The sequence below is a fragment of the Dromaius novaehollandiae genome, chromosome 1 (assembly GCF_036370855.1).
Source record: "Dromaius novaehollandiae isolate bDroNov1 chromosome 1, bDroNov1.hap1, whole genome shotgun sequence".
NCBI classification, from domain to species: domain Eukaryota; kingdom Metazoa; phylum Chordata; class Aves; order Casuariiformes; family Dromaiidae; genus Dromaius; species Dromaius novaehollandiae.
In genome coordinates, this window is record NC_088098.1 from 99,199,274 (window position 1) to 99,406,459 (window position 207,186).

The 207,186-nt window shown below is 40.0% G+C and overlaps 4 protein-coding genes and 2 long non-coding RNA genes across 20 annotated transcripts; 5 read left to right on the forward strand and 1 right to left on the reverse strand.

Moving 5' to 3' along the window:
* Positions 1-6,184: 6,184 nt before the first annotated feature.
* On the forward strand, positions 6,185-31,296 carry PLCXD2 (phosphatidylinositol specific phospholipase C X domain containing 2). Its single transcript, XM_026112393.2, has 4 exons — positions 6,185-6,322; positions 20,738-21,198; positions 22,427-22,668; positions 25,256-31,296. The coding sequence occupies exons 1-4, from the start codon at positions 6,241-6,243 to the stop codon at positions 25,416-25,418; spliced, it is 948 nt and encodes a 315-aa protein (XP_025968178.2). The 5' UTR covers positions 6,185-6,240; the 3' UTR covers positions 25,419-31,296.
* Positions 31,297-31,710: 414 nt separating this feature from the next.
* On the forward strand, positions 31,711-34,331 carry LOC135330199 (uncharacterized). 2 transcript variants are annotated; one of them, XR_010392040.1, is made up of 4 exons: positions 31,711-32,168; positions 32,429-32,558; positions 32,839-32,939; positions 34,132-34,331. It is a non-coding gene; the product is annotated as an uncharacterized LOC135330199 (long non-coding RNA). The 2 variants fall into 2 exon arrangements; XR_010392039.1 differs by having other exon boundaries at positions 32,839-34,331.
* Positions 34,332-73,409: 39,078 nt separating this feature from the next.
* PHLDB2 (pleckstrin homology like domain family B member 2) lies at positions 73,410-161,990 on the forward strand. 9 transcript variants are annotated; one of them, XM_064522049.1, is made up of 21 exons: positions 73,412-73,629; positions 75,953-76,144; positions 76,966-77,172; positions 99,027-99,136; positions 102,596-103,944; positions 113,087-113,470; positions 115,858-116,001; positions 116,853-116,990; positions 127,151-127,279; positions 131,615-131,770; positions 132,494-132,604; positions 134,152-134,241; positions 137,884-138,027; positions 139,728-139,868; positions 140,444-140,543; positions 147,820-148,027; positions 152,102-152,192; positions 152,642-152,788; positions 155,407-155,626; positions 159,165-159,250; positions 160,019-161,990. In XM_064522049.1, the coding sequence occupies exons 4-21, from the start codon at positions 99,088-99,090 to the stop codon at positions 160,157-160,159; spliced, it is 3,828 nt and encodes a 1,275-aa protein (XP_064378119.1). In that variant the 5' UTR covers positions 73,412-73,629; positions 75,953-76,144; positions 76,966-77,172; positions 99,027-99,087; the 3' UTR covers positions 160,160-161,990. The 9 variants fall into 9 exon arrangements, with proteins under 9 accessions (XP_064378151.1, XP_064378109.1, XP_064378119.1 ...); XM_064522039.1 differs by lacking the exons at positions 75,953-76,144; positions 76,966-77,172 and having other exon boundaries at positions 73,411-73,629; positions 99,079-99,136; XM_064522045.1 differs by lacking the exons at positions 75,953-76,144; positions 76,966-77,172.
* LOC112996797 (uncharacterized) lies at positions 155,620-163,144 on the reverse strand. 2 transcript variants are annotated; one of them, XR_003262558.2, is made up of 3 exons: positions 163,065-163,144; positions 162,582-162,745; positions 155,620-155,802 (listed from the first exon to the last, which is right to left on the reverse strand). It is a non-coding gene; the product is annotated as an uncharacterized LOC112996797 (long non-coding RNA). The 2 variants fall into 2 exon arrangements; XR_010392056.1 differs by having other exon boundaries at positions 162,582-162,989.
* ABHD10 (abhydrolase domain containing 10, depalmitoylase) lies at positions 163,081-173,703 on the forward strand. Of its 3 annotated transcripts, none has more exons than XM_064522110.1 (5): positions 163,081-163,151; positions 167,174-167,357; positions 168,254-168,365; positions 169,381-169,518; positions 171,138-173,703. In XM_064522110.1, the coding sequence occupies exons 2-5, from the start codon at positions 167,293-167,295 to the stop codon at positions 171,477-171,479; spliced, it is 657 nt and encodes a 218-aa protein (XP_064378180.1). In that variant the 5' UTR covers positions 163,081-163,151; positions 167,174-167,292; the 3' UTR covers positions 171,480-173,703. The 3 variants fall into 3 exon arrangements, with proteins under 3 accessions (XP_064378180.1, XP_025978269.2, XP_064378185.1); XM_026122484.2 differs by lacking the exon at positions 163,081-163,151 and adding an exon at positions 163,270-163,495; XM_064522115.1 differs by lacking the exon at positions 163,081-163,151 and adding an exon at positions 163,586-165,554.
* A 7,685-nt stretch (positions 173,704-181,388) lies between these two features.
* TAGLN3 (transgelin 3) lies at positions 181,389-193,477 on the forward strand. Of its 3 annotated transcripts, none has more exons than XM_064522128.1 (5): positions 181,389-181,422; positions 182,644-182,825; positions 183,713-183,887; positions 188,551-188,653; positions 192,925-193,477. In XM_064522128.1, exons 1-5 carry the CDS (start codon positions 181,404-181,406, stop codon positions 193,064-193,066), a joined length of 621 nt encoding a protein of 206 aa, XP_064378198.1. In that variant the 5' UTR covers positions 181,389-181,403; the 3' UTR covers positions 193,067-193,477. The 3 variants fall into 3 exon arrangements, with proteins under 3 accessions (XP_064378198.1, XP_064378205.1, XP_025978284.1); XM_064522135.1 differs by lacking the exon at positions 181,389-181,422 and adding an exon at positions 181,674-181,698; XM_026122499.2 differs by lacking the exon at positions 181,389-181,422 and adding an exon at positions 181,977-182,226.
* The last annotated feature ends 13,709 nt before the right edge of the window (positions 193,478-207,186 follow it).

The following is a 207,186-nucleotide window of genomic DNA, read 5'->3' on the forward strand; positions in this document are numbered from 1 at the left end:
CAGGCTGCCTGAGGATCCCAGAGATGGATTAATTAGTTAACAGTTGCTTATAACATGCTTTAGCACCTGGGATTTCCTGGGGAAACAGCCCATCTTGGCACAGACCCAAAGAGTTTTCTGTATTAGGTAGGTCTCTTCCTTGTTCCAGCTGTGTGGAAAGCCTTGCAAAACTTTGCAGTTTTGTTTTAATTTATCTGTTTGTTTTAAGAAACAGTATACAAAAATATTACTTGCTACCTAGAAGAGGGTATTAGTTGCCTTACATGATTTTGGTTGGATTTTAAGCCATTGCTTATTATAAAAAGCAAATATTAGAAATATCTGTGTATACTAAAACTGCAGGAGTAATAGTATTTTAAGGGGAAAAAATGTTTTATTTTTATTTATTTCAGTAGGTAATTCTTCCTGACTGTGCAATTAACTTTGAGGAATAAGCCCAGGAAAGCCTCTGGAAAGCTATGCAGAGGAATAATGATTGCTTAATCCTGTCCAAGGAGATTTTGGTGGAAATAATATTAAATCATATTATATTTTAAATGATTCCTTACAGACAAGACAAAACTCAGGGAAGTCCCCAGGAAATACTATTTGATTTCAGACAACATCAGATTATGTCTTTAAAACTCCTCTTCCACCTCTCTTCTACTGTATGATGTTTCATCTCTTTCCCTTTAAAGTCTCCTGTACCAGGCTGCCCCAGTAAGATTTTAATCAGTGGAAGAAAAGTATCTGCTTGCTTGCTGGTTCATTTCCAAACAGGAGGAGTTCCAAATTAACTCTGGCAACCTACACAGTTTGAAACCCCCTCATGTGGTGTAGATGAAGTATTGAATAGCTCACTATTGTCGAACAGATGCAACGGCCTGGCTTAAAGAAATAAGCAGAGAAAGGGAGAGGGAAAGAGAGAAACTGAAAAAGAGAGAGAAAGGAAGACGCAAGCAATATATTGATATGAACAGATACCAAGAGTATGAATGGTGGACAAAAAAGGTGAGGGAAGTCAAAACTAAAAAAAATCTATAGTAGACATTAAGTATTTGCAGGGTTCTTAAGAAATATAAAAAATGCTATGATAGTCACAGTATTTTTCTGACTTGATATAAAATGGGAAATGAACACCATTATTTGGTCTACTGCACTTGAAGAAATGATATTTTTAATGCAATAACAGTTGCAGAGCTTTGTGATTGAGTGTGTCTCATGGTTTTAAATGTTAAATAATTCCATTACAGTCAGGGTAAAAATGGTAATGAACAGCTTGGAAGAGTCTGAGTGTACTTACAAGAAATGTTGAGCAATTAGCTTCTCTCTGTGAGAATGATTCCTGCAGTTCTCTTCTCATCAGTAACAAAGTGACCTTTAAAATAGGCGGGTAACATAGAACCTGTTTCAATAACTATTTTGATCTATAGTCTGCTGATAAATTGCATGTAAAGATTTCGAATTTACATAGCACAGTAGATTTAGGACTAGAATGGAGGATTTTGAAAACATTAACTGAAAGCTTTTTAATGGTAGCAGTGCATCCTGTTGAACAATGGGGCATGTGTTAGAGTATTTGCATGATAGAAGGGAATGAGGCTAAGATTACTGTAGCACTTGCTATTATCAACTTGTTTTCAGTTGCTTTAAAGCACTTTTCAAAGTTCGTTGTTCTGGCTTTATTTCTATATTGGGCAGTCTGAGGGCCATATGTTATTGAAAGTTGAAATAAAACACATTTGTGTGTTTAGAATTAGCTAACAGTGAAAAACATATGCCTCTTAACGCTTTAACAGCTTCAGCCTGATCCGCACAGCTAATCTTTTTACTAGCTATTTGAAAATAGGAGGGTTAGGGGTACAGGAATGGGATTTGAGCTACTGGATTGCCTGGGCTGTCCATGACACTGAACTGTACTCTGCACAGAGACACGGGGGAATAGATAAGCTCTTTTAGTAAAATATAAATATGGTTATATAATCTGTGGCAGAATGGACAGTAAAGCTGCAGCCAGGCCATCCTTACTGCTAAATATGATTCATATGCGAATGCTCCAGAAATATGGAAAAACACAACTTTATACTGACCTTAATATAGAGTTGAAAAATTTAGGTTGTATGATGCTTCCTTTACTGTCTGCTTAGCCATTCATTTTTGCACCCCTTGAGCACATGCTTTAAGTGGAGCATTTGAACAGTCTCAAGTGACGAGACCCTAAATACTTTGTGGGTTCAGGCTGTGGAAAATAAAATTATATCATTAAATACACATTTGTTCCCTCTGGCCCTCACAATTAATGTACATCACTGCAGAATTTGGCACTGATTACATGATAAAATTAGAGTTCTGTGGAAATGGAAAGAGGTTGAGGTTTTGGGGAAAGGAACAAGCAATTTAGTGATTTTCATTTCTAGGAAAGCATGAGAAGTGTTTTTGGATGGTAAGAAAATTCTTCTAGTGGTTACTGCTGGCAAATAACTGCAGCTGACGCTTGCAGCTGAAGTCTTGCCCTGCAGTGGTGAATGGACACATCCTCTTCTTTCAGCATTTGGACTTCAAGCAGTTGGTGCATCTGTACAGCCTAAATGTCCTTTACAGCGTGGAGCTCTAGAAATGATCTCTGTGGCAGCCAGGGCACACTGATGCTATGTGCCATGGTGTGGAGATGCTAAAACTAGCTGAGAACAAAGGATGAAGTCACTGTGCTTCTGGCAGCACTGAAGTGCCCTGATGCTGCCACATGTCTCGGTACTACAACAGCTCGATAGCAAAGGGTCAGAGACTTTTGGAAGCCTATGAAGGCAATACGTTTGAGACTGTCTTTCCTCTGGCTTTAGCTCCCTCTTCTCTAGCTGATCTGATGGCAGAGAACAGCTAAGACCAACTTTTTCAGTAGAGGCTGCACCAACCACAAGGTAGTGGTGATTGGACTCCTTTTCCCACCGCAAACTGCACCCTTTCACCAACCTGTGCCTCCTCAGACTCCACTGTCCATCATACACACACCATCCTCTCCATGTCATCTGAGGGATGGCAAATGCAAGATGGGGCCAGACAAAATTATTGTCAAGGGTTCCATGTTAGCAATCGCCCCTAATAATTTTCATTGTAGACCACAGCTTCAGTTGCTAAATTTTTATTAACCACAGTTGAGTAGCACACCAAGCACCCAGTGGTGGAGAGAGGTCCCGTAGAATGTACCAGCCTTGGTGAAATGGCTACCCTGGCACTAAAAAGCTTTCCCATCCTGAAAACAAAACTACAAAGCCCTCGTGGTTACCCGTGCTAGTTCAGGTCACAGACACTGGTCTGCTGGGAGGTTCCCAGCTAGGATGGTGGGAATAAGACAGTGACAGCATTTGAAGATAAACTCGCAGGGGTTTGGACCATGAGTGCAACTAACGGAAATGCTGCTGCTCACACATGACAATCTTTCTTTCAGTTCACGCTATGAACTTAATTACCATAGGAAATGTTTATGATCCCATATGCATGTGTTTGAATAGACGTGTCTGGCCTGGTGTCTCCTACGTTAGCGGCAAGTATACTAGACAGACTTAACTGGAAGGGAGAGCAGGGCTGCAGAGCAGAGCTGAATGCATGCCAAAACCTGTTCTTTGTTGTTCCTCCTTGAGTGTCAGGAACACTGTGTGAAAACCTATTACTGAAACTGGACTTAAAAATAGTCCGGTATAGTCCAATAGTCCAAAATTGTTGAATACCCAAGCCCTAAAAGTGAAATCCTTTTGTCAGCTTGCTTGAAAAGCAAAATGAAAATTTATGAAATTAGATACAGATTGTGGTTGTAGTAGTTGAAAATACATACTTAACAAGCATGTATTTACACATACATTAAGTTTATACATACTTAACCTATAGCATATAGTAGTTCAGTTAGCAGTTTCACCATGTATTGATGACAGCATTCTATGATTAATGTGTGTACTTCAATAAGCCAAATGAAAAATGCCTAATCAATTAGAAAGGTACTTCTCTACAGACAAAATGAAGGACTTCTGAAATATATGTCCTTAGTATACAGTACTCGTTTTTAAAGTTATTATTTGACAGTGAAAAATTATCTTTAGAACAATAATATTTTTTTCATTAGCATGTGATGGCGTAGACTTAAGTGTTGTATACCTGGTCATATCTATCTCCTATATGAAGAGTATGGAAATAACACATTTGTACATATTTGTAAGAAGCAGTTGTTTATTAAGAAGAGAACTTGCTCACAAAGTGTAATCCTTCAAAGAAACATAGCAACGCCATGGGGGAAAATATATCTTATAAGACCTACTTCATGTATCACAGCAAATTCAGAAATTGTTTTGGACAAAGTGTTTTACCTGACAGTCAGGTGAAGTGTAAAGCACAGTGTCTGTGCCTGTGTGTGTGAGAATGTCAGGGAAACAGAACTGCTGAAAGAACAGACAGATGGGAATGAGTGTACCGTATCTTACTCCTTATGCGTGTACCGTATCTTACTCCTTAAATCTTTCTACTGCAGTGTTGACTCTGATGTTAGGTGCAGTTCGTAAGTTGCTTATAACCTGTTGAAATTCAGCTCAGAACAACCTATTTGCTCTGACTTTTGCCCTTTTTCTTAACCCATACAAAAAGAGTGGTAAGAAAAGTGATGCTTGCAATCCTAATTTTCTTATTTCCTGAACTGATTTCTTCTCTGTAAAGCCATAGCGTCAGCCCTCTGTATTAGGGGTAGCTTCTCTGGTGCTGAAGCAGAGTGAATTTCAGAATTCAAACTCACAGCTTTTTCATGGGATATGTAGCCACAGGGTGGGTGGGAGGGTGCCTGTGTATGCATACACAGGCACCCTGAACAGATGAGCGTGCACACAGCCAGCATATCACTGCATACTGTGGTAATAGAAAGTCTCAGGTAGATGCAAAAATTCACAGCTGGTGCAACCAACAGCAAAAGGAGAGCCAGCTGGCTCAAGGGATTTTAGACTTCATGTGATTACAAATGTGAAACTCCTACGCGGTGCCGCATGCGGTGAGAGGACATCGGACCCTTGGCTGACGTTAGCTCTAGTCCCCAACAGGATTGTTGTTCTGTCCCTTCCTCTAATGCAGACAGATGCTGTGCAGGTCTCACTGATTACGTGGTGCAGAAAGAAAAGCAAAGTAGTGGGGATGGTTTTTCCAACTGCTGCAGACCTACCATGGCTCATATTTCCTGGGACTGAGTCATACAGAGGCTTTTTTTTTTCCCCTTTAACTTTTGCCTCACATAGAGACAGAACAATGAGAGCAGGACAGGCAGAAAAACGTCTGCAGATGTCAAAGTATAATACATGCCTTATTTTAATATGAGTAGTAAAGGGGAAGAGCTGGAATGAAGAGTTTGCTGTGTTTTACTTCTTCGTTTGTAAGATAGGTCAAAACATTGTAATATACAGCTAAAGAAGATTATGGATGGAAAAGTAAAGGCCCATTTTACACTCCTAACTTTCTTCTACGTGGCTTTCTGCTTGTGCAAGGTCTGTACCAGCCAGTTGTTTCTCAGTGAGAAGACATGGCCACCCCCCAGCCAGCCGTTTCGCATGCACCTTCCTGATATTTGCACTGCGTCCTTCCAAAACAGGACTCTTTCCTACTCTTTCCCTAACCTTGCAGCTGGGGGAACTAAACCTGAGTCAGGGTCACTCCCGCAAGCGCCGAGCCTCTTGCTCGGCTCCCAGAGGCGGCAGAGAGGATGAGCCGCAGGGCGAGCGCAGCCACGCGGCCCAACCTGCGGGCCGGGGCCCGACACGCCGCTAGCGCAGCCTGTGCGGCGCTCAGCGACGCTGCTGCGACCTGCGAGGCTCAGACACGCGAGGCGGCAACGGTACGGTCTCCCCGCCAGGTACCATCCGCCGCGCGGCTCGCTCCGCGAAGGCAGGCGGACGTTAACGCCCGCGCCGGGCCGCCCCGCCCCTGGAGGCGCCGCCGCCAATGGGCGCGCGGTCGGCCCGGGCCGGGCCAATGGGCGGCGGGGTGGGGGCGGTGGGGCGGTGCCGCCGGGCGCCGCGCCGCACCTGTTACATAAGGGGGGGCGCTGGCGGCGGCGGCGGGCCGTGCCGTGCGCGGCTGCCTTGGCAGCTGTCGCCCGGGGCCCGGCGCAGGTAGCGGTCTGGGCTGGCGCCGCTCTGGTGCCGGGCGGGCACGAGCCCGAGCCCGCCGGGCTCGGGGCCGGCGGCGGCCGCCAGGGGCCGGCGGCGGCGGCGGCGCCGACCCCGACCTGCCCGGGCCATGGCGGAGAGCAACGCGGACTGGATGGGGTCGCTGCCGGCGGCGCTGCGCTCCTACCCGCTCTCCAACCTCGCCATCCCAGGTAGATGCCTCCCTGAGCGAGCCGCGGGCCTCCGCCGCGCGGGCCGTTGGGGGCGGGACGGGAGGGGGCTGCCTCGCTCCCTGCGCGGGAGTCGCTGCCGTATTCGTCCTTCTCTCTGGCAAAGAGAAACAGGGAGCTGGCATCAGCTGTCTTTCTTTTTTCCCTGGGTTGATTTCCGTGCCGGGCACGGCCGTTCACGAGCAAGTGTCGGTGGGGTGTGTCGGGAGGTCGCTGGCCTGCGGCTGGGGGGGGTAGGGTCGGGCCAGGCTGGGCAGGAAGTCTCGGTGCGCCGCGGTGGTGCCGGCGCTCCGGGCACTCGGGGTTTCTTCTTCGCCTTAGGATGCTGCTTTCAGCCGGCCGGAGTTGACTGGAAGGGGGAACTTAAATAGGCTGAGATCAGCTTTCCAATACAGAGTGCCAGCTGGTGATGTTGGGTGTGTTGCATTTGTCACGGTTTCATTTGTGCTGCTCTATCAGGCTTCAGTCCGTTTGGGATTTCTTATGGTTGGGTCTCTCCCCCCCCCCCCCCCCCCTTTTAAATTGCTGTTCTGAGAAAACTTTGCTGTTTTGCTGCTCTCTTTTCCAAGTAATTGAATTAAACATCAGCTATCTTTGTGTGGAACTTGAAGAAAGCTTACTTCTGGCATGGTAAAAAATGACTATTCAGTCCCACATAAGCAGTCTTGTGTTAACACCACTCTGGTTTGTGACAGTAGTTTCCTGCTCACAGTGTGATCTGCGTGTGTGTTAAAACTCTCTGTAATCCTTTAACAAAACTTGTTTTTTCTTTTCCCTTTTTTCACAGTTGGTTTTTAACAGAGAAGTGGAACACTGTGCTACACAGAAATGTACCGTTTTCTTTAATACATGGGCTGATGTTGAGGAGGTGGAGTAGAAGATGTGCCAAAGTAATGGACGTGGCTCACAGAATGCTTTAGTAAAGTTTATGCAGATACTTGGATCAAATCATTCTGATCTTGTGTTATGTGCTCTCGCTGTTCTTATTGCAGGAGGTGTTTGCTTATGCTTGGGGTTCAGAGCTTGGATGTTTGCTTGAAGTGTAATTTATTAGTATGGAAAAATCTGCCTTGGGGAGTGAAAGCCTTGTTTCTCTATAATCCAGTTTCAAAGTAGAACAGTGTGGTCTTACTCTGGAATAAATATGTAAATGCTGGGGGCATCCCAAAGTAGCCCTTTGTATAGCTAGTCCCTAAACTATGATTAGGAGTAGTCTATTATTCAGGAATAACTTAGTGTCTGGGAAGTTGCGGGGTTTTTTAACTGAATAACCATTCAGGCAAAAACTATGGAAGATAAAATTGGCAAACACATGTCAAGTTTGGTGTCTGGGCAAGTATTTGTAAATAAGGAGTAATATGAATCTCTCTGTTGCAGGAGAGGAGAAAGGACTTAGTCTTCTGTAAAAACAGCTGTGGATCTCTAACCCTTTCAGCTGGTCTAACTGAGAGATGTTCTAATGATTAAAAAAAACCCTACCTGTACAAGTACAATCCTAGAGAGCAGCTACAACAGTAAACATGTAAAATATTAAGTGAAATCCAAGTGCTTGAACAAATCCAAATGTGAATTACAGTGGTAAATCTGTTCTAGCCAGTGTATGTTTTTAAGGGAAGCATTGTGCTTTGTACAAACTGAAATTCTTCTAGAAGTTCTTTATTAAGTTCTAGAAGATGTTTCCAAGGTTGTCAAATAAGGCTAAATGACAGGGAGAAAACTTAACGTATGTTTATGCTGAACCTAACTGCTAGTGATTCAGATGACTAGTGGAAGAGATGATTCAGGCTATATATATATCGTTTATCAAATGAAAATGTCTTTTATAGCAGAACCTACATATGGCTTGTCAGAGATAAAAAGAAATGCAGCACAGAAATATCCCAATGTATGATGTTACACCAAAGATACTAAAATATTGTAATTACTTATAAAATCTTGCTGCTTTGCCAGCTGAACTTAAAGTAACTCCTCGCTCCTGCACAGAACTTGGAATTTCAGCTAAGAAAATGACAAAAGTAAATGTCATCACCTTTACTTTACAGATGCACTGAGATAACAGGAAGATGAGTGATGACCCTAAAGTTATTTAGGAATAGTGCTGAATTTCAGTCTGTAAATGACAAAAAGAATCTAGTATTGCTTGCAGATGTCAATAGCGAAGGTTTTCGTGGTGGTTACTATAAGCCATTCATTCTGATGCCTGATATTTGACTCTGGTCATTAGTGGTAGAGGTTAGATTTCCACAGTAATGTCTTAAAGCTTGTCAGAACCTTTCAAGTGCGTGTTGTATAAAGGATGTGCTGAGGTGCTTTCCTATAAACAATGACTTTCTGCTTTTCTCCAACAGAGATGAACGAATGGCATTTGAAGCAGCTGAAATAGGAGCATACGCAGCTCCTGTGAGATATCGCAACATCCAGTTCTGTATCTCCTGAAATAGAAAAGTTCAGAATGCCTTGCTTTAATCAAATGAAATGCTATTTTTATTTTCCCTCCAAGATGCTAGCAAATGTGAATTCTGTAACCATATTCATTTGGGCAGGGAGGAGATTGAAAGGAAGTGCAAAGTTAATGTAAAATTCAGGTTGACTGCAAATTTTGAAACTTTTTTTGTAGCAATTGTCATTTTCATTCTCTGTTTTAGTGAACAGGAGCAAATCAGCTTTTCGTTTTGTAGCAGCTTAAGGGCTATAAAACTTCCGGCTGCAGAAGGTTGTGATGGTGATTGTGTTAAATGTGTTGTCACTGTTCATTTAAAATACTGGCAGCATGGTATTTGTAGCAGAGGAACCAAGAAAACTAGTTATCGTTGGTTTAGTAATGCCATACTGCTTATAGAATAAGTAGTGGTTTTCTGAAAACACAAGCAGTGTGGATCTGTTTGTAGTGAAAATTGATGTGTTTTTTTTGCCATTCCTTTCCTGCATGTATCTCATGTAATCTGTGAATAAGGCAAGTAGGATAGAAGAAGAGGTGCAATGGATAGATAATTGTGGGATTTCTTATTCTATTTATTTAGTCTTTTGCATGACTGGATTTTTGGGGTGATGTTTGACAAAGCAACCTTTACAGGAGCCCAAGGAGGCATTACCAGCAGTGCATAAGGAAAGGAAGGGATAGTCCACACAGGTTGCAGCTGAGGCACCTGTTTAGAGATGCCAAATAGCAATGAAGGCCTCCCATATCCTCCAAAGGGATGTGAAAGGCAGGCTTCTGCTCAAATGAGAAGTATTTTGTTCTCTGCACAATGCATGTGTGTGTATGACAGGTGTGATCTGTTTTTGTCTGTCTCTGGATGCATTCCTTCTCATCACTGCAGAAATGGACTCAGCTGGCTGTTGTTTTTTCCCCTTCATCCTCCTCCTGATCTCTTTATTGTAAGTAGGAAGAGAGATCTGAGACTGAAGGTGCTGGAGCACTGGAAATTCTAAAACTTGTTTAAATTCTGTTTAAAGTTAGCACTCAAAACCCTAAAGCTATATATTTTGTTTTCTTATTTTGCACTTCTGACAAATGCCACTTTTGAAAATAGTCTGCCCTTTAAGGAAAAAAAAATCAAAACGGAACAAAATGTTGGCATGGGAAGGGACTAATTAAAATGCAATAATTGGTAGACTCAGAAAAGAAACATCTTGTGTTTAAGTCATCATAACTTTTGTGTATGAAATTAAGAATATATGTACAGAATTGTTTCTTTATCTATTGCAAACAGTTCTGCTTTTGGAGCTGCTTTTTCATGGCCTTAGAAAAAAAAGTAGCCTTGACCTCTACAGGTCCTTTCTAACCTATACTATCCTGTTATTCCATGAGCTTCTGAATGGTTTGTGAAACGTGCTACTTGAGGACAGAGAAAGTCATTGGTCATTTGTTCAATTCTTAAACACCATTTGTTACCAGCTAAGTTCTAAGAAAAGTATTGCATTAGGTAGACCAGTATGGTGTTTATATGCTGCTTTAAGTCTGTGCTCAAAACAGAGGCAATCTTCTGAGAAATTATTTGGCGACCTCCTCCAAGGCTTGGTTGTCATTGGTTTGAGTTTGGCCTTCTCTGTTGTTTCTATTGGAAAACCTCTAGGCTAAACTCTAAGCCAGCATAATACCATCCAGGGAAAAAGTGAGGTTTCTTGTGCAACATGATTAGAGAAGAAATCTTGCATCACAAAAATTGGCAAATATCAAATAGCTAAAATGTCATCAATTTCTGTGTAGACAATATATTCAACAAAATTAACCTTCTTCAACAAGTTGTGACGTTATATGAAACTGAGGGGTTTTTAAATTATACTCCAGGCTAATCCAATTTGAATGTGGGTTTAAAAAATGAACTCTTGAAAATATTTCTGGTATGAATATGGCCCTTGACAGGGTATTGTGTAGTACTTCTTTCATTTTGTGCTATTTGTTTTAGACACTCATATGAAATAATGTACAACTCTGACACTTTCTGCGATTATCTTTTAATTTGCCTCTGTTGGTTTTCCTACTTTTTCCCCTTGGGAAATGGAACAGCATAAAAAGCTGTAATGCTGTCACTAGTCTGCTTTCTAACTAAGTGAATCAGCTCTTTAAAAAATATCCCTGAGAAGTTAACCTGTTTCTTGCTTGTGCTTGCACAGCAATAATTCACAGCACAGTGGTGTTGGATGAATGTAATGAGTAGAAGAGTAGGCAATTTTATTTTCCTGTGGGTCATGGTAATAATGTGCAACATTTACTTAATCTTGTCTGGGATATTCTATCTTTGAATAATCAAGAATGCTGATATAACAGGCAGGCATACACGTGATTTTTTTGATCAAACCATATCTCTGGATAAGTTCTCTACTGTGGTCAGTTCAGGAGGGTCAGTTGGGAGGGTGTTTTTTTTTTGGGGGGGGGGGAACTTTTCCCAAGGCTGATTCCTTCTTCCTTATTTTCTAGAGGAAATTATGATCTGTGAGGTAAGGATTTGAATTACTAATTTCAATTTGTATTGTCATTCTGGAAAAGAATGAGCTGAAACTGGGGAGAAAATTTGGAAAAGTAAAGCATTTCACTTTAGCATGTTGAAATGTGTTATTAAAAGAGTAGTCACTTCACACCAATATTTGTCCTAAGTTGTGAGATTCATTTTAATCTTGAAATATGAATACTTCTGTGTTGTACATAAAATTTGATATATTGGAGGTTGATTGGAAACACTGAAAGGTTTCTCCCACCAGAAGTCAGTCATTCACAGATATTGTCAACATTGTAGGGCCGTATGAAACACGAGGCAGGGTGTTCTGCTTGTATGGAGTGCTTAGGCAGCCTTTCTCTAGGGAGAAGTAGGACAACTATTTAGTAATTGCTTCTGACAGTGTACAGAGCCTTTTTATCATCTTCTTGCAATCCTAGCTGGTATATTAGCTCTTCCTCTGAATGCATGCGAAAGGATAACCAGGATCTCATTTCTAAGCAATGCAGAGCAATTATGATGTGGTTCAGTTCCTGTCTGTATCAGACTGGGTGATTTGCAAAGAATTGCCAATAGGATGCTGGGATAGAGGTAGCTAGAGTTGATTAAACAGTGGAGTTTCACATTTCCAAAAGCATTTTTTTAATAAAAAGAAAATAGTACTGTCTCATATATGACTAAAAGATTATCAAAACTTGGGGAGAATTAAAATAGTTGTTAGTGTCTTTAATCTTACTGTTTTTCGCTGATGTCTGTGGCCTTCTAAAATAGTAAATGGCAGTCCTGTGCTCCAGACTTCAACATAGCTCAAGCTGTGCACCTTCCCCCTCTCCCCCCTCCTCCGCCAAAATAACCCCCACATATGCATGCATGCATCTTTTTAAAACATAAGCCAAACCAGCCAAGCCTGTAGTTAAGTCAAAATGAGTAAGGCAAAGCGTGGAGAGGGTGTGTCTGATGAGGTCCAGGACAGTTCATTTCCTGTGATGAAGAGCTCCTCTGGGCAAATACACTGAGCAGAAGTGTGACCTCCCAGCCTCAGGAGGTGCCAGGTGCTGGTTGTGTTGGCATTACAGACATGCAAGGAATGCCCAGGGCTGGTGCAGCCCTGCACAGCTGCTGAGTGTCTCCCCAGCCACAGGCTGAGGCCAGCTTTGTTTTCCTGCCAATACAATTATTTAGCAGGAGTCCCATGGGCAGCTTGCTTTCTTGTTGGCCAAGCTAAATTAAAACAATTCTTAAAAGAGGAAGAAGCCCTATCCAATTAAGAACTGCCTACTAGGATCTCAGGAGATGCGAGTTCTCTCTGTGCCTGAATGACTCTGAGGCAAGCTGCTGAACTTGCTATTGCCACAGGTTTATTGTCTTTGTAGACTGAAGTGCCCTATGAAGGTGCCTCCTGAGGGGAGAGGCAGTGGTGAGCTTGGGAAACAAGCTGCTTGCAAACAGTGCTCCTTTAGAGTCCTAATTAAAGGGATCATTAAATCAGCTAAGCAGGCCATCTGTTGGGTTAAACCTCAGAGAGGGAATGTAAGGTTAATGTTCTGATTCACCAAGCTTTATTTTCCTTCCCAATTAAGTTGGCATCTATCAACCGATGAGGTAATAACCATTAGAAGAAAACATCTGCATAAGTATGATGAAAATCCAGTGTTACGTATGACTTGTAAATGCAGAGTTTTCAGGTTGAACCGTTCTTGGTCTTCTACTTTGTCATAGCAGCCAATACCAATTTTTGTTAGAGAAGGGCTATTAGACTGTCTGGGCTACTACACTGATGAGAATATCCGATAGAAGTTATTTCACTATTCCTAAATAACAGCCCTTTGTACCTTCCTGCCATAAGAACTAAGGTGGCAGGTACTGAAATACCTGTACTGCGTCTACGTGGAAGTTTCCCCAAAAAGCAAGTCTCAGATCTTAGGATTTCTCTGTTTGAAGGACCACCAACATTTGTTTAGCTGAAAAAATAGTTCTTGAAACACCACAAAATTTTCTTCAGACAGAAGATGATCTTTATTTTCATCAAGAAGACTTTTTTCCTTAAGATCTGTGCCCTAAAGAGCGACTTCACTGCCTGGTGGATCAGTGCAGAACACGTTAAAGCTTTGCTTCAAATAGAGAAAGCCACTCATAACGTCAATGTAAATGTTTGCTGTCTTTCAGTATTGTGTGAGAGTTTCAGGTTGTGTACTGTTCTAGAAAAGGTTCTAGAAATGTGCTGTGTAATGAAAACAAGAAAAACTTCCAGAGAGTCTTCTCCAGGGAGAATGAGAGCCCCTTGATTTACACATTTCTGAGTGCTCACAAAAGAGGGAAGACAGATGTCTTAGTCCTCAGCAGTAAGGGAAATAGTCTAATTCCTTGTATGTATTGATCATGGGGAAGTGATTTAATCTTTTTCGTAAACTTCATTTACTCATTACATGAGTGTGGTGGATTGCAAACAGATTTTTTGGAATCCAATTATTACTGAATGAAGAAGTTTAATTCTATCATAATCGTTTTTTTCCTGTGTTTTCCTTTTGGCTTTAGTGCTCACTGTTAGAAAGTTTCACCTGAAATTTTCAACTGAGCATAGAAAACTTGGTATTATGTAGTCTTCTGGAATTACTTTCACCTGTCTGGCATGATTTCCAGTCAGAATAACAGATATTTGACCTCTCACTTAGGTGACAGAAAAGCCAGTAGTAGTCTAGGTGTGCCAAACTGTAATGTTCCTCAGTAATTTTAAAAACGTAAGATTATAGGAAGTGGGTATTTTTGGTGAACATAGTGGATAAAAGTTTACGTTGATCTTAGTATCATCTAGCACCAGTGGAAAAATGTCTCCATTCTTGGTAGAGAACAGGACGCAGTCGTTGTGTGATAAAGAGGAGCTGATGTTTTTTATCAGATGTTCAGATACAAGGATTTGAAAATCTGTGTGTTTTTTTTTTTTCTTTTTCCTGGAACTTCCCAACAGCTGATATCTGACTTAAGTACCTTTTGCCAGGTAAGAAGGTTTTTTTTTTTTTTTTCCTTCTCCTGCTCCAATTAATGGAGCTGATTAAGAGAAGTTTTTCTTTTAGATTGGGTAGATGTGGACAGGCTCTGAAAGGGTAAAGAAATACTGTCATTTGCTGCTTTTCCAAAACAGACAGTTGAATGTACTGGTGGTAAATGGAAAACTATTGCTAAACTGCAACAAACTGAACAGAGAGAACGCAAACCGCTGCTGAACAGATTTGTCCTGGCTTGAAAGAAAAGCAAATTAACGTATGGTATTGTGTCTGAAGCAGTTCTAAGCAGTCCCTTTCTCCCTTTCTCTTCCCACCTCTTCCATTTACCTCCCCCCATTTCATCTCCCACCCTGAAGGAAATCAATCTAGTACTCTGACACAGGAAGGATGCTTTCTTAAGAGGATTTAGTCTGTACTAGGCTTTGCCCTCTCTGAGACTGCATTAAAAATAACTTAGGATTTTTTTTAGGATTGTACTCAAATATAAATATACTCATATGGGTAGCTATAGATGGTTATCAGTAAGACGTTTGCTACTCCTACTTCCCCTCCTTTTGCTGGGCAAGTCAAAATGAATCACTGAATTTTGTTTTGATTAGTTAAGGGCTTTTAGGATGCTAATCTTCTGATTAGAAAATCTGGATTGTTAATGACCTGAATCCCGAGGACTTCTTGGCTTTGTGAGATGCTTCTGCCTATCCCATTTTCTCTCTATTCTGGCACAGATTGGGCATTTGGTTTTGAGTAATGTTTTGAATATTTGCCCTAACTTACTAGCATTTGGATCCCATGTTCTTGGAATTTGATTAGTGTGCTTCTAGATGTCTTGGCTCTCTAATATTTATTCTTCTAAATCTGTTGTGATGTGTGTTGATTTTTAATACGTGAGGAGTACACTTTATATAGTGAGCAAAGCTTGCTCTAAGTAGTTTGGCGTCATTACAGCTAGGGTGATTCTTTGTCCAGAAATGACCCTGTGATGCTTTTAATGGGTTGGTGCAGTATGTTGACCTTGCCTTTTATGAAAGGTCATATGTTTAACATGACACATGAGTTTATTTGCATCTTTTGTTTTTTCATTAATGTAAAGATGAAAACAAATTACTTTGTTCTAGTTTAACTTTCTGAAAATGCAGTCTCCTGTCATTCTGCTTTCATTGTCTCTTGATTAGCCACGTTTTTGTGGAAAGTGTCTTTACCTGCTGCTTCTGACTAGTCCATGGCATTGCAACCTGGGCAGCTCATGTTGTGACTGTAAACATGCTTGTGCCCAAAGACTTTGGGGGGGGGGGGGGGGAGGCAGGGAGAGGATCACTTTATTTTCAGATAATTAGTAGTGCACAAGTACTGTGTTCCATGCTGGAAGATCTCTGCATTTTGCATGCCATTAATATCCCTTGAAGGTAAATTTACAAGCTTGTAAAAGGACAGCTGGGTTGATGAGATGATGCTTATTTGTGTCACTATGTTGTGGCTGTGAATGGAAGAAGTGGTGATGCAGAAACAGAAGAGAAGATAATGCAAAGCAATGTAGCTAGCAGTTGTTGAAGTTTAAGGCTTAATAATGTTCTGTTGGCTAATGTCATTTTTTTGAGCTACACCGTGGGTTAATTTGACTATCTCTGACTAAATAGCGTGACAAATTAGCCATACTTGAAAGTTGGACTTTGCTGCAGATGTGGTGATAAAAGGCTGCTTTCTTAGCAAAGACTTCAACAAAAAAAAGTCATTCTGAACACTGAAATACAATGTTTAACATATAAATTGCATTAAAAGGCAATCTGTTTAACATACAATTAACTTGAGAAATCAGTGTAGGGAGGAAAAGAGGTTGAAGATGTGAATAAAAATGAATCCACAGTTGCACTTGCTGGGATAATATTAAGAGGGCCATTCATTGTTTTAACAAACTGATGTCTGAAAGATACCTACTTAATACCATTCTGAGCATGTCATAGCATTTGATAGCTAACTATCTGGGCATTCACTGGGGTCTTGCTGCTTTCCTGGAAACTCCCAGTCTTTGTCAGATGAAAGAAATGAAACCAAAGTAGAGCAGCCATTGCCTATTATTCTGTTAGGAGGTTGCAAATCAATCGGAAGCTCTTATAATTTTTTCCTTTGAAAGTGCAGACTCTTTCCTGGTTAAATCTCATGTATTGGGTAATATTAAGCTTGCTTCCCTGAGCTGTGCACCTCTGGCCTGTTGGAAGCAGCTGGCAATCATTGTTCCTGTGTTTTGTCCTGTGCATAGCTTGGTATTGGGAAGGTCTGAGTAGCAGATTGATGTTGTGTCACCAATGCAGTTGCATAAGGATTGTAGTCTGTTAATCCTTTGGCATTAAGACTCAAGAAGAGTCACTGTCTAATGTACTGCAGATGCAAAAACATGCCCTTGAGGTATTTTAGGATGGAGCTCTAGCCTCTGTTTGTCTAAAGGACAACAGTAGGCAAGTTTCTTGACTTTTGTGTGCTTCCCTCCCCCCCCTCTGTAAATCTGTAAGATGGAGCTTATAAATACCCAGGTTTAATTGTGTGGTTCACAATCAACAGGGTTTAAGGAATTGATTTGTTAAGTTGCTACAGAATATAATTTACAATTAAGATGTTGGCTATCATATCAAAGGCTTTGTTGATGTGACTTCTTGAGCTTCTTCAACTTTCTTGAAAAAAGATCAGTATAATTTGGAGACATGCACACAATTTGGGGGCAGCAGAGGGATCATGAAGAGTTTCTTACATACTCAAAAGACTTTCCTGTGTATGTGTATCTTGCAATTCTTGCTCTGCTCAGCAACTGCCAGCCCCTTCACTGTTGCTGTGCAACATTACAGCATCTGTCTTCACAGATCCTTGCATTACCCCTTAATCGAGGGTATGGTTAGCGGCTCTAACGTTGAGCTGCTAACAAAATGGGGCTGGCCTGCTCCATACTTCTGATGTAGGCTCTTGTTTTTACCTTTGAAATTGTCCAGGCTTTGGTTGGTTTAGATTACACTCTTTCAAAATGAAATGGTACTGGGTCAGCAGCCAGCCTGACTTATGCTGTGGCTAAAGAATGGCTAGGTCTGCCATGGAATTGGGGAGGGTGTGGGGGGGAGGTAGACAGAAGGAGGGGCAGGGATTATTTTGGCATAATGATGATATGAGCTTAGCATCTAGTTTAACATTACAGCTAAGCAATTTTAAAAGTCAGTGGCTGAGTTTGCAACATAACACAGTGATCTTAAATTAAAGAGGGCCTGATGGATAAAACATAGACATGGATCCTTGCCTAGCTCTTACCTCCCTTCTCAGCAAGTCTCCAGTGCTGTTGTTTCAGATTTTAAGTTTGCTTTTCTCTTACTAGAGTAAAAATATTCCAGATCCAATTTGGGCCTAGATATTCCTTATGGTTGGTTGTTGGCCTTTTATCAATGACCACTAGAGAATCTATTCGAACTTCTGTCATGCCTTTCCAGCCTCAATATTGATGATGCTTCTTAGGAGATGGCTCCCTACCAATTGTGAAGAGGATAGCTCACCTTTAAATGCTCCAGCTCATGTTCTACTTGGTTATAGCTAGGTATACTTGTTGACTTCATTGTAAATGAGAAGTTCCTTTGCCTAGACATTTTTTTCATGCAGAGCAACCATGCAGGAGTTCAAGGATCATTTTTGACTAGAAGAATGACCCATATAGTTCTGTTTCTCAAATAGCGACCCTGCTAAGAAGTCAAGTTCTTAAAGCATCTGTTGAACAAGTCAGTGTACATGCAGCTTGTTGTCTTGTTACCTTATTGTTTTCTTCAGCTATAAATAGAATTTTGTTGGTCTGTGATAGCATAAGGAGAAATTTGCTTTTTGTATCCTTAAACGAGGTTTGTATGTGCAAATCTGCAATGGGAAGAGGCTTTTGTAGCTGTAAAGTATGTGATCAGACTTATCAAGCCAAGCTGCTGCTTGGCTTGGATTTGTTTGGAAAGCTTTGTAAGGGTTGATACCAATGTATTCGATGCCAGATAAAGTTGTTATTCCTTTCCTTCGTAAGTCAGACTTATCAGACAGTGATGCTGTCTGAGGGGGGGATAATGACATTAGTGATGGCTATAGACAGAATTCTCCTGAGGATGCTGCACAATCTTAATTAAAACAAAAAATATTTTGCATGGCTTTATTCTAACATAACTTCTACAGGGAGTTAAGTAGAGGAAGAAATTAAAATGGATAGAATTGAAGACATGTTTTCTTTTCCATTTAATTTTTGTAAAATTTTCTTCCTTGTGCGAAGTGATTTATTCAGAGGCATAAGAAAAGCTCCTTGCAAATGAAGTCTACTTTCCAAATATTGTAGATACTCGAAAGGCTCATTCTGCTCTAAGGGAGGCTTATGAAAAGCCACACATCTGTGTGAGTTGCAGTTTGCAGTATAAGCAGGGCATTATATGGTTTCTTTTGAAATAACTCAATTAGATGTTTGATCTGTTGTTAGCAGTATGGTTTCTCTTCTGGATTATGCATTTGGAGGCTGTTGTTTGTCACTCTTTTTCTTGTGACTTAATGAAAAGCAATGTAAGAGGCATACTTTTGTGAAGATTGTAAAGACTCAATAAATGAACACTTGCTTAGAACTAGTTTTAGTATCCTTTTGTAAAGCTTGGACAACTAAATGTTCACAGTTCCTTTTCACTACTAGTGAGTTAGTCAAAATTCACAGGGAAGAGTGCATTTGAGGTTGTAAACTGATGTTTGGTTTGTGCACCGTCTGTTCTTCTATCTGGATTAGAAAATCCTGACAAAATCTAGTTGAGATCATAATCTTATTTACAGTTCTGACCTTGCATGGCAGGAAACGCATCAGTCTTCAAGTGAGCACTCATACACAGATAAAAGGTTCAGCTATAAGATGCTATAGATGCATCAACTTTTTCTTTAAAATCTAGAAAACTCCCATTAGGGGAGACAAACCAAGGTAGAGAGAGAGAGAAATTTTGGAAGAGTAAGTATAGTCAAAGTAACAGGGACAAGAATCCTTGGGATGAAGGAAGGGAAGATGTAGGTACAGGCAGCAGGTTATAGCATCACAGTACCTTAGAGGCAGTTGGGAAGGGAGCTGCTCATAGTATGCAGGGAGTGAAGATCTCTTCCCTATATTTCAGCAAAGTGGACATGCAGGAAGCAGGTGCGTTTGGGCTCTGTGGGGTAGCTGTCATCTGCTATCCTGAAAATAAAGGGAAGGAGTGTTAGAGCTCCCGTAGTATTTTTCCTGGTCAGGGCTTCCCAGAGAAGTTGCACTTGGAGACAGTGGCAACGTTTTAGCTAGAATACTGGTGTCTAGTGTAAATGGTTTGAAATCCCAGGCAAACTTTAGTCTGTGGTAGATTAGCTTCTGCCCACCCATTTTTATTTTAGGCTGCACATACAGGGATATACGGTTCTGTTCCTCTTCACTGTTGTTGACCTGATTCAGCTACAGATATTTATTTGCTGCTGTTGTTTTAGAAGGTGTTTTTGTTATTTCTCAGCTTTGTTCCACTACTCAGTTTTGAGTTGGAGGAGGGGTTTTCTAGTAAGCATGAATTCTATATTGGAGATGCAGTTTCTCTGCAAAGGTACATGTTGTGTTATAGCAGTTTTCTGAATGGCACACTTGAGTTTTCTGGCTATGACTGATAATTTCAATTATTGGTCTTCCTTTCTGGTGAATTTCATATTTGCCATATCTGTGGTCACCACAAGACATTGCCAGGTGAAAGACATGTTTGGGAGCTTGTTTGAAGTGAGCTTTATACCAGTCTATCTGCACAGTACCTATTCTTAGCTTGTACTTGATTGTGTTGCCTTTCAGTTCAACCAGTCCTTGACCACTGTTGAAACTACTAACCATTTATTTACCACCTCGGAGCTAAAGTAAGGCACACTGGTGATGCACACACAGACAGACAGACACGCACCCCCATCCCTCTGTCAAAGTTGTCTATCGCATGAGTAAAGATATCTGTTCCAAGATCTCTATTGTATTAGGTCATGATTGGATTTACCAGGTAGAATGGGGGCGGGGGGGAGCCCCAGGTTCTTTTGTCCAACAAAGTTGGAGTCACATCTCAAACCAGTGATCCACCAGGGTCTGGGAAAGCTTTGGAGGTAGCCTGACAAATTGTAAATGGAGAAGGGAGTTTGGGAGGAAGACTCCCTTTGCTTCTGGTATTTGTCTTGCAGTTTTGATTTTTTGGAGTGTATTCATGTTGGGAGTTCACACAAGAAAACAATTCAAATTTTGAAGACCTCAAACGTGTTCTTGTTGTACAGTTAAGGAAAATTTAAGTATAAAAGGATAGCCTGAAAGACCCAAGAGTTGAGCGCAGCTCTTGTGAGTCCCTGCCAAGCATATTGGACCTTTCTTTGCCTTATAGGGTACGTGTGGGGGGGGTGGGGACCCACTAGTTTTCTAAAACTAAATATTGGGTTTTGTTTTTTAGGATCACATGATTCTTTCAGCTACTGGGTTGATGAGAAATCTCCTGTGGGACCAGACCAAGCCACAGCCATCAAACGTTTGGCCAAAATTTCTTTGGTTAAAAAGATTATGAAGAAATGGTCGGTGACTCAAAACCTGACTTTCAAAGAGCAGTTGGAAGGTGGGATCCGCTACTTTGATCTTCGTGTGTCTTCCAAGCCTGGGGAAATAGGACAGGAGATTTACTTCATACATGGCTTGTTTGGCATCAAAGTATGGGATGGGCTGATGGAGATTAACACTTTCCTTGGACAACACCCCAAGGAAGTCATCTTCTTGGACTTCAATCACTTCTACGCCATGGATGACAGCCATCACTTCTACTTGATCAACAGGATCCGCTCAGCATTTGGATCCAAACTTTGTTCCATTGCGTGCGTAGAGCATGTGACGTTACAGTACATGTGGGAGAAGAAACATCAGGTGGGGAAAGGATGTGTAGTGTTCTTCAAACCCTGAAGGTTAAGATCTAAATAGAAAGGCTGAGTGTGATTCCTACTTAAAGGCATTAGCCTAGGGACGCAGCTGATTTCCACATCCAGCAATTTCAAGCCCACTAGGGACTGCTTTACCTAGTGTGCATGTTTCTTCCTGTGGATTTGCAGCTGTGTAGCCCCTTCACCCATGGTGTGGCTGGATTGTGTTCTTCTCCCAAGCATGTTCCCTAAATAATTAAGTTATACTATACCCAGGACCTGTGCCTATTACAAAAAGTATTTTCTCTCTGGAAGAGCACATTGTGCTGATTTGTGTTGGTGAGGATGTGATAAATTCTGTCAGTTTAGCCTATCTGAAGTGTAAAAGCTGTATTATGACGAAGACTTGATACAGAATTTCTTAGCTCTTTTGTTACCATCCAAGCCTTACAGAGGCAGGATTAAATGCATTTTTGTGTCTGTGGTAACTGCTTGCATGCATGCATGCAAACTGAGAGAACAGCATCTCAGTGACTGCATATAATTCTTAATCTACAAAATAAATAAGGTTATGAGAAATTACTCTGAACTTTTACTGTCAGTGCTTTGCCTCAGTTTTATTGGTGTCCAGAAAATAATGAGTTGTAAGTTTGGGGATTTAAAGTGTTGCATCTTTATGTGCTGCTTTCTTAAAAGGAACTACATTACAAGGCATAAAACACTGACATCTGATCTAGAGAAGACGTTCTGACAGCCGGACTGGCTTTGACATTTCATTCAGTAAAGGCAAGTGGGATGCCACTGTATGCCAGTCAGCCTAGCATGCTTTAGTCACTGAAGAGTTATGTAGAAAATGGCAAGATTGCTAAAATACTTACCTTCAAGTACAAATGGTTATGTTTTCTGACAATGCTTTGAAATGCTTTTAAGCCGAATGCTTTGAGTGATACTTCAGTGTACTTCTGGCAACTTTATCATTTTAAACTGATGACCCTTGAAGCCTGCAGCAATCCTGTCCTCATAGCTGACCAAAATGATTTCCTTCTCTGTGGTAACAGTGCAACAAATTTACTGATAGTCATGACTCGGGAGCACCTTCTTTTTGCAGTTCACTGCTATGCTAACTCCAGCAATAACATACAAGTGTAAACTAGTACAAGATCCTGTTTTAAGAAAACAGCAATGAAGTAATTCATTCTTTATTTATCCCTTCTCCTTTCTCTGTGTTATGTTAGGTTCTCATTTTCTACCACTACCCTCTGTACCGGGAGTACCCCTTCCTGTGGCCAGGGAGTAAAATGCCAGCACCATGGGCTAACACAACCAATGTGCACAAACTCTTACAGTTCCTGGAGACCACTCTCGAGGAACGAAGTCGTTACGGGACTTTTCATGTTTCTCAAGCAATTCTCACGCCTCGAGTGAAAACTATTGCACGGCATCTAATCCGTGGTCTGAAGAATACACTTGTTCATAGGTAAGGACTTGATCTCTCAGATTTTTAACTTAACACCTTTCATGTTGAAGAGGCAATGAGTGAGCAAGACAAATGAAAAAATATGACTTGATGAACTTTTAGGAAACATGCAATTTTATTTTATTACTGTTGCTGATGCCAGATATTTGCAGTCATTTTAAAAATCATGAATTACTTTATTTCCAGTTGCCTTCAGTAACAGGGAATATATGTAAGCATAAGTGCATTTCCTGGTATCTGGAGTTCTTTGAATATGATTTCATGAAATATAGACTAGACCTGTAGCTTCAAATTAATAATTATTTCCAAATTGGCTGGATTTGAATTTAGGGAAGAAAAGCTTGTACCACAGAGGAAAACAAGGCTGCATTTACTGTGGGCTAAGTTCTGCATTTCTTTTTGTACATGTCTGACTTGGTGATTTTGGTAATGGCCAAAGATATGTGACCTGGGGCAGTATTTTTTTGCATTTTGGGTATTCTGTTTCACCAGAAACAAAATGAGTAATCTTTTTCCCCCTGCCACTGACTGTTGTACCATTTGTCTATTAATACCATTAGAAGAGGAGTCTGCTGTGAGTAGCACAGAATGCCAGTAACTCTTAATAGCATTAACAACATAATTATGACCAAGATCAGATCCATGTAACTTCATTTATTTTATTTTGTGATATTATCACCTTTTAGCCTATTTGCCAAAACTGTAACAGTCCTGTTGGGATCTGGTCTCCTGGCTTGCTATTTCATATTGACTGTTTTGTCAAGACAAGCTGTTAGTGATACAATGATGTAACAGATTCCAGATAACACTTGTATAGATGCTCACAACTGCCTTAATTTGCTCTGACTGTCATTGTGATCATCTGAGCAACTGAGCATAATACTAAGCAGCAAGATAAACACATCTGTGTCTTGACAGCCAGTTCATAGTTCCTTTGGGAGAATCATTGATCACTTCAGTAGTAATTACAGTATTATTTTGAAGTCAGTCAATATAATGTATTTTCTTAAAAATCCTCTCTGAAAAAGAATGAGCATTGTGGTTCCACAACCAGAAAAGTTGTTGATAGAACTACTGAAATTCTAGGTGAAATATAAACCATGGAGGAGTTGGTCTCCTTCCTGTATACAGGAATTAGTCTGGCAAAGGATAATTAAATCCAAATGATATTTGTCACAATTTATTCAGGTATTCTCTTAAGCTTGATCTTTACCAAAACCTGTGTTTTGTATTAAACACTAGATGGTGCTCAAGACTGGCAATTGCTGTTAATAAGCTGCACAAGTCTAAATAAGTATTGTATTGTTGGTAGATATATTTAACAGGAAACATGGGTGTAACTAGTATCTCTGTACTGTATGTTTAATATGCTGTTGTCTCATGATTAAAGTAAGAAAGATCATACTGAATTTCAGGGTGGTTTTTTAAACCAGTAAAGAGTAAGATAACTTCATAGGATATCCAAGCTCTTTTGTTTCAACAGTGATTCCTGGCACAGCTCTGAACTTTGTTAGCCCCCTGATATGTAGGAAGCTTTGTGTAGCTCTGTTCCTGTCCCCTTCATTTCCACTTACTTGTTTGAAAGTAAGCTATGAAAGATTAAAATAGAGGCCAGTGTTTGCTAAAGCATGAATGTTTACACATCCTGGCTGATGCATAAATCTGAGAGCTGTGGGGTGTTTTCTTGGGGGGGGGGGGGAGGGGCGGGAGGCTGTTCTGTTCACTAATTTGCTTGTCTGCTGTCATCTCAATGTTGTTTGCATATTATGGTACTAATGTACATAATTGTAATATATTTGGTCATTCTTTTGTCTCTAACTGCTGAAATCCCTGGGGCTTGCATATTAGCGTACAGAAGCTTGTACAGACTCCTGACTTGCACTCTGTCCAAGAAATGACTGAAATTTCTCCCCACTGTAGTATTAAAACAACTCCCAACACGCCTCACTTTTCCTCCAGTTACAATAATGTGTGATGAGATGCTCAGCCTTGACAGAGCTGAGGGCTAGAGTGCAGGTTTGATTTCTGTGATCCCACTGCTCTGAGTTGGGTCCAGAGACTGAAAACTGGTGTTTGGTGCAAGTGCAGAGCACACTGACCCAATAGCCCTTTCCTAAGGCAAAGGCTTCTGGCTGGGTGGGAAACATTTTGGGCCAGATCTAGCTTTCCTTTGGGCCATGCTGGAATCCTCATGCAAGTCCTGCTGGTGTGTAATTAAGCTTTTCATCAATATGTACTTGAGCAAAAACAAACCAGGATGGAGGAAATCGTAGTGCCCCATTAAATCCTGAAGCACAGTCTGTTCAGTGAAGAGAGAGTCCATGATTTGTGCTTTGTATGAATGGTAATTTTGATCAAAAACTGAAGAATATTTTTGTGCCGAATGATTAGCATCTAATAACCACATGCCATGTTAAGCACTCTTCTTATCAGGCTGGTTGCATTTCATAGGGGCCAGTCAGCACATGATCACAAATGTGAGATTATTAACATAATCCACAAACTTCATGTAATATTTAAAATAAGCAGAGCGCTTACAGATGAATGTCTTTAAAACTGTATAATTTTTTTCTTTCATTCTCTTTAGGAACCTGCCTATGATTCTGAACTGGGTAAAAACACAGAAACCAGGTGTTATGGGTGTTAACATAATTACATCAGACTTTGTGGAGCTGGTTGACTTTGCTGCTACAGTTATTGCATTAAATGATCTTCTTTTAGAAGACGATGAAACTGCAAGTAAATCCTGATTGTGTCTTATTGTACCCACAGTGGAGATCTTCACTTGCTTCTAAACTTTTTATTAAGTGAAATTATTGTAACCTGTTTATCTAGGAAAAAAAAATATCTAGAAGTATGGTTAAAAATCATATCCAGGAGGGTCTCTTTTCTCACTGATGTGTAGGTCTGACTGGAACACAAAGTACTGTCTGAGTGCTGCTGCCTGGCTTTTTGTGGCTACATGTTTGACTAAGTTATGCACACATCTGCTGCAGTACAGTGTTGTCTGCCTGCCAACAAGAGGCTGGCCTCTGAAGCAGATGTACCCAATTACTGTATGCGTCTCCCTGGTGACTGGACGCACTGTGTCTTCGTGTGTGCATCCTGCTTGTTTCTCAACTCAAGGACTCAAACCCAGGATCACTGCTGGTGCTGCTAGCAGCAGTTTTACCAGGCCACCTAAGGTCATATTGTTTCTCTGGCCACCTCAGGCTTAGCTGGTTTCAGCTGGAAGCTGCTGTAATATTCGTTACACTGTTCTGGGCACTACCTCTGACTTAATTGAAGAAACAATATTGCTTTTGTTCAGAGAGAGCTGTTAATGCTTATATTGAATACTCTAACTGTAGTTTGGGCCTGAGATGTAAAGGCTTGTAACACTCTGCCTCTTTGGACTCCAAGCTCTTCTTCTGGACTTCTTTATTTTAATGCACATACTGCAGTTGTGTTTGAGAGTGTATTTCCTATTTGGAATTATTTTGGTAATTTGGAGAAAGTTTCAGTTACAGATCATGAGACTCGTAACTCACAAGTCAATTTCTGTTGTGAGGCGTTCAAGAAACTGCCCAGCAGCCTCTCTCTCTTGCTTGTGGTTCACTTGTGTTTTTTCCATATATTGAATTTTCTTTGGGGAAAACTTTTCACGCAGATACTTTTGTGAAAAGAGGAGGGCCAAGTGGAAGTTTGTTCAAAAAAAACTGGGCCTGATAAGGACTTCTCAAAACCCAAATATCGAATCTGATGTTTGCAGTGCAGTGGTGAATTCCAAGATCTGATCCAAATGTTATGCTTGATGTCAGAGAGCTGATGTGCTAAGAACAGCTACAGTGGAAGTATTTTCTCAGCCTGTACCCACTTGTGACTAAGGAATAGCCACATGTAGGCAGGCAGTGGTGCTAATTCTTTATGTAGTCATAATCATTTTTGTGTTGATCCACAGCAAAACATTACCACGTGTTTGACAGTCACATGTTGGTACATATCAGTACTTAACTGACTAACTGATAGCAGTCCTACAGTCTGATTTATCTTAGGGTTTAAACAAGTGACTGGTTAGCAGATACTTCTCTGCTCAGTTGTCTTCCTAAAGCAACTGTTGGGTGCACTAATTATTCAGTGATTATGAACTTATTTTAATCTCCTTATGTTACTTAAGAGAACAGATTGTCATTATAGATGTTCTATTCCAAAAAAAAAGTGAATCTGTATTGTGTATTCCTATCTTGTGTCTGCCATTATGGTGTCACAGTACTGAAAAATCTAAAAGCATTTTGCTTGTTTGTTGCAAGCTCTGAACTCGGACAAGATTATCTAAAGTTTGCAAACCTTCCATGTGAACCTTGGCCGAGGTCTGAGCAGACTGTAATCTGATTTATCTGTTTGCATGTTTTTCATTAGAGTTTTTTTTTTTTTTTTAACTGAATCTTTTTTCTAAGGAAATGGAGGATCTGTTTTTTAAATCTGTCTTTTGTGTTTCAGCAAGGGGGGACAAGTAATGGAAAGCAGTTCTGGGAAACTGAAAATCAACTTTTAGGTTTTTTTAAACTTTGTTTGAAAATTCCAGCAGAAGATTTTTACTGTTTGTTGATGAAACTGTTGCAACCTGTTTTGAACAGCTTTATTGTCTGCAAAGTTATTTAAAACATGTAGATTTCATTTAGCTGAAATTTGTGTTAACTTACTTTTCTCATGGCTCAAACTCTAGTAATAAATGTTACAGGTTTGTTTTCAGTGGTCTTTTAGTTACAAATAGTCTTAGAGCTCAGAACTCAAAAAACCCGGTATGAATGCAGATAAAATGGAAATGAATAATACATTTGTAAGACTTCCTGTAGAAGTGGAGGACAAGGCTAGAAGGTAAAGTATAATGTTTGCATTTGACCCTTAATATATTTTGTACTGTATATATCTACCTCAGAAGAGATTTATCAGGCCTAGCCAATATTTATACTGTGTGTGCACAGAGTAATGATTGAGTTGTTAGTCCTTCAGCTGTATTTATTTGAATAGAGATGAGATGATTGTAACTCAGGGCTTTGGTTTAGATATATTCAAATAGAAACTGGAAAGTTTCTTGAACATATTTGTTGCTGACTCTTGCCTCTTGAAATGGGACAAAGGAGTGCTAAGATTTAGGAATGCTAGCAGAGGAGAAGTGGGAAATAGCTTTTTGAATTATTGATGAAGTAGGGAGGAAGAAAAGAGTGCTGTAGGTTTGGCCTTCAGAACAGTGCTTGGTGGTATGCTTCCATGTGAAGAATGTGATGTGCTTGGTGGTCAGTAGGGTAATCAGCAAATAGGCATGATCCTCTTCTACAAGATTGTTTCTAGGGCAGTCCTAAACCAGCCTAAGCAATGTGAACTGCCTTTCTCCTGTTACACATCATAGCCCATAACAGCATATGGTATGGTTCTCTGGCAGAGCACCACAACGTAGCCCTATTCCCTCATGCTTTGTGAAACTGAGCTCATCTAGGACTTGAACTGTGGCCTATGGTCTCTACTTTTCTAGCATTAAAGCAGTAAAACTTAAAAGATGAGCTGGATAGGCGATGAGGACCATGGAATTACATCAGTAATTTGCTTCTGGTTCCCATGTTCAAGGTGTAGTGGATCTTAGCCAGGTTTCAGGCAGCAGAATGGAACAGGGCTGGGAGGTGAGTGCCAGAGGGTATACTTGCTGCTGAGAAAGGTGCCTGAGATCCCAGCCTCCAAGTGGGCTGCAGCTGGGCCCAATGTGGAATCTACCACCTGTAAGATCATGTAGGTACAAGCTTGAAGAAAATCTTAAGACTGGTGTTAGGGCAAGTCTTGTGGTACTCACTGCTTCTGTTGACCATGCTGTTGATGTAGATCTGCATTTTTTTTGATACAGTGGGTTTAGTCTTGCTTATCTTCCCAAAGGATTAGAATTCATTTTTTAAAACTATTCAGATGGATAACTATCCCAGAATAATTGTTTTTAGGACATGGCCATTCTGTAGATGTTGGGAGAGGAAAAGTCAGTATACTGATATCTATTTGAAGCAAAATATTTACCTGAATTGTATATTCCTGAAGAATTTATTTGTATGGTTTGTTATTACAGGTTCAGTTTATTTATACATTGTTTTATGACTTATCTCTTTCTAATGTGCAACTGCTGAACATTGAGCACATTGGTATGCTGTTCTCCTATCACTGGTGATCATGTATAATTGAAGGGCACATATGAGGTACCAATAGCCTGTGCATATATCCCTGAGGGGGAGCAGTGGGGAGAAGAAGGTTAGGAAGCATGTATGAATTTTAGTGTTTTACTGTGTGCTTGTAGGTGAAAGCAAAGGGGAGTTATAAGTGATCTTTGCAGACTATCAATCTTTCAGCTTCTTGTTTGGGCACTGCTGTCTTAATATATTCAACAACCATAAAGCTAGGAGTTGTATGTTTATTTTTGAATGAAAGACAGATTGCTCTTGTCAAAACTTGGACAGCAGGGATATGAAGGAAGACTAAGCTGCAGGGCCTTTGCTGTGATGGTGAGGATCCCACTGGAGATGATACTGGCAAGGCAGGCTTTGTTGGTGTTGTGGTCAATGACAGATAAGACTGTGGGAGTGTTTGGAGGAGAAAAGCAAATTGCAAAAAGATACCTAGTAAATTCTGGAGACACTCCTTGGAGCAGAGTGGAACAACTGGGAAAATGGTATAATTGCTCCTGACACATGCTGTTTTGAGCTGTGTTGCTGCTGTCTTATTAAGTTGTAGTTTAGAAGTTGCCTGGTTTGTAAAGCTGAAGAAGTATTTTAGAGCAGGGATTTTGGCTCAAACAGAATTGGGGCATCTGCCAAGATACTTATCTATTCTGATCTAGCTCAGCTTTTGAAAATATTTCCTTTGTGTACCTGTCTCAGATGTCAGAGTTCATTGTTGTATACTAGACCAGTTTTTAGAATCTTTATGGCTAAAGATAGGAAATAGCCATTTTTATTTAAAATTAAGTTACAAATGAAAGTCAGTTGAAGAGTGAATCAAGATTTATTTCAATATACAATATTCAATATAGAGTCCATATGCATTTTTAAGAAGACTTTCATCCAGATGTGATCATAGTGTTACCTATCCCTAATTAATCAAGTTTTCTGTCAGATGACCACTTCCTGGGACAAAAACTTCAGGCAAATTCTCAGTGGTTGTGTGAACACAGAGAAATTGTCTAATGTGGAGAAGAACCGAGGTAACCCAAAACTTCAATCAAAATTCAAACCAGGTCAAAATGTATTTGTTTAAGCAGTGGGAAAGAAGATTTGTTTTTCTGTGTGTCTGACTGAAATGAAGCTCTTATGCCACTGTCTGGTAGCCAGAGCATATACTAAAGAAATAGTGGAAACCTGCATGGTGCTGATGCTTGCAGAAGTCCCAGTTCAGTGTGCTAACTGTAGAAGTTCACAATATTTGGATTGGCCTCCCTTTGCTAATTACTTTACTAATACTAATAGTTCTTTCAGCTTTTAAAAAGACGGCTGTGATTAGAAGTAGAGAAATGTACCCTTAACGCATTTTGCTAGAGCATGCAAATCTTGTTGAATTGAAATATTTGCAAATTCAGAAGGGCTTTACTTGAGTTAAGATTTGAAAAAAAAAATGTTCTACAGTAGTGAAACACTTTGTTTTGACTCTGGAAAAGAGCTTTGATTATATTTTGATTTTTTTTTTTAAATGTCTTTTTTGTAGTGTGATATGATAAGCATTAAGTACAAATTGAAGCAAAGTATTTCAGACACCTTAAACCCAGCTTTTTTTCTTCAAGATCCCGTTGTGCATATCTTTAAGTACAGATTTGATGCAAGAAAACTTAGATTTTAGAATTCTTTGAAATTCCTTGTGAAGTCTTTTTTTCTAAGTCTGAACTTCTGTTTCTCTGGTAGTGATGCTGGTGCTGGAGACCTGACATCATTAGGGGACATGAGTGTAGTGAAGGGAAGAAGTGAATGTCATTCAGAGAACCTGTATATAACCCCTGCACAGCAAAGTTCACAGATCAGTTTTACTTTCTGACTCAACAGACAGAGCCTGAGCACATGCTGAAGAGCAAATAAATTTTATGCTAACTACATACATGTGTGTTGAGCTAATTGTGGGTAAGACTATTGTGATCTACTTAGTCATACCTTCCAAAGATGATCGTATTAGTGGTCTGGTTTAGACCTATTGAATCAGTCTGTTTTACACAGGAGATCAGTCCCACCGATTCAGTATGTCAGTCTGACTGAACGAGAGTGTGGGCATGTCTGTGTAAACACATTTATTTCTCTAAATCTTTAATTCAGTAAATCAGCTTTAACTTTAATGATATCGATCAAATAGAAATTGTAGGGACTGAAAAAGGAATGTCAGCTTCAGAACTGTTTGGTGAATCTGTTCATTATGTATTGTATTTCTGAGTATTTATCTATTATCATATTTGTTGATACAGTGTTTCTCTTATCCTTTGTCATAGACCTGTGATAAACTTCTGCTGTTTGTATCTCAACTTGAACTGCAATATATTCTTAATTCTAAAAAGAAGTATGTATTGTTAAGTATGTTCTATAATAATATTGTTGGATTTTTGATTTTGCTCAATGTTAAATATATTTTGCAATTGGATTTCTTTGTCCTATTTATGCCTTGAGAGAGGGAGCCAGGTATAAAGGAGTTTACCTATTCTTGATTTGTATTTTGTGCAATTTCTCTTCTTTCTTTTGGCACTTTGTGCTTTGTCTGTCTGTCCAATTCAGTTTTGCGAAACCAGAATGTCTCATTTTTACTGCAGACAAATTTGGGGTAGACATCTGTTTCTTTCTGCTTCACTCCCCTGTATCTATATCCTTGGCGTTTTTAATCCTGAAAATAAATGTACAACTTCAGTTAATCATCTTATTGTGGGTTTTGTGCTGTTGATTATTTTGATACACAGAGATTACACTGAGTCAATTGCAATGAACTCCGTTACTTTTTTGTGATGCAGAATGGTGTCATTAAGAGAATTTATTAACTTTTTCAGGAGGTGCCATGCCTTGCTGTATTCATGTTCCCTAGGTAGTCAGAATCTGAGCAACATGCTTTTTTTTTTTTTTTTTTTTTTTTTTTTTGTAGAATGTGCTGGCAACTTCTCTGTGGGAGTAACAGTGTAGAGTGGTTAGGGAGCTGTATGCTCGCACTGGCATGCATGTGCAGCTGTATCTCTGCCTGAACAAACCGGGGTAAAAACATGCTAATGCATGGACCAATTATATCTATCAATAAGATAGCTAACTGATTTAATGACCTGTCTGAAATGCACTGTAGGAGAGGAGTATGCCACTAGTTTTTGCAGAATGCATACCTATGCAACATATGACTGCTAGCATAAGGTGCCAGTGTGTAAAAAATGTCAAATGGCTAAATAGCTTGCAGTAGCCATACTACTTTTTTCACTCCAGATACTGTTTTCCCCAGATCAAGAATCTCATACCTTGGAGGAGATTTTGGGTGCAAGGGTGAGTATGATATTATTGTATTGCTTCCCTGGAAGGTTTGATAGATTTTCGGTGTCCATACTTCAGTCTGCCTCTCAGCAATGCTGTAAACACATGCACACTTTACAAAGCATAATAATGAGACGGCAAAAGCTAGATGCATGTTCTGTGATGAATTTATGCATGGCCTTTATACAGTTTCACTTCTGTCATAAACCTGTGGTTAGCTGTTTAAACAGAAGTCACATGTAATTCAGGAATGATTCTTATTTGCCTCCTAGGAGATACTGCAGCATTCACATGCAGATTTTTTAGCTGTGAAGGATAAGCTTGCTCTTGCTGTCTGAAGGAAAGCCAGCTTGAAACTTGGTGTATGTTGCCAGCTGCTCTAATTCCACACGTAGCCGGAAGGTGAGCAAAATGCTTGGCAGCTCTGGAGTTGAGTAATGCTTATTGTTGTTGACTCTTCTGATTGCATTTAGGTGGCAAGCCAGTCATTTGATTAGACTAGAAAAGCCTTTGACCAAAAAGCCCATCTCCAATTTAAATGCAGTAGCTGGGGTTGGTTCGCCAAGGTCTTAGGAGAGCAAATACAGGAAAAACAAACCAAGTGACTTTGAACTACTGCTGGTTAGTAAGTTCAGCCACAATTCTCGGGGATCCAGAATTTGTTTGTTTCTGTTCTATGCAGTTCCTAGCAGTGTGACCACCTGAAGTTGAGAGGAAGGTGAATCTGTCTTCTTGGGAAGACAGTGAGTGACCAGGGTAATTAACAGGTAACTCCCAGTACAGGTAAGCTGTTAAGATAATGGTGCTTAAAATCAACTCACTCTGAATTTAGAGAGTGTTTTTAATTTAAAGAAAACATGTTATATGTTGCTTAGAGTAGGGAATGGTCGTCTCTTTCTTTGTCCTGTCTTAGATATCTGCATCTACAGTAGAAAGGTATTTTGCGGGAAGAACTGCAAGATGATACAGGATATGGTTGAGAGAACAGATACTGTTAATGAATGGCTATGTAGTTACTAGTAGGTACTCTTCCTTTCAGCAGCCAGTGAGAATAAAGAGCATCTAGTATGGGAGAGCTGTTAACATGGTGGTAGTCTCCTGAATTAAGAGCAAAAAATAAATAAAAAGCTTTCAGCATAATTATGTACTGTCTGAAGTTCCATGTGGTTGTGAATTAAGTAGTATTAATGGAGAAGTAAATTCTTTTTTGTCTGCCTTGTGAGTTTGCTTTCTGTAGTTATAAACAAAACACTTGTAAAATATTGCTTATACCTGGCTTCTAACCTAAAAGCAAAACTAGTATTGGGGCTTTTGTGCTGCCATACCTGTAGTGAGCAGCCTCTTTATGGAAGTGAATAGCAGTACTTCAGGCACTAGTGTATCCAGGTAGCTAGTTGGACTGTAGTTGTGTAAAGTAGAAACTATATGATGCAATATCATCATAGACTGTCACTTTATAATTGAGGCAAACATCTTAGCTGCAGGATGAACCTTCTTTGAAAGAGGTCTGGTGACTCAGGAGATGCTTATGGAGTGAGTTAGCCTTCATGCAAAGACTTGCAAGTTTCGCTGAAAATTTGAAAGATGCTTACAAAGCACAGATGGTATCTCTTACTTGGGTTGGAAAGAGTAATTTTTGCATTTGATCAGACTCCAACAGGCTCAGTTGTAGATGTCTTTAGTATTTCATCTGTTATGATTGCAAGGAGACTTTGTTAACATTTGTGGAAGTGTGCTTTGGGTTGTTCAGCAAAATGGCAGAAGAACAGCAGTCCAAGCCTTGTCCTCCTGACCCACCCCACCTGGGACTGCAAACTGCACTTTGACACTTCAAATCTTTTTATAACTCTAAAGTCAATTCCTCTTGGGTCAAAATCTGGGAATCCAAAGTATAGAAGAAATGAGAACTGAGTGTTATGGTGGCATTTTGTTTTGTGTTTTTTCCCATGTTGCTTCTAGCTAATATGTTTTACAGTTGTCCTTAAGAAAGAAGAAATAAGACTGCCTGAGGGGATGTTGCTCCCTGCATCAAAGTCACCTTCTCGCAGACTGGAGTAGAGAAGAACATACATTGTTTGAGGATTGTGTAAATGAGGATTAAAGATGTAAAAATATTTTTCTTGAACTTCTTGATACTGGGTGCTCATTTCTTTTTGCTTATAGTAACTGAGCAAATGTTTGGGATTCAGCATTCCTAGGTTTTCTTCTGGCTTGAAATTGCAAAAAGAAACCTAAAATCATGAGTGGAATGAAAAACAAAAGGTACCCTCAGTAAGAGATTGGAGCAGTGGAAAGGAAGGGAGGAAGTGAATGCTGAGAAGTATGTGGAGTGGTGTAGCGTGCATATAGAGTGGAGATGGTGCTGGAACTTTGAAGGGAAAAATAAAACTTTTTGCTTTTTTTTCGAGAGAGAGAGAGAGAGAGAACAAATTATCATGTGAAATTCACCCTTTGAATCACATACAGTACGAAGTTCATCTGATAAGTTAAATGCAGTTCCACATTTAGAGTGCTGAATTTGATTTGATCTTATCCTTTCCTTTTGAAAGACTACACCAGCAGCAAATAAAATATGTGCTGGGCATTTCTCCAGAGAAAAATAACAATCACTAGTATTTCGGCCTAAATATTTCAAATGCATTTTCAAATGCCAGAAGTTTTTCTCTGATTTTGCTTTCCTTAGAGGAATCTTGATTTGAACTCTCAAGCATTGGAAACAGCTGGCTCATTCTGTAAGGTAGTGGTTATTGCTGGGGAAAAGATATGCTTTGATTTTCACCAGAACAACCCCCCCAAAAAGTGTGCATCACAAAGATAATTATCTTCTGGCATTCTGTAAGTTTTGAAAACTACATATCTTGAAAACTACACTTAGTAACAGGATTGTCTGAGGATGAATGACACAAGATGTCTCACCATGTTGCCTTCTTTGTTCCACACCACAAACATATTTATAGAATGATGAACTGGTATTTCTCAAGACTGTTTTTTCCTCCCTTGTCTGCTGGATGTGTTCAGTGTGCAGCCATGCATGGTGCTGACGACAACATTTGAAACAAGGCAAATCTTTCTAGGCTTTAAGTTTCAAGATGAATCTGAAACTTGGTGTAGGCTTGCTGAAATTGTATTCCATAGAGGAAGAACAAGGCTGCTGCAGCAATAGTTTACACTGGCAAGAGTTAATATAATTTGGAGGATCTAAATAACTCCTACAAGGCAATCATTTGTTTTCACAGTATTACATCTGGAAAGAGATTTGGTGGTGTCATCTTCATGCCACCGGGATCTTGTGCACAAGCAGGGATTGTGTTCTCAGATGGTTATTTGACTGCCATCTCCTGGAAAGAGTTACCGGAAACTAAACTCTTTAAAAGTGCTTGTTTGTGGCAATAAGCTGGATAATTACAATCTTTCCTTCTTGAATTTATTGCCAAGAATGATGACTTTTGAGTAGTTTAATTTCCCTTCTGTGCTTAGTTGCTTCCCCCCCCCCCCCCCCCCCCATCTTGGGGCTAAGTTGTTCCATTTCCAAGGCTGAAGGATAATGCAGGCAGTGTTAATAACTGTGTTAATAACTGCACCAGGGAACCAGCTTCTCAAGATTGTGATTATATTGAAATTCTGTTTACCCATAAGTGAAGTGAAAGAGATTGGCCATTGAATGTGTTCTCTGCTCTGTTACCATACTGGAAATCTCAGAGCAGAAAAGGCTGTACAAGCTGTTATAGCAGTGCTTTTAGCAGAGAATGAGAGCAATGAGCTGAAAAACAAGCCTCCAGACAAGACTGGAGCTTCCACTGAATGTGTATGCTTTGTAGGTGGCTAATGAGCAGTCATCTTGAAATCTTATTTCTTCCACACCAGATCTGAGTGGTTGTTTAGGGTGCTTTAGAAGAGATGAGAAAGAAAATCCTTTTTACTCTTATGCTTACTGAAGTGTGATGTCTGGACAGCGGACAAATCTGCAGTGCTGTCCCTTCCACCACCCCAAGGGGCATTGGCCAGTAGGCCCAGAGACTCACCAGTGTGGTACCCCAGGGTGCCTTGTTCTTGCTAAAGAGGTACAGTTGCCCTGTCCTCTTCCTAGGATCTTGCTTTTATTGGACCTGTGTTATTTTAATGTCATTCATGGACTCTTTCCACCTGTGGAACAGACAGGTGGGACTTTCTCTTTGTGGGTCTCAAGTCTTGCTGACTAAAAAATTTTGAAAGCGGCAAACTGAAGGAAATTCAGTGTTGTCATGTTTGGCAGAAAAATGCAGCTACCTTCTAATATGCTGAAAATTACCGTGGTGGTAATCATATCTGTAATCATAACAGATGTTGCACTAAATTCATTAAAGCTTGAGAGGTGCTCGTGCTGTGGTATTGAGGACTGCAGATATGTAGCCTTAAGTGGACTGAAACTCAGCTCCCACATATGAACTTGAAAATGACTTAGGCTAAGTGTAGATGCATGTGCTACCTAGCTTTTCCTTCAGGTGTAAGCATGATACACCCCTCTGGGGAATGCTGACACCGCGGTCAAAGTTAGGTTCAAACATATGCTCAGATACTATCTCCAGCATTTCAGGGCACCACACCTAATTATTCTCTTCTAGAAGAATCCTAGATGTGAGAGGGTGGGAGATAGAAGCACATGGGTGAGTTCTTGTGTTAATAATCTTAACAGTCCATATGCAAACTTCTCTTGTTTCTGCCTTGCTGGATTCCCATCAGTCAGGACATGGCTGCTTTGCCCAGTAAGCCTCATTACTGTTGCTGTTGTTTTTCTAGCTCAGAGGTAGCTGGCATATGTGGTTGTGTTCCTCAAGAGAATTTAATTAGATTAGGTATGGTTTTCTGGCTCCAGGTTGAGACAGTGTTCAGACTGACTATTTTTTTTCAAAGCTGATTGGTCTAGGGCTAGTGTTGAAAGCTGCCTTTTAGTTTCCAAAGCACTCAGGCATCCTACTAAACTATTAACATTGGCAAGATGCCACAGAATGGAACATAGTCCACTTCCAGAGTGGTATTAGTGTTCTCTTGCTTTGGTTTTTTTCTGTTCTTAAATAACAGCCACAAAAGTCCTCCTAACACTCAGTTTTCCCTCCTGATCAGATGGGAGCAGGAGATATTAGTACAGAGTTTGGAGAAAAGTGTTTTCTTGTTTCCTGTGTGCTTTTTCCTTTTGCTGGCACTGAATTCAGTATAGAAAGGTGTATGTGAAATAAAGGAAAAAGGGAGAATTCGGGAAATGCAAAGAATTCTCACTTCGTGGGTTTTTTTTCCCCGTTTGCTTTTAAGTACCTAAGAGTGACAAGCCAGTATAGTATCTTAGCAGACTTCCCAAACTTCTATTCAGACTCTAATTACTCCAAGATGTGCTTTGTGCTGCTTTGGCTAGTGGTATCCTCCCCCAGGGGTAGGGGTGGATTTTGGACTCCTGTTGTTATCCTGCTAGGGGGTGAGATGAGTAAATTTGCTAGTTGTGAAATTCCATTTGTCATGCTAGTCTGTTAGCTATTGTGTTTCAACACACCTTTAGTTGACCTGTGTTCTAGAGCCCTATTAAACATTACAGGGATACTAAACAAAACAAAAAAATCCTCTTTATAAATCAGTGCAGCATTGAACAATAACATACTAGCATGGCAAAAGGAGTAGTAAATGCACTGTGGATGCTACTTTTGAGACTGTCTAAACTGGTTTGGAGAGAACTGGGAAGACCATAAAATGTGGAACCACAGGCTTTATACCACGCTGGAATGGACAAGTTAGGAGCTATCTGTTGGCAGAACTTCTGTGTAGATATTGGGGCTTTGGAAGTGTTATGGTCTACAGAAGGAGCATTTTGAAAGGGTTTGAAATGAAACTGCTGTGTTGGACTTGCCTCACTGAAGGAGAAGGTCATTCGAGACAGTTAATAAAGCTTTAGCTGCTGAGCTTGTTAAACATTCTTCCAGTTCAGTGGCCTATGCAGAATGATGTGTTTAGTCAATGTTTAATTCCTAAGCAACAAATGGTGATTGTCATAATAGAAAGCACTTGTGGTGTTGACCGAAGCAATGGAGGCCAAGGATTGAAAAGGTCATGCAAGAGAGATCTCTTCTGCAGCCTCAAAGCTCTTTCCTCCAGGTCTGATCTGTTCACAGTAGGAGAAAATGGGGAGAAGTTCATGCTGTCTTAAGGCCAAAAAAGGCTTTCCAGTAAGAAAACAAACTAACCCCTGTAGTACTGAAAGTTAGCTGTAGGAGAAAGGAAATGTTAACTGTGGGAGGCCTGAGGGGGAGGCAGGGGAAAGCGGGGAATGGGGAGGGGATATCTGCTACTCTCTTGGTGACAGGAGCGCAGGAGTGTCTGTAGCTGCTGCTTAACCAGGAGAGGCTGGCTGCTCGCCTACCACAGGAGGGGAAAGGGGGCTGCAGCCAAAGCTGCAGCAGGGGCCTGAGGATGGCCTGTACAGTGTCCATCAGCTGGGACAATCTGGAGGGATATGCAGGAGCAGAGATGAATTGGGTCACTGAAAGGATGCCACGTAGAAAGCTCTGGAAGCTTTCTTGTTGCATGAGTTAGAAATCGGAAGGGTGCTTTTCCTCTCACCCAAGAGCCAATCCAGTGTTTTCCTCTGACCCTGCCTCAACACTCTCCAGACTCTGCCTGCTCCCAAACTGATACCCTACCTGTCCTCTTACCAAATGCCTTCTCTTAAAAACGCGTCACCCTTGTGTCTGCGCAAAGAAGCTCAGATCTCTGCACAAGCATGTGAAATGCTTCATACAGAAGATGATTCAAAGTTGCTATCATGCCTGCCAGAGCGCTTGTCTTGTGTTTGACAATGCTGTAGCGAAGGAGGATTGGAATGGCCAGGCCTGTGGGCCCTGACCGGTTGCCAAGGCTGTTTCTGTCAAAGGCTGGCCTATATTTGTCTGAACCTGCTTCCCTGCCCCCAGGACTCTGTTAGCTCAAGCTTATGGCAAGGGGGTTTGCTGCCACCTCCTGTGAAACTGATTTGCATGGTTTGAAGTTTGCAAACCTGTTCATAAAGTTTGGTCCAGGCCTGTGGAACTGCCTTGGCTGTTCTTGCATGTATGGCAAGAGCATCTAAAGGTGGGTGCTTTCTGCATGGGTGCTACATGATCAGTGTGCTTTGTGCTTTTCACACTTTTATACAGTGGCATGTATAATAGTGATTATCATCATGTGCTTTACTAATACTGCCTGATAAAATACATTAGGATTTTGTGATTGTCAACAGTCAAAGAGCAAATGCAATTCAAACCACTATATTTTCCAGATTGTGACTCAGTATCTGGATGGCTATATTTTAGTCCTAGTAACAGTTTTCTTGGTAGGCTGTTTTTTAGTCTAGGCATGTGTAATAAAGGACAGAGTTCTGTTTTTGTTGGCAGAGAAGACAAAATTGAGTAGATTTATCTTTGATCTACCAAGGCCTTCACTGTTTAACTCCTAAAAGAGGAAGAATGGCAGGACTGACTTGTGGCCAGGACACTCCTCCTTGCACCCTAGACATTGATTGAGGCATTGATTTAATGAGGACCATTAATAAACTTTCACCTGTTCAGTTTTTAATCTGCAAAATATGTTCAGTACTAAATATACTAGTCTGCGAGGATTTATCAGTCATGGTGGTGATTTATTTTACTGATAAATGTGCTCTTACAAATTTTCAGGGCAGCTCTGCAAAAGTCATCATTTATGATGTCTTTGCTTTATTGTTATTTTCAAATTTCCTGCTGTTTACCTTGAGAAGGAAGAACTAATGTTATATAAAATCAGTATGTCCTAGGAGTCACTGTTGCTTTGTTCAATATTTCAGCAAGCCTAAGCTATTTCAGCAGCCAGGGTGCATATTCCAAAGCAATTAGAATAGCTTCACAAGTAAATATTGCTCAGCAGTTGATAAAATGACTTTCAGATGTCTTTGTAGATGCAGGTGACACTAGCAGAGAATTACTGCCTTCAGTCTTTGCAGTTGAATATGAAAATATACTTTTTCTTACTTTGATCTTTAACAACCTCTTTACATCTTAAAATTGCTGTGATTTGAAAGTAATGTCACTTGCTGTGTTGAAATTGCCTGTAATTGAGTTGGAGTGAACTAAAAAGGTGTTGATCAGTGGTTCCCCTCCCCACTGCCCCCCAGCCTGCTTCCCTAGTGATTCCTGCTCTCTCAGTGTAACTGCACATGCAACTGATTTGACACTTGGCTCAGCTGAGAGGATGGAAACCTCTAAGGAGGAGGGGCAAGTGGGAGATGGAAACCATAAAAGGAGGATTTCCTCCTCCTGTAAGTTGTTGTGTACATAACTGCAGTTTGTCTGGAAAGCTCAGCAAACTGAAGCATGTTGGCCTGCTGTTCAGAAACAACATGACTGCAAGCTGTAGCCCTGCTTCCCAAACTCCTAGGACCAGTAAACCCTCTCAGTCCTCATCATTTTTCCATGTGGTCCCCTGTCATGGAGCTTTAAATTCCAGACCGCACAAAGGTGATATGGTCTTCAGGCCACCTCATAGGTCCACCAGCTGTTTGTATCCCCCCCAACTTTGGGAAGCCTTGACCTAGAGTACAGTGTGGATACGTACTTTAGGGAGTTGGCAATTATGTCCTCCAAGCCCAAAGTGAAACATTTTTTTTTCCAGAAACACACTTCTAAAAGTTAAAATGAAACTGTCTCTTAGTGCTGTTTGTTCCTTTTGTCTTCCCTGGTTCTTTCTTTCCTGTCCTTGATACCTTTAGGCTACTGTTATTTTCTTTGGATTGATTCTTTTTTCCGTGTTGCCTTTTTGTGAAGGTATCCCCGGATAGTATTCTTTCAAGCACTTTCTTTTCTGAGGAGTTTTATTGTGATTAGCTTGTACAAGAAGGAAGGCAGTGGGAAAGTTGCTCAAGGTGCCCACTGAAAGCTTCAAGTGTGAAGACTAAAAGGGGCCAAGCATGTGAAGAGACAGATAAACCTGAGTCTTGTGACTGAAGCTGGGAGCTGAACTTCAGTGGAGCAATACAAAACAGACAGGCCTAGAGCAAAGCCAGCTGAAGTTCAGCCTGGACTTTGCATTAAGCCAAAACCCAACTTTTGTTGCTCTGACTGGGTAACTTAAGCATCATGCTTGCACATTATGGTTCAGGCCCTTGCCAAACAGAACACTAGCCTATCTCTGCTTGGGGGGGGGGGGGGAGTCAGATCTGTCAATCTCCTATCCAAGCTCATCATATAATTAAATATTCCAAGCAAACCCTTAACTTTAAGCATGTGTGTAGCCCTAGTCCCAAAGTCCCAAATAGCATTTTCTTAAAATATATCTGCACTCTTGTCCATCATCCTTATGAAGAGAGCAGGATTTATGACAAAGATTTTTAGACATAAAGTTTCCTTTGGTGCTATATTGCACCATGCTGTCTAAGCGCGCAGATATAAAATATACACAAAGATCTATTTCATTTCATTCACTCCAGCTAGCAGCGGTAGGACTAGAGTTGATGTATGTTTTTTTTTTTATTCTGGTTTGATGTGGTTTTCTTGGAATTTTTGTGTGTGATGTAGTGGCATGAGAAATGTAAGTCAAAGAACTGGGCTTGGCAGTTTTCTGCAAATGTCCAGAGGGACTGCTGTTGGCACATACCTGGCCAAATTCCAGATGTGACCAGCTATAGGAATGTATCTCTGCCCTTTGCCTGAACAATTCTTCCCCCTTCTAAGCTTATTTCCAGAAAAGCAGTTCCTGATTGCACTGGGAAAAGCAGAGTTCTGTGGGAAACCTGGGCCAATTCTGTCTTGGACCCTGGAGTCTGAGGTGATATCCAGATACATATAACTCACTTTTCTTCTCCCAGGGTCTCAAACTGCAAGTCTATACTGTACATAGAATCTGTATTTCCACACAGCTCTGTTTTGTGTTAAATCCTGATTTGGATTAAATAGGGAAACAACTGCTGGCTGTTGTGAGGCCTTATTTATGGTAGGCCTTCTTTCTCAGCTTGACTCAGTTTAAAAAAAACCCCAGACATTTCTAGAGTTGGAGATGGCCATGGCTAAAGCTTTCTGACACCTTTTGGAGCATAAGTTCACAGAAGGGCCTTGATTTTAGTTTGCTCTAAGTCAAAGCCTGAATGAACAGAATCATGAGGTAACTGTATTCCATCCCTGAGCTTCATTACATGAAAAGCAAGTGTAAAAAAACTTACTCAGCTGATTTGAAAGGTCTTGGGAATCTTCTTGTAGGACCCTGCTCAGTTTAAAAAAATTGTAACAAAGCAAGAGGAAGTTTCTGCAGTTTTAAGTTCAATTTCAAACTGCTGTCAGCTTCTGTAGTACTTCCTTCCTTTAGATCAGATGGGGGCTGCCTTGGACATAAGCCAGGTAGCTGAGGTGCAGCTCCCAGGCCTCCCTGGGGAGCCCTGCTCTCTGCAGGTCAGCAGCTGTGCTGTGAAGGCTGGCTGTGTCCCAAGCCATGGTTGCCTAGGGATGGATGGGCATGAGAGCCTTAGCTTCCCTGCTTTTCTAAGAGCCCAGATTTCCTATAGCCCTGGCAAATTTGGCTACTGACCCTTCTAGGCTGCTGGTAAGGATGCAGCAGGCCAAGACTTTGAGCAACCAGAAGTAGGGGTAGAGTCTCTAGGCAGCCTGGCTTTATGGCCATTGGGACCTTGTGCTTTATACCAGAATGAACTCTGAAAGGCAGAGGTGTTTTATCATGCAGGACTGGTACTGGGAGTGCTGTGACCTCATGTCAGCTCTGAGAGCTTATTTTTATTTTATATATATATATATATATATATATATATATATTTAAAAAGATGGATTGGTTGGATGAGCAGATTTCTGTGTCTCTGGTATCAGAAAAGATGGATTGATTGGATGAGCAGATTTCTGTGTCTCTGGTATCAGAAAAGATGGATTGGTTGGATGAGCAGATTTCTGTGTCTCTGGTATCAGAAGTTTCTAATTCTGAACTGAGTGGGACAGGGTTGAAATTAGCAGCATTAGCTCTGAGCACTCCAACTTTCAGAACAATATTCAGGCTCTTAGCTTTGTTAAAACCATTTCAGTAATTTTCAGATCCAGAACTGTCTTGGCTGAGGAAGCCCCCAAAACTGGGGTATGTTCAAATCAGGCCTTTCTGTTTTCTCCACTCTGAATATAAAAAGCCTGTCATACTTTTTAAAATCCATTAGTTCTTAGAGCAAAGCTTTTCTGTGAACATGACTAATAGAGGTCATGCAAGCAGGCCCACATGATTTAGAATGTAATTTGCCCATAGAGGGAAGCTGCTTCCTAATACCTCTTAAGTTGGCTTATGCAAAATTCAAGAGTTTGGACTAGCTTTCTCTTGAGTCTTTTAATCACTTGAAATCTGGATGGTCCTGCTGTGTCAGCGTAGCTGTTTGGTTCCTCTGTGTAGGCCACATTCCTGGCCTCAGGGCTACAGAACTGTATGATGAGGTCTGTAGTACCAGGGATCTGAACTTAGTGATCCAGGATAAATCCAGTCTGTGTCCCTGTTGTCTAATGCACCATGTGGCAAAAGGTATGTCGTGCTCACTGTTCAAGCTTTTTGCCTTTCCTATTTGCTAAATCTTCTTTTTTTCTATTTTCTGGAAGAGATGGAGAGAAACTTCAATGCTATTCTTTCACCGTTGATTTGAGCAAAGGGGACTGTGAGTGTTGGTAATGTAATGATGCTGGAATGGATTTGTTAGCACATTAACAGTTCCAGTTGCTAATCTCCTGTACAACTCAGTGTTTTGTAGGCGAGTAACTGCTTTTCCCCAATGACCTCTTGCTATTTGTCCTGGATGGGTATGTAGTATTCCCTTTATCTGTGTGAGAGAAGCAGGCAGTGTGCAAAGATACCTCTAATGGGATGGTGCTTCCACAAAAACTAGCAGTCAGCTGAGAAACAACTGCATCAATGTGACCCTGTGGAAGACTGTACCAGTGATGATCAAAAACAAGAAAATGATTCCAGATGTCACCATGTCTTCACTTCTCTGTGAAGCCTAAAGAAGCTTGTCAAAGGCACATGATGCCTAATCACTTATAACTCCTCTCTAAGTTGGAACAAACAGCAAAAATCAGTTTCCATGAGTTTCTGCTTTTGCGCCCAGCTTGTTGAGAAATGTATGCTTCCCCCACACCCTGAATGAGGGCTTGATCCATGTGTTCCTTGCTCCCATGGTGGTTTTCTTGCATTTGTGGTACGTAAAGCTAAACAACTCCAACATATGTGTACTTCAGCTACTACAGTAGGAGCTGCTTGCTTTTCCCATAGCTGGATGCATGTGGTTTCAATGCACATTCATGATGGGGCCTCTGATCTCTGGGCTGCCATGAGAGCAGCATGCTTCTAGGATATTGCATGTCATGAAGTACAGTGCTGGAGGACAAGAGAGAATGCGTTTGTGGTTGAAGAGACTTGAGACAAAATCAAGTCAGAGCTCCTCTTTAGAAAATTTTCTCAAAGGAGATGTTTCACACTTAATCTCTGAATATTGGTCCTACCTTCTCTGCTATAAATGCCTAATGATTTAGCCTATTGGAGAGAAAAGGACATCTTTTGCTACTCACTTACAAGGGAGGTAGTGGAGCTCAGCAGTGACAGGCAAGAATTAAATACTTCAGGGAAATTCAGTATAGAGCCTACTGCAATCCGTCTTATGTGCATTTCAGAGCAGTGTTGGGCTTGCCTTCCATCTGGAGAATCGCCAGGCAGTGTCTACTGGCAAATCAAACCTCCTTAACTCCTCCAGAGAGAAGGGGGCTGCCCAGAACTGAACGTCTTAATTTCAGGTGAAGCTGTAACACTGATTTCATTGGTATTAGTTTTCATCGCTGTTCTCAGTCCTGGTTTCCCACCACTTAATTTCCTGAAAACTCACTTGTATTCTGAAGTATTTTTTTGGAAGCTGGGTATTCAGGGAAAAGTAATAAAACGAAGGCCTTGAAGCATTCTCTGCTTAACAAGAGGTTAACAAATCCTAAAAATAGCTCCTCAAAGCTGTGGGCAATTTCAGGCCAGGTTTTCATTTTTCAAATTCTTGCTTTACCTTATTTGGCCATGCAAAATGGAATCCAGAGGTCCCTGGGGATTCAACTGTACCGAGATGGGGCTTTGTTAAGATGAAAGTATGTGCTTTACTTCTGAGGCACATTGCTAAATATGGGTTGTGTTAATAGCAAATGAATCTGTTTTTCTGGCACAGTTGCAGCTTCCTAACATTTCTCAAGTTAAAAAGGCAAACTCAGAGCAACCCTTCAGTGTTAAGATAGGTAACTTTAGCAGTGATTGTATTGAAAGCTGAGGGGGAGCGGATGGATATGCTGACATTGACAGTGATGAAGCTTGTTTGGATTTCAGTGAGAAGAGGTTTGGGTACAAGACAGCTAGTTATATAAAACAAAGACTTAAAATTAGACTAAGCAGGCCAGAGAACTAGAGTTGAGCATTTTTTGTGAGCTGGGCCATATGTTGTCTGTCTTCCTTTTTTTGTTGTATTTTTCTTTCTTTGTCATTTTTCCTGTGGACAGCTATCTTCAATTTGAACAATAAAAATAGACGAAACATAAGATTGCCAAGTTAATACACATAGTTTTAGAGAATAAATATTGACTTAGGATCTGATATGGGTTGAGTGATAAAATTGAGGTGTGCCTTCTAAAATGTAGCTCTTATAAAAGTATCAGAGACTACAAAATGTCTGCTAACAGCAATTGTGCATATCTCTTTTTTTAAAATGTTCACAAGAGTTGCGATTAAAATATCGCCCCTCAGAGTGCTTTGTTAGGTATGAGTACTGTCAACACTGTTATCAGAGCTGAGGTGGAGAGCATAAAGTGAACAGTAATGAAGTAGCATAGATGTGCAGGCATTATATAACACTTACTGTATAACCGTTGTTTTAATCTAACAACATTAGGGAATTGTTTAATCTGATCCATTTATTTTGATGGATAAATGCAGTATTCTGTGCTCAAATCAAGCTTGAAATGCTGTGCATCACTGATGGCAAAGGCATCACGTGGCGATGATCCGCGACGTGCTAGAGTCAGTGCAGAGCCCTGCTGTGAGCAGCATGTGAAGGAGGCCTGAGCCTGCTCCTGGCTCACTGCCCTTGATACGACTGCCGGCAGCCAGCAAGTGGGCAGCAGTGGCAAGGCGAGACTCGAAAGAGAGGAGCTGAGGGAGAGCGTGGTCTGAGGCTGTCAGGGAACAGTCAGGCACAGAAGAGATTGGCTGCTATTAATAAAAGGGTGTGGGTAGTGAAACAACTTATTTTCCTCTCAGCACTGCCCAACTGGTAAAAGTTAAATCCTCTTGCTATTTAACAGGGATACTAAGTTCCTCAAAAGTTATTACAGGCCAAAATCCTTATAGAAGAGTACCTCAGCTATTCTGTTCACAAAAGGAATTCGGGGAAAAAAACAACAAAACACTAGCTGAAACCCTTTTATCAAGCGTGACTTCAGGTCATGACATCAAGGAAAAGCTGAGACTGTGGGTCCAAGCGAGACTTTCGTTAGGAGCATGTTACATCTCAAACTTAGTTGGTTCACAAACTTACTGTGCAGTTGATGAAAACATGAATTGTCTAAAATGCTTTTCAGATATGTTGAAAACAGCCGCACGGGCTTGCAGGCATGCTGATGACATAGTGCGTGTAGTTGCAGCTGCATCATGAATAGAAACAGATGGGGATCAACTGCACAATGGCCACAACCCTGTCTTGATATCTGTTCCTGAGAAAGTCATTTTAAATTTGCCACAATCTCTTCGTGTGTTTATATATTGCCAGCCAGATGGTACAAATGTTTCAAGCAGAGTGGGTTGAAACTTTCCTGTGAGAGAAGTCTCACAGGAAAGAAGGATTCATTGAAAAATAAAAATTTTGCATAAAAAAAGGAAAAGTATCCTGGCCAGTTATCTTGGGGCTTTCTTGTTCTCTGTTTAAAACCATTCTCCCCTTTTGGTGGAAAATACTTTGAAGTTAAGTTTTGCCTTCAGACTTCATGTGAATATTTGTACTTGGTGGTGGGATGGAGAAGGATGTTGGTTCCCAGAGGCATTGTGTGGATTAGAGTCTTAACAGTGCTTTGAACATGTGAAGTGTTACAAAACCTCTGTTATTTTTGACTGTGAATGACATTCTTGGTCTTTTTCTAAATGGTTTTGAAAACCAGAGAGCAAAGAGCTCAGAGAAAACCAGGTGTTGTCATTCTTACTGCAATGCATTTGCATGTCCAAGGGTAACACATTTTATACTAGCCACTGTTTGGGGCTTTTTTGATGTTTTTTTTTGGGGGGGGTGCTTAGCTTTGTATCTGAATATTTGTATGAATGCATGACTTCAGTTGGAGTTGCACATGGTTCAGGACTAGCTGAAGTTACGCGCAAGGCATCTCAGCCTTCACGTTAGGAAAAGACTTTGCAGGTTTTGCTGAAACTTTCTCACAACTGATGCTGCTTTTACACCATTGTTGCATGATAATGAGTTGATATTAGGAGAAGATGAGTGCTGAGGACAGATTTCACTTGGCTGTATGACAGTTACGACTTGAAATATGTGTCAGAAGCCTGTTCTAGATCAAAGTGCTGAGGTGGCTTGAGTGAAGGACTGGGAACTGAATATAATCAAAGACTCAGAATGGTGGCTTTCTTTACCCTCTGTCCAATACCCAAAGATATATGGCTGTGACTGTTTCTTGTTCTGTGTCAGATCTAAAGACAAGCTATAGGATTTTGATTAGCTGTATCTTCTCATGAATTCAGAGACTGTCAAGAAACTATATATCCATGCAAAGGTGGGGATGTAGCTGGCATATGGCACTGTACTGGGGAAAGACCTGGGTAGGATCCAAGCTATTCCTCTAGCTTGGGCAAAGTGTGTTGCAAAAATGAAAACACTTATGCAGCCCCAGTGGGTTTTTTAGTGAGATCAGTAATAGTTATCAGATTTCTGTAACGCTAATGTTATCACTGTGCATGCTGCCTCTGTCTGGTCTCCGAGCACCACCCACATTCCCAGTGCGTGGAGATCCTGCATGAGGCTTTCTCAGGGTGAGCTGGCTGGGCCCACGTGCTGAGATGCAGTGGCACAATGCTGGGATTCACGTCTGGAATGCCTGATGCATACCAGCAAACCCACTCCCTCTTCCAGTCTGTTTGGAGAAGGCACTCACAGACCAAAGGGCCCTCATGGCCCCTGATAAGTTAATTATTGGTGACTTAAATGTTTATTGGATGGAATGTGCCGCCCCCCCCCCCCCCCCCCCCCCATTGAGCATCTGACCTGTGCTGACAGCTGCCTTTGAGGCAGTGTTTTGTGAGTGAATAGTATTAAGTGTCTGTGCAGAGTCCAAAGTTTTTGAATGATGTTATCAACGCTCCCTTATAACACTGAAGCTTCTCTACTGTCCATTTTAAAAATATTAATTAGCACACAATTAGGATTGAAGTTTGGCACATAAGCTCATCAGGCACAAGAGTTCCTATGAAGCAGTGGTGTAGCCCCCCCCCCCCCCCCCCCCCCCAAACCAAGTCCTGGTATCTGGTGTGGGTGGATGCTCTGCTGCTAATTACAGGAGTTATAGTTTATAACTTCTGTTACCCTTCCAGCTTTGTCCTGGAATGATGGCCAAGCTTCACTCCCTGAGGTCATGAGAGAGAGCGTGTCTTGGCTCGTGATGACTGGCCTGATCAGCCAAAACATGACACTTCAGAGGCAATATCTGAGTTTAGACCAAACGCTTGCTTTTTTTCAGCTAATCCTAGCCAAGAGTAGGACAAGGAGGAACAGAAGGTCATGTGGAAATGCTGTCATTGTAGGGGAGTCTTGCAGGGTGAGAGGTAGACTGAGGGAATGGAGTTTTGTCCACCATAAAAATTGTTCTGTGTTAAGGTAAGATATGAATTCCAAGCAGAATAGTTATTGTGGAACAACTGCATGGATAAATGAGCATTAGACAGATTCTTGAATTAGGGAAATATTTTTTTCAGGAAACAAGAAGAAAGAGGGGAAGCCTGCTTTTCCTTTGGAAACAATGATGTGGGCTTTAGGTTATCAGCTTGTGGCTATTTCAACGTAGACGCAATAGCCATCTGCCAAGAGCATGTAGACAGCATAAGGCCGAAATCACAGAGCTCACGGTGCTCAGAAAACACTGGTATCCACTGTGGGAGGCATAACTGACAGCTGTAGATAAGACACAATAGCAGTCCCTTTTCCTAACAAAAGGTGCCCTAGCATTACAGACAGAGATGCTTGGGAAAGCACTGATGTAACAGTTTTCTGTAGGACAAAGAATGTAGCTTTATCAAAATTAAAGCACTTCCTGTGAAATTGTGGATTAGGGTGGGGAGAATTCTCTGCAAAAAATGAGGCGATTAGTTTCTTCTCCTTGGCTCTAGCTGAATAAAATGAGAAAATCTCATTTTGAAGTGAAACATCTATACATAATCAACAAAAGCATGTTTTAGGAAGGTATTATGTTTCATTTGGCTTGTTAAAGAATATACTATACTAAAGCATATTTCATATTTTAATATGCATTTGAAAGTGAACAAAAAGCTTGAAAATGTTTCCTTGTATTGAAATCAGAAATTTGCATCTAAAATAGGTGTTTTAGCAATCTAACTTAAACAGAATTGGGAGTTTTCAGCCTTTCATTCTTGTTGACAATGAACTATCTTTAAACATTAGAATATTTTCCAAGAAGAAACTGATTCTTGACTGGCTTATCTACAGTGAAGTATTTAATCCAAGTATCTACCTAACTGCTAAAGAGCCTTTGGGATTATATTCTTCCATAATTATTAAATTTTTTTTTTTTTAGACTGCTACATTCTAAATGTTAGCCTTCTCCACCCCAGTCTGTGTCGAGCTAGGAGTTTATCATACCATGTGGAAATAAGGAAATGGACACAGAGGTGGACTTCAAAGCTTTGTTTGGTTTAAACTGTCGGGAAGGAACAAAAAAAAAGTAAGGCACAGGTAAGCTGTGCAGGCACAATACTGTCGGTCCACTTTAAGTGCAATTTGTATTGATGCTTGGGTGTCCTAGGCCTCCTGTTTCTCTTTCTGCTCTTGGCAGCTGATGTCACCGTGTGCTCTGCTATGTCTCTTAGGCCTGACTGCTATGGTAGGCACAAAGAGGGGAAGATGGGAGGAGGTGGCTGCCTGCCAGCGCTATCTGAAATATCACCCATAGGAGACCCTGTGGGTCTGTGTCCTGCCTTCTCCATTCTTATGTGCAGAATGACATTCCCAGTGGGTTGGTAGTTAAATTATTATTATAGGGCACTTGCTTACAGACCTGATGGTGCAGCTCACACTGGGCAGAGCTGTTATTTCAAGCTTTGTGCATGTCACTTTTGAAAGCAGAGGGAGCAATAACGTTAACAGCGAGCCTTTTCATGAGAGCCGAACCTCAGGGGAGCGATGCAAGCATCTGCTAGAGGTGTTGCTGGGGAGGAGGAGTGTGAATGGGGCTGCTCTTAGTAATTTCATGTAACATAAGGGAACATACTTAATTATCACCTTAACCAATGCTACTTTGCCTATTTGATAGGTTCATTCTCTTCTGAAACATGGGTAGGAGAACAAGGAAGTTGATGTTCTTTTATGCCATAGTGCTCGGGAGGATACTAGGGTCCTGTGGAAACGTCATGAGATGAAGAGTCAACAGTATGTTTCTGATAGGAAATGAACAGTGAGAAACAAAGTGGGGAGTGGAAATGAGAAATCACTGAACTGCATACCTGGCTGCAGAGTCAGCAGAGGCCCCCTCCCTGGCAGCTGGGCCACCAGCCTCCAGCAGATTGGAAAGAGGCTCTGGACTGAGTGTGGAGAAAAGCACAGGGCCTGGGAAAGGGCATATTTTTCAGTGGAGTTTAAGAGCTATTTTTCTCTGTCTATTCTTGTCTTGCATAAAAATTCTTAAATGGGAACCAGTCTGTAGCTAGCTGCAGCCAATGTTGCATACTTTACGTGTACCAGCTTTTTGTAAATGTGACTTATAACTGCTTAGAACTGAAGTTTAGGTTTAATTTTAAAATGGGAGGGATGGATTTTAAGCTTTAATATAAAAGGAAATGTTTTCATACCCAGTTTTTTTATTTATTTTTTTCTTTTTTGCATTGCAAAGCCATGCAAATCAAGCACTGACTCTTACACTGTACCTAGAAATGGGAAAGGCTGGATAGGATAGTCCAACACCAATGAAATATAAAAGGTTAAACTAGTAGCATAAAATGATGGTTAACACATTAACACAGAATTAAAAGAAGAGGGATGGGGGAGAGAAAAAACTAACATCTAAGAAAACAGGGCTTGTTTGATCAGGCCTGCTGTTGCATCTACCTGTCTTTTCTGCCCAAAAACTCTTGCATCTGTTGTCCAGTTTTGGTTACACAGGAAAGGAGGAGAAAGGTACTGAACATAATTAAGTTTTGACATGTTTCATGGAAGCAGACAGCTGAATAGAGGGCGGAGACCCCATTACTGTCTGCCAGAGAGATTACAGGTGGTCTCATTTTTTGTTGTTGACACCAGAGTATCCACATGGGGGGAGAACCCCTGCAAATCCCTGGGCTGCAGCACAGCTTCCTCTGGAGGTTGCTGTCTCTCCCTCCAGCTTCATTGGCCCCACTGCCTCAGGATCCACTTACATTATAACTGAGATGCCCAAGCAGTATTTGGAGAGCAGTTAAAGATGCCATAAGGCTGTGTAAAAGGAATTAAGAAGCAAGCATGTGTGTGTATGTGTATATGTGTATATATATATATGTGTGTGTGTATATATAATATAATGTCATCAGAGTCAGTCACTATCACTGTGCCTGCCTCCCTCATGTCCATGGCTGGTGGCTCCCTGCACTTACGTGCCAGGGCTGCCAGCACCATCTGCTCCACCACCATCTTGTCACCTCATCGGTGGAGGGAGAAAGGAAGCCAGTGGGCTATTTCCCCTTTTGTACTGTGGGCATGCCATGTTGGCATATTTCTGTAAATACCTGGGGGGAATTTGTAGTTGGGTGGGATGGTCACATGGATGATTTGTGGAGTGGAGCCATGTTTTGCCCAAGAAGGGGGTGGGAGGATTTTGCAGCATGTGGCAGTGGTGATGGGCACTGTCCCCCTCCTTGTGATCCCAGAAATATTCCATATCCAAAATCCTATGAACACAGAGCCAAGACCACCTGGTTGTCTCATGCTCCCATTGACAGCATGATCGGGGGTGGGGGTGGGGGGTGGAAACTGCACCTCTAACAACAAATGTGAAGTCAAGATATGCAAATCCCCACCCTGGAATTTGTTCCATCAGGGTGTTAAATGCTGCTTCAAATGCAGCAAACGTGCTGGACTCTCCACTACTCGATGTTATTAACTACAGCCACGCCCTTCTACACATCTTTCTGAAAGATTCTTTCTAGATAAACATATTATTGAGATAATATTATTAAGAATTATTCTGTGCCCCATGTTATATGGGAAGAGGATAGGTTTAAAGCTCCCTTTGGCTTTAAAAATTCTGTAAATGCGAAGGAAGAAAAAAAGACAAAGTGCCTTTGGCAAAGCTGCATTTCGCAGATGCAAATTCTAACATATCTCTGCACGTTCTCCCAGTACTGCTTTTCCAGTATTACATGGAGGAGTTCACTGGACGAGGAGAGATGAAACATAGAGGACTTACCTAACCTGAAACACTCCACCTCCTTGCAGTGCTAAGTTTCAGAGCACATGGGGGTTTTTTGTTATGGTTCTGATTTATCTATTTATTTATTTTTCTGTGGCTGACATGGTTGCTTTTGGGTGGCATGTGTGACAGCAGTTTTTGAGTGCAAGAGAGGGCAACTTTTCAGAAGGGGGAGAAGGTGGTAATTCTTGCAACTTTGTGGTGGTCTGTGTGGAGCAGGCTCAGTGTTGGATTATGAGCCAGATGTCGGTAGCTGCTGTTCCTTACGCTGGGTCTCAGCCTGATCTCTGCGCTTACAGGGGAGAAACCTCCTCCAAAGTGTCCTGAAGCCTGTGTGAGGGTGGGATGCTGCTCAGCAAGAGGGAAATTAAAGCATCCCACACCTGGTGGCTGAATTATGAAATGGCATATGACATGTTCTTTAGTAAACAGAGCTTGCACGTTCACAATGATGGCCAAAGTATTTGTTTTGCTCTGGCATGAAATCCAACTTACTACTTGCTATGGTATTTCACCACGTTTTAGGCAATACTAGAGTGTGCTTTTTGTTATGTTTTCTCTCCTTACAGAATACACTAGAAGCAAATCAAATTCAAAATCAAAAATGGCCAAACAGTCTCATGTTGTGGAAGGATGGCAAAGTTTGAAATTGTAAAGGAAGCACATAACACCTACACAGGGAAACAAAATTTCCCTAAAATAGGTAGGGCACTTACAAAATAAAGCAGCAGTATCATGCAAACTAGTTCTGCTGCTGACAGATTTCCCTGTGGAAAAGTTTTACTTCCTTAAAGATTCTCAAAAAAAAAAAAAAAACCACAAAGTTACTGTTTAAGAGTTTGTTTCCTATCCCTCTGGAGGGATTTGCTATCCATATTATTTTATGGAGTGATATGTGACAGTGTCATGACATTTTTGCTTTAGCAAAATGGTAAAACTTATGAAACACTTCGAGGTTTACACTTAAAGTCAAAAAGCTCAGGGAATTGCACTAGACAGGTTTTTAATTCATTTGAAACAAATCGTAGTGTTTTTAAAGTCTTCATTAAGACAAAATGACTTTCCTCGCTTCCAGCTTTAAATGCCTTTTAAAGACAAAGGTAACAGTTGTTTTTCAGGAATATCAAATGACTATGCTTATCTCAGTTTTTGAAGTAAAAATCCACTGACCAATGTTGGTGAGAAATAGTAGAATCAACAAGGATGAGTTTGTGACATCCTTTTTGAATGTAGAAGAAAATAGCTGTACAGCTGTGACCAGTAAATCAGAATTTTGCTTCCAAAGGGTTTAATTTAGCAGTTTTAGAAATCCAGATTTTAAGTTCCCATCAGATTTTGGAGACAGTTGTTTTTCTTTTTGTGGAATATTCATTTTAGAATGAGGCCTCTCAGATTTCTGGTTTCAACATGCTATTATATTCCCCTTAAAAATTAATGGAAAGTAAAGCCCAATATTTGAAGGCCATGTTGATCACTGACACTCTCAGCTGACGTTTTTCAATTTAAATGACAGTGTATATTTGCTACCCTTCCTTTTCTATTACTTTAATGTTCACTTTGGATCCTGGCTTCATTGAAATTAATTGGACTCAAAGTTTTTATATTTATGGGTGCAATCCTTCTTTCAGCCTGCCTTCTGCAAGGTGCAGCAAGCAAAAATGTTTGTCCTGTCTGGCACAAACAGCTGTAGTCCAGCTGTGTGCTTGTGAAGCAGAGCAACACCTGGAGCTTCAAGGAGAGGTAGCAGCCTGTTAGGGTAGTTGGCTCCCTGCAAACATTGTAGGCATGTCTGGTGGATATAGTTAGCATGGGCTTTGCTATCAGATGAAAGCCCTTGGACTGGGGTGTTAAAAAAAAAAAAAACAACAACAACAACAACAACAACAAAAAAACCCTCTTTTTTTTTGTTTGTTTGTTTCACATAGTGGCAAATCAAACCTCTCTCATCCTCTTGAACATTTTGCGACCTGTTCTTCCCCAGGGGAAAATAAAGCAGAGCAAGGGCTAGCCTGATTTGATTTAGAGAGGGCTCAGGGATCAGCTATTAGGGAAGGGAGAGCAAAAGGTGGCTGCATCCTCAGAGGGATGACGTGGGACACTTGTCACTCTCCCCCCTCCACTTGGTAAATCCGCGCTTGCTGACGATGTTATAGTATGTCTGCTTTCTGTCAGTACTCCACTGAGGGAAGCATTTTGAATGTTCTTTTCAACACCAGAATAGTTCGCATCAGTCTTTAAAAGATGACAAAGCCAATGTGAATATGTCCTTTATTTATTTAAACAGACCTTTCAACTACACTTCGGTATTATCTTTCTTGATAGTCTAGGGCAGATTAGAAAAGTATTCTTAGAGTAGTTGCCAATGGATCATTGTCCAAATGAAAGAATATATATAGGCCTAAAATTAGGCAGTATTTTCCCTGATGACTTGGATGATGGAATAGTGAGTTCATGATTAAATATACTTGATAATGGAAAACTCTGGCTGGCGACTGCAACTCTGATTCAAAATTACTTTAGAAATTGGGAAAATGGTTTGAAAATAGAATGTAATACAGTGAAGACAAATGTGAAGTTCTGCACAGTAACAAGCAATAATCAGCCAGACAGTTACAAAATGGGAAACAAATGGATAGGTTGCAGTTCTGCAGAAAAACATCTGAGAATGACAGTAGCTGAAACAATATACTGTAGTGAAAGAGTTGGTTATCCCCAAAGGTTAGGTAGAGATGAGAAAAGACATACGAAGTGATCCTACTCCAGGTGGAGATAACAGTGATGATTCCTCTGCAGGACCAACGGGAGAGGGGCTAGAAGGGAATAAGAAGACTAGGGTTTAGACCATGACCTATCAGGAAAGACAGAAGAACTGGGCTTGTATAGTTTAGTAAAGGTAAGGCTGAAGAAAATTAAATTTTCAAATAGACTGTTTGCAAAGATGAAGGCATCCTGTTCTCTGGCCCACACTAGACCAGGCAGGCATTAAGATGATCTTTTTGACAGAAACGGTGGTTGGAACAGGCAACTGGTGGAATTTCTGTTCAGATCAGGTAGATAAATGTGCCCCCAAGCAGGATCTATTGCACCTCTATCATTTCTGACAGATGTTATGTAGTGTGAATTCATGGGTCCCATCCAGTGCTGTGATTCTATGATCAAGTGGTGGTGGGGGGGGGGGGGGAGCCCCAACTATAGTGATAAAACATGTTGGCTAGTGCTCTCTTTAGCCCTTTCCCTGTGCTTCTGTTTTCTGAACTTGGATGACTCCTCCATTTCATCTACTTTATTACATCAATTATACTGCAAGTTCTTTCAGGCTGTGTTTACCTGCCTGTTTATCTGGCATCAGTGGGGTTCTGGTTTTGACTGGAGCTTCAAGCATAAACAATAACCATTGTCAGAATACATTATTCAGAGCAGAGTGATCTGAAGTCGTTTAGTTATGAAAGGCTCCCCAGAGCATGAGTGCTTGCTGTGACCCAGCAATGTTGGCATGAAAATCAATTACATGGTAGGATTTATGTGGCAAAATTACAGTTCTTCCTTATGCAGACAGCACAGCGTCATGGAGATTGCATCTATTGTGTGCAATATATGTGTAGTCTTCATAAAGAGAGCAAAACCCCAGCAACATAAAAAAGGAATGAGGCAGGACTGAAGGAGCTGGTTTTTAAGGAAAGGATGCTATGAAGCTGGGGAGAGATTCTTTGGAGATCCTAATGTGAGATGAGGTGAACAGTAATTGGGGTGAAGGGAGAAAATGGGAGATAGAGCGGCCAAAGGTATAGGATATGAAGAATGACTCCCTCATGGCACATTTTCCAAAGGGATGGCAACTCTGCTGCCTACACAGTGCTCAGGCGAAGCACTGAAGAATACACAATTGTGTGGAATGGGCCAAAAGCCCTTTTCCTCTTCCTCATCTCTGCTGCATTGCTATGTGCCTCTGAACATTCCTGCCAAATCCTGCTTGTTGGGTTGGCATGGAGAAACCGTGCATAATTATTCATATCTGCCATGTTTCAGAATGCGTTGCTGTTACTGCTGCAGGCTGGCAACAGCTGAAGAAAGTACAGTATCACTTGCATAGCAGATTCAGGCTCTGGAAGCCCTTTATGTTCCCCACTGAAGCTGTGGCAATTGCTGAGGGGGTCCCCAGCTCTTTACCTCTGGGTCTCAGAGCTGCTAAGGACAGCCACCTATGCTGGGCTGTAGGGGACAGGAGGCAACTTTTTTTTTTTTTTTAATATAAGTTTGAGTTTCCCTAAGAATGCTTTCAAAATGCAGAATTTGTGCTTCCTCCCCACCCACCGCCAAAAAAACCCACCCCACAAAGCTAGCAGAAGGGCTAAAGGTCTTAAGAGGGACTGTGTTCAGACTTAATCTGAAATGGTAAGGCTGCCTCAAAGACTAAATGCAGGTGACTTGCTCTAAAGATGATCAAAGCACCTTTTCCAGTGTGTTTTAGCTAGCACTGCAAGGGGATTTCCTAGCAAGATGCTATTAGTATGTGAAAGTGCAATGTGTTAAAAATCTGCAGAGTATTCTCAACCCAGAGCAACGAAACTGTCTTTTTGATTTGTGCTCTGGAATAGTTTCAAAAATGAGTGAGTGAAATAAAGCAGCAAGAAGATACGTGTGTCCAGCATCCCCTCTCCAACAGTGGCAACTACACAATTCTTGGGAGAATAGCAAAGAATCCCCTGCAACAGAGCTATGAAATTGTGCCGTAGTCCCATATGGAGGGAGAGACAGAGTTTCTCTCCTAATCCATATAGTGATCGGTTTAAACCATGAAGCATGAAATGTGATTACCCTTGTCCACTTTTTGAATGAGGGGGCTGTAAGGAAAGGCTCAGTGCTCTGGCTTGTATGAGGGAGGGGAAGACAGGCACAAAGACCAAGAGCTGTTTCTGTGTGTCTCTGTGGAGCAAAACAGGAACAGTCCTCTTTCATTCGTTTTCTGAGGCTTAAATATGATGAAATAGAAGTATTAACATTTTGTCAGGAGAAGGTTAATACAGATCTTAGGTATGGACAGCTGCTATGGAGGACAAATGAGTGACCTGTTAGTCTTTTTCCATAAACTGAAATCAAACAATTCTGGGGAAAAGCATGACACTTGCAAATGAATGTTTAGTTGGTGACAGCCTTTGTACAGATCACTGATCGTATCTGTAGCTTAAATGGTTATCTTAGTTTTGCCTCAACATCTGCTAGTTGGCACTAAAGTCAGTGCAGATGCCTATGAATAAACCCCCATTTACGGATTTTTTTTTCCCCCCGTAACTGGAGACAGCCATCAATTATTAGCGCCTGGCTGTTTATACTATGAGAAAAGTTGATGGGAATCCCTTTGTTTCATTTTTTTCAATAGCTGGCAAGATTTTCATGCTGTAGTGTCAGTACTGTCTCTGCTTTGGCACAGACACTATACCTCTGTGCCTGAGTAGGAGCAGCAATGTGGAAAGAATACCATTTTATCTTATATTTATTAGAGAACAGAATTGAGTGTGCCTTATGGCATTGCTTTGAACCAGCAAATAGATATGGATTTTCTCCAAAAAAAAGGAAAAATAATTTAGTAGGTCATATGGCCTCTGTACTTTATACCATGTCTAAATGAAACTGATACAGATGTGTTTACAGAAGTAACGAGAATAATATTGACGATGGGTTTCAGATTGCAACGGACTGACTTGGAACACCTCCCCCCTCTCCCCTGCCCCCAAAAGGTTTCTAATGGCAATTAATAGAAAATCTGGTGTGCTTTGCTGTTGGCCCAACGCTGGTAACTTTCACATCATGAGGCTATGAAGCTGGTGCCATAACCTTTCTTTTGAGTCCGCGCTACCATTTGAGGTTTTTGCTTCATAGGGAAGCCACAAAGCTCACCGTGTTGTGAATGTTTCAGGTTAGAAGACATAAATGAGACCAGCTGAAAAACAGTGACTTTTGTTGTTGAAATATAAAGTGAAATTTACTGCTGCATCTTCACTGGTATTTGCTTTTCTAGACTAATTTCATGATTATCTAACCAGGTATGATGTCTCTTGAGTCAGAAGAACCACTGCTACGTTCTGGCAGCAGCTGTGTGAAATGTTCTGGTTTTAACAGTGTGGTTTCATTTTAGCGTACTGACATCCTATGACTGCCTTTAGAGAGACAAATCTCACAAACAAACATTCATAGCTCTGTTTGCTGTACTTGACTTAACTCTGCTTGTAGTCACTTGGGCTTGGATGTGTAATAACGTTCAGGAGATACTGATGGTCCCTATCAAAGGAGATAAACTAATTTTGTTAGCCAAGCCTGGAAGCTAGACTCAAGAAAATCCACACAGTTTTTTTTTAAAAAAAAACCACTCAGGCTTCATCTGAAACGCTGTTATGCAGCTGGTCTATTTGAAGACAGAATGTTTTTCTCCACCTGCTTATAAATTGCTATACGATTACCTTAATGTAGATACTTATGTTTATTATTTTTCTTTTGCTGAGTTTTTCCACTGACCTTTAAAAACAAATGTTTCTTTTCAATATTCACCTCGCACAAGCTGTTATGGAGGTTATTGGCAAGCTATCTCCATTCTAGTTGCATATTGTCCTTTTCTATCATGTTATTAGTTTATTAATTTTCAAGTTTTGTATAATGAGTCTGTGTGCCGAGATGTTTTAGGGCTTGTTTCCCAGCCTGCCATGCTCTTGAGGAAACTCTGGAGTGAGTGCTGGAGAGCTGTTGGCGTGTGGGTGAGTCCCTCTGGAGCTCAGGGGTTTCCACTCGTGAAGCAAAGCAGTCCTGGAGCTCCAGCCTGCCCTCTGGACCCCCATCGGAGGCTTTGTTGCCCACAAAGAGGAGCGGAGGAAACGGGGGCAGCTTCGGGCTGGAAACCTGGAGATATCCCCCCATAGCGGGGCACAGCCCCTGTGGTTGCTCGCTAGGAACTGGTATTTGGGGTGCATTTACTGAAGCACTGGATTCAGCAGTAACAACTTCTTTCATTCATGCCCTAGCCTAGATTTGAACTGACAGCATGTAACTGAAAGGCTGTGGATCCCACACTGGTTAGGCAGTATTTAAAGGGTTCATTATTTATTTTAAAATAAGTAAGTACAGATAGGAATGACATAGTTCGGGCTTTGAATCATGTCTGACTCACATTAAAGGTTAAAACTCCAATTCTACATTCATCTATATCAAATGCTGCTCTGCTATTGACGCTAATACATGCAAAAAGCAGATGTTAGTACAAGAAAGCTTTTAATATGAAGTATTCATCTTATCTTGTTTCAGACTAGGTATTTCAAGAGTGTCATCACTTGTGTTTAACAGTTGTCAAAACAGTGGAATATGGCAGAGAGGTTGTTTCTCAGCAAACTTTGCAGCCTGTCTGACTTCAGATAATAAATCCTTTCATGGCATAAAATGTTTTCCTACAGAGAAACTAGTTATTAACTTTTGCCTTCGTATGCTGCATACGGGAGATATCTGTGGTTTGGACGAGAAAGAAAAGAAGAAATGCAGCAATTTACATTTACATATTAGGCAATGTGTCTGGATGATGGGGGATGCGATACAGAATTAATTATGCAGAGCTGCAGTGACAGCTAAAAAAAGTGAAGCATACAAATATGGATGTATTTCTTTTGACTGCTGCTAGTGCTGGCCATCACAAATAGTGCTGACTATGTAGTTGTCCCTGCTTGGTTAGTACTTTATTTCAAAGTAACTCTAATTTCCTGTAAATATATGTGGTATTAGTCACTTTTATATGGTGCATGTATAGTTTGCTCCATATTTTTCGGATTATTTGCTTTTTTTCTGGGCTTGGTTTAGTAATCCTGATGATGCTATTTCTATTCCCCCTGCTCCATGACTGACAAACATGCTGCAGAGAGCATTAGGGGAAGAAAGGAAATGCACTTAACGGTTGGCATTGTAAATTTAATAATCTTGTTAATATTAATCAATGTTTTGGGAGCCACAAATGCTCTTAGGAATACTTGGCAGTGTCCAAATATTTGCAAATAATTAATACTGTGATTTGGCAAATGAATGCAAACTAAGCTATGGGTTTAAACTCTATTTAATGGGGGGGGGGGTTGGGGTTTTTTGTTTGTTTTGGTGTTTTTTTTTTTTTTTTTTGCTTTCTTGTCAGCTCATGTGCTATGCTATTTGAAATTGCAGCTAGCCAAAGGGGGCTTGCTTTTGTCACAGGGTATCACTTTACATAGCAAGTTAAAAACTTTTGGGTTCATGAGGCAAGGAGCTCTTCTACTGCATTACTTGCTGTACATTTAGTGCTACGGGGTTCTATTTATTGGGGATGGGCAATTGTCGCATTATCAGCAATATAGAGAATGGCATCATATATTCTTCAGGCCCAACGATTTATTTGGCCAGGGTGTCATATTAAAGATGTGTGCAGTCCTGCCAGGGTTTCCTCAGCATTAGCAGGACACTATAAGCCACGGTGACAGGCTGATATCTCCTTCAGTACCTTAAAAGATAATATGGGTAGAAAAGCAGCTTTGGGTGTATAAAAGCAAGGAATTGCTTTATCTGATCGTATGTAATGCCTCTTGAGTTTGCCCTGTGTTTCTGAGCCATCCTTCTGCTCTTGCATCCCTTAGTGTCAAGTTTTGGCAGGTTATTAGAGAAGCATCAAGGGGAGTTGGATTGCTGGGCCGTTTTAGGGACACGGCTGATGTGTGCCAAATTACTTTGTGTTGCCACTTGTGTACTGAGATCCCTCCATTTTCAGCTAAGAATTAGTGTTTGTCACCTCAGCAGATTGTTTCCATAAGTAGCATAAACTGAGTCAAGTAGCTTGTTGTAGTCCTGTGCAAAGAATATACGTGAGGTCCTCTTACCTGAATACAGTAGGAAACAGTTTCCATGGCTTGTAAGTCCCAAGCCTGTCTCTTCAACTAGTTCTGCAGTTGGTGTAGCTGTCCCTGCCACAATCAAGGCCATGCTCACTACTGCTTCCCTGGCTGCCTTTCTTTTTTTATTGCTATTATGTGATCTCAACTTAGTGCAAGAAATACATTTTTTGGCATTGGTAGTTGCCGTTATGGGTCTCATGCCTGCTGGCCTGTGCACAGAGCACAGGAGCCCCTGACATGTTGCTTCAGCTAGCTTTTACACCTAATGCCAGCAATTGCCATCTTCTCACATAAATCATCTATCTTGTTGCTGGAACTCTACCTCTCCTTCCCCATTTCGTAGCTCATCATCCCTGGTCCTAGATCTTCACTTAGAAACATGGCTTCCAAAATTAGTTTACTCCAGTATTGCCACTGGTAACAGCTCTGCACCTTATACATGTGCAGAAGATGATGGTCATCTATTCAGGCAGTGTTTCAATTACACTTGAAGTAGCCGGAGTGCAATTCATTTGCAATTCACCCTAATTAAGACTACTTGGGTCCTGTAGCATCATTCTTCATCTCCAGCTGGTAGTACAAAGTTGTAAGTGCTGTCGTAAACCTACTGCTAGAGCTTCAACTGTGTGCTCTCGCTCTTGATGCCAGAACTCAAAACACGGTCAGATTTTCCTTAAGCCTTGCAAAAAGCTAAGAAACAAATGACCTCTTTGTCTTGCACATCACTTCTTGGCACCCAAGCAATGTATCTAATGATCAGCAAAGAAGACTTTAAGGGAGTAATAGACGACAGAGGCACGGGCTCAAAACTTTGTTGAATTTTTTTTTAACTGTGTAACTTCTTGGGATTTTTTTTTTTTTGTAGCTGCTTGTTTTTTTTGTTTTTGTTTTTTAAACTTAGGTTTAATTATTTGAAATACTAGCTAAACAGGATATTTAATCGTAAGTCCACTAATAACCTTTGGAAATCCAAAGCTGGTAGTGCTGTTAGATCCTGCTGTATTCTGACCTGAGGAAGAAAATACAGTTTTACAATATAAGCCAATAAAATGAAACCTTACCCTAGCTGAGACCTCCTTGGATATTTGTACAACTTTGCACAACGTTTTGGAAATGTCTGATGTACAAGAGCATAATAAATCTCCTGCTGTGTCTCAGCTGTAGGCAAATGGCTCTGTCTCTGGATGGTCCGGGCGAATGGTTTGCTGTACTTCAGGGGCAAAGTTTGTAACTAGGCAATCAATGTGTTTGTTTTGTTTTTTAATCAACTCTTCCCCACTGGAGTGCAACAATATTCAGCTGGATCTATTGCTCACTTGTTCCTTGAAGTTCTTTTTTGCTTCTTAAACAGTCCGCACTGATTGAATAATCTTTTCATATAAGAAAACAGCTCTGATTACACAGCCATTGCTTTCTGTAGTTCCATACTGAATACATTTCAGAGAGTGTTCTCCTTTTGGGCCTATGTGTAGATGAGTCATCAGTACAAGATACCTCCCAGTTACCCCTGCTTGTTTCAGAGAAGGCAACTGTGCATGTGATTCTTCTTGTAAAGCGATGCTTTGTCTTAATGGATCACTTTGTAAAGAAGTTATGACCCATAGAAGACACACATTAAAGTGTCACTGTTTCATCCTGGAATATTGCTGTAGCCGCATGTGGTAAATAAGGCAAAGGAATATATAGGCAGTAGCAGTCTTTCTGTCAGGGTATATGATGTGGTTGAGGGAGAAAATATTGGTGCAGGGGAAGAAACTAATCTTTCATTCCTTGCAAAGTAATAAGTATCCACAAGTAATTACATCACTGTCTCAACCTTTCCAATGTCATCAGTGTTGATAATTATGTACATGCCTTTATGTGCCTTGTAATAAGCGGTAAAATTTACTTAAACAGCACATCTTGTTGGTAAGCCATTACTTCTGCTAGGAAGGGTTTGCGTATATTTGCTGACTCATTTGACATATGTATGTCATTATTTTACTTTGTTATATAGAATTTGGGGGTCATTTTCTGAGATGATTTGGTCTGAGAATTTAAAAGTCCCATGCCCAAAATGCTGGGAGCAAACAGACTGGAGGAAAATGTTTAAGTTGTCCTCTTTCTTCAGCAATAATGCAAAATTCAAAGAAAAGAAGATGTAGTCTAGCATGGCTGAACTTGGTCTGGTGCTATGTGGTATTGTCTGCTCGCACTGTGTAGCTTAGGTTTCTCTTGTATCAATCAAGAATTGAGACCCACAGTGTTTGTGAGCAGAACCTTTGCCCAGTATCTCCCAAACTCTAGGAATGTCTGCTTGTGCATTGATTTAAAAAAAAAAGTTAGTTATGAGATTAGAGTCATTCAGTTAGAAAAGCAGTCTTCTCAATGTTGTGAGAATTTAGGATACACCTGCATAAAGCCTGCAACTGATTTAGGATTTGAATCACTAGAAACATTCCTTAGGCTATTTCTGCTGGCAGACTTTTTTGTATAGGAACAGTTCTTAGCTTATAAAGGATCTGTTTTAAGTTTTAAATCTCCTTCTTTATCTTAGCTTTAAATGATGACATTTCTAATGTTTATCTTCTTCATTTATACCTCTTCACTCTACCTCTTTCCCCTCTCTGCATCTCCAAAAGGTATTCTTGTTTTTCTTGCTATGTCTGACCATGTTATTTGGACTGTTGGTTGATGTTGGTGGACATGGGCAATCCTGGTACATAAGGGGAATAAAAAGGGAGATGGCTGAACACCCTCTCCCACCCTGGCTTACATGACAGAGACAGCCTAGAAGCCTGGAGCTAGGACAAGACATCACATGAGTGCATGTACACATAGCTGCTCCTGGCTTTTGTGCTGCGGTGCTGCTTCTCTCTGATTTTGAAGGACATGGGGGTGAAGAGTTGTCTGATGTTAGATAACGACGGAAGAGGCTGAAACACCCAGGAAATCTGTGTGCACACTGGATGCTATGAAGGTCAGTGACTCCACTTTTCAATACTAAATGTCAGCTGGCTGGAAAATCCAGGCCTTAGCCTAGATGTTAACAGGGAGTTTATACTGTCCAGCTAGGTGCCTAAGGCAGCCTTGCTTCTGTTCCTCAGCCCACCTGAACTGGTGGAAGGGGAGAGTAAAAGCTTTTCCTCAAGCAGGCAGTTGGGAGCAGGAGCATAACTCAAGTGAGGGAGTCAGCCATTCCCTTTATTTTAGAAGTGATGGGTAAGACCACAGCAACGTTGCCAATAACTCTTGTAACTGGTTAGGTTAAGTATTCTCACATATCCAGCAACACCAGGCGGCTCATGCTTAAGGTTCAGGCCATTGCTGGCTGAAGCAACTTGTGCTGTGAATGGGCCATGGAGAAGGCCCAGAGCAACTTTGTGCTGTCACTTCCACCAGGGAATTAAAAGTCCCTCTGGACCAGAGCTACCCCCAGCCCTGCAGCCTGACCCGGTTGGCAGGGGAGCTGGCAGTTCAGGAAAAGCAAAAGGGATTCTCATGATATCGCTTCCAGAAACTCTGTTATCCCTTCTCCAAGGTGTCACAGTTTGTATATCCGTGATGTGAAAGATTAATAGGGAAGGTAAGGAGATGGGTCCTCTAACACTACCACTTATGTTAGGTCCTTAAATTAGATGGTGCAACTACCCCAACTCTTCATCCTTCCCTTGGCAATGAAAACAGCTTTTTAAAATTTAGTTGGAGTCTTGCAACCTAACCTGGCTTGTGGATGTTAAGTGACTGACAGTGAAGTTCCTACTGAAGACACTTCTCAATCATATGAAGTGAATCTTCTAAAGTGACTGCTAAGGTTGCCTTCCCAGTTTGAAGACTGCATCCAGTATCTGGGTTTTCAGAGGGTAAGTACTCAATGCTATCTTAAAAAAAACAAAGCCTTCTGAGCTGTTTTGCATGACAAATATGCTGAATCAGAGAGACCCAAACTCACAGTTATCTTAGAAAACGTCAGCTAGAAGATTGAAAACTCAGTGTTTTATCCTTTAACTTCTGGGAATAATTCTGTTGACACCACTGCTACAGAGGGAATTGTCAATCTTTCAGTTTCGTTACTGTCACTCTGTGTAGCATAGCAATGGGAACGTTAAAATGCTTCCAACATAAAGTAAATTTAAACCTTTTTCAGAAGACATGTTTGCTCTGCCTGAATTCAGAGAAAATTGTAGGCTTTGCTTTTGTTTGTTTTGGGCATAAAGAACAGAAGCTCTGTTAAATAGTGACTTTATGCAATTTTTTCTGCAAATTTAGATTTTGCCTAAAAATTAGGTGTAGTATAGCAACACTTTAAAATATTAGCTTTTCTACATGTAACACTTGAACTCCAGATGTTCAAAGATGAAGCTTTGGCTTTCCATGAGGATGTCAAAGATATTCAGGGTGAATTAAAATAAATTTTGTTACTGCCAATTTAAACAGAATAAGAGAACATTTTCTGAAGCAACAGAACATTTTTCTGACTTCTTTCCACTGCACTAAGGATAAGGTCTAAATTCCATACTCAAACTGATACGAATCCATAGTAATTCTTCTGAAATCAATATATAATCCATATTTACACTGTTGTTCAGGAAACTGAGCTGAATATGGTGTAGGTACTTTCCGCAACTTTGATAAATGATTGCAGTTGTCCCAGACAAATCATCTGAGATTAAGCTTTTAAAAGGTTTAGATTGGTCTTAAAATGCATGTTTACTGGTTCATCATTTCAAATTGAAAGAAAGTACAGAGCAATCTGTTTGTGGAAAGTAAAGCCTTTTAAAATTGATACTGGTTGCATTCTACTAAAATATTTCCTGAAATTTAACAATAAATGGAAACCTATTCTTAAAAAGCTATGATAACTGCTTGCCAGAGAGATACAGATACATCATATATCATTAGTTAAACTTATTAACGGCCTTATTGCAGGCATGAAACATTAGAAGTAGTAATAAAAAAAAAGGAATAGTTTAAAAGGGTGATGGCAAAGTCTCATTGTAGATAAATCTCTAAAAGGACAACCTGCTAGCAAACATAAAACCTGCTATGCTTTTTCAAAAAGGCAGGTAAAGTACTGGATATTTCTCCCATATAATCCTTACTAGAAAATTCTTCTAGAAAATGGAAGTTATTAGCTTTAAGTAAGTCTCTGATTACAAATATTATTGGTTGACCAAATTTTGCAGACCTGGCAGGATGCACTTTGAGCTCATGTTCGGAGATAAAGGATAACACTTGAAACTCACCTAAGCCATATGGGATGACAGCCTTTGAAAACTGAATGTAACTTGTCAGTTTAAAAATTTCTCTGGGGCCAAAACTTTCTTGCAGATTCCCTGCTTGGATGACTTCTTGGTAGCCAATTTTGGAAGCCTTTTTCTGCATAACCAATGGAGCTGTTTGTGTGGCTGACACTGATGCTGTTTGTTCTTTTTTAAAGCTAGAGATGATCAGAAAGCTTTGCTGCTTGAGCAATCCTAATATGGAACTACACTATTCTGAAATGTGACTCTAATAGACTCTGAATGACTTAGGCAGTGCTAAAATGTTATTATTCTGTCTTCTAGAAAGTGAATCTAAAAAAATTTCTAGAGGTTTGCTCTTCTTTTAGTACCCTAATAGCTTTGATTCAAAGAGTCCATCAAGAGAAGTGGACAAAACTAACTCACCCATTCTTTAGGTAAATTAAAGTATGGAGAAATATTGTGTTAGGGATGAATAAAGTATTTCAATTTTGTTTTACATTGTTTTAAATTCTCTATTTCCTAAATTTAGTCTTTTAGGAAAAAATATAAATGGTTTGAGTTTTGTGCTCTTCTATTTGGCCTAAAATGGCTTGTCAAATTTCATCTGATTTTGCACTTTTAGTCCCCACAAACCTGTGTATTTTTGCTAATAAATCTGTTGTCATTTTAAAGTGATACTTGCTTTTAGTGGTAGCACTAAGAAAATAACTTTCTTTGTGCAGCAGTTTTCATGAAGCAAGAGTGCAGAGCATGTTCCGGAGTTTTATCATTAGACAGTGTCTAATACAAATGACAGAAACAGCAAGGTAAAGCAATTTATATATGGTATTTATTGTATGACAAATAGATTAAAGACTCCAGTCATGATTAATACAAGAGAGAGTAAAATCAAGAACCAGAGAAAACAGGAGACAATATAAGGGTTTAAATATTAGCTTCAGTAAATGTTAAAAGACATAAATTCCTTAAATGAAAATCTTGTCTGCTATATCTATTCCCCCCCCCCCCATCAAAGGGATAAATTCAATATTAAAACCTTATCTTGCAAGGCAGTGGGTTCAGAGCTCTTGTTCCCCATTCTGCCAGTGTTGTTATCCGAGCGACAAAACTATCTGCCTACCTTTGCATGGGTGATTCAAAGGAGGAAAATGCGTAGGCTAATCTAGCTTCTGAAATACTCATCCAGTTGTGCAGAAGAAATTATAGTGCTGAGAAAAGAAAAAAAATAGGGAGATTATTTTTATTGGCCAGTGAAGCTCATGCACCTTCATTTCAAAATCATAACACCTCTGTGCTTTTGTGGTTTGACTACTTGTGCCATTGAGTCCGGGAACAGGCCAAGCAGAGAACTGTAAGCCTCATTTCCGGTAAGCGTTCCTGTTCAGCACAGAGGCTGCTTCTCCTTGCTGTTTTTCTGCAACAGAAAGAATGGGATGTTCTTTAAGACTGGGATCTGAAAGCAGAAGATTTCTTATAGCAGTCCTGCCTGTAGTCACTGATTGTCATAGTGTCTCATGAAGCCAAAATATGTTACTTAAAACTGTAAATATACACCCTGGAAATGAAATAGTACAATTATGATGCAAAACTGTGTTGCATGGGGAAGAAATATATTTTACTCTTCCTCATTGAGGCCCAAGTAACTATTTTCAGCAAGACCAACAGGGTCCCTGGTATCTTGTATGGTGAAATATAAGACATGCTGGTAGTTTTAAAACTTTGGTATAACTTCAGCTGGGGGACAACATACTCTGATATGTTTATAATGCGGTTCATAGTAGCTTTCAGAAGAGGAAATGCACATTTATTGGCATGATAGATGGTAGGCTTTTTTTGAATGACTGAGGTGATGGCACCTTTTTAAAACATGATGAGCAAAGGATGCTCTATTTTTTTTTTCCTTTTTCCTACCTTACTTTTATGTTATTGCTTTAATCCAATGTTATTGCTGAATCCAATTAAAAAGAAAGTAGGCTGTGGGGGGGGGGGGGGGGGGAGGAAACCAAAGAACTGACGAATCAATGGCTGGCATAATCTAAGATTTACAGGCCTGTGGCTCCTATAGCTTCAAATTTTATCTTTGGAAGGAACAAATAGGGTCTTCCACAGAAAATGAAATATCCATTGTACACCTCAGAAGGCTGTGCTAGTCTGCTACTCTCCTTGGATACTCCAGGCTTGAACTTCTGGAAGAGTTTCCTGTCTTGATGCTGTGGGAGTATGGTTCTGGTTAGGCTTTCAGACCACTTTGTCAACATTTCTGTTTTGGAGAAATCTGAGAATAAAAAAAATGAATACCTCATCTCTCTCTCTCTCTCTCTCTTTTTTCTTTTTTTTTTTCTTTTTTTTTTTTTTTGAAATATCTTTATAGAAACCAAAAAAGATTGCTTTTCATTTTTAGCTATGGAAGAAGCTAGACCTTTCTGAGGGCCGAAGCAGGGTAGCATGAAGTAACAGCATGTTTTAATAACTGTTTGTTTTACCCTGGATAAAGATGACTTATCACTGGTTTTCATTTAGAAGACTCCTTGATTTAGAGCTGCCCTTGTTTCAGTGTGTACTTTACCCATATACAGCAGCTTACCACATAAAATTTGCTCATTTAATATAGGCAGTTTATATTCAGGCTGCACAGAAATTATGGCCTCACATAGATTTCTCTTTCTTAACAGGTTTTTAATCTGAATATTCTGGTTTTGGCATTGAATTTTCTATGAGTCTTCTACCTGGACAGTCTATTTTTCTTCTCCTCCTCTTTATATTCAAAGGTGTTGATTTTCTTTCTCAGTCTGCCTTTCATTCTGTTTACCTCACCACCTCACACACGCACTAAAGCACATACTACTTCTAGTTACCTTGGGCTGCAGTTTCTGTATCTTTGTTTATTTTCCCACCCCCAGCCAGGAAGTGAAAAACAGGCTGTGCTTTTAAGGACAGGAAAGTAGCTCTAAATATCCTGATGGCTGAACTGAGAGATCTTTTGTAAAAATGCATGATTTTCTTGGACTCTCCAAACTTGTGGCTTTGTGTAATGTTAATTTTGGAGTCCTTATCCTATTCCAGAAGTGAAGCTGCTTCTAGCAACATCAGTGGGACTTCCTTTCTCTTCCTCCCCTCCCCCCCAATTTACAAATAACATTTTTCCTGTAGAATAAATAACTTCACCAAAATAGATACAAACCCACTGTAAAACTTGGTCTGTTTATAGTTGAAATCCGGCTGTTATTTTGCAGCTGGTCTCTGTATTTAGTGATGAACGTCACAGAAGGTTGTTAGCTTATCTGAGATCTCAGGTTTTGCACATTAGTTCCTTTCCAATGAAAAATCAGCTTTATTCCTAAGCTTTCTTAATGCTTGCTCCTGACAGCAACAGGTACAAGAAGGCTCATTAGAAGTAGATGGGCTTACTGAGAGTTTGCAAATTTTCACCATTTATACTTAGCTAGGTGGAAACTGCTCCAGAGGTACAAGCTGGTGTCAGGGCTGGATGCAGCTGTGGTGGCAATAGAGGGGAGCAGAAGGGGGTTGATGGTGCTGCCCCTTCTGCTGTGTGACAGGCTGCCCCAGTGGCAGTGGTCCCTGGGGGAAGGTGGCTGACCTGTTAGTATGCCTCTGCTGCTTCCTGGCCCTCGGAGAGGAAAAGCAATTAAAATTGGGGTGAGCCAAAGGTTGGAAATCATGTCAGATGGGAAAGACTTATGTGGTGTTCACGGTGTAACAACAATATGACACACGTATCCCTAGGCTGTGTCCTGTGCTGAAGGTCATTAGTCACATGCTCTGTAATGGAGCCCATAAAGAGTATCAGCAGTTCAGTAACAGACTTCCTTTGCAGCTTATTACCTAATGCATTTGAAACAGGTAGCTTAAGCCCATAAAGTGGTGGTGCTGGTTTCGCTTGGTCTCACTTTGTTACAGAGCACTCAGAGGGCTCAGGCAGGCAGAGCCCATCAGCTAAGCGCTCCCCACTCCCAGACTGGGAATACAGCTGGCCCTTGCAGTGCTGAGGTGATACAAACCAAACCAAAGCTTGGCATAATTGACACTGTTGCTGCTCTCCTAAGTTACATTGGTTTGGCTTTTTCCTGTTTTTGAAGGTGGGAAGGAAGAATAAAAGGGGGAGATGAGGTTTAATGAAGTAAACTGTGCCAGACCTTCTGTGGATGAGTTCAGGACAGAACTAGTATCTTTAACTCATAATCTCTATAGCTGCAATTTCCAAACTATAGGTCATGATTATAAGAGGTTTATGATCCTGGAGGTGATTTTACACACCTAGAAACAAAAATAAGAATGTATTTACGAAGTGAAAATTTTGGGAAGCAGAACTCTTTTTGTCAGAGCTGCCTGTAGGCTCTGACCACAGGAAGGCAGGTTGTGGGGGCAATTGGAAAATTATGTCACTATTCCAGTTCGGGTCTTGTTAGGTCTTGCACATTGCAACAAGAACAAGCACAGTTTTGCCCTTTAAAAAGATGCAAGTTGGAGTCACTAGTAGATTTGCATGATAGTTCTCGTTCAGCTCTGAGTCATGGCATTATTTCCTGCTGCTGTATTCATTTTTTGATGAGCCACTTTGCTCCTTTTTTGTGAGGAAGGGTTAAGCAAATACTAACTCCTCAATGAAATACTTTTCCCTTGTTGAAACTTGAATGGGATATTTTCCAGAAAGCAAGATCAGAATCCGCCCTTCACACAAAGGCTGTGCCAGAAATGTCTCACCAGGAAAGCAGATTGTCTAGCGCGAGGGTAAGGTTAATGAAATGGGCAAGGGGGACTTGTCAAGGAGTATCTATATTTCTGGTTCTTGTTTTGTGGGCATTAATGTGAATTTTTCTCACTGAATCAAGCTGAATTTTACATATTTCTTTGAACCAAGTTGCTAAAATTTCTAGCTCTTGCTCAAGCAGTAGACAATGCTATCATTCCTGCTTTTTATTAAGGTTGTTTGACTATTTCATGTCATAAGAAAAGCAGTTTCTCAGATTATCACTTTTCTATTTAGGAGCAGCAGATGGGATCTTACCTACCCGACTGCTAAAGAAAGTCCAGGACAAGGTAGTGACTTTGTAGATTTTTACAGGAATCTGTGTGTTCACATGCCCAAAGGGCAAAATGGGGGGAAAAAAGTGCAGAAATGGAGTACCTAACTGATCTATATTGAGGATGAGGGCTCATTGGAGCATTTGCAAAGAATGAGTCACCTCTGCGTTTCTAGCTTGCAGCTGCTACAGCATGATAGGAAAGGACTAAATTGGAGCTTAATAAAAAAGAGAGGAAAGGACAAATTTGGTGCACAAAGAAAGCACAGGTAGCTGAAGGATGCAAGGACATTTGTAGTTCAAAAATCTCCCTGGGACTTGTAAGATTTTTCTGTACCTCCAACCTTTTAACTAAGAGAAGTGTTCATCCCAGGATGGAAAACAAAAGACACAGCTACATTCAGACTTGACGCAGGTTGCTACTGTAAATGGAGAATGCATTTTTTTTTTTTTTTTTAAGTCAGCTTATTGAAACCAGAGTTAAAATGCCTGAATGAAAAAAAGACCATTTTAGCCTGGCACTGTTCTTCCTTTTCCATTTTACCTATGCTTAAATCTGTTTTTTAATTTCTCCCTTAGAAATTTGATCTTCCCCAAAGTAGACTATGTAGCTATAGGAAGCAAGACTGCACTGCTCTTGGAAAAATCTGCATGCCTTTGTGCTTAGATTTCCTTGCTTTTGCGTCTAAGGGGAGGCCCTGACAATTGAAAATATTTAAAGAAGGCAAGCTAAACCCTAATGAATGTGAAAGGCATTTGTACAAAAACACAAGCCTTTTCTCCTCTGTTAATTGAAATACCTTAAAAGGCTTGCCCAGGCTGTACAAATAAATACAAGTACTCATTTTCTCTGCACTCTTGTGCACCAGTTCTCAAAGTCTTTGTTTCTATTTTTGTTTTCTTATTCTTCATCCTAAAAAAGCTTTGTAAGTAAAATTCCTGCTTGTGTCCAAGCTCAGCAGCTATGTGGTCACATCTCTTCCATATCATTTTTCCTGTGGACTTGCAATTCCTTCTCCTTTACTTGGAATAAAATCAAGCACTCTGTTAATGGCCAGCACTCTTGACCAGGAAGGCTATACCACATCTCATCTGGGCCTGTATGTACAATAAGTGAAATGCTATAGTTCTCGTAGAGCTGGGATAAGTATCTTAAAAGTCACTTTCCTACAATAGAAGCTAAATTTAAGAGCAGTAAAAGTGCTGGTCTGCTCCACTACTTTTCAAGACCTGTTTTAGCCACGTAAAGGCAATTGGCTGTAAGCTGTGGACCCAGCTTGGCTTGAGGAGTGCTTGGCTCTTCATTCACAAACTAATGCTCTAGAGAGCTGCCAAATTGGGGAGATTAGTCTGTCTCATTTTCTGGCAAGCCAGGGCTGTGTGTATCACTTCATTTATATGCTAATTGAGGCCAAGCCTTCAAATAGACTCCTGCAATATCAGTGTGCCTTGGCTCCGTCCCTACAGTTATTCTGCCTTCCAGCAGCCTCGCGTGTGCTCTGATCCGGAGAAGGGTTTAATACGTCTTCATAAAGGGAGGCCTGAATGCTGACCCCAGCTTCTGGAAAGCGATGATTAAACTCGAAGTGTGGGTGCCTCACGCGGAGGATTACCATATCACTTTGAAGGTGAGCTTATGCTGTTTGTTGGCTCTGTATGTTTTGGCTGCAGGATGCTGATATTTCTGAGGTCAGCTGGCATAATGAGAGGTTACAGAGGGCACAGAAAATTAGGGGGAGACCTGGGGAGACCATGTTGACAAGTCACCTAAGCCAAACAGCTGCTTCTATGATTGCCTCTCTTCTGCCCACTCACAGTGTGATTGGCAAAAACTCACTCTAGTCTAGATAACCTATGTTAAAAGTATAGCAAGGATCCATGCTTTGTCAGTCATTCCTTGGGGAGCACTGTATTGTATAGGCAGAGCAGGTACAAATATATGCATTCAGGGCTGCTTTAACTTTCCAGTCAATGGTTTAGGACTTGACTAACTCAAAAGTCAAGAATGAACTACTCTGTAATGGGACATTTGCCTCAGGCTGAATTTTATGGAACACTTCACCAAGGGCTACTGAATTTAGGGTGGGAGATGCATATGCTTGTGAGTCAAATTCTTTAAGCCTTTTCAGAGTGAAGTGTTAGCACCTGCTGAAAGCAGAGATGTGACACTAGCTCCCAAGTCTGTTTTACCTTTGACCCCAGAGAATAGAGGTCTGTGCTCAGTTCTGAAGTTTCTATGTAATGCTATTTCCACATTTTTTAATTTTCTTTTAAAAACATATCAAGGTGTATTTTAAAAATCTTGTTAAAAGAAAACTGAGCACTTAAGCTAGAAAAATCCCAGCTGGTAGTCACCTGTACAAATCCCTTGCAGATCTGCATTACAGTGCAAGCTGTTACCACAGCAGCAGCTGAGGCACAGAAACACTGAGTTGCAACGTGCCTAACTTTTAAGTACCTAGGCCTTAGAGACAGCCCTGGTCTAGGTGCCCCAAAAGGAGCTTTGTAGCCTACTGGAGAGAGCAAATGCCTAAGGAAGGGCTGTTGACAAAAGTGTGTCAAAAATCCCTGTGCTCCCCCAGGCTGTGTGCATGTTCACAGCTTTGAAAGGATGAAATATTTGGCATGGGGACTCATGGCCTGGGCTCAGGCACCTATGTTGTCTCTCTATACACAGCGGACTCGCTGTGCTCTTTTGAGTTGTGGCAGTGTGCACCTCTCATCTGGGAAGTGAGGGGTATCAATTCAGCATGAACTTCCTCCCCTGCCTGAGGTATCTCAAATTTACAGCTCATGTGCTAGCTAATTGGCTTATATAGTGAGCAAATTGGCACAGAGATACTCTTCACCTCACCTGTTGATGTGGAATCATGATTTGGCCAGAAAAGGAAGGAAGAGTCATCAAGCCACAGAGAGAGAAAGCAAGAGGGAGCATGCCCATTTTGCCTATTGATGGGGCAATTTCCTGGGATGGACCAGTTCTGGGATCTCATACTTCCCAGAAGTACTTACACATTTTTGCAATCTGCTCATCAGTCACCAGATAAAATAAACCTTCCATGGGATTTCCAAAGCCTACTCATACGTTCCATTTTCTTTGTTAGCATGAGCAAATTACTTGTCTGTTCTAAACAGTGTGTTGCCTAAGGTCATAACCTGTTGGTTGGCAAAAATAGGTGCCAGGCAAGATTTCTGCCAGGGCATGACTGCCAGGCTGAGGACTACCCCCATCCTCATGCAAGGAAGCAGCTTATTTATTCACTTTGCATCACAGTCCCTCGTGTTCCACGAAGCGGGTCTTGGCAAGAAGCTTCCATGCAAGTCTCTTTACTTTAAATGGAAAAGCTCCAAATACATGTTTTAAAGTTTGAAGAAGCTGATGTATTTCCTGTGCCAAATGGGACAGTGAAAGGACATCTTTGTTCTAGGTCAGGATAGCATCATTAGGTAAACAGGGATCATTCATCAGTTTGGGAACCAGCCCAATTCTGCAGTGTTAGGAAAGCAGCATTAAAGGAGACTGTCCTAAAGGGCACAGTCGTGTTGAGGCATCGACTGCAGTACAGAGACATGTGGCCCAGGGAGATGAGCTTTCTGCTGTGCTCAGAGCACTCTGCTGCACTCCACAAAGGGCAGCGTGCCTTGCTGCGTCGCTGTCAGTCTCTGCCTGCAAAGCAAAGGCAGGGGCAAAAACCTGAACCAGCTGGGGAGGGCCAGGTTGGCACGAGTCAGCTCCCAAGAGATTTGTACTCTGAAGCATCTCCAAAAGCCTGGAAATATCATATGAACATTGAAAGCCTAAAAGTTTCTGCCTGAACTCTGTTGCTGTTAGTGCTGCGGTTCTGTTACTGTTGGAGTATGACAGTTGCTTCTCAGAAGATTAGGGGATCTTGAAATTTTTTTAGTCTAATGTGATGCTTTAATCTGTGAACATTTGTTTCATGGTACCAGAAACTGTCCTGACATAAGATGCACCCTGCTTTGAAGTGATAGTTCTGTCTAATTCAGAGCAGAGATTTTTACCCCAGACTCTCTCAGATGGACTCAGCAGGAACTTGAATGTGGATGTCCCACAGCCTGTAGCTCTCCAGAGTATGAAAACGGTTTCAACTCACTGCAAAAAATACCAGCTTTGACTGAAAGGTAAAAAAAAATCCATTTTTTGTCAAAACATTCTGGCTACGCTGTGTCTGTCAAATGAGGTTAGCTGACCATACAGGTTAATTTTGAAATGTGTGGAGTTGCAGTTCACAGTTATGTATCTACAGTAATGAAAAATCCAGCTCTGGCAGCAAAGGGATTGGCAGACTTAATTGGAAAACAGAATTGGCTGGGGAGAGAGGATGATTTAAAGGGCAAGAGGAAGAGTGGAAGAGACTGTTTCTCTGTGATACTCAGATACTACCTTTGTCAAGGAAAAACGAGCTGGTCCATTTAAATGCAATGCTGCTTTACTATTGGAAGACAGAGGAAGATCATCTGCAGCTCTAGGAGTTTTATGGGAACATGTTTGTGTGTTTGAGAACAGTTGAGTTGTTGTCAGTGGTTCATGTCCTGTTGAGTAGCTCTGAGGGACGTACTTGCAATGGCTTGTTTAGGTACTAAAAATGCACATCTTGTAATGCTGGCAGTTGTGTGAAGTCTTGCTGAAGGTAGTGGGTGTAACAACCACCCTTCATTTGAGTCAACTGCAAAGTGCAATTAAGCTTTATGGACTAGATAGCTGAAACAATAGGAGCCACCACCCCAGAAATAAGAGTATATACAAAGTTGGGTAAGAATCTGTGTTGTGTGGGTGGAGGGTTTGATAACGGGCTGAGTTAATGTGCAGGTGGCTGACTATTGTTCATGTGGGAGAGATTCCAGAAAGACACCAGCGAAGCACATAGACAAAGCATCGAGAAAGTCCCAGTAAAAAGAAGTACTTGCAGCTTGACTCTGAATAAAAGCAGAGTGTTTTTCAGGAGTTGGATTCTCGCGACTCAGAGTGAACAAGGGAGGTGCTACCTGTTTTGAGAGTCTGCCTGATACAGGGAAAAGAGTGTTTATGGACTAGCTTTGAAATCAAAAGCATTTGTATCAGAAAAACACAGTACCAGATTCCATCATCTGTCCATCTGTCAGAGAGAAGTGACCCAGAAATACTGGCCAACCGCTCAGCTCCAAACAAGGTAACAATGATGGATCTCCCCATTATTGTGATGGCAATATCTCTGCTTCTAGCTGCAGTTAAGCAAGTAAATCCTTTACAGGTGATTCTACTTCAGATTTCTATGCAAAAAGTACAAATGAATATTGTTTTAAAGGGAAAAGTCAGGTCAGAATAAAATCAAAGTCCACCTAGCCTGAGTAGATGTTACTAGTACTTTTTATGTAGCCATATCTACTTACTCCAGAGTTGAATTGAACACAGTGAGATTTGCCCTTAGGTTTCAAGGTTTGCCTTTTCTCTTGATTATACAGTTAGCTTGACCACAGCTAACCTTTGCATTATCTTCTGATTACTGCAGTGTCCCATGTGCTGTCTCTCTTGAATGAGCTTTACTTCATTATTCACCCTTTCGATCTCATTGCTTAGAAGAGACCAGATCTTTTGCATGATTTTTCCCTTTGTTGACTAGTTTCACCACAGATTGGTTAGCTGTGACAGAAAGGATGTCACTTATGTCTTTATTTGAAAAAGAGACTTTGACAGTCTATAAGCATGATCTTAAGAGATTTCTAATATAATGAGTTTGGGCTGCAACTGAGACAAAGTTCAAGAACTGTTTAGTTCCTCCCATAGATAGCTTCCCTCACTTTAAAGTGTCGAAAGGCTCCATGTAATGTCCTGTACAACTGAGTCTGACTTTTATTAAAGCACTGTCTGATGCTAAGTTGCATTAGTCCCATGAATGATCCCTAAATGTTGAGTACACAGATTCTTCTTACACCTCTATCATAGGCAATGCAAAGGGGATGGACTCAAGATAAAACTGAAGCAATACTATACATAATTCTGTTGTATTCTTCTCTAACTCAGTTAGCTCTTTGGTCATACACAGGAGAGAGTACTGGCGTTTCAGAGCTTTCCAGAATGCATTATCCAGAGTTAAACCTCTAGACCTTTGTAAGAAAAAGCCCTTTTGTATGTGAAAAGACAGGTTTTAGTCAACTTTCAAAGTGAGAATACAATGAAGGCAAACACTTCACACAAAATGGTAAGCAGTATAAAATACTGCACATCGCACATGGAATAGACTGCCTGGGTCATCCAATCCAGTCCCCCAGAAGCACAGGGGCAATAGCTGGTTAGTCCTAAAAGGTCCACACATCACCCATCCTGCATATACCACAAGCCACAAAACACTCCCCAATGCTCTATAACAGCCTGAAGACGTTTAGTACAACGTCTTCAAAGCCACAAACTGTTGTGTGCCACAGTTGTGCTGTTGCAATCATGGTGATCTAACATCTCTTATAATGTACCACATGAGGATAGCAAAGAGCTCTAAGGCATTTTCAATGTCTTAAGTACCAAGCACCCTGAAGACCTCTAAAAGAAAATGTACTAAGCAATATATCCTGCCATATTCTTTAGCCAGTCTTTAGCACTCTGCCGCAATTATGTATGTTCAAATACAAGGTTTTGATATAACATCCACACCGTGTATTTGAGCATGCACATACAAAAAACACATTCCTCGGTGATCCTTCAGAAATGATTTTTCTGTCTTTACAGCGTAATTATGTTGCGTCTTCTACACCCCGCAGAGCCAGAGAAGAAAAGTAGCACCTCCATCTTTTCCAAACACTTCAAAACCCTGTCAGCAAGTAGTCTGGGGTCTCTGCAGCCTTGGCAAACTTCCAGTCCAGAGGTTAATAGTTCACCGGTCTCCTCAGTTACTGATGAAAGACACAACCTCTAATCTGTGTTTGAGGTGAAACAGGTTTTGGGTCCCAACCATCATAGCAGACACATCTCCTAGGACCTGCACTGATCAGACGCAAGTCTTAAATCCTTCCATCTATGATCTTTTTTTCTCCCATGTCCTACTGTCTTCATTTCCATAAATAATTAGGTTTTATTTGCCATCAAGATTGCCCCTCATGAAAAAACTGCTTTCAGAAACAGCTCCTGAGCATGTTTATACCACTGTATCTGGATGCTTTTAGCTGAGTTGCTCTGCCCTATTCTCTGTACATGTGCAGAGATACGGAGTGTTCTCCCTTGCTCTTCTCCCCTTCTCAGAGCAAAACGTCAAATACAGCAACAGGAAAGATATGTGCTACAGAGGACCCTCCAGGAAGTAGATATGTTTTCAAAAATGTTTAATGTTTGGTTTTCACTTTGAGATTTAGTCTAATTCAGGTTTTCACTTATCTGAAAGAGGTAAGTTAACTTAATTTAATGAATAGAAATAGCATCTCTGCTAGGGACACGATGGAAGTGTCCCATAAACCAGTCCATAAAGCTCATTTTCTAAAGCTAGTCCCAATTAAAATGGGCAAGGAAAGAAAAGTCTTAGGACTGTAGTATTCTCATAACAGGTAGATGAAAACTTTGCCTCACATAAAGGATAGACTTAGTCTTTTGGCATCCAAACAAATCGGCAATGTGACATTTGTTTCTCACAGGAAAATGCTTTCCCTAGTGTACAGACAGGAAATCCAAAATAAGAGGAGGTAAATGCCAAAAGGACCACTGGGGAAAGGGAAGGAGTAGAGAGAAAAGTGATCTCTTGTTTTGTAGGCTAGAGGAAGAAAATTGTGCAAGAAGTAAGTGCTTATCTTTACATTATATGAAGTGCTCTGATTGCAGAAGAAATCATCTCTCTACTGTGAAGCCCTAGTGTAAATTGCTGTGCCCACTGTTCAATCCTTTATTTACTGTGTTCTTTATTTTCTTGAAAAGCACTGAATTGCTTTTTGGGGAAAAAACTAAATGATTCATCTTATCCAACTAATATATGAGGGAGACACTTAAGTTTGCTCACAGCACCTATGGTTTCTCTGACTACTGAACAGCTTCTGTGAGATACTTGACTATTTTATGTTAGAAATTTGGTACGTGCTCCAGTATGGGGGTAAGATTAATAGCAGCTCGCAAGTAGTTAACTCAGGGACTTTTTGCTGAATATACCCAAAGTCCACAGGCTAACACAGTCCTGTTAAGTTGCTTTGCTCCTGATGTGTGCTGCCACGTGCTACAGGTGCTGTGCCACGGGGTGGGGAACGCGGCAGGCGGACGGGCCCCCTCTGCACTGTGTGCCCAGAGCAGTTCGTGTGCTTTAGGCCTTCCTGACTCCATGCGTCGTTGGCAGCTACTCAGCTGATCGCTACACAGCAAAGGCAGGATTTAAGAAGCCCAGCTTTGGGGTGGGAGAGATGGGAGCCAACCCACCGAATCTTGGGATTGCTGCTTTAACTCCCGGATGGGAGCTGAGGTTAGGACCTTTGCTGTCGCTCAGCGCTCAGACACTGGGCAGCAGCTGCATGGGAGCATGAGGAGAGCCAGTTACCAACGCCTACCAAACCGAGGAAGGATGATCCGATCTGCAACGAGTTGAAATGGAGAGCACTTGCGTGGAGCTTTCGAGATGCTCTGTGACTGCAAGGCTGTGAAACATGGACTCTGAAAAGGACATTCCTCCCATTGGCTTTGCTGACTTGAAATTTTTGTCAGCTGGATCTTTGGGCTTCTTGCCAGCCCAGAAAAACTAACAAAGGCCATTTCTTCAGTTGTGTATGATCAGGAAAGAAGGGGAGGAGGGGAAAAAGTGAGGAACTCAAATATTTTTAAAAGAGTTTTTTTTTTTTTTTTTTTTTTTCCCCCCCCAGAGAAGTAAAAGTGACCTATTTCTGTAGATACTCAGCCTCTGGTCATCATAAGCCCCAGCATAATTCTTAAATGTATGCAAAGTACAGCAGATCGCATAGCCTTAACTTAGTGCAAATGCCATTTGGCATTATGTGGAAAGTTAGGACAATCTCCAAACTGAACCTGCAGCCCTACTGGGGCCAAATACTAAAAACAAACAAGAAAGATGCAACATTCAGACTGAGATGGAATTATTTGAACTGCGAGGCCCTGGATTTGTCTGTAAAAAGCAAATTTATAATTTGATAAAATGAAAAGGTTATTTCATATTACTAAATATTTTTTTTTCACACAGATTCCTAGATTCTTTGTTGTGTTTGTAACATAAAGGCAATGTTTATTAGGGTTGGGTGATTTCTGTGCCTTCAGACAAAGAAATGGACTACTCATATATCCTTATCTTTCAAAACTCCCATTTCAGTTTCTAAGCTCAGGCAGATAGTTTCTAAATGACTGAATGATTTCCCAGTGCTCTTGTATCCCCTGGCATATTTGATGAAAGTTGAGCTGTTAGATATCCTTTCCTGAACAAATTCTATTATAGCTACATTTTCACATTCTCTTCCTGAAGTGCTACAGGATGCAAATGGCACCATTATAAAAGGACAGTCTAGCCAACTTCTCTTAATAAGAAAAAAAAAGGGGGGGGACACAACACTATAATAGCAAAGTATAGCTAACTATTGTTGTCCTTTCTTTGTATAAGCTGTTATCAAGTTTTTGAAGTTCTGCCAGATTGTTTCCATTACAAGGAAAAGCTGATACCCGCTGGAATTTTTGGAGGACAGAGAGAGCAGTGGCAACCATCCTGTTGAGTTAAAATACATGCAGAAAGTCTTGTTATTTTATGAACACAATATAAAGAAACTGGAAACAGTTTTCTGGTTAGACATCTCTGCCTTTCCAGCAAACGCTATATGCCTCAGAAGCTCCATCTTTTCAAACTTCTTCCTAAATGCAATATCCACTGCAACTTTTCTCATTTGCTCACTCGTTTCCAAGGGTTTTTTTTTTTTCCTGTCTCTCCTGCCCATCAGTCCTTCAAGCTATAACTATCAAATGTTCCAGCCTTGTGTTTATCTGCCCCGAGAGAAGCCTCTCTGTTCACATAGCATAGCTTCTACTTAGTGTTTTGGGTGTTAGGTTCTTTTTTCTCTGCTATCATTGCCCCTGAGAGTCTTTGAGTCTTCCATTTTGCTCAATCCAATTCTGTGACTGATGCAAATAATTAACACTTTGAGTATAACAGTTGGCCGCAGCTAGTGACATAAAAAACATCTGTCATGTTCACTCCATCGATCTCATGCATCAGCGGGCAGGTAAAGCATTATAATCAAGACAATTTGCTAAGGTGCAGAATCAGAATGGATGCTTCCAAGTACATACAGGTTTACCCTGTACAAATATGCACAAATAAACTATAGCCCCATTTTATCTACAAAACAGGGTTCAATTTAAGCACATGTACCATATTAATCTTTCTCTGCATCAACAGAAAAAAACAATCTTGACTTCTGCAATATGTTGTGATTTGAGCCATATGGTGTGTGAGAAACAGGTGGAGTAAAGGCTGAGCAAAAAGCACGCAAGAAGAACAAAAACTTTTTTTAAAAAATGATCGAGATAAAGAGCTACATTTGTGAGAATCCCCCTCCTAGAAATTATCATCAGGAAAAACAGGCAAGCTCTTCCCAAAGAAGAACTTATCCAGGGAATATAGCCTGAATACAAAAAGTTATCAGCAAGCAGGCTGCAGTCTTTAGAAAGGTACTCCTAAAAGCTATTTGACATATGATTTCTAAGGCTGTATTTCATCCTTTGAATTCCTAAAGGACTGTTGTGTCTGACTTTATGTCAAGTACTGACAATCTGCTGGTTGTGTTATATTTTTTCACCTCCATTGTGGAGTTTTAGTTCAGTGTCTTGATTGCATGATTCTCAAACCCGCTAAGACTCTTTTCAAAGTGGTTGCTGGAGTACTTCCCAAGTAAATATTTGTTGAAGTGCTTATTAGCGAGACTATTTCTTTGTATATTTTGTGTTTCCATGAACATTCTTATTAGTAATGTTAACAGAACTATAAGGCGATTTGCAAAATGTGTTGATATTTCTAGCCTGACTAGTTGAATAGGATGGTTTAATCAGGGTATTTACAGCTACTACTCTTATTTTTCTTTTTCCTTTTGCTTGACGTTTGTTTTCTTGTTCTAGACAAATAGTACGTAGTTGCATGTTCCTATGGCAAAGCTAAAGCAGTCATCCAGCTGCTAAAATTTGTGTTAGATCTGAATTTTCTATGGATTTCCCACTGCATGGCAGGAAATAAGCTTTCATTGCTTCTCCCCCTCCTCCCCATCTAGCCTTCTATTAGATTAATACCAGAAGCATGAAGTAACGTTTAACAGAAACTTGTTGCTTTTAGCTCTCAGAAGACTTGGCAGCCTCTCTAGAAATGAAGGGGGGAGGGGGAACCTGAAACTTCCATTTGCAAAAGAAGAGATCTGAGGTATTAGGCATAAAGAAACATTTTTCTCCTATTAAACTTTTGAGGTTTTAAAAGCAAGCAAAAGACAAACTATTCTTAAGTTTAATGAGGAGCCAATGTCAACCCTTACTTCTCTTTATGAACTCATTGACTGGCTGATAATGGCTATTGTTGTGTCCCTTTTTCATACTGCTACCTAATTTTTGTCCTGTTAGCCAAGTGTATAACTAAGTATATTTGTCGTCCTTGTTTTAAAAGGTTTCTCCGATAAGTTTGCAGGACAGTGTTGGGAGCTCCCAGCCAAAATGAATGGTGTTGCTCTTGAATGCTGGGCTGCTTCTGTGGCTGTTTTAATGTTTCAGTAGTACAAAGAAGAAGAAAAAAAAGGCAATGTGCAAACAAGCATTATGAAAAAGAAGAGATACCACCCTCAGCTTCCTATCTCAGATTTCACAGTGATCTTTAAACTAGAGTACAAAACTATAATTTATTAAAACAATGTGTTAAAGACTGTCATCTGTTAATTTCCTGTGATACTCCGGGATGAGCAAGCATATTTTATTGCTTCCTGTGGGCCTAAGCCTACATCGCTCAGTGTGAATTTCATTGGAAGTGTGTGGGATCATGGTCACAGTAGTACAGACCTAGACTAAAGAGGAAGTATAGGACTTCTCTGTAAACAGCCTACCCAGGCTGCCGAGGAACAGAACTACAGGACATGCTGAGATGTTCAGAGGTGAGGAGTGGAGATGGGAACACATATAAATCAGTAGTCTTTACAATTTCTGCCAAATACCATTTCCACACGTCTCATGTTCCCAAAGTCAACAAGTTTGTGTTTCAGTGTACCATGCTGCCTCTTAAAGCTTCAGCTACTGATTGAAATGGGCAGTAAAAGGCCCTAGTAGACACTGCAGATGGGGCAGCTGGAGAGATAAGTAGCTTTGCATCTGAAGTAGCAAAGTGTGTTACTTGCTTTACAGTAGGTACTAAGCTCATAGTGACAACAGGTCTTCCAGCACTTTGCAGCATTTCTGTTGGTGTGGAAGGTGAGATAACCCCGAGCCCTCACACACAGTTTCCTGCCCTGCCCTGAGTGCTAAAGGCAGATCCTGTCACCAGCATGCCGCCAGGTTATGCTATAAAAATGGCATATATAATACTGAGGACAGAGAAGTGGCAATATCAGAAGAATGGCTGGGCGTGGTCCCTCATTATTCTCCAGAATAACCCAAAATGGGGCTGACGTAAGGTAGTGTTTGGAGAAAGGGGAAGAACAACAGGATTAACCTGGCACTAAGCATCTTGGAGATGCGTGTGTGCTATATCATGCTTTGCATGTCAAAATATATCTGGTATAGAAGCTGTCCTGGCCTAAGGGACCAGATTTCTACATTTCTACAGTGCTGATCAATTAAAGAAACTGCCAGGAAATACTCTTCCTTCTCCCCTTTTCCCTTATGCATTCTGACAGGACCCAAATATATTTGTTACTGTGACCCTCTCCCCTACCCAGCTATATTTTTAGGATTTTATTGAGGAGGGGTGGTAAGTGCAGTGGGATGGTCACTGATTGATAGTTTTCTGCATCCAGATTTGATAATGACAGATATAGACCAAAGGGGAGCAGAAAACTGCTCTGGCTTGGCATTAGAGACAAATCATAAGGGCCCCAGATTAAGGTCTGTGTGGGAACTTAGGAATCAACCCACTGCTTCCTAGGAAAAGGATGCTCTAGAAAGGGCAACCATAGCATAAAGATGCCCTTGTATCCAACTAGTGAGTACCAGATGAATTGTGCTAATCTGTGGTTGTAATTGTGAACCAGTGTAACTACTGCATTTGCACCATGTCTTCTGCCAATCATTAACTTACTGGCTTAACAGCGATATGGAAATGTTGCCTGTAGAGCCTGATCCTTGGAGTTTTCAAATGTTTGCTCATAAAACTATCTAAAAATGTGCTTATGTGCAGAAAAACTTTAATGACACTGTAGTGAGCTTAGCTGCAGTATCAGAGTTGAATAGTTAAATCCTAAGCCATCCCCATTCACATAAACAGGGTGATTCTAGCAAAGGGAAGCAATTAATCAGCTACAAAAACGGATAGCCATACACAAGTTAATAGGGCAGTGCTCTTGTGATTTGAGGCAGAGTAATGTCTGTCCTGTGTTAGCAAAAATCCTTTTGATTATGTAAATATTCTACTTAAGTAAGAAATAGCATGATCTTTTATTAGACCAAAAGGCTATAGTATAAAAACTGTTACCTGTTCCTAAAGACCTTGCCCTGTTTATATCTTTAGGCCATTATGGCTGTAACAACATTGCCACTACTTATATGAGTAATTTAGAGCTGTACAATTTATTGATAGAGACATTTTAAGGTGTCTACTCATTATTAACAAAAAAGAAGTTGCTTAAACTAGTAAAGTCTTCACTCTTTAAAGGTAGTTCTGAAATAAAGCCATACCCTGAGCTAAGCAGCTATCATCAAAAGAAGAGCAGACCTCGCAATCGCACTGCAAACAGACAAAGTCTCATAGAAGTGCAACAGGAAGCTGATGCAGGACGTACTACATTGATCCTTTAAGTTCAGAATTCAGCTGCAAAAGCAGCCAACACTTGATGATTCAGAGGAATGCAAAACCTAACCCCTTTCTTGCCTTGCAATTACAACCTAGTTAATTGTGGCTGTGCTAAGGAAGAGAGTGATGAAATTCCTTTCTTGACCCTTCCAGCAATTGACTTGTGCCCTGGAGCATGAAATTTGATTACCCATGTAACTTACTTTCCTTGGGCAGTTTCTTATTGATAACTCTTGTGTAACAACTTAAGAAAGATTCAGGCCGAGTCACAAGGACACTCCACTGGTTGAACTCCAACTTACCTTATTTTCTTATTTGTTTGATACACTTCTGTATTGTGTGCTGGATTAGTATATTTTAGATTTTAACTTTCATAACCAGTGTAACTGTTGGGCATGATTTTTTTTTCACCAGAATGGTACTAATGAATGCAGTCATGCTCCAGGTTGCCTTTTTGTTTAGCAGAGATTCCCAAGAGGCCTTAAAAATCAAGTTCTTTCAGTAACTAGGACCCAGCCTACTACACTGCCTCAAAAAGTGTTGGTGAAATTACAACAGAAGAATTGCAACTTGCTTTGAAGTTCTACCAGAAGTTCTGGTGGCAACTATTTTTATAATTTTCTGAGCTATAGACAATTGTGTAGTATTATTCTGCAATGACAAACAACAACTGTGCTTCTTCACTGAGCCAGCAGTTCAAAATGCTCTGGTTACACGCTGCAAAGCACTGAATCATTACAGCCCCATTTGTTGCCACATACTTGTTTGAAAGGGGTGAAATTTAATAATCTGTTTTTGCCTGGTGGCAAAGTGGGTTCACAAAAGATAGGCTTGGTCTCAGCCATAGCTGCCGAGCTGTTATGTGTCACAGGTCTTTACCTCATCAGTCATACTAACACAGCTGTTTGCTGGACCTTTTTCAGCGGGAACAGGGAAGGAAGAGTTTTCACCTGGACCATTTTGTTGATCTGGTTTTCACAAATTTAATTGTGTTAGCCCACCAAAGAAGGGGGCAAACCACAGAGCGGGAACCAGAATGAAGAGTTAAGGCAGGAAAAGGAAGAAACCAGACCAGTTTTGCACCAAAGAAAAGACTGGGTGTAACTACACCTAAAGTCTTCAAGGGATAGCTTTATCTCAACAGACTTTATGTCTGTCAGGGAATTGTCTAGCCTCTTGCAGCTAGCATAAAGCCTGAAGCAAATCCCACAAGTGGGCTCTGGCTCATTCGACAGAAATGCAGTCATGCCCACACCTTGTGTAGATGAAATCTGTAATGCTAAATGATCAGGTAATACAGCGATTGTGACTGTGGAAGCCTGCTCTGAGATGATGGCATTTCTGAAGTGGCCACAGAGATCTCTCCTTCCTTGTCACAGAAGCATATCACTCATGAGGTACGAAGAAATGATACTGTCATTTGTCGATGCTCCCGATTAAAATGCACTTTTTGCAGACATTCCAACATTTGATTTTCACGTATATGAATTACCATGGAAACTAAACTTTTACTGGACATGCTTGCATACTCAGGGGTAATGAATTTTAAAAGCCCCTGTGAGAATGTTTGTATAGGTACTGGTGTGCTATAATGCTTGAGCTATAACACAGTTGATGTAGTAGTGCAACTGCCACAAAAGCAGTTAGCGAGGCTGACTGTTGAACCGTATCATACATCTAGCTCACATGAAAGTTTCCATACCCCTCTTCCTGACTTTCCTTAATAGCAGTACTGTTGGGTTTGTTCCAACAAGAGTAGACTGTTTTCAGCTCTTTAGTTTTTGCAGTTTCACTTATTTGCTAATTTTAAGCATTTCCAAATCATAAAACATCCACGAGTATTTTTTGTTGGTTTCATTTTTAAATTCCTAGATTCTTGCCTGTTAGTCATTCCAGCTTATCAATTTATTTCATGGCCTCAACAATGGTTGTTTCTGAGTACCTCCTGTCATTTTAGAAATAAGGCATATTCTTTCTTCATCCTTTGCTACTGAGAAACAGATGATATTGACTCAAGCAGGTAAAATTTTCCCAGCATAGATAAATGAGAGCAAAGATGTGCTCTGCCTGATCTGAGCTTTGCTAACACCGCACTAGTGTGTAGGAACTAACTAAAGGAACAATTTCATTGGCATATCTTAAATCTTTTCACAGTAATGGTTTATCCATAAGCGCAAAGTTACTCCTTTCCATACTGTTATGCTTCATTATCTCTAGGGAGATTTTTGCAGACTATAACTTACAGTTTTTTTCCCTGCTTAAAAAAAAAAAAGGGAAAAGGAAAAACACATGAGATGAAAGGAAGGCTAGCTGCTTTTGGCTCTGCCTGTGGCAGGGTTAAAAGTCATTCCTACTTCTTCCAGCTGTGAGTGGTCCTTAACTTTGCATTCATTACATGTATACGCTTTTATTTTTTAAACAGGATGTACTTTTTCTTGTTTGTTCAGTGACCAAAACTGAAGAGCCAGGTTCAACACTACTGCAAATGAATCACTCAGACATTCACAGAGACATCACAGGAGAGGAGCTTGGTTAGATTCTGGCTTATTAGAATTATTCATCTCGAAAGCTTTTCTTTTTATATGTAAACTACCTCAGACATCAGGACAGCCAAGGCCTTGTTGTTGTTGTGTTCCCATATAACCTAGATTCAGATTCTAGTGAGTGTTTACAAGTTTATATCATGGTAAATATAGGTTTTAGTCAAATAAAATATCCCCTGGAAAATGTAAGGCACGAACTAGATCAAAACTAACACTGTTTCCCCACAACAGTAACATCTATAGTGTTCTACATGTGCGGAGTGCTACCTGAGCTTTCCCTAATCTCGCAGGACCCCTGTGCAGTAGGTATGTATTGCAAGCCCCCCTTTACTCCCGGGGAAACAAACGGAGAAAGGTAGAGTGATGCGGCCACACAGCAAGGTGCACGACCATTGTTCGGGATGCTCTGGCTCACTGCCCTGAGCAGAGTCCACGAGACTCGCGCGCACCTCTGATCTCTGAAGTCTTCTTTATGGAGCTGACAACATGCTCACACTCAAAAAGCGACCGTTGGTTATACGCCCAGCTTTTGGGTCGCCCAGCTCCCACGGGTCGCAGGGTGGGACACCTCTCCAAGGGCTCCTTCGCCGTTTGCTTTCCTTGGCAAGGGCTGCAACCCAGCAGTCAGCCTTGCCGCCGCCATCACGCAGCAGAGCCCCGCGTGCACACCCCTGAAGCTGCTGAGATGGGCGCCCTGGCCAGCTCCCCAAACACACGACAGGCGAGGCCAGCAGCTCAAACCAACACGGGTGGCCGGGCCGGCAAGGGCCTGGGCCTCGTGTTTCTTGGCGTGGCTGTGCTGGAGCTGGCCGCTGCTGGAACAGGGCCCCAAGGCCGGTGGTGCCTCACTGGTGTGCGAGGCCTTGGCGGGGGTCTCCTGGGGGCTTCATGTGTGCGTACGCACACACACACGTAGGCACACCCGTATGTTTTTTCCAGGTAAGGCTCCACAGCACGAAGGCGTGAGCAAGGGTGGCGGACACTGGGGCGAGGAGGAGGAGGAAGGATGGCTGCCCCTCCTGAGCCCTGGTAACGCACCCTCACCCCAGGCAAGGAAAACCGGGCCCACGCCTTCCTCGAAACCACCCTATTTACGCAGCTAATCTCACGGGCAGGAAGCTGCCTCGTGATTAACACGTCCCCGCGAGGCTGCTCCGGCGCTGTCCCGCGGGGCCACCAGCCCCACCGCTCCTCGCCCCGGCCCCCTCACCCCTCGGCCTCGGCCCCGTCCCCGGCGTGGCGGGTGCGGCGGCCCGGGCACGGCAGGGCGCCCCGCCGCCGCTCCGTCCGCCCCCCGTTTCCATGTAGCCCCCCCTTCCCCCGCCTCATTTCCGCCGTTTATTATCTTTTTTTGTTGTTCGTTCCCCTCTTTCTCCCGTTCATTTTCTTTCCTTCCCCCCTCCCCAGCTCGGCCGCCCCGCTCCCGCGCCCCCGGCCTGCGGGGAGCGAACCATTCCGCCCGCGGGGGCGGCCGGGGCCCCGCCGGGGGGCGGGCGCGCCCCTGCGCGGGGCGGCGCTGGCTCCCGCGCGGGGGGCGGCTCCCGGCTGGCGGCGGCGGCGCTGGGACGGGGCTGGCGGCGGCGGCGGCTGGGCGGGCGGCGGGATGCGCGGCGGCTGGAGGTGGCGGTGAGTGTGGGGCCGGCCGGCGGGGAACGGCGGAAGGGGGCCGTGGGGCTGCGTGCGCTCGGCGAAGGGCTGGGGGAGCCGCCGCGGGGGGGCGGGCGGGAGTTGTCCCGCGGGGGTGAGAGCGGCGGGATCGCGGCGGCCGCGGCTCGGCGCTGGCTGCGAGGATGGCGAGAGGCTCCCTCGCAGGCAGCGAGTTGCGAGCAGCTGTCCCCGGTGTCTGCCCCGCTTCCAGGGCGGTTTGTCCTCGCGCCCCCCCCGCCCGGCCGTTTCTGACCGTTGGGGGTGCGCGCGCGCGGAGGGGGGGCGGCCGTTGGGCGGGGTCGCCGGCGTGACAGCCGCGCTCCGCGGAGCCCCGCGCATAAGCAGCCGTTTCCTCCGCGGCTTTTTCTCCTCCTTTGTCCGAGCGGCTCCCCGCCGCTGCGCGCTCGGCCCCACAAAGCCTTCCTCGCCCGGCCCCGCCGAGCCGGCGGCAGGCTGCGATGCTTGAAACCCCCGCCGCGCCTTTGGGGGCAGAGGAGGGAGCTGAGAGGTGTTTCCTATTTTATGTTTTTTTCCTTCTTCTTTCTCAACGTCGATGCTCTACCTGGTAGAGGAAGGAGGAGGTGGAACAAGACTCTTTGTCTGCGCCTCTTTGTTAGACTTGGTTGGCTTTTATAGCTTCCTACAGCTGCTTGAAGTCATTCTGCTGGGGGAAGATGGGGTTTCTCTCAAGACTCAGCTGGTGATGGATGCTCTCTAGGCATCGCTGGAGTTTCGCAGCAGGAATCCAGCATTACCTCTGACTGGCTTGTGTGAATCAAGATTTTTTTTGGCCTCAGTCTACCCTGGCACGTTGAGAACTCGTAATTCGCCCCTTCTTGTAGCTTTGTCAGCGGTGGAGGCTGTGGTGTGCCTAAGTGGCTCATGGAGCTGCAGGCTGACTGGCAAAGGTTGTTTGTAGATCCCATCCTTCTCAGAAAGCTACCCGCTCCCCCCAGCTGAAGGAATAACAGGACAAAAACCGATGGGCCATACTTTGTCTCCTCCCGCCCCAAAGCTGCCTGAGAAATTTCCCTGTGTGGAGAAGTGTCAATAGTCTGGCTATGCTTACATAAAGGATAGAGAGATGGCGTTTCTGTTCCTGCCATTGAGCTCTTGTGTGATCTTAAACACATTACTTTGTCGCCAAGTCCTTCTCCCCGTTTGCTTGTCTTGTCTACATACCATCTTGTCTACATGCCTTGGTTCATCACGTGTCTGAATCCTGCATTTCTGCTTCTCAAGGGCAGTTGTGTGGACACGTTGCCAGTGAGAACGTGGCGAATATTTGATCTTTGTGGACCACATTGCCTCTCTTTCATGGGGAAGTTGAATATAAGAGAGAGGCAATTTTGCCAGTTCTCAAATTTGGCAAATTTCTTAAATATTTCTTTTTTTCTAGGTCCTCATTCTACCCCAAAGATAAAGTATTACAATAGAAAAGGAAGAGACATGGAGATGAAAAAGGGCATTGTAGTGCAAAGTGGAATCACAAACAAGGAAGATGGGCTTTTTCTCCCATAGTGAAAGGACATAGTGTAGGAAAAAGGTATAATGTGGAAGAGTGCTTACTTGTGGTGTCAAAGGGAGGGATACATTGAACAAAGAGGGTAACAGGGTAAGAGTTACTTTCAGGGCAGTCAAATGGTAACTGCTTACCATTTTAAGGGCCAGTAACACCTTTTTAGGATTGTTTTAAGTGCTTCCTTTTCCACACCAGAAATTCCTTCCCCTTCCATCCCAACAAATGCTAAACCATTTCTTTGGGGTATCCATGTTTTCACTGAGGGAAAGGAAGTCTTTGGCATCTACCAGGACAAGAAGGGTAGTCATTTTAACCATTTTTTTCCAAAACGATTCTTATCTATACTTACCAGATACAGTTAGCAACTAGTGTCTTCAAAGTATGCAAAGATACCACTTGACCATTATTCAGAGGGAACAAAGGCCATTGTAAAAATTTGGAATATTTCTTAGATGGGAAGCAGAGGGTGGGTCAGATGAAAATAGCAGGTTCACCTTGAGACTGGAGTTGGATCAAAGAACTAAAGGATTTTGAATAGAAAGCATCAAGATCTTGTCTCTCTTTTCCACTTGAAGATCTGGAGGAGAGCTGAAATAATGAGAGTGGGAGAAAACGTGAGGATAATAGTGTCAGTGCAAGAAGTAATGCTCTGTTGCCTGTAAATGCCGTGTATTCTCTCCATTTTAGTTTGTTAGAACAAACAGTTAATTCTGATGTGTAGTAGCTGGCAGTATAGCAGACAGTGCTTCCCCCTCCATTAACTAAATAGCTATAAGATGATGCCTTGTTTCAGGTGTTCAGAGCAGCTGCTATTCCTTTAGGTTTTGTTTTAGACCATTGGGGCACATCCAAGATGCCACGGAAATCCAAGAGAAGTTTTTCTGTCTAGAAGGTTCTTTAAAGACTTCAATATAGGAGTGAATCTGGCCAGGCTTATTTTTTTCTTACCTGTATCTCTTGCAGGGGCACTCAGGTATTAATTAATTGAACTGCTTTATTTACCAGTGTTAATTATTTTAAATGGTGTCACTGCAGGTGTAGCACCTGGATTCCTCACTCGAGGGAAGGAAATCCTGAGGCTTCCTGGTAAATTGTATTTATGTAGGCAGGCGTGTGGCACGGTTTGGTAGCACAACAGCCACAGAGGACACGTCAGGCCAAGTTCAAGCTAGTTTAGCTGTCACTGTTATGATGGGGTTTGCCAAGCACTTATGATGAGAAACATTTTGTTTGGGGGCATGCTCACTGCCCTAAAAGTGCTGGAAAATGAAGAAGCATTAGAGAGCTGGAGGGGATGTTTGGAAATATGGGGCAAGTGTCTCAGGAGGGGAGACAAACTGAGGAGAAAAGGACAAAGGGAAAAAGAGACAGGACCTGTCAGGGTAAGTGGGCACTGAAGGAAACTGATTAATGAAACAAAGTGACAGACCCAAAGTGGCAGTGAAAGAAATCAGAGCAAAGCCAAGTGGATCATGGGCAAAGGTTGCCTGAGAGAGGAGGAAACTGTAATAGACAAATAGATAGCAAAAAAGTGGCAAGGACATCCAAGGAGGAAAGAAAAAGGAGCAGAAGATCTTTAGAGCTGTTTGATTAGTCTATGTATTTTCTGGGACTTGGTCATCTGCTGTGTGTGGCAAGCTCTCACTGAACATGGTAAGGGCAGCTTAAAGGCAAGTAGCATGGGAAAGGAGATACTTTTCCATAGATTATTCTGCTGCTGTACAGTGTGTGAAGTCAGATTCATAATTGTTTTTGAGTCAACCCCCCTCCTGAAATTTTAGTTGAAGATCAAGAGAGTCTGTGTTTCCTGGGCTTCAGGAATGAAAATTATATTGATTTAGCGTATTGCTGTGCTCTTACAACCACACCAGATTGTTGTTTTGTTTTTGTTAGTCTGCACAATTAGATTTAAGCAATCATAGGCCACCAGCCACCAGCATAGCTTTCTGTTTGCCGTGTCTGTATGTATTTTTTTTAATCCTGATTTGCAAATCTTTTAAGCATGCTCAGATTTCTAATAGGAAAGCAGTTAATGAAATAGTACTAGGAAAATACGTGAGAGCTCATTGCTACTGGAGTGAGATGAATCAGCCGTTAGGTTAGATTACTGACTTTAAGCTTAGCTACCAAAAGGTACCGAGGTAGAGAAAAGGAATACAGCTTTTTGAGGCTGGGTTGTTCTCTGTTAGCCCTGTTTTGCTGCATGAAGAAAAGGAGTTCATTGTTTTAATATAAATCTCTTCTTAAACTTTTCTTCTTGTTGGTAGGTTTTGTTTGGGCAGAAAGAATCAACTGTTATATTAGAAAAGTACTTCTAGCCTCAGCTTAGTTAATTTGGACTAGTCCGGATGAAACAATGGTTTGTGTGAGTACAAATTAAAGAGGAGGCAATAATACTGGCTAAAATAATGCAGTCTGAGTGAGTGTTTTAACCTCTCTTCTACCAGAGGAGTAGGAATGGGTTTAGATTAGTTGAAATGTGTACTTTAACAGTTACAGTTTCAGCTAAGAATAGCTATTATTGAACAAAAGTTACAGAGCTTCAGCATTTCCACTGTAATTTTCTTTTGGATTCACTCAGCAGTCAATGTCTCTTATGTCAACTTTTTAAGATCTCAAGTTGTGATCACTGAGCTATAATAGTTACGCAGTAATGAATATTTTCATTTTTGATGTATATTTCAAATCATCAGTTTTCATGATCTGATAAAATACGTGGTTTCATTCTACTGGAAAGGGCAACTAATATGATGACTTCTGCAGCATCCATTCTTATAAAGTAGGATAGAATCATGTTTTTAAAGTAGGACAGAATAATTACCAAAAAAAAAAGTATTTAGGTGCAATTTTGGCTGCTTACTTGGAGTAGCTGAGGTAGTTACTCCAGTAAAATAAATGTGATTTATTAAGGGCATAAAGTTTTTTGGGATGTTTGCTGTTGTTGTTGTTGCATTGCCTTTTTTTTGGCTACTGAGCTCCTTCTCCAATATCCAATGTGATACTTTCTTAGAGGAAAAGATAAGCTGTTAGAGCGGCTTCCTCTGCCACTCCCTTTTCCACATCGGAAACCTGCAGGATTACAAGGGACGGACTTAGTCAAATCTGATTCACAGTTATTTGATTTTAAATTTATTTAATGTTGGTGCAAGTGCCAAGCTGTGCGCTTTGGGAACCAGAACTCCCAATATCCCTAACCAGACCTTGTGATCATTTGCACTATAGGGACCAATGTTTTGCAGGATCTGTATCATGAAAGGCTGGGGACTGAACAGTTTTCAAGGCTGTGCTGGCAGGGAATTAGATGTATCTCAGGATCTAGTACATTGTGTTGTGGGGGAGGAGGAAGAAGAGGAGGAGGACAGGGAGAAGAATGTAAGTGGATCTGTAGATAACAGCCTTGCTGAGTTCCCCAGTTTTCATCAGAGGTGACTATGATCCCCATTAAGGATGTGTCTATTCACTAGTTTATGGGTATAGAATCTCAACTGAATTATGCAGGTGGCCTTCTGTGAATATATTGCTTTAGTTTGGCAGGAGGCTTTAAAGGGTTGGGTGAAGACTGATTTACACATGTGTGTTTTTAGAGGTAAATTATAGAGCCCCATGTGTTTTACTTTTCAGTAAGTTTGAGTTTATCAGCACTCTTTCTTCTGCAGAAATAAGCAAAGTTAAGGAAAAAACACAGTCTTGATTTAATCAGGAGCAAGTGTATTGTCTTAAGATTACTCAGGAAAGAAGTAAATGAGCTTGGTAATGGAGTAGTCCATCTTTGGTCTTAGGTGTGGCAAGCCGTGGGAAAGTGAAATCTCCAGGCATTGAAGCCATTAGCACTTGTTCATCAAATTTTGTTCAGGGTGGAAAAATTAAGGAGACTTGCTTTTCTCCTGAACCATATGTGTTTTATTGGAACAGATGAAATAGACACTAATCATTCAAGAACCTTCTTGTTTCTGAACAAAAGAAACTCTAATGATGTTGTGTGGACTGTGACAGTGATGCTTTTCTATCCCTGCCCTCTGTCACTTGGAGTATCATGTGCTTCCCATGGATGGTTGTACCCTGCTCTAGGAGCTTCTGAAGACAGAGAACACAGTGGGGCAGGAACTGCTGGGAACGACTTCTTGTGATGTTTTCTGAGAAACTGCAAAAGAAGAATCAATAAAGTGCAGAAAAGCCTTAGAGGAGAGAGATTCAAATTTAAGAGAGTCAAATTTAAGAACCTTCTTTAAAAAGAGACTTTATTTTCAAAGGAACACCTCAGCTGTTTCTGAGGGACTGTAACTGACTTGGTTGGTAATGTAACAGCAAACTGTATGCCATGAAAGGCCTTTCTGAAGGGAGGTGGGTATCAGCCGAAGCAGAAGTAAAGGAAGGGGAAAGAATTAGGTGTGGTGAGAAAATATCACCCAAATCTGTGAAATGAATGTTGGGCAGAGTTTTACCTGTGGCTTGGTAAAGCTGCAGTTCTATGCTTCTAAGCTGAGTGAAAGGAATTTTATTATAAAGCAACCCTGTGTTATAATATATTAAAACTGGAATCCTTTGTTTGTCTCACAGCCTATTTCTTCTGGTCGTTAGTAAAACAAAACTTAATTTGGCCTGGGCACTGTACAGATGAAACATGATTGGTAATGGTGTGTACATTCACTTCTGATGACTTTATAAATACCAGATGAAATCATTTTGCTTCCTTCCAGACAAGGCAGAGTGCAGTGTATGCTCTTTAACGAAAATCAGTCTGGCTGGTTGTTGGATGAGGCCCCGTATGATCCTGGTCGCAAAGAATATGGTTTCATGTGAGCAGATAAAACAGTTCATTTTGAGCTGTTTATTTGTTTAATTCACTAATTCATTAGTTGTTTATTATTTATGTTCACAGCAGAGATTTGTAGAATGAAAGTTCTTTTCCAGAAAAAAAAAATCCAATTATGGTTAGATGATGACTTCTCTGATATCTCGTTCTTTAAGAACAGAGATGTGTAATGAATTCTCGAACTGAAACTGTATAAATATTTAATCTTTTAAAGACATTCTTCGTCTCGGCTATTAGCAAACTCAAGTATTCTTGAAAATGAACGAAAGATTGGATTTTCAGTTAGTTAAAAACCGTTCCCTTTCTTGTGAGATAGACAGGATGCAAATATATGAGGAATGAACAGCTTTTTTTTTCTTTGTTTTTACTAGTGGTTTCACCAACCATTTTAAACAAAAAGCAGCAAAGATAGAGATGCAAGAAATCTAGTTATTTCCTTTCCCTTCTTTTAAAGCAACCCTTCCTTTTGTCTTTTGATTCCAGGTTGACCATATTTTAATTTTCTGATTGATAATATAATTATACTTTTTGGTATAGAGCAGCATGAAATTTTGAGGCACACTAGTTCTCTATGGAAAGCTGAATATGTCCTGAGAAGTTGCAACATTTTTGGTTCTCTTCTGGGGAGCACTGGGCTTGAATTGTATTTTTAATAGCTGCTTTCATGCAAGCAATATGCTAAGACAGTAATGTAGCAGCACTTTTAACAGGATTTCTGTACCATTCCTTAATATTTTGTGGGCAGGCAAAAGGCAGAGTGCCAGTTCTAAAGGTGGGATAACCACTTTTAGCTCTTGTTAGTGCTCAGTGCAGGAACCAGTTTAATTAGGGATCTGCATGTTGACTGTGTCTCTCTAACTGCCTGCAGCGAGCAGACTGCTGAGGTCCTCTTAGCCACATTCCCAGCAGTAAAGGAGCCTCTAACACGGTAGAGACTTTGAGTTGGGAGGATTAGTGGTAGCAGGCGCTTAGTAAGAGAAGGCAAGGCAAGCTGGAAGGAATTAGGGAAAGAATCTCCCTGTGGGGCGAAAGGCCCAGCAGGGTGAAAAGAACAGTAAATGTTTAATGTCAATAAAATAACCTGTTGAGCATGAAACTTGGGTTTAAGAGCTGTCTGCTATCCAGGCTGTTTCCCACAATTTGTTCTGGAAAACTTCAGGCCTGTGGCGCTAGAGAAGGCAGATGTGGAGCCCGAGTCTCCCTAGGAGGTAGGGAGGTGTGAGGGGCTCTTCCCTCTGCCTGACCCCTTGAAAGGCAGAGCTGTTGCCAGAGAAGGGTGAAGTTCATATTCTTGGAGACGACTGTCAGGGTGAAGCCTGCTGCTCACTGTGAAGAGAGGTGCCTGACAGAGTGCAAACTCTCCCCTTAGAAGGAGTGAGAAATGACCTCTGTAGAGAAGAAGAAGAAAAGAAAAAGCATTATAAAGTGAGATCAGCACAGATATGATTCATGCAATAACAGAGGGGAGGGAAAGGGTCTGGCTAACACAGCAGGAGAGCGCCTTCGAAGGGAAGAAAGCAAGGAGATAAGAGCCAGAGCCGCTGCAAAGAAGTCTCTCTCCATAGGGATTTAGCAGTCAGCTTGCTTCTTTTCGGGCTGTCCTCCTAGGAGAATAATGCAAAAAAGCTTGGCAAGCAAATTCTGTGCAACAGAGATGTGAAATGTTGAGGTTGTGACTACTGAGGCTAAATAGGTGGCTCATCTGTAGACAGCTTAAGCCATCTGTTTCCATTCTTTCTTTCTTTTCTGACACATTTCTGTTTGCCTGTCCAGCATTGAAGTGCAGAAGGCCTACAGATGGTCACTATTAATTTTGTCACTTGATGCAATTTTTTAAAGCTTTTTTGTCAACCTTTTAAAAACAGATGTGTGTTTGGAAAAAAAAAAAAAGAAAAACCCTTTTCTTTTGATAGAGCAACCCACTACAGATTTTCTATTTGGATTTTGATTTAATTTTAGTCTTTAGTGCTGGAATTGAATTTTGGCATTTCTTTTAAGCCAAGTCTCTTTTGTAGCTGTATCAATTTTTTTTATAGACTTTGAAGAATCACTTTGCCTTCATAGTCTGGTTTCTTTGGAGCTTTAGAAATTGTTTCATGCCAAAATATTTTCTATGCATACCTGTTTTTAGATAGATTTCTTTGTGATTGCAGGATGCTGGCATTAGGTGGGATGAATTTGGGCTATGAGCTTTCAACAATAGTCTTCTGCAGGAAAGCCCAGCCTTCTTAATGGTTTTTTAAGGAAGCCACAGGAATGCAAATAGAACTCAGGAGCTATGACTAGTAACTACCTGCACAGATTCGAGATCATAGATAATATCAAATTATCAAATCAAGATATATGGCCTCTTAAACTCACAGAAGAAATCCAGTCAGGTTTTTTACAGCCTTCACATTAAACTTGGAGTGTCCTTTCCAAATATCTTTTAACATACTTCTTTATGAATTGTTTCTGGAAATTTTTGCACAAGAAAAGTAAGTTTTGGTCTGTACTACATATTTTAAAAAATGTTCTCAGAATATATTTCTTAAAGCAGTATTTTTTTCTTTGGTTACTTTATTTGCAGGTCAAAATTCATCCGTTTCATTCTAATTAGCTTTGTTTTAACCATCCTGTAGAAGACAAATATGATGCCAAACAGAAGTAACCTCTCCTCCTTTCAGAATGTTGGATCAGGTAATCAATTAATAAAAATGAAGTTTGTTTGTCATTTTACTTAGATGTTTCTGAATGTGCTGTTGTCTCTGGTCCTTTAATTCTGCTGACTCTTAGATAAGATCAGTGCTCTGCTCTTACTCCATGTCCAACTCATTTTACCAGCCAAAAATGAGGCCATAGTTGTGGTATTTGGATACACTGTGCCCATTCAAGCTGTCCATCCCCTAGCAGTTTAATATCTGGTTGGAATACATATTGATGACCCTCAGCTAAAGAATTCAGGAAAGTAAGATAAGAAAAGAAATGAAAAACAAGAAGTGGGGAGGGGGGAAAGAGAAGGGAAGAATTTGCCTCCCTATAGCTCCAGGCAGCAAATACTTTGCCAAAGAGACGAGCCTTACACTGCGCTCCGAGGGTTACTGAGGGAGAGCTGCGAGGGTTACGAAGGAGAGCTGTGGCTGACCTTGAGGCGGGATGGCTCCTGTATATGCCGTATACACCACTCGTCTACACCACCCGGAGCTCCCTGCCCAGCCTCTGTAACTGCATGTGAAGGCAGCGTCAGCTGGAATGTGGAACGAATCCTGCTATATTCATAAAGTTGCATTCCAAACATTAACTTAAAAATAAACAAAGCAAACAAGCTCTGCTTTGTGGGAAAAAGTTAAGGTTCAGTTAAACACGTGCTGTAGTCCAGTTGGGGTTTAACCTTATGATTGTGGTCACTGTGGTGTTGGAACCAGAAACAGGAATTGGCATATAGTATAGTATAGAAGAGTTGAATTCAAGTGGCTACATGAAGGTATTGTGACCATTTTTGCTGTACTTGTTTGGATTTAAAGTACAATGAACCCTGTGTTGCTGTGGTGAACAGGCCTGAAAGTTTCCATGAGCTAACCTGGTGTTTGGCAAAAGCATTTAGTCTTCACAGAATTAAATGTGACCTGCTGGTGTTGCAAGGCAGTAATAAACAATTATTAAGGTTCCATTAATGTGTCTGCTGAACTATTAATATAGGACCGAGTGGAATGCAAAAACATTTGAACCTCAGCTATATTCAAATTATGATTTGGGCAGTACATTTTGGATTTGAGATTAGCTTTCATATTTAAGAGAGATTTGGAAAAGGGAAGGGGAAAGAGAACAGAGGTTACATTCTGTTGCAGAACAGAAGGGTAAGTATACAAGGCATATAGGTTGTGTTTTATGTATTTGTGCTCTCAGATAACTGCTCCACATCTTTTTCTTCCTCATAACACCACTAATATGATAAGTGCTTGATCTTTTTCAGATGTCTTTGTTTTTGTCTTGACGGTGTTATGCTGAACATGGGTCACATTCTTCCTTTTGTTCATTTGAACTTTATCATTGCTATTCATCAAAAGTTGTGAAAGTAATTAAAAAATATCAAGTAAAATGTCACATTATAAGAAATTATTTTGCTTACAGCAGTGATAGTCTGATAGTCAAATGCAGCTTAGGTAGTTCTGTCATCATAACAAACATGTTAAAAGAATAGCAAATAAAATCATGGTCTGCATAAAAATATTAAATTCTGTGCAGTAGTAAACCCAAAGCTTGAGTCTGAAGCTGCAATAAATGCTTTCAGTCATTAGTAGAGCTTGTAATTAACACACTCTTAACCAGGTCCACAGTCCTCAAAAAGATGTCTTTGCTTTCTTCTGTAACGTTCACTCATTTTATTCTCTGTCTGTTCAATTCCATTATTTGTCACAGTTACCTTTGTTCTTAAATTAATGTTTTTTTCCCTTAAGAATTGAGGAGAATGTGTTATTATGCACCTAGACTTAACATAGTTTGCATAAGTTAGAGATCATTTTCACAAGCCTGTGAAACAGATGGATATTGAATGATGCCCTGGACAGTAATGAATCCCAGTTTTTTCACCATGTTAACAAAGCAGGTCCCATAAACAAAGACTACCCCCAAAGGATGTATTGCCCCCTTCACCAGATGTGTGAGCCTAGTGATCCTTAATGAAACTGGATCGTCTCAGCTCTGCTCTGAAGCTGTGGTCCAGGGGTAGGGGAGAATACAAATTGTGTGTCTAGATTAATATAATTGTCTGAAATGGTATTGAGAAGAGGATTATCTCTGAGGATTTTAAAAGTGCTTTACATGTTAAGATGTTAGATTTTCCTGTAGAGTGGCAATCTGAGACTAGGTTTCCCATGAGCTGGCTGAAGTCACAGCTGAAATGTGATTAAGCCAAGAGTAAATCCCAGAAACGATCCTTATTTTCAGAAGCAACGCTTAGTGGCACTGCAGCAATTGACACTGAAGAGTGACTGCCTTATTAGTTTGAAGCACAGATAGCCTAGCGCTTCCAAGAAACCGCTCTAAAGGTTAATGGTGCCATTTCTACATCAGTTGAGGTCTAAGTGCAAGCCTGCTGAGCGTCCTCTTATCTGCTGCAGCAATTGATGCTGTCATGAGCTGGACTCCTTTCTCTGCTTGCTGGTAGGTGGAACTCAGGACTGTAGGCTGGAACTTGTCATGTAGTTGAATGATAACATTACCACAACAAAGGCTTTTTCAGTCTGTGTCTTCTTCCAGACTAGAATTTATAATTCTGAATATGTGTTAGGGGCCTGGGACCTTAAACTGCTGTCAGTATTTTTAATGGTCATGTGATTTTCTTTTTTTTTTCATGAATGAAGTCGTGGAGGCTAGCATTATACTTCCTTAAGGCTATCCTTTAACTAAAATGCTGTTTGCAGATACAGTTGTGCAGCTTTGTGTTTTAAAAACTTTAGAGCACTGAGCTAAAACACCTTGAGAACTGGACCTCAGTATTATACTTTTCTGTAAACCTTTGCATTACAATCCGCAGAGTAAGTGGAAACATAACAAATTCTTTATGAGCTTTGAATTGGGCTCATTAGTGTATTGGGAGGCAGAACGCATTATTTGTACAGGTTAAAAGAAAAGATGGTCCACAACAGTATCTTAAATTCTGTATCCTGAACTTTGAGACATACATTCAGTTCTTCTCTCTCCTGTCAGCTTTGCAGCTTGCTTTGTATCTCAGTTCCTCAGCTGTTTAAAAAAAAAAAAAAAAAAAAAGGGGGGGGAGGGGGGAACAGGATGACAGTGATGTTCCTTACCTCACGGACATCTCAGGAGGCCCAGGATTATAACGGCTGTGAGCCACAGTGTCCTCCGATGGATAGGACACCAAAGGAAGAATCTAGTCTCTTCCCAACTGTGTTGCTGATTTGTAGTATAAATTTGGCGATGTTCCCTTCTCCTTTTTTCCCCTCAGTCTTTAACTGCAAAAATGGGTATCGGAAGGTTGCATATACCTTCCTTTGTCTAACAATCTGAGATACATTGATTACAAGCACAATAATTACTAGAAAAAGTATTTTTTTAAATTAATATGCAGGCATGTGCATGCAAGAGGCTTCTTACTTATTTGCTAAAAACTTTTTTTTTTCCTCATCTTCCTTACAGATTCCAGTAAGATTATGGCAGAGTACAGCCACGCACAAAACCAGATGGAATTACAAAATGCTAGTTTGGGAAAGGGTTCTGTGGTGAATTCACTTGAAAACGGTCTCCAGGATATTATGGAAAACCTCAACCCGAAGAAATATTCATCAAGTCTCAAATTTAAAACAAACGGGGACTATGCTGGTTCTTATTTAACCCTTTCACAACCTGTGCCCGCTAAAGCCAATCCTTCCTCCAATGTTAAAAATACACACTCGATTACCAAAATTCAAGGAGGTAAGCTGTTCCCTTGTGAGAGCCCATATCTTTCAGATAAAAGCATCCCTGTAAAGCATTTGAGTTCTGTATCTGGCACTTCTCCATCCTTCGGCGGGTACAGCTTGGGAAGGACAGACTTTGATATCCACGCCAACAGAGAAAATGAAAAATCCCTTGGACATGTGGATAAGTTTCACTACTCAAAGTACAGTCAAAAAAACAAATCGTATGACAACGTCTACTTCCCCGGAATGCTGGACATGAAGAAGATCTCAGGCTCTCTTCTTACAATGTGGAATGGAAGCTCAGGGAGTGAACTGACGCTTTCACCTGTAAGCAATTCAGGGGCAGCCAGCATGCCTTCGAGCCCAAAGCAAGGCAGGAGGATGAATATTCAAGACAGCCTGGCTCTTCATGCGAGACCAGTTAAACACAAGGATGTGGTGACAGAGCCTCTGAGTTCACGACCTAGGAAATACTCTGGCGGATCTCTAAGTCATATGGGAATGTACAGTCGTTCCCTACCCAGACTTTATAAATCAACAGAAAGCCAGTTGATGCCATTAAGTTTGCCCCCGAGAAACTCTCTGGGTAATACTAAAAGGAAAAAACTTGGCGAAAAAGATCTACCTCAGAATGTTTTAGATGCTGATAATTACCTGAATTTTTCTTCTTGCAGCTCAGGGGTTTTGCCACATGCAAATTCTGTGTCTGAGAATAATCCCTATGTTAGTTCGACTCTTAGTGTTCCTCCAAGTCCTCGAATTGCTAAAAAAATGCTTTTAGCTTCTTCTTCCTCCTTTCTTTCTGATGATTTTGATAGATTTGGGCTCTCAGGAACAAGTCCCAGTAATTCTTTCTCCCCTGTGGACTTTGACAGATCATTCTCTGTCAGAAGAAACCTCTCCACTAGTTCCATAGAATTTGATGAAATGGATTTGGAAAGTTTCAGACAGACACCAAACTCACTGCAAACTTCTGTAAGAGAGCGGAAGAACAGCATTAGTTCCATTTCTGGAAGAGATGACCTCATGGACTATCACAGGAGACAGAGGGAAGAGAGACTTAGGGAGCAAGAGATGGAACGCCTGGTAATTTTTCCTTTTAGTTTTTCCTGACAGTTAATGTTTGAAAAACGTCCTTTCCAAATCTAGCCATTAGAGGGGTACAGTAAAATGTACGCTGTTGTGTTTGGAAATTCATATCTTGTCTACTTGAGATGCATTGCTTATTATGGCAGTCCCTGAAGCTAATACTTAAATAGTCTGCTGCTTTAACAGCTCAGATTGTATTATTCAGCCAATTTAAAAAAAAAAAAAAAAAGTGTTGGGACCCACATAAATTATGATCATTCATCCTGTGGGCTCTGTTAAAATGTCTACATACATAAAACCCACAAATTGCACTGAAAGGATCCAGCACTTTTGTTTAGTTCATGGCTGTTCATTTGCAGTAACTGGGTGAAAAAAAAAATCTTTGTCTTCATTGTAAGCTGCTTGGAGTCATGTTTGTATATGTGCTATGCTGTGTATTCAAGTATACATTGGAGTCGTTTTCATCCTAATACTCTCTGCTTGATTGCAGCTTTTCCTTCTGAATATTTTCATTAAAACATAGGCTTCCTTTCTTCCCCCCTAAAATGGACAGTAGCAGGAAGGGACATAATTTTTTTCTGTCAAAACTCTGGAGCAAAACAGCACATACTGCCTCGGCACTGAATTAAACTTCATAGTAAAATGAAACTTACTTGTGTTATTGAAACAACTTTTGAGGGAAGAAAAGTACTCAGAATATACAAAGAGAGGAGAAACAGTTTCATATCAAAATTTTCCCTAAGAGGGTACGTAGCATTCCTTGGAGAAGTTTTTGCAGTGACTACAAAGTCTAGCTGACCCTGTTTACATGTCTTCAAATTATACAGATTTTATTGTTCACTAAGAACCTGAAGTCATTAAATGGGCAAATTTGCATCTTGGATTTGTGACAGTAACTTTGTATTTGTATTTGTGTGCTTTAAATCAAATCTTTTTATTTTTGAGGAAAATGGAAATAGGATGCTCCTAAACCTGTCTAGCTTATGTATAGTCAAAGTAGAGTCTGCAGTAAAGTTCCCTTCTCATGCATGCCTATTCCTGTAGGCCAGAGTGGAAAAATACACAGAGAAATATGAGGAGAGAGTGGTGGTTGGTCATTTGAGGTCACAAATAAGGGCGCAGTGAGTGTGCAGGGTCATGGCCCCCATTCTGAGCCAAATGTTTAAACAGATTCAGCTGAAGGATCATAATCTGTTCAAATCTGTTCCTCCAGTCCTATGTTCATCCTTGACACAACCTCAATTGCGAGGAATTTTTTACGAGGGCAAAGTCCTTCATTTTCATCGTTGTTCTGTTCAGAGGTATACCGTATAAAATACACATTACTGGTTTGCAAGACATTGTAAAAATGTTCAGCTTGGCATGCTTGAAGTCAGACATCTGAAATTCAGGCCCAGATTTAACAAAGTAGTAGGCGTTGCCCCCTCTCCCCACTTCTATTTGATGCTACGAAATGTGCTTTTCCACATTACGTTATGCAGTTGCCACTGGAAACGTTCACGGACTCCATCTGAAGCTGTGGCTTCTCGTTTCTCAGAAACACCAGCAAGATTTTAAAGGGTGAGGAGAGTCAGTTGGAAGTAGAAGTGATTAGATAGCTGAGAAAAAGTTGTTACCCTTTGCATGCAAAAGCAGAAAATGTTAGCAGAAATGCTTACGGATAATTTCTCTTTCCTCCTGCTGTCTTCTCCCTACCATTATTTGACTTCATTTTGAAATTTCCTCTCTTCCAGTCCTTTGGAAAACAAGATCTTAATGTTTTTGTGTGTGTAAAGTGGTTTTCTTATTATCAGAGGGTTTTTCAATCAGTAATGCTGTAAACGTGAGAGATAATCAGCCATAAAGGGCAGTACAGTACAACGTATTTATATTTCAAGGAACAACTTTTTTGTGGTGAGGGATTGAAGATATTAGGGGGTTGCTTCTGCATTCAGTAATGCTAAAATTTGTCGTGGTTTTATGTGTGGACGTAATGACTAAATTTTTTTCCCACTTCCCAGGACAATACTTTTTTCAAGTCCTGATGCTTTGGTGAGAGAGTTTGCCTATTTTTTTCCAGCATGTTAAATTTTCTGAAAAAAAGATAAAGTTTTGTTTGTTACATATAATTTAAAGAGGAAAAAATTTCCTCCTACTTGAATTCATCTTCCCTTCAGGACTCTGCTAAATATTTTTTTTCCTTGTTTTATCTGGTCGAAGAGTTGATAGTCAGGACAGTGCCTCATCCCTATGGTCAAAGAGCAATAGAGAATAACCACAAAGTTGGTTTTCGGATCTTTGTGAGGAAGGAATATATCTGTAAAAAATCCACTCTGTTAGTGTCCCTCTCGGAGCCCCCCATCAGCCCTTTGTACATGCAGGGCCTGACCTGTTTTGTTTTGGTTTTGGCTTTCTGAGTGGACAGAGCTCACTGATCCCTGTGAACAGGGTCTTTGTGTATCCAGCCCAAGTTTCCAAAGAGCAGGTTTGTCCAACTTCACTGGGATATGCCATGGACAAAGGTGCCCCAGGTTTGCACAGGCCTGCTTCCAGGGGGAAGAAAAAAAAAACAACAACCAAACAAGTGCTCTTCAATAGCAAAAATGTGTGTTTTGGAATCAAAGAGCTGAGTAGAAGTCCTGGTTGAGCAGCTGGTAGATAAATGGCTGGATAAATGTAATCCATTTTTATACAAATTTTTGACTCATATATATTGTACTTTTGAAGCAAGGTAGGCAGAAGAAAAGTTTGGGACTATTCAGAGAACTTTATTGGAAACATGACCCTCCTTTTAGAGGATTAGACCACTCTACAGTTCAGATATAAAGTGGAGCTTAGTTTGCAGCGGTACTGCTACTACAGCTCCTGCTGGCAGAGAGCAAGTTTAGGGTGTTGTGTTTGTCAGCCACAATTCACCTCTGAATTTTTTAGCATGGATGCATTAGAGTTTAACTGAGTATCTGCCCTTGGTCTCTTATCTTTTGTTTTTTCTTTTCTTTTTTCATGGAAATTATGAGTTTTACTTGTGATAGTCTGGAAATCTGTTAAACCTGTGCTTAGTTTCCTTTTTAAGGAGCAGAGGCTTCTCTGGAAGGTTGTATCTGAAGCTGTTGTCACAGCCTGCTTGTGAAACCCAGTGGTCTGTTGTCATTGCCCAAAGTAATAAGCATATAAGTTAAAAAAAAAAAAATGGTACAAACAGTGCAAATATGCACTGCAGTTTTTTGGAATGACTTAAACATGCGCATTTGTTACCCCTGCACCAAGCAGAAAAGTCTTATATGTACTTGTGTATTTGGTATTTCTTTCTCTCACTTTCTTTTGATTTGCCTTTTATGGCTAGATTTACCAAAACTAGCTGAACACTAGTGTCACTTATATTGCCAACCTGTTCATCTGTGACTTGAGAAATGGGAGGAGCCAGTGTTTCCATTGCTGCCCCCTCTCCAGTTTTACTGTTGGGAGCTGCGGACTCAGGGGCTATGGGAGCAGATGGGCTGGCAGAAGGTTGCTCCTCAAGCTTGTGGAAATAAAAGACTGATCCATTAGTCTGCTTCAGCTTCCTCTCTAGCAGAGCTGACCGGACATTGCATCTTGGTGTAGGGATGTTTATACAAGTTTTATACAAGTAGAAGTCAGAGTAAGCTGTTGCCGTAGTTATCCCATGATGCTGATAAGCAACAGAAAACAACGCTGTGGTCTACGTATATTCGCTGAGATTCAGTTAGCAATTGGAATTCTTCTTTAAAAAAAGATAAAATTCACCTTTTTTCTGTCTGAGATAAAAGTCTAACTGTAGCAGCTACTGGAATTGAAAGACAGCCGTTCTGTTCAGCCTGGGAGGAGGTCGGGGATGGGATGACACAGACAACATAGTCAGATAGATATTAAGGCCATCTATTTTTTTGATACCCACTCATTTGAATAGCACCAACCTTGATGATTCATTGCTGATGTTTAAGCAGTACAATATATTTCCTCTAGATGGTGCTAAATATTTAAAAATTCCTTGGGCAGGATTTGCAGTATACCTTCCATAGGCCAGCTGTCTGTATGGATCTGTAAGCATATGTTTACAAACACTTTTACTACATGCAAGAATTGTACTTGGAGAGATTTCAGCTTCTAGGAACAATGACCTGACAAGCAATAATAAAATTTGAGGAGCTTATTTTTTCCACAGTCGGCTGAGCATTGTTCTGTAAGTAGGAAATAATACAAAACTACCCTGATTCTGGAAAGTATTTAGCATTGATTCATTACAATTTTGTATGCTGTGCTCGTGTGAGGGAAAACGAAATGAAAACATTTTGGAATTTTCAAAGTGGTGTAGCTTTAAAACTATGGTTAGTAGAGCTTATTGATTTCCTATGCCGCTTGGAAAATCTCACATGCATGTTTTAAAAATTATTTTGGCAATGTGTCTTTTTATAGATCCTTTAATCATACAGTATCCAAGCTGTACTTAAAACCAATAGTGACTGAGCTCTTACAGGAACTCTAGCCAGGTAGACAAAGGCTAGATCAAGATATTTTTTTCCCACCACTAATACTTGGCAATCTTTCTACTGTTACAAAATGGCTACTTAACAACAAGTTAATTTAGTGAATTAGCGAGTGCCATATAACAGATTTAAAAAAAACCCTGCAGAATGTAATTAATGCTGATGACTCAGTCAATTTTCACTTCAGGAATATTACTTTTTTTGTTTTGCAAAGTATTCCTGTAGCATTCTTGATAATTCCAAGTATGGATTTAGTTTACTCCTCTTCAAAATATGATGAATAACTAATGGGCAAATAGACGTATGGTTTTACTTCAAAAAAGTACATACATAATTTTTGCAGTTATATGTTTTATCAAAGGGAACAGTATGGGCCAGGTAGAAATCAATTTCAGTAGAACTTATTTTATTTACAGAGCTTAAGCAAGTATCATACTAAAGCTTTACACTTTAGACTCCTATCCTTAGTGTAATTTTAAAATGAGCATCTGCAGAAGTCCTGTAGGAGCAAAAGGGCATGGTCTGAACAAAACACAGTACTTGAATGAAGAAACGGAGTTTGCACTTCTCTGTTCTGAAAGGTGATTCTTTGCGAATGCACAGTGGTATTTTGAGAACTAGCGCTGCTTCATCAGGAGCCAAATCCACGCCTGCCGAGGGACTGCGATGCACGAGCTAATTCTGCAGCAGCTCTGCTCCTTTTCTGCCTGGCGAACAGCTCTGGCTCTGGCCTGTCCCTCTTGTCTTCCCCACTTCCATCGCATTTCATTTGTGTTCGAATGGGGAAGGCGAGGATGAGCCATGGCAGCCTGATGCCTCCACCCAGCTGTCAGCTCTGAACAGGGGCTGTCTTTCTACAGGTCTTCTCCTGACAGGTTTCTGTGCTGTAAAAGGCTCCCTGTGCATCAGCCTTGAGAAATACTAGTACTTTTTTTTCAAATTCTGTGCTGCTAGTAATAACCTCGTAGCCAAAAAGCTAAATGTAATAGAACAAGGACCGAAAATTATGAAATACATGAGGCTGATGTGAGAAACTGGTGCAAAGTAGAGGGAAGAGAAGGGGAAGAACAGCTATAGGGTTATTTTCAGACCCATTTGAAAGTCTAGCTGTGAAATAAGTTTCTCTCTCAGTATCTGACAGATGCAAAATCATCAATGCCTTAAAAAAGCTGGAAGGAAAGAGAAGCCTTTCTCCTGCCTTGTGCCCATGGGATACTGAAGCTGTCAGTAAGAGAGAAGGTTTGGGGAGTTTATTCTGCTGTCTTCCCCAGTCTCTCTGCATTCCCCCACCACCACCACCATCCTCTTTGACTAGCTTCTGCACCAAACTTGTGCTGTGAAGCTGGTGGTTTGCTTGCACATGAGGTTTTTAAAGAGCGAGGGTGGAAAAGTGCTGTTGCTTGATAGCTGAAAAGAGCAGCAGCTTCCCCTTCAGACAAAGGGAGCCATGGCTGCCCTGATTAGCCATAATTCTTGTCAGCTTCAGTCATAAAAGACAGAGACTGCACATGTATTTTTAATGAAATCTTGGGTTATACAGCTGCTAAAGGCACTTATCTAAAAAGCTTCCTGCTTGCCACAGTTGATTAGTCAAGTCCTGCTTTGATGCCTAGATATGACATCACCTTTTCACATTTTTAAAATTTGTATACGTGACATGCACCAGATGAACAAAACCAGGACTCGTTGACATGATTGCTGTGAACGGTGGGAGTTATTTATCTCTGCTATTTCAGAGTATTGTTCTTTACAGCGTGCCAGACATGTCTCTTAATGTCATTGTTAATCAGTAACAGAGGAGGGTTGTTATTATGTCTTTATCCCATCCTCCTTCAGCACCTAAATTCCCAGCCATTCATAAATGTATGTAGCTTTGTCAGTGCCTACAAGGGTGAAACTGCTAATATAGCAAGCGCACCCCTGTGTACCGCTTTTCAGAACAGGTAAAAGATCCACTGAAAATCTAAGAAGATGCTATAGTCTAGTAGAAAAGACATTTTATGGGGAAATATGCTGAAAGGAGGCTTAAAAGGCTTGATTCAATATCCCTCCCTCCACCCAGAACCAATTTTAAACCACCTTGCTTCTTTTCTTTTGACATACCTTTCTTCTCTGCTATGTTCAGCGTTGCAATTAGCATGTGTAGTATTTCTTGCAAAATTGTTGAATGTCTACCATTTTTCCATGTGCTACCATTTTTGTATTTTTTCATTGCGAGGGTGCTTTCCTGGCTGGCTGCTTGACTCAGAAATTTTTGCTGGAACAGTTAAATGCAGGTGTGCTGGAGCTGGAATGAGTTGGCTGAGATGAAATGATGAGAACAGAGTGTACAAAATAGCCACAGAGCTTCCTGTCCATAAGCCTCCTGGTGCATGTCAAAATAGAAGCGAGAGATAGCGGCATTTCTGTAACGTGTCTGAAAGTTCATTGGGAATTTTTTGAAGACTGGCAGAGGTTTCCCTGTAACCTTTAAGTTTTCCTGACCATGTAAGACTGGGGGGAAAAAAGAATCTCTTTTACCTGACTGCTCACAAAAGGATAGGTTTGCACCGAGAGCTTCTTACCGTAGCGTTTTGGCTAGGATAAGGAGGAGCTGCAATTTAAAACTTGCTTTTTCTTCTTATTATAGAAGGAACACAGGGTTGGCATGGTTGAAAGTGATAGATCTTGTTGTTGCAGGGAGGGATGGCGTTCTAATGTTCTAATGCTGTGTTTCCCGTCTGTAACCATTGTGAGGATTATATTATGGGGCCAGGCCTGGTGCTGTCACAGCCACGAGAGCTGCATAATTCCCGGAGATCCTAGCCAGCACTTGCACAGTGCTTTAGGAATTGGGCTGCGTAGCCAAAGACTTAGTAAGAGGGAGGATAGCAGGTTTGGAGGGGTAAGAGACCAGCCCAAGAGTCTGGCGGTAGATGCATGGAGGGAACAAGGCTTTGGGGAGTTAGGAATTATGTTCGTTTGGGGTTGAAGGATGTTTGCAGCATTTGCTTTACCAGATATTTCATGGAAAATATAAGTGAGCAATTGCTACCCCAGAGCTGCCCAGGGCTCTATTAATTTCAATCTCTGGTGGTGCTATTACAGGAGGCTTCAGAGAAAAGTGTGAGAAACCTGCAGTGAAAACCTGGGAATACGCTACTTGAAGGCAACGTTTCTGGCTCGCATGCTCTTTCAGTTGTGTAGTGCTTTGAAACAGATGGATTCAGGGTCTTTCTAAAGTGTATAAGTGTGTCTCTTTCAGTTAACTGTGGGTGATCTGGGGTAATATAAATGTGTAATGCATTTGGCCATGTGATCTTCTGGTAACTATAAAAATCTGGATTCTTGTAAACCAGCATTAAATTTTCATAAAGCTCCAATGGTTTATTTAAGGGAAAATGGAAACAATACGCTGCCCTAACTCTTGCTTGATTCTTGTTATCATTTGCTGCTGCATCTAGGGTGTTAGGATTGTAAGACATAGCTGTTTGCAAATCCTGTTTGCAAATGTATTGCCAGATAGAACTTGGAAACTGAATGCCATTGCCATGGTTCGGGGGGAAGGTGGCTGATGTTTCTTTGTTTTGGGCTTTTTTTTTAATGTGATTAAAAATAAAGAAGGCTTTCCTAGAAATAAGAAATGTGATCATTAGTGCAGGTATTAATGCCAAGCATGGAACTTTCACAGTGATGTTTTTTCCTGCAGAATTTTCAATAGGCTTATGGTAAGAAATTTTTTGTTTACCTTATTTTTCTTTTTTAGCAAAAGAAACATGACATTATGTAGAAGCACCATGGCTTAAAAATGAAAAGCTCAAACAGTTTCATCTGAAATAGAAGTTACAGGAAGTTATGCATAGAATAAAATAAAACAAATACAGCTTTTAAATCCATTTTATCAAGTATCATAGAGATCTACAAAGCTTTCAGGAATTAAATGTTTACTGCAAATTGGAGCATGTCAGGTCAAAACTGGCACAGCTGATAAGATTCTCAAGTTTTATATGTTAATATGAATCCATGTGGAATTTGATGTAACTAGTAAATAAAGATTTCCCCCACTTTGGTACATTCAACATCTGTTATATTTTAGCTGTGATGCTATATTTATGCTCCTGGGGTTTTGAACAGGGCGTTTCAAAATGTGAATTAATCCCCCTCTCCCCTCAAGGAAATCAAAGTTGATAGAAAATCCAAAAAAATCAGAGATGAATGAGTTAATAGAAAATCTTTGCAATATTTCACAGCTTAGTGATAGCATAAAGTACAAAGCCTATAATACAAAGTGGAACAATTAGCATTTTATAGAGTAAGCTCAGTGGACATACATATGTACAAATCAGGTTTCGTTAAAGCAACATGAATAAACAATATTAATGTTAATCTACACTGGAAAGAGATATAAATGTCAGGGCATATTAAGGTAAATAGATACTTTTTCTGTGGAATGTACTTTCAATTTTTAGGGTTTTCATATGTACTACCTTTGGTTCTTCAAGTTACAATTAATATGAATCTGTTTATTGTCTTTAATTGTTAGAGGCATACATGAAATTGCATGACTTTAATCTTTCATTCTTAGAGAAAAAAAAAAGGCAGCAAATCTAGTTTTGACTTCATCTTTGCTTAAAGTTCACATGCAAAGCTTAGTGCTATATTCTTCTTTAAACTAGGAGCGTCAGCGGCTGGAGACAATCCTCAATTTGTGTGCAGAATACTCCAAATCTGACAGTGACCCTGCTGCAGCTACAACAGTTGCTGATGTTCAAAAAATTAACAAAGAACTTGAAAAACTTCAGCTATCGGATGAAGATTCAGTGTTTGAAGATTCACAGATGAATCTTGAAACAAGGTTTAGAAACCACTTGAAATCATCTGCAAGTGATTCAGATTTTTCAGAGTTGAGTAATCACAGTCGCAGTGCTGGTGCTTTCCTTTCCTCTAGAGGGTTGAAAGCTGATGAACACTTCAATGAAACCATGAAGACTCCACCTTTAGCTCCTTCTGGCTTCCTGAAGGATTCCACTGAATCTTCCTACTTAAGTATCACACCAAAGGTAACACTGTGTGGAAAGAAATACTACATCTAGGATTGCATACTTGAAATTCTCTTCTAGAAGTCAGTTTTCACAGCAAGGATTGCGGTTGGGGTGGCTTAGGTATAAGTCTTAATCTCAGAGTTCATCCAGCTTTGTAGCCAGCACCTGAGATGGTGATTATTTCATTTGCTGTAAGAGCTATTTACATTGGGAGTTTTTTCCAAGGGATGTACCAATCAGGGAGAGTTTTAATATTTTCTGTGGGAGAATGATTTAACAATTTCAAGCTACTTAGATAAGCAGTGGTTCAGAAATCCTACCTAGAACTGTTACTGTGCTGAGATTTACCAGAAAAGGGAAGTTCTGCCACTTCTTCCTAGGCTGAGACTCCTCCATTCTGTAGAAAGGGGAGGGTGTTTTCTCATTGCTGAACTAGAATAGTTGTGAAGGGGGAGAAGAGGATTTGCCTGAGCTGAATTTACTGCCCTGTCCACTTCCCCTAGATTGGACCTCAGCCACTTGTATAATCAGCTGTTGCCTCTCGTGAAGTGTACTGTGGCAGCTTGCCTCTTGGCACTCTAGGGCAATCCCTACATTTGTTGCTTCTTTCCTATTTACTTCATACTGTGGTTTTGCTACTAAAGGGGAGTTGTCCTTTAAAAAATGAACTAACAGCATTCCTAACAACTGAAGCACCAGAATTCTGATTTGTATATTATTTTTCAATTTGTTGCCATCTGGAGGTCTTTCTTTTAGCTAGGACAGCAACAGCCTAGTTGGGGGGCTAGGGAAAGGGCCTTTCATTGGTTTTTAGATGAGAGCCTAGGTTCTCATGTGCCAGACAAGCACTACAGCAATATCTGGTGATAGGTATTGTGTTAAATAACTGTATTCAATAATTAGAATGAAAATCTTGATAAGACCAAATAAAGCCATAATAGCAGGTTTCTGTGTGACTATTCACAGATTAAAAATATTTTCTCCATTTCTTCTTATTACTGTTAGAGTGTATATACTGTATGAGCTTCAGTATGGTTACATGCCTAACAAATTATATTTAACTTCTGTTTAACTTACATACATGCTTGTGTTCAACAGAAGTGTGTACGTGTAAAAGAAGAGAGAGAAGTAATAGAAAAGTGTTTTATCTTAGCAGATTTCCAGAGAGGTACTCCTTTATGAGTCTTTCAGTGTAAAAAAGATGTTAAACGGAAACCTGCTATTATGGCTTTACTTGATCTTACCAATGCTTTATGTGTTGGAAAGTTACTAGGTCATTTCATTTGCTGGTTATTGTGGTCTTGCATTTCTCGCACATGCATGTCTGTTACTTTCTTTGTACAAGTCGGAGATCCTATTTTAAATCCTTCTTGGGAAGTGGAAATTGAAGATGTTATGTCAGCGTTATCCGAACAGGATACCGGACAAAAAGCAGCTTTCCTGCTAGGATTAATAATGCTAATCAAGGAATACTGTTCATTCATTGTAAAGGGCGTTCTGCTAAGTCCAGAGAAAAGCAGTAACAAGCAACTGTGTTAATGAAACATGGCTCATTGTTTTAAAATATCGAGGTCAGATTTGTACATGTTAAAACGCCTGCTCTCAGAGTAGCCATTCAGTAGCTGAGCTGAGCTGCTTTTGACCAAGGCTGTGTGGTCTAGCGGTGAATGCAAAGCCCCGCACGCAGCCCCGTTCTGATTCTGACTGGAGGCAATGAGTGAACCACCTTACAAAAGTAATGGGATTGCAAGCCCCAGGGGTCAGGTGAACATGAAGAATACATTTGAAATTCAATACTCTTTTTAATATAGCCTTTCCTGGTATAATAAGATCAAAATATTTTCTTAATCATGTTGTTTAATTCTTGTCACAGTCATCTCATACGTAAATAGAAATGAAAAGAGTGATGTTAAGGATGCTCCCCCTGCCAGAGCTAACTAGGGAGAGAGGACCAAGTTTTGTCCCTGTTTTACAAAAGATGCCATCTTACTGGCTGGTTAAAAAATGTCCTGTTCTACATGCTGGCTTTTGTTATATGCACAGCTGAAATACAAAAAGTATCTTCATCTATCTGCTTTATTTCTATAAGGGGAAAAATGGATTTTTTACAACCTAAATAGCACAGCATGTAAAATATTGTCAAGCGGTAGATTTCAGTAATTCCTAGAGTATGAATAGTATTTACTGTTCAGTATAGTATTTACTTCCAGTGCCTGCAAGTGTTGTGTTTGTTTCTCTTGTCCATCTTCTAAGTACAGAAATAGCAACATAGTGGGTATGAAATTTCTAACAAGTTCAAAACCAGCAATACAGTACTTGTTTAAAATGAACACAAGATGAAGGGGGGAAAGGGAACACAGGGTTTAACGTCTCTCTAATAAATCTCTTGTAATGTGTGATTGCAGGTACCAGAAAGCATAAGTGATGAGCAAAGACGGCAGGAGCTTGGTCAACTAGAGGAGGAGCGCATAGCAATACTAAATAATTTGGAAGAACTTGAACAGAAGATCAAAGATTTAAATGACCAGATGGATGAGTCCTCAAGAGAGGTATGAAGTATGTTTTGGTTTTAAATGTCTTGCTTATTAAATATATCTCATAGCACACATCTGCTATATTCTGCAAATACATAGGAAACTCAGGCATGTACAAACCCTTCAGATTCTTTGCTTTTTCACCAAAGTTAGGTACACAATAATATTATCTAGTAGTCTCCTACTATCAAGGTTATTTTTCCCTAGCAGAGAGATGGCTGTGACACTCTGATTGGCCTTTGCCAGCTGTAACCATTATACTCCTAGATGGGGTTAGAATGATCTTGCTTGTTGGATGGTCATTCAGTTGATCGAAATACATGGTGTCATTTGGGAGTTTTATGGTGGCATCTCATGTGACCATTTAAAGAGAAAGGAAGTGTGGTATCTTCCCTTTTAACCTGCTTGTCCTTACATTGGCAAGGTTATGTAGCCCTCTTGACCTCTGGAATCTCACAGTTGCAGACTAAGCTGGCCAGGCATTTAGGTTGTGCTTACTCCAATTATCAGCAACAGGAAAGAAACAGCTGTTCCAAAAGGGTTTTGCACAAAGCCTGTGCACAGATAGTTGGTATAATATCAAACAGGAGGAAGCACAGATGAGAAGAGTTAGAAAAGAAAAAGTTTTGAAAAAAGAATCCTCAAACTAAAGTTGGTTTGGACTTTATTTTGCAATATTGTATTTTGCAGTTTTTCTCAGATTTATGATCTCTTTTTAACTTACTTTTGTGGGATCAATACTTCTTTTTAAAATGTTTCTCTGTTGTGAATAATCACCAACTCACTCCCCTTCCCCCAGAAAAAAAGTGTGTGTCAAGATTTCTTCTTAATCTGGACTGCTTCTGAAAAATGTTTTGTGTTCCTAGTTGGATATGGAATGTGCCCTTTTGGATGGGGAACAGAAATCTGAAACAACAGAGCTTCTGAAAGAGAAGGAAATTTTGGATCATCTAAACAGGAAAATAGCTGAGCTGGAGAGAAATGTTATTGGTGAAAAGACAAAGGTAACCAAGCTGTCTTAGCTAGCTGTGTTCTCCCCTTGACCTTCAAAATATGTTTGTTTATATAATTGATGGAGGTTATTTTGTGAAGTAATGTGTGTAAGTAAATTTACTTGTTAAGTGTAGAAGAAAATAGTTCCCTCATCAACAGCACCCCTTAATGGTCTTGTCTCCCAATGTATGCTTAAGTAAAAAGATGTGACCTACAGTGAAGATATTTTAGATTAACAAAGAATCTGTTAGGACTTGGACTTTGTTTATCTGCTGTTTAAAAGAACAGTATTAACTGCACTGTTCCACAGTCTTTTCCACATTGTGGGTTATATATTTTGATTTATTAAAAATAATTAATGTTTTTTCAGCAAAGGAATAGAATGAAAGAAGGCTGCAGTTTCAGAAGATGGCTTTCTCTTTTATTATACAGAATGATAGATGAGACATCTGTCAAATGCATAGTTCTAAAGTAATTATGTTGGTTTATTTTGTTTGTTGACTGACAGTTTTGGTACTCTAGAATAATCTCTCTGGGATTAACTCAAAGGAATTCATCAGTTCTCCTGTGTAGTTGAATATTTAGTTGCTCTCAAATATGCAGTTATGTCTGCAAAATATGCTAGCACTATGATAAGATTTTAAGTACAGAAATGGAAAGGGCCTGTAAGATAAACTTGTCATCTTCAAATCAGAGAGAGATTGTTTCCTCTAGTGCACTTTCTGTTGGGGTTTCCAGCCAGCAGTTCCTTTCTTGATAGGACGTTCCACAGCCAATAATATCTCAAGGTCAGGAAGTTTTTCCAGGACTTCCAGCCAGTAACTTTTCCTTTTTAAATTTCATGCTCTATCGCATAATTTTAACCCGTCACTTGTGGAAAAACTCTAACTAGCTACTCTACCCCCCTTCTTTATACTTTCAAGAAATATTTGAAGCCTTTTGTGTGTTCTGTGTTCTTTGCTCTTGCTTAGACAAGCTCTACTTTTTTAGCTCTTTCACACTTCTCATTTAATTCAAGCCTTACAGCTTGCTTTGTTTTCCTTTGAGCTTTTTGCCCTCAATTTCTATGTACCCTGTTATGAGCCTGAACACTGTTTTGCAGCTGTACTCGCTCAACCTGTATGTGAAAAGGAGAATCGTACTCTTAGCTCTTTGTTCTGTGAAATGACACCACACATCCAGTTTAAGCTTAAACTTACTGGGCTTCCTGCCTGCACCTTTCCTCGTTCTCACCTTCCCCTCAATGATACTGCAGCTTTCAGTAATGCCTGTGGTCACATTTTTAAGTTGTTGCTGGACAACTCAAGAGGTGTTTCCCGTCTTTTATATTTTTTCTATTTTAGTCTCAAGATTCAAGGAAACGAATGCAAATTATTCTAAAACCTGTAGGTTGGCCACATTTCCTTGCAATCGTATGATAGGATGTATAACATTTTTGTACTAGTGTGTAATGATTAGAAAACTAAAATGGCAAGTCTAGTTAAAAATGTTCAGTTGAACTGAAGTGTGGAAAGCAGCCTAGGAAAGGACTTTTGTTATTTAAAAGGCAGAGTCACTTAAAACATTTTCTTCATTGTGAAGTGTAGCACATTTGGAACATTTTCTTCATTATGAAGCATAGCACTGGTCAAATCCATTACAGTAATTTCAATCCTTTCTCCTGTGTTCCCTATTAAAAAGTAGAAAAAAACCCAACTAACTAAGCAAGCAAACAATCCAGCCTCTGATGAGTGCTTGCACTAGACTTAAACCTGTGGCTCAGTTAATTCTGAAAGTATCTTTGTAGAAATAAACCAACTCAAAGAGAGACCACAGGTTTTGTTCTGCAGGATGTCTGAAAGGATTACATAAATTTGAAAGTTTAAAAAAGAAATGGAAGGCAAACAACCTGCAGCAAACAGGCAAAATATCATAAAGTAGCAGCTGAAGTGTTTTGGAGAAAATAGTATCAGACAGCAAAACAGATGCCACTCCTAATGCCAACAGATGAAAAGTTCTGGCTCACTGAAAACAACAGTTTTTTAATCGTTTTTGTGTATCTATGTGTTTAAGGTCCCTGCAGATCTGATCCAAGATAGGCAAAATCTTGGCTCTTCAGTAGTACAGTGCCAAACCTCCACAGAAAAGCAGTGCACAGGTAGAAGCACTGGGTGATACTTTTTGCTGAAATAAAGTTAAACTTATGGCCACCTTAACAGAATTAGGGCTCAGTTTTTGGCTGGTAGTTGCTGTCTTTCTGATGTTCGTTTTTGCATTGTTTTCTTGCGAAAGCAAGTGTTCTAATGTCCATGTAGGGACCACAGTTTTTTCTAGTTGCTTAAGTATTTCACCCATAATAATACTGGTGGTCTTGGTGTTGGCGATGTATCCTGGCAAGAAATTGTTGGATCCATCCATTCCTACAATGACTACATTCTTGTTAGGGTAAGAAATGATATCTGAATATGGTGTCATCTTGAGGTGAAATAGATGGTTGATCTTAGTCACCAAACGATGCCAGGTATTGGTGCAGTACGTGATGGTACTTGCCCCTGAAATGCCTCTGGGGTGACTCGAGTCTCTCCTACAATTTATCACTGCTCTCAGCACCTGTTTGACAGGAAACCCCTGCCTGACTGTGTTTCTTCCGTACTGATGCAGCTGTTTTAAAAACTTGTGGAAATTCCTGAAAACAGAGATCACAGACTATGGCATAATTATTGGGCCATGTATGTGCTTGAAATAGCCTGTACGTGGAAGACTTTGTGCTACTTTCTACTTGCTTTTATTTATTTATTTATTTATTTTTACACTTTATTCATGGATTATTTAGATAAGGACACAAAGTTTTGCCAAGCTTTTCAGTCTTAAAGCCACTGTTTAAAAAGAAGTGCTAGCCCTTGTGATAACAAGGCAGTGCTTGTGAAGCATGAGAATTAATTGCAAAGTGTACCTGAAGACAGAAGGCAAAGAGAAATAACCTAGGTCTCTTGCTCTTTCTCCCCCTGCTTCTCCTATAGATGTACATAATATGTATGTTTCATAGATGTATGATTATATTTAAACTTTCTTAAGGCACTTTTACTATTTTTGGCTATTCCACTTCATGTTTTCTGAACACTTTTTTTTGGCTTTATGGACAGCATTTAGAATATCCTAGCATTAACCCTTCAAAATACAAAATAGCCATTGTCTTTCTAGGCCAAAAAGAGAAACTGTGGCATGGAGGAAGATAGACTGGAATTAGGAAAGGATTAGAGCCACCTTGTGCCAGGAAGGAAAAGAAGAAGTTTCGGGAAAGTGTGGTGTAACTAGAGGGCCTGTGTTTGGCATGAATGCTTGTGAGTTTAATTTTTGGCAGCGCCAGTAAGTGCTTTGCTGGGGTGCAATGTCTTTGTGTTTCAGTATCTTGCCTGTAAATCAGGAATGGATATTGTGAGTGGGTTTGTACATTGTTTGGTACATTGCGTTCTGATCTTACCCAAGGCCTATCAGCCCTACCAGAATACATGCCAGGGCTGAACGGTGATGAAGAATGAATGAATCAGTGAGGAGGGTTATGTGATAATGCAGGGACAGTACTAAGAATTCAGTAGTAACACAGTTTGACACGTGCAGCTTGAAGCTCTCCAGGAAAGAGCTTTGCTACAGATTTTGACAAAATTATTTTGAGCACAGCCTGCCTTGGAGAGAACTGAATGAACAAGTGAGCCAGTCAGCCCATCTCCCTTTTCCCCTGCCATCCGGACCCAACTTCCTGTAATTGCCACAGCGGTCATGTCATATTACTGTACTGTACATATGCAATAATGTTACTATTGTTCTGAGCGAAATAGCTCCTCAGTTCCACTGTGCTATTTGCAGTTATGACTTCCTTGCAATTACTTTTAGTCCAGAATTGACTTTTGTCTGTAAGGAAGTTGGAGAAAATCTTTCTTACCCAATTTTGTGTTCTCCAGATTTGCAGAATACTTTCTTTTCATAGTCTGAATAGTTTTAAAATGTGCAGTCTAGTGAATGTGGAGAGGATACTTAATGACTTGCCTGACATCTCGAAGTTAAAGCATGGGGATGAAAGTGATTATACAGCAGGGAAAAGAAATAATGGATTAGTGAACATAATAACCAGGAATAAATCAAAATGAGTAGTGAGTTCGGCAGCAGCGCTGTTGCAGGTAAGCATAGTTAAATGGGAATTTTGGCAGAGAGCATCAAAACAATTACCTACAAAAAGGTGTAGACTACATTTTAGGAAAGAGGCTATTTTTTGTCGTCTTGAGGCCTTTCGTCTTGTGTCATGGTAGAAATACGTACCCTGGAACTCTTGCCTTCTATCACAAAGGGCTTTCTTTCCCTTTTCAGGAGCAAGTTCCTGACAGAAATCAGGAGCAGCTGGCACTGCTAACTCATTTTTTTGGAAAACATTTTATTTTGCCTGCATGCTTTTGAGGAAATATTTTTCAATCATTAACAGAATATCCCAGACGTGCCAAAACATTTGAAACTCAGCCTCTTTGCTGAATCGGTACTGCAAAGACTTGCATGAATTGAGCCAAGGAAAGAGCAGCTGTCTGATAATCCATATGAAGAGGGATACCAGCAATCACAGTTAAATATACCGGTGATCAATGCAAAATATTCAAATTCAAAATATTCATATTCAAAATTCCTGTTGTTGTTTATCCTGATTAATCTGACAAATTTATATGTCATAGTCTTTGAAATTTTTCCTGGTCAGATTCCAGTTCAGCAAAGTGTTTACGTACAGGCATTAAGTCAATGAGTTGTCTTGTCTATAACACTAGTTACCCCCTTAAGACAAGATACATGAGATTAAGTATTCTGAGGAGGCCACATAAGGATATGCAGTAGAGAAGACATTAATGACGAAAAAGATCATTGTGAAGAATCAAGGGGAAAAATCTGAATCCCTCAAAATGTCTTTTAAGACAGCTATAAGAGAAATAATAGTAGAAAGGGATTGACCAGTAAAGGAAATCCTCTTGTTATCATCTAGATCTTGAAGACTGTACAGAATTTTAATTTTCTTGCTTTAAATGTTAGTTTGTGTTTGGAGGATTATTTCCCCCTCTTCTCCATTCATGAAGGAACAGTTCTGTAGAATCTTCCCTGTTTGTTCAATAAAGCAACACATTGCAATGCTCAGAGAATGAGCTTAGAAATTCCAGAAAACTTTGGTTGTCTTAGGAACAAGTTTATATGTGCAACTGTTGTGATTTTTACTTCTAGCAGAGGCTTTTCTTAGCCTGATTTAAAATGCTTTTTAGATTGGTTTTACACATGCACGTGAAATAAAACCCTTGAGAAGAAATCTTTCCAACCAACTCCACCACTGCATAATCTATTGTGATATATGATAAATTAGTTACTCCTTATGTAGTTAAAAAAAAAAAAAAAAGCCTTCTCTCATCCTATTTGTCTTTTCTTATGCCTGACATATATTTCTTGTTCTGTTAATGCCTTCTTTCATGAAATCCACAAGGGTTCAGTGACAAATAACTGAATCATGAGAAGTTTTACACTTTGCTCCTAAAGCAGATCAAGGAATGCAGGAAAGAGTAGTCTTGAAATATAGAGGAAGAACGTGTACAGATTATGTACAGTAGGGTCTGTTTCTTTTCAACAGTGTTTTTAATCAAAGTTGTATGTGGTCCTATTCCTTTCACACATACCAGCCATAGCTTTGGAAATGCTTTCAAGAGTGCTGGAAGTGTTGGTTGGCCTCAGATTTAAAGCTTTCCCCAACTGCTCTGTTTGAGTAACCACCAAAGAGCAGATAACATTTCCCAACCTGCTCTCTGTTAGGGAATAAGTTATTCTCTTGAAGATTCGCAGCAAGAGTTAGACCAGTTTCATTAGTGAGTTTTTAAGGCAGATTTTTTTCCTCTTCTGCTTCCTTTCCTCCAAAACGTTTTACTGAATGAACAAACTGTAGCATCACACCACTTTTAATTGGAAAGGAATTATTTCTGTAGCATGTTTCTTCTCTGCTTCTGGCTAGCAGTCCTGTTTGCTGTAGACTTTTGGAAAAGGGGGGAAATGTTCTTTGGAGTGTATAAAAAAGAAAGGCATGAAAACATAAAGGTCAGATGGGGAAACTCTTTGGGCCAAAGAACTGTGTATGTTTCTCCTTACTTGTGAGAAAACCTGTGAAAGTTTTGACATTAGGCTAGTCTATGTTTGATGGAAAGAGCGTGCATGTATGAGGCTTGGTGGGCAATGAGATCCATGTATTTAAAGGCTACTACAATAAAATATGACAAGTTGCAAGTGAGTTGGACAGAGGAAGATACTAGAGTATTTCAGACTGGAACATTTAAAGTAAAAGAGCCTGCTGGATGGAAAGGCATTCAGTAATTTTTTTTCTTGATATATGGCCTGTAGGTTTCTTCTTTCCTGTTTCTCTTTCTCTCTGATAATAAAACATCCTGATTTTTATTTTGTAAGATTGCAGAGTGAATCCTGTTCACCTAACAATACAGTCCATTTCACAGTGACCTGGTAAAAAGATTGGGTTTCTTCCTTTCCTCCTCCCTCCCTCCCCCCTCCCTCCTCCTCTTCCTTCCTCCTCCTTTCTTCTTTTCTTTTTTACAATTTTTATTTGGATTTTTAGACATTTTCTACCTGTTTTACGCACACTTACTCTGACTCATTTCAGGGTATGTGAGAAGGTTGCTTCCAAAGGCACATATATGCAGGCTGTGTTTTAAAATTTTAGCCTGCCTGCAGTAGCAGAATGTGGTGAATGGCAAATTGAAAAGCAGCACTTTTTCTCAGCAGAAGGAAGTGGGGACCTGCTTGGGGTTTAAATAGCAGTGTTGATCAGGCATACAGCATCCTTAACCACAGGAGACAACACTGAAGCAATTCGTGTCTGTCTGTGCTTTCTTTTGTTCCCATTCTTGTAGGGGCTATGATTGTCCTTAATACTTTCCTTTTATCTCCTCTGTCTCTTCACCATCTATGGGGTATTTTACATGTGCTGCATATATGTTCTTTGTTCTCTCTTTTACCCTAAAATCAGTTCCACCAGGTCTGAAGGTTGAATTTCTTTAGTGACACACGTTGACCACATATGGTCTGTGTTCATACCGGTGGGGGGCTCTGCTACCATCCTGTGTCTGTGTACTTGAGAGACAACATTACACCGCGCTTCTTTTACTGCTATCCTTAGTGATCAAAACTGGTCTAAGCTTTCTCCCAGGCACATCGAAACACAAGTCAGTCCTGGTCTTAAAATCCAGCACTCTATCCCTGCTGATCCCAGGTTCATAATGCAAATCAAGTAGTACGCTAAGATCAGATGTTATACTTCACTGATCTGGTCTTCTTTTGGATGGAAAGAGGGTGTTAAGAATTCAGTCAGACCTACAGTTACTGTAACTCTGAAATGAACACTGGGGCTGGAAAGCAGTTGTTTGCAGGAAAAATGTTTAATGAGTACAAGTTCATGTGGTTAAGATGAGGATGAGCAGCCTGAACACATGGTTTTTATTCACAGCTATGCCACTGACTGTTGTTGAACAAACAGCTTACAGAGTGAGCCGCAGGCCTGCATGAGTTGGATCTTGCACGTAGCTTACAAAGTTATTAATCTTTTCCCTTCTTAAAGAACTTTCTTTGATCCATTTATAGAAAAGACTGTGTGGAAAAATGCTAATTATTCAGTTCATTTATTTATCAAATTATCTGATTGAACTACATTAAGTTAACCAACGCAAAATTAGAGATGTGGGTGAACTTAATTCCACAGCTGCAAAACATATAATGCCTCTCAGTGCTGAAAGTGACATTTCCTGCTAAGACTGCACATTTTGAAAGGAGCCAGTTTGGTGGGCTGTGAGCACTTCCTATGCTATAAATAGACCAGACAAGTATCACTTTCAGTCTCAAAGGAATACCTTTCTAATTTCTAGAGGGAAGTAATATTATCTCTAGCATGATTCTCAGTTTTATACTTGCTGATGATGTCTCTTCACACTTAGTTTTGACTTGCTTGTTACTGAATGAGTTTGTTTGTTGCAGTGCATAGACATTTAGAGAGCTATTAATAGCTTCAGAGTAATGATACTGTATGTAAGTTCACAGAAGTCCTTGCTTCTGTAAATTGTTGCTTTCTCCCCTTTTCTGGCTACCTAGCAATGTGACAGACTGTAGGTTCAATGTTAAATGGGCAGAAAGGTTTGTGATGAAGAGAACTACTGATTTATGCATAAGTTTCCTTTTGTGTTGGAAGTCGATTCAGGAAATGGGGGACAGAGGTTTAGAGATCATATGTCAAGGGTTACCTGCTTCTCCACTGTGGTGCAGTTTGCATATGATCCATACTCTTCTTCTGAGCTCTGCTTCTGTTGTTATGACAGAAGCCAGTGCAGGAAGCCCAGGTAATTGAATATGCTGGCTCAGTCGCTCATTTTTACAAGCTTGTTTAAAAATATATAAATATAAATATATATATATAAATATATATATAAATATATATATATATACACACACACACACACATATATACATATATATATATATGTCGTGTTTGGCATTTTGGCAGTCTGATTACATGGGCAGAGAAGCTGCCTGTGGAAATGAAAATAACAAACCTGGGAATCTAGTTTGCATTGGGCTTGAATGTGAATGCTTCTTCTTGTTATATTTAAATATCAGGAAAATGAAATCCCAGCTGCTGATCTTACTCTGATTTAGAGATAAAACTATAAAGAAAGCAGGCAACTAATATAAGGTTGTTGTTGTGCCTCTGCCATGAGTGAGAGTTTGAGAACCATGTCAGGAACAATAAAGAGAAGTTTTGGAAGGAAGACCATCCTGCAATTTGAAATGGCAAGTTAGATGTGGTAAAAGAAGTTTCCTCCTTATGGCATGTGCCATAGAGAGCTGCAATATCTGACTACATAGCACTTGCTGAACCAAACGTTTGATTTTAAAACTAATTAATAGCTGGGACAGGAAAGAGAACAAATGAGTGGACACTGTGTCAGATTTTAGCTGTTCTTGGAGCATATGAAAGACAAAGCTGGAAAATTTGGGCTGATACTGTGGGGTTTTTGAGTATTAAGGAGTGTTAGAGACCATCTGAGAAAAGAGATGCTTAACTACAGAGCAAAAAGTAGAAAAAGGGAACTGTATCAGTGTATCTCTAGAAGGTAGCAAAGAGACCTGGACTTCAGAGACTATTTGATCGCTTCAGTTTTTATGGTGTATCAGGCGTATTGCTTTTTCCAGTTATGAACTGTTCAGTTGAAAAAAATGCATCTGGTGTGTTGGCCAGCGCAGATGCAAGTAAATGGCCGTGACAGAATTTGGTGTACTCTGATCTGTTGGTCTCCAAATTTTGGTCCAGACAAATAATAGTCCACAAGGTAGTTTTAAGTGATCAGCAACTAGTCTTCAGAACAGTGCTGCAGAGCAAAATGTGCAGTATTTTATTACAAAGGTTTAAAGGTTAAAGGCTTTTGAGGGTGATAAGCGCTGTGTTGAGTACTGCTGTGATAGTGGGACAAGGAGAAAGCTGGACTAGTTACAAGAGATTGTAGGGACATAGAGCAGATCCCAGAGAACAGGATGCAGTTCTCGCAGCCTGAGGCAAATGGAGTCATTTGCTAAATCATTTGCTGTTTCTGCTGCAAGAGGATTTCCTGGCCCAAAGTTATTTCTTCATAAAGCTCCATCTCATTCTGTCTTTTCACTGCTTGTTAAATGTACTCATCTGGGCAGGGGCACCTAGGCATGTAATTTGTTCCCTTGGGAAGTGCCAGTTTCCCCTCACTGCCAGACTATAGTCATTTGCCCTCCTTTTCCCTTTCTGAAAGCTACTCTTTTCTCTTTCCTTCATCAGTTACCTGACTAACATGACTATCGTTTCCTCACCTTTTTTTCATTTGATGAGACAGTGTTTATGCAGTGGGCTTGAAAGGCATCATCCGAGCACGGGTACAAAACACAGTGATAAGGGAGAGAATGATTTGCCCCCCTAAAACAATAAATGGGTTTTTTTGATCATTTTACATCCCATCATTACATTTCAACTAACAAGAGGTTTCTGTCTTTGACCTACATGCTGCAACTATTCTTTAAGGTTTTGCCACACACTGTCATAATCACTAACAACAGCTTGGGTTTGAAGGTAATTCTGTTTATTTTCTGGTTCATGCTTCAGGAAAAATTAAAACTTGATGCTGAGAGGGAAAAACTAGAGAGGCTTCAGGAGCTTTACTCCGAGCAGAAGACGCAGCTTGATAATTGCCCTGAGTCCATGAGGGAACAATTACAGCAGCAGCTGAAGAGGGTCAGTAGCAAGTTTCAAGACTGCACTTTTTTTTTTTGTTGTTGTTGTTGCTAATTTTAGAGTTAAGTGTAACGTATTCTGTTTCACTTATCCAACAAATTGCTTGAACATACTTGCATTGTATAATTGTTAATAGTCATGAGGTTACCTTTTTGTGGAACATTTGTAAAGCATATTTTGCATGGTGGCACATGAGTAGAATGCAAATGGATGGATTAGAAATAGTTTTGTGCTGAATGCTTTTTAAAGCTTTGGGCTACTTGCCTGTAATTAGCACCCCAGGCCTAGTGGCTGATATGAAAGCTGTTCAAATCGTGATGTTTGGATGGACATTAGAGCATTGCTCTTTAACTGTATGAGTGAAGAATAACTGTTGAACTTCAGTTAGCGAGATCTATTATTTTAGCACTTTACTCCTGTTTTTCTTTGGTACTGTTATGTAATCCTCTTTTGCAATGGTATAAGTTGCTCTCTCTCTGAAACCATGCATAGCTTATTCTTTTTAATACATAATTTAGCTGTTAGCCTGAATTGTGTCTTGAAAATTTCATTCTGAAGATTATTTCACTGATTTTCATAGTTTAATTTTCCTACATTCTCAGCAGCTGCATATTAGTATTTTTTTCCAGACCTTTTACAGCCTAATTGCAGCTTGACTTTATTATGTGGTATTTGTAACCTAAAAAAGCTACGATATTTTATATTGTAGGTTAAAGTACCGTTATTTTCTGAGGAAAGATTGTGAAGTGGTTTTGGTATTCATTAGTGTTAAATAGGTTCTACAGCACATGTAGCCAGCTGTAATAGAAAAGTCATTTTCAAAATGTCCGTACTGTAAGCTCAAGTTGACATCTGAAAGTCAAACTTGAATTTTTTTCTGGCTTGAGCGTTTACATCCAGTAATAATGTCTGTAACAGCAGTGACCAAAAAAAGACTTTTTTGTTTTGCAGGAAATATTCTTTTAGATACTGACTTCTTTTTTCCTAATAATCAGATTTTGCTTTATTTGCAGAATATTATTCTGTTTTGTTTTTCAAGGAATACAAAAATAAAAAAAGTCCAACTTTGGAAATAACAATGTTAAGTACTTCTGTAGTAGTTGAAGTGTTTGCTGGTTTTAAGACATTTGAGCATTTTTGTAAGTTACCTAACAAATATGAAATATTATGTAATATCTCATAAGTCTTAACAAGAAAAAGAAGTCTTTCCTGTGCTGTCATGTATTTGAAAGTATTAATTTGTGAGAAGTTGCAGTCCTGTTGCTGTGAGATGGTAGTAAATCCTTTTTCGCTATTGACCGTCAAGAGGCTTCAATAAATCCATTTGGTTAAATGTACTTTTCCCCTTTCAAGTTGGCTTAGTAACAGTTGTGGATTGAAAACTGGAGCAGAACGTGAAATGTGGGGATGCAGTTAAATGTACATCTATCTGCTTCTATTGCATATTAGTCCAGTCCACTCGTAGTGAAAGTTTGTTGTGATTGTAGTAGAAGTCACCACTAAGTGCACAGTATCTCTCAGATGGATATCAAGTGTGAGAGCAGTTATGACTTTACTCTAAGTATCCCACCCAATATAGAGAAAATCTCTTCTTCCTCAAAAATAAGCCCAGTGCAGGATTAGGTACCTGAGTTTGGAGCAGGTTATATTGTATTACTTTACTGTCACCACAGTAAACCCTGCCTGAAGATGCTGAACTCCCGTATTACCTCAGCTCTGGGACTTGGGAGCTGACAGATGTTCACAGCAGCTTTGTGAAACAGGAGCCCAGCGAGCTGGCAGCAAACGTCACACAAGCGGCTGATTGCACTGGGGGCTGGAGTTTGGGTTGGGGTTGGAAGTAGGTGGTTGGAAAATTATGTGCACATCATTGAGAGCTGCTTCCTGGTGTTTGCAATTAATACACGCTTTTTCTGTCAGGCAGGGAGACCACTTCATCAGCGACTGGTGAAACCTGGGCTTGAGGAAGGCACCCAGGAAAAGCATTAATCTCTCTGATGGCTTATTAAAACATTTTTAGCATGTGCTACTTACTTAGCTCTCAGTATGAAAGCGCCAAAGCTTCTGCTGTTTCTTTGTTCTCCTATGTCTGGGTTTATTGGAATATGGAATAAATGAAGAATGAAAATAGATGACTGGATTCCTGCACAATTATTTAAAAAACTGCCCACTGTTAGGAAATACTTTACTGTTCAGATAAAGTTGTTCTAGTTCATGTGGATGTTGTCTGCCTGGAGAGCTCCCACCATATCCTAAAGTAAGGGCTAGGTTTTCTCTCACTGAATTTTGTCCGCTGCCATTGCAGAAATAATGGAGAGGTTGGACAAATTTGTGATTTGGAAGTCCAATATGGAAACATTGTATATATTGTTTGTTAATAGAGTATAATATTTTCATGTTGATCGTTTCAGTAAAAATGGGGTACTTGCTATGTGGTTCAGGAAGCTATTATCTACAGCTGAGACAATTAGTCTCTTCTAAGTAGGATCCCAGAGAAGATTATGGCAAGAGCTCTGTGACAGCTTCTCAGAACTAGACTGTTTGCCCTTGCTGCTCTGTTGTGATTCCACAGACCTCCCAGGGTCTAAGTCTCCATTGAGTCTAGCTGGTTGATAATGTTGCTGCAAGGCAATTAGAGCCACTGTTAAAACTAAACCACTGCCACTTGGAGATTGGAGGGGTTTTAATTTGAAAATGGACTTGGTTTTGAACTTGATACATTTTTTTCAGGTAGACATAGTAGTACAGAATGTGGTAGAATACCTGTTCCATAGTGTATCTCACAAAGAGTATAATGCTTCTTGAGGTGAACTAGCTATCAGTTGTCTTTTGGAAAGAATGCATGTTGCTGAGTTAGACAAATGTTTTCCTGAAGTTATTAGAAACAGCCTTCTCTGAAGTCTGTCTCTTCTTCTGCCTAAGTAGCAATTGATTTGATATGAAATAGCCTGAATTTACTGACCTTCATGGCCTGGGCAAAGTCCTTTTATTTATTTTCAATGCTGAAAATTGCTGGCTGGTTTGAATGGGGCATTTTTGTGTTGTAGGTAACAGCTTCTTATGTCATTTTTAGCCAATGTATCTTGTCTTTGCTTTTGATCTTTGTATTATCTACTGGAAGTGAAAGGCACATCTTTGGAGAACAGTGCCAAAATGTTGATATTTTGTATAGTAACTTGGAGTCTTCAGCTCTTGTATCCCAAGTCTTTCCCTGCTACATTGGCAGCTTGCTTTGAATGCTTTTACAAGGAGCTGTATGCATATCATCAGTCACCAATCTTTACCTTAGGTTGAAATAAGAAAAAGATTAGGTTTGCATTTCTCTTCAGCACTCTGGAACTTATAAATAGGTGTTCGTGTTACGAATATACAGATATTACAGGAGAAAGATTAGCTTTCAGTTCTTATGCTGAAAAGCACTTATATCTGGTTGTCCATAAGTAGAAGGCAGATGTGTTCTTATTTCTTGAGACCTTTCTGCAACATTCAGCCTCTTTTCATGACAAAATCTGGCATTGGTCCATGGGAATGCATAAAATTGGTTTGATGCTTTTTGTCAAGTAATGCGTCTACTGACTAGCATCGAGGTATGCATGACTAGAGTCTTTAATTGTGTACTTGCCTAGGGAGCAACTGTCTGCTCCAATTCAGGGTCCACATGTAGCCACCAGCTGAACAACTGGTGTGGTTGGACATTGCTGCTCAGGTGATGGAAGTGTACAAATGACATGTAACTCCACATATCTTCCCTCCTACATGGCCATATCTTTGTTACTAAAAAGGCACAGTACTTGGGCTAAACTTGAAGAAATTCAAACCACTGAAGAGTGAAACCACAGTTCAGCCTTCTTCATTTGAGGGTGTACTCCCATAGTTAATTCAGTATTACTGGAATAATACTTCCTGCCCTTTTTGGTTGCTAAGCAGATGCTATCCCAATTTGGCGTGTGACAACCTCACCAAATTGATTCACCCTTTGGTGGTGTCACAGCTAGGCTACAGCAGAGTGATCTGTCTAGCCAGGATGCACTCAGTGCTTCAGATGCTCCAGCTTGCTCCAAACACTGTAATAAACAACTTGTTCGCAATACAGGTGATTAATCTTTCTCAGGAAGGGGGGGCACTAGGAGTGATGGGAAAGCAACATAAAAATAATGATTAGCGCTATTTGCTATCTTATTATAACAGTAGGTCATAAAAAACATTGAGTTTCTGTTTGAACAAGCTGTGTGAAAAACAGAAATACTGCTTTAGAATGCAAATTTTGTGTTTGTTTATAAGTATCTCTTCTCTGGTTGTCATTAAACACAAAGTTACTTTTTCTTTTTGCTTAAGGATGCTGATCTGTTGGACATAGAAAGCAAACATTTTGAAGATTTGGAATTTCAGCAGCTTGAACATGAGAGCAGGTTAGATGAAGAGAAAGAAAATCTGACACAACAGCTCCTGCGTGAAGTAGCTGAATATCAGCGTAGCATTGTCAGTAGAAAGGTAAAAGCATGAAAACTCAGTTCATCTGTTTTTTGTTGTTTTGCCTAAAGAAGATCTAGAACCTGCCCATCTGTAAGAAATAATGCAAAACTTCTCTCTTTGCTGTGCAGCAAAAGCTTTTCCAAAGATGATGGCCCAGTAACATCCCCCACATATCAAATCATGCAATTTTCCAGAAAGGAAGTAAAACAATAAAATGTAATACCCTGTTTGCATACTTGCATATGCAAATAAAAGCCCTCATATTTGCAACAAAAAGTACCAAAGCATTGCTTTTTCTTCATTAAGCAAGGAGGTTCTCATACTGTGGACATAACTACTATTCGATGTTGTCACAATGATTTTGTTAAAAATAATGATAGAACACCAGATTAAAAAAATCTCTTTATTTTTAAAAATCAACTGTAAAGGTCTTATTTCAACCAATTACATACCAATTTTCATCAGAGGTCAGAAGTGGCATCTCTAAACCAATTCCATTCAATATGTTAGTCACCGTGTTATCAAAGAATATATGCAATTGTCCTTTTCTATTGTCTCTTAGAGAAATTGTTTCCTTACTATCTAAATTGTATTTAATCATCTCCTTCAAAGCAGTGGACTGTCTTGTAAAAACTTCTTTTCTTACTGTTTAGACTCTCATGAATTCAGTCGTGGCTGGAGGTTGTCCTGTACTTTCGAAATTAAACATGTAAAATGTGATTGTTCTGTTTTTTATGTTAGGAAAAGATTTCTGCTCTCAAAAAGCAAGCCACTCATATTGTCCAACAAGCACAGAGGGAACAAGATCATTTTGTAAAAGAGAAAAATAACTTAATAATGATGCTGCAAAGGGTAAGTATTTATTGTCTTTAAAATATTTTAAATGTATAATAAAAGAGCATTGTATTTAATAAAAAGAACATGAGGAAAACGTTGTGCAGAAACTGGCAAGTCAGTAGTATCTTGATAGACATCTTCTAATTCCAGTGTCTTGGAAAAAAAAGGAAAAAATATCTTTTGTAATTTAATTGAATTTAATTAATCAGCAGATTTCCTAAGTGAAAACTGTAATGGCATTTGACGATAGAAAGGGATTTAGAGATGTTCTGGTTTAGGAGGATTTAACCTGAAGCATCCATCTAGGTGCTGAAGATAGAAGAGAGCCTGCGCTCTCTGTGTAGGTACTGAAACTGTCAAGAGGGCTATTGAGGACATGAAAGCTAAAAGCTTGCCTCTCTCTGCTAGCTGAACAGGGAGTCTCAGCCCCCTGTTGGATTCGTAAAATTAGTGTGAGGACCCAATATCAAACAAAATCTATGCACAGAAAGATAATGAACAAAACCTGGCCTTTGCTGTTAGGATTTTATAATATGATACTGTAATGCTTTCAGTGAATCCAGCAAAGGATTTCTGAAACTGGACATAAAAAGCTCAAATTTTTGACTTGTTATAGGCCATACTAAGCCACAAAATTAGCTATTTACATCAATGAACATCTGGCTAAAAACAAGCTGTCATGAACCTTTCATATTCTTTTTTTGTTTTCTTTTTAATTGTAAGAGAAATTGTGTTTAGTTCATTAAGAAGCATGAGCATTCAATGCCTTCAGCATTTTTGAGGAGCTTTTTGCTTGGCTTTTTTTTTTCATTTTCACCTTTAGTAATTTAATAAGGCTTGCTTTTCAGACCATTCTGATCCTCCTCCAATAAAACCCAGCCCTTTTTTTCCCTCTCAGAAGTCCTCAGACTGAGGACCATCAAATACCCAACCACTTCTGGTAGTCTGTGAATGTTGTGATGGTGGACACTGGATAGATGGTCTGGAGTGTTTTGAAATCAAGAGGAATCAAGCTGAGAGAAAAGATGTCCATGATTTCTTCTAGACTAAAGGACCAGGGAGCCTTTTGGAGCTCCCAGGTATTTGGGAATGTGCCTTGGTGGCATCTGACTCTGTAAGGTGACGCTCAGGCCAACACTAGTCCCCCCTCTTCTTCCTCCTGCAATCAAGTATGATTTCTGTGCAAGTGAAACCTCTGTACAGGGACCTGTGAGGATGATCCAGCTAGGTTGCTAGTCTGAACTGGCAGAAGATGAGGATCTTGAGTGCCAAGGGCACATTCCTGCAGGCCATTTTAGACATAGCCTGAGACTTCCAGATGTTACTTTTTAAAGATCTTTTTTGAGTCTAGATCTACTCTTTTGAATCTTTGGGGAGTATCTTGTTGGAGACTGCTAGAGGTTCAGTCCTGCTGTGTAAGTGAATGAAGTCAGAGTTCTGCTGTATAATTTCTAGCTTTCTATCTCAGAATGTTTCTTTATTCTCTTAAAAAAAAGTCTAGCATTTATTTTCACTACATTGCTATTGGTTTTTAATATAAACTCTATGTCTGTTATTAACAGGAAAAAGAGAATCTCTGTAATCTGGAAAAGAAATACTCTGTACTTTCCGGAGGAAAGGGATTTCCTGTCAGTCCCAATAGTCTAAAAGAGGTAAACAGGTTTACTGCTTTTTACTTTACTATGTCATAGGCTTAACTTTTAGTAACATCTTACATGAAAGCACTTTAGTATTTAATGGCTAGTCATACACTTTTTGGAGATGATGAAATTACTTTGTAAAGATATACAAGTGCATAGCAGGGCAGAAATAGTTTCTCTGACATTTTCCCAGATGTGGCTGGCCCTGGATAAATTACCATTTTATAGTGAGAGGAGGGGAGAATCTAATTTTCTCAAAATGGACAAGTAAATGTCATTGAAATAAGAAAAACAAGGTTCAGGAATAACTTTGTATTGAATACATTTCAGTAGTCTTATTTTTGCTATACTATACATGGTATCATTCGCCTCTTCTCTTCTTCTTTTTCTTTTTTTTCTTTAATAAAGCTCTGTGGAAAGGCATTACAAATGTACATTTTGATCTTTATAAAAAGCATTGAGTTAAAGATCTCTAGCTATTCTAGTCATAAGATCTCTATTGAGCTATTTATTTAACCGTTGTGAATAGCAAGAATAAAGATGCCAAATATTTTTGCTGGAAAAATTGAGTTATATGGGGCAATATATGATGAGCCTCAGAGCTTACCAGCACCTGTCAAGACTTCTTAGCTTGGGGGTTACCAGTTTAAGCCCTCACACTCAAATCTGTGAAGAAGGTCAGTATAGGGTAAGCCATAGACAGTTAAAAAGATTCAGTCAGCACATACAACATTGTCTCCAAACTTACCCTCTTGACCTGAGTTAATGAAGTTTTTAAGTTCGCAATGAAGTTGTAAATGGAGAAACAGGAAAAACTAGTATTTAAAATACGCTGACAGGTATCTATACCACAAGCGTGCATCCTCTCAGTGCCTGGGAAATGTAATCGTGCTTATTTGTCCTCAAAGTTCCTGGTGAACCAGGATAGCCTTCAAAACATGGCAGTGGGACTGGGCACTCTTCCTAACTGCAAACCGTGTTGCAGATGCTTAGGCATATCCAGACTTTCAGTGTCCCAGGTTGTGCTCTGATGTGGACATCTCACCTCCCATCAGGACGTCTGGCAAGTCTACGCTTCACTTATACTCTTCTGAGATGAATCTGTTTATTTTCTCGCTAGAGAAGGCTGCTCTCTCTGATTTTATTTTTGTATCCACATAATGGTTTGTTTAATCGCAGATATTTCAAAATGCAACTACATTAAGTGAGCCTGACAGCCCTTTCATTGAAATGGTTTATTCAGCAGTGTTATTCTATTCACTGCAGTGAAATTACTTAGGATTTACTTTAAGATAAATGAGAGAAGAAACAGCACACGTTACTCATTTTATACTCTGCGTCTTCTTAGGCTCCCTCCTATATAAGAAACTGCTTTCTTTGCTAGCTGTTACGTTTTGTCTCACTTCAGTTTAGTTTTTGTCTGACTGTTCTTCTGTTCAGGCACCTTTAACAATGTGGCCCCAAGTGGTGCACAGGCTAAAACAGGCTCCCTGCACCCAGAAGTTAATTTCACCATGCATTTGTTCATCTATCAATTGGGAGTTTAGTCTGTGCCCTCACATTTCCCTATCCCTCCCAAGAAAGCACACATTTCTAACTCATTTCCATCCACTGTGAAGTTCACTCCCTGTCTGTGTAGCTGTAGAGAATGAGGGCCTTGTAGAATAAAGAAGTAGGATGCTTACCCCAGAACTTAAATAAATGAGAAAAATCTATGCTGTTTTAAAAAGTTCAGGGTTGAAAAACTTGACTTGGATCTACTGTAGTAAAGGCCTGAGCCAATGCCCAGTGAAGTCACTGTTTTGGGGGGGGTTTCTTTTCCCCTTTTTTCCCCTTTTTTCCCCTTTTTTCCCCTTTTTTCCCCTTTTTTCCCCTTTTTTCCCCTTTTTTCCCCTTTTTTCCCCTTTTTTCCCCTTTTTTCCCCTTTTTTCCCCTTTTTTCCCCTTTTTTCCCCTTTTTTCCCCTTTTTTCCCCCTTTTTCCCCTTTTTCCCCTTTTTCCCCTTTTTTTCCCCTTTTTCCCCTTTTTCCCCTTTTTCCCCTTTTTCCCCTTTTTCCCCTTTTTCCCCTTTTTCCCCTTTTTCCCCTTTTTCCTTTTTCTTTTTCTTAACCTATGGGGAACCAGATTGGGATTATAAGAGTCTGAACTGAATGTTTGTAATATAACATTGAAAGTGCTTTTATCACCTATGAAAATGAATGCAATACTGCACAGCAACTGGTTCTTTCAATCCCATTTAAGTGAGTTTCATGTTTATTCTCACTGGATTTTATTTTACTCTACTATGGCCACATGTTTTGAGAGGAAAAGTGTAATAGCTTACCCAGTCTCCTTCTTGTTTAATAGTTCATCAAGTTGTACCTGAGTTAAGATTTGCCTCCTATTTCTAGAGTGCTGTGTTCAGGATGGGACTGAAGCTTCTGAAATTGTGTAGGTGCCTTGAAATAACCGATAAAACACATTGAAAATATGCTAAGAGATAAAGGGTTGATTTTTTTTTTTTTAACCTGCCTCCTTTGATCATTGCTAAATTTTTGTATTTTTAAAATGAAGAAATACTATAGCAACCTCTTGTGGCTTCTCTGATCATTTAATTGCCAAAAGTATACATACTAATGTGTCAACATGCTGGCAAAATCATAGAAATATAACCCCTTTAGAGACCTTCCCAATTTAAAAGCAGCTCACTACATCTATTTTAAAATAGGCATATTTCTATCACATTTTTGTGACATCATTTCAAAAAGGATTTATTCTTCCTTTGAGTGGTCTTTTTGTCTATGGATGAAGAGTTGGGACGTGATTTTTTTTACAGTCTGGTATCCTATAGACCATGGATTATAAGCCATATTTTATTTTTTAAATGAGATTTATTTAGTTAACACCAGAACACACAAAATCATTGTATTCTCCCATTATATCTCAACTCTGCCTGGCTGAACCTGCTTTTCAGGCAGAAGTGTGCTCTGATGTCCGTGCTTTTTCCCAGTCTGTCACCTCCTGTATGTTCTTTTTAAAAAAGAAAAAAAAAAAGGCAAATTGAAATGGCTGTTCATGGGGCTGACGCTAACAGCATCTTATATGAGCTTCCCAATAACATCTAAAAGTTAGAAGCAGCTTTCACACAATACAAATGGAAGATGTTGTGTCAGGGTCATTTATAGAGTAATGAGGGCATGTCTTTGTGTAAATTCTTTTCAGTTCTGTTAGTTATTTGGCCTGCTTAAACTTAGCATAATAATCAGGCACAAAATATATTGAAGTAGATTATTTAAACAAGGACAAAAGATTAAGAAATAAAAAGGTGGGTGAATAAGATTTATTCTTCCTTTCCCTCCCATCTGTTTTACTGACAAAAAGCTATATATATGTATTCTAAATGGTATTTACATTTTAATAAAGTCTCTTGGTCACTTAATGTACATTTGCCTTTTGATGATACAAATGTATTTGGAATTAAATGAACAATTTTCAGAATCCAAATATTCAAAATTTGAAAAGTCTGATAATTTTATTACATTTATGTTGAATATTTTGATAGTAACGACTATTTGGCTGTATCACTCCAAACTAACTTTCATCATACTGGATACATTAATCCTCTTGCATGTCTTTTGGCTTTTGCTTCTTTTAACTTCTGAATTCCTCCTTTTAGGGTTATATCAGTGTAAGTGAAATTAGTGAGCTGTATGGCAATTCCACGAATATATCCCCTTCCACTCAGCCCCCCACAGATGCTGAAGCAGTTGCCACTGAGCCCTCCACGGCTGTGCTGACGTGCCAGCCACAAAATAAAGAGGTTTGTTTGAGTGACATTTCCCTTTGTTTGCATTGTTCTTTCATCACTGCCTTTTCTGCTTTTTTTTTTTTTTTTTTTTTGTCATTCAACATGTAGTAAATTGACCCTAAGGCAAACTGCTGGCTGCCAGTTAGTCAGGTAATGGTTTAATAGTAAAGCTGAAGGAGTGCTCCAGCTGTAAAGTGTCTTTGATGTTGGAGATGGGACTCTGAAGGCCAAAACAACTAAATGATTATGACCCAAGCAGCAAAAAGTGACATCTCTGCCTGTCAAACACTAAAATGTAACGCAACCTTGGAGAAACAGTCTGTGGACGCATTTCCTGATCATTTGTTCAATGGCTCTTAGGTGTTCATTTTGTATGTTTTATAGCCTTTTTCTGTGGGGTGATAGAAGATGTATATCTTGAATATTTGGGGAGATCAGTAGCTTCTACTTATCTTAGTTACTCCATAGAATCTGTCCAGTCTGTGCTTTCTAGCTTTTTCTTTCTCTTCCTCATTCTTTGTGACATTTTTTGTCTTTGTAACAACCATAAGGAATTTTTAATAAACCCATTTTTAAAGGAATGGAATACCTTTATGAATGTAAATACACAGACCTTTGTGTTGCGATAGGGCAGCAGCTGGTTTAGGGTTTGGCATTTCTGTGCTGTTTCTGATAGTTACATATGCTGGAAGAGTTCCAGTACAACAAATCTCCTTTCCTGCTAAATGCTCCAATAAACATAGTGCTAAGACTACAGCTTGTATGTGCCATACCTTTTGAGCAATTCCAAATGGAAAACTCTTGTGTGTAATTTCTCTTTTTTCTATAAAGCTAAGATCACCTCTCTGTTCTGGATTTGTGTTTCCTCACTCTCTTTCTCCTCGCTCTATTGCTCAACTTCCATCAGTCCATTGGCCTGAGGTCAAGGCTACTCATGTAGATCCTATTCCTTTATCTGATACACCTCCTCCTCTGCCAGCTAAGAAACACCGCAGGCAACCACAGGTAACAGATTAAAAGCTGACGACTTGGGATGGGTTTTTTGTTACGGTGGCCATGAAGTTCATTTACATGTGAAGTTTTCAGGGTGGTATGATAGAGTTGATAAGCTGATCATGCTTGCAGACTGCTGTACTTAAAACACACTGCTTATTTAAACATATATAAAATGTATCACAGAGTGTTATTGAATAAATATACTCTTTATAATATATGAATAATGCAGAGGTAAATGCTAATACTAAACAGCCCTGGTAAATGTTGGAAGACTTAAAGCAATAAAGTACAAGTGGCTACATTTGAAGTCCTAAATTATTTTTTTTCCTTTTACATTTGGACAATGGCTCTCAAAAGCTGTATTTGTTTTAAGCCACTAGTTCTTCCGAATAACCTGTGAAGAAGCATGCTTTTCTCTGTAATTGGATTCCATTTGTGAGCTAGACTTGAGTTTTTAGAAAAGTAATTAAGTACAAGGACATATATGCAAAATATGTACATGTGTTTAATGACTTTTCTTAATCAGCACGCTTTATCATGTGAGATTTGTAGAAATTCTGGATAACACTGTGATGCATGAGATTCTATGTATTTTAAATATCATTCTTCCCAGCGAAGTTCTTAGGCTACTGCTTTCATGATATTCCATATAGAGCATAACTGAGCAAGTAGGTCAATTCATTTTGTCAAAACTGTTTAACAAATTACATTTTAAGCATTTCAGAAATCTGGAAGAGCGAAAGAAGCAGCACAGGGAATGCATGTATATGAGTGATACTTTACCTCGCAAGAAGACGACTCCATCTGTATCACCGCACTTCAATAGTGCTACTCTTGGACGAAGCGTTACATCTAAAGTAAGTAGTTGCATGCAATTAATAGTTTTCCCATTTCTGTATGAAAACCTATGTTACACTAGAGCACTGTAAGCATTATGTGGTTCCCCCAAATTCATATCTGCAATTAAGTTTGAAAGAAATTCAGATTTGTTAACATACAGTAACATGCACAAGGCCTTCCATACTTCCAGCCTGTATTCTGACCTACAGAAATGTGCTGTAACATTAATCATAAATGCATGATTATTATATCTGAAGGATGGTACTTCCAGATTAGTTTAAATTGATTCTAGACACTCAGCAGATTGTTTTCCTTTCCTCCTGTGGTCTCTAGATGGTAAAGAAAGGTTGTGTATAAACTGAAAATAGTCTTTACTTGTGATAAGGTAAATCAACAAATAACAGCAAGGTAGAGAAACTACTTTGAAAACATTTTGGTCAAATGGAGACTGTGGACAACCAAAACATCCACAGCTGATTGATATGACATGACATTGATACTCATGACAAAGCAAGTTATTTTACCATTAGTTGCTGATGCAGAGAAGTCTAAAAGTGTAGTTTTAACCACATATTTACAAAACCTGTTGCAGGGACATTTACCACTAGGACAGAGCAACAGCTGTGGCAGTGTACTTCCTCACTGCTTGGCGACGATGACCAAAGAGTCAGAATCAAGAAGGATGCACAAAGGTAAGACCTTTTTATTTGATGCGTTTCTGTTAAAAATCAGTGCTCAGTTTTTTGAAAAATAAATCCAAAACTCGTATATCTACAATCACGAGGACTGTAAAATAGTAGTTTTCCCTCTTGGTAATAAAGCAAGTTCTACATTCCATTTGCAGGTAACAGCAAAGTAAGAGGTTAAGATTATGGCACAGGCCCATGGGTAGATTTGAAGTACATGGTCATCAAATATACTCCAGTAGACAAGAAAAATATTTAGAAAAATACACATTGGGTAAACTGGGTAATTCCTGTGAGGGATTCTGAGGCATTATGTTAAAGATACTAGATGTTGCTTTCTTTTTTCATTTTTCTTTCTTGAATTACTCTTTTTATGTCACGATCTTAAATTGTTTTCACAGGCATGTGTTTTTGCCTGGAAAAAATAATTCCCCAGATTATGATTCAATACCATGACTTATCTTTGAGAATGTATTACTGTGTTATTGTGATCTCCCATAAATATGAGGGCTACAAAATAGGAAAGGAGAAGTGGTTCATTATGGATGGGTAGCTGCATTTTTGTAATAGGGACATGACAATTCTGGATCCAAAAGAAAATTACATCTTTGAAACCTGATCTGGTAAGCTATGAGAATCTGTCTTCTGTTTGTCAACTTGAGTTGATACACTTAATTTCTGCTTTAAGGAAATTCATTACTCTTCAATTCCAAGTGTCAGTTTCTTTTCTTTCTGACATCTGCATCATCGTTATAAAAATTAGTGCATCATTGTTATAAAAAATGTGTGCTATGATTATTCTACCTTCTGTAGAATTGTAGTGACTAAGCTTGAGCCAAGATGGGATCCATCCTGTTGTAATAGGACTTGTCGGAGCTAACAGATGTTAAAAGAATGTGATTGAAGTCAGTCATATGTACCAAGATGACTCAATACATGGATGGAACAGATTCGCTGCAAAGGAATCATGATTTACTACAATTCACTTTATAGAGCTGATCCAGTTGTGTTTTGTTCTTTTTGAGCGTTAGTCATGTGGCAAGCCTTCCACAAACTTACTGTGTTGTGGCCAGCTTTTCACTTGAAGTACTTTATATGCAATACAAAAAGAGCTTCGTATTTAGCTTGGAAGGCTCCTTTGTTGTAATGCATTTTGTATGTGTGGAATAGCTTGCAAGCGCATTCAGGCACATCATGATGCTGTTTTGCTGAAAATACTTTGTTTCCATCTGAAAATCAGTAAGAGAGAATTTGGCTAAACTTTGATGACAAGAGATCACCTGTCTTTGGAACTGCAAATATTTCTGTAAAATGATTGCAAAAGGTCAGTAGAGTGTATGACCAGAAACACAACTGCAAAGTGTTACCAACTCTCATACAGGTGAAGATAGTTAATAGGTTTTAAAATAAATTGACCACTTTTTATTTTGATTTTTTTGTCAGCATGCAACGAAGAAAATGCTAAGAGTATAGGCGGATTACTTGTCTTAAGAGTGAAAAAGAAAGAAAGGCCCCAAACCAAAACTGAATGACAAAGAAGAGAGGCAGAGAAGAGTGAAAGAGGTGTATTAGTTAAGGCACTTGGCACGCTACTTGTTAAACGCCGTGAGGAATAACGTGTGCTGTACTGCCTGCTATACTAGAAGATGATTATTCCTTTGAAAGATCCAACAGTTTGAATGGAAATACTAAATTATGAAGAGAGGCTTAGGGGAGTTTGATTAATTCATAGCAGGAAGGTGGAAAGTTCTAGGTGGCCTGTTTTGAAGCATCAGCTTTGTGAAAGGGAAATACTGCTGCTGACAGGTGCTTTCCTTGAAGTCTCACAGGATTTACAAAGTAAGAGGATACAATCAAGACATGAAGGATGTAGGAATACAGGGATTCTTTGTGCTTTGATCGCCTCTCTTAGTAATTAATGAAGGGTGTATTACCTTCATGCTCAACAGAGAGCTCCCTGAATTTATTTCTGTTGGAGGAACTTGAAGAGTTTAACTAACTGCTTTTCTCTTGGTCTTAAATACTGTGTTTCTAGGTTGGGGAAAGATCTTTGGTCTCAGTGACAAGCTTTTCTTCCTAATCGTTAATAAAGAATGTACATTTCTGTGGAACAGTGGAATTTTGAAAACATTTTTAACATGGTCCATTTATTTAAACACACCATACAGTATAAGTGAAATAGAGTAATATTTACCAATTCAAATTCTGCAATTTTGTTTGGCATCCACTGAAATCAGTGGGATCTGTGTCTGTGGAACTAAGGCTGATTTCACCAAACATCCTTATATACATCACTGAAAACTAAGACAAATCCCATGTAATTGGACATATTTTCTCTATGTCTTGACAATTACCTACCACCTGCATACCAACTTAATTTGGGGCTCTATAATAAATATATTTATTATATGATAAATACAGCATATTTCTTTTTTTTTTTTTTTTTTTTTTAAAAAAAAAAAAAGAGCATTCTTGAGGAAGGTCAGATTAGCCTTTTTGGACTAAGTGAGTATTTTGGATGAGTAAGATTTTCTCCCGAATCAGCAGAACTCTGCACCTTTATAGAAATTGCTTAGACTGCGTGAATATGTGCCTGCTTCTCTTTCTCCCCTAAAATAGCTAATGAGTAGATTAAAAGTGATCTTGATGTGTCATGTGTACTGAACCACTGCTTGCTTTCCTTGCCTTTCTCTACTCGACAGGTTTTCACTCCATCAGTTTTCTGTGTTCGAGGTGATGTACTGCAAACGACAGGGGGTTTGGGGTTACTGCTTCCTGAGGCATGCACTGTTGCACTGAATGCACTGGAGCTGGGCATGCTCAGCGCAACGGAGCCATCACTGTCTCACATGACAAATGCCATTTTATCCGTTCATTTGGAGCATTGGCCACAATGCAGTGTCACATGAACTGTAATACAAAGAGGATGATACACTTTGCTCCACAGAGAGGCTCCTGAAGTGGTATCTGGTAGTTTACTGCATTCCTTAGGGCTTAAAAGCATTGAGCAAATACCTAGGCTAGATGCTTCTGTGTGTTTGTATAAATCTGAAGAAAGCTTATTCAGCAGTGCCTGCAGAATGTGGCAGCTCAGCTAGTTTAAAAGCATTATCTGAGAATTACAAAATCATCAGTGTTATAAAATGAGTTTTCTCTAATTGCTGTCTCCAGTTTTTGTTATTTCAGTCCAAAGAGGTAAGTGTGAAAGTCTGAGATGAAAAATTCAAAGCTAAAAATGAAGTCAGGGAAAAGAGTAACAACCACTTCAGTTTGAACATATTGAACATGTTCCTGCACAAAGTCAAAGATATTAAAGTATAAGCAGCGTCTATGAATAAATTTTAGGCCAGATCCAGTGGAGATTCAGTAGGAAGCATTTTCATAAACTTGCTAATACTAAAAAGTCTTTTTTGCAGGATTACCAAAAGTGTGTTTAATCAGCCATGCGAGTTAGAAAAACGTTCCTTGAAAGAAACAAACTGTCATTCTCGATAACTACCTGAGTGAAGAACAACATCAATTGTTTAAGAGCACACATCTTTGGTACATATCACTGGTGGAAAAAATGGTTTCTTAGCTGCCATTCATGAGGTATTTCTGAAGGACTGTATGTATATATTCAGCTCTTGTGTACACGCGTTTGTAAGCAAACTGTGTGCAAAAAAAAAAAAGAAAAAATGCTATTTGGTTTAATCTGGAGACCAGACTCTGCACAGGTGGAATCTTGGGCCCATGGAGTTCCCATGGGACACTGGGGACCAGAAGCCCATGCAGGCGCAGGTAGGAGCAAGGGCTCCTTGGGCAGTCTAGTCCCATACTCTGTGGGCTGCTCTCCTAGAGGAAAGGGGAGATGGTTGCTTGAGAGTTAAAACATGAGACCAGACACAACACTAGGAAGAACACTATTTGGACAGAGATGTTACATACCAGCAGGATGGTTATTTGTAATATTTCTAAGCAGAGCTTTAGAAGTTCTGCTGAAAAACACTATACTGAGAGAGACATATATATTTAAAGACAAATTATAAGCTTTTTTGTATGGTTTGTTTTTGTTTTTTTGTTCTTTCTCTTATCAAACTCAGGAAAAGCCAGAAAAGGTATGAAAACATCCCTTTATCTGGCTGTCTCCATCATTGTCATGTTTTGGCAAAAGTACTGATTGCATCAGCACTGTCAAGTAGTTCCCAAAATCTGTGAAAAATTTAAAATAATTGTTAAATAATGATAGCATTTCACAAATCATTTTTTTTCACGCTGTCAAATAACCTGTCACAACAAAATTTCTGATTAATGCTAATATCTGTAGAGCTACAGTTTTGTGCCGGCCTCATCTTTTGCTTCTTTGCTCATAGCCAAACAAGTAGAGCAGAAAACTTAGAAATAAATCTTTGTAGATCTGTGGGTGACATTGACAAGGCAGACTTGGGCTTCCTCCTTTGGCATGTTTCCATACAAAAAATGTATTTTGACATTTTAATATCTATGTTGAAAAAAAGAGAAAAGAATGGAAAGAAAAGAAAATGTCATACCAGGATCTTTTTTATAAAGAACTGCTTTTAACATACTTGACAGTGCCACCTTTAACAACAGCTTTCACTTAGAGTTCTGACCTCACTATTATTTTGTGGTGTCATATTTGTTTTTTGCGAATCTGCAATAACTCTGGATTTTTTTTTTTTAATGACATGGCTTTATGGATATTTGTAATATTTTGCTGAACTTAGCTTTATTATTGTACTAAGAGAATACAAACCAATGCAAAAAAAACCATTATTTTAGCTCTTTTATCAGCTTGTACTTACATTGTTGGCTTCTGGGAAACTTTTAGTGAAGTGCAAGATCTTACTAGGAGTTCAGTATTTCTAAGTGCATGTTCTGTGAATATGCACCTGAACTGCTTTAACCAATAGATTGTGCTTGTGTGATGTGTAAGCCAGTCTCCAATGGAAGTAGGTTGGCTGTGAGTTGTTTTCAAGTCACTATACAGCTGATTCTGATCTTTGAACTGTGTGTTGCTTAAGGCCTTAGGAGCATATGAGGACATCGCATTATACATTGTTTCTGTCAGTGCATGTCATCCTGTGACCTAACGGTTGTACTATATAGAAAGAGACATGTCTTGAAATATGTAGTTACATTTGCATGATTATATAAATTTAACTGACAAATTTTCGACTTAAGTAATGGATTCTTTATCATCATGGAAAGTTGTCCATGTCATGAAAGTGTTCATATTTGTAAACCTGGTATGTTTCTCTGTACCTTTTAGATGTTTTTTTCTGTGAAATATAAGATATGAAATTAAGATTTCTAAATAGTCTAGATTTTTGCAAAGGGCTCAATAGACAAACATTCATTTGAATACAGTTTCTTTCACTAATTTATTTTTTCTCTTTTTCCATAATGAATAATTGAAAACCATTTTTACAGGAGCAATTAGTCATTCCAAAGGTTCAAGTATGAAAGGTAATTGCATATGTGCAATAAAAGCAGCATTTGCCATAATAATGGGAAAAAAACAAATTGCACATGTAAATCAGTAACATCTGTGTTGTGTGATGCTATTATCTATAAATGCTGAAGTGTATCTGTGTCCCTTTCGTCTCTTCTACTAATCATTGCAACTGAACTTTTATTGAAATTTAATGTTCTCTCAAATGGCAAGTACGATTCTATTAGTTTCTTGGAAACCAGCTTTAATTGTCTATGAGAAGCGTTTGTGTCGTACAGAGAAGTGAAATGGAGGGAAGAGGAAACAGTTTATCTGCCTTGGAGATGCGTGTAGGGCATGACTTTCACAATAATATGCTTTAATGATTCAGCCTGAGTCATGCTCTTCAGATACCTTTTGGAGAAGATTATAATCTTTCAAAGGTGGAGCTGCAGTTGATGGCTCCCTGAAATGGAATTCTGACTCTCAAGCGTCAGAGGAAATATCACACAGTAACGTTATATGTGCAGATAGAGAATGCGACTAAGGCAGGACAATACCCACAATTCAAGCAAGGTTTTCTAACATTATCTTAATGGTGTCTAGTAAAAATTTTTTATGTGGACTTTGAAGACATTTTTTGCTTAAATATCTGGAATGTCAGTGGCATGTTTCCTCTATAAATGGGAGATTTTCATTTTGTCTAACAGTCATTCTTAACCCCCAGCTCTGCCACCAGCTCACTTTTTCGGTTTGGATTGTGCACAGAGTACTTGTCAGAGTATCAAAGCTGTGAGAAAATGTCATTTCTTGCATCGATTCAAAGAAAAGATGATCAGTGAAGCTATATTTGTCACCAAATGCATTAAACAAACCTTAAAAGAGCATTGTAAAATCTCTTCAGCAGTTAAAATTACAGTTGTTGTTTAGCGCAAGAACCTCTGTAAGTCTGTGTAAATGCTGCTGCTTTATTTGCAAAGAGCAGTGGAGACATTAGATTAAAAATATTTCTTCAAAATTATTTTTAAAAGAGACATAGTCAAACCAAATTCCCTATATTCAAGAATGGTTTTTAAAATACTTAATTCCAAATCAGCCATGTGATGTAGTTGAATACTTTACCTGACTTCCTGCCTGAAATAAATATACTGGTGTACAAAGTACACTTATAAATTAAGGACTTCCTAGTCATGTGACTCTGTTGCTAAATGCCTTGGTTTTGTAGAAAAATAAAAAAGCAGAAATCTTAAACACTGCATAAACCTTATTTTTTCATTACAGTCACTGAGCTACAGAGATCTGTTTCAATCATGTAGGGTGAACTGTGGTTTTAAAACTCTAGGGAAGTACCTCTGCAATGGTAACTATGATGATGTGAAAAGTAGCCTATTTATTTCAGCTGAAACCTACAGCTACCCAAAGGCAAAATTCCCCCAAAAGACAAAAAATAATTCACATTCACTAAAGCCAACCAAACAAGTACTCAAACCCTTTGAATATCAGGACAATTTTTTTATTTAACAGTGATAATTGTTTTAGATCCCTGAATTACTTTTGAGATTTGGCCTAATTTATGCATATTAAATTTTCTCAATTCACATACAAGAATATATATTGAAAAGCCAGGCATACTAGTCTGCATATATTGTAGGTACTGTGCCCATCACAGATAAAATGAGTATTTATAGGTTTTATTTCGGTTATGATTCTTTTATGAAATTAACACTGTAGTAGCCAGGTCACAGTGCAGTTAAAACTGAGCTGGTATTCCAAATGCTTGCACTGCTAACACTTTATGTTCAGGTCACAGAATTTCCTGTGTAAAATAAATGTTTCCTCTGTACTCCGTAGGGTATAACCATCAACGTATATGCGAAGAACACAGGCAGAAATCTCCTGAATTCTACAGCAGAACTGCATCTGAATCTAATGTGTATTTGAATAGTTTCCATTACCCAGATCGTAGCTACAAGGACCATGCCTTTGATACATTAAGCTTAGACAGTTCTGACAGTATGGAGACAAGCATATCAGCATGCTCACCAGATAACATTTCCAGGTAAATAATTTTCATTTTTGACCTTGTAATGGTCATAGGTTTCTAATATAAAAAAAGGAGAATATGTAAATGTTGATGCTACAGTAATGTGAATACTGCTAACAGGTTAAAGAAATGTAAGATTATTAGATGGGCATAATATTTACATTTGTGTAGCCCTTCATCAAGTTCAACTGTCATCTTATCTGTTCATTTAAAGATGGAAAATATAGAGAGGCTAAGTTACCAGTTCAAAGCTATACAGAAATCCATGTCAGTCCTGAACTGAAATTATGAAGTCATTGATGCTCTTTTCAGATGGAAATAATGGCTGAACTTCCTTCTCTGGCCACTACAGATGTCCTGTGATAGGAAATTTCTCAAAGCCATCTGCCAGTGATGAAGTACACTTGTTCTGCATGTCCAGCATGTTAACTTACTACTCAGGCTGAAACATTTTGGGGTCCTCTAGATAATCTTTTTTGCCATTTCCTCTCCCTTTTGTGGATCAGTAAAAACAGATAATAACAAAAAGGCTTAGAATCCTAGGCTGTGCTTCTCTGAGCCTAGGAGACTGTCAGCTCAGACACTAGTTACAAGAACATCCTCCATTTATGTAAAAAGAGAAGTCCAGCCAAGTCTCAAAATTGTGAGCAGACAAGTTTTCTTTCTAACAAGCTGGGTTTAATGACAGTGCTTTCATTTCTATTCACAGTCCTACCCCAGCAGTTTCACAAGTGTAAGCAGGGGCTGTGAACTAAATACAACCTTGTCACAGTATTCAAAATCTCTTGTGAACACCAGGATAACTTTCTGGCTAACGTTTTGTGTTTTATTCAGCATCTGTTTCCCGTAAAAGGGTATCGGCCCACTCATTTCCTCTTGTAGTCCTTAACACTGCAATGCTAAGAGTCTTAGAAAATACCAAAGAAATTGTTTTTGCTGGTTGTTTTTAAGTAGAAACATTAGGACTCAGGCTCTGAGGATTTTCTTTTTAAATAGATACACAGTTGGCTAGTTTCTGATAGCCTGACACAGGCCGGGAATTACACTCTTACCTCGGCAGTGATCTAACCGGACAGTGGTATCAAATCTTACTGCTCTGACCATTTTGTAGAAAGACAGCGTATGCTTGAATTACCCAGGGGCCATCTTAAAAATGAAATCTTCTGCCTAGGATTTGAGACCCCTGTCTGCTCTTGCATTTCACTGGCATTGTTTGTCCATTTGTCTCCCTCTGGCTTTTCTGCAAGTTCCAGCCATTATGGTTAAAAAAAAAAAAAAAAAAAGAAAGAAAGAAAAAAAAGAAAAAAACCCTAACGGAACAGATATATTGGTTTCTCAGAAGGCAAAGTTAGTTGAGGGAAGAAAAAAGAGCTTCATCTGAAACTGTTGATAATTCTTGGAAGATAAGCAGTTTATTTTCCTTCTTTGACAAAGATTCCCTTAATCAAAATGAATTCAGATTGATTTAGGTGGTGTTTGAGAGTCCTTTCTAGCCACATCAGGCTTCAGATGAAAAAATAATCTATGTTGCTTTGTTCTGACACATTTAAACTATATAAGGCATATTTTACCTTGTATGAGGAAAAACTTTTTTTTTTAGTATAAGGTAAGACTTTTTGCCAGAAAGACATAAAATTGTCTGTGCTCAAAGTACAGGAGAAATAAAACTGTTCATGTGATGCGGTTCGTTAGTTCACCAAAATAAATGATCCTATGATTGGTTAACAACTTCATGTTTCCCCGTTGATGTTTCAGAGATTATGATTTTCTGCTATGCATTAATTTCTGTGAGCAGGACAAGCCAATTGAGAATGAAAGGATTTAATTAAGCTGATAAGTTACCAAAGTTGAGTATGAGGTATTGACCAGTTTTATATGGGAAAACCTACTACAGTTAAACCATGTTCCAGGTTGTTCGTGCGTCTTTTACTTTATTTTAACTTATGGCCTCCTTGCTTTTACTAAAGTTATTTGACCCAGATTCTCTAGGCCTCTCAACAAGACCTATTAAGGCCCAATTTAGGTTTAGGCATCTAAGTCAGTGGCCTGATTTTGCGGGTTTTGTTCAGAGACAATAAGCTTCTACAGCTTCAATAGATTTCAGCTGGATTTTGCCTGCTCTGCAGGCTTGAGTTAAATCGGCTATGTTATTTTGCATTGTACTGCATCCTCATGAAACATCGCCCCAGTATCAGACAGAGAAATGTGTTCTGGAGACTGTCACACAGTAGACCCTTAGCAGTCTGCTGCTGACAAAAATCCTGGTCTTACCAGACATAGCCAACAGAAACACGCTCAGAAAGCTAAAGATGTTGGTCTTGTAGTTTTCTTTCTTGCCTATGACACACAGAGGGACTACTTCCACTCTACCTTAGTCCCTTCACAGCTGATCTGTCTGCTATTAAGAAACATGAATAAACCTGCCATTTGACACCTACTTCCACTGGAGCGGTCAGTTTTCAATATAATCCCAGGTCAAGTTTCTCTCTACCCTAAACATTTGACCCCGTTCAATTTCATAACATTGTACTTTAGTCTAATGACATTCGTAATGGTAAAACATAGATAATATTTAACATAAACTGTTCTTAATGAATACCATAAGATGAAAAATAAAATAGAGAACATGTCATGAATATACCACAGTTGAAATGGCTGTGAAACAAAGAAATTGTATTGGAGGAAAAACACATAGTATTGCTTGTTGGCTGCCTATAAGACACCAGATATTGCCCTTTGCAAGAGAAAGTAAGAATTTTGAGAAAGCTTTTTGAGAACTAGAGTGTTAGCAGAGTATCTTAGAGAATACTTCCTCTCCCAAATACGTATCTTGTTATGAAATTAGGGGTAAGATGGAAGCACCTTCTTAGAACATACAAAAAGTGACTTTCATATTATGGAATGCCTGTCTGCTGAGGCACATGGATATGTGCTCAACAGATTAAATTTCCAATGGATCATATGAAACAGAAAACTGACTCCTTCATGATAGGCTTGTCTGGATTATTAATTAAAAGAGTGTTGCCTCAACAGGGGCAAATAGTCCTTAAAGACTATGATGCCTATACTAGAAGCAAAACACTACTGTGAATCAAAGAGCATAAGGGATGTTCTCCACACCAGATATCTATGGTACTTTCTGGCATTTATAATTGCACTTAAAGGAACAATTACTCATTACATTAAGTTGAAGCGTTGTACCACAGTAGGCATAGTAAATCAATGACATGAGAAATAGAACAGAAATATGTAAAGTCTGTGTACAGACCAGTGTGGTGATCTGGTGGCCTACTATAACTAGAGACACTTTATAATATATAGAGTATATAATCTATATACATCTGTACATGTTAGGATCCCCCTCTTCATCCCCCACCATGTGAGAGAGACTTATCACTGCAGAGCTTTTGAGTGCAAGATACAGAAGTAATGCCACCTTCAATAAGAAACTGGAAGTGAAATCTCATCCAAATACCTTCCTATTGCAAAGAATGAGCCAAAAAGACTGACAGGCAAAGTGACAGCTGTGTTGCAGTAGCCAGGATCTAGCGCTCTTTGTGATTACCCTTGTTACCTTGGCTTGTTGGGTACTTTAACTGGTAGATCCTTTCTGACACTGCTCTGCCACTGAGTGCCTTTTATGGATGTTTCCTAATCCTCCTTATTTTTATGTAGTATTTCCTGATGATGACCTCAATGAGACACAAAACACCGACAACATCCCATAGCCAGAAAGACTTAAAAAGCCTATGTATATGATTACTAATGCCAGCCCTGAGAATCAGTAGTGTGTTCTGTTAGGACATGGTAACTGCCTCCATCCATGTTTTCTTATCTGAGAGAAGATGACAAATCACAGGGGACTGACACACATTTTTAGGCACTCGAGTCTGCATTTTTCAAACTCTGGACAACATGTAAATTGAGAGAGTATTGTGTACTTTATACATTATTTGTATTTAGTGCTTACTGCACTGAATTGGATCAGAACAATATAGATTAAATTCTTAACTAATGTTGGATTGTAAAATATGGCTTAACATACCAACTGTTGTTTTAAATAACTGATTTTTTTGTGTGTGTGTGCAGTGCAAGCACTTCAAATGTTGCAAGAATAGAAGAGATGGAGAGACTGCTGAAACAAGCACATGCTGAAAAGACCAGGCTGCTTGAGACCAGGGTAAACAAATAATTTTATGATTAAAACTAAGAGCTGGCATGTCGGATAATACCCTCCTAAATGAAACATTAGGCCCTATATAGTTGATGTCTAACAGAGCCTTAAAGAATTATCTCTCCCCCTTCAGTTTTTCTCTGGCTCATTCTCATACTGCATCTTTGAGCCCATGTGCAATAGCTGCTCTCTCAATGGGTGAGTTCAGGGCAAATTCCTATTAGAAACTAATCAGTATTGCTCCTACACCTGCTAGGAGAGTTGCTTATGAAGAACTTGCATTTCTAGAGCAGTAATACATGCAATTCTGATTTTAATTCTCGGTCTACTTTGCTGGATATATATTTCTTCCTACCTGAAAGGCAAGAAGGGATTTAGTCCTGGCTAGGACTGAATTATATTATCAGCTATAATTTCACATATAACTGAAGTTGTCCATGTGTTGTGGTATTTAGGAACGGGAGATGGAAGCTAAAAAACGAGCTCTGGAAGAAGAGAAGCGTCGCAGAGAGCAACTGGAGAAAAGACTGGAAGAAGAAACTAGCCAGAGGCAAAAATTAATTGAAAAGGAAGTTAAGATACGTGAGAAACAAAGAGCACAGGTGAGATACATTGACATGAAATGGTTTTAGTGCAAGACTTGCCCCTTGATACAGAAACAGAAGTGAGTGTATTTCTGCCAATAGTAAGCTAAGCTACTTCTAGCTGAGTAGATTGACTTAGTATTTCTGAGATGTAACTGTGCTGCTAAAAGTATGTTTGGGCTCTTGGAGCCTCAGACAGATGTCTTTGTATTCATTTAAATCTAAATAATAACATAGATATCTATTTACCATCCTAAATCTAAAGTATAAATATTAATCCTATAAGGTTTGTTACTGAATATAGGTAGGACAGCATTTTAATCTGAACAGAAATCTGTGAGAGTGTTAATTTTATAAACCATTAGGTTATTTTGTTTGGTTGTTTTTTCCCCCCTTTTGATACATAAGATATTTTGGAATGTGAATTGTCATTTCCAAAATACTTGGCAGGGGAAAAGGGGAAAAAAAAAAAAAAAAAAGGTTTTCCACCTCCACATCTACTCTAGGGAGAGAACAGCATTTTCCCCACTGTTATTGGGACTACATAACAGGGGAAGCATGACTTAGTAAAATCAGTATTACCTGTTACATCTTCTGTGCTTCTTTTAGGATTCAGCGGTATCTTGAGCTCTCTTCAGGTTTAGTTGTCTTACCTATTTGTTTATTCCACTGTAATTAATGAGAATTTCTATGTGGTACAGCAAACGGATTAGGCAGTCATTGTATTATTAATATAATATAGCAAGACAATGTCTCCATCGTAGTATCTGTATATGGGTGCAGAAGTTTCCAATTCATATTTGAGTATCTCTCTGAATATCTCAATATCTGTGTTATCTTAGCTAAATCTTTCTGTTTTATGTGTTACTATTATATTTCTTCTCAACATTCCTACATAACTGGCCTTTTTAATTGATGAAACTAAATCAGAATAATAGGACAGTCACAGAGGAATTTTAAGCTGTTTCTGGTTAAGTATATTAAATCCTTTATTTTTGTATAAAATATAATTACCAAATTTTAAATTTTATGTACACTTTAGTTAAATGCTTTTTTATTTTTTCTTTTCTTTTTTTTTCTTTTTTAAGCACTTTTACTTACAACCCAGGTGTGGTGTAAACAATAATGTCATGCTTATTTCCTCATCCCAAACCAGAATGCTTATGCTTTGCAATAAAATGCCCTATCAGTGCTAGTTGGCAGATTAAGCAGAGAGACTGACAGCTGAACTGGCAGGAAGAAAAAACTGCTCTTTCAGAATGAACTGTGCTTTTTTTATTAATTCTTTTTTCTTTCCTTTGTGCAATGAGATCCAGTTTCAAGATTATAATGTTTTTTCTTTCCAGCACTTCCTGACATTTAGAAATGTAAACTAGGGGAAGGAACTCCATCTTTGCACATGCCAAAGCTACTTCCAGTTTGTACAGTACAGGACTGCATAATTTTAGAAGGGTGCTAAAAGTTCTTACAGGCAACACAGCTCCCATTGCGTAAGGAGATGCTTGAGAATGCAATGAGAGAAAGTCCCTTAGATTTGTGACTCACAGTGGTATTTAAAGACTAAGTTTAGGCACGGAGCAGGGGCACATTGGCTTCTACAAGTCAGTGACTTCTCTGGAGTCAGTGTAGAGGGGGAGAGAGAGGGGGAGGGAGAGAGAGAGAGAGAGACTGATTCCTTTGACAGGGGATTGAGAGCACCTAAATGAGGCTCCTGTTCAGAATCACCCTGTGATGTAGCCTCTGTCTGCCCTGACTGCAGCAGGAGCCTCCAGAGACTTGTCTGCTGTGTTTAAAACGAGTTTTCTGTGCCAGACTCGTCAGGCACAGAAAATGAGCATATTGCTTCAGCTGGCAAAGGTCCTAAATCACTCTTCGAGCTGTTCTCTCAACTTATCCTATCCAGGCGGGATACTGACACGGTCCTGAACATAATCAAGAATGAGGCACTGTTTCCTGTTTGCTTTGCTGTCTCTTGCAGGGGGATGCACTTCAGCTCTCTATACTTTGTTGCAGATTATGAACTAGAGACCGCATTTAATTAGTTCAGAAGAAAGTAATTATACTTTGCTTACAGCAGTCTTTGTGAAGCTAGCTAGGGAGCACAGTTCACTCTCATTCTTCCTAATACTACTTTTTCCTAGTAAGAGCATGTTTTTGTTGTTTTTATTATACTTTGCATTGAAGTACCTGTAATGCTGAAATGTTAATGACCTACATACCCATTTTGCTGCACAGAGAGTGAATATCTTGTCCAGAGATGTAAAAGGTTTGTTTAACACAACTCAATTCCTCTAAAAGCAGCCACAGACCTTTTACATTTAATTTGTGTTTTAATTCTAAAACAACCTATCTGTGCTCTGGTCCCTGTTTTACCAATTTATCCATCTGATGATTTTGAGATGTTCCCATGCTCTAATCTCACTTTTATACAAGTATCAAACACTTTGTAAAGATACATGTTTTAAGGATTTTTCTTTTGAAGAAAACTAGGCCTGCAGCACAAAGCACTCTATTGTTACCTTCATTGTTGGAATCTATGGGCAGTTTGCAATTATGTCCTTGCAGCAGAAATAAAGAGCATAGGAGAAAAGTTGACTTTTGTTTAAAAGAAAATTTTTTTCTTTGTTTTCTTGTAGGCCCGTCCCTTGACTCGCTATTTGCCCATTAGAAAGGAAGACTTTGATCTGCGAAGTCACATTGAAACAGCTGGTCACAACATAGAGACCTGTTACCATGTCTCCCTCACAGAGAAGACCTGCCGAGGCTTTCTGATTAAGATGGGAGGGAAAATTAAAACATGGAAAAAACGGTGGTTTGTTTTTGACAGAAACAAGAGAACTTTTACTTACTATGCAGGTAGGTTGTCTTCCAGGATCACTGTTAGGCTATGTATGTCCCTCTGTTTCCCCATCAACCTCAGTCATGTTAGAAATATAGAGGGAATCCCAAGTAAAACTGGAAGTTGCATTTTGTTGGGGCATTTTATGTATACAGTCACAGATGATGCAGTCCCTGCCCTGTAGTGTTTAATCCTAGGAACAGATAAGACACAAATGAGTATAACTGACAAAGGGGGAGAGTGGACAGGCAAGAGAAAAAATGTAAGATCATCACATTCTTAGTACATAGAATAATGGCTACACATAACTTATTTTTAAATATTATTACCTACTTCCCCCAATGACAGAATGATTTCTTGTTGCCAACATAACGAATATAATCTGTGATACTTACTAAAAAAATTAAATGGAACGCTTCTGCAGTTCCCTGACTTTATGTGCTGAAAAGTCTTTCAGGAAGTTAAATACACAGCAGTAGACTTCAGGAGTTTACCAGATTTTGAGAGAGTCTAAGGAATTTTAAAATGAACATGAAATGCTCCAAAGAGGTTTCTGTAGATTAAATTGTCTTAATACGATATCTGGAGCTATTATAAGCATTATAGTAATTAGTTATATTAAGTCAAAAACAGAATTTGGAACTTAAGAACTTTGGGACTTAAGTTCTTAGGTCCCACAATTTGTTCTGCAAGCCTACACTGAGTTTGACTTGAAAGTTTTGGAGGAAGCCATAAAAGTTACTTTGTGTTCTGAATTTTTATTGTTAGGAGAGGTCAAACAGGGGCATATGTGGGATGGTAATTGCTAAGAAGCAGAAGAAAACATCTGGTTAAAAAAAAAAACCAACACAGTTCCATTTCCTTTTAGGACATTATTCCTTTTCAGCAAGTCATGCGGAACTTAAAATTGATGGTAATTATATATTGCTTAGTCCATCCTTTTTAAAGTACATCATCTGAATTCATTACATATCCACTAAATATTTCTTGGTAGTTTACAATAATACTGTGACGAGTATGACAAACAGAAACAGTTCTTTTTTGTTTTGTTCTTAACAGCTGTTTTTCTGGTTAGCAAAGCCTGTAACATACAATAGCGTTCCCATTTGGTCCTGATCTTTTCTGTTTTTTAAGCAGTTATGTTAATAATTTCCAGTTTCAGTTTTGAGTGCAGTACAGTTGCCATAATGCAATTTCAGTTACCAAAGAAGACTTTCTGTAATGTCTCCAGGACTCCAGCGAGCAAAGAAGGTTTCATGAGAATTCTGTACCAGCTGAGCAAAAATGCAGCTGTGTGTATAAGTGAGGATCTGGCTAGATTTTCAAATATATGTTAGACTTCCAAAATAAATATTGATGCTGCAAATTCAGAGTAAATGAACACTAAACGAACATATAGGTATATTGTTTTCATTCCACAAGTGTACTGAACAAAGAATTTACCCTGAAGCGTGAAAATTTAGTGTAGTGGCTAAAACATCTCCATTTTCTGACCTGAAATACACATGAGACTCCACAAAGGCCACTGTGATAGGAGTTCGTGGGTACCTGAAATGTTGCTGTAACTGAGACCCAAGCGGGACTTGAAAGGAGAGTGGATCACTGCTTGCTTCTACTGTATAGATATACTATGTTCTATAGTATTGTATTTAGTTTAGTATAGTGTGTGCTATAATGTAGTAATCTTATACTTCAGAACTTCTGGTTCCCTGGGGGTTGGCAGGGAGATTCCCAACAGTGTATCATTGGGCTTCTGGGATTTTTTTTTTTACTGTCATCTGAAGCTTTGGAAATTGATTGCAGCTACTCAGAGGATGTAAGCGGAGTTCATGAGTGTTCAGAATGTCTGTAGAATCTCTCGGGGGACTGACTGAGATGTTCTGCTTAACTGTTCAGTGCTAATGGAATAACTGGGGGCCAGAAGGCATTATATCTCCCAAAGACTGCCAAAAAGGACTGGAAGGAAGCTTGCCCATTTATGTCATATGTAGCTTTGATGTTTCTTAATACTCTCTGGGATTATTTAACAAATTCTGTTCCATTGCAGGAGAATGTAGGACACGGAAGATGCTTGATCTGTCCTGTTTCTTTTTCTTGTAGCACATTATAGTTGTGATTCTTAAGATGTTTACAGTCTGTATCCTCCTTGTATCTCCAGGCTGTAGGCTGGTGGTCTGTAGGCCACAGACTGATCTCTGCTGTGTGTTAAGGCACCCTATGTATGTAAAGCCAGACTTTAAATAATTTGTAACTCCTTCTCCTTTATAGATACAATGTGCAATAATACTTTATCTTATCTGAATACCTTCTTTCCCAGTTGGGTCTGCCAGATGGCAGAAATCAATGCCAAAGTGGAGGCCATATGGAGGCTGTACAGAAAATCAACCTTCTTAATCTGTTTATTTTTAAAATCTCCTAATAAGAGATACAGATGATGCAAAACCTTTCTTTTGATTCTTAGGATGGGACTTAATATAATACCTCCCCTGAAGGTAGATACCTAAATAGTTTAGAATTTACACCCTAGCGGTGGCTGCTTCTCTCCATTGACCTTAAAGAGAGACTAAACAACTAGCTCAGCTGTATCTCCATTGTAGATATCAAAACTTAAGTGAGAAGACTCCCACCCTTTATTTCAGCTTTGTACATTATCCATTCAGGCATTCTTACCTCTGATGCTCTGAAGCAAATGGAAGGTCCCTTTCATAAGACAGGCAAACTACCTCTAATTTGGCTTTTACCATAGGTGTCACAGAGTAAGAATGTGCAAACAGACAATCACAATGCTGCAGCTGCTGCACAGAAACTTTTAACCTCCCATAAACTAGTCCATTTGTCAAAGCTCGTAGAAGCTTGCCTGCAACCTGTTAATCTCACAGTTGAATAATAAATATTAGCTTGAGACTACAGATTTATTATAAACAGGAAGAAGCATTTCTAAATAAATAAAAATACTAATGCTGTTCTAATGTAAGCCTTTCACTATCAAATTGTTTCTCAGATTTGCTTTTCATAGCAGTTTTTCGTTGAAGGAAAACCATGGGTCTTACCCTGCTAGCTTTGTTGTGACACTTCAGGAATATGTGAAGTCTGGCTGGTTTATGATGATGACTGGCCATCCAGTAGTCTAAACAGTACAGACAGTTGGAGGGAATCCTTGCCCCAAGTGAGATTATGTGGATTTCTCTCTTCTACTTAGCTACCAATGGAATTGAGGGAACTTAATATCTCAGAGACATCTGTGCCTTTGTTAGCTAAAACCGGACAAAAGGTTCAGATGCTTTAGTGAAGGCACTGGCTTACAAATAAGGAAATTGCAAAAGCCTTATTTCCTTGGAAACCAAGCTGAAAAGAAGACAAATTAAATGAAGTAAGAAATATATCTCTTTTAACTCAACTGTCCTACTGATAAGAGAGGTTGAGGATTTCTGGGGCATTTCACAAGAAGTGCTAGTCCAGTCATTTATATCTGCTGACAAATGTGGAAATGAAAATTACCCTTTTGCTTCTTGTTTATCACTATTTTCAAAAGTCATTCTCTCTTTTCCATTTTAGACAAACACGAAACTAAATTAAAAGGTGTAATATATTTTCAAGCTATTGAAGAAGTTTATTATGATCATCTAAAGAATGCATATAAGGTAATCCTTGTTACTGTTGTTTTAACTGAGTATCGTATGGCAGTACCCAAAGTGCAGTAGCTTTTATAAATACAAAGGGAGAGTTGACAATATAAATAACCTTGCACATAAACAGGGTGGAGGAAAAGGAAGATGAAGCCAGACCACTGGTAAGCATTATTCTTTTATATCAGTGAAAATAGAAGGGGGGGGAGGGGGAGAGAGAGAGACTATGTGCCAAGTGACTGTTCCACATGGGATTTGCTGGAGGAATTCCTTAGCCCTATTCTTGGCTATACCATGGAATTCAGTGGCTTTGGTAAATCAAGAGATGGATGGCAGTATGCATCTATCATAGGGATGGAATTAACTGGTACTTGCAGGTGATGGCATCCCATTGCCTCACATGTATAATTTAGAAGAGCTGTGAGCTCTGAACTTATCTTTCACACCTGGACTAGTTTCAGCCAAAGTGCTTTTGACCTCTGGATGGGGTACCTAGGGAATTACTTGTTTGGATGTGAAGCAGATATTGGGAGCCCTGTACTGCTGTATAATAAACAAGAGTGGAAGCATGTCACAAAAAAGTGTTTGTGCTGGGTGCAAGCACTTTAAACACATCTCTGCTTCCAGGACTGCAATGTAGGATGCAGTGCTCAGCATTTTGCATTGCATCATTCTCCGTAACCCTGTCCCAAGTCTCCCTGTAAATAATTTTACTTAAAGTGCCAATAAATTGGTTTCATTTCATTCTTTTGATATCTTTGTTTCTTCTTCTTTTTGTTTTAGAGTCCCAATCCACTGCTCACTTTCAGTGTTAAGACACATGACCGGATATACTATATGGTTGCTCCAACGCCAGAAGCCATGAGAATATGGATGGATGTTATTGTTACAGGCGCAGAAGGCTACACCCACTTCATGTTATAATAAAATGGGGCAATAGGGCATATTGCAATAACCTAACATATGAAGTTAGCCATATGTAGTAAAATCCAAAAAGCCACATACATTGCTGGTGAATGCTCAGAAATATCCTCCTTATGATATGCACCCAAAACCTCAGAATGAAAGGGTTTTATAAATGCATTGAAAAGGAGGACCTGTTGCTTATTTTAGTTGATCTGTATAGGAGCAAAAAGAGCTAAAGCTGTTCAATCACAGTGCTCTGAAATGGATAATCAGGCAACTTAAATGACAGCATCTTGATTAAATGATAGTTCTGTACAAATTCTCCTATGCAGAGAATGTCTTCATAAGCTCATACTAAACAGTTTACAAATGTGTGTGTTCTCATCAGTATGCAAAAATTCTAGTAATGGAACAAAAAGGTATAATAGCATATATTTTAATATGCAGCATTTGACATTTATAGATGATTAGCTGACTTTTTAAAACTTTTAGTCAAGTATTTTATAAAAAAATAAAAAGCAACCCTAAGGTACACACACTTGCCTTAGTAGTTAAATATTTGCAACAGAGCCAAAGAGTTATAAAATTCCCCTATCATAATGGGTTTTTTTTTTTCAAATCGTTAGTTGTACTTTAGCTTTCTATAATGGGACAGTGCCAAAACTCTTCCTGACTTTTAACATAATTAAATTGTTAAAATATTCTATATGGTCAAATAACCCAGTTGCACCAAGTGGATATTTAAAGTCTGCATCTGTGGAGCTCAACAACAAAAAAAGAAGATAGCTTTATAAAGATCGATTTTTTTTTTCTTCTTCCACAAGGTGATACTAAAAAAAAAAAAAAAAAAAAAAAAAAACAGGAAACTTGATATTAGAAGGAAACTTTGTCATAAGGAGGTGTTTTCTTAATCTGCCCTGTTGAATAGATTGAGCTGGATCTTGCATCAATTTTCTTTTGATGTAGTCAGGTCCTAGTATGGTTTTAATCTTACTCTGTGCCAAGTGAACACTCTATTCAAATGTCTCAAATATTGGTCCCTGTGAAGCCAGTGTCAAAATATCTACCTATCTAAATCCATTAAAGCCAGGATTTCAGTCCAGAATGTTTTTTTTTACATGCATGTCTGCACAGAGTAATGCTGACAAATAGAATACAAATAAAGAGGCAATTTCTAAGAGTTTACACTAAGCAGTGTATAAATAAAAAAAAAAAGCTCAAAGTTTCAAGTAACTGAAATCTGAGGATGCAGTGGTCTCCGATTTAAAACCTCTTTCAAGTCCTTGACTAATATTGCAAAAACGTATTTAATGGAACTGAATTTCAAGAAAGGCTCATTTATTATGACTTTAAAGAAGTCCCCATTCCAGTAATCGAGTTGTATGTGCTATGTGGTTTGTGTAATTAAAGAAAGCACATTAGACGTTTTTCCATAATGAAAAGTTAATGGCTTTTGATGGAGCAAATTAAAAACTGAAAGCAGAATAAAAATAGGCTGACAGAATATTTTTATTGTACTTTTAAAACCCTGTATCTGTAATGAACGGGTATGAATTCTTTTTTGTGGTATACACAGGTGACATGGTTGGTCTAGCATGATATACACCACTTCTGACTTGAATCATGAAAGAAGGGACAGTTATCATCTGTGCAGATCACCATAAGAAGCTTGTAATCTAATGATTTAAAGCACTATCAAAAATTAATTGCTTTGGTTTATATAATTATTATTGTTCCCTGATGTATCTTGATTTTACTTATAAGTATGGTTATAAAGGTTTTCTAATCATGATTTTTGTATCCTGCATGATGCAATGAAGGCATTTCAATAAATGTTTTTAAAAACACACTTGCTTTAAATATTCACCTGATTCTTCATTTTGAGATTTGTCAGGTTTTCTTTTAAATAATTTTGTATACACTTGTGTAAGCAATTTTGTACTTCTCAGTAATAACCTAAACATTCCATATTTTTCCCATTAAAAAGCTACAAAAAATAATCTTTCAGGGATGGTAGTGAAATTAGGAGTGTCTATATACATATATATATATGTATGTATTGCATATACCTAGCTTTCTCCTTTTACAGTCCACCTAGTTTGAAAATTGTAAATGAATAGTCCTGGCAACTGAAATTTTTTTAACTACAAAATAGAAATTGCTGAATTTCAAGATTTTGTTTGCCTAATGTTTTGATTGCAACTCTGATGGCAGGAGATATTAGGGCTCTCATCATAAAGGCCCACACAGTTTTTGACCCCTTCAGTACAATTTCTATTGTCATTACACACACAGAGTAATGGTTTTTGTATTGGTGGACATCAAGACAAAGTAACATAAGCAGTTTTTCCCTGTACCATGTTAAACTAGACCAGTAGGCTCCATCTTTTGTCGTGGGTCTGTGAGCCCACCAAGCCAGGAGAGTCAGGTGCCTCCTTACCTTTCAAAATACACGGGCTGCCTCTAGAAACTGCAGCTGCTGCCGTCCTTGGCCTGCTGTTTCTCACAGAATAGACTGGCCCTTCCGTGAGAAAACACCCTTAGCTCTGTAGGCACTGACTTCTCTTCACGTTATTTCCCTCCTTGTCGGGCGGCTGCCGTGGCCTGTATATAAAAAATACTGGGTGCAAAGATCTTTCCGAAGTAAAACCGTGTTTTGACAACCTTGGCTTTATTTGCATGGACAACTGTGACTCTACACTAAAAAAAATGGTAACTAATTACTAGTAACTTCGAACGACCGGTAGATGGAGAAATTGCTAAGACTCCACGCCGTCAGATGCGTGATCGAGGGAGGAGGGGTCCTGAAAGATTCTTTTAGCCGAGCCTGCAAGAACCAGGTAATTACCTATAACACAGTATTTTATATCCACGCAGCTAGAGGCTACCTGAAATACCTGATTTTTTTTAGACTAGGCCTTACCAGCCTTACACAGGGACACCTCAACCGACCACCGCCTCTCCGGGACGCATCGCCTCTAAAGGCCACAGCGCGCGCAAGGCGCTTCGGGTGAGTTTTAGCCCCCGCCCGCCCCGACATCCGCCCTAACGTCCGCAGGGAGCGGCAAGGGCCGCGGGGGCGGGGCCGCCCCCCCCCCCCAGGCCACTGCCCACCTCCGCCGCGAGCAGCGACGGCGCACGCGCGTCCCTTCCCGGTGGGCCGCAGGCGGGGCGGAGCGCATACGCGTGGCCCTGCCGGCCGCGGGCGGCGTGTGCGCAGTGAGGCGCCTCCCCCGTCCGTCGCGCTGGCGGCCATGGCGGCAGCGGCGGGCGCAGTGAGGGGGCTGGTGCGGAGCGGTGGCGCCGCCGCGGGCTGCTTGGGGTGGGGGAGCCGCCCTGTCCTGGGGCTCCCGGGTAAGGGACGGGGCGTGGGGCGCCTCTGCTGGTCTTCCTGCGCTGCCCTTTGGGCGCCGGCCGGGGTGTCAGTCAGTCTGGGGGAGATGAGGCTTGTGTGACTGTCTGTCCGTGTCTGTCTGTCCGTCGGCGGGGAGGTGCCCTCCCCACCCCGGCCGCCTTTCAGCGCGGTGTGCTGGCCGGGAGCCGCGGGGGCGGGGCGGCTCGACCGTTAAAGTCCGTTGGCTGTCTCCCCCCTTGCAGCCTTGGGGGGGGGAGCCCAGGGTGCACGCAGGGGCTGCGCGGGCCGGCGCGAGTTCAGAGAGCAGCTGCTTTCCAGCAGGGCTGCCGTTGTTTCTCCTCAACTGCTTTCTTAGCAGCTGGGAATAGGAGGAGGTGGCCCAGTTCCCTCGCTGGGCTGTGAAACGTGCCCAAGGCACGTTTATGATCACCCTGAAGGGTGAGGCCTCGCCCGGCCGCTGAAAGGCTCTGCTGGCCTCCACTGTTGAGTGAAGTGATCGCCTGCCCAAACACAGGGCCACTTGCTTGCTCTTCCACATGCAGTGTTTGTCTGATTTGTTGAGTTTATCCAGTTCCCTGAACTCGACAGAAAACTGTTCACTTTCCTTGCTGAGAGAGTGAACCTCATCTGAGATTGCTCAAAGTAGAAGTGAATAAAAGTGTTTGCTAGTGCTAAGGGCACGTGTTGTGTGTCTGCATAAAAAGGTACTTGCAATGATTTTTCTTGATTTTTTGTTTTCCTGGAAGGTTAGAGAAGATGGTTGTAGCATGATCAGAATAGCTGATTGTTGAGGGTGCTGTCAGGTGCCCTGAGAGAGGGCTAAGCAGCAGTTCCCGTTGGTCTCCTGGTGGGTTTTTTAACCCTGTAGTATCAGTGGTTGCATGAAACAAAGTGTGGACAATGTAGAGTCCATTATTTAGAAGAGCTGCATTTGTCTGCTACTCCTCTTTGCAGGGGGTAGCTTACAGTGCGTGAGTGTCCCATATTGTTCGGAGGATTTCTTTGGCTTTGGTTAAGGCTTCCACCTATGTAGTTCTGGCCTCATTTGTGATTGCTGCTGGCCACAACACAAAATGGCAGTGTTTCTGTTACAAGAGGCTTCCATAGTATCAGACAAGGTTCCTGGGTCTTGCTGTAGTTAGCTGCTGCTGACTGCAATTTGCAGTAATCTGCACCCTTCAGAAGTGCTCCCCTGGTCTTGCTGAGGTCTTTCAGTTAGATCAGGAGAAGAAATTACTGGGTGGATATTCAGTTATTAATGTTTTTGACCAGTCTAAAGAGAGGTCTGAGAACACAACTCATGTGGACTATGCTTTCAGATTGTCTGGCTGGGGTGGTGGCGTTAGGTTTTTGTGTTATTCAGGTTAGAATTGCTGCTGGTGCATTGACAGTGACACTTGTCAAATGTAGAAGGCTAGTTTGTGGAGTAGCTTAGATAGTAGTTGCCTTGTAGCTGCAGTTTAAATCTTGCTCAGTGTCAGAGTTTGAGGGCACTCTGCAGAGTGCTGCAGGATGGAAACCTGACCCCTGCAGAGGTGGTTATGAGGATTTATGGGAGAGAACAATATTCCTAATTCTTGCTATAAAGTTTAGCACGTTCTGGTGTATCTGACCTGTTGTTGGCAGGTGAAGAAATGGCTGGCTTACTGACATAGACATGCAAACAAAAAGCTGTAGTGCGGACACTTCTCAATAAATACACCTTTACTGTGATATTTATTCCCCTTCATAATAATTGCAGCATTAGTAGGATAAAAAACTGTCCAAACTTTTCAGGAAAGTTTTAATGTTTTTAATCTGTGGTTCAGATTTCTACCTGTTACATTTTAACGGTTAGCGTTCAGTGTTTTGTAATATCCAGCATCTTTCCACCATTAAATCCACCATTACTCATGCATGTGCAAATTAATACAAAAAGCTTAACTGTAATCTCTCTGATAGAGAGGAAACAGAACCCAATGCTGCAGAACAGTTAAATGGTGTGATACTGTCAAGACCTGTTTTTGCAGAATTTATCTACTGGTTATGTCACCAGGGAGCCCTCATCTTTCATTTGGGGTAGCGTGGATTTTGTACCTCACTATTGATTTGCAGTATTCAAGAACATGTCCTCTTTTATTCTAAGAATTAAGAGTATCAAAGTCTTATCAGAAGTCTAGACCAAGCTTTCAGTTTAACAAATTATCTTGCTAAGTGGGATAATAGAGTGGATTAATTCTCACTAACACCTCTGTACAAATCACTTACCTTCACCCACAATAGACAGCTAAACTTGGATTAAATATGGTAACAGCCATTGAGATTCATTGTAGTATGCATTAGTCAGTGTTGACTTTGATAATCTTTCTTCCTTGTTTGAAAACAGTTCAAATTTTCGAGGGTTATTAATGTGAATAACAGTCCAACCTAATGCTCGCTTTCAAAGTATGTCTGGTTTGCTATCTTGAACTAAAACAAAACAAAACAATTTCATTAGTTCTCAGTACACTGATAGGAAAACTTCCCTTTCTTCTAATAATGTGTAGCAGATCACTTCGCTGGAAGTTGAACTGAACAATCTTGCATTTTTAAAATATTTGCAAAATACTTAGATTTGCAAAGTGAAATTTTATTCTGGATAAATGTAGAACAACATGAGCAATAGAATAGTTTATCTGCCCTAGCAAGAACACACTAAATCATGTGATGAGATATCTGTGCCTGTTTAGAAGATGATTAAGAAAATCATAGATCTGCAGAGGTCAACTCTGTTTCTTCTTATGGGATGTGTTTAATTGTGTTACTCTGTATTTACAGAAAATGTAGGGGTTTTTTTTTTATCTTCTGTGCTTCATGTCTGGGAAAAGGACTGAGGTTAAGATGGCACCTGTTAAATAAATAAGATGATAGGCTCTGTATCAAATTATTTTCAGTATTGCTGACAATAATACTTAGCTTAAGCAGAAATAGCTGTTGATGGCACGCCCCCAAAAGGCTAGATATTATTTATTTATTGGCTATTTTATTTAGTTTTGGTCAATGCCAATGTTGTTTTGTGTTCATCATGTTAAAAAAGGTAAAATTACAAGCTTCTTTCCCAGTTCCTACTTTCTTTTTTAACTTTTCCCTTTGTATCTGTCTCCTGCATAAATCTTGTGGATGTGGAGTTTTGATCCAGCTGCAGTTTTGACCTTCAGTTGTAATTTTCCTCAGAAGTTTGCCATCTTATGTAATTGTAAACTTCCTTTCATGCATAGTACTTCAGTCCCAAAGTTGTATGTATTGAAATTCCCTCCTGAAAAATTGAAAGGAAAAATAAAAAAAGTTAAACAGATGAAAAATATCAGCTTGTGTGAAAATAGGTAAACATTCAAGTTTGTATAAAACTTGAGGGAAAAGGAGGCATAGCAGACTTTAGCATTCAGCTTCTGTCAGCCCCTTTGCTAACTGCTGAGTAAACTGCTTATGTGGTTGGTGTTAAATGTTCTGAGGATGAATCACAACCAGTTTTACCTTCCAGGTTGATTAATAGTAGTTATAACCACTGAAGAATTTAGAGGGGACTGTTTTTTTCACTGGAGCCTAAGTATATTATTCTTAAGTAATATGCCCGTATATCCTGAACCCTAATTTTATAAAATATTAGTATTTCTGCCATGGTTATCATGATGATTGTACTAAATAGCTCTTTCTATCAGTTTGCAGGCTGAAATCATCGGTTAGCTTCCTCACTCGACCAGATCGACCAAATCTAGCTTATCATAAACTAAAAGGCAGGAATCCAGGGATTATTTTCCTTCCAGGCCTTAATTCAAATATGAACGGTCAGAAAGCAATTGCCCTTGAGGATTTCTGCAGCTCTCTAGGTCATGCCTTCATCAGGTACATTCAGAGTGTTCTCCTCAAGAATATGAAACAATTATCAGTTGGGAGAGGGGGGAATGGTTTTGACAGAAAAAAATATTTACTGAGATTAATTCTGCTTAATCTCTTAGTAGTAAATGTAGACTTTGGTGTTTGGTTTGGAATATGGGCTATGCTGTATATAAGCTTAAGAGTATCTCTCTGCCAGTGATAATGTGCATTTGAAACCTAGACCTTCTGTCTGTTGAAAGACTGAGGTAAGTCAGGAAAATGTATTCTGAAAGTAATTCAGAAAACTGATAAATGTCTGTTGTCTAGCCAGTGCTATGTGTTGTGTTAAGGCTGCAAGCACAAAAATGAAAAAGGAAAGAAAAGCTTATAAATTTTGGGTTTAGGACCTGGAATTCTAATTTTTGTAAATTATCACTATTAGCATTCTTTTTAACTGCAAAATCTGATTAAACTATCCAGTGGCTTGTATGATTTTAGAGGATCATGTACATGCTTGGTGAGATTCTCCTTTGATAGAACAGGTGGAATGCTGAGTTTCATAAATATTCATAATTGATGAAGTATTTGAAAGAGAGTGTCTTTTACATTTTAAAAATACCTTTAAAATTGAAGTTTGTCACTTTTTTGCTGCAAGGGAAATTCCATGTGTCTGGGAATTATCCTGGTAAATCTGGCTAGTTGTATCTCACACTATAAGAGAATACTGCATCACCTCGTTGCATGTTTTATGTAAATCTCCTTTCATGCGATTTTTGATGCTAAAGCTAAGCAGGACCAAGTAAGAAAATAAGCCATGTGATACATTGTCCTCTGTGTAATTTTGATTAAATGGTACCTTTTCGTTAGATTCTGTGTAGCTGCAGGCAGTACTACAACTTTTATTTTTATGGTTACTTTTGCAGATTTGACTATACAGGATGTGGAAGTTCAAATGGTAATATCGAGGAATGCACAGTAGGGAAATGGAGAAAGGATGTTCTGTCTATACTGGATGAACTTACAGAGGGACCACAGGTTATATTTTATTTTTATGTATAGAACATTTTCCTCCCTCAAGACAGAGTATTACATCCTCAAAAATGCACTACAAAAGCTGTGGTAAACAATACCTTCTATTTACAGTCTCTTTTCTCTTAACAACTTGCACTCACTCACTCTCAAGATGATTAATTTGAAATAAGTCAGATTCATAGGATGTGTTTCACACACACGTAGATCGCAGAACCATAGAAACATGGGTTGGCAGGACCATCCGGAGGTCAGTTGGTCGGGCCCCTGCCTAGGACAGGACTGTCACTGCAGTGGGTCAGGTCAGTCTGGGCTTTGTCCTCAGGAGTCTCAGAAACTCTGAGAATGAAGTTTCCACCTGGCCTCTCTGGGCAGCCTGTTCCAGTGCTGCACTGCCCTCCTAGTGAAAAAGCTTTTTCCCGATATCTGAATGGTAGTATCCAGATGCTGATGAATTAACTAATTAAAATGACTTATATTAAAAGATACTGTATATGGTGAAACAGCTAACAAAATTGTCAGCAGAAGTAGCATTTGGTTTCTTCTTTAACTTTAGAAGTGAATGTAGAAGCTCATTTAACTACTGTGAGGAACCCGAAAACTGCTGCAACCTGGAAATACCTCAGTATTTTGTTAAAACCTTTTTGTATTATAAATTGCTTTTGTTGGTCCCTGTCACTGCACTGAGCCTTTGTGATGTGCATTTATTTTAAGAAGGAAGCATAAAATATGCATGCGGTACTGAATTGTTTCACCTCTCATTTTGTTTACAGTGTTTCAGTCCCAGTCAGCAATAACCAGCCATGCCAAACCAAAAAAGAATAATAAAATACCAGATCCTGTGGTGCTTACTCAGGCAAAATTTCCACTGGAGATGACAGCAGTTCTGCCTGGGTAAGGACAGCAGGATTGTGCCCAAGATTTAAACAGTTAAACAAGACAAAAGCTGATGTTTTGTGAAAGAAAAAAAAAATTATTAGATGCTTCCTATAAAATAACATCTTGTTTCCTCTCTTTTAAGATTCTGGTGGGCTCCAGCTTAGGGGGATGGCTGATGCTTCATGCTGCGATGGCACGCCCAGATAAAGTAGTTGCTCTAGTTGGAGTAGCTGTAGCGGCAGATCATCTTGTAACAACTTTTAACAGGCTTCCCATTGAGGTAAATGCTCATGGTTGGCTTTTGTGCAAGCTAAAATCTATCAAGCGTTTAATATACTGTGTTGTTCAAACTCTGTACCTGACCTGCACATCTTCTGGTAATTTTTCTGCGTGTGCGGTGGAGGTAAACTGAAAACACATGTTAATTTGAAAATCTGCAAAATACTGTGCTTCTGCTGTGAAGCTAGTGTGAATACTGCCTAGACTGTGTTTATATTACAGTGGCATAAAGGACATGGAGTTATAGACCCCTGTTGTTCAGCAGTCCATCAGAGTCCAGTGTTAAAGATCTTATACTTGCATTCAAATTGGATTGGATCTATTCAGCTTATTGGATATAAGGTGAATAGGACTGTGGTTTCAAGAGTGAAGTAGTAGCTGTTAAAGTAGTTGAGATGATATTGGATGAGATAAATCCGACACAGATCATGCGTAGAAAGGGAGTTCTTCAGATTAGTGTGTTTGTGAAGAATCTGTAAGATCTAGATGGCAGAAAGTCTTCCTTCAGGTTGCCTGCTTAATGGTGATAACATCCAGTCTTCAGGAAAGTAAATTGGTTGTAATAATGTGACAAAGAAATATGGCAGTAAATAACTCATACTGTAGAATAATTAAAAGATTTTCTTCATTTTTTTTGGAAGATGCTTTGGCAATATTCTAGTATCATTACCTAAGGATTTATTCTTACATGAGTTTAAGCTTTACTGATCATAAGTAGGCTTGACTTTGACATTTGTTTATGGCTTGCTTATTTTAATAGATTGAAACAATGAGTGTGTTGCATCATGTTGTGTAAGGAAATATTTCTTATCCTTCATGCTGACTTTTTTTTTCAAGATAGGGAAAATTCTGAAGAACAACAATGTTGCTTTTTAAAAGATACTTATTATGGTCACAAGAGGAAGCATAAAGGGTTGGTTCAAGTTAAGTGAGACAAAGATCACCGGTATTTAGGAATAATGTACAAAAAACCTAAACATGTTTTCAGTAGATGTTACTGTTCTTGTATGTAGCAATCATGTTAGTATTATGCTGACATAAGCTTGATATATTTGTTACGACATATTTTGTGCTGTATTTAGCAGAGGAAATGGAAGATAAAACCCAGAAAATATTGACTTGACTTCATCAAAAATTGTTTTTCTTAAACTCTGAAAATATACAGGTTTGTCTTCAGAGTCAGGAAATATGGTACTTAAACATAGCTATCATAGCAAAGCCAGAAAAGGCTCGTCACTGGAAAATTCTTGTTTCCTGGGAGTCTCCTTGATTGAGGTTCAGTGAATTGATTGAAGCCAGAAAGACTTGCTGTTTATTGTGGCTGTATGTCTTTTTCTTTCTGATAGATTCTGGCTGAGAAGCTTAATTGAGCAGGGGAATATTAACTAGATTAATTGCAGGAGAGAGATGCAGCATAGCTTTTGTGACATGGTAGGGATTTTGCCTTCTCAGATGCTGGAAGGCGAGCAGGAATATACCTTCTCTGCTAATAGGACTGGGCAAAGTGAAATTTAAAAAGTCTGAGGCGGTTTTAGTACATTTAGAGCAGAAATGAGAATTTGGGGCACTCTGAAGAATTTATAACATCTTTCTTGTGTATTCTTTGCTTTTTTTTTATAGGCACAAAAAGAAATAGAAGAAAAAGGTGAATGGAAGTTGCCAACAAAGCATAGTGAGGAAGGCTATTACTCTCTGACATACGACTTCATTAGAGAAGCAGAAAACCACTGTGTGTTGAATAGTCCTATTCCTGTAACGTGTCCCATAAGACTTATTCATGGCATGAAGGATGATGATGTCCCTTGGCAGATCTCTATGCAAGTTGCTAATCGTGTTCTGAGCAAAGATGTGGACATTATCCTCCGCAAAGTTGGCCAACATCGTATGAGTGAGAAGGAGGATACAAAACTTCTTGTGAATACCGTTGATGATTTAATTGACAAGCTGACAACACTAGCATAAGCTGTATGGTAGCATAAATGCATGAACTCTGCACCTGACTCTTTTCCATGAGTAGCGGAAACCCTGTTCTTAAAAAGGTGATGCCAGGGTTGTGACTATCACAGTAAGAACCAGAGCTTTAACTGCTGTTCCTTACCTCTGTTTTGTAAATACAGGTATTTTTATTAATGCTGCATTTGCACAGATAGTTCAAAATGTGAAGAGAGTGCTGCTGTTTGTTTTAACATCTCTCCTTCACCACTTACACCTTTTTTCACGAGCTTCCTGCACTTGTTTTGTACTGAAACGCTTACCTTTCTTATTTCATGCCAGTGGTTCATTTTGTTACCACGTGGCCTGTACAATACAACTTAATTTTCTCATTTCTTTGACACCTTTACAGTATTGTGCTTTATGCTTTAACATTCTTGTTTTATGTCTGAAACCTTTCTGTGCAAACTGAAATACAACCTAAGTGTTTAGCGAAGTTGTTATAATTAGAAATAGAGTAAATAAACATGAAGCATAATAAACAGATTTCAAATAGAATAATGATAGTGTGCTTAAATAGTGTTAAAATTGTGAAACAAAAGGCATGTGAAGCCATGATGGTGTGCTTGGAGTGCTGGTTAAGGAATAAGTTATTTTGGATTTGTTTAGAGTAGATCAAGACCAAGTTTTACAGAGATGAATACCCGTAGGCCTGTTACAGGGCTACCCACATGTATGGGAAGCCTGCTGTTGCTGTCTTAAGAGCCTAAGAATGCAGTGCCTCCAAGTGTGAATAGAACTCCCTTATCTATACTTACAAGTAGAATTTATGTCATCTTCTCCAGGCTACCTTTGTATAATGTTTAATTTGTGAGACTACTTATTAAGGGAATAATATATAATCTTGGTGTGAAGCAAACTGAGGTTGGATCGATATTGTGACCCATTTACTTCTATAGTAATTGCTTAAGAGTGAGGAGTATAAGACGGTAAGGCCTCACTGCCTCTCTTCTATGTGTAGATTATCAGGAACAGTGTCTTCTGGAGCTAACTTGAGGAGCGCAATTGCCAACATGAACAACTTTTAACTGAAACTTAGAGGTAATAGTTGGATTGTTCTTGTAACATAAATCCCTTAGAATTTAATAGTATATGGATTTAATTGCAAATGTGACTATTACCTGTCCTTTATCAGAACGTAAGATGTCATTCATACATTTGGAATAGAGATGAGAACTTAGGTGAGAGGTTGGAATTAGTTCCGTTTGCCTTAATGAAAAACCTCAGTCAGAAACATTTAGTAGTTTCTGGCTTTGCTGTTTTAAATAGTAAGTGGCATCACTATTGATAACCAGAAAACTAAGGCTTCTAGGGGCAAGGTATTTCTATAGGATTTGTCTTTTTCAGTGTTAGCATTCTCAATAGAAGTTCACTGTACAGAGCTTTGCTGAGGTACTCATTTAATAAAATTTAAAAAATTACAAAAACTACATTTCAGATGACTTCTTTGGAAGTAGGGCTTTATTTAGGCTTCAGCACTGCAAAAAGCAAGAAGCTGTGATGTGAAACTTTTGGATCCTGGTAGGAGGATAAAAGAGATGGCTCTAGTTCGAAAGAAAGCTATAGTAAGGTTATAGTATAGATGTGACCCTTCTAATTTAGGTGGACTACTTCCCTAATTCAATTCATTTAGTTCAGGAATATCTGTCTTAGGAATTACATCATTCCATGGAATGTTGTTTCCAAGTATTTCTTGTTTCTGAAGGGAGTAAATGCTTTTTCTGCCAGCATGAACATGCGGTTCATTACTTAAGCTTTGAAAACTCTTAAATACATATTTTTTAGGAAAACTTAATAAGAGGGCTTATGAAAATTGTTGACCCACTTCCATTCCTGAAGCTTGAGTTGTGTTCATCTTTATGTATTGTTAAACAGTTATCTTCTTTATATGCATTCATATGACTGTTGCATCTAATACAACCTGAAGAATACATTTACGAGAGTTTTAAAGAGGCAGTCAAGTCAAAATTAAGTTACTTTAAAACTTTTTGCTGTTAGCTTACCTATGACAACTTCTTTTTTGATTCACTTGTCGTGTCTCTTAGATTGCTTTGTCTCTTAGAGGAAGAAATAAATGAAAAGAGGAAAGCAAATTGCAGTAGTTCAGAATTACTTCAATTTTAATGAAGGCACAAGGTTACCGATTGTAATAGATGTATTTTCTTTCACATTTATTAAAGAAGTTATTTCAGTAGCTGAAAAGTTCTGAGTTTTTTTTTTTGAATGGGCGTTATCCCTATATACATCCAATTGAATGTATGTATGTTGTTCTGTTTAACAGATATACCTCCATGCAGAGGTACCTTTATACCTCTGCATAGACTGGAGCTGTGTAATTCCCTTGAAAGAACTGCATTGTATTCCTTCAAAGGTTCACCTTAACCTGTATTAAGCAATTGGTATCTCATGGATAGAGTCTTTTTGTTGCAGTGCCTTAGAGCAAGATAACTGCAAGCAAAGATGAGGAGGAGTTTGTTTTTTTAAATTCTGTTATGGTAGTGTCTGGGTGGGAGAAGACGGCAGAATTGGCTTGTTTGGCACAATCGTTGAGGATACAACTGCAGCACCAATTGCTTAGACCTTAGTATAATTGAAATTATTAATCCTAGGGGTCTTTTTGCTAGTCAGTGGTTTTGTAGTTCTCTCTGTTTTCCTTTCTTCCCTGCTCGCTAAATGGAGATAAGTGGTTCTGTTTGTTTTAGGTGCACCCCAGATTTAAAATACACCACTTAAATACAAAGGCAGAGATTATACTTTCTTAATAGGGTATTCTAGATCATACAATGGGATGAAACAAATGCTAATGCCTTTTTCTCTGAGTTCCCTTACCATTCTCTACATTCAGTCTGTGTTCCTCTTAAATGCAGAGATGGCTTTGAGGTAGATGTAACGTAGATAGACTTTTTCCTCTAAATTTGCTGCAGTAGTTCTATTGGTATTCCTCTCGCAGGCATAGCATTTTCTGTGTGTTCATGCTGGAATTTACCAGCATTTTGATCACTGTCAACTTGACGTGTTCAAATGCCTGAAAGAAGGGTTGTGTGATAACCAGTTTTCTCCACTGCATCCCCTGTTCCTGCATCAGTGTTGCCAAAGCTATACTGCTAATTGCAACAGCAGAAAGTCTGAAGAAAAACAGCTAAAGGCCCAGCTTTCCTGCTATAGCATCCCTGAAAACAGAGAGATTTACAAACTACTCATAACTAGCTCTTGACTAATCAGGGAAGTCTTGACAATCTCTAATGTCATATTCACATGTTACGGTGTCATTCTCATTTCATTCAGTAGTATGTTTTGCCCTGTGAGGTAGTACCTATGCCATCTCTTTCATCTTTGCTGGTAAATGCCTAGATAGTGAATTATTTTTTATGTTAGTCATGTTTAAAAAACTCTTTTGTAGAAATTCTATATTAAACTAGTGTATTACATATTTGGAAAGAAAGTTTTGTGTGGTGCAGATTTTTGGAATCCTTTCTAATGGATTCTTATGTTTTTGTTTGGACATCTGATTTTCTGCAAAGTACAAAGTATATTTCATGGAAATATAACATACATCTCTTCAAAAGTATGCTGGATTTGCACAAAATGACCTGAGCCTTCTCCGTTTCCAAACGTACCAACCCAAGCAGCTGTATCTTGTGGTGTTTGGAGGGTTTGTTTTCTTTAAATTTCTTAGTCTACACAAGTACTTTCAGTAGTTCTCTTTGCTTAAGTTAGTGTTACTGTCTTTCATTTCTGGCAGGACTGAAAAATCACTTCTTGGCTTGCCTGTCACTGAACATAGTATGGACGTGTTGGAGCTGAGAGTGTTGTCACAGCACAAGGAAGCTCTGGACGCTAACAGAGGAATTCGACTGCTAGTGTAGTTGCTTTTGATCAAACAATGCTAGTTGAATAAGCACCTAGAAATTTTTATTTTATGTGTAATGATTAAATTACATAACATGAATTCCTGCCAAGGAATTAATTAGTCCTTTAAGTTTCATGAATATATAACACATATGAGCTTTTATAGCTAGGCATGAAGCTTGATTCGCGCGTAACACTAAAGAAGCAGGTAATAGATCTAATTAAAAAAGAAACAAAAGTGTTACCAGCTCACCTCAACTGTCCATAGTGCTCATCAAGTGACGCTTTTGTTTTGGATCTGCTGCAAAATATTTGAAACTACTTGAAACCTATCTTGTGAAGCAAGCTTTAAATCTGCCTACTAAAAAAACCACCGAAATGGTGAGGAATGCTTTCCAGGGTTCGGGAGCTACTCTGCAGTGGACCAGTATGTATCGAAAGAGTCTGTAAAGCTTATTAACCTTTTTTAGTGTTAAGCAAATGCTCTTCTTCTGTGTATATTGAGCTGTACTAGCGCAGTTTTATATATATATTAATTTTTATCTTTTCATATATTCCACTTGTTTTGACTCTTTTGTTGTTTGGCTTTGTATTACACACAGCAGCCTTTTTTGAGTTAACTGGCATGAAGTGTTTCATGCACTTTCTGTTTCAGCCAATTTATTTTCTCTTGCTTTAACACTAAATATAAACAAAACACTGTTCACAAAAAGACCCCTAGTTGGATAGGCCTCAGAGCTGCCTCCTGCTGTTTCATTTTTATGTTAATTTTTGATTAACTGCTTTCTCTTGGACACACTGTTATTCATTGGGGCTAAGATTTATGGTACCATACTTTTCATATCAAGTGAAAAGGTGCTTAGAGAGAAGCTCCCAACCAGCTCTGAGGTTTTGAGCACTGGAGTCATACTGTAATACCCAGTTCTGACAATGCATCAGTGCCTTGGTCAAAGGCACAACATTGGTCTGTGCTTTTCCCTCCTCTTCCTCTCCCCTCTTCCCCCCCCCCCCCCCAAAAAAAAAGAGGGGAAAATCATGACCTGGGAATAATGAGATTTGAACCTCCTCGATTGTTAAGTGTTACTCAATTGTGCTGTTACAAATGGGCAGACTTATATCACCCTGCAGAATTGTTTAAAATAGAATGGTGGTTAAAAATTATGTTGAAAATATTCAAAGATAAAGGCTTCCCTGAAAAAAAGAGGATTTTGTAGTTGAACTGTCTCTAAGACAGGCAGTCCCTGCCTTGAGCTGCTGTACAACTTCAGTCAGGTTTGGAAAAATGTAGAGTTTCAGTAAAGCTTTGTGAAAATCAACTACTGTGTAAAGAACACATATCCAAATACCAGAAGTCAGAATGCATTGTTTTCCCTCTGCCCTTGTGCTTGAGCCCAGCACAAACTGGCAAGGCAGAGCAAACTCAGCTCTTCTATTTAATAGCAGGCAGCTTGCTGCATACATACTTTTAAGGCCACTGTGCATGTTGCTTTTTCCGTGGCAGGTGTTTTCTAGTAGATGGGATTACTGTAACAGTTGGGAAGGCTGGGGAGAAGGAATAGAGATGAAGGACAAAAATACACTGATCACACATTTACTGCTCACAGGTCAGTTTGTGTAGTTCAGACTGATTTTGTTGCTGTAGGACCTCATCTCACTGATGATATACTTGACTAGAAGAATGATAAAAGTTTCAGCCTAGGACATGTTACACATAAATCTAAATTACAAGACCTATTGCAGTGTAGTTGAAGGCTTGACCTCATATTTCTCTTTCAAGTCCTGTATAGGTATGTTACATGGTCCAGCACTTCAGTCTCATTAAAGAGAAATGGGCATCCTCTATATAACACAGTAATTGTAGCTTCTGATCTGGTTATGGGTGAGGAATAGACATGTTCTCAGCCCACTACGGTGTCTTGTTTTATGTTTAGCAAATGGCTTTAGCTAGCTGTGCATTTATATTTGGAACAAAAAGCAAATGACAGCTGCTAAAACTTCCAGTCATTTGGTTCTGAAACTAAAATACAGATTTAAAGTGCTTTTAGATTGGCACATAAGAGGTTGTGTTCTTTTTGTGCCTTCTGACCTGCACCGAGTTATCTGTTCACCTCCCACACAGCAATGTGAGAAGGTCACTGCTGCCTGTCAGGGTGGAAGCAGGTGCCTGTGCCTGTGCCTGTGGCAAAGGTATGCTGAACAGCAGCACACTTCAAGGCTGGAGCAGTGTAAATGGTCTGCCCAGCCTCTGGCCCTGGAAGAGCAATCCCTGAAGGACAGAGGCTGCCTGGGATCAGAACTAGGCCATACAGGAGTGGTGTCCTTTGCTGAATATGAATATACCGAACAGGGCCTGCCTGGCAGAACATGTGCAAGTCCTTAGGAGGCTAATTCTTGAAGAAGTCACTGACTGCAAAGCTAACTCTCCAGTAATAAGAATAGAGCAATTATTTAGTTAGGGAATTTTTTTAGATAAACTTTATTCTCTGTTTTGACCTATGTTTCAGTAAAACAAAGATGTTACCTTTTTTTCTGTTCACCTGGTAAGTGTATGTGGCAATATGTAGTTTTCAGATCAAGTTAGCTCTCAGTTTGATCTGAACAAAAAGTATTGTTTCTGTTGGAGGCAGTGAACGCTGATGAAAAAATGTGTTCATTTTCTTTCAAGGAGTCTGTCAATTCAGCAGAAGATTTAAAAGACCTTCAAGGTCAGCTTGAATATTAGGACTGCTGGCAGCTACATCCACAAATGGCTTATGAATCCCAGACGCACCTCTTCTGTGGCATCCCTAGTTGTTTTGTTCTGCAGATCAGCGTGTCAGTCCATTCTGTTCTGTCCCATGAATAGGAAGGTCCTTCTTTCCTGAACTATTTTCTTTTTAATCTCAAATCTGATGTGTTCCAGCTATGCACTTGCTTGAGACTGTCCAGTGTCTTGTTATCTTCAAAGCTGGTCATGACTTTTTATAGGCAGATGGCAAAGGCTTTTTATGAGCAGAAGAGAAGATACTTGCTTAAGTTAGCCAGCACTTCCTATCTTTGATGCTCTCTACTTTTTGTATTTTAAATCTGCATTTTAAATTAGTGGGAAAGTCAAAACTCTTAAAATCACTGTTGATATTGTCTTCTGCTTATGATACCTCTGTAGCTTTATTTGCAGTGTTAAAAAGATGGCAATGTTCTAAGCTTTTTTTCCCCTCTAATCTGACTACTTCTCTTACAACAGACTAGAGCACCTCCAGATGTCTTATGACAAAGCAGGGCCATGAATAAAACCAATGGTCTGCACAGCACTTTCCTGGCCTTGCAGCTCTCCGATAAGGCTCTCTTTTTGCTCTGAGCTCTTATTGATCCTTGGCATCCTCTCTGCAATTCCAGAAGGTGCTATGTCGGCCCATCGGAGTATATGCAGAGAGCATCTGTAAACAGTTCTTATGAAGAGTTTCCTTGTGAAGGGAAGTGCTGCAGCTGTTTTACAGCTTTGGAAACTTTCCTAGAAGTTTTTTGGGTTTTGGGAGGGTTTTTTTTTTTTTTTTTTAACGTAGTTGGGAAAGGTCCGTTATTATACAGCCTAGACTTACCAGTTATTCTAATTCCTGGATGGCTTCATCTGAGGGGAGCTGACCCAGCACACTTCAAAAGACAGCACTTTGAGATGATTGAAATACCCGATTCTTTCTGTGGGGTGAATTGTTGAGCAGTGAGTCTGACAAAAGCTGAGGGTTGCTTTGCAGCAGGGGAAGTTTTACTTTTCCCTCTTTATTGTAGTTAGAAACCATTGAAAACTATCAAATTACCTTGGATGTAAGCATAGGTAGGGAACAAATTAATGTTGGTTTTGTTGTTGTTGGCAACATTTGTTTATGTATTTACAAAGATTTTTAAGCCCATAAGGTTATTGTGATTATCTATATTATTTGAAGCATAGCATGAGCCATAGGATGTAGACAAATTAAATCCTACTTCAAGACCCCAAGTTTCATCTCTACTTACATGTTTAGTTACAAGTATTATATTTTTAGTTATAAGTTCCAATCTTGGGTTACCAAGAAAACTAAAATAGGACAAAATCCATCAGAAGTAGTTTAGGTAGGTGTTGTAATGGCTAAGGACCTCTGCTGCTGAAAACCTGCACCTTACTCTACATCACATTTCTAGCCCTTACTGTTGCACCTCCTGTGTTTTGTACAGCCAAGCCCTTTGGTCACAGTGTTTTGCCCAGAGTTTGTGCCACCAGCTTATCTTCCATTTCCCTCTGTGGTTTTTTTAAAGCTGCTGATTCATATGACAGAACGCTGCTGTAAAGCACTTTTCTGCCTATGCTGTCATTTTGGCTACGCTGAGACATGTTTTTTGCCTGCTTCCAGGTAGATTGCTTTCAGGCAATTTTCTTTATTGTTGCTGTTTCCTAATCGCAGTTTGCATGAGCTGGGATCTTATTTTTTTGGTGATTGCTGATAACACATTAAATAATTCAGTGCTGAGAACATATCCTTGTACAAGCTGAATGAAAATATACTTGATCCTTGATGATTTCTCAATTCTAATCACATTACGAGACCTACTAGTTAGCCAGCTTTCATCTATTTAATGTCTCATGTTGTTTCTGAATCAGTTTAGTTCCCTAATCAACATGTCATGTGGTAGCCAAGTCTAATGTATTACAGAGCTTTTAGTAAATTGCATTAACAATATCGCTTTTGAAACCAAAATTATTCTATTGTTTTTCCCAGGATTGAAGTCACAAAGCAGCCTTATCATTCAACTACTCATACTTTGAAAATATTGGTACAGGACTGGCATTTTTCCAATCCTCTGCAACTTTCCTGGGTTTCAAAGCCATATTAAAAATTAATATTGATGGACAAGATTGCTTTCCAGCTTTCATAATGTGGAATGATCCCATGAGAACAGGTTGCATAGCCAACATCTGTGAAGGGGGAAATGGGAAGGGGGAGACTTTTGCTGTGCAGCTTATGAGAGTTAAATTACTCACCCCTGCCCCCAAGTTAGAAAGTGAGTTTGAGGCTGACACAAAGGTACATAGCTCTCATGAAATCGCGCTGCTAGCGAGCCCTGGACACCTTGATATGACCAGAAACAGCCAGGCAACCTAGAGAGCTCCCTTTTAAAGGGAAGAATGCAAAAATATCTAAGTACAAAATAGAGTTTCTTCTTCTCTGTGGCACTGGCCAGAGCGTAAGGCCCAGCTCTTAATGGTTGCTTGAACGGAAAGGCCATCAAATTCCTGTGCTGCTTTTTGCTGTTGCTGCTGCAGTTTATTCCTCCTCCCATCTTCAGGCTTGGTTTGCACCCTTTGTTCCTGCGCTCCATGGCTGGTCCATCTGCTGTGCCTCTAATGGCATGTTCTCTGGGATGGAAAGTGCTCAAGTAATGGCCTTGCCACATAACACACTGAGTTATGTAATCAAATATTTCATAGGGTTTTAAAACTACCAGTGCACAGAACAGAAAGCACTAAATGAAATGCCTGTGGAAGAGAACAATGAATTAGGTCATCTATTAAATTTTTCATCTCTTGAGTCTGTTCAAGCCCAGGAGTGTCCCAGGCAGTATAAATCTGAGAATTCATGGCCTTAAATAAGAAAGTAATGGATGAAGAGGCTGTTATGAGATAGATTTACAAGAAGTTACACTTTATATATTTATTTATTTATTTTAGGTAACAGAAGGAGTTTCATTGGCAAAGAGCTGCCTGTGAATCCACCTTGGGTTTACCAGCCTTCTTGCATACCAAACTAAACATGATACATTTGCCAAAAGGAAACTATTTTATAGCAGGGTTGATTTACAGCATGGTTGAAAGACATTTGAAGTCTGGTGTTACTTGGAGAGGAGCAAAATTATCTTGTTTAGTGAAGGATAAATATGTACAAAGGAGACCGAAGTAAAAGTCTTTTGGCTTACCTTGCTTTCCTTTACTTCCCTCCCATCACTGCAGTGCTATAATCAAAACTTGAACTACCATACATGGGCATAGCTCCCTTGCTGTTCGTGGAGGTATGCTGACTCATACTAGCAGAAAGTATGATCCTTATGCTTTACAGTATGTTTGCTAGTTTTTACTGGTTCTCGCTTATTTTTAATGGCTTATTTCCTCAAGACACTATTTGATAGCCTAATGTATACTGATGACAGGGTGATTGCCTTAATATTCTACCTAATTGCTTTCTCCTCCTTGACTTTGCATCCTTTTATCCCCTGTCAGGACTCCTTGTGAGCACTTGAGCAGTGGACAGGAGCAGTTACTTTCCATGCTCTAGCCATGCTAGCATCACAGTACAGAAGAGGGAGAAAAAGGTTTTGCTTCTCCTTTGCAAAAGTAATTATTATGTATTTTATTTGCTTTTATTACCTTTCTTTAGTGGGACAGTATCCAGTGAAGTCCCTCTCTTCGTATTTCTAACTGTAGGGCACTGGGATGCTTGGTGCAGTTTGGGCTGCTGTAGACTAGCTGATGCAAAGCGAAGTCTGCAGGGTGACCAAGCACAAGGCTGAGGAAACATGCATGAAAACTGACTGCAGATGGGCGAGATAAACAGGACCCCCCCTCTCCCCCCACCGGCTGTGACTGAGTAGGCAGGCCTCTTTGATGGCTCTTAGCAACGCCCCTGCTTTGACCCTCCTCATATGTGAGGAAAATCAAATCAATACTCTGTTCTTCAAACCACGATGCTGCAGCAGCAGCAGCAGGGCGTTGTGGCAGCCTTCGTCTTCTCTTAAATTTGTCGACGCTTTTCAATTTGCTGATCTCTGGATATCCATCACTGCTGAGAAAGACCCTGATTGCATCTCTAAAAGGACTCCTTGAGCTCCCATGTGTAACCTCCCTCCTATTAGCAAGTATTAGGTAGGCAATTTTAAAGTGCTTTTGGATTTGTAGGCAGCCTTAACATTGATTTTAAAAAGCTACTGTATTCTCTGTAATCAGAGCAGAAGCCTCTTCTTAAAACCTACCCTGTTTAAAATCTTCTTCTCATTCTGTTTCTGTGGTTTGGGGGGGGGGGGGGATATTTTTGTTTTTTCCTTCTTTTTAAGGAATTTTTTAGCTGATGTGCATCTTTGGAAAAGGATATTCCCTCTTTGATCCCTCCCTTGTTCTGCAGAACAGCTCTAACCATTGCCATATAGTTACTTTCAGCGTTGGTGAACATCTGTTCAACTGTGTAGCATATATAGCAGGCTGTTCACTCTTTTATTATTTAATTTTCTGCTGTGTACTTCAGAGGTGCAGACTGGAACCCACTAAGTTCTGTTTTGGTTGCAGAGATGGCTAACAGAGGACCAAGCTATGGCTTAAGCCGAGAAGTTCAGGAAAAGATTGAACAGAAATATGACCCGGAATTAGAGTCTAGACTAGTGAACTGGATTATTATTCAGTGTGGAGAACAGATAGAGCACCCGCCGCCTGGAAGGCAGCATTTTCAGACCTGGTTGATGGATGGCACGGTAAGCATTTTGTCTAATTCTGTACTTGCCTGTGTTTACATATACACAGGGAATAGGTATATATCGTCATCTGTGTCCTTGTTTTCTGTTTTCATCCAGCTGAATTGGTCAGAGCTCATGGCCAGTATAGAAATATATGTCCTAGCAACTGGCTGATTTCCTTTTGACCAGGAAATCTTAACCTCAGAAAATAATTATTCTACTGGTGCACTGGGATTAGTACAGTACTTGTGATTCTTATGAGTCATGTATTTTATATATGAGAATGACTCATTCCTTCAGCATCATTTCTCATGCAGTTAAAAAAGATCTGTTTTTAAAATCAGTGTATACTTTTTTGTATAAGAAATGAGTGTTGGTAGAGAAAGGTGAATAGATGCAGAAAATCTGATATAGTAGATTGTCATAACGGTTTTCTTCTTGGGAATAATTCTGTGGCTAAAGCATTGTATTCCATTGGTTTATTGAACAACAGACAAATGCTGCTGTTTGCAGTGGACTCTAAGAATAGGCTAATCATTGAATCTCTGCCAAAGTGACTTTAACAATATTTCAATTGACATTGCTTATTTTTTTGGCCCAGGCATGTGGGTTTCTTTTCTGTCAGTTGTTATATAACCTTTACCAGTGATTGCTTTGTTGTTTCCAACAGATTAGGATTTATTTGGTCAGGCTATTGCCATCAGTTAATGAAAGCTTTAATGCATTTCTAATATACTTTGATTATTATCAATTGCAGTTTTCTCCTCTTTGTTTTTAATTGAAGAAATTATGCCCCTGACAAAAACTGACCAGGTCAAACTAGTTTACAGCATCATTTCATGTGCAGAAATTGCCTTCTAGCTTGGTGACTGCTTTATAATTCTGTCTCTGTGTTTATCTCTCAGCTGTTATGCAAGTTAATAAACAGTTTACATCCAAAAGGAAATGAGCCTATTGCAAAGATCTCTGAATCAAAAATGGCTTTCAAGCAGATGGAACAAATTTCTCAGTTCTTAAAAGCTGCTGAAATCTACGGAGTAAGAACAACAGATATTTTCCAGACAGTGGATTTATGGGAAGGTAAAAATAATAAACTTGAAGTGAGCTTGCAGTCTTCATTTTACTTTGCTTTGATGTGTTGTAATGGTGCATTTTGTCTAAGACAGATTCTGTAATGTAATTATCTTTTGTCTCTGTTTGCCTTACCTCATTACCATGTTCTTCCGGTGGTGCATTATCTCCTCTGAGGGATATACGTTACCCTGAGGGCATAATGGCTAACGTGTTATCCAAAAGCCATCATTCTGACAGAAATCCACAGACCTAATAAAACAAATGTTCCCCATGCTAATTATTTCCAAGTAAATAGCTTCTAATAGCAAAAATGGAAAACCTTCATTTTCTGATGACAAGCTTTTATTGTAGTTTTCAAATTATAAGCAAGGCTCAAATTAAAGCTATAAAATGCATTCCCAAGAGCATATATGGCTCTTTGGAGCTTGTGAGGGCTCATTCATGACTAGCTAGAAGGAAGGCTCGCTACTGGAATATAGGGGACTATGCAGAGATGTTAGCAGAGCATCCCTTACCAACAATACAGTCTTTTTAGAAAGGTCACTACGGAAACAGCAAAAAAATTCAGAATGCCTTTGTCGTTTTGCAGTTGCGAAGGTGAAAGTTATCTCTATCCCATGTGGGAAGTGGAAACTGTTTTCTAGTTCCTGAAGAGCTGATTCACGTTCATATGGCTGCTTTTAGCCATCTCTGTGTTGATGCATAACTACTGGTGCACTAACTAAATATATCCTGCGTCTCTCTGGATAAGGTGATGTGTAATGCTTTGCATGGGTTCAAAGCAAAGACAGCTTTGGGGTAGTGAAGGGCAGGTGTTAAGAGGTGTGAAAGGGCCAAAAATCCACAAAGAGAATGAACCAGTGGAAGGAGGGAAATAATCCTTTGAGAAAGCTGGTCAGTGTAGGAGGAATAGGAACATGCAGTGGGATTTATTTGCGCAGGCTGTCAGGACATGTGGAAGAGATCACTCCTCTGAAGGACAGCTCAGTAAATGAAGACTTTGCAGCTGGGCTAGGGAAGGATATACCGACAGCCTGAGTTACTAGGATCTGCAGCATTCTCAGGGTGTCAGGTTTGCTTGACAGATCTTACCTTTGGGCACAAGGGCAGGATTGTTTCTTACAGTTCAATCTTCAGTGTTTCATCCGATCTTTACATGTCTTAATGAAGGGCTTTTCACTTCCCTGTAATAACACCCTCCCTGCCTTCCCCAGCCAAGCAGGCTGTTGAAAGGAAAGCTCCATCCATCTTACAAGGGATGGAATTAGCTCATTTCAGATGCCGTTCTTGGCAGTCTTTTGCATCTCGTAATAGCTTCACACTATGCAAATGAAAATACAGTCTGTTGATTCTTATGATGAAAAAGACTTGCTTTGAAGAGGAAAAGCTCATAATGATGGTGACTGTCTCCTCATTTCTCTTCCTTTCATTCATCACCTTTGCTCAAGAGATGTAAGGAAAAAAGCCAGTAACTCCAGATGACAGGAAGCCAAAACACAATCCCCAACTGAGGAAGGAGCCCTTGGGAGCCACACAAGACTTGTCTCCACTGTTATTTTAGGACTTCCCAAAATTATTCTGTATCTCCTTACTTCCCCATTCTGTCTTCTGCCTTCCTCAGCTCATTTTGGTGCTGAAATGAAATGCTTCGTCCCTCCAGGAGAGAGCCTGTGCAAGCTTTTTGCATCTAACTGTAGCTCTGACTTACAGCATCTCTGCTGTTTCAGGGCTGAATCATCTGAACCTGGATGCATTAGCTGTGCAGAAAGGACAGTATCTTTTTCGCTATTTCAAAATTACAATACTCCTACTCTTCAGAAAGGATTCTCAGGCTATAACCTGTTTGTAAAGAGGGGGTCATCAACATATGTTTATAGGGAAAGAGAAGTATGTGTGACTAAAAAACAGCTTCTCTCTGACACTGGTTGTTTCCTGAGAGCTTTTGATTTGAGATTCTTAGTAATAATTAACAAAAATACTTCAGGATGCAATCTGCTTTTGGCTGTTTCAAACTCACTTGCCCCATCCAATGCTTTTTTTTTTTCATGTCTGTAACTCTCTTAGTCCAGGAGAAGTATGACCTCTCTTCTGGCCCTTTCTCACTTGAATGTGCTGGGCTGAGAAGCTTTCCCTAATCCATGCCCCACATATTATGTCCACAGTTTTTTTACCAGCTTCTCCCTAATGTATTTCCAGAGAGCTAAGAGGCAGAGGTAACTCTAGATGTGTGTCCAGCTTTTACAAAACAGCATTTCAGAAACACTGTGCAGATCAGTCTCCCTCTTTGGGTCTGAATGTGCCCCTTTCTGTACTTGGTGATGAAGGCCTTCTAGCTAGATTTCCCTCAAAGAGAAAGGGATCACTTCCAACAGATTATCGTATGAACCGAACAGGCCCCTTCCTCCCTGTGCAGGCAGTGCCAAGGTCGTCTTTTGGGCTGTACTAGTCAAAGCACACTGTAAAGGACGTCGAAGCTGCAGAAGAAATGTCAGAAGGACATATAGCAGATATGCTACTGTCAGCATGGGTCCCTGCAGCATGATTCAAGGAGGTAGAGACTTGGAGGGCAGGCAGGAAGTCCACAGGGCTTTGTTGTGAACGATCAAGTGTTGGAGCTGAGGGAAGGACTAACTGCCGTCTTCTGAAATGCCAGAGTCAAGTTTGGCTTCAGAGAATGCTTATCCCTTCTTTCAAACGGCTGGAGTGTTAGGTGACTTTTTCAGCTGAGATTTAAACTTCACAGCTCTTTTTATGCTGACCACCAAGCACGATATGAAATCTCTTGTCACATTTATGGCCTCTTCAAACACTCTTCTGCTGTGCCCCTCCTAGCTGCCTGTGTCCTTTGCTGAAAAAGGGTGAATGTTGCAAGACCAAAGAGATTTAGGGTGTTTCCTCATCCATAGCATCCTTCACTTCCAGCAAGGAGGCCCTGCTTTGCAGTGCCTTGGCTGTTGCTTTGTTTTGTCACGTGGCCCTCGCTCCTACTCTGTTTTTCCCTGCAGCGTCTCCCACTCACCACTGACAATTAAAGCAGAGCTGAGTGCAGAGGGTGGGGGAGGCTGCCAGATGGCTCAGTGAGGCTGATCATGATATTTTGCTACCCGTCTTTTGTTTCTTTTTCTTTTTTTTTGCACTTGCCATCATCATTCAGCTCATTCACTTTTAAATCCATCTTTGCATCCCTCCTCATCCTTGTCAGTCACCATGCTCCTTGTTACATGGGAGGCATCCCAAGGACATTATATGTGGCATCTGTTACAGCATATGGTACATCTGCTGCTTTGGGGATCTCCGAGCGTTTTTGCCTCACGCTTCTCCATGTATGTGTGTGTACGTGCATGTGAGAGATGTCAGGCTCTTCAACTGCCCTCTCTTAAGCAAGGACCACATCTGATGTGGTGTTTGTGTTAACAAACACAGTAAAACAAGGATTCTGGATGGTTGACTGTTTTATTAGCAAATGGTTCCCTGCAGATAGGATTCCTGTAAAGTTTAAGAGGCTCTATGACAGCCACAGTTGGAAGCTGCTAGACATTTTCAGCTTTAGGATGTCTTACTCACCTCAACCAATGCTTTATGATTTTAGGTTTGAATGAACCAAAGCCCTGAACTTAATCTGTGTATAATTAGGGAGACTCATAACATAAACACATAATGTGAGAAGGCTGCTTTCCTGTACACACCAGCTGGTCTACAATGATTTTCCTTAATATTGGTCCACTGGAGGTATTTCTGAAGTCTATCATCATCATGTCTCTAGTAGCACATGTTTTTATGGATTATTTATTTCCCCATTTGAAGACCTTGAACTTGAATCCTCTAGAAAGCTTTTCTCTCTCCTTTGATTATGGAAAGAATCTAAACAACTAGCGGAGACGAGAGATGTAACTTTTACTTGGCTGAAGATGAGATGAGCCCTGTGTCCTTGGAAAGAGGAATGGAGTGGGCTAAGATAAGGAGGGGGAAAGTGGAAGAATAATGAAAGTAAGAATTGTATGACAGGATCTGAAAGTATGAAATTGCAGAGCATGGATTTTTGGTAGTCTGAAAAAGGAAGGCATGAAGAAGGATTTGGGGAATGATTTGGTGGGTAATTTGTGAAAGATTGATGTGAGTTGTCTGTGCAGGACTTCTACAGGACTGCTGTGAGCTCTGTTGGCATATGGCTATCTGTAATTGCAAGGGGGTATATGGTGGGATCAGTCTTACCATTTTACCAACAAAGAAACTGAGATGCAGCACAGTCATCTACTGCCTTGCTCTCTGTCAGCCATGTTTTGTGCACTCAGCAGCTCTCAGTGTCTTCCAATTCTTTGTGTATCAAAGCAATCTCTTCTTAGGACAAAATTCTGTCAATAGGATTATCTAGCAGGACTTAAAATAGCATGGAGGAAAAACATTAAAATAGCCATAGGCCTGGAAACCTGGAAATGCCTGAATCGTAAGTCTTTCTTTAACACAGTCCCTTTGATAGGTTTCAATAAGCTCTTCTGTGTCAGTATCTCCATTTCAGCATCTGCAAAATAGCTTTTGTAACGCTATTACTGCACCTTCTTAGGCGAGTCGAGAGAAATAATTAACACATTTGACGAATAGGTTTATCAACCTGCCAAGATATTTGTTGTGCAAGGTCTTCTTGTATTAATTTCACTGTCTGGCTTTCTAGGGAAGGACATGGCAGCAGTGCAGAGGACCTTAATGGCTCTAGGCAGTTTGGCAGTGACTAAGGACGATGGCTGCTACAAGGGGGATCCATCCTGGTTTCACAGGTAAAATCCGAAACACAGCTTCCCAGAGTGTCTTCCACAGGAAGCTGGTAATATTGCCTGCTCGTAGGCTCAGAGTGACTTTAAGGAAATTTATTTGGAAAGGAAGAGAAGAATCTTTCCAAAATATTCTTGTAATGGAGAGGTTTTCTTTCTGGAGTCTGGAGGAAACAAGCAAATACCCAACTAGGCAGCAGCATTTTATACCCTTCACAGATTCCCAGCTTGTTAGCATCACTGCTGGGCCCATGTCTTACCATATCTTATTGGCCTAAAATTACACAAATACTGTTGGGGAGAAGTCCCTGTTGGAGCTGTGTAGCACAGCCATGCTGCCACCTCTTCTCTTGTAGCCCCCTCATCCCACCGTACACATCCATCCTGCTGACCTGGAGCTGGGAAGGAGCCACCAGGAACACAATGAGGAAGTGCCTCATCCAGCTCTGGGCTCTTCTGAAGCCCTCCCTTGTGAACATGGCTCTTATAAGGGGGAGTGTGTGTGTGGGGGGGCATCCTAGACAGCCAGTTTGTGGCAGTGCACACAGAGAGGAATGCATCATCCTGCCTCAGCAGCCTTTGTAGAGTACCTATCCCTCTGTATGAGGGGTCTGCACTGATCCCTGGAGAACAGACAATTTTCCTGTCCACCAACATTACCCCTGGCTCTTATTCCTTAAAAGGACAGCAACAACACTTAGGAAATTCAGCCACTAGTTTTGGTGACCTTCATCTATTGAGCAGCTTCAGCTAATTTTCTATATCCATTTATGAGGAAAAGGAAATGAAAGCAGTGCGGCCACTTGAGTTGTCCTAAGAATGTGTCTAGTAGGAAAGGTGTACTTTTGCCTCACATCAGGTAACAGACGGAAAGACATGAAGACCGGGCTGCCGTATGGCAGCAGGTAAACCCTCATGCAGAGCCCTGAATTTCCTTCAGTTATTAGCTCATTGTTAGCCTTCTGTCTGATGAAGCTGGGTGGTCTGCTGAGAGCACATCTGTGTACCTAGCAAAGAGAAGGCATGAAGCCTTTCTCTTTTTTCATCAAACCAAAAATGATTTCCTTCCCTAGTCATCCTTTTTTTCTTGTGGAGTAGCATTTATCTGTGAAGATTTCCCTCTCATAGCAAAAATATTTATTTGCTCTAAAACTCCACTTAGTTTGGCTAGGGAAGCTGAGAAGAAAGAAAAGTAAGAAAAAGAACTCCTCCCACAGTTAGCACTCCTGGCCCACTTGCATATTACTGAAGGGAGTTTCTACCATCCAAGAGTATTTCTTATGCTGCAATGTCTGAGGCATGTTAGCAAAAGGAGTGCTGGCTGCTTGGTTTTGGTTTCCTTTAATTTGTTTGATGTCTACATGAGGCTCAGCACAAACAAAGCAAACTTCACTTTGTTTATGTTAAAGCTTGAGCTGTCTTAAATAAAGCTAAAGGAGACTTGAATTTTAGGTGAAGTGCAAAGTCCTGTCCAGTCTTTATAAAAAAAATTAGTTTAAATTAACTTAATACAGTCCACAAAGAGATCTGTATTTATTGACTATAATTGGTTTTAAAATTCAAATCCAGTTACAAGCTTTAGTATAAACCAGACATAAAATCACTGAGCCAGACAGGCTTACTTGTTTTATATAACTTAAACAAATTCCTACATGGAAAAATTAATTTTCATCTGGCTCTTAATTGTGGGTGGGAACAGTTTTCATCGGCATAACTGAAGATATAACCTCCATCCTTTCCTGTCTGTCTTGCCTGTGTTACACAGATGGCTAATCCATATCTATTGCAGCCCCTGAAACACCAGTTTATAGCCTGGCGTCTTAAGGAAAACTGATCTTATTTCCTTAAGGATCTTATGTGTGGCAGATCAGGAGCTGTTTTCTGAGTAACTTTGCTATCCCTACAGGCCAGTCAGGCCCCCTCACTGCCACCCAGCGTTGATCATGAGTCAGGGCCTTCAGACTGATTCTTAATCTCCTTAAGTTAAATTGAAAGAAGTCAAGATTGAATGGAATAAGAGTATTCATGCAGAGATCTATCATGATTAAGAAACACCCACACTTGAGCTAAGCCGTTTAACTTTCCATTGCCAGTGTCTGACATACCCAGTTCCATCAGGCTTGATTTCTCCCTTCTCATATGTTCTAGTGGAGTTCATGGATCCGTGGTTGTTTATTATCTTGCAGTTTGGCAGTCACCAACACCAGTGCAAAGTTGGCAAAAAAACTATCAGATCTGAGTGGTGGTATTTTCCACACAGTTTGCAGTAAGGCTGATGTCAGGTGGTAGCAGATGACGCCAAACAGAACTTGAAATCCTGTGGAACCTCAAGGGGAGCAGACTTGTCCTCTCCTTTTTTCCTGCAATCTCAGACAAGGCCATTTCCAGCAACCTAAAAGCAAATCATGAGTACATGCTGTTTTCTGTTAAGACCATCATATACTAAATGCAGTAATTATGATGGTAAAAATAACCCAGTATGATCCAAACTGTCTATATACTCAACTGTTATTAGCATATCCAGACTTCCCTTTGGGCTCTTTTTTCTTAATTTCTGCTTTGCAGTTCTCATTTCTTCCTGTTCTTAATTACATTTCAACTTTCTGTAGTGAACAAATTACTCCATAACATGGCTGAAAATACTAGGAAGAAAAAGAAAAAGGAATGTGAATGTGTTCCTGGGATTTTAATTAAAATAAAGGCAGATACAGTAAACCTGAAATTCAATTACGTAATAGGAGTAGTTCTAAAAACATTCTCTCTTGGAGTTTCTGGCAGCTGTTTGCTGCCTGCGTAAGGAGTCTGGAAAAGAAATCAAGCAGCAGTGAGACGGGGTTGCTTTCTGAGATGCCTGAAGTTCTGCATGCCTCCCTCCAAAAAGGCATGCTTTCTGGGAAGAGGTCTGAGATCTGACCCTGTGATGGGCTTCTATAAATCCTCTTATGAATCTATACATTAATACTGGAGGTCCCTTCTCAAAAATGACAGGTCACTGCTGTTTTTTTATGGATGTTTCTCACCTTTCTGCTGGGCTGGGCCGTCAGCCAGGTGAGGGTTCTCCTGCACTGTCCTGAGCACCCTAAGCCTAGTCCAGCAGAGGAAAGTTTAAGTGCTTTTTCTGGACTTGAGCCAGGGTGCTCAGTACAGCACAGGATCAGACCCTCGCAGAGGATCATATTGATGGTTTGCAATCACAGCAGCTGCCTAATCTAGGATTCTCATCTAAGGGGGGAGTGGGGAGAAGCAGGGGAATTGTAATGTGATGCCATCTTGCAGGGTAACCTGATCCCAGGACAAATAGATACTGCGGGGAGAAAGATCCTACCTGGGTGGGAGTAGAGTCTGGTTGATTGAAAGCCTCCCTCAGTTTCGGGCTCTGCTGATTTTTACAGCCTAATTGGCAGCAGCAGACTGACCCTTCTCCTTTTTAAATGACTTGTTTCCCCTGTCTCGTATACATGTAAGATTAATCTAAGATGAATACACAGTTTCGCACAAGGCAGCAGAGTACAAACTTTTGTGCCACTTCTTAACAACCACTTTTGCCCTCAGTGCTATTTTCATGGAAAAGTTTTAATTTCCAACAAAGGTTCATTGATCTAAAGGACTTTTGAGACCACAGACACCAAACAAAAGCAGTCAGTATGTTTTGACAGAAGATAAAGGACTGTCATATGGTTAAGACACAGGTGCAGAGGCCAAAATCTATTGCTTAGAGGAGAGATCTGGGAACTGCAACAGAGGCAATTGTTCTGTCCTGGGGGCAACCACCATCCACTCTGTGAAAATGAGCAAGTTGCTTCTCTATCCCATTGTTTCTCTGGGTACATTCAGCTCTTATTTACTCCACTGAGTTAAATTATACCAAATTATACCAATGCTCTAGATGGATACCGAATTGTATTACAGCACATGTAAGTGTCTCATTGATCAGACCCCATAGACAACAGCTCCTGAGAGCTGTATGGTTCAACAATATATGATGCTATATAAATATTTTACCTATCATGGCTGCTGGGGAAGTTCCTGGGGGAATCTTGAGTATGTAGTACAGAGAAAGTCTGAAGTATTGTGGGTTTGAGTAGGACATTGCTTCTAACTGCAGGGAAGCAATTAACCCAGCCGATATTGTCTGCCCCATGGGATGGTGAAAATGAAATACTGCATTGCAGAGGGAACATTTATTAACATGAGCCAATTTCAGATTGCTTTTCATGATTATCTGGGCATATGCAGAATGATGGTATGTGTTGCTTTTTTTGTGTGCTTCTGGACAGGAAAGCACAGCAGAATCGGCGAGGATTTTCAGAAGAGCAGCTTCGTCAGGGACAGAATGTGATAGGCCTTCAGATGGGCAGCAACAAAGGAGCATCACAGTCGGGCATGACAGGCTATGGGATGCCGAGGCAAATTATCTAAAAGCATCTGTCTGTAGAGAAAACACTCCTTCTGCAGCATGATCTGATTAAGAAAAAGAAAAAAAAGCTCATTAGTTCCCTTTCTGCCTGTTTTTTTAATAGTTAGTGTGCTCTGAGATTTGGCATATTTTTGGTTTGGTTTGGTTTGTTTGTTTGTTTGTTTGCAGCTGCAACTGTTCATCTAGGAACATGGGTTTTCATGGTGGTGTGTGTCAGTTCACAGCACATGTGCACTTCTGCCTCCTCTTTTTCACTTCTGAACTATGCAAAGACAATTATTCTGTATTAATTTATTTGCAAACTGTTATCTTCCCTATTTGTCTCACACCACTCTTATATCTCAACCAGTAACCTCGTTCTTCAATTCAGTGATGATATTGTTTGACCTAAGAATAAAGATAAATTAAAACCACCTCTTAGACTCATTCTTTAAAGGAGATAAAGTCAATTAAAACCAACTAACATACGGTACAGTCCTGAAGAGTTAAATGTTTTGATTGATCCGTCTGTCTCATCTCTAACCTAGACCTTTCTTTGGGTGCCTTATTGCTATCATGTTTTCAGTCTGTGTTATGTATTTAATTTAACATTTGTCAAAATTCTCCTAAAAATATTTTCCTAAAAAGAGAAAAGATCTGTTATCCTGAGTCTGATTTGTGCAGTCTCATCCAATTTTGCTCAGATTTGAATGGCACTTTGCAATAGATGAATTTTCCCGAATGCAATGCAAACCTTACATCTTCATCATGAAAGCAGAATCCATGAAACAGAGGTGAGAACAGGTTTTGCCTTGTGATAGTTGATATTATGTCAGGCAAATTGCTGCAAACCAAGGTGTTTTAAATGCAAGGAAAGAAAGAAATGTGCCAGAATGTTTCTGACTTTAAAAACACCTGAAACTCAAAGAATTTGTTATGCTTACCTGTGTGTGTGTTTGTAAATTTGGTTGGTAATTCATTTTGGAACAGGTCTCCGGAGAATCAACAGCAGTATTACCTGTCGGCCTAGTCATCTGCCCACAGAAGCTTGCAAGAGCAGGTCCACCGAGTTAATGCAGCTTGCATTGCTCTGTAGCATTCAGGGGAATCATACTGTTTTCTCTGTAGGGCTTTCCTCCTGTTAACTATTTCGGTCAGCTACACTGGCAAAGCCCAATCGCTTCTTTCTTACAGGCAAGTAGGAATGTATGATTACCAAACTTCGTGTACTTTTTAGTTCTTAGGCTTCCAAGAAAACCTAAACACATAGTATCTGGGAAGGTAACAGATGAAAGGTAACCTGCTCTGACAGCTAGCTGTTTGCCCACATGCATAAGTTGAGGTGACTTCAGTCCTAGGTCTGAATCCAGCAATGCAAAATGGCAGCCAGTTGTCCACTAAGTAGCCCTGGAGGCCATGACTCACAGATTGATGTGGCTTCTGAAGTTACTAGCACTGTGTAAACTGAAGGGATGATTCCCCTACATCGGGATAAGCACTGTCCTCCCTGGAGAAGCATGGGAATAATACCTACCCACTTCATTCAAGCTTGGCTGAAGCATAGCAGAGTGTAGGAAGTGGGAAATGATATAAAGGTGACACGATGTGGTTGGGGCTGAGCTGATCAATAGCAGCTGCTGCTGAAAGGGTCCTGCCCCATTTGTACCTCCTCTTGCATCTGCCAGGGCGTCTTGGCACCTCTACTCTGCTCTTGTCAAACACTTTTTTAAGTTGTTCCACTTTACTACCTGTTTAGGGTTATTTTTCTGTTACTTTGCGAGGTGAATTAGCTCAGCATGGGATCACATGAGCACTTGAGACTGTACGTGGGGAAATGAGCACCTGGGGGTAGGAACTCACTTTTCAGCTGTAGTGGGAGGTTAGCTTAACATGTAACTTCCCTGTGTGTTACATCAGGCACACCTTGAAGAGAACAGCAGGGAGATTCCAGTCTTTCTTACTAAGAGCGCATAAGCTGCTTGAGAAAAAAAATCCCTGAAATTTGCTGGACAGATAAGAACAAGATAAATGATTGCCATTGGAAATTTCACCTTGGAAGAACATGAACATGAAAAGCAGCCATCATCCTTTAACAGAAAGTAGAAAGTCAGAGCCACAACAGTCAAAGCAGCACATGTTGTTAGTAACTGGGTGGGAGGAAGAACTGTCTTGCAGTTAAGAGGCCTGAGAGGCTCACAGCTTGTTCCTCTGCTGCACACCACCTGTGCGGGGGACACAAAGCAGGTGCTGGTCTGCCCTTGGTGACCTGGGTCTCTTGCCTCCATTTGGCTAAAGAATTATTGTTGACTATGTCTTTCTCTCTGGAAACACCCCTTTTATGTGCCACATGGTAACTGCATTCATGGAGTATGTCACTGTTTCTCTGCATCCTTGATTGCCACCTGGCCCTCTTCCCTGTCAGATTGCCTTCCCTGAGCTTGCAGCCAACAGAGGAGACCAGAGCAAATTCAGCACATGAACCTGGCTGCTTTCTGCAGGCCCTTTCCTTCATTCTCCAAACAGCTTCTGGGATTGCTGTAATGCAGCACGTCCCAGCAAAAGAATGGCCATGTCCCAATTAAATGTTCTTTCATTAAAGCTACCTTCCCTAATTAAAAGTGCTTTCATTAGGTGTTGGCATTCTAACAGCCTCACTGAAGTTATTATAGAAAATATTGTATGCTTGCACAGTAAATACACAGCAAGTTTAACAAGCCATATTAACAACAGCGAAGTGCTGTAAGAAAAAAAAAAAATCTGTAACGTTTGGCTGCACCCTCAGGACCTGTTTGGTGTGGGAACAACAACAAAAAAGACAGATGCCCCGAATCTTACCTTTGGTAATAGCTCCCTCACTAAGCCCACAACATAGCCTTTTATTACCTTAAACCATCAAGTTAATATAGCTGTTTATGTTTGTCAGGTAGGTGCTCCAAAGTATACTTTATTCAGGGGATTAACCTTATACTTCAATATTCCTATATTACAAGCTTAGAAATACTAACTTTGCAAACACCTTGAAACATGCTCCAGCTTACTAACACCCCTCTATTATGCTGATTACCAAATCTACAAACATCTTAAGTTAAGAAGTAAATTAATATACTATAAGGCTAATTTAGTGACAAACTTATCAGAAAAGATAATAGCTTTTCCTATATTAAAGACAAGCCATTGTAAACTTACTTCTATTACCTCAAATCCACTTATGCAGGTCTCCCAAAAGCCTAATGAATTTCTGTTATAACCTTCTGCATTGTAACTACTAAAATCCTTAATATACATTCTAAATATTCTCAAACTGTCAACAGTAAGGATGCACTCAACAAATGTCAAGAGCTGCATACATTCTAGTGGTTAAAATTATGCTTATATTCAGCAATTAATAAACTACAGGTAATGGAAAGCACTGACTGCATGATGTGGGGGGAGCTGAAAATATGAAGTAAACATGAACTTCATTTCACAAAGGGAGGAAGAAAAGTACAAGAGCTTTGAACATGTATTGGAGGGTATGGTGTAAACGTGTTGGGCTTTTTTTCAAGTGGGGAATCACGATTATCTCCCCTGTTAGGTATTGGGGTCTCTGATGCTCAGGGGATGGTTCCCTCCGCAAGTGAAGAACGACTCCTCACTTCAGGCTGTGGCCTCCTTATAGTTCCTTATAGTTCAAAAGCACCCATGAGTTAAGGCATGTCCCCTCATACATTGCCTATAACTCTTCATGAGGGCTAGCTGTAACTTGGATTGGAAAAATATCTGGGCTTAAAAAAAATGCATTTTTGTGAGAAAGTGTTTTAAATATCAGACCACCTCCAAGCCAAGCAGCTGTGCTAGGGAAAGCACTATACCAGGTGGATGAGAAACACCTTAAACATTGCCTTCCTGGTGCTTAAGTTTTTGCCCACAGAACTCATGTAAATGACATTTATCTGCCTTCATGAAGGTTTTAGGACCATGACCCAAGCTTACCCCATTTATTATGACAGTGGAAAGAAAATACAATAAACAGAAAGTCAATATAAAGTTCAGTCTGCTCAATTAAAGCTAGAACTTGAGGACTATTAAGCTAACAAAAAATGATGTGCTTTAAACAAAAAATAATGAGGGTGAACTGCAAGAAGACACTTTGGTCTTCAGTAAATTTGCCCGTAGTGTTGCTTTGCAACGTGCCTCAACTGCGTAGCTTCTCCACACACACATACACCTTAGCAAAGGCATGAGGAAAATCTGCTACCAGCAGCAACAGGAATGGGCAAGCCCTTCTTTTCCATGTTTCACCTGGCCTTGTGGGATATTCTCACTGCAGGCGCAGCTACATCAGATAAAGACAACTTGGTTTTCTAACTTCTTAGGCCAAAACAGACCCAGTAGGAAGGACAGGGCCTCCATATATCAGCATTTTATTTCCATGTCTAATTGATTGCAGTTGACTCTGGCTGCATTGTCCGCGTTTGTTGCCTCAGTTTCTCTTGCATGTAAAGCGGGGCTAATACTCACTTAACAGGAATGGTTTTGAACAGCTCAGACATTTATAGGATCAATAGCATGGCAACATCTCGTATTTAGAAAGGAGCCTTAAATATGCTGAGAAAGGATGTCTTGAGAAGAGATGTTGAGAAGGGATGAAACAAATGCTGCCATTTACCCTAACCCTCTTCTGTTACTGCCATGGTAACTCCTGACTCAAGGAGTGTAAGTACTGAGTGACAGGCTTCCAGGGCTGTAGGAAAGCATGCCTATACCCACCTGCTCCAGCTATCCAGCTTTCTATACACCTAATAATAGAAACATAAATGCTGATACTTAATGCCTACATAAACTACTAAGGCAAACAAACTGAGGAACCTTTACTTTTAGGACGCTCTCCAAACACATAGGAAAAGGTGCTGTTAACAGGAAACCTGTCTTTTCCCTGTCCGTAAGGCTTGCTGTTCTCCAGAAATGGCAAGTTTTATGGGCACAAAGGCAGCAGAAGCAACTATTGGAAAAACATGCACAAGCAACCACCTCTTTCCCCCTCCTCTTCCAACTATATTTACCTATTTAAATTTCCCTGAGATTATTCCACCCACCCAATTCTCCAGAATAAAAGCACCGCAGTTCTGTGACTAACCTCGAGCAATAGGAGCCCACGAGGTAAAGTCAAGACAAAAACAAGATGTAAACCATTACAGTAGGGGGAAAATCACAGCCTTGGGAGGAAAGTAATTTTTCTGCTCTCATCTTCCAGTGTTCATGTGACAACACTGTGCATGAAGCCGTGACATTCAAGTAAAGATATAATGCCATTTCTCAGAAGCAGAAATAAATTTGTCTGTAGTCCTATTGGATTTATAAAAGATATTAGAGAGGTGACCTTTCTCCCTAATGAAATTTCTGTCAAATGGCTCACTGTGGTAGAAATGTTACTCTGTTATTCGGCAGGAGAGATTCCTATGGTCTGATGAGTCAATGCTCTTCAGACCTCACGTCAAGGCTGAGGCTTATGTCTATGCTTGTTGGTGTTCAGAAATGCCAGAGCAGGTACCTGCTCTGCTCCAAGGAGCTGCAGGGCCAAGCTTGCCTGGCAAGGGGAGAGGCAGCATTGGAAGGAAGGAGCAGGCGCTGCCAGGCACGCAGCTTTTGTGGGCTAAAGCGGCACTGCCTGCCTGAGACACACCGATGAGTGCTGGGCATGATAAAACCAAATTTTAGAAAAGGGTTTGCAGTTATCGTCTTGTCAATAAAGATGTGAGGTGGAAGAAAGCTTCTGTGTTCGCACAATCAGCTGAATGTACTGCTTCTCTCTTTTCTTGCTAAGGCCTTGAAAAAAAAGAAGGAAAAAATGCACAGGGATTACTTTCAGGAGCAGGTTTTCAATCATCAGTGTCATTATGAGTCAATGTTTCATATTAAGTTTCTTTGCATTTAGCTCCCATACACTGTGTATGGAAGGGCAGTTCTGCCGCTTCCTGTTCCTTCCTACATGCAACCCAGTAGATGTTGTTTTGACCAGGTCCTTGGAGACTCTTAAGTGCCTCCCTCCTGCACAAGTGCCATAACACCCCCAGAGCCATCAAGCACCTGACCATCTCTATGGGTTTGGCTGTTGGTAAAAGGGGACAAAAGCTCTTCCCTATCTCTCCTGAAAATTGTGACATAGATACAGGGCTGGTGTTAAAGTGTTTGGATACCATGGCAACACCGGTCCTCTAAATGAATAGAAAAGCTTTCGAAGCAAGGAGGAAAACATCAGTACTTTATTATCTGCTTGGAAGGCTAAGGTGGGATATCAAAGGAATTTGTGTAAACACAAGGAGTGATCACCGTCTCCTGATATCCTCTGAAGAGACCTTTTGCCCTGAACTTCCATGACACTTCAGATAAAAGCCTGCACTGAATCGAACAACATTGTGCCATAGTTGTGGTGGTGATATTAAGCCCAGGCAGAATCATTTAGATTCTCCCTACCTTACAGGGGACTTTAGGAGGACCAGGTACAGCTGGGTTCCCAGACAAGCTGCAGCTGGGGAAGGCTTTGCTGCTGAAAAGCCAGAGTTAGAGCTACAGCCAGGTGGATTTGGTTGCTGGACTGAATGAAAGAACTGCAGTGAAAGACTTAGTCCTTGCCTTAGGAAAGATAAGGTGAGGTAAATAACACTTAGGTTTATGTGCATAACCTGAAGTATACTTTGCTCCTCTGCTGTGGAAGCTTTCAATCTGAGACAACGTCTCCAGAGTGGCTCAGCACTGGCAGGAGCTGCTGGGAGAGTAGCAAAGCAGCTATTAATGCTTCCTGGTTTCTTGGCACTTGTCAAGCTGATTTTATTGCTGGATGTTGATGGAGTAGTTCTTAGTTAGGAGCAGTGTGGCTGCTGCTGAAAGTGAGCTGTGTAGGAGTGAGAAGGTATGAAGCTGCCTGTTTCCTGAGTGTGCCTGGTCCTTACAGGAGCTGCTGGGAGGCAGAGGACAGCCAACTCATTCAGGAAAGGCTTGCAGCTAAGATGTACTGACTGCCACCACGAAGATCAATATAGTGATTTTTAAGGAATGGATTTGCAGTTCTGAAGTCCTAAGAATTATGTTTCAGGCTACTATATGTTCAATTTAGTTTTTTAATGTTTGTATCACAGAGCTTTACTTTTCTTTAGAATTTCTGGATGTAATTAAAAAGCATTTCTGCCTAGGGGTTAGAAAGAGACCCACTGAAATAACAGTGTATACTTTAAAGAGAGTTACTTAGTGGTAAGTTTCTACATTATCTGGATGTGAAACCCCCATTACCAGCTGAATTGAAGTAAACAGACAAAATAGTAGGGCATTTGTAGTATTTTTTTTTTTTCTTCTGTTACTCTTTAATTTTTTTAGCCTGGTGTAGGATGAGGTTCAAAAACAAAATTAATAATTACACCCAGATTCAGTAGTCCTTGTATTCTGCAAAATTTAATTGATGAATGACTAATATGGAAAACTGAACGTGTGCAGAGCATGGCTCGATTAAAAATTTAATTGTTCTGTGTTGTTTGCTCTTTAAATGGGACTTCTGAAATAAAAGGCAATGCACAGTACTGCAGCGTCACTGAAGCAGACTGCATATGTGAACTTCACTTTCGCAGAATATGTTCTGTATTTTAAAATGTCTGTCTCTGTGTAATATGATGAGTCCCTTAAGAACTAACTTCTGCAGTTGCTCTGTGAATTGCACTCCCACTGGAGACAAATGCATCCAGGCAAATTGGATTATTAGATGGAGATAAATGGGCCCAGCACTTAATTGAAGGAGTGGTGATGCTCATGGCCTTCAGCTAAGTATAAAAGCTGTCTCCTATAAGAGCTGGAGGTATGGAGGAAGGAGATTTTAGTTCTGAACATGGTCTGCTTTCTGCAAGAAGCTGTGTGCTAGCTATAATGACATGAATCACAAGCTAGAAGGAATCCTTAGTTTTGAAAGCAGTGAATTTCAGAAAATACTAACTACTTCATAGTACTGAAATAAAAGGAGTGATTTAGTCTTTTCTTTAGGATAAAATCTTCTTAAAACTATATTGTTATAGTTTAATCTGTACTCTAGGCATAACATGCATGATTGAGGCCAGCTGAAAACAGTTAGCATACTTTAAATTTCAAAATATTTCCTTGCACTGCTATTTTTAGAGTAAGAGAATCTGAAAATGGAGGATGAAAACAGCTGGATTTCTTTGTCCACTTGCAATGTCAGGGTGAGATGAGAAGTCCCAAATTAAACCCCTTGTGGACAGCAGAGTCTTCAAGGAACTGAACTGAACTGGTGGTGACTGGTTGGATGACACATGCAGTGCCCTATAGCAGGCGGAGAAAACAAATGCAGTTGTTTTTTTTTTAATTCCTAGATTTTTGTTTTGTTTTGTTTAAGATCTAAAAAGGGGAAGGGGGCACCATGTGATAGAGAAGAAAAAAATAAAAGTGAACATTTCATACCTGCTACTTATACAAAGAAGCTGCTAAAATAGCATTGGGTTCATCCTGTTAATCTAGCCCATCATGTTTTATCTTTGCCTGTTTTATAGATATGGTGGGGGTTTATGTTAAAATGCAAATCGGAAAGTAAATGAATTAGAAGAGCAGATAAAAGTTGTTTTTCCAGTGAGTAGGCTTGAAATGGCCAGTGAAATACAGGGAAGGATGTGGCAGAAGAAGAGATGTGTTTACTCAAACAAACAAAAAACCCCTCCCCCAAACCTAGAGGGGATGAGTTCCTCAGCATGAGAACCAGTTGCTCTATTAGAAAAGGGATGATGTCCCTCCTTCATGAGGAGAAGGAGGGGAATGACCTCTACAGATGGAAGCATAAAATGATCAGGCTTTGCGTCATTAATATCACTCTTCCTCTGTGACCTCTGATAGGGGTCTGGAGTTTTAGTTGCCCCTTGGTCAAAAAAATGCATGTTTCCAATTGATATTGCTATTTAAACCTATATTTAGCCAGTGAAGGTGAAAGTCCTGTCGTCTTGGCTGGGAATGAGGGAAGGCAGATCTTTATTTGCATTAGTAAGAAATGGTTCACAGCAGAGACCGGTAATATAGATTACTTAAAGAGAAATGGCATTTGTTTGTTTACTTGGCTGTCTAAAAATAAGACTGAATGCACATCAGAGCAAACTTGCCTTTCCAGACCCCTCACCTCTGCACAGGCAAAGCTGCGTTACTAGGACAAGCCGTTTCTGAGTCTGGTAGGAGCTACCAATCTGAAGAAACTAAGGACAGTGCTCCTGTTCGAGTCTTTCTATTTGGACATTTGTCCATGGACAAATGTCCATCAAGAACCTCCAAAAGGACAGGAAATCTTTCTGAAACTGTATTTTGCTCTTTGGAGTGCAGAAAATTAACTCCCAAAATAGCTGTCTACAGAGCGTTACTTATGAGCTGGGGTGCTTGTAACTACATTGTGTCCTGTGAGATAAAGGCTGTGGCTAATGCTGCTTGCTGAGTGTTGCACAGAATGAACCACACTTTCTCCCTTGAGACTCATTACAAATACAAGGTGCCTTCTGAGACTTAATGTGGTGTTTGGCAGTCCTTTAAAAGCATCAGGAGGAGGATTGCACAGAAAATGAAGTGTCTCATGAAGAATCACTGAAAAAAAGTCTAATTTCTGTAACCAATTTAAAGCACAGAAATCATAGTTATACTTACAGAGTCCCCCGAACCCCAAGTAGGAGAAGGAAATCAGAATCTAAATCTTCTGTTCTTAAAAGCATTATTAGCTTTTGTGGCTCTGGAGAAAAGTCTGAGAAGTGATCAGCCTGAAATAAGTTTGGGAATTTGGTCCATTGAATTTTGGTCCCTTGAATAGGAGACCAGCAGTGTAATCAGTTCAGCATAAGCATGCGCATGTAGTGCAGCCCTTAGAGCTGCCTCCCACTAGTGGTTCTGGAGAAGAAACACTAACAGCCCTGCTTGTTGCTTGCAAGACTGAGGGCCAAGACGCTGTGAAGCTGCCCAAGATCCTAAACTATGCAATGAAGGGCCTAGACTGTCCATGTAAAATCTATAGGCACGTTTTGTCTTGCTTGGATTGCTATATGGCCATGACAGTAAAAGTGGGGTGAGTAAAAGCAGGGCAGCTCAGCCAGGATCTCAGACAATCTGAAGTTGGTGCTCCCCTCCTTTTGACTTGGGCAAAGAATCCAGCTTGCTTATTAGAAGAAATCCATTACAATCTGAACAGGCAAAAGGTAGGAAGATGCCTGGTTGACATGGATATTGGGAGCTTCCCGTGTCTGAAGGTCAAGATCAGAGAATCTTAGCTCTGGTCTGTGACAAGGCAGGAAGAACACAGTTTTGGTATGTTCTGATAACACTGAATACAAAGTGTGTAGTATCATGATCTTAGCCTGTGCTTTCCAGATAATAAAGGACACAGCAAATTTTGCTGTAGTAGCCAAGTGTAGCTTATGTGACCTTTACGAGGCACCATATTCCTTCAGATATGTGATAAACTTCTGTTTCCTGTGTTAATATCTTGATCCTCAAGTACTGATTCTTGGACAACTTCCAGATGGCTTCCCTAGTTTGGCAAATATTTGACCAAACTAATTTCCCTAAAGTCTTGGTTAGCTTCTTTTTACCTTGTATGATGTATCAGTTCTAATATTGAAGGCATTGAACCTGCTGAGATCAGACTGCTCACCTGAAAAGCTATGGAGTAGGTCCCTACTGCTTGTGGAAAATGCATTTAAATCCTAGCTATGAATTTTGTCCATAGAACTGGCTCAAGCAGTTTTGCTGAGAGATGTGGATTGGCAGGGCTGGGTAACACGACAGTACTGGTGGAAAGTTCACAAACACCTTGAGGTTAGGCTGTATGGAGATCTAAGGGCTGGAAAGGATGCTTCTCCCTGCTGAATTTTCACACAGCAGACACAGAAGCTAATTAAAACCTTGAGCTGTTACTTAAACTATGTTGCATTTTTAGGGAGAGCCTTGTGATAACATCTCCAACAGAGCTGAGGGGGTGGTAGCTCCCTGCCATTAATAGTTTCTGGTATGGGCTTTGTCTTTTTGCCATGCAGCAGTGAATGTGTAAGTGTGCTCTCATATGCAGATTATGCACGTGGGCACCAAGCCCTTTGACACACAGGCTTTGAAGCTCGGCTATGCTATGTAACATGCAAACAGCAGCCTCTGTAATGTAGGGTGTAGAGGCAGATAGGTGAGAAACAAATATAGGTTACATGGATCTAAGTAACTATCTTTGTATTTAGGCTTGCTTTTGCTTTTTTTATTTCCATCAGTCCAGATTCTCTTATTATAGTCCTCTGCACTGCCTTCAACCCAAGAGCACAAGCAGGTGTTCAAGCTGGTGAGGTTTAAGAATCCCTGCTGAAGATTACTGCCTCTGCAGCTGAGAGTGTGTTGCCTGCAAGCACTCAGAGATGTTAAGATCACATGGGATTGTGATGATCTAGTTAGCACATCAGAGGCATCTCTGAAAAACATTTGAACGAGGGACCATGTAACCCAGTGAACAGAAGTCATTGCAATTCTTCATCAGTTGTATTCATAGTTAACAGCTACCTCTAGTGGGTCATCCTGACTGGTATGTGTGTGCATTTTTTTTTTTAAAGACCTTATTTTCTTTGTAAGTTATCTAGTTACACTAGCAGCCTCTGAAGTCAGGAGGGTTTTGTTGTTGTTTTTGAGTGAAAAGCTTGCTATTATCAGAGCTCTATAATTCAAATACTAACAAATTTTTTTTTAACCTTTTCTTTGTCAAATTAACTAGACTAACCCCTGGTGTTCTTCACTGTTAAGTATGTTTTTCACTCGTTCAATTAACTTCTGTATGTCTTTTGGGAACTCTGCTTATCAAACTTCTTGGTGGACACAGCAGTGTCAGTGGCCCCCTGTGTGACTTCTAGGGGGTGGTATGTGGAGCTGCCCCCATATCCCAGAATGAGGAAAACAAAGCTCCAACTTCACCAAACTAAATGAAACAGCTTGTTGAAAGCTTGGAAGTGCCAATAATGTAATTGTTTCATGATGTTTCATGTACTTTAAAAACAAAACAAGAAGGTAAGTTTGTTCTGTCCTTCAATAGTTTAAAGTGTGCTTGCTGTAGTCTGTTACTGCCGGGGTGGTAACGTAACAGGACACAGAGACCTGAGTGGGGAGAAAAGGTGGTTCTGCTCAGCAAATAACCTCATTGAGAGAGTCTGCACTGAGTTTCAAGCTCCTAAGGCTAAACCACAGCAAGAGCCTCTTATGATGCCACCACACAAGTGCCCTGAAAGCCCTGCTGAAAGCCTTTTAGGTGGAAATGATGAAGCCAGAAAAAGCTCCAATTTTTTCAGGCTCTTTCATTCTGTCCTTCTCAGTAGAAAATGATCAGATAAATAAAAATGAGATGAACAGTCAAGACTGAAAGCAAGAGGCATGGGTAGGTTTTTGGAAGACAGAAGATAAAGAGTTAAGCTTCTAGTCCTCTTTTTTCTTCCCTCCCCCTCCCCCCCAATGCATTAAAGGTATTTTCTGTTAATTACAAGGAAAATGCAGCTATGGAAAGGCATGACAGGTAGATTAGGCTGACATTTTATAGGGGAAACTTCCACTTTAACTGTGGCAAATGCTGGGGCTAGGCTGGCAAGACAATTGTGGAGGTCTTGGTGTAGTGTTCACCGTGGAGATGCTGAAGTTCTGAGCACACAACTAGTACATCTTCAGTTCACTTGTATTAAACAGTAGCTTCTTTTCACCTGGGCATCTGCTATGGCAACTCACTACTCTGAAAATATGGGAAGAGTGGTGTCTGCTGTTTTCCTTCCACATGGCAATTAAGGATTATCATTATCAATAAGGATTTGATGATAAAGAACAATAAGGATTATCAATAAGGATTTGATGATATAGAATGAGTTATCTGTCAATCATAGTAGCTTCTTTGGGTCTTAGTCTTACAGGCCTGTGCTTTTGGACATTATATGTTGAAGCCTTAAGGACCTTGAATAACTACTCATCTTTGTTCTCTTTCAACAGGTGATGGATCAGGGCACGAATTAGGATGTGATTTGCAAGGAAGATCGCACATGCATTCACCAGTGAGCAAGATGTGCTTTGACTTGGCTTGTCAAACCCCACTCAGGACTGACCTATCCAGATTCACACAAACGAGCACTCTGATAGGTGGGAGTTTGCATATCAGCACATCTCAGCACCTGAAAAGCTACAAATGTGTTTGCTTGACTAAAATGCTGCCATGACTTAGACTCCTGTGAGGGGTACTAGCTACTAGCTCTGTCTTTAGCTTCAGGGCTAGCTATTGGTTTGTTTGTTTTTAAAGTAGGCTTCCTAGCACTGTGATTGTCTTACCAAGCTGTATTTGTTCTAGTATGAATGATTTGTGTATGCTGTGCCAGGGCCACTTGCCTTGCTCCGTGCCGTATGCAGCTGTCCATTTCCATATGTGTAAGAGAGAAATTGAGAGTAAAATAAAGGCCCCAATAAAGGACAAGTGGTGCAAAACCATTAACTGATGGAATAACTGGGCTTGTCTGTCCTTAAAATGCCACAGACTGATGAATGCATGTTGTGCCAAAAGATGTGCTCGCTTAGCCATTTTGCTTTAATTTAAATTGATGGGATACAAATAACTAAGCTATGTTCTCACTCTGCATAGGCTAGGCAAAATAGCTCTGTTAGTGCTCAGGGAAGCTGCTATGCAAGGCAGTCAGCTGCTTCATTTCAGATTGTATGCTCTGTCAACAACCGTTATGTCTCACGTCTGAATCTTTGAAGAGAGTTCAATAGCCTTTAATGTCTAAAATGATTTTGTCTGTTGGAAACTATTTTGTTACGTGAAAGGCCTCTAGTGCATAGTCAAGCATTGTCAAGGATGATAAATTAAGTGCTCAAGGAGAAGAAAAATAAGTATGAGCACTGATTTGAAGCTGCAGTTCTAGATGACAGATTTTGAAAGCAAGCAGTGTGGTATTCATTCAGTGGGGGAGGAGAAAGAGGTTTGAAGTTGAAACTAAAACAAAAGCTAGCAGTTGATTACTAATAATTTACTATGGCAGCTAATCAATTGCCACCCACTTCCATGCTTTGGTAAAAGCCTCATATCAATTCACTTACAATTTCAATTTTCAAAATATTAAAGAAATGGTTGTTCTGTGACAGGTTT

Bases quoted from the DNA above. Each gene is read 5' to 3' on its own strand.
- PLCXD2 (XM_026112393.2), top strand. From the start codon at position 6,241: ATGGCGGAGAGCAACGCGGACTGGATGGGGTCGCTGCCGGCGGCGCTG. The intron at 21,199-22,426 runs GTGGGGAAAGGA...GTGTTATGTTAG, and splicing joins TGTGGGAGAAGAAACATCAG to GTTCTCATTTTCTACCACTA. The intron at 22,669-25,255 runs GTAAGGACTTGA...CATTCTCTTTAG, and splicing joins AAGAATACACTTGTTCATAG to GAACCTGCCTATGATTCTGA.
- PHLDB2 (XM_064522039.1), top strand. From the start codon at position 73,573: ATGATTAAACTCGAAGTGTGGGTGCCTCACGCGGAGGATTACCATATC. The intron at 73,630-99,078 runs GTGAGCTTATGC...ACCATCCTGTAG, and splicing joins ATTACCATATCACTTTGAAG to AAGACAAATATGATGCCAAA. The intron at 139,869-140,443 runs GTAAGTAGTTGC...AACCTGTTGCAG, and splicing joins GACGAAGCGTTACATCTAAA to GGACATTTACCACTAGGACA.
- ABHD10 (XM_026122484.2), top strand. From the start codon at position 163,396: ATGGCGGCAGCGGCGGGCGCAGTGAGGGGGCTGGTGCGGAGCGGTGGC. The intron at 168,366-169,380 runs GTTATATTTTAT...CTCTCTTTTAAG, and splicing joins AACTTACAGAGGGACCACAG to ATTCTGGTGGGCTCCAGCTT. The intron at 169,519-171,137 runs GTAAATGCTCAT...TTTTTTTTATAG, and splicing joins TTAACAGGCTTCCCATTGAG to GCACAAAAAGAAATAGAAGA.
- TAGLN3 (XM_064522128.1), top strand. The intron at 183,888-188,550 runs GTAAAAATAATA...CTGGCTTTCTAG, and splicing joins GACAGTGGATTTATGGGAAG to GGAAGGACATGGCAGCAGTG. The intron at 188,654-192,924 runs GTAAAATCCGAA...GCTTCTGGACAG, and splicing joins GATCCATCCTGGTTTCACAG to GAAAGCACAGCAGAATCGGC.